This window comes from Salmo trutta, chromosome 21 (assembly GCF_901001165.1).
Source record: "Salmo trutta chromosome 21, fSalTru1.1, whole genome shotgun sequence".
Classification (NCBI taxonomy): domain Eukaryota; kingdom Metazoa; phylum Chordata; class Actinopteri; order Salmoniformes; family Salmonidae; genus Salmo; species Salmo trutta.
In genome coordinates this window covers 17,366,072-17,599,713 of record NC_042977.1, presented here as the reverse complement: position 1 = coordinate 17,599,713, position 233,642 = coordinate 17,366,072, and the positions used below count along the sequence as shown (strand labels likewise).

At 43.5% G+C, this 233,642-nt stretch overlaps 9 protein-coding genes, 1 long non-coding RNA gene and 2 other non-coding genes across 31 annotated transcripts; 4 read left to right on the top strand and 8 right to left on the bottom strand.

The window, feature by feature from the left end:
* Positions 1 to 1,057: 1,057 nt before the first annotated feature.
* Positions 1,058 to 11,355, bottom strand: fam131aa (family with sequence similarity 131 member Aa). 4 transcript variants are annotated; one of them, XM_029704619.1, is made up of 5 exons: positions 10,876 to 11,355; positions 3,799 to 3,907; positions 3,313 to 3,498; positions 2,434 to 2,568; positions 1,058 to 2,016 (listed from the first exon to the last, which is right to left on the bottom strand). In XM_029704619.1, exons 2-5 carry the CDS (start codon positions 3,884 to 3,886, stop codon positions 1,520 to 1,522), a joined length of 906 nt encoding a protein of 301 aa, XP_029560479.1. In that variant the 5' UTR covers positions 3,887 to 3,907; positions 10,876 to 11,355; the 3' UTR covers positions 1,058 to 1,519. The 4 variants fall into 4 exon arrangements, with proteins under 4 accessions (XP_029560479.1, XP_029560478.1, XP_029560480.1 ...); XM_029704618.1 differs by having other exon boundaries at positions 10,888 to 11,354; XM_029704620.1 differs by lacking the exon at positions 10,876 to 11,355 and adding an exon at positions 10,489 to 10,608.
* A 7,327-nt stretch (positions 11,356 to 18,682) lies between these two features.
* eif4g1a (eukaryotic translation initiation factor 4 gamma, 1a) lies at positions 18,683 to 46,135 on the bottom strand. Of its 11 annotated transcripts, none has more exons than XM_029704596.1 (33): positions 45,700 to 46,135; positions 43,206 to 43,324; positions 42,877 to 42,963; positions 42,652 to 42,684; positions 41,944 to 41,964; positions 41,059 to 41,238; positions 40,642 to 40,741; positions 34,508 to 34,618; positions 33,557 to 33,711; positions 32,605 to 32,694; positions 31,939 to 32,017; positions 30,538 to 31,578; positions 30,302 to 30,390; positions 29,715 to 29,895; positions 29,302 to 29,435; positions 28,930 to 29,082; positions 27,772 to 28,164; positions 26,575 to 26,721; positions 26,036 to 26,269; positions 25,773 to 25,877; positions 25,097 to 25,477; positions 24,652 to 24,781; positions 24,290 to 24,392; positions 23,866 to 24,125; positions 23,628 to 23,752; positions 23,293 to 23,465; positions 22,948 to 23,073; positions 22,637 to 22,718; positions 22,431 to 22,529; positions 21,936 to 22,073; positions 21,670 to 21,751; positions 21,111 to 21,251; positions 18,683 to 20,611 (listed from the first exon to the last, which is right to left on the bottom strand). In XM_029704596.1, exons 2-33 carry the CDS (start codon positions 43,278 to 43,280, stop codon positions 20,430 to 20,432), a joined length of 5,430 nt encoding a protein of 1,809 aa, XP_029560456.1. In that variant the 5' UTR covers positions 43,281 to 43,324; positions 45,700 to 46,135; the 3' UTR covers positions 18,683 to 20,429. The 11 variants fall into 11 exon arrangements, with proteins under 11 accessions (XP_029560456.1, XP_029560459.1, XP_029560458.1 ...); XM_029704599.1 differs by having other exon boundaries at positions 24,290 to 24,389; XM_029704598.1 differs by having other exon boundaries at positions 33,557 to 33,708.
* On the bottom strand, positions 20,899 to 21,029 carry LOC115157810 (small nucleolar RNA SNORA3/SNORA45 family). The gene has a single exon (XR_003868565.1). It is a non-coding gene; the product is annotated as a small nucleolar RNA SNORA3/SNORA45 family (small nucleolar RNA).
* LOC115157804 (small nucleolar RNA SNORA57) lies at positions 21,478 to 21,614 on the bottom strand. The gene has a single exon (XR_003868559.1). It is a non-coding gene; the product is annotated as a small nucleolar RNA SNORA57 (small nucleolar RNA).
* On the top strand, positions 37,924 to 40,211 carry LOC115156847 (uncharacterized). The gene is made up of 2 exons (XR_003868335.1): positions 37,924 to 39,443; positions 39,560 to 40,211. It is a non-coding gene; the product is annotated as an uncharacterized LOC115156847 (long non-coding RNA).
* Positions 46,136 to 55,339: 9,204 nt separating the features above from the next.
* LOC115157722 (serotransferrin-like) lies at positions 55,340 to 58,964 on the bottom strand. Its single transcript, XM_029706171.1, has 6 exons — positions 58,842 to 58,964; positions 58,467 to 58,658; positions 57,970 to 58,080; positions 56,014 to 56,127; positions 55,740 to 55,904; positions 55,340 to 55,362 (listed from the first exon to the last, which is right to left on the bottom strand). Exons 2-6 carry the CDS (start codon positions 58,531 to 58,533, stop codon positions 55,340 to 55,342), a joined length of 480 nt encoding a protein of 159 aa, XP_029562031.1. The 5' UTR covers positions 58,534 to 58,658; positions 58,842 to 58,964.
* Positions 58,965 to 65,111: 6,147 nt separating this feature from the next.
* Positions 65,112 to 73,116, bottom strand: LOC115156844 (UBX domain-containing protein 7). Its single transcript, XM_029704593.1, has 11 exons — positions 72,991 to 73,116; positions 71,817 to 71,973; positions 71,556 to 71,623; positions 71,361 to 71,426; positions 71,123 to 71,235; positions 70,773 to 70,919; positions 69,177 to 69,267; positions 68,944 to 69,077; positions 68,227 to 68,764; positions 67,838 to 67,917; positions 65,112 to 65,977 (listed from the first exon to the last, which is right to left on the bottom strand). The coding sequence occupies exons 1-11, from the start codon at positions 73,088 to 73,090 to the stop codon at positions 65,816 to 65,818; spliced, it is 1,656 nt and encodes a 551-aa protein (XP_029560453.1). The 5' UTR covers positions 73,091 to 73,116; the 3' UTR covers positions 65,112 to 65,815.
* Positions 73,117 to 73,404: 288 nt separating this feature from the next.
* On the bottom strand, positions 73,405 to 87,694 carry ppp1r7 (protein phosphatase 1, regulatory (inhibitor) subunit 7). Its single transcript, XM_029704595.1, has 10 exons — positions 87,594 to 87,694; positions 86,688 to 86,783; positions 83,743 to 83,798; positions 83,587 to 83,652; positions 83,288 to 83,418; positions 81,533 to 81,695; positions 78,179 to 78,295; positions 77,872 to 77,976; positions 75,601 to 75,687; positions 73,405 to 75,449 (listed from the first exon to the last, which is right to left on the bottom strand). The coding sequence occupies exons 1-10, from the start codon at positions 87,631 to 87,633 to the stop codon at positions 75,273 to 75,275; spliced, it is 1,038 nt and encodes a 345-aa protein (XP_029560455.1). The 5' UTR covers positions 87,634 to 87,694; the 3' UTR covers positions 73,405 to 75,272.
* Positions 87,695 to 89,923: 2,229 nt separating this feature from the next.
* On the top strand, positions 89,924 to 108,370 carry LOC115156843 (polymeric immunoglobulin receptor). 3 transcript variants are annotated; one of them, XM_029704590.1, is made up of 7 exons: positions 89,924 to 90,222; positions 90,365 to 90,685; positions 91,695 to 92,021; positions 96,218 to 96,292; positions 107,052 to 107,150; positions 107,414 to 107,466; positions 107,624 to 108,370. In XM_029704590.1, exons 1-7 carry the CDS (start codon positions 90,180 to 90,182, stop codon positions 107,837 to 107,839), a joined length of 1,134 nt encoding a protein of 377 aa, XP_029560450.1. In that variant the 5' UTR covers positions 89,924 to 90,179; the 3' UTR covers positions 107,840 to 108,370. The 3 variants fall into 3 exon arrangements, with proteins under 3 accessions (XP_029560450.1, XP_029560452.1, XP_029560451.1); XM_029704592.1 differs by having other exon boundaries at positions 107,598 to 107,757; XM_029704591.1 differs by lacking the exon at positions 107,052 to 107,150 and having other exon boundaries at positions 89,925 to 90,222.
* A 3,251-nt stretch (positions 108,371 to 111,621) lies between these two features.
* On the top strand, positions 111,622 to 126,010 carry si:dkeyp-13a3.10 (uncharacterized). 2 transcript variants are annotated; one of them, XM_029704588.1, is made up of 6 exons: positions 111,622 to 113,436; positions 113,583 to 113,780; positions 120,635 to 120,910; positions 121,171 to 121,266; positions 123,861 to 123,887; positions 125,072 to 126,010. In XM_029704588.1, exons 1-6 carry the CDS (start codon positions 113,379 to 113,381, stop codon positions 125,158 to 125,160), a joined length of 744 nt encoding a protein of 247 aa, XP_029560448.1. In that variant the 5' UTR covers positions 111,622 to 113,378; the 3' UTR covers positions 125,161 to 126,010. The 2 variants fall into 2 exon arrangements, with proteins under 2 accessions (XP_029560448.1, XP_029560449.1); XM_029704589.1 differs by having other exon boundaries at positions 111,624 to 113,436; positions 121,174 to 121,266.
* Positions 126,011 to 129,983: 3,973 nt separating this feature from the next.
* Positions 129,984 to 156,547, top strand: LOC115156839 (5'-3' exoribonuclease 1). 4 transcript variants are annotated; one of them, XM_029704585.1, is made up of 41 exons: positions 129,984 to 130,372; positions 131,299 to 131,531; positions 131,662 to 131,759; positions 131,913 to 132,022; positions 132,150 to 132,260; positions 132,696 to 132,781; positions 132,858 to 132,945; positions 133,134 to 133,302; positions 133,439 to 133,506; positions 133,687 to 133,824; positions 133,915 to 134,072; positions 134,280 to 134,369; positions 135,941 to 136,097; positions 137,108 to 137,227; positions 137,319 to 137,488; positions 137,578 to 137,695; positions 138,875 to 138,967; positions 139,074 to 139,177; positions 139,403 to 139,534; positions 139,802 to 139,964; positions 140,159 to 140,272; positions 140,612 to 140,710; positions 140,815 to 140,930; positions 141,040 to 141,186; positions 141,319 to 141,408; positions 141,872 to 142,007; positions 142,257 to 142,313; positions 142,468 to 142,600; positions 146,189 to 146,258; positions 146,454 to 146,646; positions 146,824 to 146,904; positions 147,702 to 147,791; positions 147,894 to 148,001; positions 148,846 to 148,926; positions 149,001 to 149,129; positions 149,304 to 149,418; positions 153,859 to 154,028; positions 154,150 to 154,272; positions 154,392 to 154,497; positions 154,656 to 154,816; positions 155,033 to 156,547. In XM_029704585.1, the coding sequence occupies exons 1-41, from the start codon at positions 130,298 to 130,300 to the stop codon at positions 155,318 to 155,320; spliced, it is 5,088 nt and encodes a 1,695-aa protein (XP_029560445.1). In that variant the 5' UTR covers positions 129,984 to 130,297; the 3' UTR covers positions 155,321 to 156,547. The 4 variants fall into 4 exon arrangements, with proteins under 4 accessions (XP_029560445.1, XP_029560446.1, XP_029560444.1 ...); XM_029704586.1 differs by having other exon boundaries at positions 146,821 to 146,904; positions 149,004 to 149,129; XM_029704584.1 differs by having other exon boundaries at positions 146,821 to 146,904.
* A 6,401-nt stretch (positions 156,548 to 162,948) lies between these two features.
* On the bottom strand, positions 162,949 to 222,180 carry LOC115156838 (thymocyte selection-associated high mobility group box protein TOX). The gene is made up of 10 exons (XM_029704583.1): positions 221,634 to 222,180; positions 198,154 to 198,219; positions 194,401 to 194,508; positions 184,358 to 184,603; positions 178,362 to 178,613; positions 177,029 to 177,253; positions 175,624 to 175,704; positions 174,933 to 175,373; positions 166,664 to 166,806; positions 162,949 to 164,602 (listed from the first exon to the last, which is right to left on the bottom strand). Exons 1-10 carry the CDS (start codon positions 221,733 to 221,735, stop codon positions 164,566 to 164,568), a joined length of 1,701 nt encoding a protein of 566 aa, XP_029560443.1. The 5' UTR covers positions 221,736 to 222,180; the 3' UTR covers positions 162,949 to 164,565.
* Between the last annotated feature and the right edge of the window lie 11,462 nt (positions 222,181 to 233,642).

Here is a 233,642-nt window from a genome sequence, read left to right as displayed (position 1 = left end):
GAGCCGCGTTGTAGTGCGATTGACATTTTACAGGCAAATGTTCCCGCATTAGCGGAGACTGCATTCACGGTAATTGCTGCAGATGTCATCTCGATCGGAAATGACATTTACCATTTTAATTGTGCTGTACTGTGGATCTTCTGTAATACAGATTGAATCGAGCACTAAGTAAATGAACACCATACACATTCATAAATCTAAACATGGAAAATTATATCCTAGAAAATACACACTACACACACACACACACACACACACCTACATTGAAAATGATTTATACAGCCTGCCTGGCCTTAAAACCAGTTTAGAAATACGTACCTCCAACTTAAAAGCACAGTTAGAACTCTCCAAGTACACTGATGAGCAATAGAAGACTCTATAGAGAACTGAAACAACTGTCGTAGAGAAAGTGTGTGACTGGTCTCCGCGGTCTCATTATAAAATGAGTTCATCAAACGGATGTTATGTCATTTGTCTCGTCAATCATTTCTCTTAGCGCCATTGACAGATTTGAGCCATTACATATTTCAATTCTATGTAAAACCAGGCCATAACAACCACAATTTAACGGTTCATTTTCTTCTGTAAAAAAGTCAGTTGTGCTACCATTTATTGTTGTCTTACTTTTGTATGCACATAGAATGTGAAGTAGTGCTCGCCATACAAGATATAATGTAAAATGAGTCTAATGTAGAGAGTGTTTTAAGGTAATTAACAGCGCATCTAGTTAAGCAATAAGTCTGTAGTTTCTCCCTTTATATGGCCCCGGCCTGTATATGGTTTGTACATATGAAAATACATTATGACGGAAATCTACGCATTGTACATAGGAGAATATGCATTTGAGATCAACAGCCATTGTTATTTTTCAGAAAACATACTAATTGTTTTTTGTACATTAAATTTCAACAAAACTTTGAGATGTAAATCTGTTTTTCAAAACTTGTTTATTCTGTGTGTGTGTGTGTGTGGGGGGGGGGGGGGGGGGGGGGGGGGGGGTCTTTTCCTTCTTGTCTCATATCAGAGATGGGTGAAATGATCAAACGGTGAAAATCTATTTTAAAAAATCATGTTTTATTCATCCAGGACAAACCCCATTACTTGACTTCACATCATGGCCCTGGGAAAACACTACGATAACAATCCATAGAAAAGCAGTGAGATAACAACATAAAACCTCTCCGTTTGAACAACACAGAACTCGAGAATCGAGTTTCAACTCTCAAATACAGCGCAACATCAGCAAAGAAATGGCAAGGAGGTGAAAAAGAAGAGAAAGAGGGAAAAAACAGGGTGCAGGGTAGAGGAAGCAGGGACAGACAAGCCGAGAAAAGAAAGGAAGGAAGAATTGGAGGAAAGAAAGAGAAACAGGAGGAAGGAAGGAAAGAAGGATGGAAGATGGGTAAAGGCTAGCCGTCACTAAGTTACATATCTAAGAGTGGACAGACTATCCAAGGGGAACACCTACAAGATGAAAAAAACCACAACATCCAATGCTCCCTCTTTTCTTCTCCACCTCCTACTCTTCCTCATCGAATGACGCCACTCCCGACGAGCGTCTGTCGGAGAAGAAGCTTCTCTGGCTCTGGCAGGAGTGCCACTCTCCACCTTCCTGAAACACACTCCCTTCTTCGTCCTCCTCTTCCTCTTCCTCCTCTCCAAGAGACTCAGAGTGAGAGGTTGAATAGCAGGAGTCAAACCTACTGCTTCTGATTCTCGGCCTCCAGTCAGGCTTGTGGACGATACAGACACCCCCAGCGGTCTCTAGCTGTGGTACAGGCTGATCCTCACCATCCAATAGTTCCCCCTCTCTGGGGAATGGGCTAGCCCGGTCACTCTCTAGAATAGGCCGGTCGTTTTGCTGTGGAGACGGGTCATTCTGAGATGTGGGCCTATCACAGTGCAGGCTGTTGCTGCTAGAGCCAACGGGAATGGTTGAGCTGATAGGTAGAACTTTAACGCTGCCAATCTCAGCCTGGAATGACACTCGGGGCTCGTGACTGGACGTCGCAGTGTCTGAGGGAGGAGCAAAGAGTCAGAACACCTGGAGATGGATGAGAAGAGAGAGATGGAGGGATGAGAAGAGGACGAGTGATGGACAGGGAAGGAAAGAAAGAAGAGAGTGAGGGATATTGGGGCATAGCACCGAGTCTAGGGGCTCTGTTCAATCTGTAAAACTGATGCGTTACAGATTCTGCAATAGAAATTTAAAGGTAATTTCCGATTAAGCCGGCATATACAGTGTTTACCGTGAACGCAGTCTCCACTAAAGCAGGAACATTGCCTTTAAATTTCAATCACGCTGTAACGCTGAATTTCCACGATGCGGATTGAATAGAGCCCTAGCTGGAAATGTTGATCGAAACACACATGATGAGATGCATGACATAGATATTGGGTGTACTTCTGTGCAAAGTGGGTGTATGTGTTTACCTGAGCGGGTAGAGAGTGTGAGTGTGTTTCTGTTGTTCTGGAGGAACTCTTTGTCAGCTTCTTCCTCATCATCATCATCCACAGAAGCCCAGGCTTTCAGCTTTGCCTCAGCGATAGCAAACTGCTCTGCCACTCCTGGAAATGGACACAAAAACAAATAGGACAAATATAAACACACACACACAGGCTAAAAACAGGACTGTTTATTTTCACCCAAAAAAAACCTTACAGCACACATCAAGCACGGGAGAAAGTGGGACACAGACAGACAGACAGAGTTGTCTCAGAAATCATTAGAAAGTGAACAGGGGAGAGGCTGTATCACCATGGGGACAGTGAAGTGACAGTTGGAGGAGTCTCTAATTGGCTACCATCTGCTGGGCTCTCATAGGACAGGCCGTCATTGCTTAGGTGACGCAGGAGGGGCACAGATCTGAGCTGTGACATATGCAGGGGTTAGAGAGGAGCCGTGGAACAGGTGTAGGGATGAGAGGGGGGGGGTCAAGACCACACACAAGTACGTACGAACGTACGCACGCACGCAAACACATGGTGGTGGTCCACTTTACTTTTGATCCAATTGACCCACAAATCTTCAGCATGGACGTCATATGCTAATGACTGAAATCCACAGAGTAAAGTACTGTACAGAGGACATATTCCTGATACGATCCTATCTGAACCATTGGTTATTAAACACCATTGACTGCAGAATGAGTTGGATAATAGAAACAGAAGGTGTATACATCCTCTTGAAAAAGAAACTAAAAGAGATAAGCTGAGATAAGATATATTCAAAAAGGACAACATTCAATTGCTATAAATTGGTGTGTATCAGCGGCTCTACTTTACTGGCTAAGTTGGTGGAGGGACACGCACCTGCGGCGAAGCGCGCCTCCTGTTCTCCCTCAGTGAGGTGGCAGTATGAGTTGAAGTGTGTGTGGAGGGGGTCCGTGGGGGAGTCTGTGGGTTTGGGCCAACCCTTCCACTCTATGAGGTGGGCGACCCTGCCACCCTGCAGGGACGTGGGCTTGGTCACATGGTCCTTCATCGCCTGGGATATGCCTGGAGAGAGAGAAGTAGGAGGGCTGGGTTAAAGAGAGTGTGTGACCTCTAAAAATGATGGGTCCTGGGTCCTTCAATCTGTAGTGCTGAAGATCAGCACTATAGCGCCATTGAAATGTAAGGGTAATTTCCGATTGTGCCGACATATGCAGCCTTTACCGTGAATGCAGTCTCCATGAACGCGGGAACATTGCCTTTAAATTTATATTGCGCTCCAGCGCAGGTCTTCAGCGCTATGGATTGAATCGAGCCCTAAGTTTGCGCGGTGTGTGTGTGTGTGTGTGTCTTTCTGTCCCTTACCATTTAAGGAGGATCTGGCCAGAGCAGCAATCTCCTGGATGCTGACTGCCTTTCTTGTGTCTGAAGATTTTCTTGACTTGGGGATCATTTCAGCGTCCTCAAATTTTACCTGGGAAAAAAAAGCAGTCATGCTCAGTATGTCACTTACAGCACTTAAGTGTTTTCTATATTAATGTTGCAGGCCAGGGATGGACAACTTTGATGGGGGTGGGGGCCACAAAACATCTGAACTCATCATGGTGGGCGGCAGGGGCTCGTGATCCTGCGTACCCACCCACATCCATGCCCCCACCATGTGAACAAAACATTTTAGCGGCTTCTCTCTTGACAGTGCAAATCTATAGATTTTGACATTTGTCTTTGGAAAATTGTGAAATATTATAACTAATTTCATGCAATTGTACTTATTTTACCATGGGGCGGAGAGAATATTTTCAGTTTTACAGCTTATTTCCTGCAAATCTACCATTTTGCCATTTGTCTTTGGAAGATTTTGAAATGTTATAACTGCAGTTTTTAATAGGATATCAGAGTGAGAGTGACAAACAAAATCAACCGGGGCCAGGTTGGTAATTTGACCATGAATACTACAAGTTTAGATAGCTGGCAGCTAGACTAATTTACCAAATATTAGCTGACATGGGCTAATTAAGTGAATGTCAGTGACTGACGTAACAAGAGAAAAACTGCTGATGCACAACCACATTTTGAAATTGCACCTTGTACATTCCACTATTCTAACTTTCAACAGTAAGTTGTGATCTTGACTGAGTTCCTAAAAAATATATATACGCAATGATGTTAAGATGGCGCCGAAGAGGATGGCTGACGTTTTACATGCCGTAAACCAATTGTGCTATTTTGTAAAAAAAAATTGCGTTCTTTGTAACTTATTTTTTTACTTATTTTGTACATAATGTTGCTGCTACCGTCTCTTATGACCGAAAATAACTTCTGGACATCACCATGAACTGGAAGAAGCTTTTTCCTTTAACGAGTCCGACGAGAAAGATATACTGCTCTCCCGGGAACAGGCCCAGATCCCCGTCATTTGCGTGAAGAAAAGACGGAGGAAAAGAGGACGCAGATCAGGCTGCCTTCTGAGAATCCGTAGGCGAGCAAGTAAACTCCCACTGCCATCAATTCTACTTTTTAACATGCAATCATTGGAAAATAAAATTGATGACCTACATCTACAATTATCCTACCAACAGGACATTAAGAACTAATATCTTATGTTTCACCGAGTCGTGGCTGAACGACAACACGGATAATATAGAGCTGGAGGAATTTCAATGCACCGGCAGAACAGAGAAGCTACGTCCGGTAAAACGAGGGGTGGGGGTGTGTGTCTTTTTGTCAATAACAGCTGGTATGCGATTTCTAATGGTATGCGATGTTTAAAGAAGTCTTGAGGTATCGCTCGCCTGAGGTAGAGTACCTTATGATAAGCTGTAGACCACACTATCTACAAAGAGAGTTCTCATCTATATTATTAATAGCAGTCTATTTCCCATCACAGACCAATGCTGGCAATAAGACCGCTCTCAACCAACTCTATAAGGCCATAAGCAAACAAGAAAATGCTCACCCAGAAGCGGCACTCCTAGTGGCCGAGGACTTTAATGCAGGCAAACTTAAATCAGTTTTACCTAATTTTTACCAGCATGTCACATGTGCAACCAGAGAAAAAAACTCTAGACCACCTTTACTCCACACACAGAGATGTATACAAAGCTCTCCACCGCCCTCCATTTGGCAAATCTGACCATAATTCTATCCTCCTGATTCCTGCTTGCAAGCAAAAACTAAAGCAGGAAGTACCAGTGACTCGCTCAATACGGAAGTGGTTAGATGACGCGGATGCTATGCTACAGGACTGTTTTGCTAGCACAGACTGGAATATGTTCTGGGATTCATCCAATGGCATTGAGGAGTATACCATCTCAGTCATCGGCTTCATCAATAAGTGAGTGCATCAACGACGTCATCCCCACAGTGATCATATGTACATTTCCCAACCAGAAGCCATGGATTACAGGAAACATCCTCATCAAGCTAAAGGCTAGAGCTGCCGCTTTCAAGGAGTGGGACACTAATCCGGATGCATATAAGAAATCCCGCTATGCCCTCAGACGAACCATCAAACAAGCAAAGCGTCAATACAAGATTAAGATTGAATCCTACTACTCTGACGCTCGTCAGATGTGGCAGAGCTTCAAAACTATTACAGACTACAAAGGGAAACCCAGACGTGAGCTGCCCAGTGACGCTAGCCTACCAGATGAGCTAAATGCCTTTTATGTTCACTTTGAGGCAAGCAACACTGAAGCATGCACGAGAGCACCAGCTGTTCTGGATGACTACTCTCGGTAGCCGATGTGAGCAAGACCTTTCAACAGATCAACATTCACAAAGCGGGTCCAGATGGATTACCAGGACGTATACTCAAAGCATGCGCTGACCAACTGGCAAGTGTCTTCACTGACATTTTCAACCTCTCCCTGACTGAGTCTGTAATACCTACATGTTTCAAGCAGACCACCATAGTCCCTGTGCCAAAGGAAGCAAAGGTAACCCGCCTAAATGATTACCACCCTGTAGCACTCACGTCTGTAGCCATGAACTGCTTTGAAAGGCTGCTCATGGCTCACATCAACAACATCCTCACGGATACCCTAGACCCACTCCATTCACATACCGCCCCAACAGATCACACAATCTCAATCACACTCCACACTGCCCTTTCCCACCTGGACAAAAGGAACACCTATGTGAGAATGCTGTTCAATGACTACAGCTCAGCGTTCAACACCATAGCACCCACGAAGCTCATCACTAAGCTAAGGACCCTGGGATTAAACACCTCCCTCTGCAACTGGATACTGGACTTCCTGAAGGGCCTCCCCAAGGTGGTAAGGGTAGGCAACAACACGTCTGCCACGCTGATCCTCAACACTGGGGCCCCTCAGGGGTGTGTACTTAGTCCCCTCCTGTACTCCCTGTTCACCCACGACTGCGTGGCCAAACACGACTCCAACACCATCATTAAGTTTGCTGACGACACAACAGTGGTAGGCCTGATCACTGACAACGATGAGACAGCCTATAGGGAGGAGGTCAGAGAACTGGCAGTGTGGTGCCAGGACAACATCCTCTTCCCCAATGTGAGCAAGACAAAGGAGCTGATTGTGGAGCACAGGAAAAGGCGAGCCAAACAGGCCCCCATTATCATCAACGGGGCTGTAGTGGAGCGGGTTGAGAGTTTCAAGTTCCTTGGTGTCCACATCACCACCGATCTATCACAATCTATCAAACATTCCAAGACAGTCGTGAAGAGGGCACGACAAAACCTTTTCCCCCTCAGGAGACTGAAAAGATTTGGCATGGGTCCCCAGATCTTCAAAAAGTTATACAGCTGCACCATCAAGACCATCCTGACCGGTTGCATCACCGCCTGGAATGGCAACTGCTCGGCACTACAGAGGGTAGTGCGAATGGCCCAGTACATCACTGGGGCCAAGCTTCCTGCAATCCAGGACCTATATAATGAGCAGTGTCAGAGGAAAGCCCATAAAATTGTCAGACGGCAAGCAGTACTAGAGCATCCAGTCTAGGACCAAAAGGCTCCTTAACAGCTTTTACCACCAAGCCATAAGACTGCTGAACAATTAATCAAATGGCCACCAGACTATTACATTGACCCCCCACCCCCCATTTGTCTTGTACACTGCTGCTACTCACTGTTTATTATCTATGCATAGTCACTTCACCCCTACCTACAAGTACAAATGACCTCTAACCTGTACCCCGCAGCCTGACTCTGTACCGGTACCCCCAGTATATAGCCTCGTTATTGTTATGTTATTGTGTTACTTTTTATTATTTTTTGCTTTAGTTTATTTGGTAAATATTTTCTTAACTCTTCTTGAACTGCACTGTTGGTTAAGGGCTTGTAAGTAAGCATTTCACGGTAAGGTCTACACTTGCTGTATTCGGCGCATGTGACAAATAAAGCTTGATTTGACTTAATTTGTATATATTTGTCTTTGGAAATGTATCCATGGGCCTACAAAAGGTTGGACGCGGGCCGCCAGTTGCCCATCCCTGTTGCAGGCTAATGGACTCAAATGTTGCTCAGAGCCCAGTATGATATCATGAAATCGATTATACAATTATGTCATGTCTTTTATGAAGCAGCGGACAATGGCGCATCATGTGCGTGAGAATGGCGAAAAGACCAGACAATCCTGTGTGCGTTTCAGCACGTGGACAGCAATCGCTCCTCAAAGCGTATGATGGCGCAGGAGTTCCATGACTTTGCATTAACCATTTAAAACAGTTAAAATATATTTACATATTGCCTCAATGATAGTGTATTTTACAAGCAAGCAGTAGGCTATGCACGTTGTTGCATGTTGTAAGAAAGTAGGGTCCATCATAATTTGTGGTCAACTAACAGTAACACCTATGAAAAAGCGCTGCCTTTCTCCATGAAGGAACCATGGAATCGTTGGTACGAAGTCTGCAAAGGATGACTCCACCCTACCTCCTCTCGTTGTCGCCCCCCTCTTCGCCCCCCTCTTTCTCCTCCACGAAAAGTCAACCACATATTGGACATGAAGAGACGGCGTATCACCACCGAACAAGACAACGCATGAATCAACCCCACAGCTTGGCTCTGTGAGTTTTAACGCTGCTAATGACTATACTGCCGCGACAGATGCCAAAGAAACGGTAAGCCGGTGAAACCATTTGTCTCAAACGGTTAAACTTGAGGGAGCCCAAGAGACCGGACAAACATATGGGCTGAGGCAAGCTCAATGGGCTACTGCTGTGTAAGCAGCTCGCAACCCCCTATCTGCTCAACTTGTTGTGAAAGGCCACGATCCCCATTAAAATAGAGATGCACGTGTGCGTCTGGAGTCAGGGGGTCAGCGATTTTAGCCTCCTTTATTTATACTTCAATAACAAAGTTGTTATTTGGTGCACAGTCCAATACAAAACAGAGGGCTCTGGGCTACACAAGTTGATAATTATTTGTCCCTCTAGCTCTAGGTGCAACAGGTTGAACATGAGACAAGGTCACCGACAATGATGACGAGCTTTATTGGCCCTGGGGGACAAAGAAGACTTTAGGAATTGGCTGGAAATCAGTCGGCCCTAAAGTAGGCTACACGTGGTTGACATGACCACGCTAATACCAGACATTCCTAAGCAGATTTGTGCTTAAACAGCTAACAGGAAAGCTGCCACTTTTGAGACCATGGCACGCACAGATGCACTGTATAATGACATTCATGCTGACAATATGTGGGTCAAATACAAAGTGGACCAAGACTACCATGTTTAGGAATCTCTCTCTCTCTCTCTCTCTCTCTCTCTCTCTCTCACACACACACATTGTGGGGACAAGAAGTTCTCACAAGAATGGTAAAACAAGGACAATTCCGACATGTGGGGACATTTCGCAGGTCCTCACAAGGAAAAGGGCTATTTTAGGCTTAAGGGTTAGATTTAGGGTTAAAGTTAGGGATTTGGGGTTAAGGTTAGGAGTTAGGGAAAATAGGATTTTGATTGGGAATACATTTGTTGGTCCCCACAAGGATAGTAAAACAAAAGTGTGTGTATATGTGTACACGTTTTACTATACTTGTGAGTACCAGAAGTCTTCACAAGAATAGTAAACCAACTAAAATTGTGAGGACATTTTGCTTGTTATCACTTGTAAAAAGGCTATTTTAGTTAGTGTTGATTTAGGGTTACAATTTGGTTTAGGGTTTAGGTTTTGAGTTATGTTTAGGGTTAGGGGTTAAGGTTAGTGTTAGGTGTTAAGGAAAATAGGATTTTGAAAAGTAATACATTATTGGTCCTCAAAAAGTCCTTACATGTATAGTAACTGTCGTTCTGCCCCTGATCAAGGTAGTTAACCCACTGTTCCTAGGCCGTCATTGAAAATAAGAATGTGTTCTTAACTGACTTGCCTAGTTAAATAAAGGTAAAATAAAAAATAAAAATTGTAAGTGTGTATGTGTGTGCGTGTGTATGGGCCTATATAGGGCCTAAATATAGAACTTAAAGGCAAAATGATGAAATGGAGCATTCAAACAAATAACCTAATAGAAAAACATGCATGACTGTCCTTGTTGTTAGGCAACAGCACCACTCTTTTAAAGGGGATTACATGTATTCTTGGATAAACATGAGCCTAGCCATATGGTCGACTTGGCATAGAGTAAGCAGCAGGGAAAGATGGTTGTATGCGACCTCCCACGCGTCTTTTCAGCACAGGGACAGCTCAATGTAGGCTAATTCCATCCATGCTATTGTTTCCTTGGGTTCGATCGTGCTAAAGACTGTATTGCTTTATTTAACCATGCAGATAAATCATTGAGAAGACATTCTCTTTTACAATAAGGACCTATTGTAGGGTAGCCCTGGAACCCACATTTCTATAGCTCAATAGGTAATATGTCATATATTCTGTTGTGTTTGGAAATCATACTAGCAAACACGGTCGTTATAGTGCTATTATAATAATTCCATAGTATGGAATAGGGGATAGATATGCTCTATATTTGACCCTTGGACTACTTTTCTCTTTGACACCTCGAGGTGTGTTTTATCTACCGTAGACCTACCATAGAAAGGGATAAATAAGCATGCTGTCTCTGAGTAGAATTGATTTACCGTGAGGGCCCCTGCCAGATACCTGCCTGTTCACCGGTGACGTGACATGGCCGTTAACAAAGAACGAGACCGACAGCGGACATCATACTGTGATTGATGGCACGGTAATTGCCAGGAGAAATAAATAACGCCGGTGCCGGTAGCGGTGTATACGGTGTGGCTCGAGCAGAGGATGCGGCATGTCTCCAAGCAACAGGAAACAACATCTGCATATCAATGACCCTGACTCGGGAGAGGGCTTAGTAACGGGCTCCGGTTAACGTTACAGAGACTGCCGCATTGTCATAAAAAGACAATTAAAAGGGATAGCAAGCATGTCGATCGGTAAACAAAATACAGGACTTTATTTAGGGAATAAAGGCATGCAAATAAATGTCGGTCACCCACATTGGCACCTACCTGTAAACCGAATAGGGGTTGCGGCACCGTCGAGCGTCGCACATGATCACAATGAGCTTGTCTCAAATCCCATTAACAGATGCTACGGTGGTGTTGTTATTTCCCACGGTTTTTAAATGACTTCTCTTGTAGCCTAGCACAAAACGCCCGGCTTTCACACTTCAAGCCTCAGGTTGTCGCCCCGCGATATGGGCTGCTTTAGTCTACCTATATGCGCTCTGTCCAAATTGTTGGCACACGTCATCGGCGAAAGGCGGTGTCGTAACTAAATCTGTCCCCCTCCATCCAATTCTCTTCCCTCATTTGAAAACATGTTGCGAAATATTTTTGGGAAACTATTACTGGTCTGTTGTCTGTTAATGTAGACTACGTAGTTGACATCATCTAATTGGATACTAAAATTAAAACTAATTTTAGGCTATCGCTTTTATAACCAACAAACCTGTACATCTGATGGTTAATCAATGAAAAAAATCCCTTCACCGGGACCCGGACGATCACAGAGGGGTAACAAATCAAATATAACATTTTATTTGGCACATGCGCCGAATACAACAAGTGTAGACTTTACCATGAAATGCTTACTTATGAGCCCTTTCCCCACAATGCAGTGTTAAAAAGTTAGAAACATTAGCAAAATAAACAATGAACTAGTAACACAATAAAGTAACAATAATGAGGCTACTATATACAAGGAATAGGTACCGAGTCAATGTGCAGTGTGTGGGTGTGTTTTGTCTATGTATGTGTTTTAGATTTTTTGATTTATTAGGATCCCCATTAGCCGATGCCAATGGCGACAGCTAGTCTTACTGTGGTCCAACAAATAACGAAAAAGTCATTACAATTGACATACATTTAAAAATATTAACATGTAGTGTGTGTGTGCATCTATCAGTTACACATACATGGCAGTACATACAGTTGAAGTCGGAAGTTTACATACACCTTAGCCAAATACACTTAAACTCAGTTTTTTCACAATTCCTGACATTTAATCCTAGTAAAAATTCCCTGTCTTAGGTCAGTTAGGATCACCACTTTATTTTAAGAATGTGAAATGTCAGAATAATAGTAGAGAGAATTATTCATTTCATCTTCTATTTCTTTCATCACATTCCCAGTGGGTCAGAAGTTTACATACACTCAATTAGTATTTGGTAGCATTGCCTTTAAACTGTTTAACTTGGGTCAAACGTTCAGGGTAGCCTTCCACAAGCTTCCCACAATAAGTTGGGTGAATTTTGGCCCATTCCTCCTGACAGAGCTGGTGTAACTGAGTCAGGTTTGTAGGCCTCCATGCTCGCACACACTTTTTCAGTTCTGCCCACAAATTTTCTATGGGATTGAGGTCAGGGCTTGTGATGGCCACTCCAATACCTTGACCTTGTTGTCATTAAGCCAGTTTGCCACAACTTTGGAAGTATGCTTGGGGTCATTGTCCATTTGGAAGACCCATTTGCAACCAAGCTTTACCTTCCTGACTGATGTCTTGAGATGTTGCTTCAATATATCCACATAATTTTCCTGCCTCATGATGGCATCTATTTTGTGAAGTGCACCAGTCCCTCCTGCAGCAAAGCACCCCCACAACATGTTGCTGCCACCCCCGTGCTTCACGGTTGGGATGGTGTTCTTCGGCTTGCAAGCTTCCACCTTTTTCCTCCAAACATAACAATGGTCATTATGGCCAAACAGTTATATTTTTGTTTCATCAGACCAGAGGACATTTCTCCAAAAAATACGATCTTCGTCCCCATGTGCAGTTGCCAACCGTAGTCTGGCTTTTTTGGAGCAGTGGCTTCTTCCTTGCTGAGCGGCCTTTCAGGTTATGTCGACGTAGGACTCGTTTTACTGTGGATATAGATACTTTTGTACCTGTTTCCTCCAGCATCTTCACAAGGTCCATTGCTGTTGTTCTGGGATTGATTTGCACTTTTCGCACCAAAGTACGTTCATCTCTAGGAGACAGAACGCGTCTCCTTCCTGAGCGGTATGACGGCTGCGTGGTCCCATGGTGTTTATACTTGCGTACTATTGTTTGTACAGATGAACTTGGTACCTTCAGGTGTTTGGAAATTGCTCCCAAGGATGAACCAGACTTGTGTAGGTCTACAATTTTTTTCTGATGTCTTGGCTGATTTCTTGTGATTTTCCCATGATGTCAAGCAAAGAGGCACTGAGTTTGATGGTAGGCCTTAAAATACATCCACAGGTACACCTCCATTTGACTCAAATTATGTCAATTAGACTATCAGAAGCTTCTAAAGCCATAACATCATTTTCTGGAATTTTCCAAGCTGTTAAAAGCCACAGTCGACTTAATGCATGTAAACTTCTGACCCACTGGAAATAATCTGTCTGTAAACAATTGTTGGAACAATTACTTGTGTCATGCACAAAGTAGATGTCCTAACCAACTTGCCAAAACTATAGTTTGTTAACAAGAAATTTGTGGAGTGGTTGAAAAACTAGTTTTAATGACTCCAACCTAAGTGTATGTAAACTTCCGACTTTAACTGTACACACAACAAGTAGGTGACATGGGGGAGAGGCGTTGTGCCGTGAGGTGTTGCTTTATTTATTCTTTGAAACTAGGTTTGCTGTTCACTTGCACTATGTAAGATGGAAGGGAGTTATATGTTCTCATGGCTCTGTATAATACTGTACATTTCTTTGAATTTGTTCTGGACCTGGGGACTGTGAAAAGACCCCTGGTACCATGTCTGGTGGGGTAAGTGTGTGTGTGTGTGTCAGGGCTGTGCGTAAGTTGACTATGCAAACAATTTGGAATTCCCAACACATTGTTTCTAATAGAAAGTCTTTCCTCAACTCTTAGCCAAGAGAGACTGGCATGCATAGTATTAATTTTAGCCTTCTGATTACAATGAAGAGCAAGACGTGCCGCTCTGCTCTGGGCAAGCTGCAGCTTTACTAGAACTTTCTTTGCAGCACTTGACCACATGACCGGACAATAATCAATATAAGATAAAACTAGAGCCTGCAGGACTTGCTTTGTGGAGTGTGGTGTCAACAAAGCAGAGCATATCTTTATTACAGACAGACCTCACCCCATCTTTACAACCTTTGAATCTATATGTGTTGATCATGACAGTTTACACTCTAAGGTAAGACCAAGTTATTTAGTCTCCTCAACTTGTTCAACAGCCACACCATTCCTTACCAGATTCAGCTGAGGTCTAGAACTTACCGAATGATTGGTACCAAATACAATGCTTTTAGTATTAGAAATGTTCAGGACCAGTTTCTTACTGGCCACACATTTGAAAACAGACTGCAACTCTTTGATAAGGGTTTTAGTGACTTCATTAGCGCTGGTTGCTGATGTGTATATGGTTGAATCATCAGCTTACATGGACACACATGGTTTGTTTAATTCCAGTGGCAGGTCATTGGTAAAAATAGAAAGGGGTAGAGGGCCTAGAGAGCTGCTCTGCGGTACACCACCATTTACATGTTTGATATTAGAGAAGCTTCCATTAAAGAAAACCCTCCAAGATCTATTAGATAGACTGAGGTTGAAAAGCCATAACACATACATTTTCTCAACAACAGGTTGTTGGGCTCCCGAGTGGCGCAGCGGTCTAAGTAACTGCATCGCAGTACAAGAGGTGCCACTGCAGTCCCTGGTTTGAATCCAGGCTGCATCACATCTGGCTGTGATCGGGAGTACCATATGGCGGTGCACTATTGGCCCAGTGTCGTCCGGGTTTGGCTGGGATAGGCCGTCATTGTAAATAAGAATTTGTTCTTAACTGACTTGCCTAGTTAAATAAAAATAAATAAATGGTCAAACATATCAAGGCTGCAACAATCATCAGTCAATTGTGTCAGTGCAGTACATGTTGAGTGCCCTTCTCTATAAGCATGCTGAAAGTCTGTGGTTGATTTGTTTACAGAGAAATTGTATTTGGTCAAACCCAATTTTTCCCAACAGTTTGCTTAGAGCTGGCAGCAAGCTGATAGGTCTGCTGTTAGAAACAGTAAAGGCCGCTTTACCACTCTTGGGTAGCGGAATGACTTTGGCTTCCCTCCAGGCATGAGGACAAAGACATTCCTCTAGGTTCAGATTAAAGATATGACAGATAGGAGTGGCTATAGAGTCAGCTACCATCCTCAGTAGCTTTCCATCTAAGTTGTCAATGCCAGGAGGGTTGTCATTATAGATCAATAATAATTTTGGCCTCTCCCACACTAACTTTACAAAATTCAAACTTGCAGCGCTTTTCTTTCATTATTTGTTTTTTAATGCATGCGTGCAATGGCTCACTGTTCATTGTTGGCATTTCCTGCGTAAGTTAGCCAATAATTGCCAACAACAGATGGTTTTGAATTGAATAAGCCATCGGATTCTATGAAAGATGGAGATGAATGTGTTTCTGCCCATAATTTAATTTAAAGTACTCCAAAGTTTTTTAAATCATTGATCTTGGCTTCATATTACAGTTTCGTCTTTTTGTTGAGTTCAGTCACATCATTTCTCAATTTACAGTAATTCAGCCAGTCAGATGTGCAGCTAGACTTAAATTCATCAAGTGCAGTGTCTGGATGCTCCTTATTAATCACATCAGACCAACAAATATTTTTAACATCATCCACATAAGAGTCACAGCAAAATATTTTGTATGATCTCTTATACACAATTTTAGGCCCAGTTTATGGAATTTTGGCTTTCCTGAATATCCACTATATTGTGATCACTGCATCCAATGGGTACCGATGCAGCTTTAGAATAAAGTTCTTCATTACTAGTAAAAATGTGATCAATACATGTGGATGATCTTGTTCCTGTAGTGTTTGTAAACACCCTGGTAGGTTCATTAATAACCTGAACCAGATTACAGGCACTGGTTACAGTGAGAAGCTTTCTCTTGAGCGGACAGCTTGATGAAAACCATTCAATATTCAGGTCCCCATCACATACACTATCAAGCATTTCACACATATTATTTAGATACTGACTGTTAGCACTTGGTGGCCTATAGCAACACCCCAAAAGAAAAGGCTTTAGATGTGCCAAGTGAACCTGCAACCACAACACTTCAATAACACTTGACATAAGATCTTGTCTAAGCAATACAGGGATATGGCTCTAAATATATACAGCAACACCTCCCCCATAAGCATTCTGTCTCTTCTAGAGATGTTATATCCTTGTATTGCTACTGATGTATCATCAAATGAATTTTCAAAGTGAGTTTCAGAAATAGCTAATATACTGTATGAATGTAATCTGATGTTAGCAAGTTATTGATTTCATGAACCTTATTTACAAGGCTACATACTGTATATTAATATGGGCTATTTTCAGCCCTTTCCTGGGTATCTTATCAGAGATGGACATAATATATAAAACAGCAAACAAAGCTATACATTCCATTAATTAGTTGGTGTGCGTAAGTGTGTGTGTGTGTGTGTGTGTGCTGCGGGGTTAAAGCTACGAACACATAGGCTTGGTTCGCTCAGGATGTACAATAAACAGAGTAGCAGCAGCGTATGCAAAGAGTGGGAAAGTGTGTCTATGTGCGAGTGTTGGAGTGTCAGTGTAGTATGTGTGAGTTTCTGGGTAGAGTCCAGCGAGTGTGAATAGAGCCAGTGCAAGAGAGTCAGTGCAAAAAAAAGGGGTCACTGTAAATAGTCCAGGTAGCCACTTGATTAACTGTTCAGCAGTCTTATGGCTGATAGGTAGAAGCTGTTCAGGAGCCTTTTGCTCCCAGGCTTGGCACTCTGGTACCGCTTGCCATGCGGTAGCAGAGAGAACAGTCTATGACCATCAAACTCAGCTCTGGACCTCGAAGCCAGTTCCACTGCATTTGTTCGTTGTTCCCCTCTAATCAGGGACTGATTTAGACCTGGGACACCAGGTGGGTGAAATTAATTATCAGGTAGAAGAGAAAACCAGCAGGCTCCGGACCTCGTAAGGTAAGAGTTGAGTACCCCTGGTCTATGACTTGGGTGGCTGGAGTCTTAAAATGTTTAGGGTCTTCCTCTGACACCGCCTGGTACAGAGGTCCTGAATGGCAAGGAGCTCGGCCCCAGTGATGTACTGGGCCGTCTGCACTATCCTCTGTAGCGCCAAGCGGTCGGATGCCAAGCATTTTCCATACCAAGCAGTAATGCAGCCAGTCAATATGCTGTCAATGGTGCAGCTGTAAAACTTGTAAAATCTGAGGGCCCATGCCAAATATTTTCAGCCTGCTGAGGGGGAAGAGGTGTTGTCGTGCCATCTTCATGGCTGCGTTGGTGTATTTGGACCATGATAGGTCCTTAGTGAAGTGGACACCGACGAACTTGAAGTTCTCAACACGCTCCACTTCAGCCCGGTCGATGTGAACGAGGGCGTGCTCAGCCCTCCGTTTCCTGTTGTCCACGATACGTTATTTTGTCTCGCTGACGTTGCTGCCAGGTCTCTGACCTCCTCCCTATAGGCTGTCTCATCGCCATCAGTGATCAGGCCTACCACCGTCGTGTCGTTGGCAAACTTTATGATGGTGTTGGAGTCATGTGTGGCAACGCAATTATGGGTGAACAGGGAGTACAGAAGGGGACTAAGTACGCACCCCTGAGGGGCCCCCGTGTTTTGTGTCAGCGTGGCAGATGTGTTGTTGCCTAACCTCACCACCTGGGGACAGCCCATCAGGAAGTTCAGGATCCAGTTGCAGAGGGAGGTGTTCAGTCCCAGGCTCCTTAGCTTTGTGATGAGCTTGGAGAGCACTATGGAGTTGATCACTGAGCTGTAGTCAATTAACTAAAAGTCCTTGTCTGAGAGATTTACATGGTTACCAAAACATCACTGCAGGGTAAGCTTGCACGAAACATAACCCTTATTTAAGTGTATCTAAAATTCCAAGGGAAAAAAATGTATGGTGGGAAAATTATTGGAATCATTTCCCTGTTTGACAGCTAAGTTTTATGGGTATTACAACACCTCCACTATGTGGTTCTATAGACAGCTACGAAAATTATAAATGAAATTGGTAAATAGTACGGTTTACAGCTTATTATGAGGTATTCTAACTCAGGCAAGCAGAACCTCAAGACTTCCTTAATATTAGTGATTGTTAATAGCTGGTGCGCAAAGAGACACACCACCCCTCCTTGCGTTTACCCGACGCTACCGTTCTGTCCTGCCGATGTATAGAAAAAACAGAGCTAGATTTACATTTCCATGATCACATTGTTAGGATAGTCTTGAATGGAGATTGTCCAGTTTATTCTCCAGTGATTGCACATCCGCCAATAGAACGGAGGGTAGAGGCGGTTTATCCACTCGCCGACGTAGTCTCGTCCGGTATTCTACACGCCAGCCTCTAACGCCGCCTCTTCCCTTTTCGTGTGTCAAGGATTTGTGCCTGGTCTGGGATGAGCAGTATGTACGACTCATTAAAGTAGAAATCCTCATCCTAACAGTGCCTGAATTGCACATGGACACCTGTTTAAATTCATAAATGTTCACATGACATAAGGATGTCATAAGGGTTGTAGGTGTAATAAAGCCTATGTATCCAGGCACCAGCATGTTAGAAATTAATATGGCGGAAATTAGTAATTTGAGCTAATTACATGTATTTTTTTTCTGTATAAGGCGGTGGTAATGTTCAGTATAGATACAGTTTGTGTGAACTGAAATGACCAAAACCAGAAGAAAAGCATGCAGAAACAATATTGAACTACATATTTTAAAACGATACCATCTTTGAGGACTAACACTCAAATAAAGGCCATGACAATATGCATAGAATTGCAGAAAACTTGCTTTAAAAGTGCAAACTTCTCTCAGCTCAACAATCTTTTATTGCTGAAAATTTGATTTAGAACAGCAAAATTCTCTTCACCACCAATATACCCGTCTAGCTAACAGGCTGTTAGAGTTAACACATCCTCTTCCAATGAACTGTGGTAAGGTGAAAATAATGAAAACAGTCTATCAAATCTATTCATTTTGAAATGGATTACTTCTACCTGCCATTCTCATTCCCCTGATAAGACAAGTCGTTCTTTTTGTTGCCATTATATGATGGGGGTCCCTGGGTTGCCGACTTTACCCGGGCAAGAAAAGTTTGAAAACCCCTGCACGACAGTACCCTTAACGCAAGACCTGGGAAATGCATGTACAAACTCCCCTCAGAAACTTGATAAGTCTTTTATTTGCAATTTTCGGGTTTCCTCATCTTTTCCAGTTTATGATGCAAAAAGAAGCAGTAATTCCTTAAATAATAAAGAAAGCAACAAAATATTTACAAAAGTCCAAAAAAACTAATCGATGGATGACCTAAAGCATCCCTCTCTGCATCTGGACAAACTGCCACTTCTGTTGGAAAAAGATACAGCATTTTATAGTCTACATTACATCAGTAATTTATTTATTATTTCTGAAAAATAAAACTGACAAGAAAAAAAACCTCTCATATATATGCACAGAACGCTCCTGAAATGTGATTCCACTTAGAGCAGAAAAGGCTTTCGGATCATTTCTGTTTTTCTTATTTCATCAAGTTGATTTCTGTAGGTTTCAAGTTTTAATGGTGATTTTGTCATTAAGAGTCCTCTAGTTAAGGGGGTTTATTTTCCTCATTCGACCGGGGTCGAGAGAGAGAACGCACCCAACAGTTCATCATGTAACTACAGGAGAGGTAAAAGACGCAGAATCTGTCAGGATTGACTACTGGGGGAGGAAGTGAAAGGTAGGCTTTAAGGAAGCATATAGAAGACCCCCACCGTCCTCCAGTAGCCAAGGTCAGAGGCTAATGGTCAAAAGGTCACAATCCATCCCCCATCTTGTTTCTCTGTCAAAGTCCCAGTACTGGCGGTAAACAGGAAGTGGAAAAAAGGAAAAAAGAACCGTCGCTCAGAAAGCCATTCAGCGTCTCTATAGTTGGCAACATACGCTTGATGTCAGCTGATCAGCAAACATACCTCGTCTACGTCATTAAAAGAAACACACGTCAACCATGCTGCGCACACACACACACACACACACACACAAAAAAGAGAAGACAGAGCTCTGTGTTCGATCGGACGTCTCACACACGCATGGCATACCCCCACTCCTAGGGAAAAACATGCTACATGACACCTCTACCATTGTCTCTATGCGTTTGCGTGTCATATAGTATGTTGCATAATATCATTTTGTCTACAACCACAAAGAGCAGCGTGTTGGTTTGTTATTGTTTTCTCAAGAACAACAAGTCAAAAGGGTTTTATACGCAGTGACCGTAGTAGTTATTCCACGCGTTTACACAAGCAAAATCCGTCTCAATCATTTATTTCATTTTTCAGCGGACACACGCCATCACAAAAGAGGGAAAAGAGAATGAGGAAGTGAGCGAGAGAGAGAGAAGAGAGAAAGTGATTGCATGTCAGGTCCCTCTCTAAAAAGCCTTGTTGAGGATCGATATCAGTCCGCCACATTAAAAAAAAAGAAAAAAAAGGGCCATAGAGTCCAATTCTCTCCTCGGGCTCCCCTTGCAATACACCTCCCTAGCCATAGAGGGCGGTGGAAGTTTTAGAGAGGCCATTTAGTCCTTGTCGGACTCCTCTTCGGCCTCGCGGAGCCAGGTGAAGAAGGCGGTGACCGACTTAAGGGCCACGCCCTTGCCGGTCTGCTCTGCGGGGTCTTTGCTGGACTCCCACCTGTAGAAGGCCTCCTCTTTGATCACGTCCTCGTCGTACAGCGCGTCAAAGAACATCCGCAGCAGATCTGGCGAAGGGAGGATGCCACAGTCAGAAGAGGGTAGTTAAGATGCACAGCCATAATCATGATTCCTGAACTATGAATCTAGCCACAATACCATCTGATAGAGAAATGTGGATAAATACATACTCCCTCAGCAAACATTTTAATTCACACAAACAATCAAAGCTTTGCGAGACAGGAGACAAAGCCAGTGGGGCAGAATGTGAACGACAATCACAAAATCTACACGGAATGGGAAGCAACTGCAGTGCTGTGGATGTTCACGACAAAAAGAAACATCAAAACGGAGGTTCTGTATCTGAGCTGGTGATTGGCTGGGCCACAAGAGACTACAGTCATTGAATAGGCAAAGAGGTTTACTCTGCGAGCACTCTAGCACACCAGGACAATGAGGTTGTAAAGGCGTGACTCTAGCCTCGCGATCCACAATCACACACACCTTCACAGAACTGAGGCGAAACACACACACACACACACACACACACTACAGTACTGTACACACTGGCCGGTTGCTCCATGTGCACCATGAGGGCCTGGAGGGCGTAAAGGGCCTGCAGCTCCCTATGCTCGTCACTCAGGTACCGCTGCAGCAGCTTGGCCCTCTGGGTAATCTGCTCCACGTCCACCTTGTACGGGTTCTCACCTGGACGGAGAGGAGGAGGGAGAGCGTGTTTGAGTGAGGGAAGGCAGAGAGGGAGAAAGGATGAGTGCATGTTCCACCCCCCATTCTTCTTACAACGTAGTCTCCAACCAGTCAACCCGATTCATAGGAAAATTAACCCAGACCCATAAACCCAGAGTAGCACCAAACGACCAACACTCATTCTACACCCAACTTGATGCCCCCATCGCCAATCAGACAGATATCAGAATGTACCAGCGATTGAGCATAGAACCAGAAGTCGGGGACATTCTGGCACCGAATACATAGCACTGTCCTTGGTTTCTCTCCATCACAGACACACACACACACACAGGGCAACAGCATGCATGCCAAGAAAGGAGGTTGGAAGCATCTTTAAGGTAAGAAGGGCCAGATATACGGGCTTTGCGGTACTCACATATAACAGCTGACTGGCAAATAGAGGTCATCAGAGCGCGCACAAACTGGTTGGCAGCCGCCTGCTGTTGGTCCAGGTTGGCCTGGAAGTGAGAGGGTAAATAGTTACCACACAGAGCCTGCTTTCCCAAAAGTTAGATGTAGATAGCGTGTTTAAACTTTCAGTTGACCTGCTGATACACAAAGTTGCATATGCACGCACATCACACACACACACACACACACACACACACACACACACACACACACACACACACACACACACACCTCGACCCAGTCTCTGATGCGCTGGTTGTTAGCCTTGTCCTGGATCAGTCTGTCCAGATGTTTGCTAAGCTCCTCCCCGCTCATGGGCTTCTTCTGATTGGTCTCATCCGACTCCTCCCCCAGGGTAAACTCAATTTTCTGGAAAGAGCGAACACGCCATAGAATTACACAATGCTTATTGTGCAATCTTTTTGTATGTTTTCAATAAACATTTGGAGACAAAATATAGTTCCCATGTTGTCCATGATACTTTGATTCTAAGCCAACAAGGTCTGTTTTGCACTCATCGGTTTCCTTGCTAAAACACACCTACAGAACGAGAACGCAAACCCATATCATCTTCCCTTAACCAAAAACAGCTAAAATCCTCTCATTTGTTTAGGGCAGTCGCATGTTCAGTCCACCGATCTTAAATCTTACATGGCATTCAGATCGAGTGGCACAAAAAAAAATTAAAATAAACTAAAAGTTGAACCCCTTCTCCACCACACTGACCTGTTCAGTCACAAACTTATTGACGTCCTCATCCTCTGGCAGGAAGTCTCTCCAGTTGAGTCCTGCTTCCGTCCACAGACCACCCACCTTCTTATGGGTCTGAAAATCAGGATTTAAAAAAAACCCAGAATAATTAATACACAATTCATTTACACACACACACACACCCACACCCCCCACAGAGCTGCTTGCACAGAGACACTCACCATTCCTTTGCAGAGTAAGTTGAGAATCTGCACCAACAGCAGACCAGCCTTACCCAGGGGAACCAGGGGCTTGGAGATCTCCCTGTAAGAAAAACACACACATACAGTAGCGAAAGGTTATTGAGCGCTCCTTTAAACCTCTCATTCATTACATCAGTCTCAAACTGTAGATTTCTTTTTTGCCTAGCGCTTCTTCACTCTTCATCCACAAAGCGAAGCGTCGGTCAAAGCCTTTCTGGAATCCACGCCGTTACATGCAAGTGACCGCCGGAGTTGGGGCCTACGCAACCTATGTAGAGCCTGGGCCTCACCTGAAGAGCTGTCCCATGGGGATGCCTCCGTCATGGAGCATGGGGGTGATGAGCTCAGCCAGGTATTGCCAGATGTGGGGGATGTCTATGGCCATATCCTCAGCCACCTCCAGGATCTCCTGGAGCCTGTGATTACAACATAACCAGGTAAAGACCTTATTCAGTGCTCTCTTCACCCACACCCACAAAACAAGGCAAACTAATCATTTGGAGAACTATGTTGTGGACAGGATTGCGTGCTTCCTCAAAACACACACTTTCTTTCACCAGAGAAATGCACACAACCTGGTGTTTAGGGCACTACTACTACTACTCTGCCTCTCTGCCTCTCTCTGCCTCTCTCACCCCTTGTAGTACTGTGTTGTGGGCAGGGTGCCAGCCTTGAGGAGCTGATGCAGCAGCAGGCCCATACGTTCCCTGGCGATGGCGCTGCGCTCCAGAGTGTCCTCCAGGCCGTTCCGCACAAACACAAAGAGCAGCGGGGCGCTGTTCAGCTCCGCTACACACTGCAGCGCCTCCTACAGGGCCGGAAGGGGAAGGACGGGGGTTTAGTATTACAGCAGTTAGCTTTGCAATCGCCTCTGTGTGTACCTTTGTCATGGACACAAAACTGATGGTGTGTGTGTTGGTGTGCATCTTCATGTTGTTGATGTGGCCTGTGTGTGCGTGCGCGTGCGTACCTTCATGTCGTTGAGGTGGAGGTACTCCTCGATGATGGCGCTGGACTTCTTATCCAGCTCCTCCTCCGTCATGGCCGGTTTGGCCGGAGCGGCGGGGGGAGGGGTGGGGTTTGTCTCACGCTTCACTGTACAGATACAACACACAGTTACACACACTATTGTACACAAAAACACATACACTAAGGTGTGTGTGAATGATGTATGTGTAGGCAGTAGAAGTGTGTGTATATTCTCTTACCAACAGCCTCCTTGCTTGGAGCCCTGTCCCGGCTACCGCTGCCTCCTCGGTCTCGGCTACCTCGGTTCCGGTCATCAGACATGCTGGCTACGCGCCGGACGGGGGGTTCTGTAGGGGTGCGACTATCGCTCCTACGCTCCTCCGTCTCGCGGCTGAAGCTGCGCTTGGTGACAGGTGGGCGGGCGTCACGGCTGCCGTCGCGCCGCTCGAAGCGGTCGAACCTGTCCCGGTCCCCGCCGCGGTCACGACTGGAGCTGGACCTACGGAGAAGGAGAGAGATATTGGAGAGAGGAGAGATGGGAGAGTGGGGGGGGGGGAAGAAGGGGTAGAAAATCAAGGTGTGTAAGCGAGAGTCAGGGGGCAGAGAGAAAGATCAGGAAGAATGAGGGGAAACGGAAAGCAAAACAGCAAGAGAAGTACTGACCTCTGGGGTACCCTGCGGTCAGCGTCTGAGGACGACGCTGGTGGAGCAGACTGCTGCAGGGCAGAGAAACGGTTGCCGGTGGCCGGACGGCCAGTCTCCGCTGCTAGAGAACAAAAAGGAAGGAAGGAATGAATGAACGAGATCAATACGCGCATATTACACAAATGCCAAGTGTGTATATGTAGGTGTGCATGCGTGCGTTTTAAGTGTGTGTAGTACAGTGTGACACATTTGTTTGGGTTTTTTGCACTTGTGTGAGGGAGGCCGGTGTGTGTTTGAGGTTTGTATGAAGTATGCTTCTACCCGACTCCCTGTTTAGGTTGCCCTGTGTTTGGCACGTGTGCGCCCATATGTGGCCCTACCTGGTTCAGCTCCAGCGGCAGGCTTGGCCCCTGTGGTGCCTCCACTGCTGCCCTTGCCCCAGCTGCCCCACATGCCCTTACCCCCGAGCTGGGGCGCAAGGAGCTGGTTGTTGAAGTCCAGAGCACCAGGCTAGTGGGGGGAGAGGTCAAAAAGGTTAAAGGTTGAGAGCAGAGTTGATGACATAAGTATATCCATCTCAATGGGGACTCGACTTGGTAAAACAAATGACGAAAAATGGCTACTGAAGTGACGCAAGTAAAATCCCTGAGAACACAAACTCTAAACCTGGTCATGTGATCGCAAAAAGCATCCTTATGAGCTACTGAAATACAATAAATACACTATTGCTTTCCTTCCCCCTCATAATTAGGAACCCCATTCGTGTTGGTTTAGTAATAAAAACACCTTCCTTTATTAGTTGCGAACTTTAAAACCGCCGCTCACCTTGGTGATCTTGCTGAGCCGGCTGGTATCGATGGGTCTGTTCTTGGTGGAGATGGGCACTGTGTTCCAGCCTTCGTCCTGGGGCTGGCTGCCCCTGGCCCCCTGGCCGCCGTGCTGGCCCCCACGGCCCCCCTGATCCCTTCCTCCTCTGTCTCGGTCTCCCCCCCTCCCGTCTCTTCCTCCTCCACCACCACTACTACCACCTCCTCCTCCTCCTCTTCCACCACCACCACCTCCTCCTCCTCCTCCACCACTGTCATTCCTTGACATAAGCTGCTGCTGGACCTTGACCAGCTGCATTTGCTCCTCTCGCTCAGCGTCCTTGTGGATCTGGTCTATGGTCTTCGGGCCTTGCTCCCCTCGCCGGGGCACCCAGCCACTCTGGTGGAGGGAGAGAGGGGGAGTACTCTTTTAAAATCGAAGAAATAGCGAAGGCTTTAGAGCCATATGATGAATTAGAGTATGGTTATTACTGTGACACCATGATTGTAATGATACTATTGCAGAGAAGACAAATAGAGAGGAAAGAAGAAGTGAAAGAGAGCGATGAAGAGGAGAGAGGGAGGAGGGGATGGAGTGAAGGAGAGAAAGAGAGAGAGGAAGATACAGAAAGATGGAGGGAAAGAGGAGCGAGAGAAAATTGTACAGAGAGGGATGGAGGGAGGTGTAGTTGTACCCGTCTGAGGTCGATGACGTCCTGCAGCATGAAGCGGATCCTGGACGAGGTCTTCTTCTCCTTGATGATCTTGTCCATCTGGGCAAAGTACTGGTCCATACGGGGCTGTAGGGACAAACAGAGGGACACTCAGACTGCTGTGTGCGGCCATTCACATTTCTGCAGAGGAAATATGTCAGGTATCAGTAAGTGTGTGTGTGTGTCCCTGTGCATTAGCGTGCGCACATGCCTTTGTGTGTCTGGGTTTGTCTCTCTCCTCATACCTTGGCCTTCTCAAAGTCCAGGTCCTTGCCGATGGTGGACAGCAGTCTACAGAGGCACTCCAGCGACTCCTCGTCGTGGTTCTTCAGCAGCTTGACGATGCAGTCGTGCATGATGGCCTCCGTCAGCATCTTCAGCTTGAACAGCTCGCCGATGAACTTGATGTTGCCCAGTGACCGCCGGCGCGCCTTGTCCTTCGCCTCCTCCAGCTCCGCCTTCAGACCGGCTTTCTCCTCCTGGGAGACGAGAGGTGAAAGGTCAAAAAGGTCATTTGAAAGTAAAGAAAGCTGTATTGCCCAAAATGGACCTGCTCTTTGAGGGTTATGGACGGAACAGAATGTGATTCTATCTTTGCTAGTTCAGCCACAGACCTGGGCAAAAGTGAAAAACAGCAAGTCAAGTGAATAGTCAAATAAATGGATTTAGAATTTATGAGGATACAGACCAATCTTGTGATATTGGCAATATGAACAAAGGTTGGATATGAATATAACAGAATGCATCCGTTATGAGGTTGTGTAGACAGGATGTGATGTCGTACCTCTTTGGCGGCCTCCATCTCCTTCTGTTTGGCCTCAAAGATCACGTCGTCGTCCTGGTCCTTCTCAAACTCCTTCTGACAGCGGTTCAGCAGCAGCTTCCGGAAGTTCACAGTCACTCCCGGCTTGTCTGTGGTGGGCACTTTCAACTGGGAGGACACAAGGAAAGGAAACAAGGAACAAGTCATGTTTAGTTCCAAGGTCAGTTTGGTTTACGTTCAGTAGGGGACTGGCTTAGAAAAGTACAACTCAAACAAATGGATGAAGACAGAATTAAAACAGAGAGGGAGAAAAGGAACGAAAGAGGGCTTTTCTCAGCTCCTTGAGTTCTTCAATTCCATCCCTAAACTGCAGTGTACGGATGAGCGTCGTTTCCTTTCAAGACGATTCCATACGCCTCTAGATACATGGGCTCCGAAATGATAGATTTTTTGTTTGAAACGATTCAGTTTGACGCACTAACATTGGTTGCATAGAAACATTTATTTTCCATTCTAAATTAAAATCCGCTAGGGCCTCCAGAGTGGCGCAGCGGGGTAAGTCACTGCATCGTAGTGCTTGAGGCGTCACTACAGACCCGGCTTTGATCCCAGGCTGTCACGCAAACGGTCGTGACCGGGAGTCCCGTGAGCGGGTGTTAATAAGAGGGGTTAGGCGGGTCATGTTCCGGAGGACGTAAAAGTCTGTCGCCGATGGAGCTCATGAGCTGGGCCTCTCTCAACTGGACCTGTCTGAGCTGACTTCTGTAAGTGTGTGTGTGTGTGTGTAATGATGTACCTAGGCACCTGATCTGAGCCATAAGGGAGACAAAGCATCTACCACCCCACTACAAGAACTTGTCGTGTTTTTATTGCACATTAACCGTTTGAGCTAGTAATGTATCAACAGTGATGGTTTACAAAACGAGCTATGACATAGCCGATGAACAGCACAACTCGGTTGTCACAAAATACGAGGTATTTTCAGAAGGCAGAATGTAACCAGCAACATTTTTTTTTTAAACGGCGATTCGTAACGGTTCAATCAATTTTCTGACTGATGCACTTGTATCTTTAACATTTGAATCGGGTACCAATGTGTACCGGTGACGCGATACATCCCTACGGCACTGGTCCAAACACACGACTCAAAGTAGAGGCAGAGAGAATGAAAGAAAAAAAAGACCAACACAAAATACACAAACAACGTCAGTCACTCACCCCCATAAGGCAGCGGCACATGTTGGCGTAGGCCACGGAGAAGTTGGGTTCAGAGATGGCCTTCTCAAAGATCAGGTCGATCACTCCCTTCAGCCGCTCCTCCGTGTCGATGGTCAGCTCTGTGACCTGCTTCATCAGCTGCTGGAACATCTGAGGGGTCAGCTTGTTGAGGATGGAGCGGACCCTCTTGAACAGCTCCTGGGTCTTGGCCTGCTCCGGGTCGTCGCTCTCCTCCTCCTCGGGGCCGGTCCCGCGGCTCCCCGCCATCTTCACCGCGGGCTTCCAGGCTTTCTCTGCCTTGTTGAGCTCCACGTCACCGCCTAGCGATGAGGAGATGATGATCTTGCGGGGCTCCTTGCGTTGGCCCTGCTGGGAGCGACGGGGTCCTGGGGGCTGGGGGGGGGGAGAGAGGAGAGAGAGCGAAGGGGGGAAAGAAAGCAAGATGGGTGAGGGGTAGAGGGATAAAACAGAGAGAAAGAACTTCATGTAGAGGAGATAAGAGAGAAATGACGTCTATTAACTTCAAACACACTGGGCTGTCAATCATTCACAAGTTGAGCCCAGCTTCAGACATAAACAAGGTAGAGAGCAGCACCAGTTCCACTCCACGGCAGTCTTCGAACACTATTCAACGGTCATCTTTAAATGCTCACAATAAAAACACTGGTTGACGACCAATTTAAACCATTTGTTTTCAAGCAACGTGTGACAAATGATTGATTTCGATCATTTGGAGAGTGAGGTAATGACATACTTTGAACTATGACTAATGCTTTCCAAGAGACAGAGACAACAGCCCACACGTGACCCAAAGCAAAATGGTCGATCTTGGTCTTGAATTATAGGATCTCCACGCACTGACAAGAGGTATCTGGATGGATATAACCCGTTTAGCAAAGATGGGTGCTCGATTTTATACACCTGTCAGCAATGGGTGTGGCTGAAATAGCCAAATCCACATACTTTTGTGTATATATAGTGTATTAAAAATAATATATATTTACACCCCCCCAAAAAAATGGGGGATTGGAAATGGAGACCAATTTCCAATTAAGCCTCAATCCATCTGCAATATTAAATATGATCTACCCCCTAAAAAACATTTGAAAAAGTGTCCACTATATAACTCCATACACGGACCCACACTGCGATACTCACTCCCATATGGTCCCTTCCAGGGCCCCGTGGTCCCCCTCCCCCACCTCCGGAGGACTGTCTGCCCAGGTTACCCATGAAGGCGGGGGTGAAGTCTGGCCCGGCGTTCATCATGTTGCGACCCGGCTCCGCTGGGCGCATGGGGGTCTTATTGGCCTACAGAGAGGAGAGAATTAAAAACATAGGAGTTTGACATCGAAATGAGTATCGGGACATGCTAGAAAAGCACATGAATGAGCTATGGGAGCAAAATCGCTTTACTGAGTTGTGAATAACACACTTCTAACTGGACGCCTATAAAACAAATATTTCAAACAAATAACCATATTGGCTCATTAAATTGTTATTTCTTTCCTTCAAAACGATATAGTTTACCTTATCCAACACCACATCGCAGATAAGAGGCAGGCCCTCGGGCTTGTTCATGCTGGCACCAATGTACCGGAAGCCCAGCAGGAACTCCCTGTCGTACCTCTTCTTGTCCTCCGGGTCGATAGGCTTCCACTGCTCTGTTGGGAGGAAAGGGAGGAGGAGTGGGAGAGTGTGAATGGGCGACAGACTCTTTATACTGCTTAACCATTGTTGGAACACATCCAACCAAATCTATCAGACTACTCTTGAAGAGACATGCATTTTTGGTTGGGACAACGCTGGCCATACACATGCATGAAATGGGGCCTTTGACCATTCACGATGAGACATTTCACATAACAGGAAATAGTTGGCGTCAACGAAGATAAATGAATTGGGTCACCGACGGATACATTTATTTCTAGGGGGCCACCCACCTCCTTTGTACTGGTACTTGAGGTCGCCTGGTTTGAGCGGGGGCGTGTCGGCGTTCTGCTTGTCCTCCTTCTCCTCCCACGTCTCGTCTGGCGCGTCGGCGGTCGCCAAAGGGGGAGGGGCCACAGGGCTGGGCTCCGCCGGAGTGGACAAGGGCTCGGGGGCAGCCGCCGCCTCCTTCTCCTGTATGGATGAGAGAGTTGGGAGAAGGGACAGGACAATTGGAGGGGTAAGATGGAGTAGAATGAAGTTGAGACCCCTACATGCTGTCAGGATTTGGGGTGACAATCTTTTTTTCTTAAAAAAAGTTTCAAATTTGCATACCGGTAGTTTGACGAAAACGTGTTGGGAAGTGAAATGTTTATCTCGACAGATATACCAGGACTCCAGGCACAAAGAGGAGACCGACGGTGCCATATGCCAAGTTGCTCTTGCACTGACTAATGAACAGTCCAACCGGAGTAGCGGCTGGACTGCAGTGCTGTGAGCAACAATCTTACACGTCATGGACAACTGTTCAGAACAGCTCAGGACTTTAGAAGGCCGCTCTGTTCTACACAAGCAGACACACGAGCAGATACAAACGCACCTCTTTGAAGGCATCCAGCATGTCTCCAATGGCTTCCTTCTTGTTCAGCTCCTTCATGTTCCTCTTCTTCTTTGGCACAGACACAGCAGCTAGGAGAGGAGGGTTACATCAAAAAAGTTGTTACGTCAAAACCTGAAGCCACACCATCCAGAACCCGTCTGCGCCAGCCAAACCCTTGGTGCACACAGAACTTCCGGACCAAGTGACCCCGACCAGTAAAAACCCTCCCCTCTCACCTTGCATAGACGTGTCCTCTGAAGGGCTACTGGCCAAGGGCACTGTGGCTGCATCCTCCTCTTTCTCCTCCTTCTCCCCCTCCTCTGCCACGGCAGCAGCTGCAGGGGTAGCAGTTTCCTGAGGTGTGGGAGCGGCAGGCTCTGTGTTGGGCATTGCAGTCCGCTCTTGTGCGGGCACGGGGGCGTCTACCTCGTCGGGGTATTCCTGGGGGAGGCCGTTGGACAGGGGCGTCTGCGCCTCGCTCTTCTGGGCCATGGCGGGCTCCGCCTCCGGGACAGAGGGAGTGACGGCAGGAACGGGGGCAGACGCGGGCACAGCAGCAGCAGTTTCCTGTTTCGTCGCTGTCGGCTCAACCACACTCTCAGTTTTAGTGGGAGCTTCCATAGACACCACCGGCTTCACGGCCGGGGCGGAGTGTTTGATCGTTGCCTTTGCGACGGGGGTCAAAGGTCGTGGAGCGGGTTTAGTGTGTTCTTCAGCGACCGCCACCGTAACAGGCGCCACTACCTCTGGCTTGGTGGTAAGCACATGCTCCTCCTTTACCTTCTCTACCTTCTCCTCCTCCACCACCACTTCTTCTTCCTTTTTATTCTCTGCCTCCTCTTTCTCCGCTACCAGGGCAGGAGGTTTCTCGACGGCTGCTGGGGCGGCCGAAGGCTCTTCCTCAATGGGAGGAGCTTCAGGAGTCACTGCCTTTCCCGCCAGGGTCACACCGGCATCCACCGTGTCGCTGACCTGAGCGATGGTGGTGATGGGGGGTGGTGTCTGCACCTCTGCAGGGGGAGGGGAGGTAGGAGCTGCCGGGGGGGAGGGGGAGGTGGGAGGGGCCTGGTCTTCCTCTGGTGGAATGGCCTCCTCGGCCTTCCCCTCAGCCGTGAGGACAGCCGATTGGCTGACGACCTGTTCGGTAGGTGGGGCTGCCTGGCTATCTTTTTCCTGTTTGGCCTCAGCTGGGGCGGTGGCAGGCTCTGGGGTCACCAACGCAGGAGGCCGTGTCACGGCGGCCATCGCTTTGGAAACCGCAGGTTCCATGATGTCATCTGAGAAAATACATTATCAGTTCAGAACTATTACGTAATATCAATCAATCATTGAAGATCAAGTTCATCGTTTATGTTACGCTGTTCTACTCTCTATGTAATGTAGCCTGGGGCGGCAGGGTAGCCTAGTGGTTAGAGCGTTGGGCTAGTAGCCGAAGGGTTGCAAGTTCGAATCCCTGAGCTGACAAGGTACAAATCTGTCGTTCTGCCCCTGAACAAGGCAGTTAACCCACTGTTCCTAGGCCGTCATTGAAAATAAGAATTTGTTCTTAACTGACTTGCCTAGTTAAGTAAAGATTAAAAAAAAAACTTTTTAAATGTGGCAAATCTCAGCATGTAAAGACCTGGGAGGACGCTCACCTGTTCTCGTCATCATGGTGACGGGCTTTGTAACTTCTCCGTTGGTCTGGGAAGGACCTTCTCCCTCTGTGGTGGAGGACTAGTGGCAGAAAACGAGGTGCACCGTCAGAACTAGCGTATACTAGATTTAAAAAATAATAAACACAAATATGTTGTACAGTGTTTTCTAACGCTATCCTATTGCCTTGATCAAAACCAGTCGAGTTGGAGACAAGACACAACAACCTAAAAGTAAACACTAACTGAACGGAACCGTTCTGGGACAGTTGGCTTCCATTCCAAACTTCCTGGTCTCCTTTATGACATCATCTCTGTGGAATCATCTCAAAGACACAAGATTCCAAACTTGCGTTGTGAGCTCATCACTGGGAACCATGACAAGGTGGCGAAATCAGGGGATGTATTGAGGGATGTGAAACACTTAGCGTTGAATGTATAGAACTAGAATGTACAGCGCTCTGAGACATTCGTATCTGTTCTACATGATACATTTCTGCTGTTTCCCCCCCATTGTTTATTTGATGTCCTCATATGATAAATACCAATCACAAAGTTTCAGGATGTGAACAGCAATAGAGTTTTAATCATTGGACAACAATGTTTCTGAATGGTCTGTGAGGTTACATTGTCCTGAACAGGCAGGCCCTAGTGGGTTGCGAGGCATACCTGTGATGGGGGGGTGGAGGTGGCCCTTCCCCCGGACATGATCTCCTCTGTGATATCGCGGCCCCCCTGGTTGGGGTCTCGTATTCTGATCTGAAGAGAAGGACGAAGTTGAACAGCCAACAGTCAGACCACTTCACATTAGCATATTAACCATCACTCAGCAGGCCGTCAATGTAAATAAGAACGTATTCTTAAAAATCGACTGGCCTGGGCAGTGTTCACTAGACGCCAACAGATGAAAAACGCACAGAAACCGGGAGGGACTGGCTATCTGTTTTCGTTTCCCATTGCAAAACATTTTGCTACGGTATATACTGATGAATACAACCCTGGTTAAATAGGCCTAAATAAATGATAGTCCCCTTTTCTCTTCTCCCGTCATCCCTCCTACCATCGAAACTAATCTATACTTCTTTCCCGCTGTTCAATCGCCTCCCTCTGTGTCACGAGGTTAGTTGCCTTTAATCACATATCTAGGATCACATTACTCTGAGGCCAATTCTGATATAGGAACAGATTACCATCCCCCTGGATCTATCTTTAACCCTAAGGGGGGAGGGGTGGAGAACATATCCGTGTCTGACCCCGTATAAGCGGTAAGGGGCAAGATGTACTACTCCTGCACTGCATTGACCTCAGCAGCGAGGTCATAGTATACCAGCTGCCCTCTGACCTTTATAGGGCTTTTCCCACTCCTAATATATACCCTGGTATTATACAAGGGAAATAGTGTTCTCAACAGTGTAGGCCGACACTAACGACTTGTTAAAAGCAGCATCGACAACTTCTAAATCCCCTGAACTGTTGCTTTTTTATAAGGAAAAGGCCCAATTGATTTGCTAACAGTTAACCTTTGTCATGTTCACGCACCCAGAAAAGTCTGCGTCTTCAGGCCAAACACCAGGGTATAGTCTTATAGTGGAAAAAGCAAGATTAGTTTGTGCTACAGTACCGCTATGCGCTCCCTCTTGGGTGCCGGTGGTTGGCTCGGCGGCGGCTGAGGGGGCAGGGCCTGTTGCTGGGGCTGGGCGGGGCTTATCATGACAGGCGCCGTTTGGACAGGGGGTGTGTGGCTGTACTGGGGCTGGGCCGGGTAGTAGGCACCTGCTGTAGGGGAGAGGGGGGGGGGGGGGGGAGAGGCAAGTCAAACACAGCACGGAAAGCAACACACAATCACACACTAAAATGACCACAAACATACCATAAAGACTAAACAAGCATTGAAATAACCACACACTGAAATAGGAACATGTTAAAATAACCACAACGGGGCCTAAAATAAAAACACCCGCCAAATGCGGGTAGATTGGCATTTACAGCAAAATAAATAGCTGGTAGCTAATCACACAAACAACTACCAACGCTATAATCCGCCAGCACGCACACTGCCTGGCTGGGGAGCTGTGCACACTGGGATTGAAGTGCTGAAGACAGACTGATTTTAGAAGCGCTGAGCACAGACATAAATGTTGGTCTAATTCACTCTGAAGTCTACTACAGTGAGACTGTGTTTCTTGGCTATTACAATGTCTTGTTCACAAGCTGGGTTGTTTCCAACGTGTCTGCTTCAACTGCTAGCGAAGACCTGAGATATTTTAAGATGTAGCCGATGTCACAAATAATGACATAACATTGAGCAATATTACCACATCACTTATTACATTACAAGGCATGCTCCTCTGGGTTTTTTTTTTGAGGGGGGTTTAAGTGGCTGGGGGACCAAAAGGTTTGTTTCAAGCCCTGACCCACATGCACCCGGAGGAAAATAAAACTATGTATACACAGAAACAGAGCTACAAACCAAACAAAAACACCTACATACAAAACTACAAATCAAACAGGCAGATAAAGATGCAGCCCCACACACACACCGTGCAACGTACAAACACACACACTTACTCACCGGGGTAGCGCTGGGAGGTGAGAGGAGCGCCGTGGAGAGAGAGACGCCCGTTCTCTCGCCCGCCCCCTCTCCCCCCACCCCCCCGCCTTTCCCTCGCAGCCAGAGAGGGCTCTGAACACGACAGGGGGAGGAGAGGAAGGAAGCGAGGGAAGGGAAGAGAGGAAAAGGAGAGAGAGAGAGAGAGAGGGGAGGACAGGAAGAGACAGATGCAGAGTGAATGAGAAGGGAACCAGAGGTAAGCAGGGTGTTAAGGCAGTAAGAGGCAGCAGGTGAGAAGACAGAACACAAACTGATAGAGCCGAACCAAAGCCAGAAAACACACACACACACACCACACACACAGCCTTGGATCCTTAGAGAAACAAAAGACCACCATACACACAAACACCTGCCAGGCAAAACCACCACAGACAACCAGCAAAGCCATACGGTAACGAACCTAAGGTCAACTGACTGACCAACTGTAAGATCAACAAAGATCAGGCCCTAAAATTAACACCCACCACCTGCCAAATGCGGGTAGATTTCGCCATTGGCAGGTAAGACTTCACCAGCCACGTTGGCGGGTGGTTAGGGCCCCACAGCGCAAGCATTTCACTCGCATTTGTGAATAAATATAATCAAGTGTGAAAACTTTTATTGTAAAATGTATTCTGCTGTAGCTGTTTTCAAAAGTATTTCAGCCATTGTTTCATAGCTGGGAAATGAAATCGCACAAAGTCAAAGAACTACGAAGCCTATATAGAGTTGAAGTTTACATGCACTTAGGGTGGAGTCATTAAAACTAGTTTTTCAACCACTCCACAAATTTCTTGTTAACAAACTATAGTTTTGGCAAGTCGGTTAGGACATCTACTTTGTGCATGACACAAGTCATTGTTCACAGACTGTACCACAATTCCAGTGGGTCAGAAGTTTACATAAACTAAGTTGACTGCCATTAAACAGCTTGGAAAATTCCAGAAAATGATGTCACGGCTTTAGAAGCTTCTGACAGGCTAATTGACCTCATTTGAGTCAATTGGAGGTGTACCTGTGGATGCATTTCAAGGCCTACCTTCAAACTCAGTGCCTCGTTGCTTGACATCATGAGAAAATCAAAAGAAATCAGCCAGATCTCAGAAAGAAAATTGTAGACCTCCACAAGTCTGGTTCATCCTTGGGAGCAATTTCCAAACGCCTGAAAGTACCACGTTCATCTGTACAAACAATGGTGTTTATACTTGCATACTATGGGACCACGCAGCCGTCATACCGCTCAGGAAGGAGACGCGTTCTGTCTCCTAGAGATTAACGTATTTTGGTGCGAAAAGTGCAAATCAATCCCAGAACAACAGCAAAAGACCTTGTGAAGATGCTGGAGGAAACCGGTACAAAGGTATCTATATCAACAGTAAAACGCGTTCTGTGTCGATATAACCTGAAAGGCCACTCAGCAAGGAAGAAGCCACTGCTCCAAAACCACCATAAAAAAAGCCAGACTACGGTTTGCAACTGCACATGGGGACAAAGATGGTAGTGTTTGGAGAAATGTTCTCTGGTCTGATGAAACAAAAATAGAACTGTTTGGCCATAATGACCATCATTATGTTTGGAGGAAAAAGGGGGAGGCTTACAAGCCGAAGAACACCATCCCAACCGTGAAGCACGGGGGTGGCAGCAGCATGTTGTGGGGGTGCTTTGCTGCAGGAGGGACTGGTGCACTTCACAAAATAGATGGCATCATGAGGTAGGAAAATGATGTGGATATATTGAAGCAACATCTCAAGACATCAGTAAGGAAGTTAAAGCTTGGTCGTAAATGGGTCTTCCAAATGGACTATGACCCCAAACATACTTCCAAAGTTGTGGCAAACTGGCTTAAGGACAACAAAGTCAAGGTACTGGAGTGGCCATCACAAAGCCCTGACCTCAATCCTATAGAAATGTTGTGGGCAGAACTGAAAAATCATGTTAGAGCAAGGAGGCCTACAAACCTGACTTAGTGACACCAGCTCTGTCAGGAGGAATGGGCCAAAATTCACCCAACTTATTGTGGGAAGCTTGTGGAATGCTACCTGAAATGTTTGACCCAAGTTAAACAATTTAAAGGCAATGCTACCAAATACTAATTGAGTGTATGTAAACTTCTGACCCACTGGGAATGTGATGAAAGAAATAAAAGCTGAAATAAATAATTCTCTCTACTATTATTCTGACATTTCACATTCTTAAAATAAAGTGGTGATCCTAACTGACCTAAGACAGGGAAGTTTTACTAGGATTAAATGTCAGGAATTGTGAAAAACTGAGTTTAAATGTATTTGGCTAAGGTGTATGTAAACTTCCGACTTCAACTGTAGCTCATTCCACTTGCGCTGCAACACAGCCTTGCTGTGGCCTCAGTTAAGATCTGAGTCATAGATTCATTTTTAGAAGCCTACCCACAGGCATAAAAGTTGGTCTAATTTACTTGAAACTAAAGTCCACCGAAGTGAGACTGTCCTTGTGTTTCTTCACTATTTACATTGTTAAGTTCACAAGCTACGTTGTTTTTCTCACAAGCTAGGTTGTTTTTAGATCTTTCAGTTTCAACTGCTAGGGAAGAGAACGCTTCTACTAGTCAGACTCAATCTCACAGGCACAAACATGACGAGTTGCGCAACCACAGTAACCTCCCGCCCTTAAAGGGGCAGGTGAGCGTTTTTGTCTCATCTGTGATACAGTATTTTGGTTAAAAGACTCAGGTCACAGGCTCCCGAGTGGCACAGCGGTCTAAGGCACCGCATTGCAGTGTTGCGGCATCACTACAGCCTGGGGTTCGATCCCAGGCTGTGTCATTACCAGCTGTGACCTGAAGTCCCATAGGGCAGCGCACAATTGGCTCACCATCGTCCGGGTTAGGGGAGTGCTTGGCCGGGGGGGCTTTACTTGGCTCATAGCGCTCTAGCGACTCCTTGTGGCAGGTCGGGCGCCTGCAAGCTGACTGCGGTCACCAGTTGAAAGGTGTTTCCTCCGACACATTGGTGCAGCTGGCTTCAGAGTTAAGCGAGCGGGTGTTAATAAGTGCGGTTTGACGGGTCATGTTCCGGGGGAAAAATGAAGGCTCAGGTAACAAAAAATATTATTTAATATACCACATTAGTTACTTCTTACTAGTATTTAGGGATGCATTGAGACACAGTATGTTGTCGAACCGTTCAGTACGTCCCCTACGGTTCAATACGCACATGTGAACCGCGGAATTAAGATATGCCTGTCATTTTCCTATAATTTCCAAAATGTAATTATTGCGCTGCAGACTATACGCACGTTGTACATTCAGATCCACAGAACCAGACGCGCAGCTTGTGAACAGGCTTGGCAGGCAACTGCTTGGGGCCCCAGGCCGTTAAGGGGCTCCTGAGGGCTGACAAACTTTACCTCACAGCAATGGCTCAAAATGTGGCAACCGCAGTGACCGCAACCCCCTCCCCCTTAGAACAACCAATGGACGATTTGCAATGACATCTCTTTAGGAAACCTCCCTAAAGGGGCCCCATGAAGAGAGGGGAAACTAAAAACAAATATTCTCTCAGCTCCAACATGACAATGGCGAGAGCTAGCGAGACAGAGAGAAGCAAATATGAAGAGGCACAGCTGTCTTTCAAATCCGCTGCGTGGGAACATTTTGGCGTTCAATACGATGATGAGGGTAAGAAGACTGTTTGTTTACAAAGTACAGTCCGCTGTCGGCTACTCGAGTGGAAACACTTCTAACGTGTAATTTAAGTCGCCATCACTCGACCGTATCCCTTGCAGGTGGAGCAGGGAAGGTCCACTCGCTTCTGCCTTCCAACAAAAATTTGCGACAAATTCTGAAAAACAAAGAAATAACGACAGCAGTGGGAGTATTCATTGCCAAATATTTGCAGCCCTATTCGGTGGTTACTGACTTGGGATTTCATCACCTGATGAAAAATGTTTAACCGCATTACAATGTCCCCTCCCAGACATTTTTCAGCAGCAAAGTAATTCCCAAACTCCATGAACCATCACAGAGAGAAATTGGATACGAATTGAAAGACACCCTATCTATCTCTCTCCACTGATAGTTGGACCTCCAGAGCAACTCAAAGCTCCCTCACTGTGACGGTTCACTATGTACTGGATTGGGTTGATGAAGGGGTAGCCCTTGAACTAATGAACGCTGTGACGGAGTGGAAGCAAGAGAGACCTAATAGCACAATCCCAGCCACTACAGATAACGCACATAACATAGTGAATGCCATCCGTGAAGCTGATGGGTTTGGGCCCCCACATTGGATGTTTTGCACACATCTTGAACCTTGCAGCCACGGGGGCAGTCTCTCTCTCTCTCAAGGCAGTGTCCCGCCTCCTGGGGAAGGTCAGAAAAGTGTTGACTTTTCCCCCCCACAAAAACACCACCGCTCACCAAGTTGACAGTCAAGCAAGAGATGCTAGATATACCAAAGCACAACTGAATCCATGACATCCAATCCATCACAACCCATTGGAATACCATACAGGACATGCTGGAACGTTATGTGGAACAGCAACCGGCCATCTACTCTGCTGTATTGGACAAGGCGGTGAAGAAGTCGGTCAAAGACATGGCCATGCTGACTGACAGTGAACTGAAGCTGGCAGAAGAACTCATTTTGGCTACTCAACCCCCTGAAAACAATGACAACTCCCATGAGCAGTGAAACTTCATCAATGATCCCTCTAAAGACAATGGATTCTCAAATCCATGGCACCAGGTCCTGAGGACAGTGCAACCATCAGGGAGGCCAAGGCAGCCATCACTCAGGACTTGGGAGAGAAGATACACAGACCGGGATCTTCTAGACGACCTTCACAGAGCTACAGCCCTTGATCCAAGGTTTAAATCCCTGCCACGCTGCTGCGAGAGTCTACAAGGACCTCAAAAGAAATTGTGGAGCATGAACATCAGGTATTTGATCTATTTTGAAATGATTTTATGATATTGCTTTTATGTGCGTTAAAATGCGATGAGATGTGTCACTTAATAATTGTATTATTATTTATTATTAGCCATTTTTCTTGCAGTTTCGAGCAGTGCAAGCAGAGCCATCCACAGAGGAAGAAAATCCATCATTATCCCCTCGTCAAAAGAAGATCGCCATGGCAGAGTTATTTGGGGAGCTTCTCAAACTCTTTTCCAAAGTCTTTTCCAAAACTATTGAGGAGGTCCCCTCATACAAGGCAGCAGATTGCCTTCATGTGGATGCTGATCTTTTTCCCCCCCCCATGTTACAAAACTTGCACAACAGTGCCTCAGTGTCCCGGGAACCTCTGTTACAAGTGAGAGTTTTCTCCACCGCAGGGGACATTGTCAGTGCAAGCCGTTCTCGTCTTGCGTCAGAGAATGTTGACATGCTTATCTTTTCACAGAAGAACCTAAAAAGAACCTCAACATAAAGGAATAGATATCTCATATAGGGTACCAACTTGATGTTCCACTTTGTTATTTTTACATTTAAATATTGCCAATACAAGTATGTACCCTGTTTATTTAAAATAGAGAAGGCATAGAACCTACTGGTTGTCAAAGGTAAGAAGCACTTTTAATTTGAATGTTTTTCTCCCCTTGATTTCATACAGTAGAGACAGAAACCAGGCCTAGTCAGTCATGCTGCCATTTTTCTGAATGGAAAGTTCTATTTGTCTATAGGCAAAATAAAGAGTTCATTGTTTAAAGGGTGCTGTGTTTTGTTTCTTAAATATAAAGATACCGAAACCGTGGGCCCACTGTCCGTTGCATCCCTACTAGTAATACATATATTGTTCTAGAAACATTAAAGCATGCTTATTCGTTTTTTGGTGTTTTTTGGTGTAATTTTAGCAGGCAAAAAATATTTTGGCTGGTAAAATGTATTGTTTTTATCTGCCTGCCACAGTGGCTTGTGGACCAAAAAGTTACATTTCTGGCCTGACTAAGAGTAACTGACTGACCAACTGTAAGATAAAACACAGCTAGCTAACTAGCCATGGTTGTGGTTCTAGCAGTTCAACACTAGGTTTTGGTTCGAGTTCCAGCTGCTGTTCTAATCGTACCTGTTGTTCTAATCCAGATTGTGATCATGGTTGTGCTTGGCTGTTGGGCCACAGCCCAGAGTGGAGCCCCTTACCATAGGTGGAGTATTCAGCCGGGCTGGTTCCTGGGTAGAAGCCTGCCGTGCCGCTGGTCACCGGGTATTGTGGACTGGGTGGCATGTAGGGAGCCCGGTACTACACACAGAGAGAGAGAGCGAGAGAGAGAGAGAGAGAGGACACTTAGAACTGTTTAAAGGATTAGGACACTGAGTTACTTGTCCTAAAAGGGTCAAGCTTCTTGTTTGCTGCCTTTCAGTATAGCTACAACTGTATGTTGATTTTAGACTGTCTGGTGCTGGAATACTGTACGAGAGGTATTATACAACTAGGAGTGCAAAATTCCCAAAACTTCCACGAAATTCCGGAAAGCTGTGAATTTGACGGAATCTTGCAACCCTATAGTCAAGTGAAGTTGCCCATTAACATAAAGTCATCATGACCGGTTGTGGCACCTGTCCAGGGGGGATGAAGTAGCCCTGAGGGGAGCCAGCAAAGGACAGCTGCTGCCCAGGGATCATCATCATCTGGGAGCCGGGCTGGTAGACGTGGGTGGGACCCACCGGACGAGGCCCGCTGCTGGTCTGGACCCGGGGGGCACTGGTGGGCATGGTAGCCCTGTTGGCATAGTAGGGCTAGAGAGATGGAGAGAGAAACTGTCAGTATATTTCTACAGTATAGCGAAATGGTGAGCTGTGTGTGTGTGTGTACTGCGGTGTTAAAATGTCACATGTTGAAACTGTCAGATGGTTGAGGTTGGTCCAGACTCCAGAGAGCTGAACACACTGCACACACACGATGACTGCCAGGGGGTTTTAGTTTGGGATTTACAAGCCTGTGTTGTGAACAACTGGACAAATCATGGGTGCCTGTTCATAGAGTAGCGAGTATGAGAATCCCCCATGACTCACAGGGAGTGGCTATATCCATCCTGGCCCAGTATTTACAAAGCGTCTCAGAGTAGGAGTGCTGATCTAGGATCCATTTGGCCTTTTTCGATAATATTGAATATGATTATATGGACGAATCCTAGATCAGGACTCCTAGTCAAAAGACACTTTTTGGATACAGGCTCTGGTTAGTATTTCAAAGGAGACTGGGAACAAGGCTATAATAGGACGGAGCAGGATTAAACTGAAGCAGAATCAGCAACAAGTTTCAGCAATGATCATAGCTAGCATCTACCCAACAAAAGTATTTTGCCAATGATCACTGATTATTGTCGGCCCTTGGGCAAGGTTCGAGAATAAACTTCTGTATGTTAGTTCTATAGACTCAGACTAAACTACGGCTAGGTCAGATGGACCGAGAGGAGGGTGAGAAGGAAAAGAAGCCGTTACCTGCAGTGCCCTGTATCCGCCCTTCAGCCGCACAACACACGGGCAGAGAGCGAGAGAGAGAGAGGGGGGAGTGAGAGGAGGAGGACAAGAGAAAAGAGAGCAGAAGGAACGAGAGAATGAGAAGAAGCAGTATATCACTCAGCCACTAACAGTTCGCTGCCGACTACCAGAAAATATGAAGCCATCAAGTAAAAATAAAGCTAGAGAGTTAAATCCACAAGGAACTACCGTATGCGTGTCCCAGTTTCATTCAAGCCTCTTGATCGTAGGCCTGGCTGATGGGTTGGCTGGCACTTTGCCTGATTAGGGAAACTAATTTATACATGGACAGGTGAAATGTAAAAACCAATGGACCCTGGTGCCTAGGAACTTTACTGTATCGTCCTACAGTGGGTGGAATCAGGTGTAACCAAGGGCAACCTATGTAATTAGCAGCCTGAACACATCACTACTGGAATCTATGGTCCCGGAGAGCCACAAAAGGGCTGAGGATTATAGACCGGCGCTCTACTCATGGCCCGAATTGATACTTTTTGAAATATTTCATTCAAAATCAGGTGCTTTTGCATCTAGTTACAGCTGGGTCTGATCAGAACTAAATTGGCTGTTTAGCCTCATCTTTCTCTGAAGTTGAATTGCATTCACGCACAGCGGTCTACTTTCAGGTGGAGATGACAGACATTTTGGGAAGGTGAGGGGAGTTAGTACCTGTTGGTGTAAAGCACGAGGCCCTGCGGCGAACTGGGAGGGAGGACAGCAAAAGAGAGCAAGAGATCAAGGTTGGTAGCCAGAGACACTTAAACACAAACAGGTTGGACTAAAGCGTTACAGTTGAGCAAGAGCTGGAGTTAACAGCGTAACAGAAGCTTGGACATTTAGAGAGCGTGAGCAAAAGAGCAGGAAATAGAATGAGAGAGATGGAGAGGGCAATACCTGTCGTGGTTGCGGTGAAGAGTTCATTTGTTGAGGTGGTGGGGTGGCGAAGACGAGAGAAGGGGGCTGTCCTGGGGCATAGGCAGCCTGGGAGAAAAGGGAGGGACAGAAACCCAACTACGTTAGTTAGATAACTTCCTGCCAAAGATGGGTTTTGTTCAATAGGGTACAATGTAGAAAAACATTTCAAAATGGAAAACAAAAATGTGCATCCTTATTGAACAAGTTCAGGTAGCATGTCCCAGTTTCAAAACGTTCTCACGTGTTCTTTCCTAATGAACGCTACCCTGACCAGTCAGCACACGCTGGGTCTTGTCATTGGCTCTCACCTGTGTCAGTCCAGGGGAGGGGGAGGGGTGTGGGACAGAGGTGGGTCCCGTTATAGGCTGCGGTGGTTTGTTCATTTCACTTGGTTCTGCATTAGGGTGGCGCTGACTTGCCAGCCGATCTGAGGAGGAGGAAGAGTTAGCAAAACAACAAAAAATTCAAAATCAACAAAAAAAAACACAGAAGACTACAATCTGCCCAGTTTAAAAATGGAGGTCGGACTAGGCTTAGGTGAGTAGACTAGATATACAATAAGAACCTGGACACCATGCCCAGTGACCGATGAGCCTCAAGTTAACGGGCTTCCACTAACAGGGTTGTCAGAAGTTGTGACAGCATTGTTGTTGAGCCGAGTTCCAAAATTGGAAATGGGTTTGTCTGTGCTATAGAAAGGTTGTCCCGCCAAGCAGTAAGGGTGGTGTTTACTGACCCTGCCCTGATAACAGTAATGCCTCCTCCCTGTACCCTTGCGCCAATACACACTTATTTTCACCTCCCTATATCCCTCCTTCACTTTCCACTTAGTCTTCTAGGTTTAGCCTATATCAGCTGGGGAAACTTGCCTCTTAACCGCTATTTAGGCCTGAAACAAGAGAGACCACATCCCTGCTGAGGTTGAATTGGGTTACGGGTAATTACCACATCTCCACTATAGGGGCAGTTGAACCATCTATTGATCCTCCTGGCAGATGATCGCAATAAAAAAAAAAAGCACGTCGCACCATGACTATCGTCAACTCACATATTGATGGGGGAGATGAATTTGACATGACACATGGATGCGGATTAGAAATGGCGAAAAACCAGTTACTGGAGTCATGGGGTCCGAGTGGCGCAGCAGTCTAAGGCACTGCATCTCAGTGCTAGAGGATGTGATTGGGAGTCCCATTGGGCAGTACACAATTAGCCCAGTGTTGTCCGGGTTCGGGGAGGGTTTAGCCGGGGTAGGCCGTCATTGTGAAATATGAATTTGCTCTTAACTTGCCTTGTTAAATAAAGGTTAAATAAAAATCAAAAATATATATTCACTTCTCTGCATCTGTTCTTGGGGATTAGGCTCACGCTGGCCTGAGCTGGTACATTCACTCATGCTCAATTGAAGTAACTGGTTAGTTAGTATCAGAGAATGTATCGTTTTAGGTCAACGTTCACTTGCCAGTAGTTTCTATTTGATTGTAACAGATTTTCCCAATTGTTTTATATATGTGGTTACAATGTTTGAGATTCTCTATATTTTCTGTATACTTTCACTGTTAAGCAATATATTCCACATTTGAGTGGTGTTGGTTGTAGACAAGCATGGGACTACTGAGACATTTAAGAGGTTTCGCAAGTTCCCATTACTTATTGCTACAGTGTTGCCATTAATTCAAGCATGAAAAGAAGTAGTGTCAAACTGTTATCACATGGTCTAAAGAGGCGATTCCACATTAGGAAGACGTGTCATATGGCTAGCTAACTACTAGCTAGCAAGTAGCCGGTGTTAGCCATGTTATCCCATCTGTGGCTAGCCCACTCTTTGGTAAAACACATTTTAGGCACTAAATAAAAATAAAGACCATTAAATAACCCTATGACAACACGATCGGTTTGTGGTTTGATTCGGTACAACTAACATTACTGATGGGTCAAATTGCAAGGAAGGCCTTCTAGCATGCCAATACCGCCGGGGTCCAATGATGGTGGATGTCAAAGACACACACCACTAGCTAACGCGCGCTAGCTAGCTAGCCTGTGTGGTAGTTTACGTGTCTCTCATAGTAATGTCGAGTGACTGATAAATTCTGCAGTGACATGTCGACACATCATTTGTGCATCGCAATATTAAAGATATTACTTTCTTGGTATCCAATTGAAATAGTTGATACACTTTCATATGTTAATTGGTATGCTAGTCTTGCGATCAGTATTAATTCATTGTAGGCCCAACCAAGCCGCACGCATAGAAAACCAGCATGACAATTGCCTTACCTAGATTTAGCCATGTTGACAGGTCGGATTAACAAACGTTACATATTTTAAAACACTGTGATTTTATTAACTCATGAGTAAATTGCCAGACCGGCATTGAAGTAAAACACGGGCTAACGAAATGGTGAAGATAGTTAGTCAATTTGTTTCGATAGGAACTGTCATATTGAACGTTCAAAAGAGGGAAGATTAGAAAGCTAGAAAGAGATAGCATTAACATTCCAGGCTAACGTTAGCTCGCTAACTAATTTACCAATACGTTCACCCACTTCAAACACCGACATGAACTAGCATTAGTTTAAACTGAAAAGGTTAGCTATCAAACTCGTTTTGACGAGCACAGACAGCGAAAGCCAATATTCAATTTTAGCTAGCTAGCGGTTTTACATGTAGTTAGCTAACATGAGCTACTCTTCTAAACTAGCTAGCTAGGTTAGCTAACCTTGTAAATGGACTGACAGAGCAGGGCCTTCATCCAATTGTCTTTCAAAGATCGATAGCAGGTAGCGAACACTGGATTCTTACCGGTTATGAATTGTGTCTGTGAGGGATATGAACGAAGACTGTTATCAACAGTGGAAAATATATATATTACACCCGATCGTCCGTTACTTTAAAATTGTAGTGTAGTTTCTTGTCCTCTCCTTCAAATGGAAAGTGGTGCCCTTATTGGGGTGAGTGCTATTGCTGTCACTTGTTCTTTAAATCCATGGAGCGTGCAAAAGTGAGTAGGGCATAAAATGTATTAATATAGCACTTGACGATTATTATTGACAACTCCAATGCCTCCGGAAAAAGCCTCTGGACCGGAGGTCCATGATCAAGGCGCCGATGGTGACGGATTGCCGGTAAAATACACAATCTACTGGGGTTTCGTTCAGATTACAGCGAGGCCATGTCGCGATGCATTCTCGTCCGCTGGAGCCGGCCGGACGGTGCGCCTGGTAAGTCGCATGGGTACTTCCGGGAAAATCATTTTTTTGATGACGCATCCTCCGTCATGTGACAGTGGACACGAACATTAGCGTTTTGCACTTCTGTACCCAAACTTCATTTGCGTGTTGGATACATTATTTTTAAGAGCTTTTACTGCATAATGTATTCATTTGTCACTTACACCCCCTAGATTATTGTGAGTAAACAAGGAAATTACATATTCTCAAGAGAAGACATTTGTTTGTAACTGATCAAGGCAAATAACTTGACATGTCTGTGGTAGGCCTACACATATAAGAAATATGTAATTTAGTCAATAAGTTAATTGATATAATACAGTAGTTTTTCAATGAAGAGGTGGCACAATGCATAAGTAAATAATGATAAGAATGAGTCAATCAGTGGTGGTTGATGTATATCCTTCAATCTTTCTCAGGGGTCACACAAACCCCACATGATTGTGGATTCATTTCCCTCTTCAAACTTCAACTGTGAAGCCAAATGGATTTCCAACTGCAATATTGATATAATAAAGGTAATTTAACTTGACTGTACTCACTTAGCCTCTGGAGAACAAAATAAGTGGCACTTGCCTAGTTGCTTTGGACCTGAAGATTCTAAAATGATTTCCTCTCATACTGTGCTCCAACTGTGCACTCGAATGGCTCAGTGGATTGGAGCATGGTGCTTCAAACACATGAGAAACACCAGAAGCTGTATGTATCAAAGTGTCTCAGAATAGGAGCACTGATCTAGGATCAGGTATCCCCTGTCCATGTAATCTTATTAATTGTGGATGAATCTAAAAGGCATTCCTTCGTTGACAGGCTTGATACATATGGCCCCAGAGCACACACTACAGTTCTTGAGACACCCATATAGGTTTGGTTCTTCAGTCACAATCACTTTCATCATCTTCAGAGGAACTTGTTCAACGTTTAGAGATTATGAGTCAGATTGGTATTATTTATTTTAACAGGGAAGACATATTGAGATCTAGGTCTCTTTTCCAAATGCGTCCTGTATAATACAATACAATATAAAATACACATTAAATACAATAAATAATTACAAATATATACACATTAGAATACAAAAACACAGTCATGGTAAGCACAAATAAAACATCACAAATTACCCAGAAAAACAGTTACATTCATCCACAAATAAATCCCCAATCAATACTTTAAATTGCCCAAACGGCACCAGAACACCAAGAAGAAATGTATTTCGAATTTTGTTCCAGCAATACCGTGCATTAAAACTAAAAGCAGAGTTACCTAGCTCAGTGGAGACCCTAGGAACCTCAAGAGTTAACCAATCCTGTGAACGGGTTAGGAATGTCCGATGTCTACACGTCCACAGCAAAGTTAGATAAGATGGAAGGTTATGAAGTAGGGCCGTGAAAAAAAAGGGAGTAATGTAGAGATCTACGGGTCTTTAGTGTAGTCCAGCTTAGCTGTTGATACAGGATACAGTGATGACTATCAAAACTGTAACCTGTAACAAAACCAAGGGCACGATGGTAGATGGCAACCAAAGGTTTAAGAGTAGTAGCAGCTGCACTTTGATGAATAATATCACCATAATCAAGAACAGATAAAAAGGTTGACTGAATAATCTACTTCCTATTGCTTAGAAAAAGGCACAATCTGTTTCTGTAGAAAAAGCCAACTTTAAATCTTAGCTTCTTAACCAGCTCATCGATATATTTTTTAAAACGTCAAATCCATATCAATCCAAATGCTGAAGTATTTATATGCGGGAACATGTTGATTGGAGAACCATCTAATGAGTGAACATGTAATTCATCGGAAACATTCTTACAAGAGTTTAAAAACAACATGTCTTTCGTTTAGCCTGTATTAAGCACAAGTTTTAAATCAGAAAGGGATTCCTGCATAGCTCTAAAATCTGACTGTAGTTTTGACACAGCCAGATGAACAGTCGGGGCAATAGCATACATAATAGTATCATCCAAATATAGATTACATTTTTTATTTAACAGATTGACCAATGGTGTTTATATAAATAGTGAATAGAGCAGTTCCCAAAATCGACCCCTGTGGTACACCTTCATGTACTTCAAGAAATTCAGACTTAACCCCATCCATCATGATGGCCTGAGTTCTGTCACTAAGATAATCATGAAACCATGAACAGGAGTCAGACCTCAGGCCTATCGAGGACAACTTATTCAATAAAATAGCATCATCAACAGTATCAAAAGCTTTTGACAGGTCCACAAACAGAGCAGCACATTTCATTTTAATGTCTAAAGCACTGACAAGATCATTAACAACTAAAGTTGTTGATGAAGTAGTGGTATGCCCAGGCCTAAACCCTGATTGATTCAACAACAACAAAAATAAGAGCACATTTGTACATTTACCAAGGATTCGAGAATCCTAGCTAAACAATGAAGCCTTGAAATGGGACTATAGTTATTAAGATCTCTACTATCCCCGTCCTTAAGGAGTGGCAGCACAAGGTCTGATTTCCATACTTTTGGAATATTTCCTGATAACAATGTTAAATAAAAAAAATGTGGGTTATTGAGGCATCAATGATGGGCACGGAACACTTAAGCAGACCAGGATCCAATTTGTTGGCCCCTTGTTGTCTATTGCTAGCCAAGCATCCAGGACTTCGTTTTCTGTAAATAGCCTTAAAGAAAAGCTTTGACTATCATTTCTCTGATCATTCATCAAGTTTCCCGTATCAGCATCCAGCCCAATATCATTGTGAATAGGCTTAGAAGTTATTTCAAAGAGATAGCCTGCAGAAATAAAATGGTGATTAAATGCATCAATGATGGCATTTTTTCCCCCGTAATGAGGCCAGTGTCTGAATGAATTTGTTGTGGCAGAGAGGAGAAATTATTTTAAATTAAAATAGTCACTCCAACACCTCTACCCTGTCTGTCAGCTCAGAACACATGATAGCCCTCAATATTAATATCAGAGTCCAGAACGTCCCCAGTGATCCAAGTTTCAGTCACCAGAATATCCGGATTCATCTGCATAGCCCAGATCTTGATGTAATCCAGTTTAGGAAGTAAGCTCCTAACGTGCAGATGCATCAACCCAAGATCTTTAGGATTTTTGAAGTCACATGGAAACTCCAACTCAAAACGGGTTACGTTCGTTCAATAGGCGGTTGCAGGCCCTGTCTGATGGTTGATATTGATATAGTTGGTATGACTATAAGATTGCATAGAACTGCACCATTTGGTCTATCTCTATTAGTAATAAAGGAAGGAGAAGAAAATTGAATGACTTTTCCAAGGTTAGCACCTGAGGCCGCAGCCAATGTCAATATGAGGAACTCTCAGAGTAACCAATGATGGAATGCTATACATTTACTTGCATGGGCTTTGGTTGCTATCGTGCAACAGCCCAATCCATCTACGTGATTTGAAAACCGAGGGTTTTTTGGAATTCACAACCTCTCCCTCAACATTAGTAAGAGCAAGGAGCTGATCGTGGACTACAGGAAACAGGGGGAGAGCACGCACCCATCCACATCGACAGATCAAAGCTTCAAGTTCCTCGGTGTCCAAATCAAAAAAAGTCTTAAAATTGGTCCAAACACAGGCGCACAGTCGTGAAGAAGGCACAACAGTGCCTCTTCCCCCTCAGAAGGTTGAAAATGTTTGGCATTGGCCCTCAAATCCTCAAAAAGTTCTACAGCTATACCACTGAGAGCATTTCGACTGGCTGCATCACTGCCTGGTATGGCAATAGCACCGCGTTCGATCGCATGGCGCTACAGATGGTGGTGTGGACAGGCCACGTACATCACTGGGGCCGAGCTCCCTGCCATCCAGGACATTTATATCAGGCAGTGTGGTAGGAAGGCCCGAAAAAATCGTTAACGACTCCAACCACCCAAGCCATAGACTATTCTCTCTGCTTCTGCACGGCAAGCGGTACCGGTGCATCAAGCTTGGCACCAACAGACTCTTAAACAGCATCTATCACAAGCAATAAGACTGATAAATAGCTAACAAAATAGCTACACGGACTGAGGTAATCTTGTATCTTTATTCATTTTGCACTGTGTCTATGCACACTCATAGGGCCCTACACACAACTTCACACCATCACCTGCTCACTCATACATTATATGCACATACATGTATACTGACTCTACACACACCCACTCACATACAAGCTGCTGGTACTCTGTTTATCTTATATCATGTTGCCTGGTCACCTTACCCCTATACATAATCTACCTCTGTCACTCCAGTATCCCTGCACACTGTAAATATGGTATTTTAACTGACCCTGTATATAGTATGCTTACTTACTGTGTTCTTCACATTTCTTCTTATTTCTCATGGTTTTTTCCTAGTATTACATTGTTATTGATTATGGAATTGTTGGGTTTTGAGCTTGCAAGAAAAGCCTTTCACTGTACTTGTGCATATGACATTAAAACGTGAAACTTGAACTAAAAGTACTGCGATATACTTCACCGTAGCCTCCGGGTTGCACAGGGTATTTGCTCCAGGGACCAAGATGTGCCTCACCATAGAACTACCAATGGTGATGGCTGGAGGAAGGTGAGTGGCTGTGGACGTCGGGCCTTTTCTGAGCCTCCTTGAGGACCAACGGGAGATGGAGGACAGAGGACCCACATCATCAAGGTGGTTGCTGCCAATCTGGAAAAAGACAGTTTCACCTTGTGTGTCACGGATCCCCCGTACTCCGAAGGTCTACTTCACCGGCTTTCTAGGCGTCACTGAGCTGGATTCAATACCACCACCCCCGGGCTGTCTTGTCTCATTACGCACACCTGATTCCCATTCCCCCCTGATTAGTATGTTATATATGTACCCTCTGTTCCCCATTGTCGGATATTGTTCCCACGTCCGTCGGTCTTGTGAGTATCTGTGCTTTGTTTCGGCTTTCGTGCTGCGTGTATTGTGTTCTCGTTATTACGGGTCTTGTCCAGTGTAATTATTAGAGGTTTAAACCTCGCTCTTTTTTGGGGTTACATTCCTGTGTATTATATATACGTGTTTGTTTTGGGCTTCATCCCCATGCCTTTTCCATGACATGTTGTATTTTTGGGTGGAGTAATAAAAAAATAAAAAATTACATTCTTGCGCCTGTCTCCGATCATTATACAACGTGACATTATGGTGGAAATTGGTAGACGGCGTTTTCTTTTTCTGTTAAAATCCACGCAAATAAAATAAGTTGGCGAGGAATCAGACAAAAGTCAATCAAGCCACAAAGTGTGATACTTAGCTTGAATCACAGTTTATAGGCTCACCACAGTTATAGGCAGCAAGGCAGAACAAAACCACACTACAATCCAGCCAGCACTAGGACATACAATAAACTCAACCAAAGCACAAAACTCACTAGCATAACAACAGCAAGGAGAGGGCGGTGACTTAATGTGATGAAATGTGCAGGGGCCCATCAAAACAGCAACTCAGCGGAGGCTGTATAACCAGTATGATAGCCAGGAGAGAAGCACCTTGGAGGGGATGTAGTTTCCAGTACAGGCCAGTGGAAAGTTGGGTAGGTGACAAGTGTTAATAGGTCGCGGGAGATTCCAAAAGAGTAAATCCAAGTGAGGTTGGCAGTAGTTGAAAAACATCAAGGCACAATGACTCTATGCAATATTGTCCAATGTGTTCACAGCCAGATGAAACCAAGGTAACAAATTAAGATATTAATATTGAAGCATCCCTAGTTAGGGTATCTTTAGATGTGCATTTTGTTATGAGTTTATTTGGTCACAAATGTGTATAAAATGAAATGAATCATGGCAATAGACTAAATTAACATTAATATTGAGAAACTATAGCTGGGTACTGTATCTGACAAACAAATCAAATCTATTACTTGATAAATATACGGTACCAGTCAAGTTGACACTTACTTACTCCAGGGTTTTTATTTATTTTGACTGTTGTATAATAATAGTGAAGACATCAAAACTATGAGATAAAACACATGCAATCATGTAGTGACCAAAAACGTGTTAAATCAAAATATATTTGAGATTCTTCAAAGCAGCGACTGTCATGTGGGCTCCTTCCCTCCAGCATTTGAAGTCGCTTGTTTACTAACCACCGGTCCTGGGAACAATCATTACACGCACCTGGATTTCATCAAGTGCACCTGCGCTTCATCATTAAGCACACCTGGACTCCATTACCTCCCCTTTATCTGGCACTCCCTTATGTTCCTTCCCCAGGCAGTCATTTTTCTGTTGTTCATGTCTAGACTCTACTTCTACGTTGTATTAGTCCATAGTATTTGTTAAATGAAACTTACCACCTGCTTCTTGATTCCCAGTGTCTGTTACAGCCACCCTTTGCCTTGATGATAGCTTTGCACACTCTTGGCATTCTCTCAACCAGCTTCATGAGGTAGTCACCTGGAAACCATTTCAATTAACACATGTGCCTTGTTAAAAGTTAATTTGTGGAATTTCTTTCCTCAATGTGTTTGAGCCAATCAGTTGTGTTGTGACAAGGTAGGGATGGTATACAGAAGATGGCCCTATTTGGTAAGAACAGCTCAAATAAGCAAAGAGAAACAAGTCCATTACTTAAAGACATGAAGGTCATTCAATGCGGAAAATTTCAAGAACTTTGAAAGTTTCTTCAAATGCAGTCTCAAAAACCATCAAGCGCTATGATGAAACTGGCTCATGAGGGCCGCCACCGGAAATGAAGACCAAGAGTTACCTCTGCTGCAGAAGTTCATTAGAGTTACCAGCCTCAGAAATTGCATCCCAAACAAATGCTTCACAGAGTTCAAGTAACAGACACATCTCAACATCAACTGTTCAGAGGAGACTGCGTGAATCAGACCTTCATGGTCAAATTACTGCAAAGAAACCACTACTAAAGGACACCAATAAGATGTGACTTGCTTGGGCCAAGAAACATGAGCAATGGACATTAGACCGGTAGAAATCTGTCCTTTGGTCTGATGAATCCAAATTGGAGATTTTTGGTTCCAACCGCCGTATCTTTGTGACGCAGAGTAGGTGAACGGATGATCTCCGCATGTGTGGTTCCCACCTTGAAGCATGAAGGTTGGGGTACTTTGGTGGTGACACTGTCAGTGATTTATTTAAGATTAAAGGCACACTTAACCAGCATGGCTACCACAGCATTCTGCAGCAATATGCCATCCCATCTGGTTCGTGCTTAGTTGGACTATCATTTGTTTTTCAACAGGACAATGACCCAAAACACACCTGCAGGCTGTGTAAGGGCTATTTGACCAAGAAGTAGAGTGATGGAGTGCTGCATCAGATGACCTGGCCTCCACAATCACCCGACCTCAACCCAATTGAGATGGTTTGGGATGGGTTGGACCGCAGAGTAAAGGAAAAGCAGTCAACAAGTGCCCAGCATATGTGGGAACTCCTTCAAGACTGTTGGAAAATAGTTCTTCATGAAGCTGGTTGAGAAAATGCCAAGTGTGCAAAGCTTTCATCAAGGCAAATGGTGGCTGCTTTGAAGAATCTAAAATCTCAAATTTTATTATGCTATTGTGCTACAATGTAGAAAATAGTAAAGATAAAGAAAAACCCTTGAATGTTAGGTGTCCAAATTTTCGACTGGTACTGTATATCATAAAACCAACTAAACACTGAAAAGGTACCCATAGTCTTATGAGAAGGCAATCCACTAGTCTTATTGTGAGAAGACTTGAGCGAGGGTGAGTAACGGTACCATGGAAAGCCCCGCTTACAGCTGTCTGTAGGCCTTTATTGAAGTGTCTACGTGGTCTGCAGCCACTACAAATAACACAAGGTGTTACTGAGCACGTGTTATTTTATATGTATAGCAAGTAACGACGAGAATCGTTTAAGATGCACAGAGATAGTAATAAGGGCGATTACTGAGTGCGTTTGGGAATAGTACTAAGTGAATGGGAATGTGAGTGTGGAAAGGACATGTTAAGCTGATTTGAAATGATGCCTCTGAGGGGGGACACAGACACAAAGGGAAGAGGTTTAAGACAGCAGTACTAAAATTGTATATTAATACTTTATACTATGTTACCTTAGCAATAATGTAGCATGGTGGATGTTTTGTGCGGGAGTAGATTTAAACAAGTGTACTTAACACCAGGGAAGCTGCACAGACCTGTGAGGAGACAGAGGAATGCTGCATGTAAACAGTGGAGGCAGAGCAGAGGGATAGAAAGGGAAGAAAATCTAGGAAAGTATTTGTGTGTGTGATACCTGCGTCATACTGTTCCACCTTGGCAGGGACCAGACCACATTTTCCAGCCGTGAACATCTCCCCACTATCCATCGCAGCTGCCTCTTACGTTGTGGGGAGGACTGAAACAACATATAAATAGACGAAGGAAGGAAAGAAACAAATAAACATATGTGATCGGTTCAGAGGGGTTCACATCTATGTGGTAGCGTGGGGTGGAAGAGTAAGAGTTGGCTTTTTAAGTTGCAAAAATTAAACATTTAACGTTCCAAGAATGGCACTTGGCCGGTTCAAGAAAGGGGAAACAAAATCCTAACTAGGTTCAGAGCATTTCACTTACAAACCAAATATCCTTTCGACAGTCAACAAATTGAATAGTCTCTTTTGTGGCTAAGCTGGGTTTTGGCTCGCAGCTTCGGGAGTCACTCACGCACGTTCTTCATCTTTTACTCCGTTCTTGTCTTTGTCTCTCAATGTCCTCTTCTGTCCTTTTCTGTTTTTTTCGTTCTATATTACTCCATTTCTTTGTCCATTCGTTCCTCCCATTGTTGTCTTCATTGTTCTCTTTCTCCCCCCATGCGTACTAGCCTCCGTCCCTTCATCTGCACCGGTAATAAGGGGTGCTCCCGCCCTTCTGACTCCCATTGACTCCTACTCCTCTGGATGGGTCACACAAACAAAATGAGAGTAAGGAAATTATCGAAAGTAAACTATAAAGTACACATGCCTGATTTTTACACCTCTTTCTCCTGTCCCACCCTCTATTCTCCCATAGAGGCTTACCATGGCTCAGAACAGGGCAGCACGACTGACCCTTTCTATGTACACAGAGAGCTAATATTAATAATATGCATGTCAATCTCTCCTGGCTGAAAGTGGAGGAGAGATTGACTTCATCACTACTTTTATTCATGAGAGGTATTGACATGTTGAATGCACAGAGCTGTCTGTCTAAACTACTGGCACACAGCTCAGACACCCATGCATACCCCACAAGACATGCCACAAGAGGTCTCTTCACAGTCCAAGTCCAGAAGAGACTATGGGAAGCGCACAGTACCACATAGAGCCATGACTACATGGAACTCTATTCCACATCAAGTAACTGATGCAAGCAGTAAAATTAGATTTTCAAAAAGTAAAAAAAAAACACCTTATGGAACAGCGGGGACTGTGAAGCAACACAAACATAGACACATGTATACACACACGCGATAACATACACAGACATACACATGGACTTTGAACTGTAGATATATGGTGGAGTAAGAGCCTGAGGGCACAGTGTGTTGTACAATCTGTGAATGTATTGTAATATTTTAAACATTTTATAAACTGCCTTAATTTTGCGGGACCCCAGGAAGAGTAGCTGCTGCCTTGGCAACAGCTAATGGGGATCCATAACATATACAAATACACATGATCTTCCTGATGCATTCCTCTAATGTGGGTGCCCTCTGGCACTCAATCATGGCTCCTCTCTCTCCTATGCTGTTGATGCTCCAGGTGCCACACTTGGCTGTCTCGGCATGGCCCACGGCACACCACTTGATGGCCCTGGAGGTGGCGCCTGTTGTCTGCTCTGAGAAGCAACGGTTGGGGAGGTAGCAATGAGCTAACGGTCAAGAGAGAATTTGTGTGTGTGTAAGCACGCATGCACATTAAAATGGAACCGGATGGCGCTCACGTACTCAGCTCCCAGAGGAAGGAGTCGGTGTTCATGGGCAGCTGCACCAGTTTCTGAGTGGAGTCTTTGAACATCAGGTTCTTGGCTGCGTAGCCATCTGATGAGACAGGTTGAAGCCCTGTTGGGGACAAAATGAGTAAGCACTCTATCCAGGTCACATGCTGATTTCAAACATTTTTGTATGATTTTGTCAATGTCAGGTGCTTGGTGTGGGAAGAGCGACACAGTTAAGTCATCAATGACCACGCAAAGGTACCTCATCAGTGACTGATCGGGGGTGAGTAGAGAAAGGCAGAGAGTACTGATAGAATGAGGAAGGACAGAGCAAAATAAGGATAGACTGAAAGAGTTGGAGGTTGAAAAATGGACATGTACTGTATGTGAGACCTACGGGGTAGGAAGGGATTGATGGGTTATGGTTGTACATAAACTCAGCAAAAAAAGAAACGGCCCTTTTTCAGGAACCTGTCTTTCAAAGATAATTTGTAAAAATCCAAATAACTTTACAGATCTTCATTGTAAAGGGTTTAAACACTGTTTCCCATGCTTGTTCAATGAACCATAAACAATTAATGAACATGCACCTGTGGAACGGTCGTTAAGACACTAACAGCTTACAGACGGTAGGCAATTAAGGTCACAGTTATGAAAACTTAGGACAATAAAGAGGCCTTTCTACTGACTCTGAAAAACACCGAGAAAGATGCCCAAAAAGATCCCTGCTCATCTGTGTGAACGTGCCTTAGGCATGCTGCAAGGAGGCATGAGGACTGCAGATGTGGCCAGGGCAATAAATTGCAATGTCCGTACTGTGAGATGCCTAAGACAGCGCTACAGGGAGACAGGACGGAGAGCTGATCGTCCTCGCAGTGGCAGACCACGTGTAACAACACCTGCACAGGATCGGTACATCCGAACATCACACCTGCGGGACAGGTACAGGATGGCAGCAACAACTTCCCGAGTTACACCAGGAACGCACAATCCCTCCATCAGTGCTCAGACTGTCTGCAATAGGCTGAGAGAGGCTGGACTGAGGGCTTGTAGGCCTGTTGTAAGGCAGGTCCGCACCAGACATCACCGGCAACAATGTCGCATATGGGCACAAACCCACCGTCGCTGGACCAGACAGGACTAGCAAAAAGTGCTCTTCACTGACGAGTCGCGGTTTTGTCTCACCGGGGGTGATGGTCGGATTCGCGTTTATTGTCGAAGGAATGAGCGTTGCACCGAGGCCTGTACTCTGGAGCGGGATCGATTTGAAGGTGCAGGGTCCGTCATGGTCTGGGGTGGTGTGTCACAGCATCATCGGACTGAGTTTGTTGTCATTGTTGGCAATCTCAACGCTGTGCGTTACAGGGAAGACATCCTCCTCCCTCATGTGGTACCCTTCCTGCAGGCTCATCCTGACATGACCCTCCAGCATGACAATGCCACCAGCCATACTGCTTGTTCTGTGCGTGATTTCCTGCAAGACAGGAATGGCAATGTTCTGCCATGGCCAGCGAAGTGCCCGGATCTCAATCCCATTGAGCACGCCTGGGACCTGTTGGATCAGAGGGTGAGGGCTAGGGCCATTCCCCACAGAAATGTCCAGGAACTTGCAGGTGCCTTGGTAAAAGAGTGGGGTAACATCTCACAGCAAGAACTGGAAAATCTGGTGCAGTCCATGAGGAGATGCACTGCAGTACTTAATGCAGCTGGTGGCCACAGCAGATACTGACTGTTACTTTTGATTTTGACCCCCCTCCCTTTGTTCAGGGACACATTATTCCATTTCTGTTAGTCACATGTCTTTGGAACTTGTTCAGTTTATGTCTCAGTTGTTGAATCTTGTTATGTTCATACAAATATTTACACATGTTAAGTTTGCTGAAAATAAACGCAGTTGAAAGGACGTTTCTTTTTTTGCTGAGTTCAGTAGGGCTTGGAGTTTCTAGATTTTCAGAATGCTACTCACTGGAAGGCCCCGGCATAGTCATAGTAGGGTTCCTTGTGAGACCTGGAGCAGTCTCCCTTACACAGCTGCAACGGTATAGGCATGGGTGAGCCTGGCTACGCCCCTGCAAAGCTGAAACATGAACACTTACAACCCTTAGTGGCTCATGGAGCGAAGCTGGCCATGAAGCAGTTGCTCACCGCTACAAAACAAATAAACACATGAGAAACTGACTGACTAAGCACATCAATTCATTTGCTGCATACAAAAATCAGATTTATCCATATCTGGCAGGCCATGAACTACAGCAACCGAACAAACATAATGTATATAAATAGAGACAATATATAAAGCCCAATATGTATACAAATAACCTGACCCACACACACAGAGAGGGAAAAACCACACCATGCAATGATAGAGATACAGTGTTAAGTACATCCGACACACATTCCTCACTCTTAGGGAATCAACTACAGACCATGAAACACAACCAAGTTTCACTCATTCAAACTCACCTTCCTCCACAGGTTTGTCCTCGATGCCGGCCCATTTGATCTGGCCCATGGTCACAAGGGTGCCCATGGGAATGTTCCAGCCTGCAGATTTGCAGAGCTCCGTGTGGCAGGACTTCTTTCCCTGGAGGTTGTTGAACCCGAAGCCAGTGTCATTCTTGGCCTCGGCCAAAGCATCATAGCAGATGTCAGAGTCTGATGGGCAGGAGAGGAGACATCAATACAACAGTCAGAAACCAGATTTTGCCAGAATCCATTTGATCCGATTGAAAGTACAGAATCATCAACTTTCTGTTGGCCTATCTGTGCAACTGAAGTGCTAAGGGCCATTGTATACCCAGTCTCTTCCATTCTTGAACTTGGACTTGAGATACATACCCTCGCAGTAGTCCTCTGCAATGATTGCAGGCAGTAAGTGTTGAGGCCGGCTGTCGCTGTGTGGACGTCTCCTCCATCCCGAGTGATGACATCGGCCTCACCTGCCTGTCAGAGACAAAGAGAGAGACGTTGGTGAATGAGAAAGAACGCTAGATGTGCGCCTCACATTGTCGTTTACTTTAAGCAAGCATCTCAACTGGTGCTGGAAAATAATTATTCCTGTGGCTAATTGGAACCTTTTGCTGAACTCCAAGAAACTATCCCTCAAAAGAATGTCAACTATGAAATGCATGAATGAAACACGCACGCTATTGCAAAAGTCATTGCATGTCTTCAGCTCTTGGTCCGACTTTTCAACACCATTTCAACTTTCCTTCAGCTGGGGCAGCCAACGCTGTAGCTGAGGACAGAAGAAATGGTCAGCCTATCCGGAATACTTGGGTCCTCCATACCCTAACAACCCCGACTCTTACCATTGAGTTTCTAAACCCAGAGGCGCATCATTGTGACTTCTGGAAGAGCTTGCGAAACAGACCAGGTCGGGTTTGAGAAGTCAATGAGAGAAGTGAAAAATTCTTCCTTTGCTGTTAATTTTCTCGAAACCTAAAGGCACAACCTAGATTCGAGCCAATGTCTTAAGTAGTTGAACATGTTATTACTCCAACCTCATGAAAGTGACAAACTGACACGTTTTCATTTTCGTAAAAAAATGACTATATGGAAGGAGTGCCTTTGATTTGACGGCCTGCACCCGTCAAATCACTTATTACTTATTAAAATCAAGCATTATTTCACAACGGCTCAGTTTTATTGTAGCCTCCCCTGACTGGAAGTGCCGTTATTTCCTAGATCTTTATCATAAGAAAGTATGGGAGTGTATTGGGAGGGGATGGATGAGCAGCAAGTGGTGACATTTTGGAATCTCCAAGTCTGCTGCCGAAAAATCCAACAAAACAAATAACCCCCTCACCCACACCAAAACACCTTATGGCCCTGTACTCATAAAGAGTCTCCGAGTAGGAGTGCTGATATAAGATCAGTTTAGCATTTTAGGATTATATGGACAGGGGGGGGACCTGATCCTAGATCAGCAACCTATGGGCCCTGAAATGGGACAGGGCTTTCCATTCTGGCTTCTCAATAATCAAAAGTGGCCAGATACTGTATTTATTTACCCATGCCCTATGTCTACCATGAAATTAGAGACATCCAGGGCTCTTTAGTCCAAGGTAGTTAGCCTGAAATTTAGAGCCAGCAATCTGAGGTTTGTCAGTTTAAATCCTAAATGTGAAGGGCCATTGTGGAAAACTGCACTATACGCGCTGCACTGCGACTGACCTTGTGCTCCGACCTCTCCATGGGTGTGTCTCAGGGGTTGGGATGACATTGTCCACAGTGCACTCTGAGAAAGAAACACTCTGAAAATATAAACATTCTGACAAGGACATGACCATTGATTTGAACACACACACACACACACACACACACAGTATCATGTGAACGCTGACCCTGTGACCTCTGAGTCAGCAGTGTCAGAGTGCAGTGACAGCTCCTGGTACACATCCAGCAATAAAGACTTATGTTAGTTACTGGGCCAAGTTGCAGAAGTTCACAGCATTAATTGGTGCTCTGGGTCAACATGGAGAACAGCCTTACCATATATAGAACTCGAGTTTCACTGAAGGATTCACTGATTTCCTTCTTATTCTTCATCTACACCAACTTTTGGCTCATGTCCATGTGCAAATAATGAAGGGTAATTTCTGCATCATCCCACTGGTTAACTATAAGGCAGAGTGGGAGAGGAGGGTCTAACAGTAGTGGTCAACTAGGCCTTTCTGACTGTGCAGAACCATATATTCTTATCAGCAAGGATATATTATGATCGAAGTCGGGAGTGCTGTATGCATATGATATGGCAAATGTAAGCCATACTGTGTATTCAGCAAGGCCTACCTGCTGGCACCAGAGGGGTCTACTACAGAGCAAGATCATGAGTTAGCCAGCTAACTTTGATAAGCAACCAGAAATAACTACGGATGTTCTGGTTAAAGCTCAAATTAAATATGAGTTCTTGTTTGTTTAATCAAATAGGCCGTGCCCATTTCCAGCTTGTTTTTCAATAAAAAAAAAAGTTATATGAGAATATTTAGGCAAGTTAGCTAGTCTCCTTGATGCTGCTTTGTAGTATATCCTTCTGCTATTCTTGGCAAATAGATATCAATAACATAGACACCATACAGCCACGAGTTTGTGGAAAGCATGCTACATGTGATGCACTTAATTGACCTTTTACCCTAACAGTGTTCATCTATCCATTTCTCTCTCAGAAAAATGTGGGACTGTTTGCAGATGAAAGTCCATGGAGAGACACCTGCATGTCCCACCAGCAAAGAACTGGAGCAAAAGACGAGATTCCCCAAGGTGCGAGCCAAAAGCTAGCCTTTTGCTCGAGTGTAGTGCATGGGTTGTCAACACTGAAACAGGAGATTGCAACCTCTACCTACTTCATGCAAATCACTCTGATTGCCCTACACTGAACGTATAACTAAATTGCCCCCTTGCCACAAATATGGACTACTTTCATCCCCCTAACGGTTAAGGTTAGGATGGAACCAACCAAAATCATAAAATGATTTAATACAAAATACATTTCACCAAAATCAAGGTTTCGTAATTATTGGCACTCCTCATTTAGTACTTAGTGCAACCACCTCTGCCTCTCCTTGTATGCATCTGTTTTGACGCTGTATCTGACCAAAACGTTCAATTTGTGTCTCATCTGACTAGAGGACCTTCTACCAGTCATAATTGAAATGACATTTGGCAAACTCCAAGCGCTTGCGTCTGTGTCTTGGGATCTGAAAGGGCTTTCTTCTGGCAACCCTTCCAAAGAGCCTGTGGTGTTGGCCTGCAATTCCTTCACAGTGATTCTTGGGGATGTGGTTGCTTCTCTCACCATCCTCCTCCCTGTCCTGGGGGGCAAAATGCATTTGCTTTCTCTGCCCGTGAGGTTTTCAACTGTTCCATATCTTTTGAATTGTTTTATAATTGCCCTGACAGTGCTCAGTGGTATATTCAATCGTTTGTGGATCTTCTTGTAGCCATTACCAGATTTATGAAGGTCTACGACCATCTGTCTCTTTTCAACTGCCAGTTCTTTTGTTTTCTTCATGGTGTTGGATGACAAAGGGATATTGCATGTGTGTTACCTCATTTTTATACCCTAGTGAAACAGGAAGTGATGTAATGGCTCAATATAGTTCCTTAAGACTTAGATAAACTTAAATAAGTGGAATTTAATTCCTGGTTTAATTTTGGTATATGTTATTATACAATCTTTAAGGGTGCCATTAATTGTGAAACCTTGATTTGGAGGACATTGATTTTTAATTAAATCAATAAATTATTTTGGTGGGTTCCATTGAAACAAAAGTACAGTATTTCTCACATGTTGGTATTCTGAGTTTCTCTATAATTATATTGTTTATATTTTTTAAAGTATTGTTTGTGCATTGCCAGTCAGGGGTGGCAGTAATTTTAGAGCTCACTGTATATATACACTACATGACCAAAAGTATGTAGACACTTGCTCCTCGAACATCATGGGCATTAATATGGAGTTGGTCCCCCCTTTGCTGCTATAACAGCCTCCACTCTTCTGGGAAGGTTTTCCACTAGATGTTGGAACATTGCTGTGGGGACTTGCTTCCATTCAGCCACAAGAGCATTAGTGAGGTTGAGCACTGATGTTAGGCGATTAGGCCTGGCTCGCAGTCGGCGTTCCAATTCATCCCAAAGGTGTTCGATGGGGTCGAGGTCAGGGCTCTGTGCAGGCCAGTCAAGTTCTTCCACACCGATCTCGACAAACCATTTCTGTTTGGACCACGCTTTGTGCACGGGGACATTGTCATGCTGAAACAGGAAAGGGCCTTCCCCAAACTGTTGGCACGAAGTTGGAAGCACAGAATCATCTAGAATGTCATTGTATGCTGTAGAGATTTCCCTTCACTGGAACTTAAGGGGCCTAGCCCGAACCATGATAAACAGCCCCAGACCATTATTCCTCCTCCACCAAACTTTACAGTTGGCACTATGCATTGGGGCAGTTAGCGTTCTCCTAGCATCCGCCAAACCCAGATTAGTCTGTCAGACTGCCAGATGGTGAAGTGTGGTGCATCACTCCAGAGAATGCGTTTTCGCTGCTCGAGTCCAATGGCGACAAGCTTTACACCACTCCAGCCAACGCTTGGCATTATGCATGGTGATCTTATGCTTGTCGGCGGCAGCTCTGCCCTGGAAACTCCTTTCATGAAGCTCCAGACGATTGGGATGAAATTAAATGGATTCATTGGTTCTGGGAATCTGGAAATCACCATACAAATACACCAACATTTATTCAAGACAGTTGTATGCAACAAGACCCCACGTTGAACTACTGACTCAGATCAGAACTCAACCGATTGATGGCTCTCCCACTGTTAAGATTCTTAGCTTACTGCAAAGTTGATGAACCCTGTGACAGACAAATCCAAACTATGAGTAAGGGTCAAAGTTAGATTAGCGATATTGTACACGGTCCCAATCCCAAGCTACTTGTTACCTCTCCCTCTAATATCTGACTAGACTAGATAGATATTAGTTATGTTGTAACAGTTCCCCCTCGCTAACCATCCGCTTGGCTAGATCATACTACCTGGTAGATTGGTGAGTGCAACTGAGTCCTATACTATGAATCAGGTTAGAGAAGTTAGAATTTACCAAAGTTATCTGGCCAAGTTCAACTCAGGATAACCGATACCAGGAAAGTGGCTCACCTTTTAGCCAGGTAAATTTCAACAGCAACAAACCTTTTAGAACCAACCTGTTCTGGGGCAGGCTAACTCAATTGATCCTGAATCAAGTGTCTGAGCCATAACTTGAGTACCAATGAAATTAGATACCCTCCCTCGCACAAATATTGTGTTATCATCCCTTTCATTTGAGAAAGACAACTGATTAAATATTTTATTAATCAAATGTGTTAAAAAAAAGTTTTAATATTAAAATACCTATCACATTACACATTTAGTAATGACAGCATTTGCTTTCCAAACTGCGTTTTTCTGCCCGATTGGATTTAAAAATTTGCCAAAGCCACAACTAACCATAGACATAATCCATAGGATGGCAGTACCCATTCAAGTCAAGACTGGCAGCCATTGCTAGTGTACCCATGAGTTTAACAGTCAAACTGGCAGGGTTAGAGGTTCAAAAACCCTTCTATGGATTATATGTCTATGGCCACAATGCAACAAGCTGTTCCACAGATAGAAGGAGCGATTGGAGTGGGGAAAAGGTGCTCGTGCATTGATAAGCACACCAAAGACGTCACTTCTAAAAGCCTATTTCACACCATAGCCTGCTGAATTCACAAAATAACTTTTTCATTTCGCCACAAAATGTAAACGTGGCACTGACTCGCCGATGGATTGATGTTTCAACATTGTCTCAATGAAGAGTTCAGCATTCGACTGGCCACGTGGGAGGCTGACGAGAAATATCCACCTTCGTAGTACGGATAAAGCCTGACCTTGAATGTGAAGCGAACTGAAGCTGGTTAACTTTTAAAAAGCCTGAGTAGATCTAGCTTGCTTTGTACTATAAACTGGGTGGTTCGAGCCCTGAATGCTGACTGGCTGACAGCAGTGGTATATCAGATATATACAAGGGGTAAGACAAAACATGTATTTTTACTGCTCTAATCACGTTGGTAACCAGTTTATAATACCAATAAGGCACCTCCGGGATTTGTGGTATATGGCCAATATAACACGGCTAAGGGCTGTGTCCAGGCACACGGCGTTGAGTCGGGCAGAGAACAACCCTTAGCCGTGGTATATTGCCATATACCACAAACCCCCAAGGTGCCGTATTGCTTAAGTATACCACTCTGGTGTCCCAGGTCTGAATTAGTCCCTGGTTAGAAGGAGAGGATGAAAAGCAGAAGTGTTTTGGCCCTCCAGGACCAACTTTTAACCGTCCTGGGCTAGAAAGAGTGATAATACCACAACCCATTGTTTACACTGACCGAGATCCTTCAGGTCATTGGGGCGGGGGTACCAAGAAATACCTGAGTGATATTGTAGATTCAAGGGGTCAATTTGGGTTTCTTTGTGGCCATTTTCAATGCATCATCACCAAAACTATACTTCTGAGCTCGTGGTCACAATTTAGACAGATTGCAGATACACAACATGGTAGAAATTGAATAGAACAAACAAGCCAACGTTCCCTTTGTTTTGATGATTATATTTAAGCATCAGCATCTTTTCTTGGAAATGGGGCAGCATATAAAAAAAATGAATGAAATAAGAAAAAAACTAGACTAAATGTCAATCGCTACACCACTCCTGTACAGTGCAGGTTGACAGTTAAGGACACCTCACCCCACTCACCAAAAATCCCTCAACCCCCCTCTCCATTGATTCCCATATTCAAAGTCACCCCCTTTCTCACGGTCACTACTGCAAAAGCTCCTCGCCCAATCAACACGGAGAAGAGCAAATTTGGGACCCATCGGAGCTCAGGGTCAGAGTTCAAGCCCCTCCTTTACCTGGCTGTAGGTGTCCATGACTCAAAAAAAATAAGTATTAACAACTCAGGGGATAAAAGTATTTTGTCTGCTAACTCTGATGCCAGCTCTGATCATTATTCGGGCCCTCAGCTTATTTCTAACTGTATCTCTAATGTATTCTACTCCGATCGGTTTATTACCTCAGAATAAAACTAAAATCAGAATAGAATGCCTTCGGTAACTGACGATGAACAAAATGCCCTCTAACAAAGTACACGGGCAGCAACTTCGTCCCTGTCGAATGATGGATAATGGAGTCCATCCACTGTTCCAAAAGAACAAAAGGTTGCAGCCTGTTACGTTCTCCTGGGTAATTGGTGATATGGGTGTGGCCTGAAGAGATAGAAAAGACAGGGGCTTAGTTCCTCTCCTGCACAAATACAGTCTCCTGTGGACATAGCCCCGCCTCCTGCAGTGTGATGTCATAGTCCAAGTGGGCCAGCTTCCGCCGGGGGAAGTTTGTGACGAGCTCGAAGCGTTCGTTGGGGTAACCCTTCGACTGGACGTGTCTCACCAAAGCCTGGATGGGGTGGAGGACACAGAGGGAGAAGGTAAGTAACAAGTCATGGTAACAGCTTACTAAATAACGGCTTGATAACTACAGTGGCAAGAAAAAGTATGTGAACCCTTTAGAATTACCTGGATTTCTGCATAAATTGGTCATAAAATTTGATCTGATCTTCATCGAAGTCACAACAATAGACAAACACAGTCTGCTTAAACTAATAACACACAAACAATTATACGTTTTCATGTCTTTATTGAACACACCGAGTAAACATTCACAGTACAGGGTGGAAAAGGTATGTGAACTCTTGGATTTCATAACAGGTTGACCCTCCTTTGGCAGCAATAACCTCAACCAAACGTTTTCTGTAGTTGCGGATCAGACCTGTACAACGGTCAGGAGGAATTTTGGACCATTCCTCTTTACAAAACTGTTTCAGTTCAGCAATATTCTTGGGATGTCTGGTGTAAACCGCTCTCTTGAGGTCAATGCCACAGCATCTCAATCGGGTTGAGGTCAGGACTCTGACTTGGCCACTCCAGAAGGCGTATTTTCATCTGTTGAAGCCATTCGGTTGTTGGGTCGTTGTCTTGTTGCATCACCCAACTTCTGTTGAGCTTCAATTTGCGGACAGAAAGCCTTCCATTCTTCTGCAAAATGTCTTGATAAACTTGGGAATTCATTTTTCTGTCCATGATAGCAAGCTGTCCAGGCCCTGAGGCAGCTCCAAACCATGACGCTCCCTCCACCATACTTTACAGTTGGGATGAGGTTTTGATGTTGGTGTGCTGTGCCTTTTTTTCTCCACACATAATGTTGTGTGTTCCTTCCAAACAACTCAACTTTAGTTTAATCTGTCCACAGAATATTTTGCCAGTAGCGCTGTGGAACATCCAGCTGCTCTTTTGTGAACTTCAAACGTGTAGCAATATTATTTGGGGACAGCAGTGGCTTCTTCCGTGTTGTCCTCCCATGAACACCATTCTTGTTTAGTGTTTTACGAATCGTAGACTCGTCAACAGAGATGTTAGCATGTTCCAGAGATTTCTTAAGTCTTTAGCTGACACTCTAGGATTCTTAACCTCATTGAGCATTCTGCGCTGTGCTCAAGCAGTCATCTTTGCAGGACGGCCACTCCTAGAGAGTAGCAACTGTGCTGAAAGTTCTCCATTTATAGACAATTTGTCTTACCGTGTACTGATGAACATCAAGGCTCACAGAGATACTTTTGTAACCCTTTCCAGCTTTATGCAAGACAACAATTATTAATCTTGGGTCTTCTGAGATCTCTTTTGTTTGAGGCATGTTTCACATTAGGCAATGCTTCTTGTGAATAGGAAACTCAAATTTTGTGAGTGTTTTTTTATAGGGCAGCTCTAACCAACATCTCCAATCTCATCTTATTGATTGTACTCCAGGTTAGCCAACTCTTGACTCCAAATAGCTTTTGGAGAAGTCATTAGCCCAGGGGTTCACATACTTTTTCCAACCTACACTGTGAATGTTTAAATTATGTATTTCTTTTGGTCTATATTGAATACAATACATTTGTGTTATTAGTTCAAGCAAACTGTGTATGTCTACTGTTGTGACTTAGATGAAGATCAGATCAAATTGTATGACCAATTTATGCAGACATCCAGGTAATTCTAAAGGGTTCACATACTTTTTGTTGCCACTGTAATTATAGGCATGGAAGAGCCTTTATAATGTCCTATATGTTAATGTCCCAGGGAGTTTGGGTCAGTTGCATTTCAACTCAGGATTAATTGAAAATCAATTCTTGAACTGAAAACTGTCCAGGACTTTCTACGTGGACTTAATTCAGCTTATGAATTGAACCGAAGACCTAACACAAGAGTCCATTCTCACCATAAGCTTAGCCTTGAACGACAGGGCAATCTGCTCTCTCTGGCCATCTGGATAGCGCAGCATCAGTCTGGCCTTGGGACCTGACGATACAATACAGGAAGAATGCAGTCAGGGTAGAGATGGATGAAGACGTAGTCGTAGATACACACACAATTTACATTTGGTCATTTAGCAAATGCTCTTATCCAGAGCGATTTACAGGAGCAATTAGGGTTAGGTGCCTTGCTCAAGGGCACATTGACAGATTTTTCACCTAGTCGAACCAGCGACCTTTTGGTTACTGGCCCAATGCTCTTAACTGCTAGGCTACCTGCTAGGCTACAATCTCAGAGTAACAGTCATAGCCACACACTTAAACATAATGCCCAATAACAGAGTAGTTTTAATACCATTGTCATCGAGGCAGTCGAGGTCGGAGGTTTCCGTCTTAACAGATCTGGAGCTTTGGCCAGCTGAGGTGCGATGGTTCTCCCCAGAACAATGCTCTGAGTCTGGGTCGGCTTGGGAGCGGGCCTGGGCGGCCGCCGGAGGCTCCAGGTGGTTCTTTTTGCTCTCCTCTTTCCTGTGGCTGTTCTCTTTGTGTGGGGACTTCCTGTGACGGGCGGGGGGACTGTCTGGCCGTGGCGGGGGCTGGGGGGCTGCGGCTGCAGAAGTGGGAGGGGCTGGTCCTGGAGGGGTGTGTCCGCCCATGGAGTAGGAGCTGCCTTCCCGGGGTTCTGTTGTCTCGTTGTCCGAGCCGTCAACAGAGATTAGGCCCTCGCTGTCAGAGAAGGGCTCCGCTTCGGAGTCTCCATCCGAGTCTGCATCTGCAGAGTGGGGGGAGTCGGGGAGGTCGGGGGCAGAGGACGACTCATAGTGGGTCTCCTGGAGAGAGGCTCGGATGGCTGCCTCCAACTGGCTGTCCTCACTGGCGTCTATCAGACTCTCCTGAGAGAGAGATGGGGAGAATAAATCAAACAGAGGTGTGAAAGAGAGATAGAAGGCATGAAGAGAGAAAGAGTGAACAGATTGAGAGAAAAAAGTTACAATGTGACTGGAATTAGCATTATGGACCTTGTTTAAGAAAACACAGAGAAAGCTGAAAAAGAGAGTAGGCGGTGACTCACGGAGCGGGCGCGTTTGGCGGGGGGCGGGTGGCTGGATGCCGGGCCGTCTAGCTGGCCATGTTCCGTCAGGAAGCCCGTCACCTGTTCAAGAAACGAAGCCACGTCCAACTGGTTCCACTCCACCATCTTCTGACCTGCAGAACGGTCAAACACGAGCTTCGTCAGTAAGACTTTCAAAACCTTTTTAGTGTTAGTAACTGATCAAGCACTCAGAAACCCAGAGCAGGCCTCACCTGTCCGGGGATCCAAAATGGAGATATAGGGAAACTTGTTGAGCTTGTAGAACTGGATATACCTCTGTCCTTCTTCACTGTCGTGGTAAACCTGTCAACGCAGACACACACACAGCAGGTCAGCTCCCCTCAACACGCCTCTACGCGTGTTGAGGGGAGTTCAACACGCCAACATGCCTCTACGGCGTGTGTGGAAGTGACAGCGTATGTACTGTGTATGCATGACAGACCAACTGGCAGGTGTCTTCACTGACATTTTCAACATGTCCCTGATTGAGTCTGTAATACCAACATGTTTCAAGCAGACCACCATAAATTCATGTACATACTACCTCAATTGGGCCGACCAACCAGTGCTCCTGCACATTGGCTAACCGGGCTATCTGCATTGTGTCCCGCCACCCACCAATCTCTTTTATGCTACCGCTACTCTCTGTTCATCATAAATGCATAATCACTTTAACCATATCTACATGTACATACTACCTCAATCAGCCTGACTAACCGGTGTCTGTATGTAGCCTCGCTACTTTTATAGCCTTGCTACTGTATACAGCCTGTCTTTTTACTGTTGTTTTATTTCTTTACTTACCTATTGTTCACCTAATACCTTTTTTGCACTATTGGTTAGAGCCGGTAAGTAAGCATTTCACTGTAAGGTCTACACCTGTTGTATTCGGCGCACATGACAAATAAACTTTGATTTTATGACAAGAAGGAGAAAAACTTAGTGACAGTAACCACGTTTCCATCCGACCATTTCATGCAGATGAATTACCTGACACATGAAAAACAAAGTCACAACTGGGCTGATGGAAACATGAAACGCCGTTACAATTTTATAAATGCCCGACAGACAAAATGTTCGTTCGACACGGTGGAATCTTTTTGTGTCTGTAAAACTAATTATGAGATAAATGGCGGTGGAAACTACTTTATGCGCAGATATTTATATAATAGCCTTCATATCGAAGTAAACTTGGGAGTCATGCTAAGATATGTTGTGTGGTCCTAACAAATATGCAGTTTGTTAGGCTACAGATTAAATAAGTTATGAACTTCAAGGTGGTGAAAGTGCACAGTAAAAAGCTTGACGCTCATTTCCAAGAAATATAGCGGGTCTAAGTCTGGTGATGATCGATGCTTGGTTGCCATTTTACAACGACAAATAATATTGCTCGTCCATAATAATCTCATAATGTAGGTAGACTACCCACACAGTATCTGTGAGCTGTTGGCTAGAGCGCATGTACCAAGACCAGAATGGCCACATTTACTATCAAACAGCTTTTGTGACAAAACCATCAGTAGAGTTGAAAATGAACTGAAACCCATTTAACTTTAATTTTTCCATTCGGAACATAGGAATTTAACAGCTTAAGTTTTTTTTATGTGAACTACATCATCACGCACAACCTTTAATCCGCAAAAAGTCTGATATAAAACACATCTCTGGTGGGATTTTTTTTAAATGCAGATTTGATAATATTTGCATGAATATCTGCTGCAAAGAGGATGGAAACCTAGCTCCTGAAACACAAACTATTTATTTCTGAATGGGAAGGTGACATTTCATGCGTGAGTGCACATTCGTACCTGCCAGAATATGAAGTGCTCCCTAATGATGGTCCGGACCGCGTCGTTGCTCCACACGTCTCTGTTGAGACACTGGCAGGCAAAGTCCTGCACATTCTGGATGTTGATCATCAGCCACTTGTTCTCCAGCTGACCACAGTCCTTCGCCTAGAGAGAGAAAGGAGCCAGATACGTATTAAGCAATATGGTGATAGCTCCACCTTGCCCTCTGGCAGGCTAGGTGGAATTGTTACCGTACTGCTTAGAGGCCTATTCAATCCTTTCAGCTAAGGGTGGTTTGGATGAGGGTCGACTGACAGTCCTCCGGGTCAAGGGAGCTTGGGTGTCCAGGGGGGGAGGGGGATCCTCACCGTCTCAAAGCTGCCTTTGTGCATGAGCTCGACGGGGGGCCGGAACAGGTCCGCCAGGGTGCTGAGTTTTTTGTCCGCCGCACTGCCGTTCCTCAGCTCCTGTTCCTGGCGGACTTAAAGAGGGCAGAGAAGCCTTTAGCATATATACCACAACCTGACTATGATCACAACACAAGTAGTGCTTTGCCTGAAGGCTGGGTGGCACTATTTTCTATGCAAACACATGTAGGCTACTTACTGGTTTCTGTTTGGAAGTCCCTAAAACCGTCAAATATGGAGCGGGCAGGTCTTCGTCGCTTTGGCGCTGCGAGAGTGATAGATGGAGAGAGAGTGAGAGACTGTTAGATGGACTGAGACAGAGAGGGGGAGAAAGAGGGAGCTTCAAGTTGTAGTGAGGTAGATTAAATTATGGGGTTGCTCTGCAGTACTGTACCTCCAAACATAGGCTCTGGTTCCACCAGTATGTCCTGCTTCTGAGGGATGGGTGCCCGCACTTCATCACTGCAAAACAGACAGACAATATTCAACTTCAATTACATGAGCGCAGATCTTTCTTTTTCTCATGAATGTGCTTTAAATGGAAAACATTAAGACCAGGATTGGCGATCTCTCGAAGTTTGGGTTTGTTTCATCACAGGCCCCATCTCTTATGACCCTGCAGTTGTTGGTGTGGTGGAACAGGCCATTGACTTACTCTGCGGGGGGAGCTTTGCTGCTGGATGCCCCTGCTGAACTGGAGCTGGTGCTGGGCTCCTCTGCGATCCCCCCTCCGTCCAGGAACATGGTCACTGCCATTTCTAGATTGTTGTTGCATGCTTCTAGCATATGCTTCCCCACACTCTCTGTGGCACCTGGGGAAATATAACAAATAGCATGGATGACACACACACACGACCAGATATATTACATCTGAAATATATTTTGTTGCATTGAATCATTTCTTAATTGGTTGACATAAGCCATGTTATTAAATGTTTCACGAGATCTGTACACCAACTAGGATAAAAAAAAATAAAAACGAATGCGCATGCGCGGTTCTTGTTTGAGCTAAACGCACTGGCAGAAGGATAATGGCACTTTCACTATGTATACGTTTTATATCCATGCATGGTAATCAAGAACTGTGTGACATGTGCAATTTACATGCCATCTAAACTTACATGTAAAAATGTCTGCATGTATAGATGGTTAGAGTTTGTCATGTTTACTGCGCATGTCTGTTTCACTTTTCATGTCTTCTCGACAGAACATGATACGATCACACAAAAAAATGGGATGATTCGGCCAAATTACCATCTACATATATATAACATTAAACATAGCATCATTAAATTACAATTTTAATGCAAACTTTGTATAACAGTAACGTTAGCAGAGGGAGGCTGGTGTGGTGCTTCCGTTCCGATCGCTTGAACATGACAGGCGGGAGATGTTTCAGCCATTGTAAGGTGGAGCCTAGGCTAGGTTAGCTCGACAAGAGGAAAATGTTGCACCCAACGTCCATTCCACACAAATGAGAGAAAATAAGGCGAGTTATTGCACCTCTAGATACTCAAAATGACTTTTGGGGAAACTCTAGAAAGCCTTTTTGTGTCAGACATCATCCCAAGACAATTCTAAGTAGTCTTTCCTGGGGGTAATTTTATGTTTAAAAGTTATATGTTCCATTCTGGTGACCACACACTTGACGGTCGTAGCTATCTCCAGTTATTTTTCCCCTTGTGTGACAAGAGGGGGCAGTAAGTAAGCACTGATGCCCGGTCTGATTTTCCTGCGCAGCTTTCTGTGATGCTGTGGCGACATTATTGTTTTCGGAAGATAACTCATGAAAAATGTACATTGTAACAATAAAAGGTAACACATTTTACCTGTAATAGATGTGAACTGTTGTATTAACCCATTCACCCCCGGAGTTGATGCGTCCCCGAGCGCCGCCATCTTACCGCCACCAACAACAACACAAATCATGCGCGTGCGTACTGCCGTTCTGTACTCGCGAGCTTTGCCTGGAAGGCTGCGTCACACAGACACTTGTGTTGGATTGTGGGTAATGTATTTCATTGCCCTATCTCTGGTTTGACTACGTTGGCTGAGTAGCAGGCCGCCCCTACCATAGCTCAATGGCCCATACAAGGGTATATTTTCTTCTCTTCACAGTATTAACAATAGTACAGTAGTTTTAGTCAATACATGTAATCTAATTGATACAGAGCATGCAATAGTAGCTTTCAATCTATTTACTAATGTCAGTTTAGTGGTGTAAGCACTTGTGGGGGGAGACATGTAATTTAAGTAACTTTATTATTTAGTCTTTTATAATACATTCAGTTCAAGAACAGTCTACCAAGCTTCACTAAAAACAAGGCAAAAAAATACAAGTGAGTTGTGTGGCATTGTTTTATGAACCCATCTGAGGGACTGGGACTAGTGGGGCAGATACAAAAGTCATGTATAGAACTGCCAACTTGTCTGGCAAAGGGAGGAGTCAGTTGAAATTCTATACATTGCATTTTTATCTGTAACATTCTAAAATGTTGCACCCTCTTGAATAAGCCCCAGTTGTATGGGTCACCTTTCGCTCTGCAGGTGGGAATATACATTTTCCCCTAACCACTGATACACTATTAAAAGTTCAAATCTGATTGGGGGTACAGAAGGGTTAACTGATCCTAGATCTGCGGTTAGGGGCAAATTCTGAGCCTGTTGGTCCATTGATTGGCAATAGTAAGGTCCTGAGCAATGTGATTATAAGTGATTTACACCACAAACACACTCCTTCCCTTCCACATACCACACAGAGACCTTCACTCAGACACACTCCACTGATCCAGGTCAATAGGAGCCCATTTCTGTTCACAAACACGGTTCACTTCAATTCAACTTTCCCTGTAAGTATACAACTGTAGGCGACTCCATAAATGTATATGCATGGGCTATTGACTTAGAAATATAACAGATTGTCATATTTTTCTTTACATTATCTCAAAACATTTGAGGGTCATGGCCTGAAAAGAAAGAAGTGCTGAATACCACCATCACTGAATGTTTGTTGCATTTCACAGCAGCAAGATTGACATATGGATTAACAGCTCAGGATGTTGAGTCAGTCTAAGAAATGTTGATTATTTACAAATCAAAAGCAGATGATCTCCTGGGGATGTTTACCGAAGGATTACCATTCAAAACAAATGTTTTATATGAGAATTAATAGAAATCAATGAAAAAAAACCCTGGTCTGTTCCTTCGGGTGACAATGCGTTCAGAACAATTGCCTTATTGGCCTGAGACGGACCAGTTTCAGATCGAGCACAAAGAGCGCTTCTTTGATGTGACGGCGTGAATTAAGTTCAATCCTTCACTTTGAACAAGATACCACGTGCACGAGACAGTGTCTGTAACGCAGCTGCAATATGCAAGCAGTCCAGTGTTTTGATGCTCTAAATATCCCTATGGCAAACACTAAGTATCATACGCCAACATCATTATTTATTTTTTTAAACATTTGATCATTTTAAATCTTTAATATAAAAAAAATAAGACTTTGATATCTGTTGAGTGTAGTAGACCTTCCTAAATAAAACATGACAAACACTCCCATGACCACTCATCCCCTTCTCCGCCAGGTGAACTGCAATTTCAATAAACAAAGAGAAAACAGCCTGCCTTCTTTTCTTTATCATACAGACAAAGGCCAATCAGGCAGGGCAATATTTCCCTACTCCACATGCAAAAGAAAAGGGGAGGAGAGAAGGAGAAAAGAGGGAGGGAGGACAGTGGGGAAAGATGGGGTCTTTGACATCCCTGCAGCCCCCACTCCTCCCAGCCCATTTCCAGTCCAAATCTGGGAATAAATTAATAAGCGTTCACACAATAGCATAGATCAGGTGGTGAGTGTGTGTGAGTGTGTACATGCGTGCGTGCACGTGTTTGTGTATGAGAGAGGTTAAGGAGAAAAGTGATGGTCAGAATGTGTGTGTTTAAGTATACGTGTTATACAAAGGGAACCCTTGTCTGTGTGTATCAGTATGTGTGTGGTGAATTAGTGCAGTGAGCGGAGGTCCATTTTGCAGTTGCAGGGGAAGGACGGTGAGTGGGAGGTGGGGGGACACTGAGGTGGGGGTACGAGATGTGTGGTGGCACCGCGGGCCGGTTAAAAGCGGATGAAGGTGGCATCGATCTGGCGTACGGTGGGCAGCGCCAGCATGATCTTCCTGCGGTATTGGGGGTCCTTCTGTAAGGGGTTCCTCTCTAGGTACACTGTCTCCAGGGCCTTGGAACTCTTCAGCTCATCCAGATCTGACCAGTTCTCTATCTGATTATCATTCATCTGGGGGGAGGGGGTAAAGATTTCATATATGACATTACTTCCTTATCTGCAGCCTTGGACATATCTATTTCTCAAACAACTGACAGTGATCTACTTTAAAAATGACTCATCCATGCTACATCCCTTCTTTCAATCTCTCCTCCCCTCTTACCCAGAATTCCTGTAGGTCTGTTAAATGACTGATGTTTTCAATTTTCTTCACCCGGTTGGCTGCGATGTCCAGAGTTGTCAGTTTTTTCTATATGTGGACAAACAGCATAAATTGAGTCACCACTTTAAATATTTTCCAAATACTTGCTATTAAACTAAACTGGTGTGCAGACAAGTCATAATTTTACAATAACTACAGTTGAAGTCAGAAGTTTAAATTTGGCTAAGGTGTATGTAAACTCAGCTTTTCACAATTCCTGACATTTAATCCTAGTAAAAATTCCCTGTTTTAGGACAGTTAGGATCACCACTTTATTTTAAGAATGTGACATTTCAGAATAATATTATAGAGAATTATTTATTTCAGCTTCTATTTCTTTCATCACATTCCCAGTGGGTCAGAATTGTACATGCACTCAATTAGTATTTGGTAGCATTGCCTTTAAATTGTTGAACTTGGGTCAAACGTTTTGGGTAGCCTTCCACAACAAGTTGGGTGAATTTTGGCCCATTCCTCCTGACAGAGCTGGTGTAACAGTCAGGTTTTGTAGGTCTCCTTGCTCGCACACGCCTTTTCAGTTCTGCCCACACATTTTTTATGGGATTGAGGTCAGGGCTTTGTGATGGCCACTCCAATACCTTGACCTTGTTGTCCTTAAGCCAGTTTGCCACAACTTTGGAAGTATGCTTGGGGTCATTGTCCATTTGGAAGACCCATTTGCGACCAACCTTTACCTTCCTGACTGATGCCTTGAGATGTTGCTTCAATATATCCACATAATTTTCCTCCCTCATGATGCCATCTATTTTGTGAAGTACACCAGTCCCTCCTGCAGCAAAGCACCTCCACAACATGATGCTGCCACCCCCGTGCTTCACGGTTGGGATGATGTTCTTCGGCTTGCAAGCCTCCCACTTTTTCCTCCAAACATAACGATGGTCATTATGGCCAAACAGTTCTATTTTTGTTTCATCAGACCAGAGGACATTTCTCTAAAAACTATGATCTTTGTCCCCATGTGCAGTTGTAAACCGTAGTCTTGCTTTTTTTAATGACGGTTTTGGAGCACTGGCTTCTTCCTTGCTGAGCGGCATTTCAGGTTATGTCGATATTGGATTCGTATTATTGTGGATATAGATACTTTTGTACCTGTTTCCTCCAGCATCTTCACAAGGTCCTTTGCTGTTTTTCTGGGATTGATTTGCACTTTTTGCACCAAAGTATGTTCATCTCTAGGAGACAGAACGTGTCTCCTTCCTGAGCGGTATGACAGCTGCGTGGTCCCATGGTGTTTATACTTGTGTACTATTGTTTGTACAGATGAACGTGGTACCTTCAGGCATTTGGAAATTACTCCCAAGGATGAACTAGAGTTGTGGAGGTCTACAATTCTTTTTCTGAGGTCTTGGCTGATTTCTTTTGATTTTCCAATGATGTCAAGAAGCAAAGGAGGCACTGAGTCTGAAGGTAGGTCTTGAAATACATCCACAGGTACACTTCCAATTGACTCAAATGATGCCAATTGACTCAAATGATGTCAATTAGCCTATCAGAAGCTTCTAAAGCCATGACATCCTTTTCTGGAATTTTCCAAGCTCTTTATTAAAGACAGTCAACTTAGTGTATATAAACCTCTGACCAACTGGAATTGTGATACAGTGAATTATAAGTGAAATAATCTGTCTATAAACAATTGTTGGGAAAATGACTTGTGGCATGCACAAAGTAGATGTCCTAACTGACTTGCCAAAACTATAGTTTGTTAACAAGAAATGTGTGGAGTGGTTAAAACGAGTTTTAATGACTCCAACCTAAGTGTATGTAAACTTCAGACTTCAACATGTTCATTTATTTCTCTTTAACTAGGCAAGTCAGTAAAGAACAAATTCTTATTTACAATGACGCCTACAACGTCCAAACACAGACGACGCTGGGCCAATTGGGAGTCCCATAGGGCGGCGCACAATCACGTCCGTTTGCAATACAGCCTGGATTCGAACCAGGGTGTCTATAATGGCGCCTCTAGCACTGAGATGCAGTGCCTTAGACACCACTCACCCCCATGTAAATCGCACATGATTATTTTTTAGATAAAAAAAAGAAAAACACATTGTAAATGTTTTGCGGCTTCACTGCAGGTACATCAAGTCATCTAGCAGACTCAAACCACATATACTTCATTAGGGATCCATAAATATTGCATTCCTGCTCTAATTGTATTGGTTGGCAACGTGCATGGCCCTACAGTTGTGCAGGTTGCCGTTGACTCACGTTGTTCTCCAGGCCCTCGATGACCTCGATGCCGTTGTGACTCAGGTAGAGCTCCTTCAGGTTGACCAGACCCTGCAGACCCTCCATCTTGGTGATGCGGTTACTCTGGAGGAAAGACGACAAGACAACATCCACTTGTCTTCAATATTGTACTGTCTCCATGAGTAGATGTACTGCTACTGAGTAGGGTCACTAAACACAAGCATTTGCGTGTTAGAAATGCTGCAGTCTATGACTCGTTGTCCCACTGAACACAAAACTGAAGACTGAGGAAGTCAGAGGCTATTAAGCCACAGTGTGTGTGTACCTGGATGCTAAGGACTGTCAGATTGTGTAGGCCCTCCAGATGCTGAAACTGCGTGATCTTGTTGGTGCCCAGAAACAGACTCGTCAAGGAGGACAGCGAGTCCAAATTCTCAATTACCTGGAAACACACAAAGAGCCACACACATACACACACACACACGTTAGATCAATCAAGTCTGTGACAACAATGACTCTTTCTGTTCCAAGTGTGGCTCAGGGTCCCGTGTGGCTCAGTTGGTAGAGCATGGTGTTTGCAACACCAGGGTTGTGGGTTCAATTCCCACGGGGAACCAGTAAGGGAAAAAAAATATATAAAAAATGTATGAGATGTATGCATGCACTACTGTAAGTCGCTCTGGATAAGAGCGTCTGCTAAATGACTAAAATGTAAAAAAATGTAGCCAATTGAGACATGATCTGCTTACTCCAAATCTACACAAGTGTAAAAAAAACATTAAGAACACCTTCCTAATATTGAGCTGCACACCACCTCAGAAAAGCCTCAATTCATCTGGGTATGGACTCTACAAGGTGTTGAAAGCATCCCACAGGGATGCTGGCACATGTTGACTCCAATGCTTCCCACAATTGTGTCAAGTTGGCTGAATGTCCTTTGGGTGGTGGACCATTCTTGATACACACGACAAACTGTTGAGTGTGAAAAACCCAACAGCATTGCAGATCTTGACACAAACTGGTGCGCGGGGCACCTACTACCATACTGCATTCAAAGGCACCTAACTCTTGTGGTCTTGCTCATTCACCCTCTGAATTGTACACAAACAATTCATGTCACAAAGCTTAAAAATCCTTCTTTAACCCATCTCCCCTTCGTCTACACTGATTGAAGTGGATTTAACAAGTGACACCACTGGAGACTTTTTCCACATTTTAACTTAAAGTGAGATTGAATGATCTACAAAATACTCCGTCAAAGTGAAAGATTTAAAAACATTTTTTTTAAAAGTGCAATGAAAAAGACTAATATTTTGATTAGATTAGAATTCAACCCCGAGTCAATACATAGAATCACCTTTGGCAGCGGTTACAGCTGTGAGTCTTTCTGGGTAAGTCTTAAAGCTTTGCACATCTGGATTGTACAATATTTGCACGTTATTATTTTAAAATAATGTTAAGGTCTGTCAAGTTGGTTGTTGAAGTCTTGCCATAGATTTAAGCTGGTTTAAGTCAACATTTTAACTAGGCCACTCAGGAACATTCAATGTTGGTTTGGGAAGCAACTCCAATTTATTAGGTACACCCATTTAGTACCGTGTCGGACCCTTTGCCGCCAGATCAGCCCAGAATACGTCGGACCATGGCGTTCAAATCATTGCTCAATTGGTATCAAAGGACTTAACTTGTGCCAGGAAAACATTCCACACACACCAATTCACCAGAGCCACAAGCCTGTACCGTTGACAACAGGCAGGATGGGTCTCATGCTGCTTATGCCAAATCTTGACTCTCGCATCAGCTTCTTCTCGTTTTTAGCTGATAGGAGTTGATCCCGGTGTGGTCGAAATAGCCCATCCGTGACAACGTTCAACAAGTTGTGCAAGCCGAGATGCCGTTCTACACACCACTGTTGAGCTGTGTTTGCCCACAGGACCGCCGCTGACTGGATGGTTGTTGCACTATTCTCGGCAAACCCTCGACATTGTCGTGCATGAAAAGCCCAGGAGGGCGGCCGTTTGAGATACTGAATACGGCGGGCCTGGCACCGATGATCATACCATGTTCAGAGTCGCTTAGGTCACTCGTTTTGCCCATTCTAATGTTCGATTGCAAGCCATGGCCATGTGACTACAGGAGCAATCAATTTTCGTGAACGGGGTGGTGTACCGAATAAAAACAGGCCACAGTGTATATTTGTCCATGTGTTTTAGGCTATTGTCCTGCTGAAAAGGTCAATTAAATCGCCCAGTGTCTGTTGGAAAGCAGACTGAACCAAGGTTTTCCTCTAGGATTTTGCCAGTGCTTAGCTCTATTCCATTGCTTTTATCATAAAACCCTCCCCAGTCCTTGCCGATGACATGCATACCCATAACATGATGCAGCCACCACGATTGAAAATATGAAGAGTGGTGCTAAGGGATTTGCCCCAAACATGACGCTTTGTATTCAGGACATAAAGTTAATTTCTTTGACACATTTCTTGCAGTTTAGTGCCTTACTGCAATAAGGCACTAAAGTAAAACTGCAAAAAATGTGGCAAAGAAATTTACTTTATGTCCTGAATACAAAGCTTTATGTTTGGGGCAAATCCACAACACATCACCGAGTACCACGCTTCATATTCAATCCCACCGCCGTAAATTGTTTTGGGGCGGCAGGTAGCCTAGTGGTTAGAGTGTTGGACCAGTAACCAAAAGTTTGCTAGATCGAATCCCCGAGCAGACAAGGTAAAAATCTGTCGTTCTGCCCCTGAACAAGGCAGTTAACCCACTGTTCCCCGGTAGGCCGTCATTGTAAATAAGAATTTGTTCTTAACTGACTTGCCTAGTTAAATAAAAAAGGTTAATTAAATAAATAAATAAATATATTTTGAAGCATGGTGGTGGCTGCATTATGTTATGGGTATGCTTGTCATTGGCAAGGACTAGGGAGTTTATGATAAAATAAAGGGAATAGAGCTAAGCACAGGCAAACTCCTAGAGTAAAATCTGGTTCAGTCTGCTTTCCAACAGACACTGGGAGATGAGTTCACCTTTCAGCAGGACAGGCTAAAATACAAGGCCAAATATATAGTTGCTTACCAAGACCACATTGAATGTTCCTGAGTGGGCTAGTTACAGTTTTGCCAAAGATGTTTCAAAACATGTATTGACTACTTATCTAATCAAGATATATTAGTGTTCGATTTTTCATAATTTCTTTACAATTGTTACAATCGTGTAGAATGTTGGTTGACCAAAAAAAAATACTATTAAAATACCACTTTGTAACAGAACACGTGGAAGAAGTCAAGGGGTGTGAATACGGTCCGAAGGCACTGTACATTTTAAAAGCTGATGGAGATTTGCAGAAAAAACTGACAGAAAGAAGCAGGTGAGTAATGGCTGGTAGGGGATGCGGTGGGAAGATCACAGCTGTCACATGATTATTGGATGAGGCACTCATTGTGATATGATATCGCACTGTGTTTGATATTCTATTTGTAGAACGCATAGAGATGCATTCTGTGCTTAGACAATGATTTTGATATGACAAAGAAACCTACAGTATTTTATTTTCAAAATGGCGAATATCGCCAAAAAGCAATGAGCAAAAAGCAATCTCTGCATACAAATTCTAACCATATGTAATTGGTCGCACATGCCCTGTAACCCCTGACCCTTGGCCTCTGTCTCACCCGGATGCGGTTAGAGCCCAGCTCCAGCATCTCCAGGCTGGTGAGATGGTCCAAGTTGGCGATGTGGCTGATCTTATTGTGCAGCAGGAATAGCTTCTTCAGCCCCGTCAGACGCTCCAGACCCTCCACCTTCCTCAGCAGATTGAAGGACACGTCCAGCTGGCTGGAGATCAGAGTCAAAATACTTTCAGGTTTAATTCAACTTTACTGAGGGGAAACATTTTGTGCAAAATAGCACATGGAGTAACAAAGTTCATTCAGTTCTGTCAGTGTAACTGAGGAGAGGAATGCACTTAATGGTTAGTAAAAGCTGGTCATCGAGGCAACCGCAAGGTCAGCTGATAGGAAGGGAAACACTGGTGTGTATGTATGCATTTATGAACAGTACCAGTCAAAAAATTTGGACAAACCTACATTGTAGAATAATAGTGAAGACATCAAAACTATGAAATAACACATTGAATCATGTAGTAACCTAACAAGTGTTAAACAAACCAGAATATATTTGAGATTCTTCAAAGTTGCCACCCTTTGCCTTGATGACAGCTTTAAAACCATCTTGGCATTCTCTCAACCAGCTTCATGAGGAATGCTTTTCCAACTGTCTTGAAGGAGTTCCCACATATGCTGAGCACTTGTTGGCTGATTTTCCTTCACTCTGCAGTCCAACTCATCCCAAACCATCTCAATTGGGTTAAGGTCAGGTGATTGTGGAGGCCAGGTCATCTGATGCAGCACTCCATCACTCTCCTTTTTGGTCAAATAGTCCTTACACACCCTGGAGGTGTATTTTGGGTCACTGTTTCACTAAGCGCAAACCAAATGGGATGGCGTATCGCTGCAGAATTAGCCATGCTGGTTAAGTGTGCCTTGAATTCTAAATAAATCCCAGACAGTGTCACCACAAAAGCATCCCACACCATCACACCTCCTCGATGTTTCACGGTGAGAACCACACATGAGATCATCCGTTCACACAGGGGTTGGAACCAAAAATCTAAAATTTGGACTCAGACTGAAGGACAGATTTCCACCGGTCTAATGTCCATTGCTCATGTTTCTTGGCCCAAGCAAGTCTCTTCTTCTTGGTGTCCATTAGTAGTGGATTCTTTGCAGCAATTGGACTATGAAGGCCTGATTCACACAGTACTCTCTGACCAGTTGATGTTGAGATGTCTGTTACTTGAACTCTGAAGCATTTATTTGGGCTGCAATTTCTGGAGGAACTTATCCTCTGCAGCAGAGGTAACTCTGGGTCTTCCTTTCCTGTGGCGGTCCTTCATCATAGCGCTTGATGGTTTTTGCGACTGCACTTAAAGAAACTTTCAAAGTTGTTGAAATTTTCCGTATTGACTGACCTTCATGTCTTAAAGTAATGATGGACCGTCATTTTTCTTTGCTTATTTGAGCTGTTCTTGGCATAATATGGACTTGGTATTTTACCAAATAGGACTATCTTCTGTATACCACCCCTACCTTGTCACAACACAATTGATTGGCTGAAACGCATTAAGGAAAGAAATTCCACAAATTAACAAGTCACAACTGTTAATTAAAATGCATTCCAGGTGACTACCTCATTACGCTGATTGAGAGAATGCCAAGTGTGTGCAAAGCTGTCATCAAGGCAAAGGGTGGCCATTTTGATTTCTTCAGTATTATTCTACAACGTAGAAATTAGTAAAAATAAAGAAAAACCCTGGAATGAGTAGGTGTGTCCACACTTTTGACTGGTACTGTATGGGTCAGACTCACTCCAGTTCTGTGAGGGTCTGCAGGTTCTCAAGTTTGCGGATTTGGTTGTCGTAGAGATCCAGCTCCTTCAGAGTCACTAACGTCTCCAGGTTCTCAATGTTTTTGATCAGGTTCTGCCTTAGAGAGAGCGTCTGGAGACACGCAAACATTTAGCATTAGTTCATCTAGTCATTCTGTTTGTGCAGACAGTATCCTTTACTGCAGGGTGATAGTCATCTATGTTTTCTATAAATAGCTATATGATATTTTTTTAAATCATACTGTATGGGTGAAGGACTGACAGTAGTCAACCTACTGACCTTTGCCTTCCTCAACACCTCCAATCCCTCAATCTTCCCAATCCTACAGTGGACAAGATCAACATCCTGTGAAGAGGTAGGTGTGTTAGGTAGAGAACTAAATTGGAACAACATTCATAATTGTTATGGCAACACTAATTCCCATCCCTCCATCACCTCTTCCTCTGGGTCCAAGGTTATGGTATCCATATCAACGGGAGACTCCTCTTTAACTGTGTACAAAGAGAAAGACATTTCAAGAAGTGATTTGTAACACAGCATCTAGGCCTAACTAGAGTAGCATGTACTAGCTACAACAGTAGAAAATGTTCTCAAATCAAATTGTATTCGTCACATGCGCCTAATACAACAGGTGTAGACCTTAGAGTGAAATGCTTACTTACAAGCCCCCAACCAACATTGTAGTTTAACAAAAAATACACAGATAAGATTAAGAGACGAAAGTAACAAGTAATTAAAGTGCAGCAGTAAAACAATAGCGAAATTATATACAGGGCGGTACCAGTACAGAGTCAATGTGCGGTGGCACCGGTTAGTTGAGGTAGTATGTGTATGTAGGTAGAGTTATTGACGTGATTATGTATAGATGACAACAGAGTAGAAGCGGTGTGGGGGCAATGAAAAAGTCTGAGTAGCAATTTGATTAGGTTTTCAGCAGACTTATGGCTTGGGGGTAGAAGCTGTTTAGAAGCCTCTTGGACCTAGACTTTGAGCTCTGTTCTCTCTGCTACCGCATGGCAAGCGGTACCAGTCTATGACGACTAGGGTGGCTGGAGTCTTGGACAACTTTCAGGGCCTTCCTCTGACACCGCCTGGTATAGAGGTTCTGGATGGCAGGAAGCTTGGCCCCAGTGACGTACTGGGCCGTACGCATTATCCTCTGTAGTGCCTTGCGGTCGGAGGCCGAGCAGTTGCCATACCAGGCAGTTATGCAATCAGTCAGGATGCTTTCGAAGGTGCAGCTGTAGAACATTTTGAGGATCTGAGGACCCATGCCAAATCTTTTCAGTCTCCTGAGGAGGAAGAGGTGTTGTCGTGCCCTCTTCACGACTGTCTTGGTGTGTTTGGACCATTCTAGTTTGTTGGTGATGTAAACACCAAGGAACTTGAAGTTCTCAACCTGCTCCACTACAGCCCCCTCGATGAGAGAGAATGGGGTCATGCTCGGTCCTCCTTTTCCTTTAGTACACAATCATCTCCTTTGTCTTGATCATATTGAGGGAGAGGTTGTTGTCCTAGCACCACATGGCCAGGTCTCTGACCTCCTCCCTATAGGGTGTCTCGTCGTTGTTCGGGCCACCCATGTTGTGTCATCGGCAAATTGAATGGTGTCGGAGTCGTGCAGTCATGAGTGAACAGGGAGTACAGGAGGGGACAAAACACACACACCTGAGGGGCCCCTGTGTTGAGGATCAGCGTGGCAGGATGTGTTGCTACCTACCCTTACCACCTGGGGGCCGCCCGTCAGGAAGTCCAGGATCCAGTTGCAGAGGGAGGTGTTTATTCCCAGGATCCTTAGCTTATTGATGAGCTTTGAGGGCACAAAAGTGTTGAACACTGAGCTGTAGTCAACGAATAGAATTCTCACATAGGTGCTCCTTTTGTCCAGATGGGAAAGGGCAGTGTGGAGTGCAATAGAGATTGCATCATCTGTGGATCTGTTGGGGTAGTATGCAAATTGGAGTGGGTCTAGGGTTTCTGGGATAATGGTGTTGATGTGAGCCATAACCAGCCTTTCAAAGCACTTCATGGCTACAGATGTGAGTGCTACGGGTCAGTAGTCATTTAGGCAGGTTACCTTTGTGTTCTTGGGCACAGGCACTATGGTGGTCTGCTTGAAACATGTTGGTATTACAGACTCAGACAGGGAGAAGTTGCAAATGTCAGTGAAGACACTTGCCAGTTGGTTAGCGCATGCTCGGAGTACACGCCCTGGTAATCCGTCTGGCCCTGCGGTCTTATGAATGTTGACCTGTTTAAAGGTCTTAGTCACATCGGCTGCGGAGAGTGTGATCGCACAGTCGCCCAGAACAGATGGTGCTCTTACGCATGTTTCAGTGTTATTTGCCTCGAAGCGAGCATAGAAGTTCATCTTGGGCAGGTCGCAGTTGTTCTCAACCGGCCTACCTTGTTAAATAAAAAATTGTTTAGCTCGTCTGGTAGGCTCATGTCACTGGGCAGCTCTCGGCTGTGCTTCCCTTTGTAGTCTAATGGTTTGCAAGCCCTGCCACATCCGACAAGCGTCAGAGCCGGTGTAGTACGATTCGATCTTAGTCCTGTATTGACGCTTTGCCTGTTTGATGATTTGTCTGAGGGCATAGCGGGATTTCCTATTAACTTCCGGGTAATTTTTTTATTTCACCAGGTAGGCCAGTTGAGAACAAGTTCTCATTTACAACTGTGACCTGACCAAGATAAAGCAAAGCGACACAAACAACAGAGTTACACATGGAATTAACAAACGTACAGTCAATAACACAATGGGTTAGAGTCCCGCTCCTTGAAAGCAGCAGCTCTAGCTCAGTGCTGATGCTGCCTGTAATCCATGGCTTCTGGTTGGGGTATGTACGTATGGTCACTGTGGGGACGACGTCATCGATGCACTTAATGATTAAGCCAATGACTGATATGGTGTACTCCTCAATGCTATCAGAGGAATCCCAGAACATATTCCAGTCTGTGCTAGCAAAACAGTCCTGTAGCTTAGCATCTGCTTCATCTGACCACTTTTTTATTGATCGAGTCACTGGTGCTTCCTGCTTTCAGTCAGATTCAAATAAAAATATTTTTTTCCAGTTTGTGCCAACTGAGCATGACTTGACACTACACTTGTGTATAACCTTACCCTGTATACTTGCGTAACATAATACTATTTAATTTGCAGAGTGCATTTCCCACATTCAATTCACATAACAGCACTGATACATCAACAAGTAGAAGAAAAAAAAAGTCACAATACATCAATACATTACCTACTAATGCAAAAGAGAATTTATGCAAATTAAGTGATCAAACATTAATAGCTGGCTTGAATAGGTAGGTTTTCAGTTTTAAATTAGGACATTGAAGCTGCCTCCTTGACATGTACAGGTAGGCCCCACCTGTGGCAGGAGGCTGGTTCGGATCTACCTCCCCGTTGATGCTCTTCCTCCTGGTCTCATCATCTCCTGACTCCTCCGACTCTCCCTTCCGGTCCACTGCACACAGAACAGATGGGAAGGAACAGCCTGGGTCAGTTCAATGTAGTTTGGACATTATCACAGTTGTAGCCATGGATGAGTGATGAAAACTAAAGAGCCCATGTAGCAGGCTCACATGATCTGACGTGCTTTGACGCCTCTTAATTTTCTATGGATGGCTGTCTGTCTGCAAACTACTGCTAGCTGATCAGTAGCATGTTCATAAGTAGAAACCTTGTTTTGAAGTTAGCTATATACAGTAGCTAGTAAGGTTATTTTCGTATGTGTCTGTCTGACAGTTTGATGTTAGATGTTGGAAGAATCCGACAATATTGAAAGCAACATTTCCACGCTAGCTGACTGGCCAGCAAGGGCCGACCAACCAGCTAGCTAGAGTAGCTTGATAGACCAATCACCATGAGATGTTCCCACTTCAACTACACTCAGTTGCTAGGCTAACTTGCTTTAAGTGGATGAGTCGGTCATTATTTGTTATATAGCTAATGTTAGCTAACTACAAAAAACATGAGGATGACATTTACCTAGGTACAGAAAAAAACATGTTAGCTAGTACTAGTAGCTAGATGAATGCTAGCGAACGTAAACAACTTATTATTGAATGACATAGCCAGCAGTGGCAGTAGCTAGCTAACAAGCAAGCTAGCTAACAACATTAGCTAGATAGCATGTCCACGGAGGGAAGGGCAAAGTAGCACAAAATAACATCCCCTGCAGCTGTGGGGGGGTTCAATAATAAATAGGTAAATATATATTTAACCACCCTCATGAAAAACTATTTGTGATGCAATATTTTAAATTGTCACTCACCTTCCATCTCTTGAGGCTCTCCAACAGACAGGGTAGCCATATTTGTTTCCTGATAACTCTCCCTTTTTTCATTGACAATCTCCTCAGCCAATCAGGAGGCTGCATGTTTGGTGCGGGCTCTGCCTTCAAAAGGGGTGCGTCACTGAACACAATAGACCATTTATCCGTTTGTTAGCGATATTCAAGATCACATTTGTATTCCGAAAATATAAAGAAAGACAAAACATGAATGTTTAACATGGAAAATATAAGAACTGCGACACTATCACAAAGAGCAGTTTAATTGCACTTTTTGACCACAGGATGGTGCCAATCACACATAGACCTTCAACAAGGGCAGATAAATATACTGCTCCAAAAAATAAAGGGAACACTTAAACAACACATCCTAGATCTGAATGAAAGAAATAATCTTATTAAATACTTTTTTCTTTACATAGTTGAATGTGCTGACAACAAAATCACACAAAAATAATCAATGGAAATCCAATTTATCAACCCATGGAGGTCTGGATTTGGAGTCACACTCAAAATTAAAGTGGAAAACCACACTACAGGCTGATCCAACTTTGATGTAATGTCCTTAAAACAAGTCAAAATGAGGCTCAGTAGTGTGTGTGGCCTCCACGTGCCTGTATGACCTCCCTACAACGCCTGGGCATGCTCCTGATGAGGTGGCGGATGGTCTCCTGAGGGATCTCCTCCCAGACCTGGAATAAAGCATCCACCAACTCCTGGACAGTCTGTGGTGCAACGTGGCGTTGGTGGATGGAACGAAACATGATGTCCCAGATGTGCTCAATTGGATTCAGGTCTGGGCCAGTCCATAGCATCAATGCCTTCCTCTTGCAGGAACTGCTGACACACTCCAGCCACATGAGGTCAAGCATTGTCTTGCATTAGGAGGAACCCAGGGCCAACCGCACCAGCATAGGGTCTCACAAGGGGTCTGAGGATCTCATCTCGGTACCTAATGGCAATCAGGCTACCTCTGGCGAGCACATGGAGGGCTGTGCGGCCCCCCAAAGAAATGCCACCCCACACCATGACTGACCCACCGCCAAACCGGTCAGGCTGGAGGATGTTGCAGGCAGCAGAACGTTCTCCACGGCGTCTCCAGACTCTGTCATGTCTGTCACATGTGCTCAGTGTGAACCTGCTTTCATCTGTGAAGAGCACAGGGCGCCGGGGCGAATTTGCCAATCTTGGTGTTCTCTGGCAAATGCCAAACGTCCTGCACGGTGTTGGGCTGTAAGCACAACCTCCACCTGTGGACGTCGGGCCCTCATACCACCCTCATGGAGTCTGTTTCTGACCGTTTGAGCAGACACATGCACATTTGTGGCCTGCTGTAGGTCGTTTTGCAGGGCTCTGGCAGTGCTCCTCCTGCTCCTCCTTGCACAAAGGCGGAGGTAGCGGTCCTGCTGCTGGGTTGTTGCCCTCCTACGGCCTCCTCCACGTCTCCTGATGTACTGGCCTGTCTCCTGGTAGCGCCTCCATGCTCTGGACATTACGCTGACAGACACAGCAAACCTTCTTGCCACAGCTCGCATTGATGTGCCATCCTGGATGAGCTGCACTACCTGAGCCACTTGTGTGGGTTGTAGACTCCGTCTCATGCTACCACTAGAGTGAAAGCACCGCCAGCATTCAAAAGTGACCAAAACATCAGCCAGGAAGCATAGGAACTGAGAAGTGGTCTGTGGTCCCCACCTGCAGAACCACTCCTTTATTGGGGGTGTCTTGCTAATTGCCTATAATTTCCACCTGTTGTCTATTCCATTTGCACAACAGCATGTGAAATGTATTGTCAATCAGTGTTGCTTCCTAAGTGGACAGTTTGATTTCACAGAAGTGTGATTGACTTGGAGTTACATTGTGTTGTTTAAGTGTTCCCTTTATTTTTTTGAGCAGTGTATAATTAGAATAGTGTTCAAGGGACGGTCATCCATAACCAGAAACATACTATAGGTGAATGGTGTATATTTTCAAAACAATGAGTTGATGTACTTAATCTACTTCCCTAGTAGGTGTCATGACTTTCCTTTCATTAATCTGATGAATGTTATTCATCTATATATTGCATCGTATATGTTAAAAATTCCAATTTGTTGTGGCTAACGTTAGCAAGGTAGCTGTGGCTCACGTTAGTTAGGGTAGGGGTTAAGGTTAGGGTTAACAGTTAAGTTTGAAGTTAGTGTTAGGAGATAGGGTTAGGCATTAAGGTTAGGGTTAGGGGAAGTGTTAGTTAACATCCTAAGTAGTTGAAAAGTTGCGACACTGAACACAAATATAAACGCAACATGCAGCGAAATGGAGAAAGGGAGATGGAGAAAAAGGGAAGTAAATAGTTTGCTTGAATGTTCGAGTGCAAAGAGTGAGAGGGAATTAGGGGAGGCCAGAGAGGGGGAAAGTACATTCAGTTTGGAGTAGTAGAGAGAGCACAGGATCAAGACTTCGACATAAAGCATTATATCAGGAACTACATCTCGAGACAGCTGGACCAACCAGACAGTACTGAGTCCAACACTCTGACTGAGAGCTGAGAGCTGAGAGCTGAGAGCCGAGAGCCCCAGAACCCACAAGATGAGGAATCTACTGATATTAATCATCCTGTCCTTCATGACAGGTAATACACTTGTTATAACACTCTATAGCAATGTAATAACACCCAGTAAGTATTCTTTAAAATACTTCTACTCTAGAGTCTGGAATACCAGTGTGTATGGATAATATGATGATGCCACCACTGTTTTCTAATGTCATCTCAGGTTGTGTGAGCTGCCTTGAAGTGGAAGGATGCTCAGGAGGAACTGTCATCTTCACCTGTAAATACCCAGACAACTATCAAAGCAACGATAAATATTTCTGCAAGGAATCAACTCAAAGTTGTGAGGAGAAAATAAAAAGTGGGATGAAGAACACCTGGGAGAACAAGGATAGATTCTCTCTGTGTGACACTAATAGGAAACTCTTTACAGTGATAATCAGAAAACTGGAAAAAAGCGATGAAGGGAACTACAAATGTGAAGTGGCCACATCAGATCCATCAAGTGGCCATGTTACTATCGTGGAGCTGAAAGTAAAGGAAGGTGAAAGACTTTTATTTTAATTTAGCATAAAATGAATAGAACTTAAAGGGCAATTCCGCTACTTTTCAACCTCATAGTCATTATCTTCAGCACCATACCAGTGTCTACATATGTGAAAACGGCGCATTTCTATGATCTGTGGTTAGAAAGATAAGAAGAAAGGTCTTTAAAAAATGCTTCTCTGTGACATCACAGGGTAGGATCAAAACTTTTTTAAAAACGGAGTGGCTGTGGATCCAACTTTTCCCAGGCCTTTTTTTCCTGAATTAAAGATTTCGAAGCTTCTGCGTGTGCAGATCACGTTCTCCGCATGTTTATGCTCTACTTAACATCTATCTATATATTATATTCTCTGCTCTACTCGTAAAGAACAGGTTACCTCTGGCAAATGGTGTTAGAATAAAGTCAGATCAAAGCTGAATCCATGTCTGCAAGATTATGTAATGATAGCATTCTACATAACAGAACGGCATATAATAGTTACTGTAAGACTAAAACACCACAGCATTTTTCTCCTACATATGGCCAAAACTCAACAGCGCAAAACACGCAAAACACACAGGTAGGCTATGCTACAGTTTGTTAACACCATCTGCTCTAAAATATGCGCACTCTACATCATTCAAAACAACACTGTAGGGTACTTCAAACAACACTGCATAACTCAAGAAGATCTAAACGCGTGCAAAGTAGAGGTAAAAAGACTAATGCACAGAACTTGAGCCACACATTTTCTTGCAGCCCACGTCAGTGTTAATCTCACAGAAAATCCCTGTTTATAAAATGTTACAACTTTTGATGACGTCATCGGGATGATGTCAACTTTTTAAAATGTGCCTTTTTCACATATGTAGACACTGGTATTGTGCTGGAGATAATGAAAATTAAGTTGAAAAGTAGTGGAATTGCCCTTTAATCCAGTTAAATTTGTCTAGTCATGGTGGTCATCAAGTGAGGGTGAAAGGAGAGACTGAGGTAATAAAGGCTGAGGTTGTTTTTCCCTTGACAGATGACTGCTTTAAGAAATCAGTCAAAGAGACAGCCTATCTGGGGAGAAACGCTACCATCACCTGCAAGTATCCAGAGGACCATGAGAATCGCACCAAGTATTTCTGCAAACAAGACGATCGCTTCATCTGCAAAGACAATATCACTTTAGAATCTGAAAAAATATCAAACAAACATGGTCGATTATTTGTGTCTGATAACAGAAGGGAGAGAGTCTTCACTGTGACTTTCACCAACCTGACTGTGGAGGATACAGGGGTATACTGGTGTGGTGGGAAAACTCATGTCTACACCACCCTGATCACTGAAGTAGAACTCGCAGTTAACGGTGAGTGTAAGCATTGTTATTCATATCATCTACTCCAAGCACAGTTTTTTCCCCCAATTTATTTTGTTTTTAGACAAAAGAGAAATAGTAATACCATCCAGCTTATGTAGCAAGGCCTACTAGTATCTTGTTCACAGAGAATGCAAGGAATCAAGGAAAGACAAATTGTGAAAGAGCACTTCCTTTTGTCACTTCCTGTGTTGTGTTTCTATGTGGTGAGCTAGCTGTGAGATCTGGGCATGCTTGGGTATGCTTAGTCATGAGATAGTGGTCTGTGAAGGATTTGGGGATTTTGACAGTCCACTTTACAATTAGCTTGTAATCTTTGCTCTATGATGCCAACGACTTACTATCAAAGCACACTCTTTCAGCTACTTAGCCTATTGGTCATTTCAACTAATGAACTGTCTTACAATAGTACACTCTTAGAAAAAAGGGTTGCAAAAGGGTTCTTCGGCTGTCCCCATAGGATAACCCTTTTTTGGTTCAAATCAAATCAAATCAAATTTATTTATATAGCCCTTCGTACATCAGCTGATATCTCAAAGTGCTGTACAGAAACCCAGCCTAAAACCCCAAACAGCAAGCAATGCATGTGAAAGAAGCACGGTGGCTAGGAAAAACTCACTAGGAAAAACTCCCTAGAAAGGCCAAAAACCTAGGAAGAAACCTAGAGAGGAACCAGGCTATGAGGGGTGGCCAGTCCTCTTCTGGCTGTGCCGGGTGGATATTATAACAGAACATGGTCAAGATGTTCAAATGTTCATAAATGACCAGCATGGTCAAATAATAATAATCATAGTAGTTGTCGAGGGTGCAACAAGCACGTCCGGTGAACAGGTCAGGGTTCCATAGCCGCAGGCAGAACAGTTGAAACTGGAGCAGCAGCATGGCCAGGTGGACTGGGGACAGCAAGGAGTCATCATGCCAGGTAGTCCTGAGGCATGGTCCTAGGGCTCAGGTCCTCCGAGAGAAAGAAAGAAAGAGAGAAAGAGAGAATTAGAGAGAGCATATTTAAATTCACACAGGACACCGGATAAGACAAGAGAAATACTCCAGATGTAACAGACTGACCCTAGCCCCCCGACACATAAACTACTGCAGTATAAATACTGGAGGCTGAGACAGGAGGGATCAGAAGACACTGTGGCCCCATCCGATGATACCTCCGGACAGGGCCAAACAGGCAGGATATAACCCCACCCACTTTGCCAAAGCACAGCCCCCACACCACTAGAGGGATGTCTCCAACCACCAACTTACCGTCCTAAGACAAGGCCGGGTATAGCCCACAAAGATCTCCGCCACGGCACAACCCAAGGGGGGGGGGGGCGCCAACCCAGACAGGAAGACCACGTCAGTGACTCAACCCACTCAAGTGACGCACCCCTCCCATGGACGGCATGGAAGAACACCAGTAAGCCAGTGACTCAGCCCCTGTAATAGGGTTAGAGGCAGAGAATCCCAGTGGAGAGAGGGGAACCGGCAAGGCAGAGACAGCAAGGGCGGTTCGTTGCTCCAGCCTTTCCGTTCACCTTCACACTCCTGGGCCAGACTATACTTAATCATAGGACCTACTGAAGAGATACGTTTTCAGTAAAGACTTAAAGGTTGAGACTGAGTCTGCGTCTCTCACATGGGTAGGCAGACCATTCCATAAAAATGGAGCTCTATAGGAGAAAGTCCTACCTCCAGCCGTTTGCTTAGAAATTCTAGGGACAATTAGGAGGCCTGCGTCTTGTGACCGTTGCGTACATGTAGGTATGTACGGCAGGACCAAATCGGAAATATAGGTAGGAGCAAGCCCATGTAATACTTTGTAGGTTAGCAGTAAAACCTTGAAATCAGCCCTTGCCTTAACAGGAAGCCAGTGTAGGGAGGCTAGCACTGGAGTAATATGATCACATTTTTTGGTTCTAGTCAGGATTCTAGCAGCCGTATTTAGCACTAACTGAAGTTTGTTTAGTGCTTTATCCGGGTAGCCGGAAAGTAGAGCATTGCAGTAGTCCAGCCTAGAAGTAACAAAAGCATGGATTAATTTTTCTGCATCATTTTTGGACAGAAAGTTTCTGATTTTTGCAATGTTACGTAGATGGAAAAAAGCTGTCCTTGAAACAGTCTTGATATGTTCTTCAAAAGAGAGATCAGGGTCCAGAGTAACGCCGAGGTCCTTCACAGTTTTATTTGAGACGACTGTACAACCATCCAGATTAATTGTCAGATTCAACAGAAGATCTCTTTGTTTCTTGGGACCTAGAACAAGCATCTCTGTTTTGTCCGAGTTTAAGAGTAGAAAGTTTGCAGCCATCCACTTCCTTATGTCTAAGACACAGGCTTCTAGCGAGGGCAATTTTGGGGCTTCACCATGTTTCATTGAAATGTACAGCTGTGTGTCATCCGCATAGCAGTGAAATTTAACATTATGTTTTCGAATGACATCCCCAAGAGGTAAAATATATTGTGAAAACAATAGTGGTCCTAAAACGGAACCTTGAGGAACACCGAAATTTACAGTTGATTTGTCAGAGGACAAACCATTCACAGAGACAAACTGACATCTTTCCGACAGATAAGATTTAAACCAGGCCAGAACTTGTCCATGTAGACCAATTTGGGTTTCCAATCTCTCCAAAAGAATGTGGTGATCGATGGTATCAAAAGCAGCACTAAGGTCTACGAGCACGAGGACAGATGCAGCGTCATTAAAAGGTCATTTACCACCTTCACAAGTGCAGTCTCAGTGCTATGATGGGGTCTAAAACCAGACTGAAGCGTTTCGTATACATTGTTTGTCTTCAGGAAGGCAGTGAGTTGCTGCGCAACAGCTTTTTCTAAAATCTTTGAGAGGAATGGAAGATTCGATATAGGCCGATAGTTTTTTATAATTTCTGGGTCAAGATTCGGCTTTTTCAAGAGAGGCTTTATTATTGCCACTTTTAGTGAGCTTGGTACACATCCGGTGGATAGAGAGCCGTTTATTATGTTCAACATAGGAGGGCCGAGCACAGGAAGCAGCTCTTTCAGTAGTTTAGTTGGAATAGGGTCCAGTATGCAGCTTGAGGGTTTAGAGGCCATGATTATTTTCATCATTGTGTCAAGAGATATAGTACTAAAACACTTTAGTATCTCCCTTGATCCTAGGTCCTGGCAGAGTTGTGCAGACTCAGGACAATGGAGCTTTGGAGGAATACGCAGATTTAAAGAGGAGTCTGTAATTTGCTTTTTAATGATCATGATCTTTTCCTCAAAGAAGTTCACAAATGTATTACTGCTGAAGTGAAAGCCATCCTCCATTTGCTAATGCTGCTTTTTAGTTAGCTTTGCGACAGTATCAAAAATAAATTTCGGATTGTTCTTATTTTCCTCAATTAAGTTGGAAAAATAGGATGATCGAGCAGCAGTGAGGGCTCTTCGATACTGCACGGTACTGTCTTTCCAAGACAGGTAGAACCCTTTTTGGTTCCAGGTAGAACCCTTTCCGGGTGCTGGTAGAACTCTTTTGGGTTCCATGTAGAACCCTCTATGGAAACGGTTCTATGTGGAACCCAGAAGGGTTCTACCTGGAACCAAAAATAGTTCTTCAAAGGGTTCTCCTATGGGGACAACCGAAGAACCTTTATTGGTTCTACATAGCACATTTTTTTCTAAGAGTGAAGGGAACTGTGGGCCTATTACTCCACTGTTTGTTCTCATAGGAGACATTGTGAACAAATAATGTTCACTGTCAAGTTAGTGCGCACTACAAATATGAAAAAGAAATGAAGTACTATTTGCATATGAAGATGTTATGTATTGCACCTATAATATTCCTCTATTGTATGTGGGCCCACTGTTAGGTTACTCAGGCAAACAGCAAGTTTAGCTAAAAAAACAACAACATCTAATTTAATTGTTAATTTGAATGTATATGTGAATATGCATATGTCTATATGAAAAGTGTATACAAAGGATTTGTGTTTTTTGGTGTTGTCTCTTGACAATATATGACTCTCCTATCTTATTTTTAATTAAATGTACTATTATCTTAGGTGGTTCTTGTCTATAACTGTTCTGTAGTCTGTCATTTATTTTTCTATGTTTTGTGTGGACCCCAGGAAGAGTAGAGGAATGGGGATCCTTATAAACTAAATATTTGTGAGGCTGTAATTGTGGCAAGCAGTTAAAACATTTCCCCTTTTTGTGTCTCTAACGATTAGCGCCACCCAAGACCACCATGGTGACAACCATGTCTCCTGCATCTTCATCCAGGTCACCACCATCACCACTAAATAGTAAATCAAACCTTGATATGTACATTTTTGTTTTTTGTATATTTTTTTAGGGGATAGATCAGATTTAATATTGCAGCTAGATTGTGGTGTCTATCGATGTAATTGTCTGCATAATTTCCAATCCCCCATATATATTTGTACAGTGCATTCGGAAAGTACTCAGACCCCTTGACTTTTCCCACATTTTGTTACATTACAGCCTTACTCTAAAATGGATTCAATCGTTTTTTCATTTATCAATCTACACCCCATGATGACAAAGCAAAAACAGGTTTTTAATATTTTTGCAAATGTATTAAAAGTAAATATCACATTTACATACACTACCATTCAAAAGGTTTAGAACACCTACTCATTCAGTTTTTCTTTATTTTACTATTTTCTACACTGTAGAATAATAGTGAAGACATCAAAAGAGTGAAATAGCACATATGGAATCATGCAGTAACCAAAAAAGTGTTAAACAAATCTAAATATATTTTATATTTGAGATTCTTCAAATAGCCACCCTTTGCCTTAATGACAGCTTTGCACAGTCTTAGCATTCTCTCAACCAGCTTCATGATCTAGTCACCTGGAATGCATTTCATTTAACAGGTGTGCCTTCTTAAAAGTTAATTTGTGGAATTTCTTTCCTTCTTAATGCGTTTGAGCCAATCAGTTGTGTTGTGAAAAGATAGGGGGGTATACAGAAGATAGCCCTATTTGGTAAAATACCAAGTCCACATTATGGCAAGAACAGCTCAAATAAGCAAAGATAAACAACAGCCCATCATTACTTTAAGACATGAAGGTCAGTCAATACTGAAAATTTCAAGAACTTTGAACGTTTCTTCAAGTGCAGTCGCAAAAACCATAAAGCGCTATGATGAAACTGGCTCTCATGAAGACCACCACAGGAATGGAAGACTCAGAGTTACCTCTGCTGCAGAGGATAAGTTCATTACCAGCCTCAGAAATTGCAGCTCAAATAAATGCTTCAATGAGTTCAAGCAACAGACATATCTCAACATAAACTGTTTAGAGGAGACTGTGTGAATCAGATCTTCATGGTCGAATTGCTGCAAAGAAACCACTACTAAAGACACGAATAAGAAGACGAGACTTGCTTGGGCCAAGACACAAGAGCAATGGACATTAGACCAGTGGAAATGTGTCCTTTGGTCTGGAGTGTCACACCCTAATCTGTTACACCTGTCTTTGTGCTTGTCTCCACCACTCACCAGGTCTCCCATCTCCCCTCATTATCCCCTGTGTACTTACAGTTGAAGTCGGAAGTTTACATACACCTTAGCCAAATACATTTAAACTCACTTTTTCACAATTCCTGATTTTTAATCATAGTAGACATTCCCTGTCTTAGGTCAGTTAGGATCACCACTTTATTTTAAGATTGTGAAATGTCAGAATAATAGTAGAGAGAATGATTTATTTCAGCTTTTATTTCTTTCATCACATTCCCAGTGGGTCAGAATTGTACATGCACTCAATTAGTATTTGGTAGCATTGCCTTTAAATTGTTTAACTTGGGTCAAACGTTTCGGGTAGCCTTCCACAAGCTTCCCACAATAAGTTGGGTGAATTTTGGCCCATTCCTCCTGACAGAGCTGGTGCAACTGAGTCAGGTTTGTAGGCCTCCTTGCTGGCACATGCTTTTTCAGTTCTGCCCTCAAATCTTCTATGGGATTGAGGTCAGGGCTTTGTGATGGCCACTCCAATACCTTGACTTTGTTGTCCTTAAGCCAGTTTGCCACAACTTTGGAAGTATGCTTGGGGTCAATGTCCATTTGGAAGACCCATTTGCGACCAAGCTTTAACTTCCTGACTGATGTCTGGAGATGTTGCTTCAATATATCCACATAATTTTCCTACCTCATGATGCCATCTATTTTGTGAAGTGCACCAGTCCCTCCTGCAGCAAAGCACCCCCACAACATGCTGCTGCCACCCCCTTGCTTCACGGTTGGGATGGTATTCTTCGGCTTGCAAGCCTCCCCCTTTTTCCTCCAAACATAACGATGGTCATTATGGCCAAACAGTTCTATTTTTGTTTCATCAGACCAGAGGACATTTCTCCAAAAAGTACGGTCTTTGTCCCCATGTGCAGTTGCAAACCGTAGTCTGGCTTTTTCAGGTTAACCTTTTTGGGTTATGTCGATATAGGACTTGTTTAACTGTGGATATAGATACCTTTGTACCGGTTTCCTCCAGCATCTTCACAAGGTCCTTTGCTGTTGTTCTGGGATTGATTTGCACTTTTCGCACCAAAGTATGTTCATCTCTAGGAGACAGAAAGCGTCTCCTTCCTGAGCAGTATGACAGCTGCGAGGTCCCATGGTGTTTATACTTGCGAACTATTGTTTGTACAGATGAACATGGTACCTTCAGGCATTTGGAAATTGCTCCCAAGGATGAACCAGACTTGTGGAGGTCTACAAATTACAGTTCTTGGCTGATTTCTTTTGATTTTCCCATGATGTCAAGCAAGAGGCACTGAGTTTGAAGATAGGCTTTGAAATACGTCCACAGGTACACCTCCAATTGACTCAAATGATGTCAATTAGCCTATCAGAAGCGTCTATAGCCATGACGTTTTCTGGAATTTCCCAAGCTGTTTAAAGGCACAGTTAACTTAGTGTATGTAAACTTCTGACCCACTGGAGTTGTGATACAGTGAATTATAGGTGAAATAATCTGTTACGGTGTCGTAAGGATTGGACCAAGGTGCAGCGGGAACGTGTATTCTCATCTTCTTTATTTAGTGAAAAGAAGGAAAAACAAAAAGAAACACGTATACAAAACAATGAACGACACTAAACAGTCCTGTCAGGTGCACAGACACAAACAGGAGAAAACTACCCACAAATCCCATAGAGAAAACTCCCCTCTTAAATAATACCTTCAATTAGAAGCAACTAGGAGCAGCTGCTTCCAATTGAAGGTCAACCCCATTAACTAAACATAGAAATAGAAAGACTAGAACTAACATAGAAATAAACTAACAAGAACATAGCCCAACAAACCCCAAAACACTCTAAACAAACACCCCTCTTACATAGGAACATAGCCCAACAAACCCCAAACCACATAAAACAAACACCCCCTGCCACGTCCTGACCAAACTGCAATAACCCCTTATACTGGTCAGGACGTGACATAATCTGTCTGTAAACAATTGTTGGAACAATTACTTGTGTCATGCACAAAGTAGATGTCCTAACTGACTTGCCAAATCTATAGTTTGTTAACAAGACATTTGTGGATTGGTTGAAAAACGAGTTTTAATGACTCCAACCTAAGTGTATGTAAACTTCCGACTTCAACTGTATACCTGTGTTCTCTGTTTGTCTGTGCCCAGTTCGTTTTGTTCGTCAAGCCTACCAGCGTTTTTCCCCTTGCACCTGTCTTTTCTATAATTCCTGTTTTCTAGTTTTCCTGGTTTTGACCATTCCGCCTGCCCTTACCCTGACCCTGAGCCTGCCTGCCGTCCTGTACCTTCTCCCAGCACACTGGATTACTGACCTCTGTCTGCCCTGACCCTGAGACTGCCTACTGTTCTGTACCTTTTGGACTCTGATCTGGATTACTGACCTCTGCCTGCCCTTGACCTGTCGTTTTGCCTGCCCCCCTGTTCTAGGGAGAAATGGCCCCATGAGCAAGAAGTCGGAAAGGTGGGAGGGACACCAGAAGGAAGATTAAATTACAGCTCTAAAATCAATCAAGGATAGAGTGTGGTTGTTACACATCAAGCTGTCTGTCCTCTTTAGTCAGGCAGAATGACAGACCAGGTAGCAGCAGGGTTTGGCCTGGTATAACCATAGCATCCATGTCCTAGTCACATGGTGCTAACATCAAACAAAGAGCCACCTCTGTTCGGCGTTGAGCAGAGATGACTAATTGTTAACCCTTCCTGTCAGGCGCGGCACAGAAGACATATCAGGATCTGACGGTTGACCAGGCAACACATTACGAGGTGCTGAAAAAGGAAATCCTGCACCGGCATGGTTACACCCTGATCCGTGCTTCTACACCTGCATTGCTTGCTGTTTGGGGTTTTAGGCTGGGTTTCTGTACAGCACTTTGTGATATCAGCTGATGTAAGAAGGGCTATATAAATACATTTTATTTGACTAGCAGGGCACAAAGATTCCATGATTGGGCGTATGATCTTACAGCATCCCCCGATCACAAATGCATGATCTAATTGGGCTGGCCAACTGCTGAACCCCTGATGCTCATGACCATCGAGAAAGTGGTCATAGATACATATATACGCTCTCTCCCATTCGCAGCTAAAAAGTTAGCCAGCCAAGCTAACGCGCAGAGTGCAGATCAGCTGGTGGAACTGGTTGAAGGACAACAGGTGGCTTTGGAGGTCCTGTGCAGCGGACAACCACGGAAGGCTGAACCGTCCACTCGCCCGAAGAAGCGGAAAAGGAAGGAGGACCACACCGGGACCCCAGCCAAGGATGAGGGGACACCAACAGCCAATTCCCCGAGATGACGCCCCTTCCTGAACCTGGACAGCAGGAAGTGCTATGGGTGTGGTGAGCTGGGACACATCGCCTGGAACTGTCCAGCCCACATTGTCCCAATGCCTTCGGCCTCAGTCAATGAGGTAGTCACCGGGCATCCCTGCGGCTTACTGAGGGCATGCTGGGCTGAGGAGAGTGGTTCTTCCCCTGTCTCCAATACATACTGGTGATTTTGGATTATGCCACCAGGTACCCGGAAGCCATTCCCCTGCACACCATGGCCATCATTGGAATTGCACGTGAGTTGGTTATGCTGTTCTCCTGAGTAGGCATTCCCGATGAGATATTGACCGACCAGGGCACCCCGTTCATGTCACGAATCATGAAGGATCTATGCAAGCTAATGAGAATAACCCAGTAGCGCATCTCAGACCGATGAATTGGTGGAAAGATGTAATCAAACCCTGAAGCAGATGTTAAAGAAGGTGATGGAGGCTGACGGAAATAATTGGGACCAGCTGCTACCCTACCTGATGTTCTCGATCTGAGAAGTGCCCCAAGCTTCAACAGGATTCTCTCCCTCCGAACTCCTGTACGGGAGACGACCCCGAGGACTGCTGGACGTGGCAAAAGAAGCCTGGGTACAGCAACCGTCGCCCCACCGAACCTTGGTGGAACACGTGGGAGACATGAGAAATAGGATGGCAACCCTGTGGTCCCTGGTACGTGAACACATGCTGGAGGCCCAGGAGGCCCAAGTGAGGGTGTACAACAGAGGGGCACAACGATGTGACTTTCAGCCCGGAGACAAAGTGTTGGTTTTGGTCCCCACCTCAGAATGTAACTTTTTGGCCCAATGGAACGGGCCATACGGAGTCATTGAGAAGGTGGGTGAAGTTAACTATAAGGTCAGACAGCCGGGACGTAGGCATCTGATCCAGATTTACCATGTGAATCTGCTAAAGAACTGGAATGCACGTGATGTACTCTACTCTATTTGCCCGAAGAAGGCTACCATAGAGGCCGAGCCGGCGGAGGTGCCAATGGGGGAGCAGCTGAGCCAAGCCCGGAAGCAGTAGCTGAGGGAGTTGGTCGGCCGAAACCAGGATGTGTTCTCCAGTGAACCAGGACACACCGTACTGGTACAGCACTGCGTCATCACCAAACCCGGGAAAAAGGTGAAGTTGAGACCCTACAGCATACCAGAAGCAAGGAGAGAGGCTGTCAGGCCCAAGGTAAAAACGATGTTGGAAGCTGATATAATCGAAGAGTTGATTAGTGAGGGGTGCAGCCCCATAGTATTGGTGCCGAAACCAGACGGCACCATCCAATTCTGTAATGATTTTAGGAAGGTAAATTCAATCTCAAAGTTCGACGCCTACCCCATGCCCGGAATTAATGAATTAATCGAACGGCTAGGGACCGCCTGATTTATCAGCACGCTCGACCTGATGAAGGGTTATTGGCAGGTGCCCTTAGCTCCTGAGGCACGGGAGAAAACTGCTTTTGCCACCCCGGATGGTCTGTTCCGTTACAAGAAGCTGCACTTTGGACTGCACAGGGCCCCGGGCCACGTTTCAGAGGTTGATGGACTAGGTTTTCCGACCCCATCGGAAGTACGCAGTGGCATACATCAATGATATTGTGATCCATGGAAGTGAGTTGGAGACACATCTAAACCAGGTGAGCGTGGTAGTGTAGGCCTTATGGAAGGCGGGGCTCACAGCAAACCCAAAGAAATGTCGGCTTGGCCTGCGGGAGGGTGAGTACCTGAGGTACACGATCGGGAGGGGATGTGTCAAACCCAAAGTGAAGAAAGTGGAGGCGATTCGGGACTGGCCCGCCCCCTCACCAAGAAGCAGGTATGCACGTTTGTGGGGTTGACTAGTTACTACCGGGGATTTATTCCCCACTTTGCCTACCTAGCCAGCCCCCTGACAGATCTGACCAGGAGCGTCTGTCCGCCCAGGTGAAGTGGACCAAGGAGACAGAGAAAGCCTTCCAGGACCTAAAGGGAGCACTGTGTTCTGCACCCGTGCTGGTGACACCGGACTTCTCCAAACCAGTGGTGGTTAAGATCGATGCGTCCGAAACAGGGGTGGGTGTTGTCCTATCACAGCTTCAAGAAGGTGAGGAACACCCAGTCATGTACATTAGCCGGAAGCTGTTGCCGCAGGAACAAAGATATCCCACGGTGGAGAAAGAATGTCTAGTGATCAAGTGGACGCTAGAAACGCTGAAGTATTACTTATTGGGACGGCGCTTCACCCTCGTAACGGACCATGCACCACTGGTTTGGATGTCATGGAATAAGGACAGTAATGCCAGGGTCACCCACTGGTTCCTATCCCTACAGCCCTTTGCTTTCTCTATCGTCCACAGATCAGGTGCCGCCCATGGAAATGCTGATGCCCTCTCCAGGAGGTATGCTCTAGGGAGCTGGATCGCCCCTCCCTCCCAGTCAGAGCTGAGGGGGCGGTGTGTAGGAGATGGCAGGGAGAGGTGAGTGGAGTGGTCATTGTGGGGAGATATCTGGCAGCCCGTTGGCTCCACCTCCGGGCCTTATATGGACATACTGCCCCAACGAGGAAAGGCTGTGGCTCGTTAAGCCAGGGAGCGTGAGTGAGAGAAGCGAGAACAATATCTGTGTGATTACCCGTTGTGACCTGGACTGTCGGACTACCCCCCTTGTGTACCGGACTGGATTGGCTGAGGACCCAAGTGTGAGGATTACTCCTGGAAAACGGAACGGACAAAGAGAACGACTTGTGGACTGTGAGGTTATTGGTGAATTCCCCCATGTACCAAAATCCCTAATAAACTTGCCATTTGCATTCTGATTGTGCTACTGGTGCCTGTTTTGTTATTGAACTTAGTGACATGGAAACCCCACACCCTTGAGCCTGCTACAATATGTTATTGTGGGTGTCGCAAAATGCTTGTGCTTCTAGCTCCGACAGTGCAGTAATATCTAACAAATTACACAACATATACACACAAATCTAAGTAGGAATGAATTAAGACTATATACATATGGACGAACGATGTCAGAGCGGAACGGACTAAGATACAGTAGAATAGTATAGAAAACAGTATATACATATGAGATGAGTAATGCCAGATATGTAAGCATTATTAAAGTGACTAGTGTTCCATTCCTTAAAGTGGCCAGAGATTTCTAGTCTATGCCTATAGGCAGCAGCCTCTAATGTGCTAGTGATGGTTGTGTAACAGTCTGATGGCCTTGAGATAGAAGCTGTTTTTCAGTCTCTCGGTCCCAGCTTTGATGCACCTGTACTGACCTCGCCTTCTGGATGATAGCGGGGTGAACAGGCAGTGGCTCAGATAGTTGATGTCCTTGATGATCTTTTTGGCCTTCCTGTGACATCGGGTGCTGTAGGTGTCCTGGAGGGCGGGTTGTTTGCCCCAGATAATGCGTTGGGCAGACCGCACCACCTTCTGGAGAGCCTTGCGGTTGCGGGCGGTGCAGTTGCCGTACCAGGCTGTGATACAGCCCAACAGGATGCTTTCAATTGTGCATCTGTAAAAGTTTGTTAGGGGACAAGCCAAATTTCTTTAGCGTCCTGAGGTTGAAGAGGCTCTGTTACGCCTTCTTCACCACAGTCTGTGTGGGTGGTCCATTTCAGTTTGTCAGTGATGTGTACGTCATGTAACTTGAAGCTTTCCACCTTCGCCATTGCGGTCCTGTCGATGTGGATGGGGGTGCACCCTCTGCTGTTTCCTGAAGTCCACAATCATCTCCTTTATTTTGTTGACGTTGAGTGAGAGGTTGTTTTCCAGGCACCACAATCCCAGAGCCCTCACCTCCTCACTGTAGGCTGTCTCGTCATCGTTGGTAATCAAGCCTACTACTGTTGTCGTCTGCAAACTTGATTGAGTTGGAGGCGTGCTTGGCCACGCAGTCATGGGTGAGCAGGGTGTACAGGAGGGGGCTGAGCACCTACCCTTGTGGGGCCCCAGTGTTGAGGATCAGCGGAGTGGAGGGGATATTTCCTACCTTCACCACCTGGGGGCGGCCTGTCAGGAAGTCCAGGACCCAGTTGCACAGGGCAGGGTTCAGACCCAGGACCTCATGCTTAATGATGAGCTTCGAGGGTACTATGGTGTTGAATGCTGAGCTAAAGTCAATTAACAGCATTCTTACATAAATATTCCTATTGTCCAGATGGGATAGGGCAGTGTGCAGAGTGATGGCGATTGCGTCGTTTGTGGATCTATTGGGGCGGTAAGCAAATTGAAGTGGGTCTAGGGTGGCAGGTAAGGTAGAGGTGATATGACCCTTGACTAGTCTCTCAAAGCACTTCATGATGACAGAGGTGAGTGCTACGGGGCGATGGTCATTAAGTTCAGTTACCTTTGCCTTCTTGGGTACAGGAACAATGATGGCCATCTTGAAGCATGTGGGGACAGCAGACTGGAATAGGGAGAGAATTTGAATATGCCCGTAAACACACCAGCCAGCTGGTCTGCGCATGCTCTGAGGACGTGGCTAGGGATGCCGTCTGGGTCGGCAGCCTTGCAAGGGTTAACACGTTTAAATGTTTTACTCACGTCGGCCACGGAGAAGGAGAGCCCACAGTCCTTGAATGTCCTTGTAAATAGATGTGCAGCAATGCTCCTGGTCCAACCTGACAGAGCTTGAGGATCTGTAGAGAAAAATTTGAGAAACTCCCCAGATACAGTTGTGCCAAGCTTGTAGCGTCATACCCAAGAAGACTCAAGGCAGTAATCACTGCCAAAGGTGCTTCAACAAATTATTGAGTAAAGGGTCTGAATACTTATGTCAACGTGATATTTCAGTTTTTTATGTTTAATACATTTGCAAAAAATTCTAAAATCCTGTTTTTGCTTTGCTATTATGGGGTATTTTGTGTAGTTTGATGAGGGGGTAAAACTATTTAATCAATTTTAGAATAAGGCTGTGACATAACAAAATGTGGAAAAGGTCAAGGGGTCTGAATACTTTCCGAATGCGCTGTATAACTGTTTGGTTTGGTTCTGTCCTCTATAGTGCTGTCCGGTTATAACATGATGTTGTGTCCCATCACGGTACTCTAGATAGTCACCACCACACACACACACAGCTGTTTCCTTTGAAGATGTTTAGATGTTTATATGATTTTGCAGTGGTGTAAAGTACTTCAGTAAAAATACTTTAAAGTACTACTTAAGTAGTTTTTTGGGGTATCTGTACTTTACGATATATATTTTGACAACTTTGACCTTTTCTTCACTTCATTCCTAAAGAAAATAATGTACTTTTTACTCCATACATTTTCCCTGAAAACCAAAAGTACACATTCCATTTTGAGTGGCTAGCAGGACAGGACATTTGTCAAATTCATGCACTTATCAAGAGAACATCCCTGGTCATCCCTATTGCCTCTAACCTGGCAGACTCACTAAACAGAAATGCTTTGTTTGTAAATTATGTCTGAGTGTTGGAGTGTGCCCCTTGCTATCTGTAAAAAAAAAAAAAAACAGAGAAAATGGTCTGGTTTGCTTAATATAAGCACTTTGAAATGCTTTTACTTTCCATTTTATATTTTAGCAATTACATTTACTTTTGATACTTAAGTATATTTAAAACCAAATACTTTTAGACTTTTACTCAAGTAGTATTTTACTGGGTGACTTTCACTTTTACTTGAGTAATTTCCTGTTTAAGGTATCTTTACTTTTACTCAAGTATGACAATTGGGTACTTTTTCCACCACTGTGATTTTGGTGATCCGAATGACTTGGAATCTTATTGTTGTGGTTATTTCAATACATGCACAACACTCAGAAATTCGTGTTCCTGTCGACAACAAAAAGTCCTCAGAAACATGTCTTCTCCCTTCTGACGACAATAACACTCTGACCTAAGGGGCGGGTGCAGTAGCCAGATGCGCATTTCCAAGCACTCTGATTGGTTGGGCATGGCAGGGCTTTGATGGGTGAGGCATAACTTAGGTAGGCTGAGCAGCCGAACAAACAGGACTGAAAGGAAACTGAAGGGACTGTGAGGGGAAGTTAGGTAGAGAGGAGAGGAGCAGGACGGCCTTTTTTACACTAACTTTAACCATTATGTAGGATACATCCAACGTATGCACCACACAAAACGCACCGCAATTTCCTCTGCAAAGCAATGACGCTGTCGGTCTGATTGAGGCTTAAGTTACACTGGAAGGACTGTATGTCAGCAGAAAAGAAGAGCTAATTGCTTGTGGTCTACTCTCTCTGTGTGTGCGTGTTTATGTGTGGGTGTGTGTGTCTTCAAGGTACCTCTGTGGTCACCATTGTATCTGTGAGTCTGGGTGGGTTGGTGTTTGCTGCCTTCCTGGTCATTGTCTACAGTTGTAAACGCAACAAACAGAAAGGTTCGTTTTTTTTAACACACACACACACACACACTCCAGTGGAAGCTGCTGAGGGGAGGACGGCTCATAATAATGGCCAGAATAGTCAGAATATTCAATAGAATTGATCAAACACATGGTTTTGATATGTTTGATACCATTCCATTCACTCCACACACAAAGACACACACAGAGCAGACCACATCCAATCAGCTCCTCTGGTCTGCTTCCAGTTCTTCCAGTGTAACTCTCCCTATGAGTGATGTGTGCTTTGTGTACCACAGGAGCTGCCTCCTCAACACACAGGCTGAGCACAGATGCAGGGAATAATGGAAAGGTCAGTGTGTGTGTGTGTGTGAGTGAGTGAGTGTGTGTGTGTGTTTACGTAAGTGTGTGTCAAACAATTTGTTCCTCCCACTCCCTCTGTCTTCGTCCTCCCTCTCTTCTCCCTCCTCCTCTTCATCCTAGTCTCTCCTCCTCTTCCTCCTCTCCAGGGTGGTCATGGTATTGGTGACTCTGAAGATATAAAAGAGCGCTCCCTTCAGCCAGACTCAGTTCCGGCGACCACCATCTACGCCTCTGACTCTCTTCACTACGCCAGTGTCAACTTCCAGAAGAACCCCGTCTGCCCCACCGAAGCCGCCATCGCTAAAGAGGACACTCCTTTTGCTGACTACGCCACTGTGAACTTTGGTCAAAGCCCGGCCTAATCTATGGTCAATCATCCAAACAGGGCTTCGGAGGCTGTACTTAACAGTCAACAAACCCTGAGACACATGAGTCACTGGCGACCAATCACAACGGATATAGGCCTACACACACTGGCAACCAATCACAAGGGGCGTGTTTTAAACTCTGTGCCACTCGATGTCTTTCAAATAAGAGGACATTTTGTAAATAATTACAAAATAACAAAATGTCCTCTTATTTGAAAGACATCGAGTGGTAGAAAAGGACATTATCCCCTCAAGGGTTACAACGTGCGTTTACACTTCTCTAAGTAGCTTTCCTTCACTGGAGACAGGACATGAGACATTCTGTGCATCAGAGGGGTAAAGACTAGGGCACTATGCAAAGGCAGTCATGTAGGGAAGCCCTACAGCTGCATCATCTGCTTCATGTCCTTACAGTCAGATGTGTTGCTGACTTCTCTTCCATATGTCTTTTCACCCCTTTATGTTTGGGACACTTAATTTGCATTTTAAGTTTTTATCAGTAAACTCAGTAACTGTCTCATCTGGCTCCCGAGTTGCGCAGTGGTCTAAGACACTAGATCTCAGTGCAAGAGGCGTCACTGCAGTACCTGGTTTGAATCCAGGCTGCATCACATCCGGCTGTGATTGGGAGTCCCATAGGGCGGCGCGCAATTGGCCCAGTGTCATCCGGGTTTGGCCGGGGTAGGCCGTTATTGTAAATAAGAATTTGTTCTAAACTGATTTGCCTAGTTAAATAAAGGTTACATTTAAAACATATACAGTGGGGGGAAAAAGTATTGGATCCCCTGCTGGTTTTGTAAGTTTGCCCACTGACAAAGAAAGGATCAGTCTATAATTTTAATGGTGGGTTTATTTGAACAGTGAGAGACAGAATAACAACAAAAATATCCAGAAAACAGCATGTCAAAAATGTTAGAAATTGATTTGCATTTTAATGAGGGAAATAAGTATTTTCAGAAAGATTTCTGGCTCCAAGGTGTCTTTTATACAGGTAACGAGCTGAGATTAGGAGCACACTCTTAACCTGTCTGGGCTAGGGGGCAGTATTTTCACGGCCGGATGAAAAACGTACCCGATTTAAACTGGTTACTACTCTTGCCCAAAAATGAGAATATGCATATTATTAGTATATTTGGATAGAAAACACTCTGAAGTTTCTAAAACTGTTTGAATGGTGTCTGTGAGTATAACAGAAATCATATGGCAGGCAAAAACCTGACAAAAATCCAAGCAGGAAGTGGCCTGTCTGAGAATTTGTAGTTCTTCTTTTGATTCTCTATCGAAACTACAGTATCTGTGGGGTTACGTAGCACTTTCTAAGGCTTCCATTGGCTCTCTAAAGCCTTCAGAAAGCGGATTTAGGCGTCTCCTGTCTCTGGGCAGAGTATAGTAGCTCAATTTCTCAGTGGTCTGCCTGGTGACAAAGAGATTGGATATGCTCGTTCACGAGACCACGCTGTTTTTTCTTTTCCTCTTTGAATGAATACACTATTGTCCGGTTGTAATATTATCGCTATTTTACGAGAAAAATACCATAAAAATTGATTTTAAACAGCGTTTGACATGCTTCTAAGTACAGTAATGGAACATTTTGATTTTTTTTGTCTCGAAATGCGCTCGCGCGCTACCCTTTGGATAGTAACCTGAACGCACGAACAAAACGGAGGTATTTGGACATAACTATGGATTATTTGGAACAAAAACAACATTTCTTGTTGAAGTAGCAGTCCTGGGAGTTTATTCTGACGAAGATCAGCAAAGGTAATACAATTTTTCTAATACTAATTCTGAGTTTAGTGTTGCTCGAACTTGGCGGGTGTCTGAGTAGCTCACCGTGATGTCTGAGCTATATACTCAGAATATTGCAAAATGTGCTTTCGCCGAAAAGCTATTTTAAAATCTGACATAGCGATTGCATAAAGGAGTTCTGTATCTATAATTCTTAAAATAATTGTTATGTATTTTGTCAACATTTATGATGAGTAATTTAGTAAATTCACCGGAAGTTTTCGGTGGGAATACATTTTCTGAACATCACACGCCAATGTAAAAAGCTTTTTTTTGATATAAATATGAACTTGATTGAACAAAACATGCATGTATTGTATAACCTAATGTCCTAGGAGTGTCATCTGATGAAGATCATCAAAGGTTAGTGCTTCATTTAGCTGTGTTTTGGGTTTTTGTGACATATATGCTTGCTTGGAAAATGGCTGTGTGATTATTTTTGGCTATGTACTCTCCTAACATAATCTAATGTTTTGCTTTTGCTGTAAAGCCTTTTTGAAATCGGACAATGTGGTTAGATTAACGAGAGTCTTATCTTTAAAATGGTGTAAAATAGTCGTATGTTTGAAAAATTGAAATTATTGCATTTTTGAGGTTTTTGTATTTCGCCCCACGGTGTTCCACTGGCTGTTGAATAGAATGGGAAGGTCACATCCCACCTAGCCCATAGAGGTTAAAGGGAGTGCTCCTAACCGCAGCTTGTTACCTGTAAAAAAGACACCTGTCCAAAGAAACAATCAATCAATCAGATTCCAAACTCTCCACCGTGGCCAAGACCAAAGAGCTCTCCAAGGATGTCAGGGACAAGATTGTAGACCTACACAAGGCTGGAATGGGCTACAAGACCATCGCCAAGCAGCTTGGTGAGAAGGTGACAACATTTGGTGTGATTATACGCAAATGGAAGAAACACAAAAGAACTGTCAATATCCCTCGGCCTGGGGCTCCATGCAAGATCTCACCTCGAGGAGTTGCAATGATCATGAGAACGGTGAGGAATCAGCCCAGAACTACACGGGAGGATCTTGTCAATGATCTCAAGGCAGATGGGACCATTGTCACCAAGAAAACAATTGGTAACACACTACGCCGTGAAGGACTGAAATCCTGTAGCGCCCACAAGGTCCCCCTGCTCAAGAATACATATACAGGCCCGTCTGAAGTCTGCCAATGAACATCTGAATGACTCAGAGGACAACTGGTGAAAGTGTTGTGGTCAGATGAGACCAAAATGGAACTCTTTGACCTCAATTCAACTCGCCGTGTTTGGAGGAGGAGGAATGCTGCCTATGACCCCAAGAACACCATCTCCACCGTCAAACATGGAGGTGGAAACATTATGCCTTGGGGGTGTTTTTCTGCTAAGGGGACAGGACAACTTCACCGCATCAAAGGGACGATGGACGGGGCCATGTACCGTCAAATCTTGGGTGAGAACCTCCTTCCCTCAGCCAGGGCATTGAAAATGGGTCGTGGATGGGTATTCCAGCATGAAAATGACCAAAAACACACGGCCAAGGCAACAAAGGAGTGGCTCAAGAAGAAGCACATTAAGGTCCTGGAGTGGCCTAGCCAGTCTCCAGACCTTAATCCCATAGAAAATCTGTGGAGGGAGCTGAACGTTCGAGTTGCCAAATGTCAGCCTCGAAACCTTAATGACTTGGAGAAGATCTGCAAAGAGGAGTGGGACAAAATCCCTCCTGAGATGTGTGCAAACCTGGTGGCCAACTACAAGAAACGTCTGACCTCTGTGATTGCCAACAAGGGTTTTGCCACCAAGTACTAAGTCATGTTTTGCAGAGGGGTCAAATACTTATTTCCCTCATTAAAATGCAAATCATTTTATAAAATTTTTGACATCTGTTTTTCTGGATTTTTTGTTGTTGTTATTCTGTCTCTCACTGTTCAAATAAACCTACTATTAAATGACTGATCATTTCTTTGTAAGTGGGCAAACGTACAAAATCAGCAGGGGATCAAATACTTTTTTCCCCCACTGTATATAAAAAATGCGTGTCCTCCTTTTTCATTCTTGTTGACCCAATTAGTCAGACACAGGCAGACTGGACTCTACACATCTCACTTGTGCTCTAGTTCTGTTTGTATCCATAGAGTCATGCTGTTTGAAAACATCCCCCTCTGGAACAGAGAAAGATACATCATGTATATGGACTTAGGCATTTGGCAGGACAGGGGTATGAATGCTATCTGGTAACAATATCTGACTAATATCTGGTAACAACCACAAGAACATCCGTGCGCGCGCACACACACACACACACACACACACACACACACACACACACACAAACTGTAGCCACTGTGGTGGTTTGATAGAGGAAGTCACAGACACTATCTTCCTTGTTGTGTTCATCTGAGTCAGACACAGATAGACTGAACTCTACACATCTCCTCTCTTCTCTAATGTTGTTTGTACTCATAGAGTCCGGATGTTTGAAAACATCCACCTCTGTAACAGAGAAATATACATACATAGCATTCATAGTCCTTTGCTGTCGTATGTCTAATATCTGGTAACAATGACAAGAACATCCAGAAACAAACTATTCTGTACTGTTAGTAGCCTAAGAGGAGCTATGGTTACTTAATAAATATGCACATTTCTCATCATTCAAATTAGAGACATTTGTTAGAAAATTTTCCACTATTCCACTTTTAGACACCAACTGGATGTCAAAATGTACTTTCTATAACCTACAGTATCTAGATTATCTCAAAACTAACTAAAAACAAGTTACAAGAGGAAAACATTTCAGGGTCATTTATAACTGTAATTGGAATATGTATATGTCTGTTTGTCTATCTGATTGTCCCTAGGCCTCACTCCTATGAGGTAGCTGTCCTTTTAATCTGAAAAGGATTGTGTTATGTAGCCAGCACCGCCTTGCCAAGCAAAAGAGCAGTAACTGCTCATAAAGTGAAACTGAGAAAAATGACTTCAAAGTGTTTTTATTGTCCAGCCAAATGAATTGTAGGCAGATCATTGGAGATATGGTTATCTGTTGTCTTACTATAAGGTTATTTTTTATTCATATTGACCCTGACCTCTGACATGACCTTTGTCCCTAGATGGCAGTTACTGCCTTCTTGCTTGGTACACCCACTGGAATACGTTTCCATGATGATTGTTTTTAACACAAACTTGTGTTAATATGTTTTTGTATGCGGCTGTCAGTGTCATATAGTTTCATACTTGTATCAGCGAAGAACAATAAATAATACCAAGGTCAACCGTAGACCCTGCAGCACAAAGCTCAGTGAAACCAAGGTAAAAGGCAGTTACTGATGTGTGATGGCAGTTACTGCCTTTTTCCTTGGTTTCACCTTAACTTTTTGCAGTTACTGAAAACATGGACCAGATGCACAGTTACTGCTCTTTTGCTTGGCAGGGCAGTACAGGTTGTTGCAGTTGCAAGCTCCTCCCCTAACGGAACCGCCTACCACCAGCCAATCACATCAACACTACTGAAAATCTTAGTAGGCTAGCTACGCATTTAAAAGACAACATAAGGACGGACTACTTATAGCAACAAATCTAGAGACTACGCACTAATAACCGCTTTGCCCTTCATCTATTTATCATTCTACCTGTTTGATATTGGAAAGGAGAACACGAACGTGTCCTTTCTATTGATATATAATCTATTACAATTGGTTTACGTCTTGGAGGTTATTTTAGACTACAGTACATAATTTCCAAAGCCATTTCTCACATAGTGCAAAGATGCGACTTCCACTTACATTCATTCTGTTTTTCAAGTTAAATTGGGGTCTTCCAATTGGTAAGTTTATCCATTGCTTACTTTTTTCATTCCCATTGCCATGTACAATTTGTTCATTTTACGCACAACATTCTACACCATTGTGTTATGAATATTAGGCTATTAAGAACAAACAAAATTAGATTTGTTGATGTGTTTTGTTGCAGACACGGTCATTCTGTTCCAGCGGTCGGGAGTGGTCGGCGAGATGGAGACCGTCGAGCAGGTCTTGGTCAACGGAGCACCTCTCTCCAGCTGCGGGAAATACGTCAGTGGCATTCTCCGTGCTGTACTGCTGGGCAACGACAGCGAGTCTTTTCAACAGGCGTTCGAGATAGAAGAAAATGTCACCAACACCATAACAAGTAGGCCTAATGCATGCCTGAACATACTGCAACACACTAATAAGTACACAAACACACAGCAAACATTTCGAGAGCACAGTTGCCACCGTAAAATGTGTTGTATATTGGATATTCGGTGGATATTCTTTATTTATTTTAATTTATTAACAAATGTCAACAAACAAAAGAGGAATTGTCACATGCAAACAAGCATACATACAAACTATTTACATTGGCAGGAATCCTAAACAAACAAATCATATTCATTAATAATACAAGTTTTAATTGCCTTTTTGTGTTTCATTTTAGTTAAAGTAGTGTCATATTGTTAAATTCATTTATAAAGTGAAAAAAGTTAGGTTTTGAATTAGACCATTTGCATTTGAATATGACATTTACCAAGTATTATTAGCAGTTATATTAAATATACTACATCTTTATCTACGTCAGAATTTCTGAAATAAATCATTATATCAAAACCATTAAATAGTACAAACGATCCTATTGTTTTGTAACAAAATTCTGTATGTCAATCCAAAACATTATGCTATAAAAATACAGGTAAAAAAAACTAATGCAAAATGGTCTCCTTCTCCATTCCACAGAAATCACATTTATAGTCAATATTCAGCTTGAATCTTTCCAAAACATGTTTCACAAGATAAATTATATGTAACATTTTAAATTAAACATCCTTTACCTTGTTACTGATGCAATATTTTTTAGCAATTTTCCATGCTTTCCCCCATTTGTAAATCACCATAGATATTTGACAAAAAGAATCTTGCTGAGGGAATTGTAGTACCACAAACAATATTCCTACTCTGTTTATTACTACATTTATCTTTGATGTTAATATTGCCAATGAATATATTTTCATGTAAATCTATGTTACTTACATCAACCTTAGAGCAATTTTTAAAAGAGATACAAACACCCACCCCCCCCCTTGGAGTCGCATCAAAAACAATTGCATATTCTTTCGGGGTTATTGAAATGTTAAACTTCTCAAGAAATTCCCCATATGAGAATAGATATCCATCCTCATTCAGTAACTGACCAACCAAAATCATTTTATTCTCAAATCAGTTATGGAAAAAAAGAGACTTATTTTGAAATCATATTTCTTTGTTCCATATAAAGTTTCTGTGACGGGAAAAAATGTGTTTAAACACAAACATCCAAGCTAAAATTGCCTGCTTATTGTCACGGCTGTCGTTGAAGAGAGAATGGGACCAAGGCGCAGCGGGTTGTGTGCTCAACATATTTATTATAACAATGAGAACACCACGGAAAAACAATAAACTAACGACAGGAACAGAGAAGCAGACTCAACAAAAGCAGTGCTATCAAACAACTACCCACAAGTGACAAACAAAACACACACCTATTTATAGGACTCCCAATCAGAGGCAACTAGAAACGCCTGCCTCCAACTGAGAGTCCAGCACCCAACCTACACATAGAAAAACTACCCTAGAATATACACATAGAAACACAAACATAGACCAGTGACCAAAAAACCCTGTATTACATAAATCAACTACCCTCTGCCACGTCCTGACCAAACTACAATAACAAAATATTCTCTATACTGGTCAGGATGTGACACTTATGGAATTTGGCCAATTTTACTGGGATTTTATCAACATCAAAATTACATCGAAGCAAAAATTCTAAACCACCAACAGAGTCAAATAAATACTTAGGGAAGACATTCCAAATACTGTTCTGGTTCTTAATATACTTCAGAATCCAATTGTATTTTAAAAGTATTATTTAGAGTATTGAAATCTGAAACCTCAAGACCTCCTTGTTCTTGGGTATTAGTGAGCGTATCTTTCCGTAGATAGTGAGGCTTGTTCCTTCAAATACAATTATAAAGATTCTTATCTAAGTCCTTTACAATTTTAGGGGATAATTCAAGTGATAAGACATAAACCGATCTGGATAACCCTTCAGCTTTAGACAATAAAACCCGACGGTATAACGAAATCTCTCAGCAACCAGAGGTTCAATTTCTTCTTTGTTTTTCTCAATAATGCGGTTAAAGATTAATTCACTCCTTTGTTTTTCATCTTTGCATATAAAAATTCCAAGATAAGATACCATATACGTCCTGTAAAACACAATCCTTGAGTGGCAATAAGACTGACTTATTGATATTAATTTTCAAACACGAAACTAAGGAAAAGTCTTCAATGCAGGAAACTGCTTTAGAAACCTCATTCCTGTCTCTTAAAAATATGGTGGTATCATCAGCCAGATGACATAGATTAAATTCATTACCAAGTGCTGAAACAACTTGAAAATGGCCTTTCTTGATATGAAGAGCCATCATTGAGTAACCAATAAAAATGGACTAATTGGGCAGCTCTGCCTAATGCCACGGCCAATATCAAATATTTGGGATCTCCCGCGAGCTAATTTCACAGAGCTAGTACAACCACTATATAAAGTTTGGACTGCTTTCAAAAAAAAGTCACCAAACCCCCAAAAAACATTGCTTTGAACATAAACTCATGTTCTACAGTGTCAAAAGCTTTCTAAAAATCAACAAACATAAGAAAACTATCATCAATGATGAGGTCATTATAGTCAATCATATCTAAGATCAACCTGATGTTATTACTAATGTGTCGACCGTGCATAAAACCAGATTGTTCTTCATCAATTATATGATGCAAGCCTTGTTTCAACCTCTTAGCAAATACAAGGGCAAATAATTTCCCATTATTCAACAGGCTAATGGGTCTCCAGTTGTCTATATAAAGACTAACCTTATTAGGTCTGGGAATCAAAGTAATTACACCTTGCTTTAACGAAGCCGGTAACTCCCCTTTTTCTATTGATTCTTGGAACATAGCAAGAATGAAAGGAATCAATTTATCATTGAATGCTTTATAAAACTCGCTTATTAAACCATAATTTCCAGGGGACCTATTGTCCTTAAGACTGTATTTGTATTAAAAGCCTTAACTCAATTTCAGATAACTCATCACAAAAATCCCTGAAATCATTATCTATCTTCTTAGCAATGTTTGCTACATTGTCTAAGAAAGATCCATATTGGAAGTTGACTGGGCTGATGTATACAGATTCTGATAAAACTGGGCAACATGCTGAGAGATTTCTTTTGGATTTTCATTGGGAGTATTATTAATCATTAATTTACATATGGAAATCTTTTCGCCTGCCCTTTTTTCTAAATTAAATAAATATTTTGTATTTCTCTCCCATCCATTTTCGTCTTTATCTTACAAACGCTCCCCGGGCCTTTTCCTCGTAGATAGAGTCTAACTGCATTTGCAATGATGATAGCTCCAGTAATTCCTGATTAGTTAGTTCAGTTTTTTTTTTTGTATAATCCATTATTCCCTTTATGATGTCATATTTTTTCTCTCTTGGCACAAGCAATTTCTTTCCCCATTGAAATAGCCAAAAGCCTTAAATCAAATTTCATTAGCTCCCAGTAACTTCCAAACGTATTCATAACACAGGCACAATTCCAGTATTTATCAATAATTCCGCCTACTTCCTTCTTAAATACTTAATTCTCAAGTATAAAGTCTTGTTCATTTTCCAGTAACCTTTGCTAACTTTTTTGTTGTTGACAAACCATGCATATTTATCTTTATTGAGATCCCTTTGTGGTCTGTTAGTCTCTATTGAACCATCGATTTTTATCAACCTTTAAAGCCATATCTTCAGATATCAGGCAGAAATCAATACAGGATTGTATAGATAAATCTTCGGTACTTCATGTAAACATAATCTTATCTGGGTTTCTTATGTCTCCAAATATCTAGAACACCTAACCTTAGGCATATATTCCTTATCTCACAAACAGAATTGATATCCTTAGGAGGCCATCTATCTAGATTATCATGTAATACTGTATTAAAATCTCCATCCCAATGGAAATGTAGACATCATTTTACTAAATAGAATACAGTTACTTGACTTGTTATTGGAAGCAGAAGTATTTACAACATTGAGTTGAAGGTGGTTGACATCTACTAATAGTATAATCCATATCCCTGTATTATCTGCTTCATGACTCAATATATGACCCTTAAAGTTGCCTTTTAAATAAATATGCAGGTTGTTCTTCATTATATAGTCATTTTCCTTTGCACTTTTCCATGTCATATCCCTCGCTGTCCTGGAGATGAATCTCATGATCACTAGTCGTGTTGGCTGGTTGTTTTCCCCATCTCTCAGCCTACGCAGGCGGTGCACTACATCCAGAGAACCTGCAACAACATTTCACTCCTCTGGGACTATTGGCCCTGAAAATGTCCTTCATTCTTGCTTTTGATGTTCTCGTCAGATTATTCTATTCCATAAATTCTAAGATTCCATCTCCCGACTATACCGGTCATTCTCGTTTACCTTTGACTCCATTTCAGGGAGTTTCTTCTCCTGCTTTGCAACCTGAATGTTCAATGATGCGTTCTGCTGCTTCAGAGTTTTTACTTCCTCAGCACTGAAATCAATCGATTTCTTCAGGTTAACGATACTGATAGTGTTGATTTTCACCAAATTCATGATGTGATCTGCGCTCTCTTTGATTTTAGCTGTGAGGATGCTGTCACAGAATATGTTGTACTCTTCGGCGAATATGTCGTATTTAAGAGAGAAGGACCAAGGCGCAGCGGGATTGTGGACACTCATGTTTATTAAAGGAAACATGTAAGGCATCCACTTGAACAAAAAAAACAATAAACAGTACTTACAATGGTAACAGTGTAGCAGGCTCAAACCAACGCAGTGCACACAAACAATTCCCCCACAACCCCAAAGACAAACACACACACCTATATAGGACTTCCAATCAAAGGCAACTATACACACCTGCCTTCAATTGGAAGTCCCAATCATCAACATTAAACAAACACAAACCACCTGCCACATCCTGACCTAGACTAAGCAATATGCCCTCTGCTGGTCAGGACGTGACAGATGCGGACGATGTTGTCCTGTAGTTGGCTCATTGATGGTTCACTTCTCAGCTTCTTTGGAAGTTGCTCCTTGGTTGAACAATGAATTACATTGTTTCTTATTCAGGAGTGGCGTTTAAAAAAAAGTGGAAAACCCCTAAATTATCACATGATGAAAATCATGAAATCACAACCAATAACACTTTCACGTGTGTGTGTGTGTGTGTGTGTGTATATGCATGCGTATGAATCACATTCACCCCCTCCCTTTTTTTTTTTACACTACAAGCATATGAGTGTGTTTCAACAATGCCTCTTTTCTCCTTGGAAGTTTCAACATCCATTATCTCAGCAACAGTTTGGTTTTGTCCTTATTCCATGCTGCTAGCTATGAAGACGTTAGCAAGCTAACTAAACTAAACACGCTGAAACTTTTCGATAGCTAGCTTGTTCATTGGAAATCGTCAAAAATATAATTCAAGTGGTTTGATCAATTACAAAATATTCTGATATTCTCGCATCAATATTGAACCAAAGCATGCCATGACTATGAACATGGTATATTCTGAATCAGTGGTGGATGGAGAAAAACATTTCTGAAGAAAAAATATATTTGATTTCGGATTTCTATCTTCATTTGCTCATACACAAAGCGTGCCATAACTATGAAAATTATATATTCTGAATCGAGGGAGGATGGACAAATGCACAGCTTTTTTGTTGTCGAAATGTAGTGTTTTTTGGGGGAGGGGGTTTCGGTCTTCAATAGCTCTTACACGAGCGTGCCATGACTATTACAATTATATACTTTGAATCAGGGATGGATGGACAAAATCCAGATTTTTTTTTTTTTAGGGGGGGGGTGTGTGTGTAAGAGCTATTGAAGATTGAAAGGAAGAAATATCTAAATTAAAAATAAATACATCAACAGTGGATTTGTCTGCCTCCCCTGACTCAGAATATATAATTGTTATAGTGATAAAATAATTTGTTTTAAAGATAATGATTAAATAATTCTACCCTGAAACCTAACTATTAGTGATATAGTTTATGTAGCATGTATAATGAATAATTAAAATGTTAAACTTAAGTCTAACTAGGTTGGACTGGGAAAGAGAGGAATGTGTGTGTGTTTAAGAAAACACAGAGAACCATTAAACTGCGTTTGAGCCGATCTTGCTAGAACTCTGAGAGTTTATGATTTGAGAGGGAGTGCCCCTCAAGGTTTCCCTAATCTCAGAGGAATGGAACTGTCGGCTGGGTAGTGATATACAGTGGTGAGAGTTCTGGGGAAGAAGATAACTCTCCTTAGTGTTTGTGTGGATGTATGTGCGTAAGTAAGGAGTGAACTATAAAATGGATGTCTTTGTATAATGGACTTCAGAGTGCCCTCGTGAATAAACATTGATTTGACTATTGTAAGCTGGGAATTCTGTCTGTTACATTTAACCAGAACTTTACAAACTCTGGGTTGCAGACTGAGTAGATTAATTGAAGTTTATGAACATTGATAACAAAATTCTATATCATATAGTCATGTAAGAGCGATTTTGAAATCCTAAATCTATTTTTAAGTGTGGATTGTTCTCCATCCACCCCTGATTAACAAAATACCATCTTCATAGTCATGGCTTGCTTGCTTCAATAGCTATTGACGAGGTTACTGAATATTCACTGAATATCCAGTATAAAACTACATTTCCCTCTGTACAGGTGCCTTGCTCAAGGGCACAATAGCAGTTACCTGAGATAGGGCAGGACAAATCTACCTCCTTGACTGACAAGGAATACAATTATTTATATATTTATATATATTTATATTATATTATATATATATATTAGTATAAAGGATACATTCATCCTTTCCCTTTTTCCTTCACTGTCCAGAAATCATCCTTTACCATTCCTTTCCCTTTTTCCTTCACTGTCCAGAAAATCCTACTTACCAGTACCTGCGTGTGCGTGAATGCAAACTGAATGGATTTCGAGTGGTGCATTTGACCGACCAGCTCCTTGTCAACGGGAATTACTTCCTGACTCTGGACCAATCCACAGACACCTGGACAGCTGAGGTACCACAGGCCCTCGCACTCAAACAGCTTTGGGACTGGGACACTGAGCGCACGAGGAGGGAGAGGATGCAACTCCATGAGAGCTGTACCGAACTGATGAAGGAGCTCACACATTCCGAGCCCACCACCAATAGAGGTACCACTGCTTAGTGTACACTGAACGAGCATTGTATAGATTAGAAGGCAAGTGTGTATGCATGCGTGCATCTGTTTTATGTACAGCGTGTGTGTACAGCGTGTGTGTATGTCAAGCTTGTGTCAGGTTTAATAAAAGGTGTAACAACACCGTCAGCCTACACGCCACGAGCAACAGAATGTTCCTTTTCTTTAGTCACTTGTTTAACTAGTAATGAAGTACAGTAGGTCATGCAGGTGAATTCCTGTTGTATGTTTCAGCAGAGATGTCCCTGTTGACTGTCCTGGCTCCACTGCTTGCAAGCCTGGCCTTTGTTGCCGTGGTTATTGCAAGCTTCCTCATCGCTAATCGACAAGGTGAGGGACATTATAAAGCATATTTTGTATGCAGCAGTACTGTATGTCGAAGACAATTTCCCCCTCCGGGATATTAAAGTTCATTCTATTCTAAACTCAGCAAAAAAAGAAACGTCCCTTTTTCAGGACCCAAGATAATTAGTAAAAATCCAAATAACTTCACAGATCTTCATTGTAAAGGGTTTAAACACCGTTTCCCATGCTTGTTCAATGAACCATAAACAATTAATGAACATGCACCTGTGGAAAGGTCGTTAAGACACAGCTTACAGACAGTAGGCAATTAAGGTCACAGTTATGGAAACTTAGGACACTAAAGAGGCCTTTCTACGGACTCTGAAAAACACCAAAAGAAAGATACCCAGGGTCCCTGCTCATCTGCGTGAACGTGCCTTAGGCATGCTGCAAGGAGGCATGAGGACTGCAGATGTGACCAGGGCAATAAATTGCAATGTCCGTACTGTGAGACGTCTAAGACAGCGCTATTGGGAGACAGCACGGACAGCTGATCGTCCTCGCAGTGGCAGACCATGTGTAACAACATCTGCACAGGATTGGTACATCCGAACATCACACCTGCGGGACAGGTACAGGATGGCAACAACAACTGCCCGAGTTACACCAGGAACGCACAATCCCTCCATCAGTTCTCAGACTGTCTGCAATAGGCTGAGAGAGGCTGGACTGAGGGCTTGTAGGTCTGCTGTAAGGCATGTCCTCACCAGACATCACCGGCAACAACGTTGCCTATGAGCACAAACCCACCGTCGCTGGACCAGACAGGACTGGCAAAAAGTGCTCTTCACTGACGAGTCGCTGTTTTGTCTCAGCAGGGGGGATGGTCGGATTCGCATTTATCGTTGAAGGAATGAGCATTAAATCAAATCAAATCAAATTTATTTATATAGCCCTTCGTATATCAGCTGAAATCTCAAAGTGCTGTACAGAAACCCAGCCTAAAACCCCAAACAGCAAGCAATGCATGTGAAAGAGGCACGGTGGCTAGGAAAAACTCCCTAGGAAAAACTCCCTAGAAAGGCCAAAAACCTAGGAAGAAACCTAGAGAGGAACCAGGCTATGAGGGGTGGCCAGTCCTCTTCTGGCTGTGCCGGGTGGATATTATAACAGAACATGGTCAAGATGTTAAAATGTTCATAAATGACCAGCATGGTCAAATAATAATAATCATTGTAGTTGTCGAGGGTGCAACAAGCACGTCCGGTGAACAGGTCAGGGTTCCGTAGCCGCAGGCAGAACAGTTGAAACTGGAGCAGCAGCATGGCCAGGTGGACTGGGGACAGCAAGGAGTCATCATGCCAGGTAGTCCCGAGGCATGGTCCTAGGGCTCAGGTCCTCCGAGAGAAAGAAAGAGAATTAGAGAGAGCATATTTAAATTACACTGAGGCCTGTACTCTGGAGCGGGATTGAGGTGGAGGGTCCGTCATGGTCTGGGGCGGTGTGTAACAGCATCATCGGACTGAGTTTGTTGTTATTGCAGGCAATCTCAACGCTGTGCGTTGCAGGGAAGACATCCTCCTCCCTCATGTGGTACCCTTCCTGCAGGCTCACCCTGTCAGGACCCTCCAGCATGATAATGCTACCAGCCATACTCCTCGTTCTGTGCATGATTTCCTGCAAAGAAAGGAATGTCAGTGTTCTGCCATGGCCAGCGAAGAGCCCGGATCTCAATCCCATTGAGCACGTCTGGGACCTATTGGATTGGAGTGTGAGGGCTAGTGTAACCGATGTGAAATGGCTAGTTAGTTAGCGGTGGTGCGCGCTAATAGCATTTCAATCGGTGACGTCACTTGCTCTGAGACTTGAAGTAGGGTTTCCCCTTATGTTGCAAGGGCCGCGGCTTTTGTGGCGCGATGGGTAACGATGCTTCGTGGGGTGTCAGTTGTTGATGTGTGCAAGGGTCCCTGGTTTGAGCCCGGGTTGGGGCGAAGAGAGGGACGGAACCTACACAGTTACACTAGGGCCATTTCCCCCCCAGAAATGTCTGGGAACTTGCAGGTGCCTTGGTGGAAGAGTGGGGTAACATCTCACAGCAAGAACTGGCAAATCTGGTGCAGTCCATGAGGAGGAGATGCACTGCAGTACTTAATGCAGCTGGTGGCCACACCAGATACTGACTGTCACTTTTGATTTTGACCCTCCCCTTTGTTCAGGGACACATTATTCCATTTATGTTAGTCACATGTCTGTGGAACTTGTTCAGTTTACGCCTCAGTAAATATTTGTATGAACATAAGTTTGCTGAAAATCAACGCAGTTGACAGTGAGGGGACGTTTCTTTTTTTGCTGAGTTTATATCATACTGGTTGTTCTCTTGCTGCCCAGTCTGGGATATTTACTGAATAGCTTTCATGATCTCTATTTAAATGACAGATTTAGATCAGTGTGTCAGCTATGTAGAAAGTTTACTGCATGCAATGACATTTTTAGAAGCTCTATATACAATTCTATATTTTCCTTTTGCATCTCGATTCGTAGCGTTATTGTACAGTTCTGAAAGTTATATTTCCCATGACGATATGTAGCTAGTCTACAACAGAGCCAATAGAAAATGTGTCTTGTTTCTCTTTCTTCAGATCCCAGAGTTTCAGGACACCCTGGAGGTAAAATATTTTCACATCCATCTCATTGACACCCATCGGTTTCTTGGTTAACAGGAGTATGGAACATTCAATATTAACAGATGGTTTAGTATGTTGACTGGGAACTGCTGTCTCCTAAACCACACCTTGTAAACATGACTGGGCAACATTGTCCTTATCTTCTGATGCTACTGACTTTCTGTGTGCTTCTCTCATTGGTGTGTATGTTTGTCTAACACAGGTAGTTCACTTTTTGTGAAATGTGTGACTCCTAGGGCCGAGGGTAGTATTCATGATCACAGGGTTTGGTGTCAATGCGTATGTTGACAGTGATTTATGTAGATTCCATGCTTCCTGGACATTCCTACATTTAGAAAGCTGCCATTCAAACATGTTGAGCAACATTGTGAACAGCTGTTTTGGTAAATACTGATTGTGTCCCAGTTGTAGGTCTGTCACTTGTGCCTTTTAACACGAGTGATGTATATTTGCAAGTACTCTATGTATATTGCACAACAGACTTAGTCTGGTTGACACCAAACTCGAAGTCCTCCTGACTTGAGAGGCTGTTTGATGTTTTCGGGACAATGCGCCGATAAATGAAGTGGGCTGTGCTTTTACCTGGTTGGCTCGCCTCTGTCTTTCTCACTCAAATACCCACATGTACAACCCCCGGCCGCCACAAATCTAAATAACGAGAGGTCTTAATCCCCCCAGGGGGAAAAAAAATGTTTGAGAGAGCCAATCAAAGCTCAATCAATTTCTGGGTGAAAATTGCACCAGAAAATGGACTCCTGTCCGGACCAGTAGGTCATAGCTCTCCCTCGATGTGTACCACATGAGTGGCGTCAGCCAGGCTACAACAGACTTGCAATTGTTGCCTAAAGCAGTGACCTCATGGGAATGGCCAAATAGTCTGCTTTAGAAGAACCGTAATGCAGAATAATCGACACTCTACCACCAGGGAGAAAATGAAAGACTCTTGAACCACACTCTGCTGTATCGCTGTGTGGTTAAAACTCATCGGCATGTCTCCTACCACAATGCTGCTGTTTGTTCTTGTGTTACTGTTGTCTCATCTCTCAAGTGTTTACGGTGTTTGGCGTAGTGTCTGCTGAGGTAAACATCAGGAGTTAGCTGTGTGTGTATGTCTCAGGTGTGTTTTACATCTTCCTAAATTGTGTTTTTCTTTTTCCTCCCTGCAGGTGTACTTGGCTCCATTGTCCACTACCCTCAGAATGTCACAGAAACACCTCAGGCCCCTCAATCAGGAAAAGACTACCAGGTCCTCTAAAACTCAACCCACCTCCCCTCATCCACCTCTGACCCCCGTTCCTTTCTATTCTAGTTACAGTTTGCGATGTTCTGTAAAGGGAGTAGTTCACAGCGTTGTACAAGATCTTCAGTTCCTTGGCAATTTCTCGCATGGAATAGCCTTAATTTCTCAGAACAAGAATAGACTGACGAGTCAGAAGAAAGGTCTTTGGTTCTGGCCATTTTGAGCCTGTAATCGAACCCAAAAATGCTGATGCTCCAGATACTCAACTAGTCTAAAGAAGGCCCGTTCTATTGCTTCTTTAATCAGAACAACAGTTTTCGGCTGTGCTAAGAAGACAGTTTTATGCACTTTATAATTGTTTCCTCACCTTTGCTCACCTTTGTATTTCCTCACTTATCTACCGGTGCCTATGCTCTTCAGCCTTTGCTTTAGAGCTTATGTCTATACAGACAGAGTAACACTCTGTGTTCATGCTCGATAGCTCAAAACTACTGTAACTGTAACTAGATTAGTGTAGAGCTGTCAGTTGCATTTAGTCAACAGCTATCAATACCTTTCCTTGTCCAAAAAATCAGATATGACAAGTTTTAAATTTGGTCCATCTGTTTTGAATAAACATTGTTTTGATCCAGTTACACATGTTGGGTGCAATACGGTAATAAAATGTTGTGTACAGTGAGGAAATGTGTTCACTTTGTGCCTTTTGTGTATATAAAGCTACTGTATTATGATTGAGGGGACAGAACTTAAAATTGAACCATAGATGTATGAATGATTTTTATCAGTTTATTTTCATGTTTATCACTTTACTTTGTATAACTTAATGTACAGATGTTTGTCACTTTATTAAAGGTTTTTAAATGTTTGCAACTTTTGTATTGGAGTACACAGCTAAAGCTACAGTATCTTTAAATGCAAAATTGACCTGGATGCCAAATAGATGGGTAGTACGCCCCGATCAACTCAAAAGAACAAGAATTGCGACGAGCTCAGGAGACTAGGTAGTAGGGTAAGCCTACTTGAAATGCTGAAGTATCATTATTACTTGGCTAGAGGCATTCTACATAGCATCCCATTAATACCTTTTCTGAAATACAATGGATTTTAAAGCATTCTTTTTTTTTTAACAGTGGAAGCGATAGCCAGGGCCTTATTGTTTGCATTGTTACTCAATCATGTCAGCAAGCTTTGTAGGTTGGCTTGCTTTGTGAAAATGGTGCAACTTCAATGGGTGAGATGGTCACTTTACAAGTAAAGTTGTGGGGCTTGCTAAAGCTCTTTAAAAGTTTTTTTTGTTGTAATGAAAGAAAATTAAAAAGTTGCACTTTTGATTATTCAAATTGTGAAATGATTTTAAATTCCCATCGACAGTCAGTAGATTTGGTCAGAAGTAGTGGTCAGTAGTTATGTGGTTCAATAGTTGTGGTCCCTAGATGTCAGAAGTGTGGTTGTGGTCCCTAGATATGGTCAGAAGTGTGGTTGTGGTCCCTAGATATGGTCAGAAGTGTGGTTGTTGTCAGTGGTTGTGGTCAATAGTTGTGTGGTTGTCAGAAGTTGTGTGGTTGTGGTCACTAGATGTGGTAAGCAGTTGTGTGGTTGCGGTTAGAAGTTATGTGGTTGAGGTCAGGAGTTGTGTGGTTGCGGTCCCTAGATGTGGTCAGAAGTTGTGGTTCATTAGTTGTGCAGATATGGTCAATAGTTAAATGTGTGATCAGAGGTTGTGGAATGTGGTTGTGGTCACTAGACATGGTAAGCAGTTGTGTGGTATGTAATTGTATGGTTGTGGATACTAGATGTTGTGAGGTTGTGGTCACTTCTCTCTCATCATTTTGGCCCTCAGTGTCAGTGTGTCCTAGCAACGGTTCTGTTTTGGAATCTCAATAACAACACAGAGAGCTGTTTAGAAAATTTGCTCTGCAAAGAGATTGGTACACACGATTTCTAAACCGTTTTTAGGATTTGACAAGCAGAGAAGTAGAGGAAGATTTCATTCCGAAATATTTTTGTCTAATTGTTGGGTTAGTGGTCAAAACAGTAGTTGTCTGGAAAATAATACATCTGCTAGCTTCTGACATGATTAACAGCAGCTAGAAAGAGACAGGCGATGGGTTACTAAAACGGCTCCAGTTTCACATTGGCACGCACGACTCCGGTTCCGATTGCGGATTCGACAAGCGGAGAAGTAGAGGAAGATTTCATACCTTAGAAAATGTCAGTTGGAACTGATGATGATACAATGGGGAGCCTTAGAATCGTGAGAAATATTACGTTAGCGTATTTGGGCAAAAACAAATGACGAAAAGTTTAATAACGTAAAAAGTATAACAGATATCAAAAAGTTGTAAACTCGAGCGAGACCGTTCTGCACGTTTTGACCTTTGAACGGCGTTTCTAGCTTAAACGGTGTAAAATGAGTAGAGTGCGGAAGAAGTATGTCAAATCTAAGCTATTAATATTCAGAGAGAGCACTATCCAATAATGTATATAAACCCTGGATTGCTAATGTTATGTATTGGTCAATGAGAGGCTTTGAAGCAACCACTCAGTCATATTCACACTCCCTAGAAGAAGTGTTCCATAGGAATGAATGGAATTCTACAGTGTTTCAATTAAATGTTTATGGGGCAAAATTATATGCATTTAAGTATATTTATGATGTTTTTTATTTTTCACCTTTATTTAACCAGGTAGGCAAGTTGAAAACAAGTTCTCATTTACAATTGCGACCTGGCCAAGATAAAGCAAAGCAGTTCGACACATACAACAGAGTTACACATGGAGTAAAACAAACACAGTCAATAATACAGTAGAAAAATAAGTATATATACAATGTGAGCAAATGAGGTGAGATAAGGGAGGTAAAGGCAAAAAAGGCCATGGTGGCAAAGTAAATACAATATAGCAAGTAAAACACTGGAATGGTAGATTTGTATTGGAAGAAAGTGCAAAGTAGAAATATAAATAATGGGGTGCAAAGGAGCTAAATAAATAAATAAATACAGTAGGGGAAGAGGTAGTTGTTTGGGCTAAATTATAGATGTGCTATGTACAGGTGCAGTGATCTGTGAGCTGCTCTGACAGCTGGTGCTTAAAGCGAGTGAGGGAGATAAGTGTTTCCAGTTTCAGAGATTTTTGTAGTTCGTTCCAGACATTGGCAGCAGAGAACTGGAAGGAGAGACGGCCAAAGGAGGAATTGGCTTTGGGGGTGACCAGAGAGATATACCTGCTGGAGCGCGTGCTACAGGCGGGTGCTGTTATGGTGACCAGTGAGCGGAGATAAGGGGGAACTTTACCTAGCAGGGTCTTGTAGATGACCTGGAGCCTGTAGGTTTGGCGACGAGTATGAAGCGAGGGCCAGCCAACGAGAGCGTACAGGTCGCAGTGGTGGGCAGTATATGGGGCTTTGGTGACAAAACGGATGGCACTGTGATAGACTGCGTCCAGTTTATTGAGTAGGGTATTGGAGGCTATTTTGTAAATTACATCGTCGAGGATCGGTAGGATGGTCAGTTTTACGAGGGTATGTTTGGCAGCATGAGTGAAGAATGCTTTGTTGCGAAATAGGAAGCCAATTCTAGATTTAACTTTGGATTGGAGATGTTTGATGTGAGTCTGGAAGGAGAGTTTACAGTCTAACCAGACACCTAGGTATTTGTAGTTGTCCACATATTCTAAGTCAGAACCGTCCAGAGTAGTGATGCTGCACGGGCGGGCAGGTGCAGGCAACGATCGGTTGAAGAGCATGCATTTAGTTTTATTTGTATTTAAGAGCAGTTGGAGGCCACGGAAGGAGAGTTGTATGGCATTGAAGCTTGTCTGGAGGGTTGTTAACACAGTATCCAAAGAAGGGCCAGAAGTATACAGAATGGTGTCGTCTGCGTAGAGGTGGATCAGAGACTCACCAGCAGCAAGAGGGACATCATTGATGTATACAGAGAAAAGAGTTGGCCCAAGAATTGAACCCTGTGGCACCCCCATAGAGACTACCAGAGGCCCGGACAACAGGCCCTCCGATTTGACACATTGAACTCTATCAGAGAAGTAGTTGGTGAACCAGGCGAGGAATTCATTTGAGAAACCAAGGCTATTGAGTCTGCTGATGAGGATGTGGTGATTGACAGTGTCGAAAGCCTTGGCCAGGTCAATGAATTCGGCTGCACAGTATTGTTTCTTATCGATGGCGGTTACGATATCGTTTAGGACCTTGAGCGTGGCTGAGGTGCACCCATGACCAGCTCTGAAACCGGATTGCATAGCGGAGAAGGTGCGGTGGGATTCGAAATGGTCGGTAATCTGTTTGTTGACTTGGCTTTCGAAGACCTTAGAAAGGCAGGGTAGGATAGATATAGGTCTGTAGCAGTTTGGGTCAAGAGTGTCCCCCCCCTTTGAAGAGGGGGATGACAGCAGCTGCATTCCAATCTTTGGGAATCTCAGATGACATGAAAGAGAGATTGAACAGGCTAGTAATAGGGGTTGCAACAATTTTGGTAGATCATTTTAGAAAGAAAGGGTCCAGATTGTCTGGCCCGGCTGATTTGTAGGGGTCCAGATTTTGCAGTGGGGAAAGTAACCTGAGTTTCAAAAGTGTATGTAATAGAATAAACGTAGACAGTAACAAATGTAGACAAAATGAAATGCATTTCTATAACTCCCACAACATTACATTGGTGGGCGAGTGCCAAGATGGAGGCGCGAAGACTTCAAAACAGCACCCCCTGTTAGTCATCTAGTGTATATTTAAAAGATTGGAGATGGGCTCTTTCCTTGTGCTGACGTGGAACCAATAAATACTAACTGCCAGTGTCGCCGGAATTTTTAAATGATTGCACAGGAATGAAAGCGCCAAACGACAAGAAAAACAAAGGCCATATTTGTTAGACTTTTTTATTTTTATATAGGGTGTTTTATTAATAGTTGTTAAAATAATAGTTAATCAGTCACAGAGTAGGCCTGTGTTACTATTTTCTGTTTGAGAGCTGGCATTTAGGTTATTACGTCATTGATTCCACCCGGACTGCTTTACTGGCTGTACAGTTACATTCTACCGAACGAAACCCCCGGTAGCAAAAGCAACTTCTCATGTTACTTTACGCGTCTCTTATACCCTTGCATTTGTATTCATTTAACCCAAAATAAAGAGTTTGTGGTCAAGATGGGAGTGCCGAAATTCTACCGATGGATTTCTGAAAGATACCCTTGCCTGAGTGAAGTTGTCAAGGAACATCAGGTATGATATCCATAGCCTACTTTTTTGCTACCTAGCAAGCGAATATTACTGTTGCAGGTAACTAGTCAAGCTATCAAGCTAAATATAGCAGGCCCATAACAGTTTCACCTTCACGTATCGATGTTTCCGCTCTGCCTGTATGCGCTACTCATAGCTATGATTATTATGGTCATAGCTAAATAAACCAACGTGTTATTTTAGTTACAAATACACATGCAACTAGCTAACTGACGGTACAGTAATATTTACCAACTCATTTAGCTACGTGTTTGACTCAATTTACCTTCTAGGTAGCTAACTAGTTAACAAGTTTGCGTGCTACTACTACTTGCTATCGGCTCCAGTTAGATATCATAACAAATAGCCTAGTGAATAAGGCAGGTCTATATTCGTTTAGCTGAGGAACGCTCAATTCTGTTATCTTTATCGAGGCGGAGGTGGAGTTTATGCTTTGTTTGGTTTGTCAAGTAAATGTAACTTTATTTTATAACTTTAATAACAACTATTGTAGTCGTCGACCAGATGTACTACTGAGATCTCTATTGCCAGATTAGCCCACATTTATTGGCAGGTGTGCAATATGCATTAGTGGAATATTGACCACAGAGTCCAAAGTCGAACTCTATCGGGAGTCTGTATTGGTTGGACTCCCTGAGTTGTGCACCGTTCTGATGGGTGGATGTGGCTTAGCTCCATGACTACGTGTTGCTTTCCAAAATAACCCTGAATTTTAACTCTGCACGTTTCTGAAACAAGAGTCCATATCTGTTTCCAATCAATCCTACTAGATCATTTTTTTAAAATCCTCAACTCATGAACACACTCCCTCCATTATTAAAGTATTGATGCTATAGCCTTCTTATATGGATAGTAGACAGACAGATGGGCCGACTGCTCTGACACCCCCTTTTACCTCTCTCCTAAAGATCCCAGAGTTTGACAACCTCTACCTGGATATGAATGGCATCATCCACCAGTGCTCCCACCCCAACGACGAGGACGTCCACTTCCGTATCTCGGAGGAGAAGATCTTTGCGGACATCTTCCACTACCTGGAGGTGCTGTTCAGGATCATCAAGCCCAGGAAGGTGTTCTTCATGGCCGTGGACGGAGTGGCTCCCCGGGCCAAGATGAACCAGCAGAGAGGCAGGAGATTCAGGTAAAGATCATGATGATAACAACTGCCTTTGTACTTTATGTGCTGTGTCTGTGACCGAGTGGCATAGCGATGGATCACGTAATGTCATAACTCAATCAACCAATCAATCACTTATATGTTTCTCGTGAAGGTCGGCCAAAGAAGCAGAGGACAAGATAAAGAAAGCCCTTGAGAAAGGAGAGGTCCTACCCTCTGAGGCCCGCTTTGACTCCAACTGCATCACACCTGGTATGTAGCCTCCTACACAATCCTTCACTTCTCCACCAATCTGTCCACTCATAGTTCTCATCCAATTCCTAGGGGTTCAGGTAGTCCCTCCTGTTTTAGTCTGTTCTTCAGTTTGGTTCCTACTGAATACGACCCATCATGTCTCTCCTGTAGGGACGGACTTCATGGCCAGGCTACAGGAGCAGCTCAAGTACTTTGTCAACAGCAAACTATCCACAGATAATGCCTGGAAAGGAGTCAGCGTCTACCTTTCCGGGCACGAGGTGAGGGCTGGGGACACGTCGTGTGTGTCAGTGTGCACATTTTGTTTGATTAGATTTCATATGTGAATGAGTGACATGACTGTACATGCGTTGTATCTGTGACTGTGACCCTCTGTTTCCTTCCCAGACTCCAGGAGAAGGAGAACACAAGATCATGGAGTTTATCCGCAGGGAAAACTCAGAGCCAGGCCACGACCCAAACACACGCCACTGTCTCTATGGCCTGGACGCTGACCTGGTGGGTGGCCTGTGGGTTTGGGAGATGTGTGTGTGTGTGACATCAAGGAGATGTGTATATGGTGGCAGATGTGAATGTCTATGTATGTCTGTAATCCAGGGGTGTCCAACATACGGCTAGCAAATCAGATCTGGCCTGCAAGGGGATCCAATCCGGCCTGCAGATGGTTTGAGTTAAAAAAAAAAATATACTAATAAAATCCGAATATATTTTTATTATATTTTGGGGAGGGGGATAAACTTAATATACTTTAAGTGACTAAAACTAAATCGAAATTGTATAGAAATGAAGACCAAATTGAAGTCAGAATGCGGCCACAAAATGAGTTTGACACCCCTTGCTCTAATCGGTCATTTACCGTTGACAGAATTCTGTTGTTTCATTAGTATTAATGAAGGTGTGTTGTGTTAACTACAGTCTCTTTCTCTACTACAGATGATGTTAGGTCTGACCAGCCACGAGCCACACTTCTCCCTACTCAGAGAAGAGGTCCGCTTTGGAGGGAAGAAAAACCAGAAGAGGTGGGTCTAGTGTGCAAGAGAGAGCGCTGTGTGTGTGTGTGAGACAGAGTTATATGTATGTATTTCCCTCCTGCAGAATAACAGCTCCAGAGGAGACAACCTTCCATCTACTGCACCTGTCACTATTTAGGGAGTACATAGACTACGAGTTCTCTGAAGTTAAGGTAAGACAAACCCATACTCCCACAGAATAAAATTCTGCTTGAGTGTGACCAATACAGTAGATGCACATCTACTTGCTTACCGATATGTGACTAACACACAGTATCAATTCTCTGAATGGTTTGAATAACAATGTCATATGTTTGGTTGGTCCTCACAGTAAGATGTCTGATGATTGGTTGTTTAACAGAACAAGATCTCGTTTGAGTACGACCTGGAGCGAATCATCGATGACTGGATCCTAATGGGCTTCCTGGTGGGAAATGACTTCATCCCTCATCTTCCTCATCTTCACATCAACCAAGACGCCCTGCCTCTCCTCTACCGCACCTACATCAGTGTGCTGCCGACGCTGGGAGGTGAGAACACTCCCACACCATACTCAGACAACACACAATCCACACATACGTCTTCCAGCCTTTCTTCCACGTGAAACATTTTATTTGCGTACCGGCTGGAGAAACTGATTCGCTTCTTTATATTTGACCCATGAAGGGTACTTGAATGAGAATGGCCACCTGAACCTGGGCAACTTTGAGAAGTACCTGGAGAAACTGTCCGAGGTGGGAGAGACCAGTAAACATCCACAATCAGTGGAATTATTTCATTACCAAGCATTTCTGATTGTGACGCATGTCTCGCTCTCTTTCTCACTCTGATACCTGTTTTTGCAATCTCTCTCTCTCTCTCTTTGTCCCTTCCTCTTTATCCCCTTCTTTTCCCGCTCTCTTCCTCTGCCCTAGTTTGACAGGGAGCACTTCAACGAGGTGTTTGTGGATCTCAAGTGGTTTGAGAGTAAGGTGGGCAACAAGTACCTGAACGAGGCCGCGGGACTGGCAGCAGAGGAGGCTCACAGCAAGGACGCCAGGAAGAAAGACCTGGTGAGACATGCGTTTGCAATGCACACGCAGAGATCCTACAAATACAGATGCGGGTCTTGAAATCCATATTCAATGTCTGTGTGTGTGCAGGACTCTCTGCGTCTAACTACTCTGGATGGCGGGAAGGACAGAGCCCCTGGTAGAGGTTTTGAGGAGGATGGTGAAGAAGAGGACATGTTTGAGGCAGAGTTCAGACAGTACAAACGCACCTACTACATGACCAAGATGGGAGTGGAGGTGGTCTCAGAGTTAGTATACCTCACCTTCTCCCAATGTCTCCCCCAACATTCTCAAAATATTTCCCTACAACCTCGAACGATCCTGAAATGCTCTTAGAAAAGTTTGTTTCCCCAAACGGAGCTGAACTTGAATGACTTTTCTAGTTTACAACTAAAGGCAATGGCATTGTAGAGCACGACACTCGTTTAAACTTTTGTTGTTTGTATTGTTTTCAGTGAGTTTCTAGCAAATCAGGCGTTGTGCTATGTGGAGGGAATCCAGTGGATCCTGCATTACTATTACCATGGAGTCCAGTCTTGGAGCTGGTGAGTCTCTGTCTGTCTGACTCTGTCTGTCTGACTCTGTCTGACTGTGTCTGTCTGACTGACTGTGTCTGTCTGACTGACTGTGTCTGTCTGACTGACTGTGTCTGTCTGACTGACTGTGTCTGTCTGACTGACTGTGTCTGTCTGACTGACTGTGTCTGTCTGACTGACTGTGTCTGTCTGACTGACTCTCTGTCTGTCTGACTGACTGACTCTCTGTCTGTCTGACTGACTGACTCTCTGTCTGTCTGACTGACTGACTCTCTGTCTGTCTGACTGACTGACTCTCTGTCTGTCTGACTGACTGACTCTCTGTCTGTCTGACTGACTGACTCTCTGTCTGTCTGACTGACTGACTCTCTGTCTGTCTGACTGACTGACTCTCTGTCTGTCTGACTGACTGACTCTCTGTCTGTCTGACTGACTGACTCTCTGTCTGTCTGACTGACTGACTCTCTGTCTGTCTGACTGACTGACTCTCTGTCTGTCTGACTGACTGACTCTCTGTCTGTCTGACTGACTGACTGACTGACTCTCTGTCTGTCTGACTGACTCTCTGTCTGTCTGACTGACTGACTCTCTGTCTGTCTGTCTGTCTGTCTGACTGACTGACTCTCTGTCTGACTGACTGACTCTCTGTCTGACTGACTGACTCTCTGTCTGTCTGTCTGTCTGACTGACTCTCTGTCTGTCTGACTGACTCTCTGTCTGTCTGTCTGACTGACTGACTCTCTGTCTGTCTGACTGACTCTCTGACTGACTGACTCTCTGTCTGTCTGACTGACTGACTCTCTGTCTGTCTGTCTGACTGACTCTCTGTCTGTCTGTCTGACTGACTCTCTGTCTCTGTCTGACTGACTGACTCTCTGTCTGACTGTCTGACTGACTGACTCTCTGTCTGACTGTCTGACTGACTCTCTGTCTGACTGTCTGACTGACTGACTCTCTGTCTGACTGTCTGACTGACTGACTGTCTGTCTGACTGACTGACTGACTGTCTGTCTGACTGACTCTCTGTCTGTCTGACTGACTGACTGACTCTCTGTCTGTCTGACTGACTGACTGACTGTCTGTCTGACTGACTGACTGACTGACTGACTGACTCTCTGTCTGTCTGTCTGACTCTCTGTCTGTCTGTCTGTCTGACTCTCTGTCTGTCTGTCTGTCTGACTCTCTGTCTGTCTGTCTGACTGACTCTCTGTCTGTCTGTCTGTCTGTCTGACTGACTGACTCTCTGTCTGTCTGTCTGTCTGACTGACTGACTCTCTGTCTGTCTGTCTGTCTGACTGACTGACTCTCTGTCTGTCTGTCTGTCTGACTGACTGACTCTCTGTCTGTCTGTCTGTCTGTCTGACTGACTGACTGACTGACTGACTCTCTGTCTGTCTGTCTGTCTGACTGACTGACTGACTCTCTGTCTGTCTGTCTGTCTGACTGACTGACTGACTCTCTGTCTGTCTGTCTGTCTGTCTGACTGACTCTCTGTCTGTCTGTCTGACTCTGCCTGACTCTCTGTCTGTCTGTCTCTGTCTTTCTGTGCACGCGTGTACTAAAACCTCCCTCTGTCCTAGGTATTACCCTCACCACTACGCCCCGTTCCTGTCAGATGTGAGGAACATAGCCCATCTGAAGTTGACCTTTGACATGGGCAAGCCTTTCATGCCCTTCCAGCAACTACTGGGAGTCCTGCCCGCTGCCAGCAAAGACCTGCTTCCTGAGAGCTACAGGGTAACACACACATACAGACTTGCTTCCCCAGAGCTGCAGGGTAACACGCATGCAGACCTGCTTCCCCAGAGCTGCAGGGTAACACACATACAGACTTGCTTCCCCAGAGCTGCAGGGTAACACACATACAGACTTGCTTCCCCAGAGCTGCAGGGTAACACACATACAGACTTGCTTCCCCAGAGCTGCATGGTAACACGCATACAGACCTGCTTCCCCAGAGCTACAGGGTAACACACGCATACAGACCTGCTTCCCCAGAGCTGCAGGGTAACACACATACAGACCTGCTTCCCCAGAGCTACAGGTAACACACACATACAGACCTGCTTCCCCAGAGCTACAGGGTAACACACACATACAGACCTGCTTCCCCAGAGCTACAGGGTAACACACACATGCAGACCTGCTTCCCCAGAGCTACAGGGTAACACACACATTCAGACCTGCTTCCCCAGAGCTACAGGGTAACACACATACAGACCTGCTTCCCCAGAGCTACAGGGTAACACACATACAGACCTGCTTCCCCAGAGCTAAAGGGTAACACACACATACAGACCTGCTTCCCCAGAGCTACAGGGTAACACACACATGCAGACCTGCTTCCCCAGAGCTACAGGGTAACGCACACATTCAGACCTGCTTCCCCAGAGCTACAGGGTAACGCACACATTCAGACCTGCTTCCCCAGAGCTACAGGGTAACACAAACATTCAGACCTGCTTCCCCAGAGCTACAGGGTAACACACACATACAGACCTGCTTCCCCAGAGCTACAGGGTAACACACACATACAGACCTGCTTCCCCAGAGCTACAGGGTAACACACACATACAGACCTGCTTCCCCAGAGCTACAGGGTAACACACACATACAGACCTGCTTCCCCAGAGCTACAGGGTAACACACACATACAGACCTGCTTAGCAGCATTGTGGTGACCTATGACATGCACACTTTCTCATAACACACCCACTTCCGATACCTCCGTTCTGTTCTGTCCACAGCACCTGATGACATCAGAGAATTCTAGCATCATTGAGTATTACCCTCTGGACTTCAAGACGGACCTCAACGGGAAACAGCAGGAGTGGGAGGCTGTGGTGCTCATCCCCTTCATCGACGAGGTGCACACAGACATCATTCAGTCACCTACCTCGTCCCCGTGTGTCTTTTTATTCTGGCGTTACTTATTTATTTGCGTGTTTTCCTTTGCAGAGATGTTTGCTCGCTGCGATGGAGCCTTATAACGATCACATGACCAAGGCTGAGAAGGCTCGTAACCGCCACACAGAGTGTGCTGTGTACAGCTACGACGCTGAGCTAGACTACCCTTACACCTCCACCCTGCCTGAACTGTTCCCCAACATCATGCACTGCCATGTCAGGTGAGACACATGCTGAACACACACACACACACACTGAACACACTACTTCCACGAGTCTAAGATACTGTAATGTGATTGGTGGTTTCCAGGGTGACACCGGTTCCCATGGACGCGTGGCACGTGTCGTTGAGCCACGTGGGGCGCAGCGACAACAGCAGCCAGCTCTACTTCCTCGGCTTCCCCACCCTGCAGCACATCAGACACAAGGTACAATAGACGGGCCGACAGACAATGAGACGACAACGGAGTGGGAATCAGGGACACGTGATCCGAGAGCAACGCAAAACGTAGAATCTCTGTTCACGAAACACACTGACAGCGTTCTGCCACTAATCACACCACACAGTCAGTCTGCACACAAGGCACAGGTGGCCAACAGTCCCAAGATGATTTGTCAATAAAGATGCTGCAAGCTCAAGATCTAGTTACGGAATCGGTCACTCATGAATAGATCCACCATTGAGCACAAAAACAACACTTGTTACAGAATATTTTACATAGAAATAACATCTGTCAGACAAACCATGCCTGACAACATGATCCAATAAGACAGAAAAATAGAAGAACATTTAAAGGCTGTGGACATTGTGAACTGCAGTCAAGGGTATACAAGCTAGATCTGTTTTGAGGATTTTCTAAAGCTAGCCATCTTCAGTTAGCTTCACGTTCCATTATGTCGAACGATTAACTCTTTATTGAGACGAGGCTAGAACGTCGATCCGTGGGCGAGTCGGTGTCACATTTTCATTTTGCCCGAAAATCACAATGAGAGAGAAGTTATCCTGCAAATTCAGCAGGCTATGTTGGGAAATGGGCTATTGGAAGTGCTGTCTTTCTTACAAGTATTGTTTATGGTCTGGTGTGTTTATCAATGTACGGGCCTTTCCCCCCCTCCAAAATACTTATCGCGTGGAGTTTCAAATGCATCTGTTCGTTACTAAATGTGTAGAACGAAATGGTCCGGAGAATGACGGAACGATGACGTACTCTTTGCAAGAGGGAGCCAAATTTGATTGGTCCTCGCCTCGAGGCCCAAACACTTCATTCAGAATAAACAGCCTGCCACAGAGCAGGTTAGCGCTGAAGGGTTCGTTGCCATAGAAATGTACCTGGCTAAAAAGGTCAGCCCAGCTCATGTCAACGGCTATCTCCATTTGAACTCGAGAGAGTCGACCAACGTTTAGCTCGCTCTTCAATCTCACGTCGTAGTACAAACCCCTCTGAACTGAGGTCTCATTGAAACCAGGAGATTTTTTTTTTTTACGTGGCTGCATTTACACCCCCCAGTATTGACTGAGATTATGTGTATTGGCCGTCTTAGCATCGGAAAACTTCTGTGTATGTTTCCTATGTAGGTGTGTTTTTTATTTCTTCCTGTCTTTATAGTTCTATAAGAAGAAGCACGGAGTGGTGGTGTTCCAGCAGAGCAGTCGAGGAGAGAACATGATGCTGGAGATCACACGTAGCAAAGAGGAACCCGTGAGTGTAGATGCGAACACACGGTCTTGTTTCTATGAAGAGCCGATGACTGTTGGGTCTGTGTCTTCAGCAGAAACGGTAGATGTTGTTTCTCTCTCTCTCTCAGGTGTGTGGCGATGTGGCGGCCCTGGTCCTGGGTTGCTCTGTGTTTGTCAACTGGCCCCATCTAGAGGAGGCCAGGGTGGTAGCAGTGTCTGACGGGGAGAGCAAGTAAGAGCCACGCTCTGTTCTACTCGTGCCTAAAATAGATGACAGTATTACACCCAAACCGTCACTCTAAACCCTTTCCGCCTCTGGCTCTGCCGTTCATTCACTACTCTTTCGACCGTTTACGTTGAAGTACACCGAGTCGTCGACATTCATCGGTCTACCTCAAACACTCCTTTCCCCTACTTCTTCTCCCCTCTCTCCCTCCATCACACCCCTCCCTCTCAGGTTCTCCCTGGAGGAGCCGGCGGGAGTGCAGAAGCTGTATGACCGGGACTCTCCTCCCCCCACCAAGGTCACCTACCTCAGTGACAAGGAGCAGAAGGACTGGGTGAAGGATGTCCAGGGCATCACTGAGCAGTAAGGATCCGTTTGTTAAAAACCTACGTTTTGTTATCAAAGGGTAAGAGTTTTTCAGTGAAGGTCGTGTGAATGTGTTTGATTTCGGCATCCTCTTTGGTAGAAGTGCCTTCCTATGTGTCTATTTTAGTATTTTTTTTCCCTTAACATTTATTTAACCAAGAAGTCCCATTGTGGTCAGAGATGATAAGACCACTTGGCCTAGGGGGACTTTGGCAGACCTCTCTCCTCCTTACCTAAATACATCTCAATCTCTTCTCCTGTCAGTTTCAGTAAGCGTAAGGGCATCGTGGTGAATGTGACGGCGGTGGTGTTGTATGCCCAGCTGCTGACAGGCAGGAAGTATGTACCTGGGCAGAGCGGACAGGTGCACCTGGAGAAACAGTGGTCCAAGCAGATAATGCCCTTCGCCTACCAGACCATCGTCAAGGTAGGCACACGTACAGAGACGCGTACAGACACAGGAATGGACATAGGAAGACACACACGCATATACACATTCATCTCTCTCTCTCCTTCCTCCTTCGCTCGCTCTCCTCTTTCGCTCGCTCTCTTCTCTCCTCCTGCGCTCGCTCTCCTCTCGCCTCCTGCGCTCTCTCCTCCTTTGCGCTCTCTCTCTCTCAGGATATCAAGGCCTTTGACTCGTCGTCGACTTGCTTCCAGACCCTGGAAGAGCTGTTTCCCCCGACGACCACAGTGTTCATGGTGGGGAACCCCTACTACGGAACCATGGGAGAGGTCTGTACCGCTTCCGGTCTCTACTTCCTGTCTGAGCCTTACACACTTCCTTATTGACTTGGAATCATCAGTATGGCGGGGACTTGAAGAGTACTGGTACACGTTAGGGGTTTAGGCTTGCTGCTTTTTGTAACCTTGAATTTGAATTGCTGATTTTGATTATCTAGTCTTGCAAATAAATATTTGTGAAAACAAAACGTAAAATGTATGCACTTTTAGATGTGATATAGAGAAATAATATTTTAATGTGATGTTTTAGACATTTTTGGGGGGCTTAATCTGTTGCATTGCATATCATCTTTGCCTTTTCAATAACATGATTTGCTCTTGGACATACAGGTGCAGGAGTCTAGTGACGTCATCAAAGAGGGACGAGTGTGGGTGGTGTTCACGGTGCCCTGTGAACCACCGATGGAAGCCTTAATACAGAACCAGCATGTAAGTCATTTTCAGAACGACATCTCTCTCTCACTCCTCCTCGCCTGCGCACATGACCAAACATGTGCGCCGTTGCTAAGCTTACTCCCTCCCTTCCCTGGTAGAAATACTGTGTGAAGTACAGTCCCGGCTACGTTCTGGCCTCTCGCCTCGGCATCACCAGCTACCTCGTCTCCAGATTCTCCGGCAGCATCTTCGTCGGCAGAGGATCCAAGAAGAAGTGAGTGAACGCATTTCAAATGGAAGTCTTTTTTTCCCATTTAGTGTACTACTTTTGGCCAGAGCCGTGTAGGTTTAATAAACCATGTGACGCGCTCTCCTTCCCTTAGTCCCCATGGGGAGCAGAAGGCTAATGTGGGTCTGAACCTGAAGTTCAATAAGAAGAATGAGGAGGTGCCAGGTTACACCAAGAGAACTGAGAAGGAGTGGCTCTACTCTGACGCTGTGGAGGAGCTGATGTCTGAGTACCTGGATAGGTGTGTGTGTGTGTGTGTGTCCTTATTTGTGTTTTTCTCTGCATTTATGAAACTGTGTTGTCTGTATGTGTGAAACTGCGAACGTGTGCATGTGTTCTTATTTGTGTGTAACCTGCATTGTGTCTCCTGTAGGTTCTCTGAGGTGTTTGACCTGGTGTCCAGGAACAGTCACGACGATGTCTTCTACGAGGACGACATCTGGCCTGCGGAGTACGAGAACGGGTAACACTCATACACTCGCGTTTTAAGATTTACACTCACATTCATGCACTCAACAATCATAATTTACACTGTCATACAAGCATACAGGTTTAACTGTTATGAGTGTAACACTTACTCAAGAATTGCGTTCAGTTTTCTTAAAGGCCCAGTGCAGTCAAAATTACTTAAAAAAATAACAATATTTTCTGACCACTCCGACTGTCCTACCAAAATACTTGCTTGAGAAATGTTTGTTTCTTTTTGACAATTTATTTTAATGGACATCTATTACGGTAAGGTACTGAAATGTTACCTAGAAATGGTTTGATATTGAGATGAAAACTGCTGCATTGGGCCTTTAAACGCTCATATAAAACACTTGGAGGACATTTAATATATGTAACAAGGCAGAGGTAGATCAAAACAGTTGTAGGAATACTGAAGATGGTGATGGTAGTTTTGATGGGGATGGTTTTACGGGCAGCGCGGAGAAGGTGAAGGAGATCACTTCCTGGTTGAAGACCCACCCAGTCGCCGACATCGCCCGCGCGTCATGTGACCTGCAGATCCTGGACAAGGCCATCGTGGAGCGGATCGAGGAGGAGGTGGTGAAGGCTAAGGTAACTCGGTTGGGGGGCCGTCAATCATTTAGCTGTTCTGTCCGTCAATCATCTCTCTGTCGATCATTTATCTCTACTCCTACTCGCTTTCTTTTCTATCAGTAAATCACCTCTCTACCCTCGTTTTTGTCAATTAATAATATAGATGGATGCCTATGTGGACAACTACTCAACAAGCCCTTCCTTTACTGTCAGTGACTAATCTACTTTATTTTCATGTAGTGACTCTTACCTCTGTCTGTTTCTCAGGTGAAGAAGAGCAGCGAGAAAGTACGTGTTACTGTGAAGCCACATTTGCTCTTCAGGGTGAGTTCGTCATTTTCCGGTTTCTGTTGTTGTGTGTGTTTTTCCTAGAGAGTGAGTGAAAATGACATTGAACCCTTGCGCTGTGTTTGGAGCCAGAGTTCCTACAATTCCAACTCCACACCTCTCTAACCTGTGTGTGTGTCCCTCCCTCCAGCCCTTAGAGCAGCAGCACGGTGTGGTCCCTGACCCGGATGCAGAGTACCACCTGTTTGACCGGGTGGTCAACGTCAGAGAGAGCTTCTCTGTCCCCCTCGGCCTCAGGGGAACCGTCATCGGCATCAAGGCAGGTGAGTGGTCGCACGCGCACACAAACACGCGCACACACTCACACACACTCTTTCTCTCATATACAGTGCGTTCGGGAAAGTATTCAGACCCCCTGACTTTTTCCACATTTTGTTACGTTACAGCCTTATTCTAAAATGGATTAAATTATTCCCCCACCCCTGATTATTCTACACACAATGCCCCATAATGACAAAGCGAAAACAGTTTTTTAGAAATGTTTGCTAATTTATTACAAATAAAAAAAGCTACCTTATTTACGTAAACTACCGTTCAAAAGTTTGGGGTCACTTAAATGTCCTTGTTTTTGAAAGAAAAGCATTGAGCAAGAGGACAAGTACATTAGTGTCTAGTTTGAGAAACAAACGCCTCACAAGTCCTCAACTGGCAGCTTCATTAAAATAGTACCCGCAAAACACCAGTCTCAACGTCAACAGTGAAGAAGCGACTCCGGGATACTGGCCTTCTAGGCAGAGTTGCAAAGGAAAAGCCATATCTCAGACTGGCCAATAAAAAGAAAAGATTAAGATGGGCAAAAGAACACAGACACTGGACGACAGAGGAACACTGTCTAGAAGGCCAGCATCCCGGAGTCGCCTCTTCACTGTTGACGTTGAGACTGGTGTTTTGCGGGTACTATTTAATGAAGCTGCCAGTTGAGGACCTGTGAGGCGTCTGTTTCTCAAACTAGACACTCTAATGTACTTGTCCTCTTGCTCAGTTGTGCAACGGGGCCTCCCACTCCTCTTTCTATTCTGGTTGGAGCCAGTTTGCGCTGTTCTGTGAAGGGAGTAATACACCGCATTGTACAAGATCTTCAGTTTCTTGGCAATTTCTCGCATGGAATAGCCTTAATTTCTCGGAACAAGAATAGACTGACGAGTTTCAGAAGAAAGTTCTTTGTTTCTGAACATTTTGAGCCTGTAATCAAATCCACAAATGCTGATGCTCCAGATTTTTTTTATTTTATTTTTATTTCACCTTTATTTAACCAGGTAGGCAAGTTGAGAACAAGTTCTCATTTACAATTGCGACCTGGCCAAGATAAAGCAAAGCAGTTCGACAACATACAACAACACAGAGTAAACAACATACAGTCAAAAATACAGTAGAAAAAAAACTAATCTAAAGAAGGCCAGTTTTATTGCTTCTTTAATCAGGACAACAGTTTTCAGCTGTGCTAACATAATTGCAAAATGGTTTTCTAATGATCAATTAGCCTTTTAAAATGATAAACTTGGATTAGCTAACACAACGTGACATTGAAGCACAGGAGTGATGGTTGCTGATAAATGGGCCTCTGTACACCCATGTAGATATTTCATTAAAAAAACATCCATTTCCAGCTACAATAGTCATTTAGAACATTAACAATGTCTACACTGCATTTCTGATCAATTTGATGTTATTTTGATGGACAAAAAAGGTGATTTTTCTTTCAAAAACAAGGACATTTCTAAGTGACCCCAATCTTTTGAACGGTGGTGTAAGAACTATTCAGACCCTTTACTATGAGACTCAAAATTGAGCTCAGGTGCATCCTGTTAACATTGATCATCCTTGAGATGTTTCTACAACTTGATTGGAGTCCACCTGTGGTAAATTCAATTGATTGGACTTAGACAGGTGTTTGCCTGTCTAAGGTCCCACAATTGACAGTTAATTTTAGAGCAAAAACCAAGCCATGAGGTCGATGGAATTGTCCATAGAGCTCAGAGACAGGATTGTGTTGAGGCACAAATCTGGGAAGGGTACCAACATTTTTCTGCAGCATTGAAGGTCCCCATGAACACAGTGGCCTCCATCATTCTTAAATGGAAGAAGTTTGGAACCACCAAGACTCTTCCTAGAGCTGGCCGCCCGGCCAAACTGAGCAATCAGGGGAGATGGGCCTTGGTCAGGGAGGTGATCAAGAACCTGATGGTCACTCTGACAGAGTTTCTCTGTGGAGATGGGAGAACCTTCCAGAAGGACAACCATCTCTGCAGCACTACACCAATCAGGCCTTTATGGTAGAGTGGTCAGACGGAAGCCACTCCTCAGTAAAAGGCACGACAGCCCTGTTGGTCAATTTCTTCAACACATTATCAGGTCTGTATAATTATCAAACATACTTTAGTAATGGAAAGGAAACAGACTCTTTGTTTAAGTATTAAAATACTCCTTTAGTAATACAATTGTAGGCAGAAGTTGGTACAGAGTACAGTATAACAGTATATGATAGTTCTCCCCAAGTTCTGCAAAGTGTCTTAAGACATCCTGTAACTCATATAGCCTCTCCCAGTCCTCCTTGCGTGAGTTTCCCTGGCAACAACATTTTAAGAAATCTAACCTCCCCCTGACAGCAGTAACCATCTTATCAGCAATTCAAAGCTCAGAAGTGGGTTTGACCAGAACTTGACCTTTCATCACAAGTACAGGATCATAACAATGTGAAGGAGTCTAAGCATCTTCTGACAGGGGGCTGGTTTCATCAGGTCTGTGGAAGCCTTGTCTTCTCAGAGAACCAGAATAACCACGGTGGGATCCAGACAGGAGGAGTCTGAATGTAGACACCTTCTGATAGCGTCTGAAGGTCACAACACTCAAAAACAGGTTATAACACATACACACAGAGGTCTCCTGAAGAGGAGACCTTACAGTTTATCGTAACATACCTTTTAAAGGGTTAATAAATTATAAGGCCTTGGTTTAACCCTCTTCAGCCCGCTTGCAGTTTGCCAAAAGGCACCTAAAGGACTCTCAGACCATGAGAAACAAGATTCTCTGGTCTGATGAAACCAAGATAGATCTCTTTGGCCTGAAAGCCAAGCGTCACGTCTGAGGAAACCTGGCACCATCCCTACGGTGAAGCATGGTGGTGGCAGCATCATGCTGTGGGGATGTTTTTCAGGGTCTGGGAGACTAGTCAGGATTGAGGGAAAGATGAACGGAGCAATGTACAGAGAGATGCATGATGAAAACCTGCTCCAGAGCACTCAGGACCTCAGACTGGGTTGAAGTTTCACCTTCCAACAGGATAATGACCCTAACAGCCAAGACAACACAGGAGTGGCTTCGGGAAAAGTCTCTGAATGTCCTTGAGTGGCCCACCCAGAGCCCGGACTTGAACCCGATTTGAACATCTCCGGAGAGACCTGCAAATAGCTGTACAGCGACACTCCCCATCCAACCTGACAGCTTGAGAGGATCTGCAGAGAAGAACGGGAGAAACTCCCCAAAATACAGGTGTGCCAAGCTTGCAGCATCATACCCAAGAAGACTCGAGGATGTAATCACTGCCAAAGGCGCTTCAACGAAGTACTGAGTAAAGGGTCTGAATACATATGTAAATGTTACATTTCAGTTATATTACATTTGCAAACAATTGTAAAAACCTGTTTTTGCTTTGTCATTATGGGATATTGTGTGTAGATTGACGAGGGGAAAAACACCCAATGTAATCCATATTAGAATAAGGCTGTAACAAAATGTGGAAAAAGTCGAGGGGTCTGAATACTTACCGAATGCGCTGTACAACACACACACACGGTCACCCTCTCGTCTTTGAACAGTCTCTAAACTGATGTTTAACCTCTCTCCCGTGGCAGCTGATCGGGAGGCTGAGGTGTTGTATGAGGTTGTTTTCGATGAAGAGTTTGCTGGTGGACTGACTATCAGGTACAGCCTCATGTCTGTGTTTCATATAGGCCCTATGTCAAGTGTTTCAAACCTCGATCAACCGCATGTTTCCTATTACATCGTGTGTTTTTTTAACGTTAAGTACCTGAGTTTTTGTGACTGGCTATTGTGTGGTTGTGATCCTGTATCTGGGTGATTGTAGCCCGCCTGACTCGGGTGTGTTTCCTACTCTAGGTGTGCGGCGGGCCGTGGCTACAGGCTGCCTCCATGTGCCTTAATCAACCTGAGCCACGGGGGCCGTGTAGAGCAGGGCTTCCACAAACTGACCGCCGTCGTCAAGCCCCAGCCTGCCTCCTCCCATCAGCACAACAAAGGACAGATGGTCGGTCTGAACCACTCACCGCGATCACCCTTCATATCCACACAGGTTGGACTGGAGTAGAGCATGTGCTCATTAGAAACTGACCTAACCACTCCCAGAGTAACCAGCATAGATCAAGATGAATCGCCTCCAACTTTTTATCTCTGTTCCTCACATTTGCCTACTTTTCTTTCTGTCCCTCCCTCTTGATGTCAACCTTTCTCTCTCCCTCTCTCTCAGCAGCAGAACGGCAGACAGAACATTCTCAGGGCAGACACTCAGGGCAACAAAAACTCTGCACACAAAGCGAGCCCGAAACCTAAGGTAAGCTCTCTCTGTCTCTCTCTGTCTCTCTCTGTCTCTCTCTGTCTCTCTCTGTCTCTCTCTGTCTCTCTCTGTCTCTCTCTGTCTCTCTCTGTCTCTCTCTGTCTCTCTCTGTCTCTCTCTGTCTCTCTCTGTCTCTCTCTGTCTCTCTCTCTGTCTGTGTTTTTGTGGGATTTACTGTATACAATACCTTATTTGTGTGTGGTGGTGTGTAACCCCTCTCTCTCGCTCTCTAAATTCAATTTGCTTTATTGACTTGACGTAACAATGTACGTATTGCCAACGCTTACTTTGGAGATTTACAATATTAACATATTTGTACTAATAATAATCAATATTGACACAGCAACATAAGTAATCAAGGGTCAAAATAACATTGAACAATAACAGTAAGCATAGAGGACATTGGTTGGTCTGTCAGATACTCATCTTTAACCTTTATTTAACTATGCAAGTCAGTTAAGAACAAATTCTTATTTTCAATGACAACCCACTGTTCCTAGGCTAACTGCCTTGTTCAGGGGCAGAACAACAGATTTGTACCTTGTCAGCTTGGGGATTCGATCTTGCAACCTTTCGGTGACTAGTCCAACGCTCTAACCACTAGGCTACCTGCCGCCCCAATGTAGTGCGCTGCCAACCCACTGCTCTCTGCATCCTCCCCCAACAGGACGGGTAGCCTATCCTCATCAGAGAGGTCTTTGAAACCTTGAATAAGGGTTTCAAATTTGGGGAAATGACACTAATTGTTTTATGTTTTTGACATTTTGTCTCTCTCGGTCTGTGTGTGACTGCAGGGTAAAGATGAGGAGTTCAGTAACGTGTGGCAGTCTCTGCAGAGCTCTGGAATGCCCCAGAAACCACCAGCTCACTGGCAACAAGACAATGTGAGTCCATTCATAAGGTTGTACCAGTGTCACCATGCTCGCATTGCGATCAATCTCGTTCCTGGCTGTGTCACCTGACCATCTCTGTGTGTCCGTACCCAGTCGGGTAAGTCTGCCTGGGGTACAGGGTCTTCCGGAAAGGAAGGGCAGTTCCAAGGGCAACAAGGCAGGAACCAACCCCAGAGTCAACAACCACAACCTCCCAAACCTGTGAGTCACCACTTTATCTAACCCTAACCTTTGAACTTGAAAAACCCCTCTGTCCCTTCATCCCTAACCATTGAACTTTACACCCCTGAACATTGAGTCACAACTCTTTGATGCTGACTTTAGGGTCTGACCTCAGATCAGTGTTTGTCTGGACAGCAGTTTAGAAACACTACATTATTTTAGCTCTAACCTGCCATGCAAAGGTACCCTTATCTCTTTAACTCTGCCACTCAGTATCTGCATCTAGTCTTTCTTGAGAAGAATGCAGTTTTTCAGACTGTATTAACAAAGTACTTGCAGGATAGTTGCTTGTGTAAAACCTAGCGATCCAAGTCAAAGTCTTCAGTTAAAGTTTTTTAGCGCAACAATCATTACATAAACTCCCTTAAATATCTGTTCTTTCAAGCATGTGACACCTCTGAGGCTGTTATCCTGTCAGGCCACCATCAGGAGACTACAGATCCCAGCAGCTCGGGAAGTGGAGAACTACAACTCCAATCGTCACCCACAGCTGTAGGCCAATAGCAGACCAGAGGCCTCATCCTCAGCCGGCAGCATAGCCAGGAATCAGGACTACAAATGAATTGAAACTAGTCAATAAAATGCATTTTGCAAAAGCAGATTTCAGTGTAGGGTTGCTTATTACAAGTGGAAGGCTGTGAGTGTAGTCTAAGTTGTAAGTGTAGACCAACTAATACAACTCAATGAAGATGCATATTGAGTATAATTGTATTCTTCTTTTTGTTGTAAGATCTCAATGTGCAAGTATGACTTCTGTGAGGGAGAATGAGGTGTGAGAGTGGGGTGTGTGTGTGTGTGTGTTAAACTCCATGTTGTTTTATAGGGTCCTGCAGGAAGTATCAGACTCCTCAAGAGAAACGAAGATGTCAATTCTCTGTTTCCTGCTCAGAACGCTACAAAGAAGGTACAGAGACACACAGACGTGCGCACACACACACACACACACACACACACACAATCTTACCCACCTGTCTCCAGCAGACAGAGTTCGAGGAGTTGATCGCCAACCTGAAGATCTCCAAGGGCAACGAGTCAACTCCACCCCCTCCAGCCAAAGAGCCCACGAGCCAAACAGAGGAGCCGCTTTCTCCGCAGTCATTTGCTATGGTGGGTACTAGTACTCACTGGTTGGTGTTATGCTATAGTGGCCCACTTCAAACTCTTTTAAATTAGAATGATCTGCTCCTTCCCTTGTGGCTGGTTGTAGTAGTCCTGTTGTTATTTGGTTAGGTATGGTCAGTTGGCTAATTGTGGTTGGTTGGTTGGTTCTCCTGTGTGTAGAAGGGAACTCTGGCCCTGAAGGAGATGCTGAACATTGGCGCCGCCCCTGACTCCACTAGTCCCGTCTCCTTCAACACACAGCAGCAGAACAAGAGACGACCCCCCAAGAAACTGGGTGAGATTAACTATGTGTAACGCTGCATGTTTAGTAGAGCCTGACTGATGTGTTTTTTTGGGGGGGGGGGGGGGGAGACGCATACAGATGCCAATATACACTACATGACCAAAAGTATGTGGACACATGCTTGTCAAACGTCTCCTTCCAAAATCATGGGCGTTAATATGGACTTGGTCCCCCCTTTGCTGCTATACCTGCCTCCATTCTTCTGGGAAGGCTTTCCACTGGAACATTGCTGCGGGAACTTGCTTCCATTCAGCAACGAGCATTAGTGAGGTCAGGCACTGATGTTGGACAATTAGGCCTGGCTCGCATTCGGTGTTCCAATCCATCTCAAAGGTGTTCGATGGGATTGAGGTCGGGGCTCTGTGCAGGCAAGTCAAGTTCTTCCACACCAATCTCGACAAACCATTTCTGTATGGACTTCACTTTGTGCACGGGGGCATTGTCATGGTGAAACTATCAAGGGCTTCCCCAAACTGTTGCCACAAAGTTGGAAGCACAGAATCGTCTAGAATGTCATTGTATGCTGTAGCGTTAAGATTTCCCTTCACTGGAACTAAGGAGCCTAGCCCAAACCATGAAAAACAGCCCCAGAACATTATTCCTCCTCCACCAAACTTTACCGTTGGCACTATGCATTGGGACAGGTAGTGTTCAACTGGCATCCGCCAAACCCAGATACGTCCGTCGGCCTGCCAGATGGTGACGCGTTATTCATCACTCCAGAGAACGCATTTCCACTGAGTCCAATGGCGGCAAGCTTTACACCACATTTGACATGACATTTTAGTCACTTAGCAGACGCTCTTATCCACAGTTAGTACATTTAGCTTAAGATGGCTAGGTGGAACAACCACATCACAGGCATAGAAAATACATTTCTCCTCAATTAACGCAGTTGTCAGAGCTAGAAAGGGGGGTGGGGGTCAAGTGCAAGTGCTGGTTAAGTGTTATTTTTGTAAAAAAAAAAAAATGTGAGGAGGATTGTTGAAGGTACTGTTTGAAGAGGTAGGGTTTGATGTTTTCGGAAGATGGGCAGGGACTCTGCTGTCCTAGCTTCAGGGGGAAGCTGGTTCTACCGTTGCGATGCCAGGACAGAGAAGAGCTTGGGCTGAGCGGGAGCTGCCCTCCCGTAGGGGTGGGAGGGCCAAGAGACCTGAGGTGGCAGAACGGAGTGCTCGGGTTGAGGTGTAGGGTTTGAGCATAGCCTGAAGGTAGGGAGGGGCAGTTCCTGTTCCGTAGGTAAGCACCATGGTCTTGTAGTGGGATGCGAGCTTCAACTGGAAGCCAGAGGAGTGTGCGGAGGAGCGGGGTGACATTAGAGAACTTGGGAAGGTTGAAAACCAAGCGGGCTGCTGCGTTCTGGATAAGTTTGAGGGATTTGATGGCACATGCGGGGAGCCCAGCCAACAGCGAGTTGCAGTAGTCCAGACGGGAGAGAACAAGTGCCTGGATTAGGACCTGTGCCGCTTCCTGCGCGAGGTAGGGTCGTACTCTACAGATGTTGTTGAGCATGAACCTGCAGGAGCGGTCACTGCTTTGATGTTTGCAGAGAATGACAGGCTGTTGTCCAGGGTTACACCAATGTTCTTTGCACTCTGCGAGAGTGACACTGGAGTTGTCAACTGTGGTGGAGAGGTATTTTAGCAGGCAGGAATTACCCGGGAGAATGAGCATGTTCCGTCTTGTCAAGGTTGAGCTTGAGGTGGTGGGCCGTCATTCATGTTGAGTTATCTGTCAGGCACGCAGAGATCCGTGTTGCCACCTGGGTTTCAGACGGGGTAGTTGAGTGTCATCCGCATAGCAATGATAGGAGAGACCATGTGAGGAAATGACGGAGCCGAGTGACTTGGTTTATAGAGAGAAGAGGAGAGGGCATAGAACTGAGACCTGGGGGACACCAGTAGTGAGAGTACATGGTGCAGACACAGATCCCCTCTACGTCACCTGGTAGGAGCGGCCTGCCAGGTAGGATGCAATCCAAGAGTGTGTATAGCCTGAGACGCCCAGCCCTGAGAGAGTGGAGAGGAGGATCTGATGGTTCACGGTGTCAAAGGCAGCGGATAGATCTAGGAGGATGAGAACAGAGGAGAGGGAGTCAGCTTTGAAGTGCGGAGAGCCTCCGTGACACAGAGAAGAGCGGTCTTGGTTGAGTGATCCGTCTTGAAGCCTGACTGGTTAGGGTCAAGAAGGGATAAAGGACTTTGGTTTTTGACGTCAGAATAGTCAAGTTTTGATTTCTGTAGGAGGGGAGCAGCTCGGGCCATTTTGAAGTCAGTGGATACAGCCAGTGGTCAGGGATGAGTTGATGAGGGAAGGGAGAAGGTCTGGAAGAGGGGATCGGGTCGAGCAGGCACGTTGTCGTGCGGCCAGACCTCACTAGTCGCAGGATGTCTTCTGGAGATCGAGGGGAGAAAGAGGTCAAGGTGTAGGGTAGTTCTGTGTGTGTGAGACCAGTGGACTCAATAGGCTGAGTGAATGAGTAGCGGATGTCGTCAACCTTTTTTTTTAAAAAGTGGTTGACAAAGTCGTCTGCAGAGAGGGAGGGTGGAGGGGGTCGAGGATTAAGGAGGGAGGAGAAGGTGGAAAAGAGTTTCCTAGGGTTAAAGGCAGAAGCTTGGGCCTCCTGAGTGGCGCGACAGGCTAAGACACTGCATTGCAGTGCTAGAGCCGTCACTACAGACCCGGGTTCGATCCTGGGATGTGTCGACCCATGAGGCGGTGCACAATTGGCCCCGTGTCGTCTGGGTTAGGGGAGGGTTAAGCAACTCCTGTGGCCGGCCGGGCGAATGCACGCTGACACGGTCGCAAGTTGGACGGTGTTTCCTCTGACACATTGGTGTGGCTGGCTTCCTGGTTAAACGGGGAGTGTATTAGGAAGCAGTGCAGCTTGGCAGGGTTGTGTTTTGGAGGACACATGGCTCTCGACCTTCACCTCTCCCAAGTTCGTACGGGAGTTGCAGCAATGGGACAAGACTGTAATTACCAATTGGATATCACGAAATTTGGGAGAAAAAGGGGTAAAAAGGCAGAGGCTTGAAATGTAGTGGTAGAATGTGGCTTTAGCAGCGGGTAAAGAGGAGGGAGTGAAAGGATGATAGGTCCTCTGAAAGTTTTGTTTTCCTCCATGTCCGCAGCCCTGTTTTGTAAGGTCGCAATGAGTCACTGAGCAGGAGGGAAGAGCCGAGTGGGCCGGGAGGAAAGGGGACAGTGCAAGTCAAAGATGCGGAAATGGAGGAGAGTAGGGTTGAAGAGGCAGAATCAGGAGACAGAAGGGAGAAGGATTTATCACAAGGGAGAGAGATGATTGGATTGAAGAGGGGAGGGTAGTGGGAGAGAGAGCGAAGATTGCGACAGCGCATGACCATCTGCGTAGGGGCTGAGTGGTTAGTGTTGAAGGAAAGGGAGACAGAAAAAGGAAGCTAAGTTGTGATCACAGACCTGGAGGGAGGTTGCAGTGAGATTAGTAGGCAAGCAGCCTCTAGTAAAGATGAGGTCAATTGTATTGCCTGTCTTGTGAGTTTGAGGGAATTGGGAAAGGGTGAGGACAAGAGGCACGGAGGGGAAAGCAAGAGTCGAAGGCAGACAATCCCTGGTTGTGTCAACAACTATCTGTAAATTATGAGCAGTCAGCAGTTCACGCAGCACTTAAAGTAGATTGCCTTAGATAGCAAAGAGACAGTACTAGACCACAGCAGATAAAGACAAAATAATGATTCTTATCACACCTGGAGATAACAGGAGTCCTCTAGCTATAGAATGACGTTCCAGCCGACGCTTGGCGTTGTGATCTTAGGCTTGTGTGCGTCTGCTCGGCCATGGAAACCCATTTCATGCAGCCCACGACGAACATTTCTTGTTCTGACATTGCTGAAAAACCCTGAAACAATGCCTAAAGACTGGCCACATGTGGTGGAAGCCATAGGGATCGTGAACTGGGTCATATGTTTTTGTATAGGCTTTCAATGGAAAAACAGGCATTTCAAAATAATAGCACTTCCTGGATGGATTTTCCTCAGGTTTTCGCCTGCCATATCAGTTCTGTTATACTCAGACATTATTTTAACAGTTTTGGAAACTTTTGAGTGTTTTCTATCCAAATCGACCAATTATATGCATATCCTAGCTTCTGGACCTGAGTAGCAGGCAGTTTACTTTTGGCACGCTTTTCATCCAAAATTCTGAATGCTGCCCCCTACCCTAGTGAGGTTAATGAAATCATGAGAATGTTTGCAAGTGTTCAGATCATCATGACATTTCCTTTTTTCACCTATTCTTTGAATATTGGTTATCCAATATCGGATGATAATGTCGGCGAACCGATATGGGATTTAGTGGAGATACTGTACAACAGATATTAAACCAGTTGTTCTTCATTCCCTTTCTCCTCCTTACACCCTTAAACCTCCCTTTTTCTCCCTTCTTCCCCATCAGCGGCGAGGATGGGCGACTCTGTGTTACCCGCGGCCCCAGCAGTAGCAGTCCCTCCCCTGCAGTCCCCCCAGCCCTCCTCCATCATCCCCAGTGTGGCCTCAGAGCTTACCAGGATCTGTATGGGCCTGGGTATGGCCCCGCCTGACTTCACCTTCATGCGCAGCAGACAGGTGAGGCACACACACACACACACACACACAATCTTGCATACAAGACACACACACACACACACAATATTTCATACAAGACAGACACATGCACGTATTCCAGCACAATCCCACTCTCTCCCAGGGTCTGCTGGTGTATCAGGTGAAGCTCTCCAGTGGTCTGGTGGTCCAAGGTCCCCAGTGTCAGTCCGAAAACGAAGCCAAAGAGAAAGCAGCTCTTTTCGCCCTGCAGCGCCTTGTGAGTGTGGTGTGTCCTTCCTGTATCTCTGCGTGTTTCCTCCTTTTCTTTTTCTTTATTATGTGTATATTGGACCAGTGTCTCCATATTTGTAGGTTTTCTAACCCCTCTCCCTATGTCTCCTTCAGAATTCAGTGGGTTCTGGGTTCCCCCTTCCACCGCCTATGTTCTCTGGGGTCGGACAGATAAGGGGACCGCCCATGGGACCCATCCCTAACATATTCGGTCAATCGGGTGAGCCCTGGCGTCATGTCTATATTGATACTATACTGTACGACCTCTGGGTGCAGTAATGCCCTTTCACCTTGATAGGTTTTAGACACTAATTAATTCTGGATGTGAACCAAACCCTTTCACTCTTTCTCTTTCTTTCTCTCTCTCCCTCCCTCCAGGTGGTCTGTTGATGCCTCCTCAGGGGTATGGTCCCCTACACTGGGGCATGCCCCTCCCGCCTCACCAGGGCCAGCCCTTCTACGGGGGCACCTTCCCTGGCGCCCGGCCCCAGGCAGCCTCCGTCCCCATCGGCTCACATAACCAGTTTGTCCCCCTGCAGGTAGGAGCTCCAGGACCTGTTTCTATAGTTCCCATTAAATCACCACAACAAAAGAGTTATGCGTGCATTTATATGGCCAAAAGATACATATTAATAGTATTTTTGGATTTCACCACAGATTAACCCAGACAAATGACCATGATTAACTCTGTTTGTTTGTGTGCTCCCATGTTAACACACCATCTTAGCCTCTGACTAACCTACTTTTATTGTCAGGTAACTAAGAAGCGCGTGTCCTCGGTCGAGAAGCCCCAGGAATTCTGCAACGCGGCTCACAAGGCGAGGAACCAAGCCCCGGGCAGTGAATTCCCGTCTCACTCCCAACCCTCCCCATCCCCAGCCCCCTCCACACCCCCAAAGACCGCCCAGGCAGCGGGGACCCCATCCACACCCCAAACGCCACGCCAGAACCCCTCGGGCCAAGGCCACACCCCCGGCTCCGCCTCCAAGAGGAAACACAGGAAACTGGCGGTGAACTTCGAGGCAGCCAAAGTCCAAGAATAATCCCCTCCCGTTCCTCTTAGGTGTTGGTTTTTAGGATGGTGTTATAATTGGTTGGGTCTCAATGGCACCCTATTCCCTGTGGTGCACTACTTTTAACCAGAGCCCTATGTAGTTGTCCTATGTGGCTGTAATTAAAAAGTAGTGCACTAGATGAGGAATAGGGTGTCATAAGTGTGCCATTTGAGATGCAGACACTGTTCTGGATAATGGGAGGCAATAAGGTCTGATAAATCAGAATGCCGTAATTTTTATGTTGCGTTTGCATCATGTTTGTGAGATGGATTTCTATTCTCCCTAATCTCGCCAGACCTTGTGGTACCTGGTGTCCTTCTAGTTGGTCGGCTTATGATTGGCGCCACTAATCAAGGGCTTAATCTCTTTTAATCTTTCCCTTTTGTTTGTTTCAAGTCTATTTTATCAAATTTATTTTTTATTCTGATAAGTATTTTGTCACAATTCTGTGTTTTAATGTCAATCGTTTGTAATTGCTAATACTAAATCAACCTACAAAATAGTCATGTGAAATGAACTTCACACAACAATTAGGCCTCGAATACAGTATACTGACTGACAGCATACAAACACATCACTATGACAATATTCTGGAATTTCTTCTTCTTCGCAGTATAACATAACAGCACAACACATTTCTTCCAGTAGAAAATCATTTTGAAATCAAATTCAAATCCTCTCCTTTGGTACGTCACCAGGACCTCTGTTAGCTGGTTGATCCAAGACTTAATGGAGGGATGTTTCTGGTTTTTTAAATGTTTTCATCCACCATATTTCAATCTATGGATTTTATGCCTTGGCAACCTTTTAAATATGATTAGTTTTTTTGTTGTTGCTGACAGTACCAAGGCTGAACCATTATTCATTAACTTGTAACCCACATGTACAGTCTCTCTCGAGTTTTACAAGCATATTTTTGGGTCTCGCTTTGTTTTTGCATTTGTACCTTTTTGCCTCTTTCAACATGTGGTCTGAACTACTGCGTTCTGGCTCTGTGGGTATTTTAAACATCTGAACCAAAGCACACATGTTCTATTGTTTTCTTTCTAAATGAATCTGAGTGTTTTTAATAAGAAAAAACTCACCCCCACCCCCCATTTTTTTTTTTAAACCCCGTAAAACTAAGGGAAATGTAGCTTGCTCTTTTGATGCAGGAAGGTGCTGTACATATCCAATGAATAAAGACATCTTTTGTTACCATGACGTCGATACATATATGTATTTGTCAGCTTATTTTATTATTTTGTCATGGGATTCAGAATTTGTGTGAGTGGTAGAGATGTATAACTCATAATGCTTTATATTAGGCCTAGATGTCCGAGTATAAAGTGAACATGACAAAACGGCTACAAATCAAATTTCATTGGTCACATACATGTGTTTAGCAGATGTTATTGCGGGTGTAGCGAAATGCTTGTTTCTAGCTCCGACTGCAGTAATATCTAACAATTTCACAACATATACAATACACACAAATCTAAGTAAAGGAATGGAATTAAGAAAATATAAATATATGGATGGGCAATATCAGAGTGGCTGAGGACTAAGATACAGTAGAATAGAGCTTTAGAAAATGATTGGCATTCTTGATAAAGATGAGGAAGAAAGACAAATAATTCTAAACACAGCTGTATTGAGAGAAAAAAAGGGGAAATTATATTATTGTAAAACATTTACCCAGAAAAAAAGATTTTCTTTAACAAGTAATATTTGGTTTCTCTCAAAGATGTGTCAAAATTATTGCCGCCCCCCACCTAAAGATTCTTCTAAATAAAACCTGCCTAAATATTTAACTTTTTTATGTTATCTCAATTGTATTGTGGCCATAGAGCTCATTACTTGGAAATAACACGTTTTTGCATGGATGATGCCATTGAGGGCTTCCACCATTTTAATGAAGTCATCTGGTTGGGTATTCCTAGGGCTTGGGAGCAATCAGTCAGTGATCAGTGCATTGTCTTCTTCAAATTTGTTTGCCAAGTTTGTAAATGGCTTTAAGCCATATGACCACAATAAATGAATGACGCACAACATTTGGTTCAAGACTTCAGCAATGCATGTGGTGGTAAATCACCAATATTAGCTTGACACTTTTTTTCAAACATCAAAAGAAGAAGGAAATGGACTACTTTAAAATGGAGACTAAATGGCGCACACAGCCCATGCTGTCACCGACACCATAATGGTACAGATAAAAAGCTGTGATCTCCAAACATCTCTGTTAGTGTGGTGTTTCATGGCTTCCTGTTTCCCGGAGTTATACAAATAAGGTAACACCAGAGAGGAAGAGGCGAAGCGAGAGGATCCACTCCCATCAAAATCTGTCCAAGCGGGAATACAGCGATAAACTCGCGCCTTTGGGACAACGTCTCCCATTGTTAGGGCGTCCCATTGTAAGACCAGCTCGTCATTATATACAGTATCTCTTGTAACACACATACAATACCTTATTCATCCATCGCCATGTGGAAAGGCAAATAACGCACTAATAAAAATAGACAAATGGCTGTTGACCTTCATAAATCAGGCAATATGTACAAAAAAATAGCAACAAAATGGAATATACCACATACCACTATTAGGGCATTAATAAGGACGTTTAAAACCACTGGAACAGTGGTAACCTTCCCCAGTATAGGTGTTGTCTCCACACACAGTGAGGAAGTTGGTTTGGGGGGCAAAGAAAAATCCCAGGGTACCAGATGGAGAATTACAGAACTTGGTCGCATTTTGGGGTGACCAAGGCCCTGATTCCGACCCGAGTTAAACACCGTATATGGAACGTTATTCCCTTTTTATGCACTTTTCTCTGTATGCGTACTGTGACCTTGAAGTTAAGCATGACAATAGCATGCTATTCACACGCGATTCGTTCGGGCGGAGTACGAAGATATGAAGGTGTGGTGGCGTGTCTGCAGATTAACCGTATTCTGACCTTGATTTAATTCCTTCATAATTCCACCATCTTTAAACTCGGGGAAACCATGAGTAAGGTCGTGCAAACCTGCCTGTTCAAAGTGGAAAAAATAATCTACTTTATTTTTGTTCGATAGAAACCACATTCGCCATGAACTCACTGTATGTTATAAATGAAAAGAGCTATTGATAAGAGCTAGGTAAATGTGCAGTCAGCTTGGAGAAGGGGATTGTAAATACACATAGCAATTGTTTTATATGATCTTTCCTTATGATCACTGGAGACGAATGTGAAACCAGCCATATGGAAGCAAACTGATAATCACATCAACATGACGCATTGCCGCCCCTTTCCCACAGTGAAATAGGCTATAAATAGCTGTGCCGTTATTCTGAATTTTAATTGTGAGCCCTCATTATTTGCTTGGATGAAATTTGGACACCCGAGCTATAGGCTTCTGTACGGCTGAACCTGCCGAGTTTATGTATGCGTTTTCTCATGTTTTAATTATAGACTATGTCCGGGCTTTTCTCGGTTTTATTTTCAATTTGTATCATGTTAAATATTAGCCACTATTGAGAGCCACCTTCAGTAATACCCACATACATTTTTAACTCTCACATTAGTGTTAGTTTTCTTCAATTTGTAGCTTACACTCTGCATCATTCCATTTACAATTCTTTCCTCTGTCACGTCCGTGTAAATTGTACAATATGGTTGAATTTATTGTTCCATCCTATTGTACACTTTTTCCCCAGGATGAACATTCAGGATGTGTAAAGGCTCTCCAAAGGCTCTCCAAACCTGTTTTTTATGATTCATATTTTCCTAACCCTAAAATCTTCCTGAATATTCTACAAGATCAGAGTATTTTTAAATCTACCAGTTGGTGCTGAAACGGAGATGATGATGCATAGATGGCATTCTTTGGTCCCTATTTTCTGAATTCATTCTCTCGATGTATCAAATCACATTTTATTTGTCACATGCGCTGAATACAACAGGTGTAGACCTTACTGTGAAATGCTTACTTACAGGCTTTTAACCAACAATGCAATTTTAAGAAAATACAGTTAAGAAAATATTTACTAAATAAACTAAAGTAAAAAATAAAAAATTGATAAAAAGTAACACAATAAAATAACAATAATGAGGCTATATTATTGTTATTTTATTGTGTTACTTTTTATTTTATTTTTATTATGTACAAATGATCTTGACTAACCTGTACCCCATACCCCCTGTATATATATAGGGGGTATGGGGTACAGGTTAGTCAAGGTAATTTGTACATGTAGGTAGGGGTAAAGTGACTATGCAGTGTAAAAACAGGGGGGGGGGGGGGGGGGGGGGGGGTCAATGCAAATTGTCTGGGTGGCAATTTGATTAATTGTTCAGCAGTCTTATGGCTTGGGGTAACCGCTTGCCGTGCGGTAGCAGAGAGAACAGTCTGGGGCCTCCCGAGTGGAGCAGGAAGCTTGTCCCCAGTGATGTACTGGGCCGTACACACTACCCTCCGTAGCGCCTTTACAGTCGGATACCGAGCAGTTGCCATACAAGACGGTGAAAAAACTGGTCAGGATGCTCTCGATGGGGCAGCTGTATAACTTTTTGAGGATCTGAGGACCCATGCCAAATCTTTTCAGTCTCCTGAGGGGGAAAAGGCGTTGTTGTGCCCTCTTCATGACTTTCTTGGTGTGTTTGGACCATGCTAGTTTGTTGGTGATGTGGACACCTAGGAACTTGAAACACTCGACCCGCTCCAATACAGCCCCGCCGATGTGAATGGGGGCGTGTTCGGCCCTCCTTTTCCTGTAGTCCACAATCATCTCCTTTGCCTTGCTCATGTTGAGGGAGAGGTTGTTGTCCTGGCAACACACTGCCAGGTCCATCAACAACATTTGAATTAAAGGTATACTCTATTTAAAGGCATAGCTTATGATAAATGTACTGAATATCCTTATTGAATGAAAACTCCATGAGAAAATCAGTTGGCCAGCAAGTGGAAGGGCTTTCAGCAGTTTAATTACATTTATTCAGCACACGCAAAGGAACTATGCCTGCAAAGACCGTTACGCAACTTCATAAGGTCAGTCTGAATACCAGCTACTGAGAAGTGCGTAGGAAAGGCGTGAGCAAGAAAGGCGTAATTTCCTAATTCAGAATCAGGCCCCAGGTCTCCAAATCTACAATTAGACACCACCTTCATGCCAATAAACTCTGCAAGGGTTGCCAGAAAAAAACTTTATTGAGAGCAACCAACTGAAACGCCTGGAGTTTTCTAAATGGCATGGACACCGGGTGCTATGGTCAGATGAGATGAAAATAGAGGTCTTTGGCCACACACCATCGGTGGGTTTGACGCCGAAAGAAGGATGCATATGCAGAAAAGAACCTCATACCTGCTGTAAGATACGGTGGTGGATCTTTATTTATTATAGGGTTGTTTTGCTTCCATTGGTCCTGGGGCCCTTGTTAAAGTCAACGGCATCATGGACTCTACCGAGTACCGGGACATTTTAGCCAAAGACCTGGTTGCCTCTGCCAGGAGGCTGAAACTTGGCCATAAGTGGATCTTCCAGCAAGACCATGACTCCAAGCACACATCGAAATCAACAAGAAACTGTTAGTTGACCATCAAATCTACAATTTGGAGTGGACTTCTCAGTCTCCGGACTTGAACCCCATTGAAAACCTGTGGTTTGAATTGAAGAAGGCAGTCGATAAGAGTATTCTGTATGGAGAAATGATCTAAGATCCCTCCCAATGTTCTCCAAAATGAGATTGTTCTCCTATCTCATTAAACATTATAGAAAAGGCTCAGTGACATTATCCTCGCGAAGGGTGGGTATTAAAAACAGAGGTGGCAAAAATGATATCGTTTTTTGCAAATTTTTGTTCATAATTTTTTATTTCATTATTTTTGGTTGATTCCATTGAATAATTAATCAAGTAAAATATATTTCCCATGTTGGAAAATTACAATATAGGTCAGTACTGGTATTGTTTATTCTATACATTCTTTTTTGTTAATGTTTTATCAAGGGTGCCACTCATTTTGGAGGTGACTGTACCACACAAAGTGCAATGTCTTGCAGCTCTCCTCTCCTCTCCCTTCCTCCAGAGTTACAACGAGGCTCCCCAGGTGAGGTCAAAGAATCCCAGGGCCTCCATGGTGGGGCCCAAGTCTCCCGTTTCCCGGTTCAGGCCAGTCTCACCCCCACCAGTACCACGACCCCCAGAAATGGATATGTAAGGTACTATATCCCTTAAACTCAACTCTGAACCTCGAAGCCAGTTCCACTGCCTTTTTTAATTGTTCCCTTCTAATCAGGGACAGATTTAGACCTGGGACAACAGGTGTGTGCAATTAATTATCAGGTAGAACAGAAAACTAGCAGGCCCCGGACCTTGTAGGGTAAGAGCTGAGTACCCCTGTACTATATCATTAGCTCTAGCGCCCCCTTCTGGTCATGTATTCCCTGCTAATGCAATTGTTTTACATGTTGTTCTATCCTTTGGCCACCAGAGGGCAGTGCATAGCTACTGATGTCTTTCTCATGTGGCGTTCAGGCCAGTCTATGGCAGGGGAGGCCAACCCTCCTCCTGGAGAACTACTGGGTTTGTACTAATCAACTGCTCATCAGCTTTTTCATCAGCTTAATCAGGTATGTTAAAGTAGGGTTTGAACAAAAGCCTGCATGCCCAGTAGCTCTCCATGAGGAGAGTTGGCAACTCCTAGTCTATGGGGTACATGACTTGTGCATAATATTTTCATTCATAGGCACTGGACAGATGGAAAGAGGAAATTGTTGTTCGGAGTAACTTGTTAAAGATAGATGAAATGGAATCACGATAAACACACGCCAACCCTCACCCACAGCACACGCTATTGTTCTTAGCTTAAACAAACACAATACTGATAGATAAGAGCATACATATTGTACTTTGAAACTTTAACACTATCGTAAATACTCTCCCCTTTTTTTTTTATAAATAGCAAATCACAATCTCTAGGCCCATTTTGATAATGATCCAAAAACGTACTACCGGTATTCATAATGTTAGCTGATATTATGTTAATGAATTGGTCAAACTGACCAACTAGGACACCATGTACAAAATGGTCTGGCGGGGATGATATTAACAGCTGCTGACTTGGTGTTCATCAATCTCTTGATCCGTATTGATGAGTTATTACTGTGCTGGCTGTGACAGTCTACATCTGTATGTACAGTTCATAGTCTTGAAATTGTACACAACATAACACAGTAGAAGACTGAATATAAACAAGTATTTTTCTTCCCTGAAATCCAGCGATTGTGATACATATGTATTGTTTAGTGTTTTTCTGTGGTGTGGTTTTCATATAAGCCTTTGTTTGGGCTTCCAAACAAACCTGCACCCCGTTTCTTTTTCTAAAAAAAAAAATCTGTATTGTTGACTATCACTTGTTTTCTTTGGTGCAAATAAATCCAACTCAAACTAAATCCCCATAACTACTGGTTTACAGTAACAAAACAAAACATCTTCATATAAGTATTTTAATCTTCACGATAAAGCTGAAATTGTTACTTTTTGTCGACACCTACTCTCAAACTCTGAGACAAGGATATACACAATTAGGACTCTGGTTGTCTATGTTCTCCCAACCCCTCAGGCACTTTAGGTTGAAATAAAAACTCAGGGAATCCAAAAGTGAGTGATTACTGCACAAAAAAATGCAGGTTTGACTTTATTTCCTTCAAACACATTAGAAACTAAAAATAAGAATACAATTCTTCACATTGTTGTTGCCTGGAGACGTTTTTCTGCCAAAAGAAAACCCAAATGGAACAGAGAAGACAGCCATCATCAACGCTATTAAACATAAGGACTTAAAAAAAAACACCTACTGTTATTGTTTCATAAATAGGCGCAGCATGATGAACAGACTTGACGGAGAGAAAGAGAGAGAGTGACGGAGTGATCAGAAGAGCGATGACAAGCCAGATGTCAGGGTTATATATGGCCACTCTACCAATCTGTCTCTACCAATCTCCTCTCATTATCAGACACTTTCTGCTGATAAAGAAAAACAACCTCAGATACAGGAGTTTGATGACAATAATCAATATGCCCAGAAGTTGTACCAAAAAAAAGGATTTTGTCCTTGTACAAAATTAAACTTGTTTTTATTTGCCTCACATTTTGTGATGTTTTCCAGGTAAAGGGCAGCCAACGTTTACGACGTTATTTCAGAGGATGAAAACAACTGATTTACCAAGTTTTATCTTACAAATATCATTATATTGACAATTCCTACGCCCAATAAAATCCAAACAGCTATAAAAGCTGTTCAATCAATTTCCCTTATTCTTTGATAGTTAAATTAAAACCGGTGTGATCCAATTCACAATCACACTGCACTTGGGAAAAAAAAGCTTTTGTTTTTATACTCTAGGAGGAAGAGTAAAACAAAAATCTATGTACAGCTTGAGGTGATGGCTACACTAACCAGCCGAGGCATAGTCCACAGAGGATCCTATGAACATCATCATCATCAGTTTAGAAAGAGCAACACAACTCTGCTCAAAGACACACAGCAGTCTCTAAGGCAGTCCAGTAGCAGAGAGAGAGACAGAGAGACATAGGGAAAGACTGATAGAAATATAACACGTGTTCTTTGTTAATTTCTTTCAAAGGCTAAAACATCTTGTCTTTCCTTTCAAAAAGTCTGTTAGTTTGGGGTTTTGGTTTACATCTTGCTATGTGTGGGGGAAAAAAAGACCCAAAAGCCCCTAAGTGCTAAATTAACTTCTGGGATTTGAACAATGGTCACAATCAAAAAATGGTCAACAGCTTGTCTTCCTCAAAACACAATCCAACGATATATCAGTAACGATCCAACGAACCATCAGTAGATATGACAGTGCTGCCTAACCGTTCAACTCTTTCAGCACATTTTCTTTCTGCCTTTACGGCCAACAATTAAAAAGTCCAGAACTTTACTTTTTTTTATCTAACATCAGGGAAGGGTGTTTGTTACAAAACTATCCAAAACCCACTCATGACATCAGTATGATTTTTTTTCAAGGTAGATCATAAAGAACCACAAATATCAAAATATGGATGTTTTGCCATATGTGCTTATGTCTTTCTTGTTTTTGAGTGACGGTCAGTTGGTCAGATGGTTCAGCCAGAGTGGGGGGTGGTGGTCAAGGACTTTCTACTGGGGGAGAGGATAATCATGCCTTGGTTCAGTGAATAAAGAGTGGGACTGAATGTGGACCGGCGGGTCTGGTTGCGTGGAGGTGTGTAGAGGTTAGAGGTCAGATCAGGTCAGGAACAGAGGCTTGTCTCTCTGCAGAGCTCTGAAGGAAGATAACAGAGAGGAACCATGACAAATAATAATGAATAGTAATCAATCAATAATAATCAATGTTTCTTAACAGACTTTGTGTTATGAAACACATTTAAAATACAATTTGAATGATTGATAGAAACCTCAGTTAGAAACTGTTCTAATTAATAGATGTTTAAGCAATACATAATGGGCTAGTTTCCTGGTCAACGATTCCTCCTGGAATACACAGCTTGCTCAAAATAGAATCTCATTTCAAATAACTTCTTAGTCCATAACTGGGCTTCATCTATTTCTGGGAAACCAGCCCAAAAGGTCAATCTGAATATGAACTCCATTCATACTCTCATATCTGCTATGTTTCTCCACTCTGCTTTGTCATACTACTGTTAAAGTCGGAAGTTTACATATACCTCAGCCAAATACATTTAAACTCAGTTTTTCACAACTCCTGACTTTTAATCCTAGTACAAATTCCCTGTCTTAGGACAGTTAGGATCACCACTTCATTTTAAGAATGTGAAATGTCAGAATAATAGTAGAGAGAATGATTTATTTCAGCTTTTATTTCTTTCATCACATTCCCAGTGTGTCAGAAGTTTACATACACTCAATTAGTATTTGGTAGCATTGCCTTTAAATTGTTTAACTTGGGTCAAACGTTTTGGGTAGCCTTCCACAAGCTTCCCACAATAAATTGGGTGAATTTTGGCCTATTCCTCCTGACAGAGCTGGTGTAACCGAGTCAGGTTTGTAGGCCTCCTTGCTTGCACACGCTTTTTAATTTCTGCCCACAAATTTTCTATAGGATTGAGGTCAGGGCTTTGTGATGGCCACTCCAATACCTTGACTTTGATGTCTTTAAGCCATTTTGCCACAACTTTGGAAATATGCTTGGGGTCATTGTCCATTTGGAAGACCCATTTGCGACCAAGCTTTAACTTCCTGACTGATGTCTTGAGATGTTGCTTCAACATATTCACATAATTTTCCTCCCTCATGATGCCATCTATTTTGTGAAGTGCACTAGTCCCTCCTGCAGCAAAGCACCCCTACAACATGATGCTGCCACCCCCCTGCTTCACAGTTGGGATGGTGTTCTTCGGCTTGCAAGCCTCCCCCTTTTTCCTCCAAACATAACGATGGTCATCATGGCCAAACAGTTATATTTTTGTTTCATCAGACCAGAGGACATTTCTCCAAAAAGTACGACCTTTGTCCCTATGTGCAGTTGCAAACCGTAGTCTGGCTTTTTTATGGCGGTTTTGGAGCAGTGGCTTCTTCCTTGCTGAGCGGCCTTTCAGGTTATGTCAATATAGGACTCGTTTTACTGTGGATATAGATACTTTTGTACCTGTTTCCTCCAGCATCTTCACAAGGTCCTTTGCTGTTGTTCTGGGATTGATTTGCACTTTTCGCACCAAAGTATGTTCATCTCTAGGAGACAGAACGTGTCTCCTTCCTGAGCGGTATGACAGCTGCGTGGTCCCATGGTGTTTATACTTGCGTACTATTGTTTGTACAGATGAACGTGGTACCTTCAGGCGTTTGGAAATTGCTCCCAAGGATGAACCAGACTTGTGGAGGTCTACAATTTTCTTTCTGAGGTCTTAGCTTATTTCTTTTGATTTTCCCATGATGTCAAGCAAAGAGGCACTGAGTTTGAAGGTAGGCCTTGAAATACATTCACAGGTACACCTCCAATTTACTCAAATGATGTAAATTTGCCTATCTGACATGACATCATTTTCTGGAATTTTCCACGCTGTTTAAAGGCACAGTCAACTTAGTGTATGTAAATTTCTGACCCACTGGAATTGTGATACAATGAATTATACGTGAAATAATCTGTCTGTAAACAATTGTTGGAAAAATTACTTGTGTCATGCATAAAGTAGATGTCCTAACCGACTTGCGCAAAACTATAGTTTGTTAACAATAAATTTGTGGAGTGGTTGAAAAACAAGTTTTAATGACTCCAACCTAAGTGTTTGTAAACTTCCGACTTCAACTGTAAATAAAGGTTAAATCAAATAAAATAAAAATATATAATAAGGATGAGTATTTCTACCCATTGCCACAGTATTCGCTGGTCCAGTCGAGGTGCTGGCTGGGCCCATTCCGACACACCTGTCTGTAGTCCATGGATGGGGACAGTCCCTGCCCACCGGACGAGTTGAGCATGTTCTGGAAATCTGATTGGAGAGGGAATCCCTGGAAAACAAAAACATATTTTTTAAAGTCTACCATTAGATATCATATTTTCCAGTGTTATCCGTGTTATTCTTCTCATAGAGATACACTAGTATGTGGACACCCCTTCAAATTAGTGGATTCGGTTATTTCAGCCACACCCGTTGCTGACAGGTGTATACAATCAAGCACACAGCCATGCAATCTCCATAGACAAACACTGGCAGTAGAATGAAGAGCTCAATGACTTTCAACGTGGCACCGTCATTTGATGCCACCTTTCCAACAAGTCAGTTTGTCAAATTTCTGCCCTGCTAGAGCTGCCCTGGTCAACTGTAAGTGCTGTTATTGTGAAGTGGAAACGTCTAGGAGCAACAACGGCTCAGCTGCGAAGTGGTAGGCCACACAAGCTCACAGAATTGGACAGCCGAGTGCGTAAAAATCATCTGTTCTCGGTTGGAACACTCACTAACGAGTTCCAAACTGCCTCTGGAAGCAACGTTAGCACATTAACTGTTCGTCGGGAATTTAATGAAATGGGTTTCCATGGCCGAGCAGCCGCACACAAGCCTAAGATCACCATGCACAATGTCAAGCGTCGGCTGGAGTGGTGTAAAGCTCGCCGCCATTTGACTCTGGAGCAGTGGAAACACGTTCTCTGGAGTGATGAATTACGCTTTACCATCTTGCAGTCCGACGGACGAATCTGGGTTTGGCGGATTCCAGGTGAACAGTTTTCCTAGTTCCAACTACAGTGAGGGGAAAAAAGTATTTGATCCCCTGCTGATTTTGTACGTTTGCCCACTGACAAAGAAATGATCAGTCTATAACTTTAATGGTAGGTTTATTTGAACAGTGAGAGACAGAATAACAAAAACAAATCCAGAAAAACGCATGTCAAAAATGTTATAAATTGATTTGCATTTTAATGAGGGAAATAAGTATTTGACCCCCTCTCAATCATAAAGATTTCTGGCTGCCAGGTGTCTTTTATATAGGTAACGAGCTGAGATTAGGAGCACACTCTTAAAGGTTGTGCTCCTAATCTCAGCTTGTTACCTGTATAAAAGACACCTGTCCACAGAGGCAATCAATCAATCAGATTCCAAACTCTCCACTATGGCCAAGACCAAAGAGCTCTCCAAGGATGTCAGGGACAAGATTGTAGACCTACACAAGGCTGGAATGGGCTACAAGACCATCGCCAAGCAGCTTGGTGAGAAGGTGACAACAGTTGGTGCGATTATTCGCAAATGGAAGAAACACAAAATAACTGTCAATCTCCCTCGGCCTGGGGCTCCATGCAAGATCTCACCTCGTGGAGTTGCAATGATCATGTACGGTGAGGAATCAGCCCAGAACTACAAGGGAGGGTCTTGATGAATGATCTCAAGGCAGCTGGGACCATAGTCACCAAGAAAACAATTGTTAACACACTACGCTGTGAAGGACTGAAATCCTGCAGCGCCCGCAAGGTCCCCCTGCTCAAGAAAGCCACATATCCGTCTGAAGTTTACCAATGAACATCTGAATGATTCAGAGGACAACTGGGTGAAAGTGTTGTGGTCAGATGAGACCAAAATGGAGCTCTTTGGCATCAACTCAACTCGCCGTGTTTGGAGGAGGAGGAATGCTGCCTATGACCCCAAGAGCAACATCCCCACCGTCAAACATGGAGGTGGAAACATTATGCTTTGGGAGTGTTTTTCTGGACAGGATAACTTCACCGCATCAAAGGGACGATGGACGGGGCCATGTACCGTCAAATCTTGGGTGAGAACCTCCTTCCCTCAGCCAGGACATTGAAAATGGGTCGTGGATGGGTATTCCAGCATGACAATGACCCAAAACACACGGCCAAGACAACAAAGGAGTAGCTCAAGAAGAAGCACATTAAGGTCCTTGAGTGGCCTAGCCAGTCTCCAGACCTTAATCCCATAGAAAATCTGTGGAGGGAGCTGAAGGTTCGAGTTGCCAAATGTCAGCCTCGAAACCTTAATGACTTGGAGAAGATCTGCAAAGAGGAGTGGGACAAAATCCCTCCTGAGATGTGTGCAAACCTGGTGGCCAACTACAAGAAACGTCTGACCTCTGTGATTGCCAACAAGGGTTTTGCTACCAAGTACTAAGTCATGTTTTGCAGAGGGGTCAAATACTTATTTCCCTCATTAAAATGCAAATCAATTTATAACATTTTTGACATGCGGTTTTCTGGATTTTTTTATTGTTATTCTGTCTCTCACTGTTCAAATAAACCTACCATTAAAATTATAGACTGATCATTTCTTTGTCAGTGGGCAAACGTACAAAATCAGCAGGGGATCAAATACTTTTCCCCTCACTGTATAAAGTTTTGTGGAGGAGGAATAATGGCCTGAGGCTGTTTTTCATAGTTTGGGCTAGGCCCCTTAGTTCCAGTGAAGGGTAATCTTAATAATACAGCATACAGTACATTCTAGATGATTCTGTGCTTCCAACTTTGTGGCAACTGTTTGGGGAAGGCCCTTTCCTGTTTCAGCATGACAATGCCCCTCTGCACAAAGCGAGGTCCATACAGAAATGTTTTCTCGAAATCGGTGTGAAAGAACTTGACTGGCCTGCGCAGAATCCTGACCTGAACTCCATCGAACACCTTTGGGATGAATTGGAACACCGACTGCGAGCCAGGCCTAATGGCCCAACATCAATGCCCTAATGCTTTCGTGGCTGAATGGAAGCAAGTCCTCGCAGCAATGTTCCAACATCTAGCGGAAAGCCTTCCCAGAAGAGTGGAGGCTGATATAGCAGCAAAGACCAACTCAATATTAATGCCCATGATTTTGGAATGAGATGTTCGACGAGCAAGTGGCCATGTAGTGTACATACAATGACCAGTGAAATAAGCAATAGACTTTAGAATGTGTCAATAATGGCAGTCATCTTGGTCATGGATGAATTACAAATCAGTCTATTTAGAATAAATGGCACCAGGAGATGCATTCTATTGAATTCTATGGTTCTAATGTCAGTCATGATGAAGACCTAAGAGTCGAAACGTTGTCTGAGTATATCAAACTCGTATGTATTTCCATAGCAAAGTGCATCAGTGTAGCATGTACATATGTGCACATAATCATAAGCCAGACTTTCATAAGCCGGACTTGGAGAATTATCCTTCAAAAGAGGATGAGCGCCTTGCATTTACATACAGATGGTTAGAATCTCACAAGTGGTTATAGAGTCTGAGTCCACAGCTCACAATTCCCACAACACTGGTGTCTCTGACAACAACAAAACGCCAATGACAGCCAATACACGTCGTGTGCTGTGGTGTGTGAGACCAACAGATCAGCTAGCTTGTGGATAACGTATCTATGGATACTGTGGATGGGAAAGTATTTGCAGACTTCTCTATAGCGGTGCTGCACACAGATATATACGAATCAATTCATCAAATAATGACCTCCTATGTTATGTTATAGTATGACACTATTCAAACGAGCTGTGATAGACATTGGTCAACACGCGATGACTCATGAGGGCATGGTCATTGTTGGCAGTTGGTTATTGACTGAGCTTCCCTATAGCGAGTCAATGGTAGACCCGGGAGTGTACTCTGAGGAGGTGGAGCCTAACCAGCTGGGGAAGCGGGAGAGACGGAATATGGGGAGTAAAAATGGAGTAGTTATTTTAATTAGGGGAGCAGATAAGTGTTTGTCTTTTTTTGTTTGGGGGAGGGAGGGAGGAGTGGGACAGATAGGGGAGAGAAGGAAATAGAGACAGAGAAAGACACAGAAAGAGAAAGAAAGACAGAGGGAGAGACAGAGAGATAGAAAGACAGACAGAGAGAGAGAGAGAGAGAGAGAGAGGGAGAGAGAGAGAGAGACTTCGTATGAAAGGGAAGTGAATCTGGGCGCTACGCTGCGAGCTCTGCTCTGAAAGAGAGGGGACAGCAGGTGGCTGAGTTCTCTTCTCCTCCTCAGACTCTTACCTATTCAGGCATTGTCCCACAAATTCTTCTCCTTCACTCCATCACAAAGGCCCCATCTGCCCCTTTTTTTATCTCTCTCTCTCTCTCTGTCACCCATCCCCCCTCCCCTCCCCCCCTTTCCCTACTCTATTAACTAAGGGAAAAAGTTTCAGCCCTGGCGTTTTTTGTTGTTTTGCGCTCTCTCCCCAACAAAATATGCAAAATTGAGCAAGGGAGGATTATTACTCCCCGTGGGATTTAAAAGTCCCCAATAAAAGAGGGATCTGAGCGCTGGGGGCTTAGTGGCAACCAAACCCAAACCTCTGTTTAACCATTCTTCCCCCCTTTTCTCCATGGACTGACACAGCCATGCAGGCAGCTCCATACAAGCAGCTCATCTAAAATTGGACTTCAGACAAATTCATATTTCTAATCTGTATGAAGACTGAGGCACCCTTCTACACCCTCCTCCCCCTCTCCCTCTCCCTATTTTTTCTTCTTCGATCATCAACAGTTAATTTGCCTGCTGAGAGTAGATAAATGGCAGTTCCCTCTCTTAAAAAACAACGATTCCCACATGCTTAGTGAATACTGTACCTCAAGTCTACAGCCTCAAAGCTTCACTCTTAGAAAAAAGGGTTCCAAAAGGGTTCTTCGGCTGTCCCCATAGGTGAACCCTTTTTGGTTCCATGTAGAACACTTTTTGGTTCCGGATAGAACCTTTTTGGTTTCCAGTAGAACCTTTTTGGGTTCCATGTAGAACCCAAAATGGTTTTTACCTGGAACCAAAAGGGTTCTACCTGGAACCAAAAAGGGTTCTTCAAAGGGTTGGGGACAGCCGAAGAACCCGTTTAGGTTTTAGATAGCACCTTTTTATCTAAGAGTGTACAGTATCAACATGCTACCTTTCCTTTATACTATATATTCTAAGGAGGTTAAATAATCTGAACACATTGGACAGGTAAGAGTGGTAGAACATAGTCGAACTACTAGGATATGTTGAGTAACCTCCATATTGATATAACTCGTCTAGGAAGTGAGTTCCAACGCCTTTACCTAGAATCTCCCACAAACCCTAGTTTTGTTATTCATTCTAAGTACCACTCTCAGGAGAATCAGGAGGTGAGTGTTCTCTCTCACTCAAGAGGTATGTCACCTGTTCCCCTGGATACCTGTTTCCATAACGACCTGGTCCCGTTGATACCTGATAACCTAGTCCTCTTATTAAACTAATGTCCCTCTCAAATGACACCACCCTATGGAGCTCTGGTCAAAAGTAGTTCCCTAAAGGGAAAAGAGAGCAGTTCATGTTAGATTGTACAGGGAGTAAAGCTGATCCCGTAGTATCATCTCATCTAATGTTATACCGAGCCCTCTCTCGGATATATCCTCTGTGGTTTATTTGTTGTTGTTGATTTTTCTCAGGACAACTTGTCTGTTGCATTAGTGAGGCAGCGAATCTTGGTGTTTTTGTGCATAGAAACGGATGGGTGATTTATCCTCTGAAGGAGTGAGTTGCTTTTTAAATACAATTCTGATGTACAGTTTGCATTCTCGTACGTATTCTGTATCTAAGGTCCAGAGAGTGAGAAAGCCGAGAGAGAGAGAGAGAGAGAGAGAGAGAGAGGTCCACTTCCCTTTTTCCAATCTGCGTTGTTGACTAGCCCCTACAGAGAACTCATCTCATTTCCTGTGTATGTGTCCTGTCCTGTCTGCTAGACTGGCTTCATCAGATAGCCCTGCCTGCCTGGCGTTTTGTCTCCACCACTGATGCATTCATCAATCTCAATGTACTGCTGTTGGTGCCCTTACATAACATCCTCAGCCTAATGCATTTGTTTATTACTGGGAGAAAATGGAAAATGGGGGATTGTGTGTGTGTGTGTGTGTGTGTGTGTGTGTGTGTGTGTGTGTGTGTGTGTGTGTGTGTGTATGTGTGTGTGTGTGTGGCTATGTGTGGCATGTGTGCGTGTGTGCGTACGTGTAGGGGAGTTGTGTTTTTGAGAGAAAAGGAAAAACAGGGATAGAGAGAGAGAGAGAGAGTGTGTAATGTGAATGTACAGTATTAGACTGGCAGTAAAGTCTGAATACATCCTATCTTGCCTTCAATCTCTGGCACATGAAGGGACCGGATATGATTGTAAATAACATTGAAATGAATCATCTATAACTGTGATTCTCAACCGGTGGCTCGAGGTTTTGGACGGGTCCATAGTGTCTCAGTACAAAAATACCTAAAACATTTATTTACTGACTTTTTGTGAAAAATACTGCAGTCTCAACTTAAACAACTAACGTCAGGTAGAAAGTGTGTAGAGATTATATATTTTTTAAATAATTTAACCTCTGAACTATTTTTCTTCAATCACAGTATTTTCAATATAGAGTTATTAGCAACATTATTTAGCGGATTTGGTTGATGTTGTGGTCTCAAACCAGTGAACTTAACATTCTTCATCAAGAATATGGGCAAAATGGAATTAATGACAATGAAAAAGGTGGGGCTGTTGTTCCCTTGTCATATAATTGGTGAATTTACTATCAATATAGCATTAAACATAGTTTTCCAGATTGCATTTTGGCAACACCAAAAAAATCAGTGACGCGCATATTGGATTGCGACAACATGGTTCAATCTGGGTCCCGAGGCAAAACCAGTTGAGAACCACTGGTCAATAACATACACACCCATCATACTCTCCATTTCATCTGCTTGCATCATGTATGTATGTACAGTATGTGTAAAGTGTTTGAAGCTGTACATTGTAGGTGGCCATGTCTGAGTGTATAACCACAATATGCATAATATGTACAGTGTGTGTGTGTGCGCACTTGAGTGTGTGTTTTTGCATGTGTGTTGAACTCACCTGGGCCACAATGCTGTTCATTGACTACAGCTCAGCGTTCAACACCATAGTGCCCTCAAAGCTCATCACTAAGCTAAGGACCCTGGGACTAAACACCTCCCTCTGCAACTGGGTCCTGTACTTCCTGAAGGGCCTCCCCAGGTGGTAAGGGTAGGTAACAACACATCTGCCATGCTGATCCTCAACACAGGGGCCCATCAGGGGTGCGTGCTTAGTCCCCTCCTGTACTCCCTGTTCACCCACGACTGTGTGGCCAAGCACGACTCCAACACCATCATTAAGTTTGCCGACGATACAACGGTGGTAGGCCTGATCACCGACAACGATGAGACAGCCTATAGGGAGGAGGTCAGAGACCTGGCAGTGTGGTGCCAGGACAACAACCTCTCCCTCAATGTGACAAGGGAGATGATCGTGGCATACAGGAAAAGGAGGGCTGAGCACGCCCCATTCTCATCGACGGGGCTGTAGTGGAGCAGGTCTAGAACTTCAAGTTCCTTGGTGTCCACATCACCAACAAACTAACATGGTCCAAACACACCAAGACAGTTGTGAAGAGGGCACGACAACACCTATCCCCCCTCAGGAGATTTGACATGGGTCCTCAGATCCTCAAAAAGTTCTACAGCTGCACCATCGAGAGCATCCTGACTGGTTGCATCACCACCTGGTATGGCAACTGCTCGGCATCCGACCACAAGGCGCTACAGAGGGTAGTGCGTACGGCCCAGTACATCACTGGGGCCAAGCTTCCTGCCATCCAGGACCTCTATACCAGGCGGTGTCAGAGGATGGCCCTAGAAATTGTCAAAGACTCCAACCACCCTAGTCATAGACTGTTCTCTCTGCTACCGCACGGCAAGCTGTACCGGAGTGCCAAGTCTAGGTCCAAAAGACTCCTTAACAGCTTCTACCCCCAAGCCATAAGACTGTTGAACAGCTAATCAAATGGCTTCCTGGACTATTAGCATTGACCCCCAGTTTTTTTTACACGGTTGCTATCTATGCATAGTCACTTTATTACCTCAATTACCCTGTACCTCCGCACACCGGTACCCCTTGTATATATAGCCTCGTAAATGTTATTTTATTGTGTTACTTGTTCTTTTTTTTTTACTTTGGTTTATTTAGTAAATATTTCCTTAACTGTTGTTTTTCTCAAAACTGCATTGTTGGTTAAGGGCTTGTAAGTAAGCATTTCACGGTAAAGTCTACACCTGTTGTATTCGGCGAATGTAATAAATAAAATGTGATTTGATTTTAAGTGTGTTTTTATGCATTTGGGCATGTGTGTGTATGTGTGTGTGTGTGTGTGTGTCTGTTCAACTAACCTGTCCCATTGAGGGTGAGTGCAGAGACAGCGGGTGTCCTCCGAGCTGTTGCTGATGGTGCATTCCTAGGTGGGAGTGGGAGTGGAGCGGCGGGCTGATCTGGAAAGGAGGGGGAGACACCGCCGCCATGCTGCCCAGAGACACCCCACCTGAATGGGGTCCACTGGGCCGGGGGGTCACCCCCCGGGAGAGACCCTGGAGGGGGGACAGGTGGGGGCTGAGGCCGGCCTGGTGCTGCTGGGACTGTTGTTGCTGGTGGTGGGGGTGGGGGTGGTGGCTCTGGTGGTGGTAGGGGTGGCTCATGTAGAGGCTGGGGTGGGAGTGATGGGGGTGGGGGTGCTGCTGGGGGTGCTGGTGGCCTGATCCGGGGAACACGGGGGGCTTGGGGCCCAGCATGGAAGAGGCCTGGGACACTTTGACCTCACCTGGCTCATTGTAACTCTGGAGAGAGGGAGGGAGCGACCGGGTGGAAGGGAGGGAGGGAGGAAGAGAGAGAGAGGACAGAGAAAGGAAGACGGGAGAAGGAGTAGGAAAGACAGAGATGGGAAAGCGAGAGATGGAAGCGGGAGAGAGAGAGCACAACAGTATTACCAGAGTCATACAGAGGCAACAGACCACTGCCCTTATGAAGACTTATTTATCACTGTAGAAGAACTACAGCTCCCAGGTTATGTCTGGTACTGGTACCTACCTGTGAGACTAGGCTCGCTCTGTATGCTGCCAGCTGCTTCAGGTATTCCTTCTTGGCAGTCTCTGTCTTCTTTTTGTACACCTATAAAAGACAGAACAGTAAACATTGCGCTTCAGTTGCCAAACGACTTCATTCCTAGAAAGAAACCCCTCTACCAGGGTTAGTGTTTATGTCCTATGAAGCTATTATGATGCTTAATAAAGTTGGGGGCATCTAAATAATGCTCAAAAGGTTTCCAATTTATATAGAACTAGATTGTTCCTCTTCACAATCCATCCATCTGTCTGTTTTTGTCTGTCTGTCCGTCCGTCCGTCCGTCCGTCCGTCTGTCCTCCGAGCTGTTGCTGTTCTCTCTCCAGGAAGTACACTGTCCTGTGCTCAGACAGACATCCTCCTCCACCTTTACTGCTATGCTCCTCTCCGTGTGCAGCTCTACGCCACACTGGAGGTGTGTGTGTGTGTGTGTGCATGTGCGCGTATGTAATAGGACAATAGCACGGCGCTTACTAGAATAAATATGTAAAAGCTCTCTCTTCCATTTGCTTCTGTCAAGAGGCCATTTGTAAGTCAAAACACACAGTAGCATTCACAGTAGCAGAGCCGCAGGACCAGGGAGAGCCACTAGCTATTTCTACTGTAAAACTCTGAAAAGGATTTAATGGTGTTTTTTTTCATCAACTTTTTCTCCCTCTTTTTGTGAGGACAATAACCTTATATTCTATTATTTTATAATCTAATACACTGAGTATACAAAACATTAAGAACACCTGCTCTTTCCATGACATAAACTGACCAGGTGAATCCAGGAGAAAGCTATGATCCCTTATTGATGTCACTTGTTAAATCCACTTCAATCAGTGTAGATGAAGGGGAGGAGACAGGTTAAATAAAACATGTTAAGCCTTGAGACCATTGAGACATGGATTGTGTCTGTGTGCCATTCAGCGGGTGAATGGGCAAGAGAAAAGATTGAAGTGCCTTTGAACAGGGTATGGTAGTAGCTGCCAGGCGCACCGGTTTGTGTCAAGAACTGCAACGCTGCTGAGTTTTTCACGCTCAACAATTTCCTGTGTGTATCAAGAAAGGTCCACCACCGAAAGGACATCCAGCCAACTTGACACAACTGTGGGAAGCATTGGACTCAACATGGGCCAGCATCCCTGTGGAACGCTTTTCAAAACCTTGTAGAGTCCATACCCCGACGAATAGAGTCTGTTCTGAGGGCAAAAGGGGGTGCAACTCCATATTAGGAAGGTGTTCCTAAAGTTTGGTACACTCAGTGTATATTATAATCTATTCTATAGCATCAGAGTGGGGCTGATCCTGTCTAATGAAGTCCAACAAGGAAGTGTATATGAGGAGGTATGAGGAGGTATGAGGATGCATTGTACTATAGGTGTCATACCTGCTTCTGTTCCTCTCCGAGGCCGTCCCACATGGAGGCTACTATCTTGGACACCTCTCCAAAGGTAGCATTGGGGTTGGAGCCCTTGATGGCTGCCTGGGTGTCTCTGAAGAACAGAGCGTAGGCAGAAACTGGCTTCGAGGGTTCGTTGGGGTCCTTCTTCTTCTTCTTCTTGGGGGTCTTGGGCTTTTTGGGCGTCTCAACCGCTGCCGGTCGCTTCTCTGCCTGATGAAGAGAGAAGGAAGGAATGGTCAGACTAAATGTGCTTCTGGAGGGAGCAAAGTGTGTGACGAGTGAGTGTTGATTGTTTAAATAGATCAGAACGGACTTTAATAGTAGACACGCTATGTACAGTATACTGTAGGACACAGAGTTGTTCCTTACCACGATCAGGAAAAACTCAGGGCACTATTTAAAATGCTGACTGTATATCCTTCCTAACATTTTCCAGAACATTCATAAATATTTCGATTTATTTACCTGCTCTTGTCCAGTAGGAATGTACCGTTTAAAACAATTTGTTTTCTATGTGAGATAATGAACATGACCATGAATGTGAGAGTTTGCAAACAGATAGAAATGGTTTCTGTATAAAAAGACCTTGACAGCTGTTAGTACCGGTAGTTACGACTATGCAAGACTTTCATTTATCCATCATTTTATGAATATGTTTCGAAATGGCTTTTTTCCTTGAAACACAGAAATAGCCATAACTCTCGATAGCGCAGTGCACATTTCTGAAATGTTGACCGCATTAGATTTTATACTCCACTAAATTAAACATAAGGATTTTTCCAGAGGGGCACATAAAATATTGAAATAGTTTCATTTCCCAAAAGATTGCTATTTGCAGTTAAGACATACGGTGGAAATAAGGGTGTGGAATATGGCAAAGGTGTTTGGTAAACGTACCGGTGGTCTGATTTCCATATAGTGTTGTATATGCATGGAAAATGGCACCATTGTATGAGCAATCACATAAGCATTAAGATAGCAGCTCTCCACTGTGACTTCATTCTCCAAGGGAAAGGGTAAGCAAATGCAATGGCGCAAAGGTTACAGATGACTCACACTTATACAAATAGGTGTATGTGTGTGTATGTGCATGCGTGTGTGTGTGTGGGGGGGGGGGGGGGTGGATGTATAATAAGGAAGTTAGTTGTTTTGAGGGTGTGTTTGCGTGTGTCAGTTCTCTCGCTCCCTCTGTGCTCTCTGTATGTGTGTGTGTGTGTGTGTGTGTGTGTGTGTGTGTGTGTGTGGGTGTGGGTGTGGGTGTGGGTGTGTGTGTGTGTGTGCCACACACGTGCATGTATGTATTCATCTCTATGCTCACCTTTATTGATTCTTCATTGTCATCCTCATGTACGGAACTAGAAGGAGAGGGTGTGGCCGACTTGCTCCCAGGGGGAGATGGGGAATTATGGGTAACGTTGTTCCCGCTCAGTCCCAACTGGGCATTGAGTTGTGATTGGTTGATGGTGGTCAGCTGACTCTGATGTCCCATGCCTGATTGGCTCCTGGGTCTGAGCGCTTCCATTGGCTGATGGCTGCTGTACCGGGAATCGGAGTTGACCATTTGTTGCATCTGACAAAAAACAATGTAGATTTGTTTATAAATGGCATAAAAATGGCATACAACAATGTTACTCTTGACAATGGTTAACCTACTCTTAGAAACGAGCTTGAAACATCTGTTTGTTCACACACATACTCACAAATTTTCCTTCACACACTGAACATTGTTTCAACCATGACTGATACAACTTGCATCCTTCAGCACAACAACAACGTCATTTTGGTCTATTTGGTTTGATTGAATAGCCCCCCTCCGTGTGGCCCCTCCCTCCCTGAGTGTGGCCAGGTCACCTGCTACCATAGGGACTGACAGGTGCCCTGAGCGACGCCTCATGTCTGCTATTGTCCCTGACACAGTGTCCTACACAATGTCCCCGACAGCAGGGGCTTACATCAACACCAGGACAGGTGACTCCTGTTAACTGTATAATCTACAGAGAATTAACCCCATCCATCCCCTCCAGCTAACTAACACCTTAACCCCTTATATCAGAGATGGAAGAGGAAGCGAAACACCCCCTCGCTGTTTTTTTCAGCTTTTTTCTTACTTTTTTACCCCGTAATCGTGATATCCAATAGGTAGCTACAGTCTTGTAACATCGCTGCAACTCCCGTACGGACTCAGGAGAGGCGAAGGTCAAGAGCATTGTGTCCTCCGAAACACGACCCTGCCAAGCCGCACTGCTCGCTTAAACCGGAAACCAGCCACACCAATGTGCCGGAGGAAACACCGTACAGCTGGCGATTGAAGTCAGAGTGCCTGCGCCCAGCCTGCCACAGGAGTCGCTAGAACGCGATGGAACAAGGACATCCCGGCCGGCCAAACCCTCCCCTAACCCGGACGTCGCTGGGCCAATTGTGTGCCGCCTCATAGGTCTCCCGGTTGGCTGCGACACAGCCCGGGATCGAACCCGGATCTGTAGTGATGCCTCTAGCACTGTGATGCAGTGCCTTAGACCGCCGCCCCAGTCGGGAGGCCCCTTTTCTGCTTTTTTCTGGTTCAATGAAAGTCAATGAACTAAGTAGAACAGCTTATATCACCACGACCTCTTGAAGTTGGTCATACATACTGATCAAAAGAGAACCATCGCGCTCTCCCACAAGCTTGGCTGGTGCATAAAACCCGCAAATTCAGTCAAACAAAAAGGTGTAATGGGTTCGCACTCAAAAAGATGTTGCATAAAGCTTCCTCGATTATTCATTGTTTTTAATTATTTTCAGGGATAGATTCAATTTTATTTGAATTCAAAACAGCATTTGTAAAGAACAACAGATGGGCAGCAGGTGGTTCTAATCAGGGTTGCCACTCATCTGCCAATCAGAGATGTGGCTTTTCTGGTCTACCTTCTTGCAAATGAGTCACAAAGCAATACAGAATTATGGGGTATGGGAGCGGGCACGAAGGGCAAATCACAAATCAATCGCCCCCAGGTGTCCGCTCACCTAAATACATCATATCAATTCATGAGATAGCCCACCACAAAGGACATCAGGCACAGCCGTTCATAAATATGTGGGGCCAACTCATAAATGACATGCGAAGTCTGATATGGACAGTGTTCTTGTATAACAGTCTAAATTTGGCTTATAGGAAGGAGGTGAAATCGAATTATTCATTTGAACCGTGTCGAGATACAGAATTGTATTTATATATCCACATGGCTTCTCTGTGGAGTCATTTGTTGTCAATAGTCCCGTCCTCTACGCGCTGGATGAACTTTTTCGATCCCGACGCCACGCAATTCATCACAGAATGGTTTTGTCCTATAAAGTGTCTCGCAACCGGCGAGGTGATGTCTTGACGTCTGACAGTACATTTATGTTCTCCAAGGCGTACTTTCAAGACACGGGATGTTTTTTTCCCCAATACAAATCTTATTACAAGAACACTGAAACATATCAATAACTCCTTTAGTAGTGCAAGTTACACATGACTTTATTTGATAGGTCCTAGAAGTCTGAGGGCATACAACGTTAGAACAGTTTCTTATGGTGCTACAGGAGGTACATCCTTCTATGAAGGCCTGCTCGATACATTTCTTGATCGTTTATAGGTGAATAAAGGTGGATTCTGGAAGGTGGAATTTAAAGAGGAGTCTGAGGGTAATATGTGCCAGTGTCTATTGGCAGTAGACTTGATGCCATTACAGCTATCATTGAAAGTAGGTATACAGTTTACAGAAAACGGTTTCTTCTGTTTTGTTGGGATTTATTAAGTAACTAGCTTCTGTTCAAGCTTTTGACAATTTTTTTTTTAGATTTGTCAAGCCAGATATGGGGGTATCGTCTCAAGCGAAAACGCTCGAGGAGAGAATTTGATTGTCTATCATATTCTTCCTTTGCGCCACAGATGCGACGCAGTCTATGAAGTTGGCTTCCTAGTAAAACCTATTTTTTAGGGGGAGAGGGTGGTAACTATCAGCTGTCAATACAGTATTTTTTATCTGTAGGTTTTCTGTAAACTGTAGTACTTAGAGATGATCTCTTCTTTGTAACAAGTACATCTAAGAAATGCATAGAGTTAATGCTTTTTTCCATAGTGAAGGAAATCGATTGTACTCTAGAGTTAATGTAGCTAAGAAATGAATTGAGTTTAATTTCGGAACCCGTCCAGAACACAAAGCAATCGTCTATATAGCAGGTCCAATATTTAACATGATCCTTGTAAGGATTATATTCATAAATAAAATCCAATTCAAAATACTGATCTAAGGTCAGTGTTGTGTTGTTGTTGTCATGACAAACATGACAAGGCGGCTAGAGCAGACCGGTACACAGGCTACCCAATCTTTCCCCTTAGAGCAGCTCACCCACTGAACACCTCCTCTCCTTATACAGATGTGTGACTGTTGGTTCAGCCAGACAGGACATGGGTGATGTGGTAAGGGGGGAAAAAGAGTGACGTGGTTGTAACTAAAACAGGGAGGGGGTGTGATTTGGTGTCGAGCCGTTTGGTAACCGCCAGTAACAGAGGAACACAACCTAATCCCCATGACGACGTGGGGGAACTTTCAGAATTATCGGAGAGGTGAGTCACAAGCCAGGTCATCATTATGACACTAATATGAATGGATGCCAAGGATTCTTTTATTTCCGTCCGTCTCCAACAATCCATATCTTATGGTATAGTCTCTGGCCATTCATTATTAAAGCACCGATGGTTGATTCTAATGAACGCCATTTGAGTAAGTGTTAGATTCATAGGGAAATCGTCTTCTGCAGATGTGAGGATAAAAGCAGTGTGTCTTGGGATAAAAGCAGTGTGTCTTTAACCTTTTAAATTGGGATGATATTCAGAAAAATGTCTGGTTCTGGGAATACGATATAGGCCTACAGATAAGTTATTGATACAATAACATGAGGATGGATTTCTATGGGAAAAAAATGGCAAATTAGTGCATTACAAACAGGAAATTGGTGGCAGTGGAATGCTGGTAAAAAAAATAGACAAAAATGTAAATGAGATAGTAATTTAGTCAATTTAAAACTACGGAGAGAGGAAACTACTTATCTGTAGGCTTATATCGTATTCCCTGAACCAGACATTTTTCTAAATATCTTCCCAATTTAAAAGGTTAGACGATACACTGCTTTTATCCCAAGTTCTGTGAAAAAAATCACATCCGCAGAAGTGAATTTCTCTTAGACGATTTCCCTATGAATCTAACACTTACTCAAATGGCGTTCCTTATAATCAACTATCTGCGCTTAATAACAATGAATGGCAAGAGACTGAGAGAATGAAGGCTAAACGTATAGAAGAAGACATGGGGCTAATGCTCCAGACCAATAGAATCGACCAGCCTCTTTCATTCCTCGCCGTGGCAACAAGCTCTCGGCCCCGTTGCCTGGCAACCATAATTCATAGCCACTCTAAATGGATGTTCTGTGAGAACATTAAGGTGAACGGGAACAAAATGCCCTTTGTCAATCTGGGGAATCTTTCAGCCGGCACGTCATCCTATCCGAGCTCCTATTTCCTTTTAGTAAAAGTAGTTTACGAATGCTGAGCAATAGAAAACACTCATGTTTCGAAGTGTTTTAGCTACCGAGTGAATGTGAAACATAATATGGTGGTAGCTAAGATGCTTGGCTTAAAGTGGAAAATAGGCTGTGACGGCCAGACTAGGAAATCATTAAAGGTCCCGCACAGTCATTCTGATTCAAATGTAAAATAGCCTTTTGAGTGATCCAAACATCACCCATAATATTTTTGGGGATGAAAAAAATGCTCAGAATTTGAGAAAATTCAGTGAAGCTGAATTCCATTCATTCCATTCCAGCCATTCCAATGCTATCCTCCTATAGCTCCTCCCATCAGCCTCCTCTGTTAGCCAGTAACTAGCTGAGAGCAGACACAGATGAAAGGGAAACCTGTAAGTATCTTTGCCATAGACGAATAGAGGAAAACCTGTAATTATATTTGCTGACACAAGTAAAATGTTGGCACCAGTAGACTACCTAGCTAGCTATGTAAATCACAGCCCTCTGCGAACACACCTTCTGTTATGATAGTTACAAGGTGGTATTATTTATATTAGGTAAGAGAATAAGATGTTACCATTGGTGTATTAAAATGAGGGGCGTCATGTGATAGGGCGGCAGATAGCCTAGCGGTTAAGAGCATTGGGCCATTACCCATAAGGTCACTGGTTAAAATCCCCGAGCTGACCAGGTGAAAAATCTGCCAATGTGCCCTTGAGCAAGGTACATAACCCTAATTGCTCCTGTAAGTCGCTCTGCATAAAAGCTTCAGCTAAATGACTAAAATGTCAAACTAAACCCTTTATAATCCCGCCTCCTGAACTCAAATTGTTGACACAAGGGAGGGGACCAGTAACTTTATGATCAAAACCTAGCAATGTACCAGCTACAGTCATTTTTCATACTTTGATCTGGTTCCATTCAAATATCAGGACATTTTTATTAAAAACATGATTTTGACTGTGCGGGACCTTTAAGCTCCACATTGAAAACCTGAAATTGGGTTATATGGTTCAAGAACAGGGTTATGTGGAGCTAAACAGCTACACCTGTCTGATTAATGGAAATAAATATGCAGCAGGGAAAATCATGAAGAGCATGTAGACCGCACACAGTTCAATCACGTAGTTCCTCAGTGGTGGAGGTGCTGTTGGGACATAATATTGTTGTTTATCGGTGAACATGGTGAACATGGTGTACATGGCCAAGGGCAGAAAGAACTTCTGGCTGAGAGCGGGACCTGAGAAGTTTCACTTTGACTCGAATGGGAGATTAAGTCCAATACCTTCTTCGGAGTGGTAAACCACGATTAGTCATGTCACCTATCACATCATGAGGTTTCTGCAAGGAAAGCCAAATCCAAAAGTTTAAGTTTCATTTCTCCACTTCTTGAAAAGTCAAAACTTGTATTGAGCGTATTTCTGCTGAATGTCACCCCACTAGTTTGTTTTTCGATTTCGAATGAAATGAAGGGGAAAAAGCTTAATCACCCAACTGACAACTCATGGGTCATCCAAAAGAATACGGTTCTTCGATCCTGGTCCTGGAGACCCAATGTGTTATCCAGGCTTTTGTTCTTCCCCAGCGCTAACACATATGACTGAACTAACCGGCTAATCGTCAAGCCCTTGATTAGTTGGATGAGGTGTGTTGTTGCTGGGATGGAACACGTGCCTGCACCCACAGCTGCCATCCAGAACAGAAAAACCCACTTACGTATTTACAGTGATCTCTGTACACTGCTTGCTAGTGGCATCAGGCTAGACTCACCACAGACAGGGTGCTGGACATTAGGCCGCCATTTTGGCTCAACAGCCCTCCATCCTGACCCATCATGTCCATTCCCTGCAGGTGGAAGGGGTGCAGGCCACTCTGGGAGTGAGAGGGGGCCAGCGGGTGGTAGGAGCCAGACTCCGACTCTGGTAGGTGGGGGTGCAGCATGTGTTCTGGGATGGTGGGAGGTGTGATGGGGGGAATGTTGAAGTCTTCATCCCCCAAACTGGGCACTGGGTAGGACTGCAAAAGAAGAGGAGAGGAAGAAACATTAGAGAAATAATAATATTACAAAATGATAATTTAGCAAATCGTTTTTAGTGGATGCAAGTCCACCCAAACTGAGCACTCAAACACATTAGGCCTAGGAACATAATAGAGGTGGATGCTACACTTTGGTAGTAGTGGACAATGTAAAGCTCTTTGAGCGACTGGAAAATAAATCCAATTCATTCTAATTACAGTATTATAACACTAACGCTCAATTACAGCACCGCATTACAGAACATGCAGATTGCATCATATCATTCTAGTCCTCATTAATAGACTACTATGGTTCCATGAGTCTTTATTAAGACTGTGCAATGGGACTTCTGTAAATACCTCCTGAATTGATGCTATTATTAGTAGGCAATTAGGACTAATGATGTACACAGCCTCGAACGATTTTTGTGATCAACGATGCCAACAATGAGGATTAATCATTAATCGTTAATGCAATCATGATTACTTGAATTAATTCATGCATTAATGATCAACTACAACACAGGATACATATAATCTCATTTTGCATTTCAACAAATGTGTGTAAATGTATTTGGGCATGTTTTCCAATGATTCCGGCTAAATAAAAGGGGGTTTGAGCGTAGATAAATGTATGTAAATGTTCCCTCATTAACTTCTAACGAAAGGCTTCTTTTATGCGTCTTGACAGTCAGTTCCACTTGGCTGTGCTGTATTCTATGTCTTTTAAAACACTATGTCCTTCCACCCCTTTTTAGCTCGCCGGGGAAAAATGTCAAACAGCCAAGGCAGATGAAAGGCGGTATAAATCTGAGGCAAATACATTAATTATTTGGTAAACACTGCAACAAACTGCAATCACTTTGAATCAACAGGAAATATGAGGTATGGTCTACATCTTTAGAGCTCTGGAAGAGGAATTATTTCCATCAAGGGAGAGAACTATTTAACACATTCAATTGCTCTTGATCAGTACGACCCTGAAGGTTCCAGTTAACTCGGTGAAGCTTTCCAAAAGAAGACAGCACAACAAATCGACTTTCTGATACAACTTGAAATGTTTTCTTTTTCTCTCTCCCCCAGAAGCGACTTTTTTTCCCAGCTTCATCGGCGGGCTCAGGAGTTACATTCCGCCTAACTCCTTGTTGATTCTCTCCAAGATTTTCATTACGGCTAATTTACAGCTTTTATTTGCTGAAAACAAAATGGAGCTGACAGACAGCCAACTCCAGGCAATTAGGCAGAGAATCAGTTCAAAAACCTATCTCTACTGAAATAAATAGCAGCCCAACTGTTCTTCTAAAAGATGGCAATAATCGTTTTAATGAGCTTCCTTCAACTTCTCCTTCCTTCTCTGCCGAAAGCCAACATTTTGCACACATTTGCATATTTGATTGTGTTTCCTCTCGCAGATGTCAACTTTGGTTGGTTGGTGTGAAATACGTTGGCATAATTCATACAGTAAGGTTTTCAGGAACAATACATTATTTAGCTGTGATAAAAACAACAACAGATTGCCACAATTGTTGTTGTCTAGGGTTACTTTGATATTGATATTTCAAATTTGACAAATTATTTAATTTTCACTATACATAGGCCTACAGAAATACCTTATATAGGAACGGAAAAGGCCAAGTCAATGTTGTGTCAAAGACGTTTTAAAGTATGGGCATAAAACATTGATAATTACATAACAACAACAAACATGACAGTTATATAACTGTCACTTCCTGCGCAGAGTTCTGGTGTAGTTGTTGTTATTACATTCTGTGGCCCTCCTAGAAAAACACACCCATCTTTACTCTGGTTTTCTGATAACTCACACCGAAGAGTCTTGGGAGAACTTGGGTTGTTTGCTTAGAAGCCAGACACACAGCAATATTATGTCTAACTTGAGAGTGATGGTGTGCTGCTGCATACCACGTGATCAACACGAGAGAAGCGAGACAAATCTCCAATTGAGAGAGAGAGAGGCAGAGAGAGAGAGAGAGGCAGAAAGAGAGAGAGAAGCAGAGAGAGAGGCAGAGAGAGAGGCAGAAAGAGAGAGAAGCAGAGAGAGGCAGAGAGAGAGGCAGAAAGAGAGAGAGAAGCAGAGAGAGAGGCAGAGAGAGAGGCAGAAAGAGAGAGAGAAGCAGAGAGAGAGAGAAGCAGAGAGAGAGGCAGAGAGAGAGAGAAGCAGAGAGAGAGAAGCAGAGAGAGAGAGGCAGAGAGAGAGAAGCGGAGATAGAGAGGGAGAGAGAGAGGCAGAGAGAGAGAGAAAGGCAGAGAGAGAGAGCCAGAGAGAGAGAAGCGGAGAGAGAGAGGTAGAGAGAGAGAGAAAGACAGAGAGAGAGAAAAGCAGAGAGAGAGGCAGAGAGAGAGAGAAGCAGAGAGAGAGAGGCAGAGAGTGAGAAGCGGAGATAGAGAGAGAGAGGCAGAGAGAGAGAGAAAGGCAGAGAGAGAGAGGCAGAGAGAGAAAGAGAAAAAGACAGAGAGAGTGAGAGAGAGAGAGAAGTATCATCCTGTCTATTACTGACTTTATCATCATTTGTTCTAAAGGTGAGGTATTGGATGTCCAGGTCACGGTATCAGAGGTCAACATAGTGATACTTGTTACTGTTCAGTCTATTTGGTCTCGGATAATACGATGAAGACAAACACGACGTGTTGTTTCATGTTGTCCTCCCATTCTAACACACCGACACCATCTGTAGTGAATAAAAATAGAAAGATAGGTAACATATTGTACCTCCAGTACAGATACAGTACGCCCACACAGCTGTAGCCTTGTGCTAATTAGCACCCTAAAGAAAAAGAACGTTCCAAACTAACATGGACAGTATCGGAAGGCCTTATTACCAAGTAGTTGTTCTTTATCTGAAAGGCCTTTCATGCTGCCATTCATTTGTCAAAACAAAAACCTTCATATTGCTTCGTGTAAGCACATTTTCTAATATCAAGCCTTGTCCTGAATACATATATATATATTTTATCTGTCATTCTCTTCAATCGCCCATTGTCCTTTTCAGTCGAGAACAATAGATGCGGTAAAAAGATCAATCAAACTCGACCAAAACAATGGAAATACTATGGCGACGCCACTCACGTGTCCCCCAGTAGGGGAAAGATTCAGAATCTCCTAATTTCCCCCTATACAATTTGACCTATTATTTGGCTATTGTGTATATGTGAATTGTATTTCACACTATTTTGGGGTAAAGATCGGAGTATAACGCTTGTATAGAGGTCAAACCCAATACATGCTTATGTCATCGTCACCAATCAACTGCATTACATCTTCAAGTACCACCACCGCTTTCTATGTGGCCACTATATGATACCAGCTGACACGAACGGGAGTTAGCATTCTTTCTATGTGGCCACTATATGATACCAGCTGACACGAACGGGAGTTAGCATTCTTTCTATGTGGCCACTATATGATACCAGCTGACACGAACGGAAGTTAGCATTCTTTCAAACCCCAAAAAGGACTATTTCTAAATATTATGCAGCAAAAACAGCCAAATATTTCCAAATCCTTTTTCAGCAACCACATTGTGGGTCTGTTAGAACACAAAAATCATAACGGATTAGACGAATATCCACTTTCCCCCACGGTCTGCATTCCATTGATCCCATTTGAGTCCCATTCTGCTCAGAACTATGCAAATGCCTGCTGGTGGGCCTATTTTGATTAAATCCATTTAAATATATTGTATTCATATTACGAATGCCCCTTTAAAATGAAAAAACAAATCCTAACATCAGGAGGATATTTAGTACATTGCAAGACATGGCAGGACGATTTTTGTTTTTTGTTTAGCCTCTAGAATGACTACGATTAGCAACAGTTGCAGACTATCAGTCTTCAACCTGAGTTTAAAAAAACAGACTTATGACTTATAAGTCAATGTCAACCAACATCAAATCACAAAATGGTATTTCTGTTTGAAGATGAGTGACAACTGATGAGTGCAGTGCAGACCAGCAATCTTCAAAAGACCACTGCTGAATTTGATCATATCGAGATATTTCTCTCATTTCAATTCACTTATTTCAAGTCAACATGCCATAAATAATGCTGTAAGATTAAGTATGTGGTAGAAGGGTGGGAGATGGGGAATTCCCTCCAACCAATTTAAGGCCCCATACCGCCTACACACAGTTTTTAGGATGAATAATTATTGTTTTATTTTGCCAAAAAAAAAATCCACTCAGCACTTAACCCACCCATAAACCATTTGGCTAATCTGGCAAGGCACTTTCTTATTAGAGTTTGTTTTAATCAGTGATCAACTGTTTATTAGTTTGATATAAAAGTTTAGACAAACACAATAGCTATTTTAGATTGGCCGAAGATAAGCCTGAGTAAAATAATTGATGTGGATTAAAAAGCAAAAAATAAATAGAGCCTCAATATGTCTTGTGTGTCGCAACAAAATTAGATAATTTTGCCTCAACAGCATATAAAGCTATCATATGAAACAGCCCCCCCCCTTCAATTCACATTCAAATATGATTTATTGGCACAAGAATCTGCGAGCTGCAATGTTGCCAATGCAATTAATAATGAAACAACTTCTTTCTGCCTCTCTCTTTTCCCATCTACAGTACATTCGGAAAGTGTTCAGACCCCTTGACTTTTTCCACATTTTGTTACGTTACAGCCTTATTCTAAAATGGATTCAATTGTTTTTTCCCCCATAGTTGACAGTGCATGTCAGAGCAAAAACAAAGCCATGAGGTCCAAGCAATTGTCCGTAGAGCTCAGAGACAGGATTGTGTCGTGGCACAGATCTGGGGAAGGTTACCAAAACATTTCTGCAGCATTGAAGGTCCACAAGAACACAGTGGGCTCCATCATTCTTAAATGGAAGAAGTTTGGAACCACCAAGACTTTTCCTAGAGCTGGCCGGCCCGGCCAAACTGAGCCATTGGGGGAGAAGGGCCTTGGTCAGGGAGGTGACAAAGAACCCGATGGGTTCTCTGTGGAGATGGGAGAACCTTCCAGAAGGACAACCATCTCTGCAGCACTCCACCAATCAGGCCTTTATGATAGAGTGGCCAGAAGGAAGCCACTCCTCAGTAAAAGATACATGACAGCCCACTTGGAGTTTGCCAAAAGGCACCTAAAGGACTCTCACACCATGAGAGACAAGATTGAACTCTTTGGTCTCTTTGAACTCTCTTGACTCTTGGGTATGAAGCTGTAATCGGTGACAAAGGTGCTTCAACAAAGTACTGAGTAAAGGGTCTGAATACTTATGTAAATGTGATATTTCAGTTTTTTATTTTTAATAAATGTTCAAAAATGTCTAAAAAACTGTTTTTGCTCTGTCATCATGGGGTGTAGACTGATACATGAAAAAAACTATTTAATCCATTTTAGAATAAGGCTGTAATGTATTTTTTGTTCTTGAAAAAGTCAAGGAGTCTGAATACTTTCCCGAATGCACTGTATATTTCTCTCAACACATACAACCGAGCACAAATCTAAAAGATGTGAGACTAGTTCAGGTTTCACAATGTAAGAAGAAATCAACCTAAGGACAGCCCAAACCTCATTTACCTGACATTTATTATCTTCAATCGCCTACTGAACCAAGAGGGAACATGAAGAATCAAAGATATTTTGTGCTGGGATAGTGATTCAAACATTTTGGATTCTAAATTCAAATGTTTTTGATTCATAACTCTATAACAGCTTTGATCTCAGACTCTGATCGGTTTTAGGGGTTCGTATTCTATTCTGTGGTGTGTTTTCTGCCTGGCTTGTTTCAGAGCAATGCTGTGATGTTGCTCAACCCTGTCTGCTGCTGAGAGCTTAGGTTCAAGGTGAACAGAACTGTTGCTGCCAATAAAAGAAATGTCCTGATCGCAAAGGAAACAGAGCAGGTGAGGTGTGTGTGTGTGTGTGTGTGTGTGTGTGTGTGTGTGTGTGTGTGTGTGTGTGTGTGTGTGTGTGTGTGTGTGTGTGTGTGTGTGTGTGTGTGTGTGTGTGTGTGTGTGTGTGTGTTTGGTTTTACTATCTTTGTGGGGACCAGAAGTCCTCACAAGGATAGTAAAACATTTTGCTGGTCCCGACAAAGATCAAAAGGCAATTTTAGGCTTAGGGGTTAGGTTTAGGGTTACAATTAAGATTAGAATTAGGGTTAGAGGTTTAGGAGTTAGGTTTAGGGTTACAATTAAGATTAGAATTAGGGTTAGAGGTTTAGGAGTTAGGTTTAGGGTTACAATTATGATTATAATTAGGATTAGAGGTTTAGGAGTTAGGGTTAGGTTTAGGGTTACAATTAAGATTAGAATTAGGGTTAGAGGTTTAGGAGTTAGGTTTAGGGTTACAATTAAGATTAGAATTAGGGTTAGAGGTTTAGGAGTTAGGTTTAGGTTTAGGGTTACAATTATGATTAGAATTAGGGTTAGAGGTTTAGGAGTTAGGTTTATGGTTACAATTAAGATTAGAATTAGGGTTAGAGGTTTAGGAGTTAGGGTTGGGTTTAGGGTTACAATTAAGATTAGAATTAGGGTTAGAGGTTTAGGAGTTAGGGTTAGGTTTAGGGTTACAATTAAGATTAGAATTAGGATTAGAGGTTTAGGAGTTAGGGTTAGGTTTAGGGTTACAATTAAGATTAGAATTAGGGTTAGAGGTTTAGGAGTTAGGTTTATGGTTACAATTATGATTATAATTAGGATTAGAGGTTTAGGAGTTAGGGTTAGGTTTAGGGTTACAATTAAGATTAGAATTAGGATTAGAGGTTTAGGAGTTAGGTTTAGGGTTACAATTAAGATTAGAATTAGGGTTAAAGGTTTAGGAGTTAGGGTTGGGTTTAGGGGTTAAGGGTTATGATTAGGGAAAATAGGATTTTGAATGGGAATCAATTGTTTTGTCCCCACAAGGATAGTAAAACAAACGTGTGTGTGTGTGTATATATATATATATATATATATATATATATATATATATATATATATATATATACAGTAACAGCCAAAAGTTTGGACACACCTACTCATTCAAAGGTTTTTCTTTATTTTGACTATTTTCTACATTGTAGAATAATAGGGAAGACAAAACTATGAAATAACACATATGGAATAATGTAGTAACCAAAAAAGTGTTAAACAAATCAAAATACATTTTATATTTGAGATTCATCCTTTGCCTAGATGACAACTTTGCACACTCTTGGCATTCTCACAACCAGTTTCATGAGGTAGTCACCTGGAATGCATTTAAAGTAACAGGTGTGCCATGTTAAAAGTTAATTTGTGGAATTTCTTTCCTTATTAATGTGTTTGAGCCAATCAGTTATGTTGTGACAAGGTAGGGGGGTATACAGAAGATCAGTGGTGGAAAAAGTACCAAAACGTCATACTTGAGTAAAAGTAAAGATACCTTAAAAGTGAATGTCACCCAGTAAAATACTACTTATGTCACAGGATCCAACGAAAGTGGCGCCCCTCCTCGGTCGGGCGGCGCTCGGCGGTCGTCGTCGCCGGCCTATTAGCTGCCACCGATCGTTGTTTCAGTTTCGTTTAGTTTTGTCTGTCTGTTCCGCACCTGTTTTATGTATGTCATTAGTGGGGACTTATTTAATGTGTGTTTTCAGTTGGGGATTTTGTGCGGGATTGTTGATTGTCCATTCAGGACGGTGGTCCGTGTTTTATTACGTTTTTTTCCTGACAGTTTATTGAAGAGAGGATTTACCGGGCTGCGCCCCGTGCCTTTTTGTGCCGCTTATATATATTGTTTGTTCGCAATATTGGGAGTGTGTTTTTCCCAGGCAGTCTGTCTGTAGCGCCCTGTGCCTCGCGGTTTTGTTTTGTGTGTCAAATTATTAAAAGGACACTCAACTCCAGCACCTGTCTCCTGCATCTGATTCCGCCTCGCACCAGTCCAAGTCAACTGTGACAACTTAAGTAAAAGTCTAAAAGTATTTGGTTTTTAAATATACTTAAGTATCAAAAGTAAATGTAATTGCTAAAATATACTTAAGTATTAAAAGTAATTTCCTATATTAAGCAAACTAGAAGACACAATTTTCTTGTTTTTTATTTAGGATAGCCAGGCGCACACTCCAACACTCAGACATAATTTACAAACAAAGCATTTAGCTCCCGAGTGGCACAGCGGTCTAAGGCACTGCATCTCAGTGCTAGAGGCATCACAACTGACCCTGGTTCGATCCTGGGCTGTATCATATATATATATATATATATATATATATATATATATATACAGTACTGTATGTGTGTGATGTGTGTCTGGGTGTAAATGAAAGAGGGATGAGGAGGGAAGGGAAAAGCAGACAGACATATGAATGGACAGACTGGGACAAGAGGGAGAAAGAGAGTGAGGGGATAGAGAGAAAAAAGTGTGTGTGGGAGTCATCTTTCATAATGAATCATTCTTTATCCACAATATGCCAAAGTAATAAGGGCTTTTTGACTCATAGTATAACGGTGGCCTTTGGTTCGAAACATTGTCATAACGCACTTTGGAGAGAATTGTTTAAAATGAAATTGTTTCAATTCTTTTTTCAATCAACGCAGGATTCAACAAAACATAGACAGTACCTATAGGCCTTGGTTTTCAAGATTTGGTTGATTTCAAATGGAATCTACAACTTAATAAAAACAAATCGGGGATTCTCGTCTCCATCTAAACCAAAAATCTAAGTTAAAGAATATGACTACATCAAATCAAACTGTATTTAAAGTGCATTTAAAGTACTTTGATTTAGTCCTATTCTTTAACTTAGATATTTGGTTGAAATGGAGACGTGAATCCATCTAAATGATTCATTTGTAGACAGACTGGAATTAAAGCCAGACTCAGTGGCACAGACTGAGCTATCCAAGCAGTAGATACATCTCCTTTAAATGTTGATATTTGGTTGCGCTGACAAAGAAACACAATTCAATATCACTTTTTGCAATACGGTAAATACCCTATTAGCTTGTCGAAAAGTTAACAAATGACATGCTGGATTCACGTCTCCATTTCAACCAACAATAAAAGTTAAAGAAGAAGATTAAGTCAGTGGCTGATGGAACTAATCCAAGCAGTAGATACATCTCCTTTAAATGTTGATATTTGGTTGTGTTGTCAACCAAACACAATTTAATATGACTTTTGTAATACAGGTACATAGGCTAAAGTTAAGAATATCTTACAAACTTGTATCAGTATTTATTCAACTATAAAATGAGTAAAATATCCACATTTTGAGGTTACTGTAACAATAAATGTATTTTGATGTAATCATAGGAAGCGTGCATGTTCAAGATAACACGCCAAGGTCACAGGTCTGTGGCGATCTCCACAATTGCTATAATATTCTGCACAGAATCTCGAACGGCACTGATCACTTGCACAATGTACTTTCATAATCTCAGTTGCAATCCAAGTCATTTGGTTGTGCTATTAGATATAGCACAGTGACAACACATGAAGTTGTTCTATATATATGAACAAAATATCTGATATTGTGTTCCCATTTGAACTATGCTGTGCTTTTAGATGGTTGAAAGTACAGCGATAACACATTTCGGTGACTTCTGAACCAAAAAGCAGACATAGATTTTCCATTGGAATTTGGTTGCGCTTTTAGATGGTTGAAAGTGATAGCTAACTAATTTGGAATTGAACAAACTTTTGGCTGCGTTTTTAAATGGGTGAAAATAGGTTGGAATCTCACTGGTCAAGGTATCAACCAAATATTAGCCAATTATTCACGTTGAAATGACGTGGTGTCTGCCTTGTGTCTGAGCCCTAAATCCCACTGGTGGTGTACTTGTTCTTGTATATTTACCCAGGGTAGCCGGGGGCCATCGGAGTGAGCAGGGCCTTCTCGTTTCCACAGGGGTCCAGTCTGCTTGGCGCTGGTCTGCGTCTGATGGGGGTTGGGAGGCACACGGAACTACCAGAAGGGACACAGAAAGGTCAATGGTCACCACAGGGTCAGAGAGGGGTGGAAGGAAGGACCCGTAGGCACAGATCTAGGATCAGATCCACCTCCTCAAATTAGGCCAAATAACCATTGGAGTGGGAATGTAAAACTGGCCTTAGATTAGTGTCTAGAGAACAATGACAAACAGCAGAGCAACATCCTGGTCTCTGGACAACCAGGATGCTTTATCGAACCGTCATATATCCAGGTTAACCTCATTGAGATAAAGTCTATTTTTCAAGAGTTCCTGAATGTAGCCCACTATGGTAAGATATTTACTATTACAGAAATATTTCCATTTATGTATATATCCATAAATTGTATGGATATCGATATCTGTTCATGTACATGTGTAATACATATACACTTTAGCACTACATGGACTATATAAGGGTACTAGTGTGCTCCAATGCAAGCAGCTGTGCCAAAATGAAATATATTTCCCCCATACATTCCTGAGTACTCCCTCTACAATACCCTATATCCATATTAATAATACCTCCAATATTATTTATTAATGTTGTCTCTCCTTCTGGAATGGGAATACACCGTATAAACAAATCCCTTAGGGGTTCATTATGGGGGCATCTGGCAAACTCTATGACTAAGTAAATGATCAAATATTTTCAGTAAATAAAATAAAGGTTGTCATGGATACGACAGACTGTGTGAGTGGTATACAGTAGATTAAATGATGTCCATACACATGATGCAAAACACTGTCTGATGCAGAATGACATACCAATGTTGACCTAGACAGATGCATACTTCCGTAATTGATTTTTATTCATTACTCACATACTGTCAAATACACATTGCCTAAGAAGGTTAAAAGTGAGACGTGAGGTGATTGGGTTCAGCATATTACTCCGACTGCATGACTATGAGTTATACATGTTTTAACATCTCTGGTGAAACAAATGTACCAGGCATGCACACCTCAGTAAAAGTGTTTCTGACTATAGTGAAGGGTGTTTCATATATGCGTGCTGGAAGGTGTGAATTCTTCTGAAACAACACCTTCATACATTTTAAATTATGTGACATAACACAAAACCCCCAAAATAATAATTCCCCGACACAATATTTCACTAACCTGACTGTAAACCTTATTTTCGATCGATGTGATTTTCCCAGGTATAACTAATTCACAACACTTCTATTTCATAATAAGAAGAAATTCAACTGAATAAAAAAGTGTTAACTTGACCTAGATAGTTTTTGTGTATGTATTGATATGTAGGCTAAGAAAATGTAGTTCTGTCCTTGAGCTGTTCCTGTCTATTAATGTATTATGTCATGTTTCATGTTGTGTGGACCCCAGGAAGTGTAGCTGCTGCTTCAGCAACAGCTAATGGGGATCCTAATAAAATAACAAAAATAACAATAATGAGCAGTTAGCTCAATTATCATTTCTTTCAGTGAGAACATCCCTAGTGCAGACAGTAAATATGAGATTCAACAAGTCAAGCTGCAGTGCCTAGTGAAAGTATACACACTGCTTGCACAGGCTTCACAAGTAGCTGTCCTAAAATTCTTTCAAAAAATTGATAAACTACCATTTTTTTCCCCTACTGATGTACACAATTTACTCCACATTTCCAAAGTGATGGAAAAATTGTACAACATTTTCCAAATGAATCAAAACTCAAAACCGAAGTTGTCTCGATTACGTATGTCCTTCACACCCCAGACTTAATACTTGGTGGAAGCACCTTTGACAGCCATTACAGCTGTGAATATTTTTGAATAAGCTTCTACCAACGTTGCACAACTCTTAGGGCAACATGTATCCATTATTAATGTCAAGATTGCTCAAGCTCAGTAAATTTGGTTGGGAGTCATTGATGGATAGCAATATTCAAACCTTGTCTGTGACTTTAAAGCAGATTTAAATCAGGACTGAGACTGGACAATTCAGGAACACTGCTATTCTGGTATGTCTTTGGCATTAAAATGTGTGTGACTGTCCCGCTGAAAAATAAAACTGTAGAAGACTGAGGCAGGGTTTTATGTAACTTTTTAGCTTGGCTTTGCTCCTTTCATATCTTTTTATGATCCTGACAAACTCTCCAGTCCCGGCCGGTGACAAGCATACCCAGAACATGATGCTGCCACCACAATACTTGAAAATATCCTATTTTAGGACAGCCGTATCCTATTAAGAGCAATTTGTGATACCAATGCTTCCTGTTCTGCTAGCGACCTCAATTTCGCTACAGTCCCCAGACTAAAGGCTAATTAACAAAAAGCCTTTAGTTAATTAACAAAGTCAGTTAATTACCCATTTCCTACAGACAGGAACACTGTGTTTGAACTAAAACACACTAAATGGGAAATTATAACTACATGAAAGACTCTCTCATCTGGCTATGATGGCTACCTCAGGAACATACGATTCTTTATAAATATTTGATTGTGTTGCGTCCCTTAAGGCCTAGGCCCTCACCCACCCGCGCACACACGCACGCACACACACACACACACACACACACGCACGCACACACCCACACCCACACACACACACGCACGCACACACACACACCCACACACACACGCACGCACGCACGCACACACACACACAAACACACACCCACATAGATACCCTCTCCTAACCATTAGCCTGTCCACTGGGCCTTATCTGAATGGTATTTACACTTATCACACAGCCCACTGTTAGACGCTCCACGCTCAAAATGAGTTTCACCCGAGGTCAACCCCAACAACACCAGGAACACACCACCAGTATCCTGAAATAATCCACCATCCACCCAGGGCAGATAGCTACTGTAGCTCTCCTACTACAATACAGTGAGAAACAGCCCTGCAGCACATGTACACATGAAAGCCCCTCTCTTCAGTGATAGCTGTCAATCTACAGGCCATTTAAGCAGCTGTCTACTCTACCAGACCTGGGTTCAAATACTATTTCACAGTTAGCTCTAGCCTGCTGGGTGTGCCAGATTGGCGGGATTTGTAGTTTTGGGACTATTCTATTGGTTCATTAAGTCACGCAAACTCAACCCCCCCCCCCCCCAAAAAAAAACATGGCACAGCACTGGAACTCAAGAGGCTCAGAGCCAGAGCCAGCTGCTTAGACCACTGCACCACAGCACTTCACAATTTTCTAGCAAGCAGGAAGAGTACTTGATGACAATTAATGGAAACATTACAGTATTGTTTATTATTTTGTTTTAAGCCTTCCCCAAATAGCCCTAACCTTAACCACTCTGAATTAATACATAAACGTAACCCTTTGAGTTGTTTCTGTTTTAACTCTGTAACCATGCGGAATTAACCCTGTATCCACGCAGAATGAATGGGTCAAAAATCAACGTTCATCCAATTATGGCAAAGTGAAACCATGACATCAGGTTGTGTAGCTAGGTAGAACTGTAAATCTAACTGGGAAGAAAATAAAAGCTCTCTAACAACCCAAGCATTTAGCGCCTTCATTGATTAGGCCGCAACAATGTTTAAACGCTCTGTTTACATGTTATAATAGTCCCTGATTATGGTGGCGACTGATAGCAGGCGCTAATTTAGCGATGCGCCGGCTTAAAAGTGTTTAATTAAGACTTGAAACAAAAGCACGGGGAAGAGTAATTAACCCACCTGGTTGGTTGGCACAAAGTCCAGGCCGGCCTCTGGCACGCCCAGGAACATGGTCTCACTGTCGTACTGCAAACACACAGACAACACAACAACACAGTTACAACGATGTTCACTTCATTTAGGAAAATGAGTGGGAGAGTTAGGGAGGGAGATGTAGAGGCAGAGCGAGGGAAAGAGAGAGGAAGAGAGAATGAAAGAGAGATAGAGACGAAGAGAGAGAGAGAGAGAGAGAAAGAGAGAGAGAAAGAGAGAGAGAGATAAAGAGAGATAGATAGAGACAAAGAGAGAGAGAAAGAGAGAGAGAGAGACGAAGAGGAAGAGAGATGGAGAAAGAGAGGCAGAAAGAGCGATAGAGACGAAGAGAGAGAAATAGAAGGGGGGAGGAAGTGGGAGGAAAAGAGAACATTATATTAGCTATGAAAACTGATGTTTTCCTGCTGTTGTCTTCCCTTTGAAGTCCTCATCCTTATCGACTTGAGATGTCAGCGATTTGAAGCAATTAGCACACTAGTAATTACAAGCCACAAAGGAAAGGCTTTTATGAAATCCTTTCATGTGCAATCTGTTATAAAACAGAAAAGCCCCTCTGTCTGTCTGTCTGTCCACGCTGCATCTCCACTTACACTACACTGCTTTGAGTTAGGCCCATAGTGAATCACCAAACACACACACACACACACACACACACAACTGGAGAGTGCAGAATACAAGAGCACTGTGTTTCTGTGATTCCGTGCATATTGTCCAGTATGAAATCATTCAGTCTAACCATTGTGCTGGCAGTGCTCTAGTTTGTATTTACATACTGCATTGTCCTTTATTTCCCTCTATCCCCTTCTCTCTTAACATCTGGGATCTCTTAGTTAAGGCTGACTTCGAACACATTATTAGACGACTCGCCAAACAAATAAGCTCTTTCTCTTTTGATGCCACTATGTATTAGTGAAATGGGTCTGTAGTAGGGAACTGTTTTGAATCCCCAGCCCAGAGTGTTTAACTAATTCCGTCTCCCGTTATTTTAAGTGTTTTTTTTAGCAGAGTCAATGGTGAAGGAGTTGTGAAGAACCAGCTGCATGGCACACCTGGGAAATGAACGTGTTTTGCTACAACTCCACTCAGTGTTAAAGTAGATCTTAACTGTGCCTGACCACAAATGGCTTCCAACAGACTGCTATTTAAAGAAATAAAACACAGAGAATATCACCTCCTTGTAAGGGATTAGTTCATATCAGAATTGGATACAAGATACAGAGTTGTGATTGGTTCTAGGACAGGTTTAATATGAGCTGATTGGACAAAGAACTCTGTCTGTCTCAACCTCAGCAGTAGCATCCTGTTCTAACCATCCCATTCACCTGTCTTACAAGGGACCACACTGTTCGTACAAGAAGCTACCTTTAGAAAAAGAACAAGAAAAAAGTGAAACCCATCCACACAGGTAGACACTGGACAAACGACTGTTTTCCATTTGCCAGCTGTCACACCGATGCAAATGAGCGATCGGATGACAAAATTAACAAAAAGCCAAAACAGGGTGTCATGGCTGACCTCTTGTAACCCGATTACCCTCTATCTCTCCACACAGTTTAGACTGGAGCGTCTGTCTGGCAGTGCAAGGAAAGGGGAGTCATAGGGTTAGGAACACAGACACTAATTTCCCAGAATGAACCCACTCCTTTGCATTATGAATGAATACATGGAACAGCTGCATGTGTCCATGGAACATGAAACAGACTCGCAACAGCAGCACTGGAAAAACAATATATACAGAACATAAAAAGTGTTGGTCCTATTTTTCATGAACTGAAATAAAAGATCCCAGAAATGTTTCATCCGCACAAAAATAGTATTTCTCTCAAATTTTGTGCACAAATTACATCCCTGTTAGTTAGTTTACATCCCTGTTAGTTAGCATTTCTCCTTTGCCAAGATGATCCATCCACCTGACAGGGGTGGCATATCAAGAAGCTGATTACACAGAATGATCATTACACAGGTGCACCTTGTGCTGGGGACAATAAAAGGCCACTCTAAAATGTGCAGTTTTGTCACACACAACAATACCACAGATGTCTCAAGTTTTGAGGGAGCGTGCAATTGACATGCTGACTGCAGGAATGTCCAACAGAGCTGTTTCCAGATCATTTAGTGTTAATTTCTCTACCATAAGCCGCCTAGAATTTGGCAGTACATCCAACCGGCCTCACAACCGAAGACCACGTGTAAACACGCCAGCCCAGGACCTCCACATCTGGCTTCTTCATCTGCAGGATCGTCTGAGACCAGCCACCCGCACAGTTGATGAAACTGAGGAGTATTTCTGTCTATAATAAAGCCCTTTTGTGAGGAAAAACTCAAACTCTGATTGGCTGGGCCTGGCTCCCCAGTGGGTGGACCTGGCTCCCAAGTGGGTGGGCCTGTGCCCTCCCAGACCCACCCATGGCTGAGCCCATGCCCGAGCCCATGCCCAGTCATGTGAAATTCATAGATTAGGGCCTAATGAATTTATTTAAATTGACTGATTTCCTTTGATGAACTACAACTCAGTAAAATCTTTGAAATTGTTGCATGTTGCGTTTATATTTTTGTTCAGTGTATATAAGTTGTGTGAGACTTGACTCTCTCGCACAGTACAACATGTGCTCTGAGTGTTCTCAACAAAAGTGTTTTTTCTCTCTCTCTCTTTCGCTTTCTCTGACATTCTCTCCCTCTCTCTCGTTCTCACTCCTGCCTCTTCTTCCATAAAGTTACATAAGGATGGAAGTAAAGTGTAAACTGTAGAGCATTGCCAACATAAACACCCAAGCTAATAAACCAATACATTGACATGCTGTGAGACCACACAAACACATGGGGAGCGCTACTTTTGTTAGTCTTAGTGATTTACATTACTGTTAGATAAACCCCAGATGTGTTCTGCTGTTCACAAATAGGCCAACAGCAATGAAACGCTAATAAGTAGGGCATATACAGTTGAAATCAGAAGTTTACATATACCTTAGCCAAATACATTTAGACTCAGTTTTCACAATTCCTGACTTTTAATCCTAGTACAAATTCCCTGGTTAAGGTCAGTTAGGATCAACACTTTATTTTAAGAATGTGAAATGTCAGAATAATAGTAGAGAATGATTTATTTCAGATTTTATTTCTTTCATCACATTCCCAGTGGGTCAGAAGTTAACATGTACTGAATTAGTATTTGGTAGCATTGCCTTTAAATTGTTTAACTTGGGTCAAACGTTTTGGGTAGCCTTCCACAACCTTCCCACAATAAGTTGGGTGAATGTTGGCCCATTCCACATGATAGAGCTGGTGTAACCGAGTCAGGATTGTATGCCTCCTTGCTCGCACACGCTTTTTCAGTTCTGCTCACAACTTTTCTATAGGATTGAGGTCAGGGCTTTGTGATGGCCACTCCAATACCTTGACTTTGTTGTCCTTAAGCCATTTTTCCACAACTTTGGAAGTATGCTTGGGGTCATTGTTCATTTGGAAGACCAAGCTTTAACTTCCTGACTGATGTTGCTTCAATATATCCACCTAATTTTCCTCCCTTGTGATGCCATCTATTTTGTGAAGTGCACCAGTTCCCCCACAACATGATGCTGCCACCCCCGTGCTTCACGGTTGGGATGGTGTTCTTCGGCTTGCAAGCCTCCCCCTTTTTCCTCCAAACATAACTATGGTCATTATTGCAAAACAGTTCTATTTCTGTTCTATTTCTGTTTCATCAGACCAAAAAGTACAATCTTTGTCCCCATAGTCTGGCTTTTTTATGGCGGTTTTGGAGCAGTGGCTTCTTCCTTGCTGAGCGGCCTTTCAGGTTATGTCCATATAGGACTCATTTTACTGTGGATATAGATACTTTTGTACCCATTTCCTCCAGCATCTTCACAAGGTCCTTTGCTGTTGTTCTGGGATTGATTTGCACTTTTCGCACCAAAGTACGTTAATCTCTAGGAGACAGAACACGTCTCCTTCCTGAGCGGTATGACAGCTGCGTGGTCCCATGGTGTTTATACTTGCGTACTATTGTTTGTACAGATGAACGTGGTACCTTCTGGCGTTTGGAAACTGCTCCCAAGGATGAACCAGACTAGTGGAGGTCTACATGTGGAGGTCTTGGCTGATTTCTTTAGATTTTCCCATGATGTCAAGCAAAGAGGCACTGAGTTTGAAGGTAGGTGTCGTAGGGTAGAGACCAAGACGCAGCGGGAAAATGTATACTCATCTTCTTTTATTATGGTGAAGAAGGGAAACACATGCAACGTATACAAAATGAACTTGACAGTCTTGTCAGGCAAAACAGCTAAACAAGAACAATCTCCCACAAAAACCCATGAAAAACAAACTCCTAATTATAGGACCCTCAATCAGAGGCAACAATAACCAGCTGCCTCCAATTGAAGGTCCAACCCCAATAAACTAAACATACAAAAGACTAGATAGAACATAGAAATATACTAACATAGAACAATGACTAACAAACCCCGGACTAATAAATCAAATACCCCTCTACCTAAACACATACACAAAACACACCCTGAACCACATAAAACAAATACCACCTGCCACGTCCTGACCAAACTACAATAACAAATAACCCCTTATACTGGTCAGGACATGACAGTAGGCCTTGAAATACATCCACAGGTACACCTCCAATTGACTCAAATTATGTCAATTAGCCTATCAAAAGCTTCTAAATTTTCCAAGCTGTTTAAAGGCACAGTCAACTTAGTGTATGTAAACTTCTGACACACTGGAATTGTGATACAGTGAATTATAAGTGAAATAATCTGCCTGTAAACAAATGTTGGAAAAATGACTTGTGTCATGCACAAAGTAGATGTCCTAACACACTTACCAAAACTATAGTTTGTTAACAAGAAATTTGTGGAGTGGTTGAAAAACGAGTTTTAATGTCTCCAACCTAAGTGTATGTAAACTTCCGACTTCAACTGTATGACCCCTGATCTCTATGACAATTGGCAATATCTCATCCTGCCCATTAACTCAGATAAACCAATAGATGCTCTTTGCTGTCAACTCTAAAGAGCTCCCATTGGGTTGCAGTAGGCTATCGATAGTGTCGGTACATGATACAGTAACCCATTGTTTAGCTCAGGAGCCTTGTTCCTCGCAACACTAATAGTCAGTCAATCAAAGTGGCCATAGTCGCTTCAGTTTCTCTCACAGCCTCTTTGCAACATACCGTATTAAACGATGTTGCACTGTGGGCGTGGCACCTTCGTCATCAATCTACAGTTATCTCAAATATACAGTAAACATCGTAAAAGGCAAACTAGAGACTAACCCAAGCAGAGTAGACTAGACTAGACCATTGAGCGAGGAGAGCCATCTGATCTGAATGTATTTCTTTTGAGCATTTGGGTCATTACTGTGATGTTTATAGCCCCTGACAGCTCTTGTAGATTCTATTTTTTATTGGATGCCGTATATTGACCCCTTTGTCAAATTGGCTTTATCCATTTGCTTTTTCTGGTGCACGATGATATGTGCCGAACTGACAGATCTCCTGCTCGCTGATACATACTGTAATGAAATAGAGCGAGTTCTATTTTCTGCCTCTGCACCTGTGCTCTTTCCTTTATTGCCTGATTGTACTCGATAGGCTCCTGTGACGCAGATGGGCACGGGGTAATCTCTTTTATCGTTAAAGTCGTTTTGGTCATGGAGGTGTGGAGGAGAAAAGTGTCTGATTAAATGTAGTGACAACCACAGAAGAGAGTTTCGTATCACGGAAGCTACGCTAACTCGCTAGTTCGCTAACCCTCGTTTTCAGTTTCTGCAAACAGACTGATACCGACGACATACTGTCCCCGTCTAGAATATCATTCTGACAAAGTCAGGGAGAAAAAGGGTGAGAGAGAGAAAAAAGTGTATATTGTGGTGATTGTCATTTTCGTTCCATCTTACGTGTTAAGATGTGAATCAGACAGCGGAACCTATTTCACTCTTCATCAGTTTTGCTCTGAGAAGCCGGAGAAGAGGAAAATAAAACCAAATCATAAGAAGATCCTATATTCTGAGAGCTTTTGTGTGGCAACTAAAGGCTTATCTTCTAATAAAACATGTCCCTATATGCAGTGGATAGCAATGCAGTTTTCCTGCTAGGGCTGTGGCGCATTCAACTGTTGATGACGATAATTGGCAAGCCAAATGACCGCGGTCTCCCTCATAACCGTTCGAATGGCAACAAAACTATTTACATTTTTCATTTGTTGAGATGCACATTTTCTCCTCTCCTCCGCTCCTGACTGCGTGTGCTGCCATAGAAATAGAATGGACAGAAGGGGCGGACTGGCGGTCATTGCGAGTGTACCTATATGAGCAAAGCAGGAAGTAAAAGCAAGAAGTTAAAGCAGGAAGTGTGACCATCAATATGTGCTGTGATTTGTTGATTTAACTCAACTGACATTACAAAAAAATCTGTTATCGCAGAAACTGGCTCAACCGTACGAATGCCTGGCCGTCCCTTCTTCAGTCAGTGGTTTTAAAACAAATGGTTATTTCATTTTAATGACGGTCTTCATCCAAATCCGTCAGTTGCACGGTTATACAGTAATTGTGCCAGCCCTAGTGATGACACCCAAAGCTGGTGAAAATTAGACCTGGAGGTCAACATTATCTCGAAAACCCTTTATTTTGCTTTATGCACACATATCTTTATATATCAAATATATTATCTTAGTGTCTTGACACACTATTGCAGCATGTAAGCATTTTTTACCCCAAAATAAAGATCCTATTCAGATCACCAACACTTTCCATTCAACACTGCAAACGTGTGTGGGTTTTCTCTCTGTCACTCTAACATCACAGTGGGTTCAATCTGATAGTGTTTCATTTCTACTATCACATTGTGGCTGTGTGGGGAGTGCTGTTGATATCAGGTAGGCCTACCCTGTGAGGAGCATGGCTGGTTTTGTTGTCAAACCAAATTACACACACTTTCTCTGTGGATAAACCCTAGTCTGAATAACAAGCAGCTAGCTAAGTGGGTCAGGGTCGCCAGAGAGAGAGAGAGAGAGAGAGAGAGAGAGAGAGGAGGGGAGGGGGAAGGGGGTAGGGGAGGAGAGGGGTCAGAGGGAGACAGAGGGAGAAAGAGGGGAGGAATTGAGAAGGAGAGGGAAGGCATAGAGAGAAGGGAATAAGGGTCGAGTGAGAAATGAAAGAGGAACAGGAAGAGAGAGAGGGAGAAAAAATAGGCAGAGAGGAATAGAGAGAGGACCCGGTGGAGTGAAAAAGAAAGAAAAAGAGAAAGAGGGGGGGATGAAAAAGAGAGAGGGGTGGGGGACGGAGAGAGAGTAAAATGGGGAAGGAGTGTTGCATCTCTGTTTCTGCTCCCCAGTATTCAATATCAAGAGAGGCAGTCATCTTGGACTCCAAATCACAGCCCTGATGAACAACCTTTGTCTGCGGAGCATTACATCTCCAAGTGATTTCTTTTTCCACTTCTCCCTCTCCCTCTCTCTCTCCCTTCTTTTTTCAAAATGGCAATTTGGTGAGGGCCTGGAGCAGGGCTGAGTGTGTCTTCTTCTATGTCCCAGCACTGTAATTTATGACTGTAACGGTCAGGCCGAGCCCTGCTGTGGCTCATATCACTGGGTAGAGGGAGAGAGGGGGGTGGGGGGGTAGAGGGAGAGAGGGGGGTGGGGGGGAGAGAGGGAGTAGGGACTCAGGCCTATATAAATCATAGCCTGCTTCTGATTGAATTGGTAGCGTTTCCCTCTCTCCGGCACCGCCTCGTAAAGACAAGAGTGAGCGGTGTAAGGCGCTGTATTTCATAGTGGTAAAAATACGAGTTTGTGTGGAGTTCGTTAAAATGACAGAGGATAAGGGGGTTTTAATGGCGAAAACGATAATGATGTTTAGTATAATCAAAACATTCTGACGATTTAACGCCAGAGTTTGAGTTACGCCCTCCCATTTCAAGTCAGGATATGATGCTTTCCTTTTCATCTGGGAAGAAGAAAATGTGGTTTTATAGCACCTTTTTTTCATGAATGTTTCTCAGACCGTGCATAAATCTAAGATAAATATTTGATTTGCTTGTTTGCTCTTGTAACTACAATACACGTATTTCCTATTTTGCTATTAGAAACGCTGTAGTGCGAAGAACCACACTGTGCAGCATGTTTAGAACAAGGTAACGTTGATCAGTCTATCTCAGGATGCGACAGCTGAAAGGTAGGTCAGGTTATTTCTAGCTCAACAAGTGTTTGTTGCGTGTTCTACTTTGAAGTGGTGGAGATGGTTTCTGTGCTACCTTCTGCCGTGGTACAATGTGCAGCAGTATGACAACAGAAAATAACATGAGCGCGCGCGCACAACCAAAAACAACTCAACAATTACATGTAATCACTCGCGGTGTGACGACGCACAAGGCATTATTATACGTAACCACACAAACCTATTTATATGGTATACGCTCTGCATTCAACTACACATCGCAAACACACAATCGCTACTTTGTACAATGACAAAGAACAAATGCAAACCCATGGGACCTGATAACAGACTAGTAACTGAGCTGTCATTTCAGCCATTGTGTTCCCTCAACATAACCCTGTGTCAAAGTCCCATTATGTGAATCTAAACCCCTAACTTCCAGACCAATTAATTCAGATGTTGGGCGAATCTTTCTCTTGGCAGAACGCCTTGCACAGTGCCTCATTAAAACATGAATCAGCATCCTTTCCAATTTAGACGCTTTCTCTCTTTCTCTCGCTTCACCTGTTGTCACACCTGATTAATGCCAAACAGGTAAAATGCTTATTAGATCATTAATGAGCAGTTTATAAAGTCCCCAATAGAACAAACTAGGCCTGGACGGACCCTACATTTCATCTACTCAATTCTAAAAAGTAAAACTGACTCGGTCTTGTTCAGTCATTACGCTTTTAATCAGGAAATCACCATGGGACCATTACGGAAGCATCTCCACCAGAATCAAGTGACTAATGCATCATTAAACCTGAGACCATATTGACAGACAGAGGCTGTTATGTATAATCTACTGTATGTCTGTTGGAATAATCATAAATTAAGAAGGATTGGGATACTCTAATAGAGAACCTGTATTACATGGAGAGTGTTCTGTAACATGTTCTACTAACTCATCCGTCTAGAATGTCATTGTATGCTGTAGTGTTCAGATTTCCCTTCACTAAGGGGCCTAGCCCGAACCATGAAAAACAGCCCCAGACCATTATTCCTCCTCCACCAAACTTTACAGTTGGCACTATGCATCGAGGCAGGTAGCGTTGTCCTGGCATCCGCTAAACCTAGATTCGTCCGTCGGACTGCCAGATGGTGAAGCCTAATTCATCACTCCAGAGAACGCATTTCCACTGCTCCAAAGTCCAATGGCGGCAAGCTTTACACATTTTACAGTTTTTACATTTTAGTCATTTAGCAGACGCTCTTATCCAGAGCGACTTGCAGTAGTGAATACATACATTTCATTAAAAAAATGTACACCACTCCAGTCGACGCTTGGCATTTTGTGCGACTGCTCGGCCATGGAAACCCATTTCATAAAGATCCCGATGAACAGCTCTTGTGCTGACGTTGCTTCCAGAGGCAGTTTGGAACTCGGTAGTGAGTGTTGCAACAGAGGACAGACGATTAATACGCGCTACGTGCTTCAGCATTCGGTGGTCCCGTTCTGTGAGCTTGTGTGGCCTACCAATTTGCGGCTGAGCCGTTGTTGCTCCTAGACGTTTCCATTTCAAAATAACAGCACTTACAGTTGACAGGGGCAGCTCTAGCAGGGCAAGAATTTGGCCAACTGACTTGTTGAAAAGGTGGCACCCTATGACAGTGCCACGTTGAAAGTCACTGAGATCTTCAGTAAGGCCATTCTACTGCCAATGTTTGTCTATGGAGATTGCATGGCTGTGTGCTCGATTTTATACACCTGTCAGCAATAGGTGTGGCTGAAATAGCCAAATCTTTGTATATATGGTGTATATACTTCGACAAAGACATAATACTAGAATGAATATGGGCTCTCTGCTACAGGAAGTGGCATAATTCCAAAAGGATGCGTTACAGAAGGATATGAGACTTCATCATTGATGTTGCTGCTAGCAGCTATTCTTGAAGACGATTTAACTTGTGATGATCTTCATATGTGGTTCAGCCTCACCTACTTCCGTGAACTGACATATTATAAGTCAGTCAGTATAGCTAAAGGGCAAAAAGTAAAATCTAATACCTCAGCTGCAATGAAGCCTTGGCTAGCTAGTACCGCCATATTAGCTAGAGTATGACTAGTCCCTATCGCTAAGCATGAACTGAATCACACCTTTACTAGTGTCTCATTTACACATACACTCAGTGGACAGTTTATTAGGTACACCCCCCGTTCACAAAAATTGTTCACTCCTACAGACAAATGAGTCACGTGGCCGTGGCTTGCTATATAAAGCAGGCAGACAGGCACCGTGGCCTTCAGTTACTGTTTGATTGAACATTAGAATGGGCAAAACGATTGACCTAAGTGACTTTGAGCGTGGTATGATCATCGGTGCCAGGGCCTCCGGTTCCAGTACCTCAGAAACGTCCGGCCTCCAGGGCTTTTCACACATGACAGTGTCTAGGGTTTACCGAGAATGGGGCGAGAAACCAAAAAATCCAGTCAGCAGCAGTCCTGTGGGCGAAAACAGCTAGTTTATGAGAGGTCAAAGGAGAATGGCAAGAATCGTGCTAACAGTCGGGCCACAAACAGGCAAATAACGGCGCAGTACAACAGTGGTGTGCAGAACAGCATCTCGGAACACAAAACTCGTCTGTCTTTGTCAAGGATGGGCTATTGCAGCAGAAGACCACACCGGGTTCCACTCCTATCAGCTAAAAACAAGAAGAAGTGGCTCCAGTGGGCACATGATGACCAACACCGGACAACTGAGGAATGGAAAAACATCGCCTGGAACATGACAGCGAGTTCAGACCTCAACCCACCAGAGCATCTTTGGGATGAGATGGAACGGGCTGTTCGCAGCATGAATGTACCACCGTCTAATCTCCAGCTACTGCGTGAAGCCATCGCGTCAGCATGGACCAACATCCCTGTGGAACGTTTCTGACACCTTGTACCTACACGTCATTTAGCAGGCGCATTTATCCAAACTGACCTTAGATGTCTAGGGGCAATTTCATCCTAACATTTCACTCCTAGTCTCAAATAGACCAAGAATTTGAGTATTACACCTAATCGCTCCCTACACCTCAGGACCCGCCACTTCAGTATAGTAACCAGACTCCTTTGTTTGCACAGGGTTCTCCCTTTTTAACCTGGGTTTAATTACAATAGTGCAGCTGTTGCTGGTTTACACAGTGGGTAATATATCTGCCATGTCACCCTGCCTCGACGGCGCCTGCTGTTTGCGCAGGACAGAGTGCAGGACAGAACCCTTTACTCACGCTACAGCCATAGTACCTGTTACCATGGCGACGGTCCACTACAGTACAGACTGTACAGACTGACTGTGCCTGTGGGAGTAGGGCGAAATAGCCCCTCTGAGGTCAGTTTTGTGTTTTGGAGACTAAGGGTTGGGGTTAGGATATGGTGGAAAGGGAGCTGGTCCTAGATCAGTGCCGCAAGGCAACTTTAGACCGATGTGTGTCTGCGTGGGACAGGACAGACATGAGCAGGGTACAGGCATTGTTGTTACTATGGGAACAGGACGGACAGTGTTATAAGGATGCAAAGCAGGTGTTATCATCAGATAGCACAGAGACCATAGCACCAGGAGTTTTCCTGAGCACATAATATACAGCGCATTCGGAAAATATTCAGACGCCTTGACTTTTCCACATTTTGTTACGTTACAGCCTTATTCTATAATGTATAAAAAAAAATCCTTTATCAATCTACAGACAATACCCCATAATGACAAAGCTAAAACAGGTTTTTCGATTCTTTTTTAAAAATGTAGTAAAAAATAATAAACTTGAGACTATGAGACTCGAAATTCAGCTCAGGTGCATCCTGTTTCCATCGATCATCCTTGACATGTTTCTACAACTTGATTGGAGTCCACCAGATGGAAGCCACTCCTCAGTAAAAGGCACATGACAGCCCACTTGGAATTTGCCAAAAGGCACCTAAAGGACAGACCATGAGAAACAAGATTCTCTGGTCTGATGAAACCAAGATTGAACTCTTTGGCCTGAATCCCAAGCGTCACGTCTGGAGAAAGCCTGGCACCATCCCTACGGTGAAGCATGGTGGTGGCAGCATCATGTTGTTGGGAAGTTTTTCAGCGGCAGGGACTGGGAGACTAGTCAGGATCGAGGGAAAGATGAACGGGGCAAAGTACAGAGAGATCCTTGATGAAAACAACCTTAAGCACACAGCCAAGACAATGCATGAGTGGCTTCGGGACAAGTCTCTGAATATCCTTGAGTGGCCCAGCCAGAGCCCGGACTTGAACCCAATGGAACATCTCTGGAGACCTGAAAATAGCTGTGCGGCGACGCTCCCCATCCAACCTGACAGAGCTTGAGAGGATCTGCAGAGAAGAATGGGAGAAACTCCCCAAATACAGGTGTGCCAAGCTTGTAGCGTCATACCCAAGAAGACTCAAGGCTGTAATCGCTACAAAAGGTGCTTCAACAAAGCACTGAGTAAAAGGTCTGAATATTTATGTAAATGTTATATTTCCGTTTTTTTATTTGTGATACATTTTCACAAATGTCTAAAAACCTGTTTTTGCTTTTTGATTATGGGGTAATGTGTGTAGATTTATGAGGGGAAAAAACGATTTAATCAGTTTTAGAATAAGGCTGTGACGTAACAAAATGTGGAAAAAGTCAAGGGGTCTGAATACTTTCCGAATGCACTGTATATGGCTCTGGAACAGACAAGGGAAAACTCCAGGCCCAGGTGAATAACCTAGATATTATGGTATGGGCAGGGCACAGACATGGGTCGGTACATGTCATTTTGAGTCAGGAAAGGAATATTTCACCGGTAAATATGATTATCTTTTAAACCCCCAAATATGATTTTCCCTCCACATTTTGTAACATTTAGAATGCCCCACAACCAATGGCAAAAACCTATAAGCAGTCCCATATGAAAAGTTTAAAAAATATTTAATAGACAGCGAGGGAGAGTCCTTTACTTATGCATGGCTATGTATCTTTTCTTATGAGAGATTATTTGGTGTTGTCACGGTTGTCATATGATGAAGGAGACCAAAGCTCAGAGTGTGTATCGTTCCACATTTTATTATAACTGTGAAACTATGCAAGACATACAAATAAACAACTGAACAAAACAACAAACCGTGACGAAGAGGTGCAACATACACTTACTCAAAATAATCTCCCACAAAACCTAGTGGGAAAACCAACAACTTAAATATGATCCCCAATTAGAGACAACGATTACCAGCTGCCTCTAATTGGAGATCATCCCAAAAAACAACAACATATAAATACAGAAACTAGAACCCCACATAGAAATACAGAAACTAGACAAAACCCAACATAGAAAAAGAAACTAGAACCAACATAGAAATAAAAAAAACTAGACAAAACCCCCTGTCACGCCCTGACCTAGTCTACCATAGAAAATAAAAGCTTTCTATGGTCAGAACGTGACAGGTGTAGGGTAAGTCTGGTTCCTTTTTAAAGAAGCCTAGTTTTCAGGGTCTGATCTAGCACTCCATACTAAACCACTGAGAGCCTCTGACTGATGCAAAACTAAATTGGATATGACTCAGCTGGTTTGCTAGTGGAATGCCCTTGATGTTAGTCCTCTCGCTCAGTTTCCTCCGATTTCCTTCTCTTCTCATGATAATATATATTATGTTACTGTACAGATTATTCTCAAATCGTATCCTGTTTTATATTGCCTAGGCACTGCATATAAATGCTTGCTTATTTGATTATGGCTGTAAATTGATATTGATGATGATGCCGGTAACATAACGCACAGAGAATATGGCAACCCAGTAAACTGATTAGGCTACCATACGTTTTTACCAGGTAACTATTACTGAATAATACAAATCTGTCGAGCAAGACGCTTAACCCTAATTGCTCCTGTAAGTCACTCTGGATAAGAGCTTCAGATATATTACTCAAACGTAAATGTAGAGAATATGGCAACCCAGTAAACTAATTACCTTACTTTTTTACCGGGTAATTACTACTGAAAATTAAAAAGATAACCACCAGTTATACAGGCCACAGTAGGTGCCACAAAAATGTCTACCAATATATCAAAAAACACAGGTCTTCTAGCTTTAAAAACTAAAGTGCAGTCGACCATGAGCTCTGAATTACTGCAGTTTCCTTCAAAGTCAAACATGCAATTACTCTCTCAACCACTGCTATTCTGGCTCCATGGTGAGTTCAAATACAGCTGTTCCAAGGCCACATACTGTATATAGTAGACTGAAAACACGCAGAGGAGGACTGGAGGGAATTACAATGGCTTAGAATCAACGAGGATAAGGATACAGATATATGGCTAGAGGTCAAACCCATCTCTTGACCTATTTCATGTGTACGTAGAAGGTCATTTTATAAATGATCGTTCATTGTAAATAGCGGACTGCTCTATCTGTGTCTGTGGCTTATAGTGGATACGAGAACTGCTCTGCTCTGCTCTGCAGTATAATCTGTAACAGTAGCCTATCGAGACCTTATAGACTTATTGCATCCAAAGCTATCTGCTGTTGTTGGTATAGGGCTATTTGATAACAGTGGGCGGTAATATTTTATCTTAATCTAACTAGGCAAGTCAGTTAAGAACAAATTCTTATTTTTAATGACGGCCTAGGAACAGTGGGTTAACTGCCTTGTTCAGGGGCAGAACGACAGATTTATACCTTGTCAGCTCCGGGATTCAATCTTGCAACCTTTCGGTTACTAGTCCAACGCTCTAACCGCCAAGCTACTTGCTGCCCCGAATATGCTTATAGCATCAGAGTAGTAGATGGTACTATAGTATGACTGTTCGCTGCTCTGGCACCCCAATGGTGGAACAAGCTCCCTCACGACACCAGGACAGCGGAGTCAATCACCACCTTCCGGAGACACCTGAAACCCCACCTCTTTAAGGAATACCTGGGATAGGATATAGTAATCCTTCTACCCCCCCCCCCCAAAAAAAAATAGATATAGATGTACTATTGTAAAGTGGTTGTTCCACTGGATATCATAAGGTGAATGCACCAATTTGTAAGTCGCTCTGGATAAGAGCGTCTGCTAATTGACGTAAATGTAAATGTAAATGACAGCAACGGGCTATCTTCCAACTGATGATGATGATGATAATGATGCCACCCAGAACCCCACCCAAGATACAGTAAGGAATATGGTCCACCTGCCTGAGTCATGAAACAAGATCTGACCTCCACATGCATGCACACAAACAGGTACACAGGCACACACACAGGTCCTAAGATCAGTGAAGCCTGTACAGGTACACAGGCACACACATAGGTCCTAAGATCAGTGAAGCTTGTACTGGTACACAGGCACACACACAGGTCCTAAGATCAGTGAAGCCTGTACAGGTACACAGGCACACACACAGGTCCTAAGATCAGTGAAGCCTGTACAGGTGCACAGGCACACACAGGTCCTAAGATCAGTGAAGCCTGCACAGGTACACAGGCACACACACAGGTCCTAAGATCAGTGAAGCCTGTACAGGTACACAGGCACACACACAGGTCCTAAAATCAGTGAAGCCTGTACATGCATCAAAAGGTGGACAGGTGCCACTTAAACACTTGGGTATAAAGGGCTGTGAGTGGGCAGCAGAGCCAAAAGGCCTTGGAGCAGGTGGAGGAGTCAGCGGAGGAAGGTCACACACACACACACACAGAGACACACCACCCTTCACAGGACAATGGGAGACACACTATTGTTAAGGGTTGCTCGCTCGCACGCACGCACCAAACACACACGCACACACACGCCCACAAAGAACATTACACAAAGGATTATCCAGGCACACAAAACAAAGAGCAATTTGACAGAAAAAACACTAGCTAAGACAGTCATTATCTAAGAAGAAAGAAGATGCATAAATCACGGTTATGACAGGCAGTCTAAACACATGAAAGTAGCCAATAATGGTCACTGTAGTCGTCAATAACGGTAATACTATAATAAAGAAAATCTTACCATTTCTCCAAAAGCTCCAAACACCACAACAACTCACTCAATCCATCAACTCCGAAAAAACAGGGGGGGAATTCTCTTAATTTGAAAATGATTGCAATATGTTTTGCTTGGAGAATAAACCAAACAATTAGGCTATTCTGGATCCGTTATTCACGGCCCATCTGTTTGGACTGTATCAAACCAGGAGCCTAATCACTCATTCATATGTGGCCTATCTTTGGGCACACTCAAGCCAGGGAAGTGTGTGTGTGTGTGTGTGTGCGCGCACATGAATGTTTGTGAGTGTGCGTTCCCGCACGTGTGTGTGTCTGCGCTTTTCGGCAGACGGATCCCAATCACCGTTCAGTGCCAGGGATTCTCAGGGTACGATACAGACAGTAAAAAACATGCCTAACCGCGCCAAACTGGAACCAACACAAGTCCAGATTTTATGATCATTATGTTCAGCGACTTAATTAGCTGATCCTTCGTCTCTGTAACACTCCATTCACCACCAGCTCATTACATAGGATTGAGGCAGCGGGTTTAGGATCAGATTTGACAGAAGTTGGAAGCTGTCTTTCTTTAAGCATCATATGGTTGAGAAAACCATTACAGTCATTGGTGATATATTCAACACAGTCACTGAGATTGTAAACACACACAGGTGATCTGTGTGCTCGCTTGCAAATGTGCAAGAATACATATGTCTGTGGATGTGTTTACAGTAGCACCACAGTTCCACATAGCCATTCCTCTGAGTTTCTCTATCTGCCAATAGGCACACATGATGCGCAATTAAATCCTCTGCTGGCATTGGGCTGAAGCTGTCAATCAGAGGCCCGATGTCTTTCGACAGCGCCCAGTGAACCGTGGATCGCTGGCCGCAGCACAGGAACTCACAAGAGTCCCTGCTATTGTTACCAGCAAGCAGGAATTCAGCCGCAATTAGGCCTGGCTTTTTAGGAAGCCCTCAGCCTAGTGCTCTGCGGTAGCTAACAGAGAGAGAGAGAGAGAGAGAGAGAGAGAGCGCGAGAGAGAGAGAGAGAGACAGGACAGAGAGAGAGAGAGAGCGAGAGAGAGAGGGGGAGAGACAGGACAGAGAGAGAGAGACAGGACAGAGAGAGAGGGAGAGAGAGAGAGACAGGACAGAGAGAGAGAGAGAGAGAGACAGGACAGAGAGAGAGAGACAGGACAGAGAGAGAGAGAGAGAGAGAGCGAGAGAGAGAGAGAGACAGGACAGAGAGAAAGAGAGAGAGAGAGCGAGAGAGAGAGAGAGAGAGAGCTGACTCAGAGGTTTTCACTTGGCTCTATCCCACTGTGTGAATGTTTACAGTGTAACAACAGATTAGTGTTACGTATAGCGGGGCAATGTGGGAAAAACTGTATGGAGGAGAAAAATAATATATACAGATGCAGGATCTTATTTTGACCCAGTTTACTACAGCAAGAAAATTATCCTGCAGCAACAGGAAATGTGAATACTTTTTTTGTACACACTGATAAATTGTTCGTTAGGGCAAATCAAGTCTGAAATGTCAAAGTGCAAATTACAAACATTAAATAAGCTACATGTTTGCATTTCCTTCTGCGCAGAAAAATTCTCAGCAACAAAATTGTGATCAGATTAAGATCCTACATCTGTAGGACTATCAATATCACCAGGCACATGACTTCTGAAACCAGGCTCATTCTATTCTATCCTATTATATCCTATGAACGAAGGTAACAAAGAAATAAACATATAAGAAGAATACTACATGCAGGAAGGTAATGTGAAGTAATGATGTGTCAGAGTTGACCTGATATCATTACTCATGATGTTAGTAATGGGAAAAGCATCTGAGCAAAAAGAACAGCCATAGAGCTCCATTTGTCATGTGTGTATTCTGTACCATTACTTAAAGGGATACTTAAAGGGCAACTCGTGGATACCATTTTTATGTCGCAGTGTCCAGTATGAAATAATTCTGAGGTAGTTTATTGAGCCAATTTTGATTAGGATCAACATTAGCTAACGCTGTAACGTTAGCTAACCTTCCTGGGGTCCAACACCAATTAATAAGACATTACAAACAATTACAAATTCAGACTTCACAAACATTTAACAAGCAGACAATACAGACACTGAAGTCATTGTGCTAGCGCTAGTTAGCAATTTCCTTCAAACCACACGCAGAGACATACACATGGTGTCCACGAGTTCATCTGACTCTGGGGAAGAAGATAAAGGGCCTCATTACCAAAATCCTGAAGTATCCCTTTAAGGTTGAATAGTGTGCATGCACTTAGCATAGGTTAAGTGGGAGCATGGCATTTACATATGCTTACATAGACTTACAGTACTTAGCAGCCAACACAACAGACGTGTTGACAACATATGTGGAGCTATAAAATCTAGGTTTGGTTGAGATGGTGCGACTGAAGACTTTAACATACAGCACGTTAGTACAGAACTTGCATAAACCCTGCATTTATGAGGAATCATATCAAGACCGTAGTCCAAAGGGCTACTCCAGGACCAGGACCTATGTTCATGAGGCAACTCAAAGTAGGGGTGATGATCTAGAATCAGGTTCCCCATGGCCATATCATCTTATTTGTTATGATCTAAAAGACGAAGCTGATCCTAGGTGATCAATTTTACACCGAGTCGCTTTATGAATAGGACTGAGGAGGATTCCCTCAAATACAAAAGCTGTTTGACTTTAAAGGTGTGCCTTGTGCTACCTCCGTTAATACCACTAAAGCTTGATGGCCACTGGGCAGGTTTTTTTCTTATGGGTGGGTGAAGAGCTTAGCCTTATAACCAAAAGTCTGTTGGGGATTGACCCAACCGCAGGAGTCTACAAACAAATGACTATGGTGAACAACATAAAGATGACTGACTGGGCTGCATCTATGAGTGGAGTTAGTAGTGTGACCATCAAACATCCTGATGTTTAAAATGTTGTTCATGTATTTTATGTCTGTCATAGGCGGGATCCATTGATCCAGGTTTATTAGACAAAAGCAACAACGACAAAAATGTGCAACATGTGTAATGGAAACGGCAGATATAGGAGAAACCTAAAGATCGATTTATTTATTTTTTGTACGACTGGTGTGGATTTTTTTATTTTGTCTAACCTTCTTTATGGCGATAAATGGTGATGGAAATGGGATGTCATCACATAACTATACAGCTCCACTCCACATTTCATTTTAAATGCCTACTGCTTGCAAAATAAAAATGTTCAACAATACAAATTATGTTTCTTTGCAGGACGAGGGTTGTCCTGACTTTCAAGAATTGCTTTGCTTGCTTTTCTGGTTGGCAGGCAAGTTTCACCATCCAATTATTTCAGATCTACAGGAGTGTTAAGTTTCACCGTGGCGTTGCATTCTAGCCTACATGCTGGCTTTCGCGGGGTATACCTGAGACGTGAAACAGATAGGTGGGAAGGCATAGAGGCTGTCGCCAATTTATTAATGCGTAATTGCTCTAAATGGGTAATGGAAACACTTTAACCACTACCTTTTTATTCCACACTGTAGGTTTTTGAGAAAAAGTCTTTTTTTGTAGGTATGACATTACGTCCAGCTGTTTTTATCGACGCAAAATAGTTACATGGAAACTTTGTCGCATCTATTTTCTATGCAAACTTTTTAAATGCTGACAACAACAAAAAGTCACTGGACAAGTTAATGGAAGCATAATGTAGCTAATGTCATTGAATGAAGCCAAAGCCATATTTCCACACTGTGTGGACAATCTATCTACAGTATGTTGATCCAACCCACCAGAGTATCTTGTTGACATAAGCTGTTGACTCTAGCCACAACCCCGTAGATATCCCTCAGTGTAATTCCACAGCTTAATTCAGGTTCATAGCAGGCTTCTAAAGCTTTATAACATGCTGATGAATCTCAAAGCATGCATAAAGCAAGTTACTGTTCACAGAAGACGACAGGGACATTTTGTGCTTGTATCCATGTTGTACAGTAAATGTATCTTAGTTGGGATCTGGATTCAGATTTACAGTGTTGCCCTTTGAAGTAGTGAAAATAAAAAAACAGATTGATATCTAGGAATGCAGTCAGGTTCACGTTCCTGCTCCTCTCAACACATCCAGAACAGTGCTGTAAGTATAAATAAAATGTTGGGTTTTTCCTGCATAGGAAACTGAGGCACCACCGAAGCGCTTTTTTGAGCCAGGAAAAACCCTGGAATGTTAATGTAGTATTACTTCATTAAATCAGAGACCACTGCTGACACAGTGATGTATAGTGAGTAATATAGCAAGTTAAGCAAGTAGGTCTGGAACTATTGTCCTACATCAATCAGTTAGTTACATTACTAAGATGAATATGCTTGACAGAGACTAGAAGCTCAAAGTTGTCTCTGTTGCTCGGATCATGAATGTACATGTACAGTAGTATCAAATGTCAATACCAAAAATGGAAATATAGATGAGTAATGTTGATAATATTCAAAACTTGAGCAAGCTCTCTGTGGATGAGCCTGACCGGGAGCCTAACTGCTGTGCTGCTGTGCTGCTGTGTTGCCTGCCTGCTCTGGGCCCTGTGCTGTGCAAACCTGGGTTCAAATACTATTTAAATTATTTGAAATACCTTATACCTGTGCTTGATTGAGCTTGCCTGGCTTACTGGACCAATAAAATAGTCCCAAAACGGTAAACCCCGCCCATCTGGCACTCCAAGCAGGCTAGAGCAAACGCTCAAAGATTTCAAATAGTATTTGAACCCAGGTCAGAGCTGCTGCGTGTGCTTGGTTAGTAAACACAAAGGACAGGGTATTAATGTCGGGGTCGACTTCCCAGAGCCCCTCAGAGATCCAGGACCACCAAAGAGCTCAGTAATTTGCACTAAATTGAAAATGCCTGAGGCTAAGACAAACGTACAGATGACAAACACACACACAGTCACTCACATACAGAACTGTGACACACACACACACACACACACAAACAGAGAGAGACAAAGACACCACAGTGTCTATACAACAGAGTAAAGTCCATGACAAGAATACAGAACTGACATATCAGATGTATCATCTTCGATTAGAACCAATAAGCAAAATGTATGCATCCAAGGCACGTTGAAGACTGTTACACGAAGTCTTGTCATTTCTTCAACCATCTCTAAATCTGTGAAAACGGTCACAAAATCAAAAGGTACCCAGCCATCAATAAAAGCTTGGAAATGTCATTCCCTCTTTCTGCAATTCCACAAAATAAAACCAATCAACCCCATCTGCCATAGCAACCAAGATTTGATGTTATTACAGTAAAAGATCATAATCATAACATGAAATCATATTTTGGACCACTCTAAACAGGTTTCTAAATTACTTTGCAACAACTTGGCTAAATGGCAAGGGATCATGAGCTGTTCACGAATAACATTTGAGATGATGGAGTCGGACAGAATATCTGGCCAAACAGCCAATCTACTCTAAAGAAAGGGTTTTATGGGGGGTACCTAGTCAGTTGTCCAACTGAATGCCTTCAACTGAAATGTGTCTTCCGCATTTAACCCAACCCCTCTGAACCAGAGAGGTGCAGGGGGGCTGCTTTAATCAACATCCACAGCGCCCCAGGAACAGTGGTTTAACTGCCTTGCTCAGAGGCAGAACGACAGATTTTTACCTTGTCGGCTGGGGCGAAATGGGCCTGAATCAACCCATACTTTTGAATGAAACTAGACGTGAACAGAACCTCTGCCCTGCTATAAATATAGAAAGAACCTGGTGCTAGAGGGGGTACGCAGCTGGAGGATGAATGTTTGAAGGGGGTACCGGACTATAAAAAGTTTGGGAACTAGTGTTGTAGATAACAGTGAAGTCGGTATAGAACTGGCTCTATCACTGGGTAATTGCACATGCAGAGACCTCGTAGAGCAGCACACAGGCCATCTCTGTCTGTTTGCACTGGAAATACCTCGCTCCCTTCTCACAATCACATGTGTTTGCGCTAGGGCTTCTCTCTCTCTACCTCTACCCCGCACACATTTCTATCTCTTTCATTACCTCTCTCTGTCTCTCTCCCTCTCTCCAGCACACATTTCTATCTCTTTCATTACCTCTCTCTGTCTCTCTCCCTCTCTCCAGCACACTCTCTTTTTCTTTCTCATTCTCTCTCTCTCTCTCTCTCTCTCTCTGGTTATAGCACACTCCTCTCTTTTTCTCTCGTTTTCTCTCTTTCTCTTACTCGTTCTCTCGTTCTCTCCTCTCTCTCTCTCTCTCCTCTCTCTCATCCTATATGAACGACCCACCCGCCATCTCATTACACTGAACGCTAAAATGGAAAATCTAGGATAGTGTTTACACTGCAAGGACATGCTCAAACAGTAAAATGTAATCTTTTAGATGATATCTATAGGACACATGCCCTTACTCCATCTCTCTCTCTCTCTCTCTCTCTCTTTCACCCTCTTTCTCTCTCTATTTTCCCTGCAGAGACTTCAGAGATCTTATATAAAAAAAAGACAGAGCAGTGAATCAAAAGGCATAGAAATAGTACAACCCCCAAACCCCACTCTACCCCTCCCTCCCTTCAAAATCCCTACCCCCATTCGCTTATGCTGCTCTCTCTCCCTCTCTCTCCCTCACGCACACATACACAGCAGCACACATACACACACAAACGAACTCACATTCAAACACACACACTCAAACACACACAGCACAGTATCATTATGCGGAAAAGGACCTGTTCAGACAACCTGAATGTGAAAGTCGTTTTAAACTGTGGGTTTGAAAGCAGACAGTAAATTACAATGATTTTATTATAGTGAAAGTACATGTGTATAAACAAGACCAGGGTTGAGTTACAGTGCGTAAAACAGGCACAATTACTCCATACAACCAGAGGATTGCATTCAACATACGTCATGTTTGTGATGATTATTCTATTCTACCCTAAATTCTGTAAGTGACGCAATGACAGAAACAATTTACTATTTTGTGTCATTTAAATTAGATAAAAACTCAGTTGAGCGCTTTGGAAGAAACTTCACTGATATTGATAGCGCTGCGTTCATCACCAGTTATACACACAGCCAACAATGCACAATTAAGCTAAGGGTAAAATAAGCAATAAATATTTATATGACATGAAATAACTAGACATTTTATGCATGAATGTTTGTTCCTGTTGTCATTGATATCAAATGGATGGACATAAAGTACTTTTCTTTCAGGGCAGTGCGTAACATCCACTTTCTGAAGAGCGTTTTTATGCATATCCATAACACATTGTGCGAAATTAAAGAAACAGACTATATTCCTATAGCCTAGTCCCGATGCGACTCACCTTATTGCAGTACGGGGAATCAGGATACTGCAATGGTCCCAATCGGGAAGAATCTGTTGCTGGTAAAGACTGTGGTGGAGGTGGATATACTCTCACGTCCATTTCAGTAAAACATCAATCTCCACACAAGCTTTTCCACTCCGGCGTCTACTTTTGAGTCCTCAAAAGTTGAAGGTACTATAAAGACCGATGGTCGAACTTGGCAAAAGTCTAGGGCTGGATGCTAAAAATGGCAAACTGTGATGCTCTCACATGCGTTCGCGGTTTTACAGAAGAAAGAAAAAAACGAACATTATCAACGTACGTCGCACTATCAACGACGGACTTGGTAAACGAAGGTAAAACGGTGTAACTTTGAAAGCTGTAGGCTATCACTCGATTGTTGAAGAAGTTATTGCGTGTCTTTCTCTTTCTGACAGATGCATTTGCAGCGACAGTAGTTGTTTCTATCCAGCGGCTACAGTCATCTGCAAGCGAATGGGGCACGGGAGGATTGCCTGTTTGCTCGCAATTCATACAAAGGACTTTACAGACAGGGCAGGGGCAAGAGCGTAGCTACAGTATGGCGACATACTCTACCTAGTAGGCGCACGGGTGAATGCAGCGCCTGCGTCACTTGCATTCGCTTGCACTTCACATCATTTGTAGGCTATATGAATCATTTTTACGTTGCCTATACATTATGGTTGAATTCCTTTAGAAAGCCAAAATGAGGACTACAGCTTTGTGGGCTCTTTGTGTTAGTTTGGTACACTAGCCTAGGCTACGTACAGGGCCATCATGCACCTATTATTTTAGAGGGGGCACCTGAAACAGCTTTTTCCTGCAATATACTCACATAAAAAATACTACAGTTTACTATAGAATACTGTAGTACTTACTGTACAATGCTGTAGAATTCTGCAGTAAACTGTAGTATACTGTAGAATATGATACTACACACTGTAGTATCTCTCGATCACATAGTGCTTACTTTAGATTGTTTTTGATGGATTGGACTGCTAACTACCTTTACTGCTAGCTTTGTCGATGCTGTTTTGATTTGAATGTGCTGACCTTGGGGAGTTCATGCCAGGATTCTCTCAGAGGTTCCCCCTCAATCCTGTTGGGCTTTTATAGTGTAGCGTAGAATACTCCAATCCTATACTTGATTCTATTGTTTTTAAATAGTCCAATAAAATCAATCATAAACGTGACTTGTTTCAGGAAACTAGGTGTATGTCGCACTACTTCACAGGAGACATTTCAACGTAAACATACATTTTTTTAATCAAAATGCGTTTTTTGGCAGAAATGCCTTCCGGAGCATGGGAACTTTCATGTATAGGAATGAAATTGTTAAATGACGAGCCTAGTCGGTTTAGCCACGGAGAAAGACAGGAACCTTCCCGCTAGCCTCTCTCAAAGAGTGCAGTGTATAAAGTCAGAAAATCTGCTGTCTCAGCCAATGCCTGTCACCAAGGGAGTACCCCAAGGCTCGATCCTAGGCTCCACGCTCTTCTCAATTTACATCAACAACATAGCTCAGGCAGTAGGAAGCTCTCTCATCCATTTATATGCAGATGATACTTACACTCAGCTGGTCCCTCCCCGGATTTTGTGTTAAAGGCTCTACAACAAAGCTTTCTTAGTGTCTAACAAGCTTTCTCTACCATTAACCGTGTTCTGAACACCTCCAAAACAAAGGTCATATAGTTTGGTAAGAAGAATGCCCCTCTTCCCACAGGTGTTATTACTACCTCTGAGGGTTTAGAGCTTGAGGTAGTCACCTCATACAAGTACTTGGGAGTATGGCTAGACGGCACACTGTCCTTCTCTCAGCACATATCAAAGCTGCAGGCTAAAGTTAAATCTAGACTTGGTTTCCTCTATCGCAATCGCTCCTCTTTCACCCCAGCTGCCAAACTAACCCTGATTCAGATGACCATCCTACCCATGCTAGATTACGGAGACACAATTTATAGATCAGCAGGTAAGGGTGCTCTAAAGCGGCTAGATGTTCTTTACCATTCGGCCATCAGATTTGCCACCAATGCTCCTTATAGGACACATCACTGCACTCTATACTCCTCTGTAAACTGGTCATCTCTGTATACACGTCGCAAGACCCACTGGTTGATGCTTATTTATAAAAAACCCTCACTCCCCCCTATCTGAGATATCTACTGCAGCCCTCATCCTTCACATACAACACCCGTTCTGTCAGTCACATTCTGTTAAAGTCCCCAAAGCACACACATCCCTGGGTCGCTCGTGTTTTCAGTTCACTGCAGCTAGCGACTGGAACGAGCTGCAACAAACACTCAAACTGGACAGTTTTATCTCAATCTCTTCATTCAAAGACTCAATTATGGACACTCTCACTAACAGTTGTGGCTGCTTTGTGTGATGTTTTGTTGTCTCTACCTTCTTGCCCTTTTTGCTGTTGTCTGTGCCCAATAATGTTTGTACTATGTTTTGTGCTGCTACCATGTTGTGTTGCTACCATGTTGTGTTGCTACCATACTGTGTGGGTCATGTGTTGCTGCTGTGCTATGTTGTTGCCTTATGTCTCTCTTTATGTAGTGTTGTGTTGTCTCTCTTGTTGTGATGTGTGCTTTGTCCTATATTTATATTGTATTTATTTTTAATCCCAGGCCCCCGTCCCCGCAGGAGGCCTTTTGCCTTTCGGTAGGCCGTCATTGTAAATAAGAATTTGTTCTTAACTGAAAAATAATAAATACAAAATAAAAAGCCATGATTGGCTGAGATAATGGATGGGCTGGACATGCCAGGAGATGATTTTGGATTGGTCGGCCATGTAGCGTGCTTCTGTCTATAACGTGAGCTGCTCAATATGTGTTAAGAGTCCTTTCTACCGCGCCTTTTTTGAAAGATATAACGTTAGCCATCGAGAACTACAAAAGTTTTGCTACTTTTCTCAACAACATTGATGCCCTGAATTTATCAGGCGCTATCAACACATCAGTTGGAAAAAGTGATGGGCTACTTTCTGCACAAGCCACGGTCAGTGTGAACCGGAGTGACTTGACACAATGCTGGCCAAACAAGATGTAGCTACAAACAAAACAGAGTTCAACGTTTCCAGTCTGCCGTGAAGCGTTCATCCATGTATATGGGTAACAGTCTAGCTACATGTTCAGATATTATACGTTTCTAATTTAGTCAGAAAGTTATTTTCATTGCAAGTTAAAACGTACTGTTAGCTAGCTAGCTCCCTAGCTAATGCTACATGTATGATCTATTTGATTCAGAAAGCCATTTGCATTGCTAGTTATAGCCTAATGTTAGCTAGCTAACATTGAACCTAGTTCGTTAGCTCTTTAACTACCTGCAGTCATACTACAGCTATGACAATTTTTGTATCGGTAGTAGTATGAGTTGGTATTATGCCGGTTCATTGTTTAGCTAGCTAGCTAGTTACATGTCTAAACAAAATACTCCACTTCGCCAGATTATAAGGTGTGTGTGGTGTGTCTGGAGGTGATTACGGCCATATATTGTATTTCAATAGTGACCCATCCACTTAGCTAGAAGTGGCTGGGGGGTTATAGCATTTCCTTCACATGACCCATCAATTTAGACAAGTGTGTCGGGTAAGCGTCATCTAATAAAATATTTTTTATCTGGACACTTTCTGTTTTTGATATTGCTACTATGCAAGTGACCATTTCCCTGTACCGTTTACACCTTCTGTTCCCTGTGCATGTGACAAATAAACATTGATTTTATTTGATACAGTGTGTGTTTACCAGAGATGGTAATGTGAAGAACAACATGACCTGCAACAAAGTCAGATTAGGATATAGGCCAAGGACTAGATAAATTGTATTTTTACCTGGAGTTTTTCCTTATTGTAGGCTACTACTTTTACCACTTGTAGTCTTGAAATCTTTGGTTGTTTACTAAACTACTCACTCAGTTTAGCACATGGCCTCGCGTGAATCCTTAAAGAGATGGGTGGGGCTAAGGCTTAAGAGGGTGTGAATGATGCTGAATGGGTGTAGACAAAGAAGAGCTCTCCAGTTGGTGTACCAAAACTTTCAAGGGACATTTTCTCAAAAATGGGGTTACAAATGTATCAACTTTCAAAGCATAATTACTTTCCCATTGTTCCTCAGCTGCAGTGCAGTGTATGATATACAACTTTCTAGCTCTGAGTCTATACTTCTATCCAATGTAAAAAATACAATTTCATATGTTGCTACATAAGACCGAATCAAGGTGGTCGGTTACAAATGTGGACACATTGCATTTAAGAATTTGTTGAGAATAACAAAAAGTTTAAAATGTATTTCCATTGAGGTCCTAGTACAACCCTCAAACATGTTACACATTTACAGCTAACCCACATGAAAAAATACTACAGTATATTATGGTCTAAATACTAGTATTACTATATTTACATACAATAGTATTCATTGTAGTGTTTTTGCGGACTTTACTATAGTATTCACTGTAGTGTTTTTGCTGGCATGACAGCAGTATACTATGTCTATAGTATTCACTATAATGCTTTGCAGACATGACTAGTATACAGTAGAAATGGGGGGCAATAGCGTGCAGCATGGTAGGACGAAGCTATATCAGGCTAATTTATCAATGGCTACATAGTATTGTTTGTTACCGTTTTTGTCATCTTGGTCAGCTGAATCTCTGTGAAAGCCCTGTTCTATTTCAGAAAGCTATCTAGTGGAAGTAACCGATCTCAGTCATGTACTCTTGTATATGTGGATTATTATTTGTGTCCAATTATTTATTTTTTCTCATCAAGCTACACACAATACTCAATGTTGAGCTCAGGTGCATCCTTTTTCCATTGATCATCCTTAAGATGTTTCTACAACTTGATTGGAGTCCACCTGTGGTACATTTAATTGATTGGACTTGATTTGGAAAGGCACACACCTGTCTATTTTTTAACAAATGTAACCTTTATTCAACTAGGCAAGTCAGTTAAGAACAAATTCTTATTTGCAATGACGGACTACACAGGCCAAACCTGGACGATGCTGGGCCAATTGTGCTCCGCCCCATGGGACTCCCAATCATGGCCAGATGTGATACAGCATGTATTTGAACCAGGGACTGTAGTGATGCTTCTTGCACTGAGATGCAGTGCCTTAGACCGCTGCGCCACACGGGAGGTCCCACAGTTGACAGTGCATGTCAGAGCAAAAACCAAGCCATGAGGTCAAAGGAATTGTCCGTAAAGCTCCGAGACAGGATTGTATACTAAAGGGTACTAAAAAATTACTGCAGCATTGAAGGTCTTCAAGAACACAGTACCCTTCATCATTCTTAAATGGAAGAAGTTTGGAACCACCAAGAATCTTCCTAGAGCTGGCCGCCCGGCCAAACTGAGCAATCGGGGGAGAAGGGCCTTGGTCAGGGAGGTGACCAAGAAACCGATGGTCACTCAGACAGTGCTCCAGAGATCCTCTGTGGAGATGGGAGAACTTTCCAGAAGGGCAACCATCTCTGCAGCACTCCACCAATCAGGCCTTTATGGTAGAGTGGCCAGAAGTAAGCCACTCCTCAGTAAAAGGCACATGACAGCCTGCTTGGAGTTTGCCAAAAGGCTCCTAAAGGACTCTCAGACCATGAGCAACAAGATTCTCTGGTCTGATGAAACCAAGATTGAACTCTTTGGCCTGAATGCCAAGCGTCATGTCTGGAGGAAACCTGGCACCATCCCTATGGTGAAGCATGGTGGTGTTAGCATCCAGTTGTGGGAATGTTTTTCAGCGGCAGGGACTGGGATACTAGTCAGAATGGAGGGAAAGATGAACGGAGCAAAGTACAGAGAGATCCTTTATGAAAACCTGCTCCAGAGCGCTCAGGACCTCAGACTGGGGCGAAGGTTCACCTTCCAACAGGACAACAACCCTAAGCACACAGCCAAGACGAAGCAGCAGTGGTTTTGGAAGAAGTCTCTGATTGTTCTTAAGTGGCCCAGCCAGAGCCCGGACTTGAACCCGATCAAACATCTCTGGAGAAACCTGAAAATAGCTGTGCGGCGACGCTCCCCATCCAACCTGACAGAGCTTGAGAGGATCTGCGGAGAAGAATGGGAGAAACTCTTCAAATACAGGTGTGCTAAGCTTGTAGCGTCATACCCAAGAAGACTTGAGGCTGTAATCGTTGCCAAAGGTGCTTCAACAAAGTACTGAGTAAAGGGTCTAAATACTTATGTAAATGTTATATTTAAGTTTTTTTTATATACATTTGCAAAAATGTATAAAAACCAGTTTTTGCTTTGTCATTGTGGGGTATTATGGTTGATTGATAAGAAGAAAAAACAAAATGTGGAAAAAGTGAAGGAGTCTGAATACTTATTCATCCCTTTACAATTGTATGTATAAGTTAGTCATTGTGAATTTGTTAGATTACTTGTTAGATATTACTGCACTGTCGGAACTAGAAGCACAAGCATTTCGCTACACTCGCAAAAACATCTGTTAACCATGTGTATGTGACCAATACAATTTGATTTGATTTGAATACTTTCTGAATGCACTGTAATCCTCTAAGCTTTAATAAATGTTGCTTTTTGGACTTGTAAAGTCCAAAAACACTACAGTGAATACTATAGTCTAGGCCCATTACTTTTTTCAATCTTTACTAATGAATTGCCACTGGCTTTGAGGAAAGCCAGAGTGCCTATGTATGCAGATGACTCAACACTATACATGTCAGCTACTACAGCGACTGAAATGACTGCAACACTTAACAAAAAGTTGCAGTTCGTTTCAGAGTGGGCGGCAAGGAATAAGTTAGTCCTAAATATTTCTAAAACTAAAAGCATTGTATTTGTGACAAATCATTCACTAAACCCTAAACCTCAACTAAATCTTGTAATAAATAATGTGGCAATTGAGCAAGTTGAGGTGACTAAACTGCTTGTAGTAACCCTGGATTGTAAACTGTCATGGTCAAAACATATTGATACAACAGTAGCTAAGATGGGGAGAAGTATGTCCATGATAAGGCGCTGCTCTACCTTCTTAACAGCACTGTCAACAAGACAGGTCCGACAGGCCTTAGTTTTGTCGCTCCTGGACTGGTGTTCAGTCGCCACAAAAAATTGCAATTGGTTCAGAACAGGGCAGCATGGCTGGCCCTTGGATGTACATTTTTGTCATTTAGCAAACACTCTTATCCAGAGCAACTTACAGTAGTGAATGCATACATTTCATACATTTCTTCTCCGTACAGGTCCCCCGTGGGAATCGAACCCACAACACTGGTGTTGCAAACACCATGCTCTACCAACTGGGCCACACGGGACCACTGAGAGCTAATATTAATGATATGCATGTCAATCTCTCCTGGCTCAAAGTGGAGGAGAGATTGACTTCATCACTGCTTGTATTTATGAGAGGTATTGCCATGTTGAATGCACCAAGCTGTCTGTTTGAACTAAGGCACACAGCTCGGACACCAATGCATACCCCACAAGACATGCCACCAGAGGTCTCTTCACAGTCCCCACGTCCAGAACAGACTATGGGAGGCGCACAATACTACATAGAGCCATGACTACATGGAACTCTATTCCACATCAAGTAACTGATGCAAGCAGTAAAATTAGATTTAAAAAACAATAAAAAAAACAAACACCTTATGGAACAGTGGGGACTGTGAAACAACACAAACATAGGCACAGACACATGCATACACACACACACAAACATACGCACTATACACACACGTACACGTGAATTTTGTACTGTATATATGTGGTAGTGGTGGAGTAAGGGTCTGAGGGCACACAGTCTGTGAAGGTATTGTAATGTTGAATGTATTGTTATGTTTTTAAAGTTGTATAAACTGCCTTAATTTTGCTGGACCCCAGGAAGAGTAGCTGCTGCCAAGGCAGCTCCATAATAAATGGGACTCCATAATAAATACAAATACAATAGTATACTACATTCATGTCCGCAAGAACACTACAGTAAATACTACAGTATACTACAGTCATGTCAGCAAAAACACTACAGTGAATACTATAGTATATAAATATTGTAATACTGCAGTATTTAGACCATATTATCTACATGTGGGTTGAGCCAAAGTTATTTTGCCTAAATGTATGTAAAAAAAAAAGAGAAAGATATATTCTTTATATATGCCAACTTAGTCATGTGTGCATACATTTTAAGTATCTCAAACTAACATGCCTAGGATCTTACATCCAAATACATTGTAATGCATATGCATATCATATCATCAATACAGGCACATATCATGGCATCATAATTAATACACAAATATCATAATATTATCATAAGGTGCCAGATTGCATTTAAACCAGGTATTTGTCTGCATATCTAAGCATACCTCTTGAGCTGTCTGTATCCTCCTGAATGGTGCTTCTATTTGCTCAAGTCTGGGTAAAAGATTGAAAGGAATGTGTCTTATTCAGTACATTTAGTAATTGCTTGCTTTTTCTAAAGTCTAGAAACCTTGCCAGCAGGCATGCCAGCTAAGATAGTTAGACAAGCTACTCTAACTTGATGAATAGCCTGAAATGGCTTGGTATGATGTTGGGAGATTGGGATCCTATCTAGCTGGCTAGCTTACACCAACTTCATCAAATTGCTATACGTGGCTAGTATTACAGAGAAACAACAAAACATCAAGGAGGAACCAATAGGCTACATAGCTGAAACAAATTCCTTTACAAACATATCTCCCGCGAGTCCTGCCCATCACAGGCAGCTAAAATCAAATAAATGCTGTGTGTGTCACTCTACACTCTCTCCTCCTCCGCTGACGATACTGTCTGCACGCACTAGAGCACATGAGTCGCAGGGCCGAGTGTCTGCAGGTTTTTGCTCCTCCCTTGAACTTGATTTATGAGTTAAGGTCACTAATTAGTACGGAACCCCCCTCACCTGGATGTCTAGGTCTTAATTGAAAGGAAAAACGAAAATAAACAGCAGACACTAGGCCCTCAATGGAAGGAGTTTGACAACCCTGCACTAGAGAATCTAGGGTCCTGCCTAGCATATCTTTGCTCCGTGGTGCACCTTGAAAGGAACCACTTACTAGGGTCCGTTCAGTATGCCCCCTCCGCAAAATACAGCTGACAGATATTCTTATATTTATAAATAATTATTATAGAACGTGGGCTTAAAAAATAAAGTTTCGTAATTAATTTAACATCTGAAAAATCGCAAAACAGGACAAATCTGAGGGGGCACGTGCCCTTGTGCCCACTATGGGTATGACTCTGGCTACACATCAACCTCATATAGCCGCATCTGAGTTGCATCTGAGTGCTAGTATAAATTCACAGTAGATGCAGCAGTTTATTTCCAAATACTTCAACATAATGGTAAGGGGGATGGAGTGTTTTGAGGTGTTCAATGTTCCAAGTATGGATTAAGATTGTACTGATGGTGGTAGGAGGGGGGGATCTACGCCAGGTTGTGAGAGGGTGGCCTCAGATTCAAGGGACCTCTTTTCAAAATGGAAGACTGAGTGATGTAACCACTAACTGACACACATAGCGTGGCGGTCTAGAGGGAAAGCTTCTTGGAACAGATTGGTCGGGCTTTCCTATAAAATACGATAATAATGTTTCTCAACATATCAAACTAAATGGAGGAAGAAGAATGTGTGTTTAGTATGTAACGTCATCCCCTGAGGCCAGGTTGAATTAGAACGATGATGTTAGCAGGTCACAGGGCCATGGGCCACAATCTCCAAGGTTCTGGTATGTATTAGTTAATCCATCTTTATGCTGCGCTGTCCTCTAAGACACCAACAACTGGCCACTGTAGTTCATTGTCATATTCACTTGGCAGTTGACATTCTACTGTAGGTTCCAAAATGTCCCCACCGCTCTCTCCTTTTGCTCTCCCTTGGTGGATTTTTCCAAAGATAAGACCTCTGTGGCTTTTCATTTTATTCAACCAGAAACACATTACTAAAACAGGATGATAATTATTGAGCCAGGTCGACAGTCTGAAACACTTTTGCTGTTCATTGTCATAGATCCCATCTAGAAGGAGGTTCTCTCTTTCTCTAGGTCTCCATTTCTTTCTGTCTCTGACAACTCAACAGGAAAGTGTTAACTAGGTACCAGAATAAAACAACCAGAAACGTATAGAGGCCTTGGAGAGAAAGTTAATGAGAGAGAGATATGTAAGAAGGTAACTTGCAAAATAATGGAAACAGTTGAGTAAATGAGGGATACAAAGTATATTGAAAGCAAGTGCTTCCACACAGATATGATTCCTGAGTTAATTAAGCAATTAACATCCCATCATGCTTAGGGTCATGTATAAAAATGCTGGGCAGGCCATTATTTTGGCTACCATGGCTAAGCCCCCATAGAATGACAAGGTTTGATAAGCAGGAAAACGATATAAACCATATGCTATGGTCATCTCAGTCACCAGATCTCAACCCAACTAAACACTTACAGTATGGGAGATTCTGGAGCGGCGCCTGAGATAGCGTTTTCTACCACCATCAAGAAAACACCAAATGATGGAATTTGTCGTGGAAGAATGGTGTCGCATCCCTCCAGTAGAGTTCCAGACACTTATAGAACCTATGCCAAGATGCTTTGAAGCTGTTCAGGCCCGTGGTGGCCCAACGCCTTATTAAGACGCTTTATGTTGGTGTTTCCTTTATTTTGGCAGTTACCTGTATATCTGTCTATTTCTCATTGTAAAGATATATAATGAGGCAGAGAGGTCAATCTGACCTTCGTACAGTAAGTACCAGCTTAACTCAGTAGGGTAGACGTCCTCTTTGATCTTACCCATAATGCATTAGCTTACAAAGCATTGTGTTGTGTAATTGCTCTATTTAATTAATTTAGGTCATTATAACTATCTGAAGATACAAATACATAAAAAGCTTAGGAGTGGTAGAGGCACAGGGACCATATAGTGACATTTGAGAAGATAGATAAAGATTATGATATTGGTCAATGACTGTCAGATAAGAGTATCTTATAACATTTCCAACAGCATTATGACACAACACAGGACCGACACAAATTCAAACGTCGTAGTGATCTAAAATGACATAAATATTCCGTATCTACCCAGATCTGAGTTCTGAGCTGCTGAAACAGAGGGTGACCTACAACGGGGTGAGATCCCAGCTACGCAAGCTAAACCTGAGATGCGGCTTCATCCACCCGGCAAAACTCCTGTTGACCTTCCAGAATACAACACACGCGCTTTCCACTGCCAAGGAGGCTCAAGACTTCTTGGAGAAACACTTCAAGCCCAACACACAAAGGGACGAGCTGACAGATCTAGGCTAACCCCAATTTGACTGGCTCAATATTCAGGTATGCTATCCACGCACAATCACATAGCCTAGCCTATGGCTATGATGCTGCCCTCAGCATAAGACAAGGATAGGACACCCTCTAAAATGTAAAATGAACAGTATTATTATTATTATTACTCTGGAACATTGGACTTCGTTATTATTATATTACCTACAGTACCAGTCAAAGGTTTGGACACACCTACTCATTCATGGGTTTTTCTTTATTTTTACTATTTTCTTTAACAAATCAAAGTATATTTTATATTTGAGATTCTTCAGAGTAGCCACCCTTTGCCATGATGACAGCTTTGCACACTCTTGGCATTCTCCCAAACAGCTTCATGAGGTAGTCACCTGGAATAGATTTCAATGAACAGGTGTGCCTTGTTAAAAGTTAATTTGTGGAATTTCATTCCTTCTTAATGCCAATCAGTTGTGTTGTGACAAGGTAGGGGGGTATACAGAAGATAGTCCTATTTGGTAAAAGACCAAGTCCATATTATGGCAAGAACAGCTCAAATAAGCAAAGAGAAACGACAGTCCATCATTGCTTTAAGACAAGAAGGTCAGTCAATATAAATTTCAAGAACTTTGAAAGTTTCTTCAAGTGCAGTCGCAAAAACCATCAAGTGCTATGATGAAACTGGCTCTCATGAGGACCGCCACAGGAAAGGACGACCCAGAGTTGCCTCTACTGCAGAGGAT

What these genes read in the sequence shown, in the direction of transcription:
- fam131aa (XM_029704617.1), bottom strand. Translation starts at nt 8,419, where the DNA reads ATGTCCAATATGTGGTTGACTTTTCGTGGAGGAGAAAGAGGGGGGCGA. An exon ending in GGGGGCGACAACGAGAGGAG is followed by an intron (nt 3,908 to 8,347) that starts GTAGGGTGGAGT and finishes TTTTTTTCCCAG; the next exon opens with GTAAAATTTGAGGACGCTGA. An exon ending in GGCCAGATCCTCCTTAAATG is followed by an intron (nt 3,499 to 3,798) that starts GTAAGGGACAGA and finishes CTCTCTCTCCAG; the next exon opens with GCATATCCCAGGCGATGAAG.
- eif4g1a (XM_029704596.1), bottom strand. Translation starts at nt 43,280, where the DNA reads ATGAACAAACCACCGCAGCCTATAACGGGACCCACCTCTGTCCCACAC. An exon ending in CTGGAAGGGACCATATGGGA is followed by an intron (nt 28,165 to 28,929) that starts GTGAGTATCGCA and finishes CCCCCCCCCCAG; the next exon opens with CCCCCAGGACCCCGTCGCTC. An exon ending in CCCATGGGACAGCTCTTCAG is followed by an intron (nt 22,719 to 22,947) that starts GTGAGGCCCAGG and finishes TTTTTCTTACAG; the next exon opens with GGAGATCTCCAAGCCCCTGG.
- LOC115157722 (XM_029706171.1), bottom strand. Translation starts at nt 58,533, where the DNA reads ATGGGCACCCTTGTGACCATGGGCCAGATCAAATGGGCCGGCATCGAG. An exon ending in CTCCTTCCTCTGGGAGCTGA is followed by an intron (nt 55,905 to 56,013) that starts GTACGTGAGCGC and finishes GTTGCTTCTCAG; the next exon opens with AGCAGACAACAGGCGCCACC. An exon ending in ATGCATCAGGAAGATCATGT is followed by an intron (nt 55,363 to 55,739) that starts GTATTTGTATAT and finishes CGCTTCCCATAG; the next exon opens with TCTCTTCTGGACTTGGACTG.
- LOC115156844 (XM_029704593.1), bottom strand. Translation starts at nt 73,090, where the DNA reads ATGATTTGTGTTGTTGTTGGTGGCGGTAAGATGGCGGCGCTCGGGGAC. An exon ending in AGCAAAGCTCCCCCCGCAGA is followed by an intron (nt 71,624 to 71,816) that starts GTAAGTCAATGG and finishes TCTGTTTTGCAG; the next exon opens with TGATGAAGTGCGGGCACCCA. An exon ending in CGACTGCCTCGATGACAATG is followed by an intron (nt 67,918 to 68,226) that starts GTATTAAAACTA and finishes TTGTATCGTCAG; the next exon opens with GTCCCAAGGCCAGACTGATG.
- ppp1r7 (XM_029704595.1), bottom strand. Translation starts at nt 87,633, where the DNA reads ATGGCTACCCTGTCTGTTGGAGAGCCTCAAGAGATGGAAG. An exon ending in TGACAGTCCTTAGCATCCAG is followed by an intron (nt 77,977 to 78,178) that starts GTACACACACAC and finishes TCTTTCCTCCAG; the next exon opens with AGTAACCGCATCACCAAGAT. An exon ending in TCGAGGGCCTGGAGAACAAC is followed by an intron (nt 75,688 to 77,871) that starts GTGAGTCAACGG and finishes GTCCACATATAG; the next exon opens with AAAAAACTGACAACTCTGGA.
- LOC115156843 (XM_029704590.1), top strand. Translation starts at nt 90,180, where the DNA reads ATGAGGAATCTACTGATATTAATCATCCTGTCCTTCATGACAG. An exon ending in CATCCTGTCCTTCATGACAG is followed by an intron (nt 90,223 to 90,364) that starts GTAATACACTTG and finishes ATGTCATCTCAG; the next exon opens with GTTGTGTGAGCTGCCTTGAA. An exon ending in GGAGCTGAAAGTAAAGGAAG is followed by an intron (nt 90,686 to 91,694) that starts GTGAAAGACTTT and finishes TTCCCTTGACAG; the next exon opens with ATGACTGCTTTAAGAAATCA.
- si:dkeyp-13a3.10 (XM_029704588.1), top strand. Translation starts at nt 113,379, where the DNA reads ATGCGACTTCCACTTACATTCATTCTGTTTTTCAAGTTAAATTGGGGT. An exon ending in TGTCACCAACACCATAACAA is followed by an intron (nt 113,781 to 120,634) that starts GTAGGCCTAATG and finishes TTCACTGTCCAG; the next exon opens with AAAATCCTACTTACCAGTAC. An exon ending in CCTCATCGCTAATCGACAAG is followed by an intron (nt 121,267 to 123,860) that starts GTGAGGGACATT and finishes CTCTTTCTTCAG; the next exon opens with ATCCCAGAGTTTCAGGACAC.
- LOC115156839 (XM_029704584.1), top strand. Translation starts at nt 130,298, where the DNA reads ATGGGAGTGCCGAAATTCTACCGATGGATTTCTGAAAGATACCCTTGC. An exon ending in GTCCAGGGCATCACTGAGCA is followed by an intron (nt 139,535 to 139,801) that starts GTAAGGATCCGT and finishes TTCTCCTGTCAG; the next exon opens with TTTCAGTAAGCGTAAGGGCA. An exon ending in ACGACCCCCCAAGAAACTGG is followed by an intron (nt 149,419 to 153,858) that starts GTGAGATTAACT and finishes CTTCCCCATCAG; the next exon opens with CGGCGAGGATGGGCGACTCT.
- LOC115156838 (XM_029704583.1), bottom strand. Translation starts at nt 221,735, where the DNA reads ATGGACGTGAGAGTATATCCACCTCCACCACAGTCTTTACCAGCAACA. An exon ending in ACTTTGTGCCAACCAACCAG is followed by an intron (nt 194,509 to 198,153) that starts GTGGGTTAATTA and finishes CCCTTCTGGTAG; the next exon opens with TTCCGTGTGCCTCCCAACCC. An exon ending in AGCGAATACTGTGGCAATGG is followed by an intron (nt 164,603 to 166,663) that starts GTAGAAATACTC and finishes ATCTTCCTTCAG; the next exon opens with AGCTCTGCAGAGAGACAAGC.